Raw genomic sequence first — 288,358 nt, 5'->3', positions numbered from 1 at the left:
GTTTGTAGTAATTTCACAGCAAACACCACTCTCATTAAATGTTTTTTTTTTCTATTAAGCTTGCAGCTGGGTTTCATATGCCTGAACAAACACAACCATATCCCAACCATCCATCTACACAAAACGGTGTGGCCTAAATGTTTTTTTTTCTTTTTGCTGAAAGATAAAATGTAACATCTGTTTCAGCAGCTAAAGGAATTCATTGTGTCCACATCCATAGCAGACTCTGACATAGTTTAGTTGCCACAGGTTGCAACCTAATGGCAAGGTGCCATGGCAAATGAATTCAAACTAGTTTATTTTGTCTTTTTTTAGACCATGTGGTAGCAAAGCTGGTTAGTCAATATTTCATTCTCATGTTGCTGCAGTAGTTTAAATCCAGCAGTCTTGTAACTACTGAATATAGCGGGATGGACTTTTCTAATCTCCCCCAGTTCTATGAAAAGAAAAGAAAAGAAGATTACTATTCTCTAACTTTGGAATAATGAGTGATAACACTACAAACAAATATGCTTACAGGGGAAAAGGCTAGCTTAGCTTTCCAACATTTCCATGTTTAAGGGGTACGTGTTTTACTATTTTTTGGCATTTGATGAAAGACAATCAGATAAGACTTTCTGACTTTCAGAATTAACAGCACCCCCCACAGGCAGGGAGGAACAAATACAATATTAAACAATGCAAATTATGACCTGACACATAATACTGATATTGTTCTGTCATCTAATCTTGGTCAAAGGTTTGTCCCGATGCTGTAAGTTTGCGAGTTTGTGATCTGATTTACGATGATGATTAAGAAATATAAATTTTGATAACAGCCTTTCAGTTTGTGGAAGGATACAGTTGTGTCATGTTCAGTCCAGCGCCTGCTCAATCATGATTGGTCAGTAGAACTCAGTAGAAAGTTTCCAGTACCAGAAATCTTCATTGCTTACAGATTCAACACATGAATTTTGTTTCTTTATAGACTTACTTCTAAGCTAACATGGCAGCTGTAGCCCATTAAATTTGATGTGCCACATTTTTATGACCTGCTTCTTTAAAAGTCCACAGTCCAAAATTGTTAAGTTGCTCTTGTTTAAATTGCTGATATTACTTTCACAAAAGTTTAGCTGTGCGCAAGTAGCGCTGAAGTTTGTTGGAGGTAACTGAAAAAAAACCTCATTCCTCCTATGATTATACTTTAGCTGCTTCTTTAAGTTATAAACAATTTTTGGTAGAATACAAATTGCTGATAGCGCACATAGATAACAGTAGCAATTTCTTTTATTTTGAACTGTTATCGCGATATTATCATCGATATACCAAGTGACTGTCACCTTACTGTTATTTTCACCTTACGGTTATTTTCAACATGGAAAGCAATGATTAGCAAAGAGCTATAATGAGAGGCTGCTTCCTGGATGTTTTTGTGCACTCAGAGAATGGGGATTTTTTTTCTTTTTTCCCAGTGAGGTTTATCAAATTTTGAAAATTCAGAGTCAAACACCACTGTGACCAAATCATTTCTCACAGTTCTGCTCTCAGCAAGAAAATACTCACTGTAGCATCCAGGGGAAACAGCACAACACCAGCAGGCTGAGGTGCACAACACAGCAAGTATTGTTGCTGGCTTATTTTAGCTGAAGATTGATCAGTTTCATCAAATTCAAGGTTAAACTTAAGGACAGGAGCAAGGTGGAAATTATTAATTTGCAAATGCAGACTTTTAGATTTGATGTATTTTACTTATATTTTGTTACAACCAATAATCTGTTTTAAAGCTGTACTTTTATTAACAGGTAAAATAAAGAACCATGCAGCAAGAGATCTTGGAAAATATTTGTTGTGATTCAGTATTAGAAGCTTGACATGAACTTCCTGTTTTTATGCGGGAAACTATCAAATTAATGAGAGTCATACTGTATGTATACTATATCATATATATCGTTATGTGAAGGTCAAACATTTCTCTGAGAGAGCAGCCCTGTCTGGAGAGATAAAGTCTAATTATTTTTGATTTATGCTGCCTTGCTAAGCAGGATGCATACAAATTCTTAAGAAACAACACAACGCCCTGTTTAAATTGTTAGGATGCTGAAATGTCTTTACAATGAGTACAGCATTTGAGCAGAAGGAGAAGTGGAAGTGACTAGGGTGCATATGCCCAAAAAGAGAAAAGTGTTGGACTGAATATAATGACTATCACAAATTGTTCCCATGAAACGGGTGTTAGAGCATTCATGGTTGGATTCCTTTCTTTAAAGAAACAAATTGTTCCACTGTTATTCAGATGATGGTTGACGAACACAAGTAGAGAAGTATTTGTTTGTGTCTGAGGGAATTTTAAAGGTACCACTGCCTATTTATAAGACACGACATGACAGCAATTTGCAAGCCTTGTTCTCTTGAATAATGTCTTATTGAAACGGGCCTCATTCACCTCTCAGTGGTATTCATTCATTTGACTTCACTTTTTTGACCCTGTGGTTTAAAACAATGGAATACTGAGGGAATATCACGACAGATCACAATTTACATCCTAAGTTCAGAGAGGCACTTATCGTAAATTCGAATTTCTTCCATCAGTCTCTGTCAGACCGTCTCCCTCTCTCTCTGAAGTTTCTCTGACAACTCACCCCCCCCCCCCCCCCTCCACCCCCCACCCCCCTAATCTCAGCTTGACTCTCTGCTGAAACCACACCAGAAGGAGACCCGAGAACTGCAGTCATGATACATCTGTCTTCATTAAGAAAATATCTTGGAATAATTACATGTTTTGGCCATTAACAAGGGTTACCAGACTGCAGTGCAGATTATACAATTACTTTTGATGTAGAAAACACATTAGCCAACAGTGTGTTGTCAAAAGAATTTGATCTAAATACCTGGGGGATTACAAATCACTGATGCCTCTTTATTTCTCTTTCACATTTCTCTGAGTGAACGTACAGTGGTGTTTAAACTAAATACAGTCGTAAAATGAGCATAAATAAAGCACACAAGATAGCAGATTACTGCTACAGCTGAGTATTTGTGGGAAAGTTTGTAATTATCATTTGTGACTCAGGGCGTGCTTATGATCTGGCACTAAGAGCGCTCAAGCATGCCAAGCTTGACTGTGCAAATTTAACCATAAATCCATTTGTTTATTCTGAAAATCACATTGCAGCAAGTGATTATTCAATCAAGTCAGTGTATAATTTGAAAAATCAGTCCACTCAAAAAAAAAAATCCTGGCCTCTCTACTGAGATCCTGCTTCCTCGTTACCGGACTGCTTGAAATGCAGTTCAGTGTCAAGCAATGGAGCACATAATGCAGGAAAAAGGAAATTATTTGGATTCTAGACATCCCAGAAGCAAAGCTCATGAGGAGTGTGAGACCTCTATTCACACATCAGCAGCCGAGGCTGCTGCAGCTTTAAACAGTGAGGACAATTTATGTGAAGTTTCAAAAACTGGAGTCACTCTGTTAACTCCCATGGCGTGAGATATATTAACTCCCTTCCATGCAGAGATACTAAAAACTGGGAGAAGTCAAACGTAGCACATGCATTGTGGTGTCCTTAAAATGCAGCATATGTTCAAATGACAGTCAACAACGGAAGTTATGTGTGAAAAGGGATAAAATTAGTTCCTGCATTAATCAGAATCAGAATCAGAATCAGAATGGGGTTTATTGCCAAATGTTGAGCAGGTTTACGACATTAGGAAATTGCTGCGGTGCTTCAGTGCAAACATAGTGTCATAAATAGCACTTAAATAGACATGGAAAAAAATAAAAGTAGGGATAAGAATTAAAAGTGCTACGTGGAAAGATATGTGCATGAGCTATACATGAGATATATACATGAGAATAAGAATTAAGAGTGCTACGTTGAAAGATATATACATGAGTGCAGGTGGTGATCAGTGCCAAACATGGAATGATGCAGTGACACAGCGTAGGGTCATGTGTTAGTGGCGGGTACAGTCATATGGTTATTGTTCATGTGTCCAACAGCAGAGGGGAAGAAACTGTTCTTATGGCGAGAGGTTCTGGTGCGAATGGACCGGAGCCTCCTGCCTGAGGGGAGCAGGTCAAACAGACTGTGTCCAGGGTGAGAAGGGTCAGCTGAGATCCGAGCTGCACGCCGCAATGTCCTGGAGGTGTACAGGTCCTGCAAAGATGGGAGTCTGCAGCCAATCACCTTCTCAGCAGAGCGCACAACACGCTGCAGTCTCTGTTTGTCCCTGATAGTGGCTCCAGCGTACCACACGGTGATGGAGGAGGTGAGGATGGACTCGATGATTGCAGTGTAGAACTGCATCATCGTCCGTGTTGGCAGGTTGAATTTCTTCAGCTGCCTCAGGAAGTACATCCTCTGCTGGGCTTTCTTGATGACGGAGGTGATGGTGGGCTCTCACTTCAGGTCCTGGGTGATGGTGGTACCCAGGAAGCGGAATGAGTCCACAGAGGTGATGGGGGTGTCAGTCAGGATGATGGGGGGGAGTGGGGCTGTGTGCTTCCTGAAGTCCACAATAATCTCCACTGTCTTCTGGGCATTCAGCACCAGGTTGTTGTGGCTGCACCAGGACACCAGACGTTCAACCTCCCTCCTGTAGGCAGACTCGTCCCCGTCCGAGATGAGTCCAATAACGGTGGTGTCATCTGCAAACTTGATTAGCTTGACAGACTGGTGGGTGGAGGTGCAGCAGTTGGTGTACAGGGAGAAGAGCAGAAGAGAAAGAACACAGCCCTGAGGGGAGCCGGTGCTGATGGTCCGGGAGTCCGAGACATTCTTTCCCAGCCTCACATGCTGCTTCCTGTCCGTCAGGAAGTCAGTGATCCACCGGCAGATGGGATCAGGCACATTCATCTGGGAAAGCTTGTCTCGGAGATGGTCTGGAAGGATGGTGTTGAAGGCAGAGCTGAAGTCCACAAACAGGATCCTGGCGTAGGTTCCTGGGGAGTCCAGATGCTGCAGGATGAAGTGTAGGGCCATGTTGATGGCGTCGTCTACAGACCTGTTGGCTCTATATGCAAACTGCAGGGGGTCCAGGAGGGGGGCCGTGAGGGTCTTGAGATGGGAGAGAACTAGGCGCTCAAATGACTTCATGACCACAGATGTCAGAGCCACGGGTCTGTAGTCATTTAGTCCAGTGATCCTAGGTTTCTTGGGGACAGGGATTATGGTGGAGGACTTGAAGCAGGCAGGCACATGACATGCCTGCAGTGAGGAGTTGAAAATGCCAGAAAACACTGGGGCCAGCTCGTTTGCACAGTGTCTGAGGGTGGCAGGAGACACACCGTCTGGGCCGGGAGCTTTCCGAGCATTCAGGTTCTTAAACTGCTTCCTCACATCTGCTTCGTGAATATGAAGAGTTGTGGTGGGAGGAGGTGGTGTGAAATCCTCTTTTGTGTGGGGTGAGGAGGGGGGTGTTGTAGGTGAACGGTTTGAAGGTGGTGATGGCTCTATGGAGGGGGGAGAGGTGGGGGAATTAGTGTCCAAAGTGTCTCTATTGTTGGGGCCGTTGGAGGTGTGAAGGCTGCCTGATGGCTCGTCAAAACGGCAGTAGAAGTCGTTAAGTGAGACATTCAAGAAGACAACCATATCCCATAATAGTTATCCACAGCATCGCTCTGTAAGTACATTTTGGATTGTTCTGCCCATGAAAACCCAGTCTTTGTGTGTCTATAGTGGCAATGAACGACATCAAGCTTAATGTAATTGATACAAATTTGTACCACTGCAAAAATCATGAAAAGTACTTAAACAGCTTTTATTTTGGTTTATTTTAGTGTAAATGTGTGATTGCCAGCTATCAGTGCTCGCCTTTTTCACAAACGCATCTCATGTAGTAATCAGTGTCACCACTAAAAACATATTTTCTCATCCAAAAGATGGTGCTTTACAAAAGTCTATGACCGGGTGTGTCTTCCTGGGTTATTTTTCATCCTTTGAAAACTATTTAATACTCGGGTGCATGCCATGGTGCAAGATGAATCTTATCAAATTCTGAAGCATTATGACTAATAGCTGGGTTGATCTAATGAGGAAGAAAAAAAACCCAGAGCAAAACAAAACAGCAAGTTGTATTCATTAGTCCTCGGAGCATACTGTAATTGCGTTATAGATACATTAGGGGCAGCGTTCTTGGTTCTGGTGATGAAGTCCGCAGCTGCAGCAGACATTACTGAGAGGCTGAAGTAGTGTCTCTTAAAGTAGGCTGTTTTCAGCAATGCATCTGTTTCCATGATGTCAGACAGTGTTTAAGTTAGCCCAATACTATGTGAAGTGATCCATATTTCCACCAGTCATTTTGCATTGTACATACCTTACTAAAGTTCACATAGTCACATTTTAAAACATGGTGTGGTTATAGATATACTTCCAACAAGCTGATTTGTGACTGTCCTTCTTTGTGTGGAATTTAAAAAAAAATCTATAAAATGTTGGCAACATCTCAGCCAAGCAGCTTGGGAGTCTATTAAATGCAAAGCTCTATTAAGTAGTGCCATGAACCTTGATATAGACCTCCTTGAAGAACTCGCTGTGCAGTCCACAACAATAATGGAAAGTGTGAATCAGCCCCTTATCAATACAGTACAAACCGCAAACACTGTGGTTACAAAAATTAGAGTCGAAATGAAAAGACGCTTGCTTTGTGCAGCAAAAAGACACATTCACTAACACTCAAATAACCCAAATCCCAAAGGAAAAAAAAAAAAAAAGTAATAACACGGCTCAGTAATGACACCTAAAAATTTGAAGAGAAACATCTTGGATGCTTACACGAGTAAGATGTGTCAAAACTGTCTGGATCAGACAGAATTATTATAATTTCTTGTTTATTTGTTCTTGTTTAAAAAGCAAAATATGTGGTAATAAGGGACAAATGTTGCTCTGAGTTTCAAAAATATATTCAGTTAGTCCTCTCCATGTCATGAAACCTCCTGTAATGCTTTGAAGAGAAATAAATATTGTGTTGCTTGACAGCTTGTTTCCCTTGGTTCAAGGTATAAATGCTTATTTTCGTATTCAATTTTCTGTGCACCAATAGGGAACAGGGACAGCAAATGCCACAGATGTTTTCAATTTATATTTCAGGATCTCGCTTTATTGTGTTCACTGGTCCTTTATATTGTAATTTTTAGATAAATGCACAAGGTAGCGTTTTAGGGGCAGTGCATGCATTGGCAATCTCGGTTTGCTTTATTAAATATCAGGAAAGCTATTGTTACACACTGAAATTATTAATATTATGACTGCGCATTATGTTGAACTCTCGTAAACCGAAATCACATGTTAAAAATTTAACCTGTGGCTCATAGATTTGTTGACAGTGAAATGGAAGTACGGAGTTTTACCCTCAACATTTTAAGAAACATAAATAGGATTTAGTGAACCTCATAAAAGAGAGAACAAAGAGGACAGCATCACCTGCATTTCCCTGTGCTAATACATAACAGTTTAAAGATTTAAGATCCTGACCATGAACACAAGCCTTGCAGTTTGAATTGTACCACTTTTGTTGCATGTCCTTATTTGATCTCCGTGATACTGTTGACTCAAACCACAAAAAGTCACAAGAATATTTAAAAAAACCCAACAAGAAGAAGAAAACAACTGTGCTGTTCAGTGTAATTTTTAGGAGTTCAATAAAATCAATAACCAACTAAAGCAGATTACAAAATAGATCTTGAGACAACTAGTAAAAAATAAATGTACAAATCAGTCTAATATTTTCACTCTGATATCAGAACCTTTATATGAGACTGTTACGAGTTAACAGGTTGGAGGATACGAGGCTAATGGTACTATAGGGTGTATGTGGATCTGTATTGTAAACAGGTCCAAGAACATGCAGGGCTTTAAAAATCTGTAGTAAAACTTGGAATTCAATTTAGTGTTTAAAGGAGAGGCAGTGCAGGAGGTAAGGACTGGGGTATTATGTTTTATGTTTATGCTCTCTTCTTTATGACGAGACAATAACCAACCAACAGCATTTGACATGCAAACAGGAAATGTATGTTTGGTAAAATAAAAATTCTAATGAGATTCAGTAATCGGGGGAATATTAGTATTTACATTTAGTGACATCAAATTGTTAGGGGTAGGGGGTGCTTTAAAAACCTTTTAAAAACTAAATGTATCAGTCTGTGCAGGCTGACTGTGCAGCCATCATGCACTACTGTTGGGATCCATGTAATGATGTCTTTTGAGAAGATCCTGAAGCACATACATTCACAATAACAACAAGATTTTTACAAGTTTAAATACAATATCAACAAAACTTTTTTTGGACAATTTACTAGGATCTCTGAAATAATTTTAAGGTATGTAGGCAGAAGATGGCAGGTAACCATAACATGACTCTAAATAAATGTTAACAACGCTCTCAATCTGATTGCCATGTAGTGTAACCATTAGGAAACTTGCACCAGGAGTAAGTGAGGCATATCTTTACAAATGGAGACAAATTATTAAAAGAGAGGATAAAAAGCTAAACCAACTTTAAACTACTTTCAAGATTGTTTCTGGCAAATGCAATTTCCTTTTTTTTTTTCACTGAACATGGAAAGACTACAAGCAGACAAATAGAAACCACAAAGCTTCCAGTACCAAAAATCCGGTCCCAGTTATCTGTTTATACAGATTACTGCTGAGCCAACACGACAGCTGTAGCCTTCTAAATTTGACACACCAAATTTTTATGAGCTGCTTGTTTAGATTATCAAAGTCCGTGGTTTAAAGTGTTTACAATCTTAAATGATTGATATTACATTAATGAAAGTTCAATTGGAAGGAACGTTGCTCCTGAAACTGTGATATTCAAATGCAGAGCAGGAGCCTCACGCTGTTTGAGTTGTTTAACTTACCTGAGAAACACTCTTTTTTGGCCTTGCAAGTGTACGGTGGTGTACAGTCTTCTACTAAATTCTTCTTCTTCTTCTTCAACACATTAACAGTTCTTGCTAGAATGCAAACTGCAGCTGGCACACAAAACCAACAATAGCCAGGTTTTATTTTGGCCTGTTAGCAACTGTTAATTTTTACAGTCTCCATGGAGGAAGTCGTTAAAGCCTGGTGCTGTTCATGACACTTACAATTACAATAAGAATATATATATATATATATATATATATATATAGAGGCCGTGAGTTGTGGCTTTTGATTGCTTGCCTCTTTTGCCGGCTCTTCACGCTAAATCAAACAGATCATTCAGATTGAAAAAAAAGTTGCCATGGAGTAATACTGTGATCACAGCATTTCCTCTGCAGCATTTTAACATAGGGATCTATGTTGCCCATATGCCCATATGCTAATAATAAATACAAATTGTACATGTACACGTGATGTCCATAATTTCATGTTCTCCTGAGTGATGGCTAAAGATGAAGACAGAAAGAGAGGAAAGAGTAATGAGTCAGGGGAATCAAAGTTGTACCATGCCGTGCTATTGTGCATTGCATTAATAGGTCCCTAATTCCTCTTTCTTTCAGCGTAGGTGGGCACTAAACAGCATTTTCCAAGTAAGCTGTACGTGGTTGTTAGTCTTCAGGGAAGTGGAGGCATTAATAGAACCCCTGACCTGCATGGATTTCTATCTCTTAATGAAATATATTGTGCACACAGTAGGAGATGCACTCAGAGTGAAGTGCACCCTTCAGAGTAAAGTGCACCCTTTGGCCAGGACTAAACTTTTTTTTTCTTTCTCCATTTACAGAATAGTCATTCACCAATGGCAGTTCGACAATAATAAAAAAATATATTATTTATTTTACTGAGATATTTCTGAAGCTTTTTTATAGTGAGTTTTTCCACCTTTGAGTAAGCAGGATTAAAAGCATGCTGTCAGAATATGGAACATGTAGTCATATGCTAACTGTGAGTCCTGCTAAAGGAAGAAAAATTAATTGCTTTATAAAAATAATTAAAACAGCAACAAAGAAAAAGACTTATGCTCCAGGCTTTATTCTAAGAAATCTTTGGGGTAGGTAACAAAATCTATAAATGAAAGGATAAACAGATAACAACAGAGCATTAGTAAGAGCACTTTTATGACTGTTATTAAAATATATGTCAAAATGTAAAAGGACTCCAAAGGTCACCCTACTGCTTAAAATTTGCTGCAACTATTCTGCAATAATATCCAAACTCCACAGTAGTTAAATAATCCACTTTAGGTTCTTTTTAAACAGAAGCAGTTTCTTTAGCAGACATAGTTTTTGCTCTGCTTGTCTTTCTTGCTCTCTCACTTTCTCTCTACAGAGATATACCTCCTATGAAAATAGCTCATGACACCCACTGGTTACTTTTTTATAGATAAAAATGTATTAGAAGAAATAATATAGCAAAGACAGCATACTCTTTTTTTTTTCTTTCATATGTAAAATATATTTGCACTTTGTGAAGTAACCTAAGTTCAATATGACAATGTGCGTACTTCCACTGCTCATTTATTCGCAAGGGGTCACCACAGCAGATGAATCTGCATATTTGACTTGGCACAGACTTTTCATCGGATGCAACCCTCCCTGGGATTTGGGTCTTCTCCAGGGTTTCAACTTGTTAGGCAAATGTGTTAACCACTACACTGTGGATATACTGTATATGGAAATGCCTTAATCATAGCTTACAGCTAATGTATCCACTGAGTAACAGCCTACTGGCTAACATTTGTGTACGTAGACACCACATTGATATTTAAAATAACATTTAATACTTCAGTTTCATTGAAACAAGAGCTTTGCTGACCTGTCAAGGTTTGTCAAAAAGTATTCTTCAGTGGTGTGAACATCAATAAATGTTCAGCTTGAAGGAAGTGGTTGTTTGCATGCCTGTCTGCAGAGGTGTAATGTGAAAATGTGTGTTCAGCTAGATGAAGATGGCACTGTTGGTGTAGATACAGCTACAAATGACTAACAAATCAGATGTAAATCTAAGTATTGTCCTGGAATTAATTTACAACATAAAGGACCTTAATGTGACTGTTGTTCTGACTTGGTGCTATATAAATACAAATGAAATGACTTTACTGTCTACTAAGTGCTGGACTTGATTATCACTATCCAACAACTACAGGGAGTGCAGAATTATTAGGCAAATGAGTATTTTGTCCACATCATCCTCTTCATGCATGTTGTCTTACTCCAAGCTGTATAGGCTCGAAAGCCTACTACCAATTAAGCATATTAGGTGATGTGCATCCCTGTAATGAGAAGGGATGTGGTCTAATGACATCAACACCCTATATCAGGTGTGCATAATTATTAGGCAACGTCCTTTCTTTTGGCAAAATGGGTCAAAAGAAGGACTTGACAGGCTCAGAAAAGTCAAAAATAGTGAGATATCTTGCAGAGGGATGCAGCAGTCTCAAAATTGCAAAGCTTCTGAAGCGTGATCATCGAACAATCAAGTGTTTCATTCAAAATAGTCAACAGGGTCGCAAGAAGCGTGTGGACAAACCAAGGCGCAAAATAACTGCCCATGAACTGAGAAAAGTCAAGCGTGCAGCTGCCAAGATGCCACTTGCCACCAGTTTGGCCATATTTCAGAGCTGCAACATCACTGGAGTGCCCAAAAGCACAAGGTGTGCAATACTCAGAGACATGGCCAAGGTAAGAAAGGCTGAAAGACGACCACCACTGAACAAGACACACAAGCTGAAACGTCAAGACTGGGCCAAGAAATATCTCAAGACTGGTTTTTCTAAGGTTTTATGGACTGATGAAATGAGAGTGAGTCTTGATGGGCCAGACGGATGGGCCCGTGGCTGGATTGGTAAAGGGCAGAGAGCTCCAGTCCGACTCAGACGCCAGCAAGGTGGAGGTGGAGTACTGGTTTGGGCTGGTATCATCAAAGATGAGCTTGTGGGGCCTTTTCGGGTTGAGGATGGAGTCAAGCTCAACTCCCAGTCCTACTGCCAGTTTCTGGAAGACACCTTCTTCAAGCAGTGGTACAGGAAGTAGTCTGCATCCTTCAAGAAAAACATGATTTTCATGCAGGACAATGCTCCATCACACGCGTCCAAGTACTCCACAGCGTGGCTGGCAAGAAAGGGTATAAAAGAAGAAAAACTATGGACATGGCCACCTTGTTCACCTGATCTGAACCCCATTGAGAACCTGTGGTCCATCATCAAATGTGAGATTTACAAGGAGGGAAAACAGTACACCTCTCTGAACAGTGTCTGGGAGGCTGTGGTTGCTGCTGCACGCAATGTTGATGGTGAACAGATCAAAACACTGACAGAATCCATGGATGGCAGGCTTTTGAGTGTCCTTGCAAAGAAAGGTGGCTATATTGGTCGCTGATTTGTTTTTGTTTTGTTTTTGAATGTCAGAAATGTATATTTGTGAATGTGGAGATGTTATATTGGTTTCACTGGGAAAAATAAATAATTGAAATGGGTATATATTTGTTTTTTGTTAAGTTGCCTAATAATTATGCACAGTAATAGTCACCTGCACACACAGATATCCCCCTAAAATAGCTAAAACTAAAAATAAACTAAAAACTACTTCCAAAAACATTCAGCTTTGATATTAATGAGTTTTTTGGGTAGATTGAGAACATGGTTATTGTTCAATAATAAAATTATTCCTCAAAAATACAACTTGCCTAATAATTCTGCACTCCCTGTATAATGTTAACTGATGAAGAAACAGGTAATCTACACCTAAGCTTACAGCAAGCAATTACCCTATTTTAATTAGCAGTAAGAAGACTTTGGACTTGCTGATTTGCCTCAAAAGTGCAGTTGTTATCAGTGCATCTTTATATTTTAGAGACGCTTTTATTTTTAAATCTACATGTAACGACTTCCTAATTCAGCCACACGTAACAGGAAAAATCACCCCTGCCTCCAAACAAAATAAAATAAACATGAATAAGACTTTTTAAAGTCCATTTTTCTTTAGCTGGTCAGACCAAAATTTGTGTGGGTGCAGTAAAGTCTGTGTCCAATGTTGTCACATTGGCAGCAAGGCCTCTCAGACTCCCCGTCAACTGTATTTCATCATGTCACCCCATGTGGGATAAAATGCACGATTACTATCCCCAGTGCTTATTTTTGGCCCTGACACTCCACCTCCATTAGATTACTGCACTGATATTATGTAGGCTGGAGGCCACACCAGTGAAATAGGAAGGTCACCTTGACTGATGTCTGAACAAAATAAATAAATAAATAAGTAAAAATATATGTACACCATGCTGTGTAAGATAATGGACTGCTACTGGGCTAATTTCATCCTTAAAAATCCAGTGCTATGGAACAGCATGCCACTCTATTCTTCCATTTACCGTACTATGAAATCATGATACATGAATATTGCATTTCACTTTTCATTTTACATACTCTAGGTGGTATTAAAATTTGTCAGTGCCACTCTCCGTGCCATGCCAGAAGCGAGGAATGGCTGTCTTATCAAGTAGTTGTTTTTCATCAAGAGATACAAACATTAGACATGCATGTACACCAACAGACAGATCAAGTTAAATAGATGGAAAGATTGACTGATTGATTGATGCTCTTGAAAGGACCTAGCATATCAAATGTCTAAAAATAAAAGAAATCCATAAGCACATTAAATTGCTTACCAGCAGTAATAAAACTGTGTCCTCAAGATCCGTTCCCTAAAAGAATGAAGTGCACATCTGCACAAAAGCTCCACAGACCCACAGTAATTAAATGGTTTTGCAGTTTCACTAGGTATGCCCCTGTGAAATGATGCTTTAAGATGATGCAATAAATGTCTTTTATTTCTTACACATGCCTACAGCCCCCAAGGTAGCTGCAGAAACACAAAAGGACAGCTGCTCTCTCTATATGCTGATCAATCATAATGGAGCCCCTTTTACTACGCAAAATGCCAGCCAGTACAAACAGGGCTCTGGCAGAGTCTGGAAGTTGTTCCAGGATTCGAGGAATTATTAGATAGCTGGATCTAAGACTGAGCTTGGTGGACCCAGACAAATGCTCTGTTTGCTTAAATTGCAGCAGATCGCATTATCACTATATTGTTTTAGAAATCGTGGCAATTTATTGTGTGATGTAATGTTGAAACAGGGATGTAAGCCAGCTGAAAATTACTTTCATACTACTTGCATTCATAAAAGAAGCAAGTAGAGTTTACCATAGGAATATATTTGCCTATAAAACCCATGAATATATGTTCTCAAGCAGGTGTGTAACCAGGGTTTAGCAATGAAGTCCAGTTTTTGTCTTAATGTAACATATTTAAGGTGTAGCAAATTTGTTCCAATAAGCAAAAGAAAAGGCTACTCTTTGCAGAGACTCTATACTCCAGAGTTGCAATACAGTAATGAAACTTATATATATTTCCACAGTGTACCTATTTGTTAGTTGTTTCCAGCAGGATAACACATCATGTTATAAAGCTCAAATCATCTCAAACTGGTTTCCTGACTAGTATAATAAGTTCACTGTACTCTGAATTCCATCCACAGTCACCAAATCTCATTCTATCATAAAATATCTGAGGAATGTATCCAGCACCATGTTGAATCTACGCTACAAAGAACTGAGACTGAAAGCAGAAATTGGTCTAGCAAAGTACCAGCAAGTTGTGACTACTGAAATGTCTGTTGAATGTATATTAGACTAAACCAGTGGAAGCACTTTTTGCTATGACTCAACTTGGCTTTAGGTTAGAAATAGAGCGACTGAAACTTCACCTGCCTATCCACTGAGACAGTCTGGGGTAGTGGTTGTCTCTCTTTTTGCTTAGAAAGATTCCTGAGTGAAATTGCCTGGAACTCTCTAAGTGACAGAAATGATAAGAGCTGGTCAAATTATCTCGATGATAAGAGCAGGTGCTTCAATGCTTGCTTTCTTATCTTCTTTGGCAACTGGGCTGGAAAGAAGACAGCGGTGTAGTAACCCAGGAGCATTCGAGGTGATTATACCTCACCTGAATAATTCTAACAATTAACATTCATATAATCACAGTCATTGTTATTCACATTGGAAGTTTTAGTAGTGAGGAGGATAAACTTGGGCAGTTATTCCCAAGGTGTAAGTCATTTCATTTTACTTTTGTGAGTATCTGTATTCCTTAATTTTTCTTTAATCCCAACTGTGGTATTGGTGGACACGTACATTTATGACAGCTACCATCCAAGGTTTGGTGAATGCTGTTTCAATGCTAGTGCTTAGTGGGATAGTCATTAATTTCAATTGCTTTACTCATGTTGACAAGTTAGATTCAGCAAATAAATATGGACGTATTCATTCTGCATTTAGAAAAAGTTTTCAATTGACCGTTTTCCATCTTATTTAAAGGTTTACATTTCTTACAACTTTTATGATTCACTGCTTTATTTTTTGTTCGATCAGTTTAATTTCTTTCTTTGATCTTTTATCTTTCATTTGTAAAACATACATATTGTTCTGTTTTCATTGGCATAGACCTCTATTTGTAATTGATGACTCAATACATTTATCACCTTCCTTGACAGTCTAATGCAAGGCAATAATAAATCTGCACTTGTAGAGGAAAACATTGCCAATACTGCACAATTCTACCAAAAATACTTCTGGGAAATTCTCACCTTGTAAATGTCAAGACCTGACCTGAAATTAATGTAAACACCTCCAACTCACATAATTCAACATGGCTGGCACACTGCAGACGGATGTCATAGGCCAGGATTGATGTTACAAAACGGTGTCATCAAATTTAATGTAGAAATCAAACCCAACTGTATTTATCTTGTGCTGTTTGTGTACTTCTGCACTTTGAGACCACGTAGCAAAAGGTCAGCAACAGGTTTATAATGTGTATTTACTCCAAAAGTGACATACACTGAATGTTTTCTTATTTTTCCCTACAGAGCTAACAGGAAATCGGTTACAAACATTACCAAATGTTTAGCGTGTACTTCTTAAGCAAGTTGGAGTAATGCTATATTAAAAACAACAGACCGGGAACCTGTATCCATCTTAGAACAAAACTTTTATTGCTGTTTATTTATCAAATTTATTTACTCACCTTTTCATAAGGAAGCAATTTTGAGAATTTTAGGATATTTGTCACCACACCTGTCACATGCACTACTTTGTCAGTTGTTATATGATTGAGGCCGAGTTGAGTTTTTTCCCCTCATTTCTAAAATGTTTAAAATGTAACAGATTTTGCAGAATTGCATCATGCATCCAAAGTGTTTAATTAGGTGTAAATGAAACATTTAATAGATTAGAGCTGAACAGCAATATCTTTTAAAGTGACATTTACATTTAGTTGAGCAATTAAATTCATTATGGGTCTTGTTTAACATGCAAATTTAAATGAGGTGAGTGAATGTACTGTCAAATAATAATTTCTTAATCAACATTTATTTCATTATTTTTTGTAGAGCATACATAATATAGTTTAGTATTTCTCATTTCTGCTGTTGTTGATTAAGTGCAAGCATTTGCTTGCTGTGTATTATAATTTTGTTGAGAAAATCCATAACGTGCCTTCCAAAGCAAAATAGGCATTACATTTTTAGTATGTGTTGCTTTCCATTTTGCAAAGGCATAGGTGACAAAGCCCTATTTTATCCTCTCAAACTGTGGTTCTCCGTCCTTTTCACAGAGTTGTAGCCAGCAGCTCATTGCTGAGTGTCCAGAATAATGTCAGAATGCAGACAGGTTGTTATCATCAGTGCCCTTATCTTCTCCTTGCAGGTGCACCAACACAACGAAAACAGCCTGCACATACCAATCAAGGTTTTATGGCCTAGTGCAGCATCCATGTAGCGGTAATCAGGTGATCAACTTAAGATAGATAAGAAACCGACATTTAAAATATCGCAGAATAAATTAAAATGGTATAATTGTTGCTTTATTAAAAAGCACAGGGGCATGAGTGTGGTGTAAACAATGTGGAATTCGCTGTACCTATATTGTTTTCGTTTATAACCATCTTGGAGTAGATATGTTTGTTTGTAGATATGAAAGTTTAATGAAATTTGATTTTTTTTTAAAAAGATACATACAAACTCATGCTACTAAATATTTAAGCACTATGTTTTCAGCACAAGGTTTGTGTTTGTATTTGGTGTAAGTAGATAGTTGCAATTCATATAAGTAAATAAAAATGCAAATATTTGTTTTTTGCTGATATTTGCCTTCCTTACTATCTCGGTTTAGTCAATTTTTGCCATTAATTTGCAAGTATTTCATCATTAACCTGAAGTCTGCTCACTCACATCCACCTTTTCATTCTTTTATTAAATGTATTTTTTTTTTTTTTTTTTAAATAGAAAGTCATCTAATAGCTGTCAATATTTTTTTACGATCAAGTCTGGACCAAAGTGATGTCAGACAAATCAACAGACAACCTTAAGCCATGTATCTAGACTCCTCCCAGTCTTTCCCCCAAATCAGGACCTCTGTAAATCTGAATAATCCACAAGCCTCACTCTGGACCATTTGCACAGAAACTGTTTTTGGATGCAATAAAATTTTAGGTTGTAGGTTACTTGTTGTTGCTTGGGAACACCTCGGCATGTGTGCACCCCCACCCTCAATGATGAGCTGAAGGAGGTGGTGGGAGTGGAGGAAATCTGGACTTCCCAGCTCAGACTGCTGTCCCCGCAACCCGTCAACAGATAAGCAGCAGAAATCGGATGGAGGGAGTTTATTTCTGTAAGCAAATAACCTTTCATTCATCAGGCATTCAGTCATTAGTCTTTTTTTGTGTAATTTGGATGAACCAACATTTCACTTTTATCATTTGTTGAATTTCCAAACACAGCATCACTCACTAATTAAAAAGCAGAAAAACATTGGCAAGTTTGGAGAAGAGAGTAGAAAGAAATGTAAAGAAGTTCTAGCAAGCCACCACTGGGCTATGGGACTCCACTTACGTTTAAAGCATCCAAATCAAAGCATCATCATTTGTAAAAGAGATCAAGCAATGTTTCTGTATTAAAATTTAATTCAAACTTAATACAGGAAATGATGGGACCCTTTTTTCTTCTAAAGGTTTGTTTAATCTTCACACACATGCCAAATAAAATCTCTTTGATCCTCCTCTCCCCTTTAATCAGGGTACATGCTCTCATGCCACCCTCCCTTTTCTGTCTCTCATTCAGACTTGTTCATCCTCAACCCGTCTGTCTCCTTGTACTGGTTTCATTTCTGTTGACAAAGCATTACAGAGCCCCCATGTCTTGTCTTGCCTAATTGGTCCACATGGACTAATTTAGCATCTAATTACTAAGCTAGTTTTCATGCTTCTGAATTTTCAGGGTCGTGTTTTGCCTTTAGATAACTTTCCTCCCTCTCAAGGCTATGTTGCTGCTCACATTTCATAGAACCATATGAATAACTGTTCATTGTAATAGGATTAAATCATTTTTTAAATCCAGAGCTGGCTATGAGATAGAAGTGACACCAAAATACACCAGAAAACAGTCATATGCTTACAGTAAAGTGGGAAATAAAAAAAAATCTACAACACGTGTGAGCATGTCAAAGTGTTAGATGGTCATGCACTTTAATTGTAACCACTAATGTAACCAGATAGGTACAATTTAGGGTATGACAACTCCGTGATAATACATGAACTGAAAAATCAACCTTTAGCTACTCCCTCCATTTGGAATCAAACCATTTACCTTCTACTTGCCAAACAACTGTGTCAACCATAATCAGAGGCAAAAATAGTAAAAACAAAAACAAAAAACAAACATCTCAGCTAAAGGATCTATGAAATTAAAGCATATGCTAAAACTAAAACCAAGCCTAGCCTACTCAAAAAAAAAAATAATTCAAATTTTATTTGTCACGTACACAGTCATACACAGTACGATATGTAGTGAAATGCTTGGACAACTGCTCGTGACCTAAAGAAAACAAAAAAAGGAAAAGGCTATGAATAAGATAGGAAATAAATATGAAAAATTAAAAAGGGTAAATTTAACTAAGAAGGAATAAAATATAAATTAAGGTTAAAAATGAAATAACTGTACAACACAAATTAGAATGAAGGGTAAATTTAACTGGGAAGAATAAGATAAAATATATAAATTAAAGTTGAAAATAAAATAACTGTACAACAAAATACACAATATAGAACTATATAAGAATGTATGAAGAAATCTAAATATAAATAAATATATACACAATAACAGCAGCTGTACAAGTATTAACCGGAAATGAAGAATATAGTGACCAGTGTTGTGCAAAAAAACAATGTGTGCAAAAACAATGTCCAGAAAGTCCAGTGTGTGTGTGTAAGAACCATATGTGTGGGTCAGTACTGTGTGGTGGTGTGATTGAGAGACCGTATCGCCTGCGGGAAGAAGCTCCTCCTCAGTCTCTCTGTGTTGGTCTTCTGGGAGCGGAATCGCTTTCCTGACCTCAACAGAGAGAACAGTCTGTTGTTGGGATGGCTGAGGTCCTTCACGATCTTCCTGGCCTTGGTCCGGCACCGCCTGCTGTAGATTGAGTGCAGGTCAGGGAGCTCGGAGCGGATGGTGCGCTCAGCTGACCGCACAACCCTCTGTAGAGCTCGTCTGTCCTGCATGGTGCTGTTCCCGAACCAGGTTAAGATGTTTCCCGCCAGGATGCTCTCTGTGGTGCACGAGTAAAAGTTCCTGAGCACCTTGGAGGGCAGTTGGAAGTCTCTCAAGCGTCTGAGGTGGTAGAGACACTGTCGGGCTTTTTTCACCACGGTGTTGATGTGACAGGACCATGACAGGTCCTGCGTGATGTGAACTCCGAGGTATTTGAAGCTGTCCACTCTCTCCACTGGGCACTCGTTGATGACGGGGGTCTGGTAGTTCCTCTCCTGCTTAGTGCTGAAGTCCACTATCAGCTCCTTTGTCTTACTGACGTTTAGAAGGAGGTTGTTCCTCTGGCACCAGTTCTCCAGATTCCTAATCTCCTTCAGGTAGGCCGTCTCGTTGTTATCAGAGATCAGGCCCACCACGACGGTGTCGTCAGCAAACTTGATGATGGTGGTGGAGCTGGTAGTGGCCACACAGTCATATGTGTACAAAGAGTACAGCAGGGGGCTCAGAACACACCCCTGGGGGGCTCCAGTGCTGAGAGTGGTGGAGGCTGAGACATGTCCGCCCATCCTTACTGCCTGTGGTCTGCCAGTTAGGAAGTTGGAGATCCACTGACACATAGATGAGCTGAGTCCCAGATGCTCCAGCTTGGTGGTGAGTGTGGAGGGAATTATGGTGTTAAATGCAGAGCTGTAGTCTATGAAGAGCATTTTAACATAATTCCCCCTTCTAGTGTCCAAGTGAGTGAGTGATGTGTGGAGGAGATGAGAGATGGCATCGTCTGTGGAACGATTTGGACGGTAAGCGAACTGTAGTGGGTCCAGTGTGTCTGGTAGTGAAGAAATGATGAAGTCTCTGACCAGGCGTTCAAAGCACTTCATCACTACTGAGGTGAGGGCTACAGGGCGATAGTCATTGAGAGAAGCAGGGTGGGGTTTCTTCGGGACAGGAACAATGATGGACTCTTTGAAGCATGTGGGGATCACCGACTGAGATAAAGAGATGTTGAATATCTCAGTGAACACAGGAGCTAGCTGGTATGCGCAGTCTCTTAGGATACGACCTGGGATGCCGTCTGGTCCTGCTGCTTTCCTGGTGTTCACTCTCTTGAAGGCTCTCCTTACTTCATGCTCGGAGATGACGAGCACGTTTCCAGTGCTGGCAGTATCTTCCTGTCTGCAGCCGTTAGCGCCGCTAACACTAGCATTGTTGGAGACCTTAGCTGCAGCCTCGAAGCGAGCATAGAAAGTGTTCAGCTCGTCTGCCAGAGTCACGGCCGCGTTCGTCATACCGGTTGTTGGTGCTTTATAGTCCGTTATTGTCCTTAGTCCCCGCCACAGGCTCCTAGAGTCACTCTGTTGGAGTTGTGACTCTAGTTTCCTCCCGTAGCGCTGCTTCGCCTCTTTCACCGCCCTCCGCACGTTATATGACGCGGCTTTGTACGGGTCCATGTCCCCCGTTGTGAGTCCCGTGTTGTAGGCAGCGGTGCGGGATCTCAGAGCGTTGCGGATGGTTTTATCCACCCACGGCTTCTGGTTGGGAAACGTTGTGATAGTCTTTGTCTTTGTCTCTACTTAGTTAGAATTCTAACTACAAGTGCAAACTTAAAGTTTTTATTCAAATATTGCTTGAGTGCTAAAAAAGTTTATGTTAGCTAAGTAACAGTAACAGACAGACAACAGCTTGCAGTCACACCAACTCACATGCCTGTAAATATTTTTGTAACTTTGTTTGATTTGGATTTTTCTTCTGACCATGTATGGATTAAATTGATTTTCTGTTTTCTGTAATCCACAAAGAGTCAAATATACATACACCCACACTAATATTTGTTTAACTGTCTCTTAGCAAGTCACACCTTGACCACATGCTTTTTGTAACCATCAACAAGCTTATGCCATAATTCTGGCTTGATATTTGACCACTCTTCTTGACAGAAGTGGTAGAGTAAATTTAAATTGGTTGGTTTCCTTTCACAGACCTGGTGTTTAAGTTTAGTCCTGAAATTTTCAACAGGGTTGAGGTTGGGTTTGTAAAAGCTTTTGTGAAGCCTGCTTTATCAATTCCTAAACCAGTTTTGATGTACACTACCAGTCAAAAGTTTTGAAACACCTTCTCATTTAATGTTTTTTCTTTATTTTAACGAGTATTTACGTTGTTGTTTATCACTTCTTGGTCAAATAGCCCTTACACAACCTGGAGGTGTGTTTGGGGTCATTGTCCTGTTGAAAAATAAATGATGGTCCAAATAAATGCAAACCGGATGGGATGGCATGTTGCTGCAGGATGCTGTGGTAGCCATCCTGGTTCAGTGTGCCTTCAACTTTGAATAAATCCCCAAGAGTGTCACCAGCAAAGCACCCCCACACAATCACACCTCCTCTATTCTTCACAGTGGGAACCATGTATGTAGACACCATCTGTTCACCTCTTTTGTGTCGCACAAAGATACGATGGGTGGAACCAAAGATCTCACATTTGCACTCATCAAACCAAAGCACAGTTTTTCACTGGTTTAATGTCCATTTCTTGTGTTTCTTTGCCCAAATGAATCTCTTCTGCTTGTTGCTTTGTTGCCCTGTGGTGGTTTCTTAGCAGCTATTTGACCATAAAAGCCTGATTGGTGCAGTCGACTCTGAACAGTTGATGTAGAGATGTGTCTGCTACTTGAACTCTGTGTGGCATTTATCTGGACTCTAATTTGAAGTGCTGTTGACTTGCGATTCTGGTAGCTGGTGACTCGGATGAATTTATCCTCAGCAGCAGAAGTAACTCTTGGTCTTCCTTCCTGGGGCAGTCCTTATGTGAGCCAGTTTCATCATAGCGCTCAATGGTTTTTGTTGTCAGACAGGGCTGTCAGCTGTGTAACAACCTGACTTCTGCACAACATAACTGATGGTCCCAACACCACTAAGAAGGAAATAAATTCCACATCATGAATTCACAAATTGCTGAGTATTTTCAGCGTGGCTTCAAAAATGAGGAGATTCTTGCATTATTAGCTGAATCACATGGCATTACTATCAGCTTTCATACACTTCAAAGGATTTTACACAACAACCAACTTTGCCGCAGAAAGAACAAAACAGAGGTGGGAGAGGTGGCAGCTTTTATACAAGCACAATTGCCAACCTCAGGACAGCGTCATGGGTATCGTTGGATGCACCAGAGGTGTTGGATGAATGGCATTGTTACTGACAGAGAAACCGTTCGTCTTCTGCTCCGTTTATTCGATGGAGAAGGTGTGGATTTGAGGTCATGTAGACGACTGCGGAGGCGAGTGTATCATAGCAGAGGCCCCAACTATGTGTGGCATATCGACGGCTACGATAAGCTGTAGCCATTTGGGACTGGACTTCTCAGATGATGTGTTTCATACAGTGGATCTGTATGTATATGTAAGTGTTTAGAAAGATATTGCCTCAGTTGTAATAAGAAAACACACAAACACAAAGAAGTACCTCAAATTGGATTACAGTGGTATTTCACCAAAGAGTCTTTATTGGAACTCAGTTTAATGTCCATGACCCACATTGATTCCAACACACTGTTCATCTCCGATCTGAAGTCAGGATAGCTGTCATAATTTATCGACAGCTCCAGTACACATCCACATGTGTGTGCCACAGGCCCTCTCTGAAAACCTTTAAGTTCGTTAAACCCAATGATAATGTTCTTTCCAAGATGTAAATCTGAACCTGTGAAAAACCTGAGGAACAAACACAAATGTTCCTTCTCAGCATTCTTCACATATGTAGTTAGATATTTCTGAATCAGCTTCTGGTGAGCTGCCATTGTTTCAGGGAAAGTGAGACACTTGAGAACTTTTCTCACATTTGGTCGGAGGGTTTCATAAACTGAAGATAGATCACAAAGGCTTTCCCATGCAGTGCTGAGTGTTCTTGCCCACTGTTCAATAACATAGGCAGGCTCTTGGACAAGTGTTTCGTGTGCAAGCTCCAGTAGGACTTCAGTGGCATTGTAGGCTGTTGGTATCTTTCTGCAGCTGTGGTTATCAAGTATGTCTACAAGTTGTTCTTGGTCCACGGTGTTTCAGTTTCATGATTGAAGTAGAAACAGGAGCGGGAGTGGAGAAAATGAGAGAAGAAGAGGCAGCTGTGCAGCAAAGGCACAGAATAACTCCAGCTTTGTGTTTTTTTTTCATTGCAGCTGAAGACCCAGCTGTCTAGAAACTCCGTCATGCTAGCCAGTACCCAGTACGAAAAAGTCAGCATAACGAAAATAAACTACACCTAAACTTGGTTTATATCTGACCCAGATAGACTGCAGGTCATAACTTCTTACCTGAAGTTCAGTTCGCCTGGCAATCGGACCGGCCCAGCCTCGGGTCTCTGCTCCTCCTGCCTCCCCTTTCCCTCATCCACCTGCTGGCCTCCACCACTTGCTAATGTTACTGAATCTGTGGAAGCTCCGCGATAGCCACCGCAAGAAGTAGCGAATAACGACCCTATCTAAATCCCAGTAACGATTAACACGTTCCTGATTTTGGATAATAACTAGTTACCGTGCTCGTTACCACAATAATAACGTAGTTACTGTAACACGTTACTTAATAACGCATTAGTCCCTACACTGGACTTATGACACTGGCATCAATCTAAAGATGGAAAAATAATTTAATTTATTAAAACAACCAGCCTTGATAATACAATCCTGTTTTTAACTTAAAAACAATGAGGAAAAGTTGCATTTCAACCAGTATCTTGTTGGAATTAAGTACCTTCTCATTCTCCAAGGTCTGTATAATTTCCTCAGAGATTTCTCTTTGTTTCAAGAATTCCATCAAGTCTCCCATGCTGTAAGAAAGGATGTAAATTAAAATGACCTATTATAAAGCCACCATATTATCATCAAAGTATCTGGGCCTACTTTATGAGCTATGGTGGAGAAGTAGGAATTGCATTTTTAAGTGTCCATTTGCACTGTAACTACAATCTGCATCACAATACAGTCAATCCCACATTTTCTCAGTTGTCTGGTTGCATTTTTATTGGTTTTGTTCCTTATTTATGGAGTTTTCAGTCATATTCCCTGTTTTGGGTGATTTGTGATTTTTATACAGTGCTGTACACTTATTATTTACGCACGCTTTCAGCAAAACATCGTCTTAAATAAGTTTCACCAGACGTAACAGGTGTCATTAGCGTGTAACAGAAACCTTGTAGGTACCTTTGGTTAACCCTCACGTTGCATTCTAGTCAACTTTGTGTGTAACAATCGGTCACACCGTTGTTGTATACCTTTTATCCAATTATCATTTGTGGGAAAGCATTCAAAACTGAAGAACCTGGTGCCAATTTGTTGTTATACAGTAGCTCACGACACGATCCAGTTTTGAGTGCGCACCCCTTTGCGCCATATCCTTCTGGGTAACAAGGAAATGTTTTTTTTTAGTGGCGGAAACGGGCTTCCATAGATTTCAACTGGAACATTGGGAAATGCAAATGCATAAAGAGTCTGAAAGATAATTTCTATACTTTTTTTATCGCTACGTTTTCTGTGAGTTCATCTAAGTAGCTGATATAGATTGAAGTTAATTTCTGAAAATAGTCTAATTATAATTACACTATAGACCATTATGCTGATCACAAGTTGTGTCATCCAAGAATTGTAATTTTCAGCATTTTTTTCTTTCCTTTTATTGATGGCTATATCATTAAGCTGAACAGGATTATGTTTTATGTGGGTAAGCACCGTAGTTACTTCACCATTACCTTAATTACACGTACAGTTGATTGGTCTCAGAGGGCGTAAAGATTAAAAGTGCCAGGGAATCTAAGTGTGGGTGGCAATGATATAGTGGGGGCATCTAATGCTAGAAAAACCCTGCATTTTCTAATTTATCCGCTTTCAAAAAGCAACCGCTTTAACAAAAAAGGCACTGACCGGCATGTCCCGAGGCTGGAGTGTACATTTCTACAGTTAAACCAGCTAGAACAGCTAGACTGGATCTCATTGTTATTTTCATGGCCATACGTTCCTGTTGAATAGAGGCCAAGTGTATTTGAGGGAAATTATACTTTACAGACTTGTTTTGGAAATCAAAAGTTACATTAAAAATGAATAAAAACAAACAAATGAACAATAAAAGAAAATACATATGTCTTCACAGTCCACTTTCACTGAACTCAGATTTCTTTTCCTGAATAAAATAATTGGGAGAAAAATGTATATGATGGTACAAGAAACAACAACAAATATGATAATGGCATGTGGACCACACGTTTTAGTACTTCTTGTGAGAAGAGACATCCCTCACCAAGGCAAATGTTAAAATTAGCATTTTGAAAGTAGGAGGTCTAAATGTTCATGGGGTTTTCATGGATCCACACTCCACCTCTATAGTGAGTTTAAGTTTGCCATTAATCTAAACACACTGGATATACTAAATAAACCACATTAAATTCAAGGACTTCTAACCCTAACCCTCTTCTATGTCACCTTGCCTGTTATACTTTAATATGCCTTGTGTCAAAATTTAGGTCATGTAAATGCTTATGGTGAGAAATGTTCTCTGTTGTAAGCATTTCTGAGTCTCTACAAACATGCCTTCAACATGGAATTTATTATATTATGTCATGCATCTTAATTTAGTGCTAGAATAACTAAAATTGCATATGCATTGCCAGGGTTACCGTGCAGCTACTGTGGTGGGGCAAAATGGTTTTCGTTTAAGCAATTTCTGCCTTTGAACTCACCAGTTACCTTATTAAATCATAAACTCTCATAAAGCTTAAGTTAGTGTGGACCACCAAATGCAGCCTACTAGACAGCATGCAGTGTTTGCTAACATTTAGGCAATAAGATATATGCAGAGCTACGTACCAATAAAGTACGAATGTAGTTTAGATGCCGAATAAAGACACTTTTTCTCTCTCACAGAAAACTCAACAAGTAAATACTGATTTTATCTCATTAAAAAATGTTTAACTAGAAACACGATGAAAAACATTTTACACTCAGTGTGTACAATGAACTGGAGGCTTCAAGTTATCATAAGAAAAGCAACTGCAAAACTCAGTTATTATAAAGTTTTATTGTTATTTGGTGCAGCTGAACCTTGAAAAACATTTAAACATGCTGAGGACTGTGACTTTTGTCCCATATCACTCTCACTGAAACCATTTTAGAAATGTATCTTTAACAGTGTGTGCGAAGAGCAAGCAAAGCTTCTTTCAATACTCCTATGGGCCCCTGGCTGCTAAAACAAGAATAAAATTGAATCACGGATAAATATTCTCCCTTAAGGAGATGAGTTTGAAAACAGCCATTTACCACCAAACTATGTACAAAACATCATTGCAAATGCAAGAAAATAACTAACTGCAGAGAAGAAAACAAGCATATCAGCATTACAATAAGCCTACTTTGTAATGGATATTCTTGTGCTATTCTCTAAAGGTATGCTGATTAACTATTAACTGTCATCAGGAAAACATGAAAATACAATCACCTTACAGACAAAAGCACAGCCAGGTAAGAAGAGTCAGACTTTAATCTGGCATGCTCTCTATGTCTGTTTGGTGAAGGTTGTGGTGTTCCAGGGCCAGCAGGAATTCACACAAGAAAATAACATATCGTATTTCCCCTCCCTTTCACACAGCTCTATCGTTTTGCTTATTATTCGAACAGTGTAATAAGAATTCTAGTTAATTTGCAAAACCTCTCATTCTGTCTGTTTTGCCTAATATTCAGCATGCAGATCTGGAGGTTTAATACGTAACACGTGTGTATACACCACGTTAATTGCCATGTCATTTATCAAAAAAGCAACAGAATTCAAATTGCTGGTTCTTCACTGAAAGAACGCATTCAGTTGCTTTTGTAGCAAAAGGGACTGTGAAAAGACTCAGATAAAGAATCTCAGGTATATTTCTAATGGCTAAGATGTGATGCTATAATTACATTTAATCATAGCATGGGTTAGAATGGCTTTCAGTTTCACTCGTTTGCTAAATGGAATATGGAAAGTCAATCACCACTAAAATGTTAATGCAGCAGGTACACCAACACAATTATCCTCTAAGATAATGACTGCAGACTCTAACTCTGCATGAACAGCAGTGATGGATAAATGTAAAATAGGAAGTTTTACTGCAGATATTGTGTCTACCATGCCTTCAGCCAGTGTCTGTCTCGGTATTAGTTTTACTGCTTCCAACATACAATTAATTAATGAGTATTAAATGCAATCCCACTGGAACGCTCAGCCAGTATGGGAATGAACTCAATTTTCCTTTCCATATATGGGCTGGTAATAGGAGAAAGGGTCTTAGATTATCTCTAACCTAAGTAAAACTGCAGACACACTTGTGCATAGTCAAAGTCAATTAACTTTATGGGTCTTCAGTGTAGAGGTATAACTGTGGTGCAATTAGAGTGGCCATCTCGGGGCATCAGGTACTACTGTTCTGTCTGATGTTGCTGGTGACACAGAAATATATGTGTATCTCCCAGAGATAGATATTTTTAAACAAATCATCCAAACAGTCCAAAAAGAAACTTAGCTTTGTTTGACTGAAATTACAGGCAGACAGGAAAATAGTAACACACTGGTTGGGGCTGGAGGGCAACAGCCAAGAACTGAGGGGACGAAATTGACAATAAACCTGCCTAAACACCTCAGGTGAGATGGCAGCTCTTATAAATATTATAGTATACACATAGGTCTGATTGGGGATTGAAAATGTGTGTGTGTGTGTAAGTCAGGTTAATGGAATTGAAAGGAGCTGCTAGGGGCACCTGGAAGTCGTATAGCAGGAGACAAGACGGAAAATCACAAAATAGTCAGGATCTTAGAAAGTTTTGGTTGTGAGTGTGGAGTGAGTGCATATGAGAGCATGAGGGTGTCATGACCCCAGTTGTGATTTAGTTGTTTGAGGAAGTCTAAACTTAACCTCAGCTCATGCTGGAATGGTCACAGAATCCTAGATATATGACAGCATATTATCTTCATATTTTTCATGTCTATAGCCAGTGCTGTAAGGTGCCAGGTTATGGCATTAATGAGACAGGTATGTCACCCCCAACTCTGCATTAATCAGTTTGCAGGGTTACTGTTGTAAAGGAGCATATTCTAACCCAAATCACAATATTTTACTAACCTTAAAAGATATGGGTAGATTTTAGTTTCAAAATGTAACCAGTCAGTGAAAACAAGGTCACACAAAAACACAGGTCTTACCTTGACTCAGCACACAGGCAGTCTAACTCATGAATGCCCAGGCTTTGCGCTAATAGCGCCTATTATTGTTATTTGTAGCTATCTTAGGTTGTCATGTCTCAGTGCTAAATTATACCAGGGTTTTAAAAATTGTTATGATGCCATTCCTTGTGGTGCTATCCAGTTATGGATATAACTAATTTGTAAAATTAGTTATTTTCAAGAATTTTAATACTGACTAAAGTGTTGTCTAATTTAAGTATTCTAAGCAACAGAAACCCACAGGTACAACATTACAGCACATATAAAGATGGTCATAGACAAGTGATAGTAACCTACACTATGCAATTTTTTTTATTGTGTGCATCTGTGCATATTTACTGTATCCTCTGTTTTTTCACTTCCGTGCAAATATGTTGACATTAGTGGTTTTTTTATGAGACTATATCTTCAGTCCAATAGCACTTGTGTTTTGTCTCGCATTTTATCTTTTCAGTCTTGTCTCTCCCGGCAGCAGTCTCATCATTTAATTGTTGTGCCTGCATGATTCGCCGTGTTGCCTAGCACCGTCACTTTTACAGATAGCCTTTCTTCCTGTGTCCCTTTATCTTTCTCTCTGTCTCTCTCTCTGACACACAAAAACATAAACACACACCCCACATATTTACATTGGTAATTATTCATATCTTGTCTTTATCTGTATTTAGATTTTAGAGTCTGCACAACTTTGAGCCTGTTTGTTAAAAGCTCTTTTAACTTGATGAATAAAATCTAATCAATGCACAATATTGCAGGTACTTGAAGACTCAGTGGAAAACTCATTGTATTTCTATTTAGTATGAGTCTCTAAGTCTAACTTGAAAACATCTGCTTGTTTACTTTTTACTTCCTCATCATCTAAAAGTTAAAATTGGCATAATGAATATAAACAAATCAGTCAATACAAAGCCGAAAATGATGCGATTAACTTTTTAACATTCATAAAAACTTAGCCACAGATGTGGCTAACTGCACACAGATATTATCAGGTGTCCATTGCATGCTTTTGTGGCAATTTATAATATCAAAAATTTGATATTTGATGCTGTTTACATTGATGTAATTTCCAGATATTTGTAAAAAAAAGAAGTGGCTCAGCTTCAATTTTGCACTTTAAGTAAATTGTGAGTTGATGACAGGATTGGATATAGTAACAAATTAAAATCATTATTATAGGATATGGCAAGTTTTTAAATCTGTTTATCTCAAGCAATAAATGTGAATAAATAATAAATATTAAATAAATAGAGATGTAGCTTAATTATTTAAAAAAATACACACAGACAATATTTGCTTTATTTGGTTAACTTAAGCCAGCTAATGTTACAGCTCTGAATAGCTCAACAGACATTGTTTCATAGCAGTGTTTCAAAAAAAATGCTATGTTGTTTAGCTTTTAATGTTGGCGTGGTAAATTAATTGAATCCCGTTGATGATTTTGGTACTTCGAGGTAAGTAAACTGACCGATAGGGATGGGTATTGATAAGATTTTCATGATTCCGATTCCATTTTCGATTCTGTTTAACGATTCGATTCTTTATCAATTCTCTTATCGATTCTTTTTTACAAAAGGAGAACACTAAGGTCGATTAGCCTAGAACTTTGTATCTTTGAACAAGATGGAAATTTAGGAGTAACATGGCCTTACAAACCCAACAGTGAGATCTTAAGAGATCCAGCCTAGGGCTCTTCAATGGGGTGTCACAGGGTCCCCAGGAAAAAAAATTGTAAATGTAAAATAATAAAATAAATATTCTCCCATACCAATAACAAAGTATAACATAAATTATTCTGTAGCAATTACACAAGAATATCCAGTAATGTCCCTGCCTCCAATTAAACACATTCACTTACCAAAGTGAAATCGGGGGCATCTGCTGTGGCAGCCTTTGACCACAAACTTAGTCACTACTCGGTGACATTCGTCTATCCTGGCCTGAAAGGGGACGCTAACGGTAGACTGCAGCGAGAACTGCCAGCATCTGAGCCAGCCAGACTCTGTCTGTGTCTCTCATCATGGTCACCTAAATGCACAGTAATGGCAGGTTTTGTAATAAGGCAGATCGCGCTAACATAATATGCACTGTTAGTTTACCTGCCGCATTAACGGGAGAGGACGTGCAAACGTTACCGCTGCTGCTGGGTTGAGATTCATGAGTCCGGAGCGGAATTAAAAACACGACATTCATTTAAAGTTGTCTTGTGTTTTGTGAGCAAATGCTTTTGCATATTCGTAGTGTTTCCTCCCTTAAATGAAATCTCTACTTTTGAAGTATTGCAAGTTGTCCTGTTGTCACCCGTTCTCGTAAAGTATAACCAAACTTTTGAGCGTTTGAGCCGCTTAGGCGTCGTGTTTCCTGCCAGGTAAATGACGCTCCGCAACGTGGTGACGTCATTCGGGGCGACTGGAATCGATAAGGGAATCGTTTGCAAAAATGGCAAACAATTCCAAGGAATCGAAACAGTGGGAACCGGTTCTCAACAAGAACCGGTTTTCGATACCCATCCCTACCGACCGACCAACTTTCATGTCAAGAATCACAAAAGGCCCTTTTCTTGACTTTAGCATTTTGAGACTTCTTGTAATGTTTTTTACATTTTTAAATGTCCTACATATAACATATTGTATTTGCCACCTGTGAAGCAGATGTTACGTGTTTTTTTCTAGTTCCATTCAGTCTGCAGTGGTACAACATATGGTAGCCTTGGGCTGAGGGAGGGAAAAAATAAACTTCACGCTGAATAAAATTTTAACGTATCAGTTACATATGTTTAATTTTTAAGAAAATACAGTGGGGCAAAAAAGTATTTAGTCAGCCACCGATTGTGCAAGTTCCCCCACCTAAAATGATGACAGAGGTCAGTAATTTGCACCAGAGGTACACTTCAACTGTGAGAGACAGAATGTGAAAAAAAAATCCATGAATCCACATGGTAGGATTTGTAAAGAATTTATTCGTAAATCAGGATGGAAAATAAGTATTTGGTCAATAACAAAAATACAACTCAATACTTTGTAACATAACCTTTGTTGGCAATAACAGAGGTCAAACGTTTACTATAGGTCTTTACCAGGTTTGCACACACAGTAGCTGGTATTTTGGCCCATTCCTCCATGCAGATCTTCTCGAGAGCAGTGATGTTTTGGGGCTGTCGCTGAGCAACACGGACTTTCAACTCCCGCCACAGATTTTCTATGGGGTTGAGGTCTGGAGACTGGCTAGGCCACTCCAGGACTTTCAAATGCTTCTTACGGAGCCACTCCTTTGTTGCCCGGGCGGTGTGTTTTGGATCATTGTCATGTTGGAAGACCCAGCCTCGTTTCATCTTCAAAGTTCTCACTGATGGAAGGAGGTTTTGGCTCAAAATCTCACGATACATGGCCTCATTCATTCTGTCCTTAACACGGATCAGTCGTCCTGTCCCCTTGGCAGAAAAACAGCCCCATAGCATGATGTTTCCACCCCCATGCTTCACAGTAGGTATGGTGTTCTTGGGATGCAACTCAGTATTCTTCTTCCTCCAAACACGACGAGTTGAGTTTATACCAAAAAGTTCTACTTTGGTTTCATCTGACCACATGACATTCTCCCAATCCTCTGCTGTATCATCCATGTGCTCTCTGGCAAACTTCAGACGGGCCTGGACATGCACTGGCTTCAGCAGCGGAACACGTCTGGCACTGCGGGATTTGATTCCCTGCCGTTGTAGTGTGTTACTGATGGTGACCTTTGTTACTTTGGTCCCAGCTCTCTGCAGGTCATTCACCAGGTCCCCCCGTGTGGTTCTGGGATCTTTGCTCACCGTTCTCATGATCATTTTGACCCCACGGGATGAGATCTTGCGTGGAGCCCCAGATCGAGGGAGATTATCAGTGGTCTTGTATGTCTTCCATTTTCTGATGATTGCTCCCACAGTTGATTTTTTCACACCAAGCTGCTTGCCTATTGTAGATTCACTCTTCCCAGTCTGGTGCAGGTCTACAATACTTTTCCTGGTGTCCTTCGAGAGCTCTTTGGTCTTGGCCATGGCGGAGTTTGGAGTCTGACTGTTTGAGGCTGTGGACAGGTGTCTTTTATACAGATGATGGGTTCAAACAGGTGCCATTCATACAGGTAACGAGTGGGGGACAGAAAAGCGTCTTACAGAAGACGTTACAGGTCTGTGAGAGCCAGAGATTTTCCTTGTTTGAGGTGACCAAATACTTATTTTCCACCCTAATTTACGAATAAATTCTTTACAAATCCTACCATGTGGATTCATGGATTTTTTTTTCACATTCTGTCTCTCACAGTTGAAGTGTACCTCTGGTGCAAATTATTGACCTCTGTCATCATTTTAAGTGGGGGAACTTGCACAATCGGTGGCTGACTAAATACTTTTTTGCCCCACTGTATAAACGTAGTGATAATGCAGTGACATGGCACACTGTTAAAAATTTTGATTACAATGAAAGACGAACATTCTTTTTATATTTTTAAATAATTAACAGTGAGAAACAAATAAATCTTATTCCACAATTTAATTAAGTTATAATTAAAGCTAATGAAATACAGAATGGCACCATTTGAGACAATATTCTGTAAAGCAACAAACATTTACATACAAATGCTGTATAGTACAGGGCAGCAATACAATAGATTGATATTTAGATTACAATTTTATAAGATTTTTTCAAATATGCTTGTGCATAATGATATAAGATTATATCAAGCACTAAACAAACATATTCATAGGCTCCCAAGGGCACTATGCAATCTGTTACAGAGCTGTAATGATGAGGTAGGGAAGACAGAAAAACACAAGGTTGCAGTTTACAATTTGAAATACTGATGAATTACAGGTCAACAACCTCTCAGTTCTTGTATGGGTGGACACACAGAGGATAAGACAGGAGAATGGGCTGGGGGCAGTTATGCTGTACAGTGTAATCTGTGCTTACCAGTGCAGCTCTCTGTGGCAGGGAGCAAATAAATCTGCCAAGCAGCAGTAGATTCATAAAATCCCTCAGGTGGCTCTGTTCATTTATCTACATTTTCCAGGGCTTCCAGCTGCCAAAAGCAGGTGGCATACTTTGGCTTGGAAATTGACTGTTTTAAAGATGTAGAGCTGTTTAAATGGGTGGGAGAGCAGACAGGGAGATGCTGCTATGGCTTTAAAGGGAGGCAGTGGGGTATAGGTGACAAGGTCATATGGTGAAGGGTATCAAGGATGTGGGAGTTCCTTGCTGTAACATTAAAAGGACTTACATCAAAATTGTCTCATTTAAAAGATAAATTGAAATTTAAATTCCCTCATTTCTAATTTTCTCCCCTCCAATTCAATTTTGAGATGGGCGGCACACCCATTCAGTTAAAGGCATAGCCTTTGGGGGGTAGGGGGTGGGGATGGGTTGTGGCTGAGAAAGGGAGAGGCAGAATGAGTGTATGCCACAAGATAAGAAATTATAGATGGAAGCAATCAAGAGATCTATTTCCTCTTCTTCCTTTCTTGGCTTGCTGCAAATATGATGTGGCAAAGAAGGAAATTAAGAGTTACTGTGATGCACCTCATTGCAGCTAGCACTTGTTTGGGAGGTCTAAAGCTTCTTGAGATTGGACTTAGGCCTCAAACAGCTGCTGGCCAACACACACTTATGGCTTGATTCACATTAATCCACTGCTAACAAGCATCTACAAGTTAGATATTTTAGATATCAACAAATTACTTTAAAAACAATTGAGAAAAATCGCTTTTCCCCCCCTCCTTTTCTTTTTTTTCTTTTTTTCTTTCTTTTTTTTTTTTTTTTACACATAAACACACATTCTCGTGTGTGTTAAAAATAGTAGCAATCTGCAAAGCTCTTTTTTGGATGTTGGCTGCCTTTTGTTCTGTTCCCAATCAATATGATCCCACAATGCTTCGGTAATGTTGATTAATGGGTTCTGGGGAGGTCAATCCAAGACTCATAGTGTTCATTTGTGTTTTTCCATCCAGGTATGTTTTTACTGTTGGCAGCATATCAGGGATCATTGTCTCCCTGAACAACGAAGCTATTATCAGTCACATTTCAGATGGTACTGCATGGTGAATCAAAGTCTGATGGTACTTTTCTGTGTTCATAATTCTATGAATTTTACCAAGATTCCAACATGAGTTGATGAACTGTAGCCCCAAACCATGACACACCCTCAACTGTGCTTTAGTGGAGCTGCCTTTCATAGAAGAGTAGATGGATCAGCTGATGGGCCAGATGCATCTCAGTTTCAAGTCTTTACTGTTTTCTTTTCCTTTTTCTCAAGGACATGACTTTTTAAATCCTTTGTTCTTCACTTGTCCACTTTCCAGCACACCAGGACACCACTAAACAAGCAAAGGCATACCAAATGTTTAGCTTATTGTTCTTCAGAAAACACCTTGTTGTTGCAAATGTAATATTTTATACCTGTTAAACAGTGTCATCATTGATGTTTTACAAAGATTCAACTAATTTTGTGATTTTGTGCCTGGGTGCTAGTGCCCAAGGATACATTTAAAATAGATTATTTTCTAAGTTTGGTGCCTTTTTTGTGCTTGAATTGTCACGGCGAGTGAGATGAGCCGTGTGGAAAGATTAAAGGAGGATCCAGTCGCAGGCACTCGTGAAGGTGAGGTGGTTTATTGAACACAAAATGCAAATGGAGAAACGGCAAATGGGACTCAAAACTATTTAAACTGAGAACAACTAAACTACTGAACACAAACCAGGACCTGAACATGAAGGAGGACGAGCAGAGGTAAATAACGACGGACAGCAGGGAGAACACACAGATGAAGCATGCTGGATACACAGACGGACCAGCGACTACAATGACAGAAAACACGACTTAAATACACTCAGAGAAACACAGGGAGATTACACACAGGTGGGGGACTCAATTGGGAGTGATTAACGAGACGAGACAAGGGAGGTAGACTGAACATGCTCACATGAGACGCAGACCTTCACAATAAAACAGGAAACAAGAAATCACTACACAGAGACGCAGACTCGACACCGAGAGACAGACAGAAAATGACACATGGAACTTGAACTATACTAAACAGACACAACCAACGAACAAATCCTTAAACATGAATAAACAGACAAATAATAATCAAAGGACAACAAAACGATCATTCAAAAATAAACCAAAACATTAGAACTCAAAATACTGGGTCGCACCGACCCAGTACCGTGACATGAATGAGTCTTGGGTTAGAACAGTAAGTGGTATAAACAACAACAACAAGATCCAGTGAAAAGCTTCAGATACAGTAAAAGGACTGGACTGAAAATAAGTGAAAAAGCAGTCGATGTCCATACTTTTGAGAAAGCCTTGAGAAGTATTGCTCAGGACCACATGAGAAAGAGAAAATGAACAAAGACTGCCTCGTTCGATTTAAAAAAAAATGAGGGGTGGCTCAAGACATTAGCACAGTACGGTCCATTGCTGAGCAGTATTAAGACAAATCGCGTACTAGGAATTTTGCCATAAACTGACATTTTGGAAATGTTTAACTTTTAACCAGATGATGTCATTTGAAAAAAATTAAATAAATACATTATCAAATTAGGTTAATATAGTTTATTTCTTTAAAATTAATATAGTTAATTAAATTAAAAGATGCTGATATATACATATAATCCTGGATCAAAGTGTTGGGTCATCTGGCTGAGAGACTACGTATGTTACCTGATGACATTAAATAACATTACTTTTAGAGGAAAATAATAAAAGGGACTCAGAGCTTTTTAACTAGCCCTTTTACTTCTTTTCAGGATTATGCTAATTCATGTATTTAGTAAATTTCACATAACATTTAATTAAGACTCGCCTCTAGAGTGAGGTCAAGTCTTGCAATGATACAATGAAATCTGCAGTGCATGAACATTCCCATAGCCACGTTTGGTTCTCAGTGCTTTTGCATTTAATTGCAGCTCCATTTGAATTCAACTGAGGTTCTACTTTGCTCTCAGTTGCCTTGAAACAGAATGAAGTACGAGGCGTAATGAAAAGAGCACAAGCAAACATGGATATGAGTTTTCAAACAGCCTTGCTCTCTCTTTCTTTTTCCAAGAGAGCTTAAAGATTGACATGAATAACTTTAATAGTTTTCTCTCCCCGCTCTTAAGGAAATGATGGAATACATACAGCACACAAGGAGAAACACTGATCAAAGCCATTCATGCTTCCCACCATGCAGTATAGCATAAAATCATCAAGAAATTAGACAAATTCATGATCTTCTATTTCAAATATGAATGTGTTCTGAGGTCTATTTACTGAGGTGTGAAAATATGTCTTCTCGTGCTTTTTCTGTTAAGTGAAGTAGAGTATCACCATCTGCCTAAAATGTCCCTGGATATCTCTGGTTCTTGATAAACTCTCTCAACACTGAAGGCATTATGCAGGAAACCAGTGTGATTACACATCATTAGAGGTAGTGCAATGCTGCTGACTATATTTTTTAAGAGCAGGTCAGGGGTAAGTAACAAGGAGAAAAGTGCTGAATAGGCAGATTTATTCCTATGCATGTGGTCAAGTCTTGCAGCATTGCATCATGTCCACTTTGACTCTTTTGCATTTTTTCCCCAGAAAAATGCATTCATAGCAATATCTTCTTCTTTGGAGGGGATCTTTGCAAAAACATTATAGCTACTAAGATATTGTTAAAAACTTTAAACATTCATTGTGTGATGGTTAAAGAATCAGTTTATATTAGTGCACAACATTCCTCACTTAAAAACTGGGTGAGTTTTGGACTCTGTCAGTGTAATTAATAAGGTTTAGATTTGAAAAGATGATTGGCTTATGGCAGACAACAGTGCCAGTACCATATAAGAGGCATACCGACAGCTGTAACAACTCACAGGAGATGAACACAATTTCAAAAGTCTAATGTAAAATGCCATGCGATACCTTAACAGAGTCTTGGTTGGCAGTGGTTCCCAAAATGGTTATGGCATATCCATCCTCAGAAGTTGAAAAAATAATGTTAATAATTACTAGTAATAAAAGAAACCTAAAATTCTAAGATGAATTTTAATATAATAAATAACTTCACAATAGCATTTAAGACTGATGCCCACTTAGCAGGATCTGCTGTCATCTTCCACATTGTCTAAAGAAGGAATCCAGCTGACGTTTTAGAAATGGCTAAGCTCTATTTGTCTCCAGACAGTGGACCTCTGAGGTTATTGTCTTTTTCTGCAGGATCATGTCATAAGGGCAGTAACCTTTAAACAACAAATCTTACGGTTGGATGGGGTTGGGGTTTGGAGAGTTGCAGAGGAGGCAATTTTCTGCAGTTGATTGCTGGGACTGGGCATGGCATCATATGTAGCTTGGATTAGGAAACTCATTCAGGCTTGGAGCACATGTCAATCCAGTTCATCTTGATGATTCCCTCCCATGTTGTCCAGTACCCTTCTGACTAGTAGCACTACTCCTGCTGTCAACCTGTTGGCTCTTATCTACCTTTTCCAGACCTTCAGAAATGTGATGAAACACTGTGGTTGACATATGCTTGTGTGGGGCTCTGCTGTACTGTATACAGCCAGGACATGCGCTAACAAGGGGATTCTCCCTCTATACACTATCACAGTAAGACAAATTCTTTTCAAGATGTTTGCCGGATTGATCGGTTGGAATGATCCTGGCCCAGCAAGAAGTTTTTTTCAGTTTTCCTAAAAATCAAGTTTGTGCCAGTTACTATTTGGAGAATGATGGTTACACCATATATGTAGCTACCTAGAGTTAGCTATGTTTTGAATTTGACTCCTTACAGTACAACCTGCAACTATAAATGAAGTTGTGGAGGTGGCACATCCTATTACTATAATCTTTGTTGGGGGTGATACCACCTGATTAATACTTCCATGAAGAACATTATGGTGGAAACTGGGATGTAGTGTTGTAGAGGATATTAAGTAATTTGGGACAAACGCAGGCATTCTCTAAGCGCAGACAGCAAGTCTGAGTCAGTACATTTAGTCCGTGTGGATGTGCTCTCAGATGATGATGGAGTGTTTTATAAAATCTGGCACTCCAGCAGATGTGTCATATGTTCTATCTTCAGAGTCTCTCAAAAGGCTAGTTCTGCATCAAGCTTGTTGATTTAGAATAAATGGAAGAATGACCTTGATCATTCCAAGTGCTGTCAACAGACTCCACCAGAAAGTTTTTACAGAGTCCAGTATAATAACTTGTACTGTATAGAATTATTTGGCCCTGAAGTCAAACAAAATCTAGCTTTGTATACCATGCCCCTGGTTTCATTCAGTGTTGTTAACAAGGTATCAAACTGTGTCACTAGCAGTAAGGCATCAAAGCCTAGTGCTCTCGGAGGCACATCCCTTTTCAGCTCTCCTCGATGACCTTTTATGCATTCCTCCGGTCTGACTTATCATTTGAAATACCATGGTAAAATGCATCAACTGATCAAGTTTCATGAAATCTACATTGGCTGCTAAATAAAAAAAACTGCCTACATGAACACAAAGTGATTTTCTCAGTTTTAATAATTGCTTGTGGCATTTCAACTTGCAACTGACCATTTAGCCTACTTTGTAGAAAATATTGTTACGTGTCACTATTAAACCCCAAAATTACTACAAGAAATTATTGGGGGGAGGGCCATACTGGTTCATATTGCCCAGCCATTATATCCCATTACCATTTTCACACTACAGGGAGTGCAGAATTATTAGGCAAGTTGTATTTTTGAGGAATAATTTTATTATTGAACAACAACCATGTTCTCAATGAAGCCAAAAAACTCATTAATATCAAAGCTGAATGTTTTTGGAAGTAGTTTTTAGTTTGTTTCAGAGGTGGGACCAAGTCATTGTTTTGCAAGTCTCAAGTAAGTCTCAAGTCTTTATCCTCAAGTCTCAAGTCAAGTCTCAAGTAATGTCAGGCAAGTCAGAGTCGAGTCTCAAGTCACTGGTGTAAAAGTCCGAGTCAAGTCACAAGTCTGAAACTTTGAATTTCAAGTCCTTTCGAGTCTTAAAAAAAAAACAAACGAAAAAAGCATGTTGCAGTTATATGCTAAATGTAAATATTAGACCATGTAATTTTAAAATCTGTGTTTTTCTCAACACATGACAAAATAGTGAACTTAGAAAATATACACAAATTGTGAAATTGCACCTCTTTAAAATGCAGCTCAATTAAACCTAGCTCCAAGAATAATTTTCACCGACAGTTCTGAGATAAGCTGCATGTTATTCTTGGATGCGGTTGTAGGACCAGCTTTAAAATCGCATGACAAAAATATCATACATATTAAAAAAAACTGTATCACCAACGTAGCCTGGACAACATTTGCTAGTTAGATGAAGTCAGCTATCTCATCTTAGCATATTTATATGCATATTTATAATTATACGGTTCTTGGAGTGAGTGCATACACTCATGAAGTTTAGTAACTTCAGGTCACTGCAACAAGTCCAGGTACAGTTTACCGACGGATGGGTACAGGACCTTGAAATGCACCGTGTAGAACGAAAGACCATCGTACGTATCATAAGTTTACCAGTCTCACAAACTGTCGTCATAAATACACATTCCTTAACCGTTTATTAATAGGACCTTTGAGCTCAACGGTAATTAATTAGTAGTGGAAATAATTTCTGGTAGCATCACAGAAATGTAGCAGTGACAACAATATTGTATGCTGTAATCGTACTGGGCAATTAGTGATACAAAAAACCTGTTTTATCCTGTGAATAAAAGTATATGTTTTTGTCAGTGTACCATAATAACAGAAGCGAAACACAATATTGTGTCAGGACAATTCACTATTTATGCACAATAAATAAAGGAGCATAGCGTGACAATTTCTGTTCTTGCTTGTAACCTATATCACCAATTATGTTATGAAAATGACGTATTAACTACTAAAAAACACTGACCTTCGTGTAAATGCTTGGAGCAGACTAACCTGTGAGCTGGAGTGTTCTGGGACGTTATATTTGGTCTTTGAATGGCTGCAATCCAGGCCACCCGTCGCGTCTTTGTTACTTCGGAAACATGAACAATTTCTCTTCAACGACGTAATCCGATAACAACCGATCTCTTTACCCGTCGGCTTCCCGTGGCTGTCATGCGACCGGCTATTGCAGTTAATAATACAACGGCTTCTTGACATTTTTGTGTTTCTTTTTATCGCTGTATAACTGATTTTAATTGAAAGCCTGCGTGCGCTAGTACCGCTTGCCACGAGTTCCCAGAATCCTTTGCGGTTCTACCCGTGAATGACGTCACATTTTCAATCTCTATATAATATGCATGTTAAATTTTATATTTGGGGTAAAATATCAAGTCTTTTCAAGTAAACCGGTTCAAGTCCAATTCAAGTCCCAAGTCATTGGTGTAAAAGTCCAAGTCAAGTCACAAGTCTTAGAACATTTTTTCAAGTCAAGTCTAAAGTCATAAAATTAATGACTCGAGTCTGACTCGAGTCCAAGTCATGTGACTCGAGTCCACACCTCTGGTTTGTTTTTAGTTTTAGCTATTTTAGGGGGATATCTGTGTGTGCAGGTGACGATTACTGTGCATAATTATTAGGCAACTTAACAAAAAACAAATATATACCCATTTCAATTATTTATTTTTACCAGTGAAACCAATATAACATCTCCACATTCACAAATATACATTTCTGACATTCAAAAACAAAACAAAAACAAATCAGCGACCAATATAGCCACCTTTCTTTGCAAGGACACTCAAAAGCCTGCCATCCATGGATTCTGTCAGTGTTTTGATCTGTTCACCATCAACATTGCGTGCAGCAGCAACCACAGCCTCCCAGACACTGTTCAGAGAGGTGTACTGTTTTCCCTCCTTGTAAATCTCACATTTGATGATGGACCACAGGTTCTCAATGGGGTTCAGATCAGGTGAACAAGGAGGCCATGTCATTAGTTTTTCTTCTTTTATACCCTTTCTTGCAGCCACGCTGTGGAGTACTTGGACGCGTGTGATGGAGCATTGTCCTGCATGGAAATCATGTTTTTCTTGAAGGATGCAGACTTCTTCCTGTACCACTGCTTGAAGAAGGTGTCTTCCAGAAACTGGCAGTAGGACTGGGAGTTGAGCTTGACTCCATCCTCAACCCGAAAAGGCCCCACAAGCTCATCTTTGATGATACCAGCCCAAACCAGTACTCCACCTCCACCTTGCTGGCGTCTGAGTCGGACTGGAGCTCTCTGCCCTTTACCAATCCAGCCACGGGCCCATCCATCTGGCCCATCAAGACTCACTCTCATTTCATCAGTCCATAAAACTTTAGAAAAACCAGTCTTGAGATATTTCTTGGCCCAGTCTTGACGTTTCAGCTTGTGTGTCTTGTTCAGTGGTGGTCGTCTTTCAGCCTTTCTTACCTTGGCCATGTCTCTGAGTATTGCACACCTTGTGCTTTTGGGCACTCCAGTGATGTTGCAGCTCTGAAATATGGCCAAACTGGTGGCAAGTGGCATCTTGGCAGCTGCACGCTTGACTTTTCTCAGTTCATGAGCAGTTATTTGGCGCCTTGGTTTTTCCACACGCTTCTTGCGACCCTGTTGACTATTTTGAATGAAACGCTTGATTGTTCGATGATCACGCTTCAGAAGCTTTGCAATTTTGAGACTGCTGCATCCCTCTGCAAGATATCTCACTATTTTTGACTTTTCTGAGCCTGTCAAGTCCTTCTTTTGACCCATTTTGCCAAAGAAAAGGACGTTGCCTAATAATTATGCACACCTGATATAGGGTGTTGATGTCATTAGACCACACCCCTTCTCATTACAGAGTTGCACATCACCTAATATGCTTAATTGGTAGTAGGCTTTCGAGCCTATACAGCTTGGAGTAAGACAACATGCATGAAGAGGATGATGTGGACAAAATACTCATTTGCCTAATAATTCTGCACTCCCTGTAGTTCCAGAGATATGTCTTTTCTTCATATTACACTCGGCCTGTCATACCACCGTTTCTGAAATTAATAAATCATTCAAATATACACAACTGACTTAGCTTTTGTGCATGTGTGTATTTATGAATTTTATTTTGTAATTTTAAGGAGGCAATTTTTTTTTAAATTCACATTTTCATACCTCCTTGTGCTGTCCACGGCTCTGATCAAGAGATTCTTCCAGACTTGCGGGAGGGAAAGTGGGGATGAATGCTCTGGGTATGAAAGTCCCACCAAGACTCTTAGTCGTGAGTTATAATAACAACAAATTATGTAAAAGTTAAGCCAAGTCTATATTAATGAACCTGTGGCTTGATAGCTGAATAGAGGAATTAATTCACTAAAAGCTATTTTTTAAATCTCTGTCTCCAGGTCCTTTGTCCATAAATAAATTAAAAAATGATAAGTTAAACCAATTTGAATAATCTTATTTTAGTTAGATTCATTGAAAATAACCTCTCACGTTTACAAAATGTTTTATATGTTTTCCAGCTTTAATGTTTATTACATCAAATACTTTATAATCTCTACAGTATGGATAACTAGTAGTTAGCATTATTGTCAAAACTGCTACTTAGAGAAGCATAATTTTTAAAGCTCTGTGTCTAATTCTTCTGATTTTTGTAGTACCAGCAATAAGAAACAGCTGCAAACAGTGTGCTAGAATTTCAGTGGAAAACCGATTAAGCTAAATGACTGCCTGGATGTCCAATTATTTTATAGCTCTACAATCTTAGGGAGGAAATTGCAATATCATGCGTAGCTGGTACAATATCTTGAACTGAGTTATTTATGAAAATGTGCTCTGACCTGAAGATTATTGCATGGTTTTCTGTGGGAAAATAAAATCGACAGGCATGGAAGTTATCGGTTGAACACTCAATCTGCATTTTGAAACATGTCTCCCCGGATATAAGTGCATGTAATTACAGAGTATATATTCCATGCTTTCTAAACTGGTTTGTCTAAACTGATATTTTATTTATATAGTGTTTGACAGTATTTTAGAAAAGCATAGAAACAAACAAAGACATGCACGAAATGTTTAAAGGTAGAAATATGCATTACAATTGTGTTAATATAAATACACTCTATGCACATTGTTTGTTTTATACTAACGATTTAACTATGGTTCCTAATTTTCCAATTAATTTTCCCCTGCCCGCACAAATGTTCCAGTCTGTCACAATCAATCATGATCAGTTTTATAGTGTCTCCTATTGACCCCGTCATCTGGTCTACCTGCTGCTGCCCTTTCATATTCTTTTCATCTCATTAATTTAACAAATTTCAATTGTGTATGTTTTTGACAGGTTTCATTTTCTGTCTGAAAATTTTAAATGGTTTTTTATCAGTGTGGGATTATTAACCGCCAACTCATGCATATGCGTAAGCCCGAATAAACAATGCAAGGTTAATAACACTCAGTCAGACATTCCGTCACTCCTTCACTCACAGTTGAGCTTGCAGACATTCACACTTATTAATAAAGACAAGGGTACTTAAAGAAGAATTAAGAGACAAATAGAATAAAAAGAAAAGCTACATGCATTTCTGTTCTATGGCATAGCTGGCAAGGCAAACAAGTCAGGGACTAGAGGTTTTGAACTATGCAAAGGCAGATTAATCACCTCGATAGTAGCAATACAATATGCCAGCAATCAATCAAGCTGTGGAATTACCCACTGTGACAGCAATCTATTCTCCTGTTTAGCCTCTTTTGTACATATTAATTCTTGCGGTCAAGCCACCTCCACTCCAATCTGCTCCACTGTGGGAATCCATTTGAGCATTAAAATGTCCTCTGGCTGATATAATTTCAAGGAAAAACATTTTGAATATCTATTTATAGCTTAACTTTAAGCAGACTGACAGGCTGTCAATGTTATACATAATTAACAACAATAAAGAATGTATATTTCCCCAAGGTTGCTGCTTTCTAACCAAGCCACATGTTTTTCTTGAATGTAAAACAGATAATTGTAACAGTTTTGCTGTTAAATTATGATTATTTATTTTATTTTTTGGGATTTTTCTAATCTGGATACAACTGTGAATTCAACAACCACTATATTGTGGAAATGTTGAATTTTGACTTTGATGATTTTATGCAAAAATGGCTTAGCAAAATCAATTTTTGTTTAACAGTAATGTTATGTGACATCAATAGAACATAAATCTTATCACTTAAAGTGAAGAAGTTAATTGATATTGCAAAGGAGATCTTATATCTAACAACATGTCAGACAATCTCCTTTGCATGTGAGAGGGATGCAGCTGGGCATGCAATGCTGTAATACTTGCCCACTCTGGAACTGAAACTAAAATGGTCCTAAGGAAAGCTATAAAAGCTACAATTTTTTATCTGCAGTCACTATAAAAAGAAATTTCAGTCAGTTCTGAGGCTTTACTATTCAAAATGTAACACGAAAAATACATATTTATTACCAGGATTTAACATGAGGTAAATGCAACATGTGACATATTACACTGCGTCATTATTTATTATTATTTAACAAAAACTAAATCAAAATGCAGTGTATGAAAAACAAAGCATGCCCCATGATACACTAGCTTGTAGAAACACTTTTAATAGTAATAAAATAAAATGAAGTAATTAAAGTAACAGTTAAAAACATTTTCCGTATAAATTTAACAGTCACTCAGATCACTGTGGGGGGAATTTTGGCTCACTCTTCTTTTTAATGTTGCTTCAGTACCTTTTTGCTTACAGTGATTTTTTATTCAAAGCACTTTCAAGGCTTTGCCACAGCTTTTCAGTCAGGTTTAGGTTTGGACTTCGACTGGTCCATTGGAACACCTTGATTCTAATCTTTTCCAGAGATTTTGTGTTACATTTGCTGCTGTGCTTGGGATCATTGTCCTGTGGCATGATCAAAGTATGTGCAAGCTGTCAGACACGTGACCTCATATTTGACTCTAGACTACTTTGGTATGCGGAGGAGTTCATGGTTAACTCAATGGCTGCAGGGTGTGCAGTTCCTAATCATCACCCCACCAACACCATGTGTGACAGCTGGCATGGGGTGGTCGTGTTTATGTTTGTTTTTTGCCAAACATGGTGGGTTGCATTATTGCCAACAATCACGACTTTGGTCTTGTCTTTCTACAGGACATTGTTCCAGGAGTCTTGCAGTTTGTTCAGCTGTAACTTTACAAGTGTGAGACATGCTGACATGTTCTTTCAAGAGAAAAGAGGCTATTTCCTCTTGAACCTTTCCAAACAAGTCATACTTTTCTTTTTCTAATTGTACTTTCACAAAGTTTAACAATTAAAATGCTAACTGAGGCCTATAGAGTCTGAGATGTAGCGTTGAGTTTTGTTTTTTTTTGCAATTTCTCTGAGCACTGCATGGTCTCAGCTTGGGGTGAATTTTCTGGGACTTCTACTCCTAAGAAGCATGGCAATTGTCCAGAATGTTTTCCATTTGTGAATAATCTTTCTCTCTCGAATGATGGACTTCAAATTGTTTGGGAATGGCCTCATAATCCTTCCCAGATTGGTGGGCAGCAACAATTGCTTCTTTAACACTATTGCTGATCTCTTTCCTCCCTCACACTGTCATAATACGCTCCTGAAACCTGAGGTTGTCACTTTTCCAGATGATTAATTAATTGAGTGCATTTGTTTAACGCCAAATGACTGCTACCTACTCTATGGAAACAGTATATACTTAGTTTTCCACACATGTTTCTGCATTTAGACTTAATCGTTGCTAAATAAATAGTGACACGGTATATGTTTTGTAGTTCATCAAATTTACCTAATTTCAAGGACAAGATTATTTTTTATTATATTCCGATAACTGAAACCTTAAACCAGGCATACTTTGTACATGGCAGAAGCACTTTCATGGGTTGCAGTTCCCTTCTCTCTACCCTTTTCTTGCTTTTGTATGACTAATTTTGGTGTTCTTTGTTCACATATTGTGACACAGATTCAGCTCATATTTCAGGTCCTGACTCAGGACTCAAATTTTTCTTCATGAGATAAATATTAGACTTACTTTCCAAATGTACAAAGCAATAGTTTGGTTGCAGAATCTTCTGTGTCACCATTATTGGCAAAAAATATAAGCATTGTGTTTGGTAATGAACGTTTGCTATATACCAGCACTTTAAAACAAACTGACCAGCTATAGCGAGAGTATATGGTGTTTATAGCCTCTGTGCGTAGTCACATTTTTGAGGAGATGCCATCAGTGGGAGCAGAGAGACACTCTGATGCATAAGTATGACTCTGACTTCACAGAAGGGCATTGTCATGGGGATATTTTTTTCTTTCTACGCACACGGATCTTTCGAAGAGCTGACTTGGAAAATGATGGAATTAAAAAGCACCTTGTTCGTTTAGTACTTGTTTGACACAATCGCAGATTTAGTATTAAGAATATACGCTAAAGCAACACGGTTTAAAGTGTTGTAGTTTAAATAATGTATGATACTTTTCTCCTCCATATCTCAGGCAGAGAATATCAAACAGAGAATTTCTGATGGACGCAAATAGCACATTTCTCTTATTCATAAGTAAACAAGTGGAATCCATTGATTTTCAAAGGAAGCTGCTTGATTATGTCTTCATTTTTTAAGCATGGTTGATTTTTAAATGAGGTGAGGGAATTTGAAATACAACGGGGAGTCATAGGCTTGTCAAGGTTGCTTGCATGTACACATATATTTGCAGGCTGTGCTTAACGTGGCAAATGGCTTTTGATGCACATTTTGATTTACATAACTTTGGAGGAGGGATGCGGTAAAGGATTCCCTCAGCACCAAAGGACATGGAAGATATTGCGGTGTATTAATGACTGTCTCTTTTCCCCAGCGAAGAATCAAACAGAAATTTCAAGCAGGACACACAGAGAGTGAGGCTGGGCAGGGAGATCTGATAGATTTCAGCATCACACACAGTCTGCCATAGTCTATTACTGAATATGGATATGTCATAGCATGACCTTCTTTTTCAGTTATGCTCTCCTCTCCTTACCCACATTCCAATATATGTGCACAGACATAAATATATCACAACTTGTTGGATTTGAGAAACATCTTCTGAGAAAGCCATGACATACATCTGGTCTTTTAGGGTTGGTCTTGAATCATTTCTGTCATCATACCATCATATATGCAGCCACTCAGCTCAGAACCATCTGTAGATCAATAAGGAATGTTTGCATATTCACTCTCCCGGGCATAAGCAGCACAAAGCCCAATAATTTACCCAGACCACATTAGCAGTGAGAAAAGGGCTATGTGTTTTCTTGCTTAGCCATCTGAAACACTGAGGGAATTTATTTTTATTGCCCCTATTAATATCAAACATAACTAATAAGGTGTGATTGTCCTGTGTGCTTATTGTAATAATGATGCAGACACACTGTAATAAAGAGCCTGCAAGGAAAGGCTTGGCTTGCTTTTCAGCTACAGTGTCATTCTTGAATCTGTTTAATACCTGTGAGAATTTGTTACTTCCATAAAGCAGTAAATCAACTGTAACAGAGAAGAAAATCTAACAACAAATCAGCTCCCACTGGGAACAAAGTACAACACAGACTTTATAGGGCTCTGTGATAATATGGGACTTATCTTTGTACCTAACCTAAACATGACAAACTACTCCATTATCTGCCATAAGGATCATGCAGTGCAACTGCATGCATGTGCAGCCTGCAGTTAATGCGTGATCACATTATCTCATGCAAGTACATAATAAACATGTTTAAGATGTTCTTCTTCCCTTTGAGTTTCACTGTCTATATATCTGTCTGTATTCCTTCTTATATTTTGAATGGCCCACCATGTGTTATCTGACCTGACTTTGCCACCGAGAGCTGGATTTTACATGGAACCTGCTTAGATTTAGATTAAGATTTTTATAATAATTATTGGTTAGTAAATAAGACCTGACAGAACATGTATTCAGACCTTTCAGCTAATTATCAAGAAGATTAGAGAAAAAAAATTTGTTTGGTGGAAATGCTAACACCCCTAAAGCAAGATATATATATTTTTTAAAGAATTAGAAAACCAACATAGTTGGAGCACAATAGTTTGATAATGTAACATGGTTTTATTCATCCATCCATGCGCTTATCCTTTTTCAGGGTTGCGGGGACCGCTGGAGCCTATCCCAGCTGTCATAGGGCAAGAGGTACACCATGGACAGGTCGCCAGTCTGTCGCAGGGCTAACACACAGAGACAGACAACCATTCCCGCATTCACATCTATGGGCAATTTAGATTGATCAATTAACCTATCCCCAATAACTGCATGTCTTTGGATTGTGGGAGGCAGTCGGAGTACCCGGAGAGACCCCACGCAAACACAGGGGGGGGATGCAAACTCCACACAGACAGATCCCGCCCTGATGGTGGAAATGAACTCAAGACCTTGCTGTGCGGCAACAGTGCTAACCACCGTGCCACCATGCTGCCCATGGTTTTGTTATAAACTTTTATTTTTGGAAGCATAATATGGCTAAAACAATTTCTAATGCCTCCAAATTTCACTTAAGTGCAGTGTTTGTGTTGACATAAATTTACTTTCTTTTGACATAATCCTTAATTCATTTCAATTCAATTCATGATCATTCATATAGTGCTAATTCACAACAATAGTCACCTCAAAGTGGTGTACAGGACTGAAGAAAACCCCAAAAATCAAGCAACCCACTGTGAGCAAGCACTTTGAGACAGTGGGAAGAAAAAACTCCCTTTTAACAGGAAGAAGCCTTTGGCAGAACCAGACTTAGGGAGGAGCAGGCATCTCCTGGGAGGGAGAGCCTTCAGTTTTCAGACCCCTCTTCTGTGGAACCAGCTTCCAGTTTGGATTCGGGAGACAGACACTATCTCCACTTTTAAGATTTGGCTTAAAACTTTCCTTTTTGCTAAAGCATATAGTTAGGGCTGGACTAGGTGACCCTGAATCCTCCCTTAGTTATGCTGCAATAGACATAGGCTGCTGGGGGATTCCCATGATGCATTGAGTTTTTCCTTTCCACTCACCTTTCTCACTCACTCTCTGCATTGAATCATACCTGTTATTAATCTCTGTCTCTCTTCCACAGCATGTCTTTATCCTGTCTTCCTTCTCTCACCCCAACCGGTTGCAGCAGATGGCCGCCCCTCCCTGAGCCTGGTTCCGCCGGAGGTTTCTTCCTGTTAAAAGGGAGTTTTTCCTTCCCACTGTTGCCAAAGTGCCTGCTCATAAGCGCTATATAGATGCAATCCATTGTTATTATTATATGATTGCTGGGTTTTTCTCTGTATCTATTATTGTGCGATCTACTGTACAATATAAAGCGCCTTGAGGCGACTGTTGTTGTGATTTGGCGCTAAATAAATAAAATTGAATTGAATCTGCTATAACTGGTTGGGGATTGAGAAAAGAGAAGACCAAAGTTGAATAACATGCTCCAGTAGTATATTAACACCTGAGGAATCAAAAAAGGTGAGTGGAGAAGTAGTGCTCAGTGCATCACATGAAGTCCTGGAGCAGTCTATAGCAGCATAATTAAGAGATGGCTAAGGGATACCTGGTCCATGTAACTACAAACTTTATCAAAATGGAAAGTTTTGAGACTAATCTTAAAATGAAAGAATGTCAGGAGAGGGCCTGAAAGCTGAATCCTTTGCCTCCAATTGAATGAATATTCATGAATGAATGAATGAATGAATGAATGAATGAATGAATATTCTTTATTGTCATTGTCACAGGTACAATGAAATTGAAAGATGTCAGATTCTACTTTTAGAAACTCAAGAAGTCGCAAGTAAGTCTGTAGTCTAGGAGCAAAGTGTTCTATTAGGATAATACTATATCTTTAAGGCAGGATGGGACATGAAGCCAATAACAAAAAAGTCAATATGGTAGAAACGTGTCTTTCTCATCCCTGTTAGTACTCTTGAAACAGCATTTTGGATTAATTGGAGGCTTTTTAAGGAATTTTTAGAAGAACCTGATAATAATATATATTTTTTATATTTTTCCTGCTTCTAATAAAGAAACTTAGAGGACAAAATGCTCACTTGCGTGCTAATATATCATCACAACGGGGAATCATTATTATTCACTTGACCTGTCAGGGATCATATAGTTATGTTTGATTGGTGTATTGTTGTAGATGGCTTACAGCTCTCTACTACAAAAGTCCTTCCTTCAAAAAAATAAAAACAAACGAACAAGCAAACAAGAAAGAAACAAAATACGATGTCAGCATTGTGGTGGCACATGACAAGACCTTGACGTGCAGAGTTTGCATGTTGCCCTGCGGGTCTGAGGGTCACTCACATAGTTCATTGACATACATATAAGGTTAATTGTTGAATCATTCATGGATGTGAGCTGCAAAGAAAAAACATATTCTGTATGAATGCATGGATAAATGTGGCTTGTTAATAACACTAGAAAAGCACTAGATAAATGCAGTCCAAATATTATGTGTTACTGTGTTACATTTTCAGAAATGTGTGGTAGAATTTGATCTAAAGCACATGAAGTTATAGAAGACGAGTATTTTCTGGTTTCACAGCAGTAATGAAAAATTTCAGATTCCTGCCCTATTAAATAAATAATAATAATAAATAAATAAATGATAAATTATGAATCGTACATTAGTTGGCTACAAAGAGAGAAGTATGGTATTCTACCACATTGTACCACAGAATGTCTTAAACAGAAAGTTGAGCTAGACTGTGGTCATGCAAACTTTCAGACTTTAAGATGGGAGGCCAAAGGTTTGAATCAATGTCTTTGAACAGTCAGTAATGCTTCCTTTTAAACCGAACCACAGACTCTTAACATTAAAAGATAATTATGGTTATTTCAGCCTGGTATATTTCCACTAAGTGCAGATATTGTCTGTAGGGATGAATATGTGTGATGACTCGATGGGACGTTTTTAAAAAATGGCTGACTTCTTGCTTTACTTTTGGTAACAGTTTGTTGAGGAGTTGTAGGGGATCAAATACTTATTTCACTCAATGACATACAGATCAGCGCATAGGTTTTATGTAAATATGACTTTCCATCTGTGTCTTTGGCTTTTGGCTTCTTCTGTTTTCAGACCCCTTCGATAGTTATTCTAGTTTATTTATTATTTTTTCACCTGTAACTACCTACTCAGCAGCTCTATGTATCTATCTTCCACTAGAGTTCTGAAGTCTGTACTTTTGAAGCAAGTCAAGCAACCAACATATTTGCTATTATTGTTATTGTTGTTCTGATCGACTAAATGAAAAACGTGCTTGCACACTGAAGAAAATACCATAATTAAAATTATAATTTCAATGCTACATGGATGTAATGCATGCACAAAGAAAAAAAAATGCCATTAAGGACTGATCGCTCTATGTGACATGAAACCTCTAGTCACCTAAAAACACTCACCCAAAACCATTCCTACTAAATCAGTTGCTGTGAAGGCAACTTATAGGATGTTATAATGCTGACAGAAGACTTTGTATTCAAAATAGTGGCACCTCTTAAACGTATCAAGTCAGCACTGTTAAACCGACTCCTTGGGTCACTGAATCCATCCACAGATTTCCTATAAAACTGAGTACCTGTCGAAAGCCAGGAAACAAGAGGTCCACGAGCTTTATCTGAAGGAACTCTTGTCTACCTATAATAACATGGTGAAAGACGTGAGAGCCTCTTCTCTAAATTACTTACAGCATAAAAAAGGGATCCTAAGGATTCGATAAAGTGAACAGCATAGTTTCTCCTCCAACAGCACGTACATCCACGTGCATCCATCAGATAAGGACCATTATCAGATAAGGGGGCCATTATTCCCAAGTTAGAACATCACAGTCTTTCACTGTAAAAGCTAACCAAGGAACTTTGGTTTAATTTTGATCCGTCTTTGCCTTGTGACGCTCGCATAAAGTATCTGGCACAATTTCCATTTAAAGAATGTTGCTCAACTCAGTACCATCCCTAGTCTTCAAGTTGGAGCCTTAGATCAGAAGCTAGAAGTCCTCTTGTGATCCCATGTACCCATCTAAAAACTAAGGGGAATTGTGCTAAACCTTAGCAACAAGATTTTGGAAGAGCTTACCACTCTCTAGTCATACCCTTGACTCTGTAGCATCATTTTAAATAAACAATTTAAAACTCATCTATTCAGACAGGCATAATATTGTATTCTGTGTTGCTCATGTGTGTTTATTCAACCTAATTACTTACTAAAAAAAACCCGTGGCTCTTTTTGAGTTATTCTATAATTTCTGTATTAACTACCTCTTAACCCACTGTTGAACTAAATTTTGGGAAAACAGGTCTTTATTTAAACTTCCACTGCAGCCATGACCTCAGTCTGCTCCTCTGCTGCAGTCAGGTGGTTTTATTCAGCTTTTTGGCCACCCATTCCTTTTTCGCTGATGAGGCCTTGACACCGGTTACAGCCCTGTAGCTGGGCTCCCTGCACTACACTGTCAATTTCAAGTAGTTCAACCTTTCCTCTTTTTTTTTTGTTTACCTTCTTCTCTCTGCCTTTTTAGCAGAGCTAATTTGGCAGTGCTTTTTCTCGTTTTACTAATCGTGAGATGTCTTCATGAACATTTTAAAGAGATTAACCATTAACAGTGTTTTTCATTGTTTTTGCAGTGATTGTGTGAGACAGACTAAGTGCAGTGCAGTCACACTGGGATGCCTCACATTCATCATCATAGTTATCGTGACCTTAATAATATCTCTTTTATGGCGTAGTGTGTAATGTGTGCTGTGATTAATAGCATGTGATTATCTGTTCAGTTTTCATCACAGCACTGAAAAGATTTGTTGAGATGGTAGTTTAAATATGACTCACTTCAGATATTGAAAATGTTCGATTCAGAATTTATGGAAAAAAAGTAAAATTCTAATAAATTAAGACTTTGCTTTTGTCACCTATGCACAGCATATTCCACATGTTTCCCTACTGACTATTCACTCCTTGTTTCAACTGCAATGCCGCTCAGTCATCAGTAATCATTAATATATGCTGTAGATGGACACAGATGCAATAGGGCTCTCTACAGTTTAGTTGAAAGCAGAGGCTGGAGCAGAGGCTGCAGCTCTTATAAGAGATGATTTTGAAACTAGTTCGTTTCTGAGCAGGACACTGAGAGCAAAGAGCCTCAAGGGTTGCTGCTGTGCCTCTTGATTTTCTCCTCCCCTGTCTTTTCGCCTTTTGTTCATCCTCCTCTAATTTGGCATCACATTAGTTCGAGATATATAACAATATTTATATATCTCAAGCTTTTCTTCCTTTTGAAGACCAGATCTCCCCTTTCAAAAGCACTTTGTCCTCTAGCGCTGTTTGACATTCTGATTGCAAGTCAAATAACCAATGGGGGGTTTTGAAAGGATGTGAATTACTTCAACTGATGATGTGGTGTCTAACAAGATCAACCAATTTCTCTTCTTATCTTGTCAATCAATAGAACTCTGTAGTGCTTTTCAGAGCCTCCCTTCCTCAGGATGCAAGTTCATTGACTTGTTTTTTTCTCTATGTTCTTCTGTCAGCTAAATGGCATTGTGGCATGAGCAGTCGCTCACAAGGAGGCTCAACGAACATCAGGCGCAGAGCACACGCTGAAAAAAATCGTTCTATTAATTAATGGTGTAATTAAGGTTTTGTCATTGACATGGCATGAGCTGACAGGGATGGATGGCGTACTTGGTACTGCACCAAGCAGTCGCACATTCGATAATGAATGGCAGCTATTACGAGCACGTTTGGGTGGTGATGGGGCCACCTGCAAAGGCTTGGCATCCCCACCTATTCTTGCTCTTTTTCCCTCCCAGAGCTCTTTATCTGTTCCCAACACTTTGGTTTTCCAATTCTGACCTTATCCTTCATTTAGCATGCTCCTAATTTAACACAGTCTCTCCCATTGTGCTCACGCAGACTTAGTAGACCCTGCTGTTCTAACTGCTTAAAATTAATACCAGGTAATTTAACCAGAGGAATCCCTTTCTCCTAATATTTTTGTTGGCAATTATTGTCACCTTTTCACATCCGTTATTTAATTCAAGCTGGGAGAAATGTTCACGTTATTTTAATGCATAGTCCAGCTGTGAAGTCACTGTTCCTGATCAAGACAATCTGTCTCACAGCTTAACACTTAAATGAGCCTGCACAAAAGTGAATTTCTTTTTTTTTAGCTGGATAACTTCCAGCATCAGTCCAGCTGCATGACTTTACCTTAGCAGGATACCATAGATGGCAAAATTACCATTAGTTCTAATTTTAGTCCTAATAATTTATACAACAAAGTAGCTGTAGTTTAAGACAGAACAAAAACCAGACTGTACAGTTACCAAGGCTACGACAAGAAACATTTTGCAAGGCATGGGGTTTTGAGCTGTCAGTCTAAAACCCTAAAAGCAAGACAAGCTATTTTCACCCTCTTTGAAAATGTACATGAATAAGTTGCTTCAGTACACTATAGCAACTCAAAAGGATGTTCAGTGCTGAAGTGAATCAAGAATGTGTCTTGGATGAAATCACATCTAAAGTAATAAAAAGTGGTGCTTTTTACATGCAGCTGTTTTTCGTTATGAGGCTGCTGAAAGCTTCAAATCAACATCAATGGTTCAGGCTTTAATTATTAAAATCAAAAGGATGGCATGTAATATAAAAACATCTTCAGGCACTCCACAGTTGAGGGGTAGGAGGAGGATGGTGGTGGTGGTAGTGGAGGTGAATCTGTTTCAGAGATAAGGCGATATTTTCATTTCCTATCAAGGGTAAGATTACATAGGTTTGGAGCTATAGACTACTTTTGAGGACAGTGTAAAAATGGCTCTTCTTGTAATATAGGGGAAGATTTATTAGTTCGCCAGTGACGATCTGAAGAACAGTTTGAATGCTCATTATCCAAATATGTTGGGTAATGAGTATTCAGTGAGCACAGATGTACATATTCACAACCCCACTTGCACCTGTGACACCTTTACCCATCCATTGCATGCTTGTGCAGTGGTGAAAGCAGTGCAAAGACCCCCCACCCCAAACACACACACACACACACACACACACTCCACCCCACCCCAGTGGGGACAAAATGCAAATGCAGTATGGTAAAAACATGGGGCTGCAACTGAAACCTGTGGTGTTAAGAAGCTGTGAGCTGGGGGTGGAAAATGCTGTGCCAAAAAAAGCAACAAGAACAAAAAACAGTAATAAAAAGAAACGTAGGCTTAAAAAAACCTGCGGTACAGAGACTATTTATGATGCTTCAATACCATGCTGCATTATCCTTAGCTTAATATGAATGCTTAACTAATACATTTTAAAATCCTCTCTGAATTCATCTCGGGTACTTCAGAGTTGATTTTTGTCACATCGAAGCAGAAGGAGTATATCCAGACACAATGTCCTACACAAAGGAGATTATACTGTGTACAGTCATTCAATCTTTCATCGATCTTACACACATATAATTCCTCTTCATTATTATCCTTTGAGCCTGGGTCCTCTACCATAGGGCTGGGAGCTTGAGGGTCCTGTTCAGTATCTTTTCTGTTCCCAGGACTGCATACTTCTGGAGAGAGATCTAAGATGATGTTCCTGGAATCTGCTGGAGCTTGTCTATTATGTCTGGTTGGTGCCACCCTAGGGGGTTTATCCCATTTTAACATTGGGACTTCCAGGTCGTACTTGACACAGATGTTCCTGTATACAGGGAGTGCAGAATTATTAGGCAAATGAGTATTTTGTCCACATCATCCCCTCCATGCATGTTGTCTTACTCCAAGCTGTATAGGCTCGAAAGCCTACTACCAATTAAGCATATTAGGTGATGTGTATCTCTGTAATGAGAAGGGGTGTGGTCTAATGACATCAACACCCTATATCAGGTGTGCATAATTATTAGGCAACGTCCTTTCCTTTGGCAAAATGGGTCAAAAGAAGAACTTGACAGGCTCAGAAAAGTCAAAAATAGTGAGATATCTTGCAGAGGGATGCAGCAGTCTCAAAATTGCAAAGCTTCTGAAGCGTGATCATCGACCAATCAAGCGTTTCATTCAAAATAGTCAACAGGGTCGCAAGAAGCGTGTGGAAAAACCAAGGTGCCAAATAACTGCCCATGAACTGAGTTCAATTGAAAGCCTGCATGCGCTAGTACCTCTTGCCACAAGTTCCCAGAATCCTTTGCGGTTTTACCCCTGAATGACGTCACATTTTTGGTGGGCCGGTCTCTAGTCAAAATGCCCGGGCCGATTTTTTTGTCCCAGTCCAGCCCTGGTTGCATCTGTCTCCTATATGCTCTTCCAGTATTGCAGTGTCTCCAGCCTTGTTGGAGTGGTTGTCATATTGTGCCTTTGAGAATACACCTTGAATTGTTCAGTGGGGGACATCTGGTTTATTCTCCTGGCCTCTAGCCCTCTGGTATACCTCTTCAAGTGGTAGCTAAGACTGTTAGTCTTTGCTTGGCAGTTTCTAAGGCCTCGGGGATGAACAGCTTGTTGTATTTGTTAGACACCTCTTTTTTTTATCACATGTGTACAGTATATTCATCATCTCTTTTGGGTAGGACATTTTGTGTGTCAATATTTCAATAATATATTTTTACAAAATAAAGAAATACATAAAAACAAGACCTATCTCCAAAAATTTGTGGAAATATTTCAAGGTGGCTGTTTTCCATTGCAGCTCCTTCTTGTTGTCTTTATTGTCATATTTCTGTGGTAACATTATGTTTAAATGGCCTGAAAACCTATTATGGTATTTTATCATGAAATGCAGGAAGCGTTTGCTATGATACAATAATGTATAGAGTCTGACACTAAATCTTTACGTCAGAGACAAAAAGTGAATTGTCTTATAGACAACAGAATAACAGATATAGGTTAGGCTTTTATTGCCAGGCCTTTGTGAAGGTTTATCAGTGATAGAAATTAATAATTTCGCCTCAGTGCTAGTGAACAGTGGAACAGTTACCAGCCTCGCAGCTGAGATCAAGCTCATGCATTTCATATATCATATATCCTTACATTTATGATCATTCAAGGTTATCCCTGCTTAGGATTAATGACAAGAAAGCTTGCCATGTGACCTTTCCCTGCATCTTCTGCTGTGTCCTCAAGTGTGTATGTTGTACCAACTCCCTGGTATGGTCTACTAAAACAAATCTGTCATTCTGGAAATCAATCATTCTCATATAAATTCCACTATCAGATTGACCTGTCTTAAATGAACTAGAACAGGGAACTGAATTGACTTGAATAGCCTGATCAAAGCATTAGCTTTTTTTTCCTTTTTGAAGATTTAAACAATTTTCATAGTCAGTTGGTTATGATGAGCTAATTTCCATTACACTCCAGATGGTTGTAAACATACACTGAAATAGGGTGTTAGAAATCCTGCGAAAATAATGCCGCATTTTCTTAACTAAAATTGACTTAAATTGTATGCAGCAAGTGCCTTTACCAAGCGAAGTAGAAATACACAAAAAAAAAAAATGAAGGTATGATGGTGTCAGAAATGAGTCAAACACACAGCCAAAGCCGTTCAAATTTCAATTACTCAGAAGGAGGTAAGAGGAGGATAGAAAAGAAGGATGAAGTGGAATGAGAAAAGAGAAGGTGGGGGTGGGGGTGGGGGGTTGTCACTGAAATGCGAGAGAAGCTATATCAGTCTGATCAGTCATCCGTCCTCCTCCAATCTCCTGATAAAGCAGGTACTGCAGGAGGTGAAACGATGTGTATCAAAACCTCATGAAGATCGATGGCATCCTTCTGCCAGCTTTGAGAGAGACAAAAGAGAATGACTGTAAGAAATAAAAAGGAAAAGACGGCTATCTAAAGTGGTCAACACAAACGTGACAAGAGCAGGGAGACAGAGGAAATTGTGGGCTATTAAAAAGTACGAACAGGAGGAAGGCTTGATTTTTCTGCAGCTTGTTAACACAATGTCAGGTGATGCGGTAAATAAGTCCCAGAGAAATGAGAGAGGGCTATAATCAGAAATTTGCAGGATCTTGAGCCAGGTGTGTTTATGTACACAGTTCTTAGGCAAACAGCAGAGCGACAGGTGATATCAGCTCTAAGAGCTTAACAGGCCCGCAGATGTAGAGGTCATGTCTTAGTTTCACAAACAGACACGGACTATAAGAGAGCCTTGATTTCACCCTCGTACTTCACAGAATTTACTCACTTTTCTTTTTACGGTTTAAACTGTGAGTGTACTTTAAGACACTTTAAGAATAACTTGGACTAAAATAAAATATATTTCCTTCAAAGCCAACAGAGGATTAATTAAACAACAAAATGCTATAATAAAAACAATAAAAAAACAGATGTAAATTATGTCCCTGGAAATATATTTAAATAATGCAAATGCACTTATTTTTAGTGAAAAGCCATGCACACTTATCCAACACCACTGTTATCATAGTTAGGAACAAAGACATTCCAGTATAGTATGCTTTAATATGCCTATAATAGATCACAGATGACTTTCATTATACGCCTGCCACGGTTATATGATTCACATCATGAATGGCGACACAGTGACTATTTATTTGCTGTTAAGAGCAAGTATTTTTCATATTCTACAGAGGAAAACATGAACTTATCACATGTGGTGTCAAAACAAATGCTGTTGTGTCTGCACACACAACGACTAATGTGCCATTAAAAGGGCAACCACAAACAAACAGCGAACATGTGAGAAATCCCACAGATGATATTTTTGAACTAGTGATTTTTTAAGATGCAAATTTGTATTAACAGAAAAAAGATCTTTGCTTGTGCAGCCGTGGCATAGGGCTTTTTACACTGAATACATTTTCACATGTGCGAAAAATGAAACTAATGACTGCTAGATTCTATTTAACTGCTTTAGATTCAAGGTCCTGAAATTAAGCATGCCTAGCCACTGTCACACTGTGAATAGAACAGAGCCACCAGCAACACTTTTACTGCCATGTCAAGGCAAGATATGTGCTAAAAGGCCTGTTGTTGTTTCCTATTTGCACAGACAAACTGTCCAAAGCCATCTGCATCAAATAAGTCTCATTACGACCACTCTTCAGCTATGATTAGCTAAACTACTCAGGTGGTACTTTGTGTGAGTTCCCCAAGAGTGAATATCCACAAATGATATGAAGTGGTAGCTAATAAGTCTTAATATTAACAAGCAATACCTCCGTTTACATCCACATTTCAATTAAGTATCAAATAGTGAATGCTTAGCTTGAAGAGACTGAAGATTTCTGAAAGACTTCTGTTGCACTGTTTATTTGCCTTTTTCAAAAAATAAAAAAGTTATCCAATGAGCAACATAACTGACATTATGTAACAAATAAACTGGCCACATTTCATGTTTTGTTACATAATTTTTTAACTTGAACAGAACTTTTACCTTTTCTAGGAAAGTGTCTTTTTGACACTCTTCAGTAGCACTTACATACAGCAGACTTCACAGTTTGAATTTTGTATATATACTGCAGGGATTTAGACAATGCGTTGCTCATGTGCCATTGACAGTATGATGTATGATTTAGGTGCAAGAACCTTCTAGTTTATTGGAGGAAGATAAAGAACAAAATTTTTAAACCAGGCTTTATCCAACATTTAAACTTCTCTTCTGAAAAGTTTGCATTATTAATGCCATATTTGCATATTTAAGAATTTCAGCAAATTTCAGAAAGATTGTAGAAGAAATACACACACACACACACACACACACACACACACACACACACACACACGCACACATTAGGTGTCTTTTAATTTCTATTTACTTGCAGTGAAAATAATCACTGAAAAAAGACAGTGGACGACCTGAGTTGGACTGAGAAGAGGACGAAACAGTGGAACTTTTGTATGATTAACCAGGATCCTCCCCCTCTACACACACACACAGTGATATGAGAATGAGAATAGTCAATTATTAATGCTCATTATATTTACTTTTTCCAGTTCAGTTTATCAACACATGTGCCGTGCAGCTGCTCCCTTGTTGAGGCTGACTGATGATCAGAGGTGGGAGTGGCTGCAGCTGTCGGGGAGGAGCTTCTTAACAGGCTGTGCATCATACCACGAGTTGGATACAAAGGGAAAGGAACCAAGCAGGGAACAAAGAGTCTGTTACAATCTCAAAACTTGCAGTTGCTCTCTTCTTTGAGTAGCATTTTAGAAAGTGTGAATCCCACTTTGCAAACTTGTGAAAGTGTTTGTGAAGAAAAATGCATTTAAAGGACAGAGAAATAGGTGTTAAATATTTTAGTACATTACCGAAGACTTCTTACTGTCAGTCTGGCAGCAGCCTCCCACTGAATAAAACTGGAAATAATTTCTAAAGTGTGCACTAAACTATGTGTTTAAAGTACAAAAGACTTTTGTTGTCTGAGCAATGATTGGATGTCCGCCAGAATAGGTCCAAGCGCTCACGTAGCCAGCCACAAGTGATGTGCTCGCTGTTCTTTTTTCATTTTCCTTAGACACTTCACTATCATCTTGTTTTGCAAAGTTGCAGGCTTTTGTATTGGGTAATTTTGCCTGAGGACACAAAGATAATGGTCAGCCAGTCAGTCACTCCATGAGATGCATATCAGATGTTTGTAAGGGTTATCAATAGCATTATAATAACAATCATGTAACATCAACTCAAGGAAGTCTGTTGAATTACGCCAGGGACTCAAATACTCTCATTTTGTGCACTGAGTACCCTCGCGTATTATTTTTCAGTGTTGCAGGGATAGTGTAGTGAGGAGGGATATTTTAGCCTAAACAATGATCTAAATTTAACCAGGCAGCAAGTAAAAGCCAAAGTAAAAATAAATGAAAACAAAACAAAAGATACCAAACAGTGCATCCGCCTGTGTGTATATGTTGCTGTTCTTTCAAGCTGCTCTCACCGTCCAGTATTTCTTCCATCACTGTGTCAAGGGTTGGAAGCCAAAGGGCACTTTTTGCATGTCTCTGTGATGCCAAAAGCTAAAATACAAATGGCAGTATTTGATGTTCTGGTAGGAGAATATGTCGAACAGATGCAAAAAGATTTGTTTTTAAAGCAAAATCTCATAAAATCTAAATAAAAAACAACATTTACACGTTGTATATAATCTACTGGTATATCTATATCCTACGTTGAAAGCTGATCAATTCTTATTGAGCCCAAGTAAGGTAAGTAATATAGGTTCATATGGGTGTGCAACACGTATTGCAAAATGTATCAGCCTCATAATGTTGTTTGTTTATGCAGCTGCATAGTTCAGTTGGTGTAGTTTCTAAATTCTGTACATATTTATTGATTTATGTATTGACTGTAATAATATTGTACTGTGATGTCATGTCCACAAAACAGATACTTTGCTGCCATTCAGTTTCTATAAAACAGTATTTAAAAAACGATGTCTCCCAGCTATAACATAAAGATTTCAGAATATGACTGATTATACAGATATAGTTCTCAAATATGTAGTAGTGGTTTTACAGATGATACTTCTTCTGGTGAATAGTAAGCCCTGACCTGCCCTTTACTCTGTGATTCTGGTCCAAAAATGAACAGTATATTCTTCGTGTTATTTTGGTGTTACACAGGAAGATTTATTTTTTGTGGAGGCAGGCTGGTATTTTGTGGCGTAAATTTGAATTTGAGTTAAAAAAGTATTTTCCTGGGTGGGAACAGGTTTGCCTGGGCTGGTTTCCAAGGGAAGGCCTATGTTTTGGAAACACTGATCTGGCATACACAAGCCGCTGGTCAGTTTCCAAGGCACCTAGCCTCAAAACTCACTCTTCACACCTTCCCTCCGCTGCTGTAAAAGCCTAGAGTATTTGCCAAACACAACTAGGCACAGTTGTGGTGGTGATGCTGGATGCGTACAACCACTGATTATGGTAGTTCAACAAAAACATCTCCATATTTATCCATTTATCTACCCCTACTAACACAATAAAAGCAACATTTAAAATTGTAATGTTCCTTCTGAATCCATTTTGAGTTTCATTGAGAAATATTTTAATGGCTAAACGGAACCAACGTAATTGTTATTCCTATGTTTGTGATGATTACATTCATTAACTACAACAAAGTGCAAAAAAATGAAATAAAAAAAAGAATCTTTTAACTTGCGTCTTCATCCTATCACCCCAAATAAACTCAAATGTACTCCATAAGGCTGGATATCTGTGCAGCCTTAAACCTGTTGTGTACCAGGGGGATGAAAGGGGGAGATGTTTGTCTGCTCAATATTGCAGCAGATCAGCCAGCCACAACACGGATCTGTGTGCAAACACTTCTGTAATAAGAAATTTGTATCTAAGTATACCTCTGCCGTTTCCAACAACAGTCTAATTTCATGGTGTGTCGTGTTTATTCTCTCAAGATGTTTGACCCTTTATGGAACAACTCAAATTTAATTTGTAGCAGGAAGATCCAGAACACTGCAGAGCCCCACTGTTAAGCCTCCTATACATGGAAAATCACTGCGAGGGCACAGGGGTCTGGTTTGTCGGAAAAGCAGTTTATTTATAAGGGGATTTGTGCTGATCTGCATATAAACACGAAGGAATGATGAGGCTATTATCCTATCACTAACCTTACTACAATAATGTGTTTTTAATTACTGTATTGGGTCCCCTGGTTGTATTTAGTACTTAATGGAAATTCATGAGAGCGACTTGGCATCACAATACTAGAATATGTGATGCATTTGATCCTGTATTTTCTATGCTTGCTTAGAAATTAGAAATTAGGTATTAACATTAACTTAAAGTAATAAAGCTTAAATGTGAAGCACAGTTGTGGGATGCACCAAAAGACTTTGTTCTTTTACATTGTCTTATAAAGGAAATAAGTAATGCACATGAATCTTGGGTCCACAAACAGTGCAAATAGCTTTAGGCTATTTATTGAAATTTTAAAAGTAAAACTAGGACCCAGTTGTATGATCCATCGTGGCAAGTTACCAAAACCAGCACATTTACAACTAAAATTTTTACCATTAAATCTGAAATAAATTCAAATCTAACACTACGGATACTGCAGTCTTTGTGTATGGGCTGAATGGAAGAAGAGGTGGGAGTTAGTTGAGTGGGAGTCAGGGTTATCTCTCTGACCTTTTTATATTGTATTGCAGGTGTCATTTACATGTCCTAGGTGATTTTGTTGTAATTGGATAGTGCACAACACATAAAATCCAGATGGAAAAGCTTCCAGAAAGCATTAAAAACCTGATTACCAATGCAACCTCGGGGTGCTCATTACCATGCAGTCTAATACAGAAAACAGTCTCAAAGATGAGCGTAGAGTTGAGTCAACACTTGACCCAAGCAAACAAAATGAACATCAGCAGCTTCACCATAGTATTTTTATTTTTTTGCATTCACGCATCTTAACTGCTGATGTGAAATTACTACTGCATCAGTTGATAACAAGTATTTTACAGCTTTTCAGATGTGAAGACTTTCTTGCTCTGGGATGATATAATAGAAATACAATTAAATTTTTTTCACTATTCACTTCCATGTCCTATTATTTACTATTACTTATTTATGCTTCTAACTTCAATCCTAATGCTGGGTAGAACTCCTTGGTTTTTCATTTTAATGCACTAGGTACCCTATAGTAAGGTTCTTGAGGTAGTGAATGACTTGAACAACAATGAGACATGCTCTGTTTGACTTTGACTTTGACACTGAGATACAGTGACAAATCAGAAAATGATGCTGCAGTGATACACCTTGTATCCCCCCCAAAAAAGATGGCCCCGATAAAGCATCCATATATTGAATACACCTGTTAGGATTAAAAGTTTATTGTCATGAAAAGTTCTCTGCTGGTGTTATTGCAATTTCTGCCGTGGTTCTTGTAGTGGTTCTTGTTCTTTTTTCAGTTGCTTCCTTTAAGTCAGGGGTGGGGGAACTCCAGGCCTTAAGGGCCGGTATCCTGCAGGTTTTAGATGTGTCCATGATCCAACACAGTTGATTTAAATGGCTAAATTACCTCCTCAACATATCTCGAAGTTCTCCAGAGGCCTGGTAATGAATTAATGATTTGATTTAGGTGTGCTGACCCAGGGTGATATTTAAAACCTGCAGCACATCGGCGCTTGAGGCCTGGAGTTCCCTCGCCCTGCTTTAGGGGATTCCACAGCTGGTCATCTGCTCTCATCATATCCCTAATATTGTTCTTTGTCACACCGACCCTCTGCATGTCCACTACATCTATGAATCTTCTCTGTGGTCGTGCTCCTGCCTGGCAGCTCAATATTAAACATACATTGTCAAATATATTGACTGTCTCTCCTCTGTACATGTCCAAACCATCTCAGCTTGCCCTTCCTAACTTTGTCTCCAAACTGCTCAACCTGAGCTGTCCCTCTGATATACTCATTTCTAATCTTGTCCATCCTAGTCACTGCCAATAAAAATCTTAATATTTTCAGCTCTGTTTTACAGGTCAGCCTTGTGTCTTTTTGACAATGCCACTGTCTCCAAACCATACACCATAGCAGGTCTCAATACCATTTTGTAAATCTTCCCTTTCACTTTTGGTGACAGTCATCTCTACTCACTCCACCCTGCCTGAACTCTCTTCTTCACTTCTCTCGTGCACTGTCTGTTGCTTTGGTTGTTAACCCCAGGTATTTAAACTCATCTGCCTTCATGATTTCTACTCCTTGTATGTTGCCTTTGCCTTTTGACACCTTCTCATTTATACGGACACATATTCTGCCTTGTGTCTACTGACTTTCATTCCTCCTTTCTCCAGCGCATACCTCTACCTCTCCAATCTCTTTCACCTGCTCTCTACTCTCAGTATAGATCACGCGATTGTCTGCAAAAACCATATACGACAGAGAATCCTTCCTGACCTCATCTGTCAATTTATCAATCACCAATGCAAAGAAGTCAGAGCTGATTCCTGATAAACTCTATCCATACCTTGCACCTTTTTGTCACTCCTACTGCACACTTCACCACTGCCTCAATGTGTCCCCATGTCCCTTGCATATCTGCACCACCATCATATAATTCTCTGTCACTCCTGACTTCCTCATGCTGTACCACAGTTCTTTTCTTGGCACCCTATCGCATGCTTTCTCTAGATCCACAAAGACACAGCACAGCGCCTTCTGATTTTCTCTATACGTCTATATCAACACTCCCACAGCAAACATTGCATCTGTAGTGCTCTTTCTCAGCATGAAGCCATGCTGCCGCTCACTTGTCACCCCTCTTCTTAACTGAACTTCAACAGTTCTTTCCTATATTTTTTGAATTGTTATGTATGTCACTGTAGTTACTACATCTCTGCACATCATGTTTGTCCTTGCAAACTTGTACCAGTACGATTCTTCTCTATTCCTCTGGCATTTTCGTACTCTCCAAGATTGTTTAGCATAATCTGGCCAAAAGGTCCACTGCCCTTTCTCCAAGACATCTTCACAACTGCACACCTCCACAGTTATGTCATCTCGGCAACCACCTTTTTCACTCTTCATCCTCATCAGAGCTGCCCTCACATTCTCATTACTAATCCTCAAAACTTTCTGTCCTCCGTCTCTCAGGTTCTCTCTTATTTTCTTCACTCATGAGCTCTTGAAAGTACTCCTTCCATTTTCTCAAGACATCTTGTTACTCCCTAGTACATTTTCATCTATGTCCTAAATCAACCCAACCTGCTGCACATCCTAAACAGCTTGATCTCTTTGTTCAGCCATCTGATACAAATGCTTTTCCCTTTTGTTAGTATCCACAGTGTCCAGCCTCACATGCAACTCACTATTAGAGTTTTCCTTTGCCACTTCTCTCTGGAAGTAGCCTCCCAGTAATCCTGCCCTGCGTACTTGTGGTTGGACTTATAAAAAAGCGTGTGCATGTGTGTGTACACATTTTACCCCAAACCATGATAATAGTAGCTAGATGTAACCAAGTATTTGATTCCTAAAGTTAATCTGCCAACATCTAAAAACAAGTGTCCTACACAAAATCTTCAAGTTTAAAGGCTTTTTGTTTGTACACCCACCACGATACTACCAACATCAAAATTTGTCAGTTTATACGCCTTTTTGTCAAGCTATATGTTTTCCACAGCACTGCTTTGTACGTTGGACAATCTCAAACTGGACAAGTGGTGAAAAACTGGGTGAATGGGTAATGATGTTAACTGCTTCCATGTGTGTTATGAAGACAAGGGGTCCTGACCATGACACTTTATGGGGAGTTAGGGGTGAGAATGTGTTGGTAATTTGACTAATTTTCCTGTCTCCATTTCGCATCTGGAGTGTGACTATAGGTGACAAATGCACTTTTTTCCCATAGTTGTGGCTTGTGTTCCACATGTAACCCAAAGAAGCATGCAGGAGAAACCCACATAGGAAAACTGCAACTAAACAATCAGAATAAACACTAATGAGGGCCGTGGAAGTTATAGTTAACACTAATCTATGCATTGTTTACCTCATTGCCACCACATTCAAAGCCTAACTATTAACTATTAACAACCAACCGAAGTGCATTTTTTCTTTACACTGTTGCATCTGTTTCAGAACTGTCCATCCATTCATTTTCTTTACAGCTTATCGAGTTCAGGGTTACAGGGAGTAAGAGGGTGAACCCTATTCCAGCTGTCTGAGAGGTAGGGTACACCCTGGACAGGTCAGCAGTCCATCATAGGGCTAACACAGAGAGACAAACAACAGTTTATGTTCAGAGTCATACCTATGGCCAATTTAGAATCATCAGTTAACCTACGAAGCGTCCCTTTGTACTGGAGGAGGAAGGTAGAGTAGCCAGAGATAACTCAGGGAGAACATTCAAACTCCACAAAGAAAGGCTTCAGCCAGCTGATGGTATAGAACCCAGAACCTTCTTGGTATTAGGTGACAGTGCTAACCACTGCACCAATGTGGCACCCTGTTTCTGAACTACTACCCTGAAAAAAAAAGGCCTTTCTGAAAAAACACAGTTTTTGAGCCACTGCTTGAACTACTGTGATGTGTGTAGCACAGGGTTTAGGTATTACTATCACAGTGTCAGTGCTATAACTGCAGTAGATAAGCATCAGGAACTTCTTTTCTCAGAAAGGCTACTGGATAGAAGATGCTTGCATTATTTAAAATAATTGATTATTATAGCCTAAGTCACTGTGCAAGACAGCTGTAATGGCCACAGTTACCATTTCTTATCGAGGTGAGTAAATAGTTTTAACAGTCCTGTCAGCATCAGTCTTGTTATTTATTGCAGATCTCTTATCAAGCAGAACATCCATGACATCCAAAATGAAACTTTGAAGGCATGATGTAATTTTCTGTCCTCTCCAAACAAACTAAGACACATCTCTCGTAGGAAAATGCTTTTTGAATGTGAATTCACAGTAAAGAGACAATCTTCTAAAGGAGTTTCCATGTGTAGGCAAATTGCAGGCACAGGGGTTACTTTAACCTTTGAAACTCACATATGACATGAGAGCAGTAAGCCACAAGCTTTAAAGTTCATAAAAAGCATAAGGTCCACATCATTGCACAGAGACGACTCTCTTTCTTTTGAGAACTTGTATTAATCATGTGATTATTTAATTCTTCAAGATGTTACTTTTCCCCTCCAAGTTTTCTCGTTAAAAGTTTCCTTGAATTATTTTCTCTGAGAGACACAAAAGGAGAACAATTAGGAAGGATTTTTTTTTTATCAGATTTCTCTTGTGCTACAGAGTCAACAGTGAGTTGACTGTGGGGTTAAAAAGCTTGTGAGATGCCTAACAATATTCAGTTTTTGTTATGACTTGAACTAGTTATCTTTATTTTTTTGGAAGGGTTGTTGTTTAGACTTACAGGTCCAGAAATATATGTACGGTATATCTCTTAAAGAACTAGAGGCTGGAAAAAAGATTGCTAAGTGACTGCAGTCTGACAGACAAAGCAAACTAAAGGGGGTCATGTAATTCACTGAGTATGCGAGTTTATATTAGGAATGTTTCCAGGGAAGAACACAATTCATTAGTCAACAGTTGTGGTAACATTTTGCTGATGTTTGTGTGTATAAACCATAGGTTGCAATAGAATGTGATCCTCAATTAGTGAAAAAAGGGAACTCATTAGGAAACAATTACAGTCACACATCCGTGCGAATCCCCACTGAGCAGTCTCGCTGCTTGTCCCAGGTTGTGAAATGAAAATCTGAAGATGAAGAAAGTGAAATGCATCACTCTGCACCTGTGATTCCTCTTCCAGATCTCCACCAGCTGCAGCCCATTAACGGCTGGAGGTAAAGGTTAAGTTTAAATATCTATTAAGGATAAAATAGAAAATGGTTTTCAGTGAAAGGTACCTTGTTTAAGTTGTTGCCATCACGACCTGGATACGAGGCAGAAAATAGATCGATGCATGGATGGATGGTTGGAATATTCTGCGCTCTTCTGTGGAACCAGAGAATAGCAGTGTTTAGATCTCGCAGGGTCACTATGCCTGAAAATAGCATTCATGTTGCCTGTAACATCCAAGAATATGGCTTTCTACCTAAGCTGGTGAAGATGTTACACAGGCCAGCGGATCAGTACAATATAGAGTGAAAGAGGTAAATCGCTAGATAAAACATTGATTGGCACAAAGATAGACTCCGAAGACTTCAAGATTTAATATAAATCAGGAGCTACTCATAAAATTTTGCTCCGCCTTGCAAGTTTTCATAGGCGATGTCAGCCACAGTGTATGGGTATTTGTGTTTTTGCTCCACGCCAAGTATGGGTTCTTTCAATTGACAAGAATGAGACCAGACATGAACATATGAAAAGGCAAGAATTATCCTTCAGGTACCCTCAAAGTTGTCAGTCATGTGGGGTTGCTTGCTATATTCATCATGCAAAAAGGATTTATTGGCAGTCCCCAGCGTCAAACATCATGCCACACAGAATGAATAACAACAACACATGACATTATTTTCTTAGCTGAATCTGTGCTTTTGAAAATGTGGACATGAGGGAGAGTGGCATTTTCCATTCTCTGTGTCATCTGCTAAACATTAATTGTATGTTGTCACTGATTATACCGTATCATTTTGACCAGTGATTTGAATGCTAAGAGCTTGTGTTGCCTGTAAAATGATGTGTAGAGTTGGTACCCTGGCATTTGTTCAACAGAAGCAAGCATTAGCATGTGAAGAGGCTAAGAAAAAACAAACAAGCAACAAAGATTCGTAACTTTCCCACCAACAACGTGATTTCTGTGTGTGTAGATTGTTAAATCAACATAGACTTAAGATACAGATACACTAAAACAATATTATGCAACATTGTGTAAAATACAAAGCTATGTATATCGAATAGAATATGACATTTATTCATTTTGAAATAATGAGCATAGTTACCATATGGTTGGAATTTGTCAAGGAGTTTGACATATGGTTAAAAAGTATGCATTCAACAAAGTAGCATTAAATTAAATTGCAGCTGCTGTGAGGTAAATGCGTTAGTCATCTTCTCAGACACATATTTATTGTCAACTTCCACAACAACTTTTAGAATCAAATCAAATCAAATCAAATCACTTTTTATTGTCACATCACACGTGCAGGCACACTGGCACAGCACATGCGAGTGAAATTCTTGTGTGCGAGCCCCACAAGCAACAGAGATGTGCAAACACAACAACACAAACGAGCAAAATACAAGAATGGCCAACCTGAAACTAATAAATATATGTACAATATATAATAGTGTATGCATTTCTGGATGTGTATACTAAATATTTTCCTACGTGTGTGTGTGTGTGTGTGTGTGTGTGTGTGTGTGTGTGTGTGTGTGTGTGTGTGTGTATACACATTTTTACAAATTAAATAGTAAAAAAATAAAATAAAATAAAATAATAATAATAATAATAATAATAATAATAATAATAATAATAAAATATATAAAATATACAGAGTTGAATATGTGCAAAACAAGTGGCATTTATATACAGTGTGGAGTGCATAATGTTGAAGTTCCAGTAGTGAAGCTGAGGTGTCTATGACGTGTTCAGCAGTCTGATGGCCTGGTGGAAGAAGCTGTCTCTCAGTCTGCTGGTACGGGACCGGATGCTGCAGAACCTCCTTCCTGATGGAAGCAGTCTGAACAGTTTATGGCTGGGGTGACTGGAGTCCTTGATGATCCACCCCGCTTTCCTCAGGCAGCGCTTCCTGTAGATGTCTTGGAGGGAGGGAAGCTCACCTCCAATTATCCGTTCAGAGCACCGCACTACTCGCTGGAGAGCTTTGCAGTTGTAGGCGGTGCTGTTGCCATACCAGGTGGTGATGCATCCAGTGAGGATGCTCTCAATGGCACAGTGATAGAAGGTCCTGAGGATGCGGGGGCTCATGCCGAATCTTTTCAGTCTCCTGAGAAAGAAGAGGCGCTGCTGCGCCTTCTTCACTGTTTTGTTTGTGTGTACTGACCACGTAAGATCCTCAGCCAGGTGTACGCCAAGGAACCGGAAGCTGCTCACTCTCTCCACAGCAGCGCCGTTGATGGTGATGGGGGTGTGTACTTCTCTGCACCTCCGGAAGTCCACTATCAACTCCTTTGTCTTTGCGACGTTGAGGGTGAGATGGTTGTCTTGACACACAGAATACACAAAAGCCTGTTTTGATTAGCACTGATGGGATATTTACTAGTTTGAAACTGATAAATGAATGCCGTAAGAAGAGGTCTGGGTCATTGTTGACAAGCGTCATTTGCTTATGTTTGAGACACAGTTTGTCCTTTTTATTCGCTTCTTCTGTTTTCTCCCCAGTGTCCATTGTCGACATTAGAAATATTCTTTTGCATTTACAGAACAACATTCTCATTGCCTCATTCTGAGGCAATGACTCATTCTCTCTTGTAGACCAATGATTAAAACTGATAAGTGGGTGGTTTTTTTTCTCCTTTTTACATAAAAATCTAGGTGCAACAATTACTGGACACCTACAGGGTGATATTAGCATTTTTCATAGGAGACTGTATTTTTACTCATAATGGCTTTATTAACATAAATTCTTTAATGATGACAGGTATTCAGCAGATATAGTGCTATAGCTTGAGATTTAGCAGAGTGTGTGCCTGTATGATGGCTGTCTTCCCTTTAACTTTTCAAGATTATTTTTACAATTCTTTTTTACAGTACAATATAAAGTGAAGAAACAAAGCTATAAACTGCCTGGTTTTCAAATTTTGTTAATTCAACTTTTCAAATTTCAGCACTTCAGTGGATTTGGTCCACAAATACAATGTGAATAATACCTGCAAAATATTCTTAAACCTTCTTCACAGTAAAGCCCAATCACACTAATTTAATCCATTTCGGTGTGGGGGAAATAGACAGTGGGGAACCAGTAACGCTACCACACCTAACTACCTCGTATCTCACATTTTCATGCAGAACGGAATCAGTATATTACTGGAATAACTGTGCAAATGATAAATTAGCCAGATCCCTTTTTGTAAATGTGAAGCCACTTGGCTACTGCATGATAAAAAACTGCCATGTAGAAGTCTGACCTTTAGAATGACACACTAGAGTCTCAGTATGTACAACATGTGGGCATTTTCTTGCCATCCCCCTCTCTCTTCATGAGCTGTCCTCACTGTCAGAGTCATAATTACTACAAGATATAAATTAGTTCAATGTAGGTTACACTCATGTTGATCCAGACATTTTTTAAAGCTGCAGTTCTCCAAGTATGTACTCGAGTACTGTATGGAATCATTAAATATGTCACAGTTGGCTGGAGTCTAGAAATTTCGCAGCCTGATAAAAGATAAGTGACATCAAACCTCTGAGGAAATGGTATTTAATTGCACAGGGGCTATAAAAATAGTAATCGTGTAGAAATAAACTGACACTTCAAAGCCAGCTTGTGGAGTCCTGCATTTATATATGTAAACGAGTTACTCGGGACAAACAAAAAGAAAGTAACTCAGGATCACCTGACACATATAGTTAAAGCTTCTACGAATAAAGATGACCTTTGAGTGCAAGATCGCCCGTGTCAAAAATATCCAAATCAATTTGATGTGATCTGGAAAAAAAAGTACTGGTATTTGAGCGCAGTCAAGTATCTTATAACTTTGTATTGCTTCATTCATACTGCACAAGGTCAAATCAGCCTGTGCACTGAGCAGAGAGGGATCTTGCTCGACTCTCTTTCCCTGGTTTGACCAGGATCTATTTCAGCTACTACAGGCAGCCTTCTGGCTTTCACATCAGTAAGAAAAGAGAATGGGAGGGAATGTTTGACCTTTTTCGGTGCACAGTCTGGAAAGTGATATGTGATTCAAATGTGTCAGGGAGAAGAAAAAAATGGGGAGAGACAGAAAGCAAAGGGAGAGAGCAAATTACAGTCCAAGGGAAGGTTTGAAGACAGAAGAGGCATTTCTTATAAGGCGTATCTTGCAACTTCTGACATCTTGAAACTCTAATCCACCCAGAATATCTTTTTTTTGATCAAACAATGTGTCAATCAATATTCAAGGGATTATCATGAATGGCATTATACCTCCCAAAATGCCAACCATAAGGCAGTAACGGATGTGCTGTGTGCATGAAAATGGTTTTGCAGTAATTAGGAGGGCTCAGTAGCAACTACGGGATATCTTTGGGGTTGCCATATGGTGAATCAAAACAATTACCTTGAGCAAGCATTTATATTTTAACTCATAAACTCACAGGTGTAAAGTTCTGTCTCAACACAAATCAAAGCACCTTGTTACAGCCTTGTTAAGTGATATAAGGCAAATTCCTTGGGGGAATTCAAAGATTTGAATACAGTGAAATCTGTTCCAAAGAAAATCATATGCATTTCCTATTCAGTTCACTCCCATGTATTTGGATTTTTAAGTTGGAGATGCCTGATTAGAAGATCTGATTAGTATTCAGGGTCCACAGCATGTGTGATGCCAATTATCCACCGGGTCATTACCACTCTGGAGAGAAGTCGCACTAGCAAAAGGCATTTAAGGAAAAAGGCCTAAATTTTCATCAGCGGTTGCAGTGGCTCTTTGACAAAGTACAAATGAAACCAGTCTTCTCAGTGGAACAAGAGAAAGAGCGAGCTGAGATAAAATAGAAAATTATTGGTTTCTATTTATACAAAACATAGGTAGACGACCTCATCTTTGTAAATGCAGCCCAACATTTTGACTTGAGTAACACAAAGCAGTTCCGGCACTGAGTAAATACCCTCTAAAGACTTGATTATTGCACAAGTCAGTTTCTGCGCACATTTGTTTAGCTGGCAGGTGGTAGAGCGCCTCAAACAGAAGGATTCAGCTTGTGTGATAATAGCCTCACTAATGTTTTGCCTGAGTCAGCTGATTACGTGAACTGCGATGGAAAGTAGTGAAAATTTTCAGCAGTCATTAGAGTATGGGGAAAGCATGTTTTTCCAAATAATATAGACGCTTACACTGTGTACCCTGTTCACAGTGTGCTGGAAAAGACATCACTGACTGTCAAAGAGCTTTCACACTCTGAGCTGGCCTCTTATTAATACTGCTTCTCACCAACCAGCATAGATTTTCTCACTTGTACTAGTGAGGGCCATAACAGAAAATTACCCAAATTATGTTTACCCCAATAGTGCTTTTAAAGTTTAAATTTCCCAAATTGTTTCTCCTCCGCATTTCTTTAAATAAAAGGAAGAAGTTTCATATTAAATAATTAAGATGTAATTACAGAAAAACTGCTGCTTAACCCTGCTGATTACAGCCCTCAGCCATGTTTGCTGCTCCTTACTTCTATCAACACAGAAGTTGTGTTTATTACCATCCACCTCCAGCTATACTCAGACCTCCTTTAAGTTTAAATAGATAGATAGATATTACTTGTTTGATCTTGTGTTTTGACACACACGAAAAATACACATACTTGTTCCTTGTATTATTCATGAAGCCAATTCAAGAGTAAGAACAAGTCAATAAGGTGAATAATCTGACTGACTTCACCTGGTATATGGGGAATCATAGGGCCTAAGGTTTGGACACTTCCCTTAGGCTCTCTCTTCGACGTGAGTTTGTAGGAGGTAAGACCTACATTACATATTAACAAACTACATTATTCATCACTTGTCAGTGACTTGACTGGCAGAAACATAAGCTTTAGCTGATTTAAAACAGGCTTAATAAGATGATAAGAGACTCTAGAGCTCTGGTAGAATTGGAATTATCAGCCATACAGCTACTAACTTTGTCCTTGTCTAGTGTTTATATCACCATCGTGTGACATTTAACACATCTGTGAGGATAAAAAAGTTTTACTAAGCCATGGAACGAAATGTCCACATTTCTTGTGTGGAGTTCTGATAGGGTTGGTAATCAATACCAATGTTTTAACAGTTGCTTCACAATATGGGTATTTTTCGCTTTCTGGTTTACTTTTTGTCCAATACTCCTAATTACTGCTCATTCACTTGCATCACCCACACAGATACCTTAGAGACTTGACAAAGGTGGAAATTTCTACCAAATCGAAGCATATTTCTCATTTTCCAGATAAAGAAGAAAAAAATCCAGGAAACACATACCACACAGGTTCCCAGAGAGCAACTAAAGGCAGGTGATGAGTTCCTAATGACTGCAGTTGGCCAGCAGAGCAAGAAAGTGTTTCACCACTACAGACAGTTATGTTGTCACTTTTCTTTCTACATCAGGGTGTCAAGCTTTAAGCTGAAGTGACAGATCACTCCTTTAGCTGCTCCCTTCCAGCTAAGGACAGTGACGGCTGCATCCAGAGGCAGAAAGGTCAGGCCACCAGGTTGGTTGTGCTAATGGACTGCTGACCAGGCAATAAGCCAGCCTCTCAAGAGACATTGGCAGCCTAGTTCTCACCTCAACTGTGCCGGTCTAATGTCCTTTGCATCACTTTCATCACCACTTGCCCAAACTGGGGCATATTCTCATTTTGCTTGATTTCCCATTCACGCATTGTTTCTTCTTCCTCTGAGCTGCCGATGATGCACTATGTTGTCTTAGTTGTCACGCTAAGTTGACCCGGGGTTGCGTGGCTGATCATGTTTTAAGACTTGAAGCTCAAATCATAGCTGAGGCGTTTGTGAAAGTCCACCTCAAGATGGCAGTGTTCACCACGACAGGCACTGAGCTCAACAGCTTGCCATTTCTCAGCAACAGCAACAGCACTGAGCCCAGGCTTAAATTGAGGGTTATCTCCTGCATTGAAATTAAGTAATGATTGGATGGAAGCTGGTAATAAATGATGTCTGGATCTGTATGGCTCAGTCTGATTTGCATTTTATGAAATTGCTATTTTCTACTTACCTTATAACATTCGGGGCGACTCGGAACAGTTCAGCCTCTTGTTGCTTTGAAACTTGTCACGTAAGGTCATCTGCGTTTATTCCAAAGTCACGCCACAGACTCCTCGGAGCACCACAGCAAGAGGCAGTAAACTTAAAATAAGAAGTGCAATTCACCCGTTAAACCAAGAACTCCGGCCACACGCGGCTTTGTAGCCTTGATGACTAGGATAACTGTCAAGGTTATTTCTCATAAACAAATGCTGACGACTGGCTGCAGGGTGCTAAGTGCGGTGGACGGAGCGTGAATATGCACCCGGCGCAAACATGCTTAGACAACGGATTCTCTGTTTAGAGTGCAATTATAACTGACTCTCACACAAGGCTTGTATTGTATATGCCAGTGTTTATTCTTGGCAAGTCAATATGCACGGGAAACCGCCATAGCGCATCTTTCTAATGTGCTTCAGTCTAGTGGCTTTTATGTCCACCCCAATTAGGCTATTGTAGCCTACCTGACAACAGCCTAACAGGTTGGCGTATGCTTTTGATGCGTCCCTTTAGAGCCAATGAGTGTTATCTGCTTTTATATAATCACACACACACTATAAAAGCTAGAGGACATCCACTATCTCTTTATTCTTTTCTCCCAGTGTCTTTTTTTACACTATCATCAGCAGCAGCTTCATCATCATCATCGTCGTCATCCTCCTCCTCCAGCCCAGCCACGGGGTTTTTGGTTAAGCGTCTCTTCAGCCTGCAGCATCTTCGCGGAGAATCTCACCGCGGACAGCCCTCCGGTTCGCTTTAAGTGACGTGACATCGGGCCAATCCCGTCCTCGCTCGGGTTGCCAACGCCATTGAAAGCGAGGGGCGGTGTCCAATGACGAGGGTCGGCCGGGTGGGGGTGCGGGGTGGTTAGTCGGTGTGGTGTGCATCGCCAACCCCTCCTATGGGTTTACACAGAGTTAGTGCAAGATATTCTGCTCTGGGAGTGAGAGTGCAAGGATAAACGCCACACACACGCTGCGCATCCGTGTCACACTGAGCAGCCGTAAGGCTGGTGTTTCTAAGTGGGATCGACTCTGAGCTTTTACACCTTTTTTGTTGTTGGCTTTTTTTTTTTGTCTTTTTCATAAATGTCCTCGTGATCTTTTTTTCTTTCTTTTTAACCTTGAGTCTGATTATTGATGGAGCTCCGTGAACTTGAAACATAATGGGACACGCGTGTCTCTTTTTGGGTTCACCTCGTCTGCGCCTTAACCTTCACAGGTAGCCGGGGAGAAAAGGAAAGAAAGAAAGGGGGAAAGACGCCGGTTCTCTCTGGACATGCACAGGAGATGAGCATTGATTTTGGGACCCGTTTAATTGAAGACACCGCAAACCACTGACCACCTTGCTGTGTCTGCTGGAGAGCGACGCTGATCACCGCAATCACCGCAGGTCGCACAATTAGATCCAGTCAATTCCTGAAGTTAAATGGGGGGGAAAGGAACTGCGACATATGCAGCTTCTAATTTACCCCAGTTTCTGCGACCGGCTGCTTTTATTTAAAACCTGTACTCGTGTCTGATTAACCCAGTGCTGCTGGGTGATTGTTGTTATTATTATTTACCTGGAGCCAAAAGCAGATCGACAGAGGAGGATATCTTTACCTGAATGAACTACTGTACTACTGTGGATGAGAAGACTATGAGCTGACACACTCCAGTTTTTCTTCTGTGCTGCAACCGATTTGGGTATGTAATACAAGCATGGGTTTCTTTTGCCCACTAAGAATTCAAAATCTCACTGAGCTTACTTTGTTGGCTTCATTTATGCTTATTCACTTGTTAAGCAGCCCACTCACAGACTAAGCTCTTTAATTTTGACAGTTTAAGTGGAAAAATTAATAAGACTGTGTAATGTGTTGTGAAGTTTTGTTGCCGTGGGGGTGTTCGAGGCACTGAAAATTCATAGTGACCGTAAAACGTAGAGGATGTAGAAAGAGAGTAACAGACATTAATGGCTGCTTAAAAGGTTAATGCAGTTTATTTTGGGATTTTCATTTTACTGTTTGAATGAAGTCATGATTTGTGGCTATGTTCAGATTTAAGGGTAAATCCTAAAGAAGAGGGGAAAAAAATATAGTGCATGAATCAGCTGACTGTGAGGAGAGGGATTGGATGATTGTTAATTAAATTTATTTACTGTGCATAATAAAGTTACTTCACTGAAGGGAATCTCTGTCCTGTATTCATAGGTTTATTCGTGGAAGATTCCTGCCAGGAGTCACTGTCTGTAACAACACTGCATAGAAAGAAACCTTTGAGTTTTGAAGGCTGGAAGCATATTAACACTGTTATGGATCTAAAAGACTATTACCTGTTGGGTGCACTGCTTGCCTGCATATGGCTAGATCCTTCAATAGCCCAAGAGCTAATCTACCCCATCAGGGAGGAGTTGCAAGAAAATGTCCTCATTGGGAACATACCAAAGGACCTAAACATTTCCCATACAAATGCTGCCACCGGAACGAGTGCTAATCTTGTGTACCGGCTCGTCTCCAAAGCAGGAGATAACCCACTGGTCCGTGTTCTGAGCAGCACTGGAGAAATATTCACAACATCAAACCGAATTGACAGAGAGAAGTTATGCCCCGGTCCCTCATTTGAGGACAGCGAGTGCTCCTTTGAAATTGAAGTGGTCATCCTGCCTAATGATTATTTCAGGCTGATTAAGATCAAAATAATCGTTAAAGACACAAACGATAATGCCCCCATGTTCCCGTCCCCTGTGATCAACATCTCTATCCCAGAGAACACGCTCATTAACAGCCGCTTTGCTATTCCTTCTGCCACTGACCCAGACACTGGCCCCAACAGTGTCCACAAATACGAGCTGATCAATGGGCAAAGTGCCTTCGGCTTAGACATAGTAGAAACGCCTGAGGGGGAAAAGTGGCCCCAGCTTATTGTGCAGCAGAATCTGGACAGAGAGCAGAAGGACACGTATGTGATGAAGATTAAAGTAGAGGATGGTGGCAGTCCACAGAAATCCAGCACTGCCATTCTCCAGGTTACTGTGACAGATGTCAATGACAACAAACCGGTGTTTAAAGAGAGTCAGATAGAGGTTCATATACCGGAGAACTCCATTATTGGCACATCTGTAGTGCAGCTCCAAGCTACAGATGCAGACATAGGGGCAAATGCAGAGATACATTATGTATTTGGGACTCAGGTGTCTCCTGCTACAAAAAGACTGTTTGCACTGAATGCAACATCTGGCCTAATTACAGTGCAGAGACCTTTGGACAGGGAAGAAACTGCTATCCATAAGCTCTCTGTTTTAGCTAGTGATGGCAGCTCAAGTCCAGCCAGAGCTACTGTTACCATAAATGTGACTGATGTTAATGACAATCCACCTAATATAGACCTGAGATACATAATCAGTCCCATTAATGGCACTGTTTTCCTCTCAGAGAAGGATCCCATCAATACAAAGATAGCACTCATCACAGTGTCAGACAAAGACACTGACATTAACGGCAAGGTCATTTGTTTCATAGAGAAGGATGTGCCCTTCCATCTAAAAGCTGTGTATGACAACCAGTATCTGTTAGAGACGTCCGCACTGCTTGACTACGAAGGGACAAAGGAATATAACTTTAAAATTGTAGCGTCTGACTCTGGAAAGCCGAGCTTGAATCAGACTGCCTTGGTGAGAGTGAGGCTGGAGGATGAGAATGACAACCCGCCTATTTTTACTCAGCCAGTTATTGAGCTGGCTGTTATGGAAAACAACAAACGTGACTTGTTCCTCACGACTCTTAGCGCCACAGATGAGGACAGTGGGAAAAATGCAGAAATTGTTTACCAGCTGGGACCAAATGCATCATTTTTTGATCTTGACCGTAAAACAGGTGTTCTGACTGCATCCAGGGTTTTTGACCGGGAGGATCAGGATAGGTTCCTCTTCACTGTAACAGCAAGAGATAACGGGACGCCCCCTCTACAAACGCAGGCAGCCGTTATTGTAACCGTGCTGGATGAAAATGATAACAACCCCAAGTTCACACATAACCACTTCCAGTTCTTTGTGTCAGAGAATCTTCCTAAGTACAGTACTGTGGGGGTGATAACTGTGACAGATTCAGACGCCGGAGAAAATGCTGCTGTTTCTCTTTCTATTCTGAATGACAATGAGAACTTTATACTAGATCCTTACTCTGGGGTGATAAAGTCTAATGTATCCTTCGACAGAGAGCAGCAGAGTTCCTACACTTTTGATGTAAGGGCTGTGGACAGTGGCAGGCCTCCTTGCTCCTCAGCTGCCAAGGTGACCATCAATGTCATTGATGTGAACGACAACACACCCATCGTTATCTACCCACCCTCCAACACGTCTTTCAAGCTCGTGCCTCTCTCCTCTATCCCAGGATCTGTGGTAGCAGAGGTGTTTGCTGTAGACGGTGATACAGGGATGAATGCGGAACTCAAATACACAATTGTGAGTGGGAATAACAAAGGTCTGTTTCGAATTGACCCAGTCACAGGGAATATTACTTTGGAGGAAAAGCCAGCACTAACCGACATAGGCTTGCACAGATTAGTGGTCAATATCAGTGACCTGGGTTATCCCAAATCTCTCCATACTCTTGTGCTGGTGTTTTTGTATGTTAATGACACTGTGGGCAACTCAACACTCATCAATGATCTCATTCGACGCACCATGGAGACCCCAATTGACCGAAACATTGGTGAAAGCAGTGAAACCTATCAGAGTGGTGACTATTTAACCATAATGATAGCCTTTGTTACCGGCGCCTTGGTGGTGATTATTGTCATCTTTGTGACTGTGTTGCTGCGCTGCCGCCATGCTTCTAGATTCAAAGCCGCACAGAGAAAAAAGCAGGGGGCAGAGTGGATGTCACCCAACACAGAAAACAAACAGAACAAGAAGAAAAAGCGCAAGAAAAGGAAGTCCCCCAAAAACTCCTTGCTCAACTTTGTCACCATAGAGGGGAACAAACCTGACGATCCTGCCCATGAGCCAATCAACGGAACCATCAGTCTGCCCACCGAGCTGGAAGAGCAAGGGATTGGACGCTTCGATTGGAATGCCACGCCGACCACAACCTTCAAACCTAGCAGCCCAGACCTGGCCCGGCACTACAAGTCCGCCTCACCGCAGTCGGCCTTTCATCTCAAGGCTGACACACCGGTCTCAGTGAAGAAGCATCACGTGATACAAGAGCTCCCATTGGATAACACATTTGTGGGGGGCTGTGACACCCTTTCCAAGAGATCTTCCACGAGCTCCGACCACTTCAGTGCCTCAGAGTGCAGCTCCCAAGGAGGGTTCAAGACGAAGGGGCCCATGCACACCAGACAGCAGGTAAAAGAGCACTTTTACTGGTCTATAAGTACTGCGTATAACTGCCCTGTTCCACAGTGCTAAAGTGCCAGTCTAGATTAGGGACTGACTCTAAGGTACTGTGAAGCAACAGAAAACTGTTCAGGAGACACACTGCTTCAGCAGATTTTCCAACCTAAACATAAAAAGAAAAGAGAGAAAAAGTAACTTGAACAACAGCTGATTAATGGAGTTGATTATGGACTCAGCAATCACACAATGCATAATTTGGGGGTAACACTTGCAAACCCATGTTTTGTATTTAATATATATTTAATTCATATTTACCAAAATGCAAGTGGACGAGTGACTGCTTTGCCTTATTTTGTCTCTTCAGTACCCAGGTTAGATCACTGGCAAACATGTACCAACATAACATTAACTGTAACCCAACGATCTTTGTAAAAGAAACATTTTTTTCTTGCCTATCTACTCAGATTGCTGCTTTTCATCATAGACAAATGCTGCACACATCCTCCAAAAAGTAGTTGACTTTTCACCTCTCTCTTTCTCTCTCTCTCTCTCTCTCTCTCTTCATAAAACTCTTGAGTGTATTCATGTTTTTTTGTTTGTTTGTTTCTTTATTATTATAATTTTTTTTGGTGTGCATTGTAATATCATGAAAGACTTTGTAACCTTTTCAACACCTGCAGCAATAACAACATTCAATAATTAGACTGCTGCAATGGTATTGTGAATGTCACTGTAGGCTTTGCCACATCATCTGAGCTTGAATTAAATGCCTCCTCTCAAAGCACACTAGCGAACTGAGTGAAGCTTGTCTGGAACTTGATACACATCCAATTCAAAAAGGATTAGCCAATAATGAGCCTCAAATTTCAACGTAATCCATGCTGCTTTTTATCAAAGCCCTATTAATTTTTCTGCTAATAAAGCACCACTACACAACACACAGTTTTAATCTAATGGAACACACGTGGACAAATATTGGGAACTGCAGAAAAGAGTGAAGAAAGAGCGCAGAAGGAGAAGGGAAGGCAGAGACAGAGGCTGTTGTCGACGGGTCAGGCTTGACGGTGGTACTGAACCTTTAGGTGGCAGTGTTGCGCTGCATGGCAGAGCTTGGCACTACGCCAACCTGCAGTGGACTTATAAATGCAAGGGAGGAGAAGAAAGGAGTGAAACCTATGTTAGTGTTCTTAGTGAAATACTCTCGCCTAATGATGCAGAGGCTGCACAGGAAAGATTGATAATGGCAGTTAGAGATGTGAGTGATAAGATCTATCCGGACGAGCGAGTGGAATTACAGGGGTGACACTGTGCGACTCCTGTCGATGCATACCTCCGGGTCACTGCATCTGGGGTTGCATTTAATGTGTTTCTGTGTGAGAGGTAGCAGTCAAAAGAGGCATTCAGTGTGCCATCATTTGCCAGGCGCCGTTAGTGTGTGTTTGTGTGTGTGTGTGTGTGTGTGTGTGGGGGGGGGGTTGGTGATGTGTGAGAGAGAGATGAGACGAGGCGATGAAATGGGTGATGCTGGCGGTGGCAGCGGGTGGGGTGAGGTGGGGGCCACTATTCAACCCTAGAGGAGGACACATGAGATATGACACTATACTGTAAGCACAACTTCATTGATTTGCTCAGTCATCCTACAATTCCACACAAGATTTATTGGGATCAATAATTCTGACAAATGATTCAAAGAAGCACACAAACAGAGCCAGTGTATTCTATATTGTGCCACCGATATTATAAATGATGCACTGTTACAGACGCTTTTGGGCACAGACTTATGTCTAAAATGTTCTGTACAGTTTCGTGTTTTTCTCTGAACTTGTGTAAGTTGTGCCCCAGTCTAATTCTACTACTGTTCTGCTATTACTTACTGATATAAATTAGTTGAAATAAGTCCATTGTCTTTTATTTTTATGAAAGGGAATAAGAGAATCATATCTTTAAAAACTCTAAAGATGCATTTGCTTACATATTAAAACAACATTATCATACAGATATGCACAGAAAAGAAGTATGAGTTCCTTTTCTTACCAGTATGCATGGTTACATTGCGACTCCATACAACAAAGCACTTTATCTCCATTAAATAGTGATTATCCGTCTTTCCATTATTGGCTGATATCAATCTTTCAAATTTGTAAAGAAGGCCCTTACAGCATGCGGTTGGTTCTTAGTCATAATTACTCCAAAAAACATCTCACAGACAAAGACTCCAGCTCAGATTGGCAGTTATTGATTGTGGTTAAATGATTAGACTGCCCCGACTGCACTGACATGTCTTTCTGGATAAACCAGGGTATGTTATCAATGCCACTGTTCCATCCATTGTTTTGATTGTTTTGTACAATGCAGCCATTTGTATTGACATGCACATGTCATCTCCATTTCATGATCATTCATGCGGAGATGCCCATCCACTAAATTCTATGCCTTTTGGATTTGTGCTGTAGTTTTAAAAAAAAAGAAGATCAAGAAAATACCAATTACCTTTGACTGAATCTTTAAACAGACAGTATATCCAAAAGGTAATATCACCGGATTATCATATCATTCTCTGCAGAGTAGAAGCGCTTTAGAAGAAGATAAGAGCTACATTATTAAAAGATTTCTTATATATACAGATAACAAAAATGAGCCAATTTCATTTAAAGTTATTACTGGTTAGTTTTTGGTTGGAAAATGTGATTTGATGTAATATATTGAAATTAAAGCTAAAGGTGTTAAACTGCTGCCATAGTTAAAGGATCCAAAAAGGTATACGGTAGGAAGATCAAATTTAGCACTTAGTTTGCTGCCCTATGACTAACAAACCAACACCAATAAACAACTGGTGCCTGAAGTTAACACGAAACAGTAAAATAGGAAGTTCAAGAGGAAGACACAAGCGAAGCTGTGGGTGGATCGCTTTTAAGATTGACCTTCTCTCAAGGAATTGAAAAGCCATTTTCTTCCAGTTTTCAAGAGTCACTTCTATGCAACATCAGCACCAGTCAAAAAAATAAGGAAACTGAAAGGAAATTGACAAACGATTAGACAGAGAATAAGACACTGCGAACAACAGCAAAGCACGAAGACGTCAGTGCTGTCTTCTTTTTAGGTGATATAGAGCGTATAAGTAAAAGAAATAGCTTATCTGCAGTAGCGTTATTACGCACTAATGCCTAGTGCAATCAGTTTTATACAGATCCTTATAGCTTATAGCAATAGGGGAATCTTTGCCTTTCCTTTCATTTTTCTCACTTATTTTTTTACCCTCTAGGGACCTACATTAGTGTAAACAACACAGAGGGAAAAAAGCATGAAAACACTGTCCTAGTTTCACTAGGCAACACAAGCATCTAAGAAACGGAGGATAATAATCATCATCATTCTTATTCTCATCCTGTCAGTAGTCATAGACATAGATGTGGCTCACTACCACAACATGAGCCCAGTGGCTATGCATTAACTATGTACTGTGCATCAGATCCCAAGGCTCGTGTTAAGAATACGTTAACATGGTTTTGCTGAGGGGAGCAGGGTTTGAAAGTAGTCTCAGAGACAGCGAATGCAACATCATTGCTGACTGATTGCAATCTACATTTTCCATATATCTAGTCTTCAGAATTAAACTTGAACAAATCTTGTAGTAAACGCGAATAAAGGGATGTTAATTATTACGTTTGCTACCACATATTGACAAGTTCACACAAGATGTGTTCTCTCTTCCGTCACTTTGCGGAAGCAACATTACGTATGTGAGAATCCACAGTTATGGGCCCTGTATGACATTTTTCAGTTGTGCAACCTTGTGGTCTGAACACCTAATCTGTAACATGTAGGCTGTAGGCTTCTAGGTTGTTGTTGGGTTTTTTTCATGCACATGCAAACACGGAAAGGAAGCGTGCATTGACAATTAACCCATCTCCTATTGCTGTGATGTGCTTTTCTTCACCCCAAATCTGCCTCAGGCTGGGGGACATGTAACAGCTTTCTATCTGAGCAGTCTCAGTTTAGTTTCCGCACATATAGAGCAAATGGCAACATGTGAATATGGGTTAATTATTCCAAATAATACTGGAGGTATTTAAAATTTGATTCAGTATTTCTGTCTACATCTGACTCATGGATCATTTCCTTCTCTGTGTTGAGCACTACAGTGAAAATAGGCGTATGGTACATTATCTCATAAACAACAAGCAGGGTTTTAAATATCACAGTAACTGGAGTATTCAGTTTAAAGCGCAGGATATTAGAAGACTTGTGGAAAAAAAAGGGGGGAATCCTCAGCGAGAAGATTCCTGGAGTTGTCAGTAATGTAATGAATGTAATGAATGGACATTCTATGCAAACAGGAGTTTGTACAGACCATTGTAATTATGGAGCCTTGAGGGAGTCGTCCTTCTTGTGCAGGTTCATTTGCCACATTAATAAGGGGATTAGTAGTATGTACGGGGGCTGATGGCAGCAGGAGAAGTTTGAGAAGATTAATGAACTATGACAATGTTGCACCTGAGGGGAAAAGTCTGTTGCAATATCTTATGGGTTGTGCTGACACAGAGTTTGGCAGTATGAAAGAGGAAGATGGAGAGAGGCCAGTGATTGCTGCCGACTGTGATCATACATCGTTTCTCCCAAGCTATCCTGTCACTTAATCAGGATACCGTGTTTGTGATCTCTTACACTGAGCATGTCCTTCATACATTTAACTAATGGCGTTCCAACAGCCTTAGCATTTTTTGTAATAAGAGGAAGAACGGAAAAAGGACACCAACATGTACAAAAGGTTAAATTGGGTCACTAAGTAAAGATATTAATTAACCAAATCTGTGAGCAAGCTCTGTGAAGTTAGGTCTGTTGCCAACATCTGCTGAATAATTAAGAAAACAGCAGGTAAATCCAAGAAGATAGATCTTTAGCGCTGCATCTTCTTATTGAGTAAAATGTAGCAGATCCTCAAAACAAATGTAGCTGTCTGGAGAAAGTAAGACAGGAAGTGTGCGAGTGAAGTTTCTATCAAAGCTTTAAATTATCAGTGGAGGATTTGCAAAGCCCTTCACCACAGAGAACATTGTATCTGCGTCTTTAAAAAACTTGTCATGTCCTTTATATTCTAGGTGGGTAAGAGGAAATGAAATGGATTGCGAGCTATACTATGGTAGTGGGTGTGAGTACTATCAGAGTAGATTATTGCCCCAAGGGGGATCCAGTTTTGTCTGCACAAAACAACAAAATAAATCAAAGCTCCCTGTTGATACACTGGCTGAACTATGGAGTTCATTTATATGTTTTTATTTTCCCCTGTTTCAGAAAAATGAAGTGCTACTGATTTCTAATATATTTATATATTTATTAATTTATGGGCCTGTTTTTTCTTTTTTCTTTGTAACTGCCAGGGACATAATTGCCAAACACAGATGATGGCAAATTACCAGGAATTACATGTTTGTTGTTGTTGTTGTTCCTTTGTTTGTTTGTTTTTTGTGAACATTTCATGAATTTTTCCCTCATCTACAGAAACCTTCTCATCATTGCGCTGTTTCATTCTGTCCAAAATATACGACACCGTTTTGATAATGACAAATATTGTCTCTTATCAAAAGGTCTCTTGCAAGTGTGTTCATATGTGATTTTATTTGATTTTTTTCACAGCTGCTTTGTTGTTTGTCCGTCACTTTTGGCTGGCAACCCATTCATCTTAAATTTATCATCCATTTCTGCAAATTCTCGAAGCGCATTGATTGATGATCAGTCTTCAGGGGCTTTGCTTTGTGAAATTAATGCACAAAAGTCATAGCGGCTTTTGTAGGACTGTCATTACTTAATTCATCTCCATGTTTTCACTAATCCACAAAACGCATTTCCCATTTTTCTAAGGCAATCAATCAAGTTGACATACTAGCTTCGTGTTTTTTTTCCTTTTCTTTTTTTTCCCAACACTGCATGACGTGAAAAGACAAACTGCAGCTTAAAACACTTAAGGTATCAACACCTCATCTGAAATTCTCTTGAATTTTCCTTAAAAATAAGAGTAGAGGGTGGAAGAAAATGTTTCTTGACTGCTTGCTTGTCTATAAATCTATCTATCTCTATATATATTATATAAAAAAAGATGGAGTTATGATGCTACGTCATTGTTTGAATGCCCCCAATCCCCCCTTCCTCCCCACCAACAACAACCCATCTCTCCTTTCCACTCCTCACTTGGCTCCTCCACCCACTCCTTATCTTCCCCGTCTCCAGCCCTAACCTCTCACCCGTGTTTTACTGGGGTCAGCGCCGTTACATACGATGTTAAATCACCAAAGGTGTGTTCACCTTTGTGTTCTGATCATTTGTGACAGATGAGGGTGCTTTGTGTTCAACACATAGCCCAACTTTCATTCTTTTTTTCCCTGTTACCATCCTCTCTCCGTTTATCATCAGAGAAAAAGGGTGTGCGGGTAAAAGATGGGCAAAGCGGCGCTGTCTATTCTGACATGACAAACCCAGAGGGAGATGTGTCCTTGTCATTGGGGTGTTGCGTCAAATAACACACAGGCCGCTGCTCTGTCACTAGCGTGTGCCAGTGTCTAGACTAATAGTTGTGATAATGGCATTGCCAGCCAAAACCCCCCTCAAGCTAAGAGCCTCACTTGACTTGAAATGTGACTGCCATTGACTGCTTTGCCACTGGGCCTCATAGCTCACAAAGACTCTGTAACCCTCATCGATGTAAATCTTGTATATATGAGATGTTTCATGTAAATTGAACTCCTGGTAATCTTGCCTAATGTGCTGTGTTAAACAATAATGGACTTGTTTTATTTTAGTTTTGTATTATTTATTTCCGCTGCCTTCTCCTTTTCCTTTTTTTTCATTGCTGGCTATACATTAATTACATCTGAAATAAACTCTTCCAAATCTCCAGTACACTGCAAATCCCACTCTGTTTATAAAGCCTTTATTTGAACAGTGGTATTCTACCTTTACAATTTCATAATAAATGTTTCAAAGAGATCATATCTTTCTTGTTTGGAATTTGTCCGTTTGTTCTGCCTCTGTGATGTTGTGATGGGACATTATGTATAAACTGGGATATGTTTCAGTCAAGCTACCATGTGCGCACCGATTCTAATCAGCGTTTGCTCATATACATGTGCTTTGGCTCATTACGTTGCCAACTCGTGTATTTTAAGAAGCAAACAGATTTTCTGCTTTGACTGATCTGGTGTTTTTAAAGAGGCATACAAAGTCACTGACACACAGCCAAAACGATAATTCACTTAGAGTGGAAGGGAAATTTAATTCAAGGTTAATTTACAGAGGTATGTCATTTGGGGGGATTTCACTGTTCCTCAGTCTTAAACAGTCACACGTGCAAATGCTGTCTTTAATTTTCCTTCCAGCTGACCTAAATACATGAATGTTAATGAGATCAAGTTAGCAGCTGCTCTAAACATGTGACGGTGACGGATTTTTACACATACTGTAGTGCTTGTTTGGATAGCACCAGAAAATGGGCTCAGAGTTTTTTCCAAGTCTTGTATGTTTCCTCCTGTCTCTACTGGCCATGAAGAGATCAAATCTTTTTTTAAAATAAATAAATAAAGGACATGAGAGAAAAGCTTTTCCTTTATGAAAAATTGATCCTAAAATTTTCATAAAACTTCCAGCCATGCATCCATCTGACTACCTTCTACAGCTTCAGTTTTATAAGTGTGACGCCCCACAACCAATATGGACCCGAGGAACCGTTACAGTGAGTTTCTTTGCAGTTGCTCACATCCTTCTACAGCAGGACTTTAAAACCAATTTTAAAACATACGGTGTGCATATATTTGTACAAATCTGACATGGCTGTAAGCTAAATGTGGATAATAGTCTAATATGACTTCAAAGAACATGAAGCCTTTCATGAATTGTCTGACTGTAAGGCTGCACAGAGAAAAAATGCGCAAGTGAATTTTCTTTATGGTAGTATTTTAAAATTGAGTTCTAAAACACTCAGATTGTGTTGCCTCTTCACTCTTTCACATCAGATTTTTGTATTATCACATATACATGTGAACGGGAAACATACTAACCATTAGCAGCTGGGAGTTCCTAACCTATACCATCTTCATCATCATCATCATCATCACTGCCAGCTGCATCCTAATAAACCCTAACGCCGTGAAAATGTATATATTGTGAATATGTCTATATATCTATGAAATATTTATGAAAAAAAGATATATTTTTTGCAGCTATTGGCATTTTTGTACTGATGCTTCCATTTTTTTTTTAATCTTCAGCTGTTTTCCAGTTAAAACAGTGTAGATGTGTCACCTCTTAACTGGTTTTTGGAGAAAGGGTGATGGGGTAGGGGGTGGGGGGTGGATTTCAAATTGCTACGACAACACATCCATGGAAAGTAGGGCTAACTCAGCTTAATCTGTCCACTGAGTCTGAAAGCCAAAGGCAGAGCTTAGTCTGCATTTGAGTGAAGATGAGGAGGGGGGGAAGAAAGGATAAATAAATAAATATAGGCTTTAAAGTTTGACCTCATATATATGGTCACTTTCAAAAAAGCTGTCTGCACTTACTGAGTAGAATTTGAAACCTGACTTCTGACCTAAAGGATAATCATAGTGCTGGTCTATGAAAAAAAAAGTTGGGGTGGTGATCAGGTTAGGTAGGCAATCCTAATCTTGCACTTCCAAACATTTTATGAGAAATATATTTTCAGTGTTTCTCAGTCTTGTAAATCATGTCCTAAATTTAGTATCATTTGTGGACAATTGAGGGAACACATTGCATAGAGCTAGAAAAAAACTGCTCTCCCACCACTGAATTTGATGAGACTTTCTTTTGCTCCTACAGGCCAAATTTAATGCCTCACATGATCTCATGTACCACCTCTATGTGCATATACTGGTTAGTGAAAGACTGAATGTTCTCCACAAACCACGTCTTCAATTAATATCCCAGGCGCAAGATGTAATGTAAGCTTTGCCAAAGTGGAGGAAAATAACAGACTGCGCAATACAAAAGTCTTGTCTCACATATTGAAGCTGAACCACTTCAGCAACCAGATGCATTAAGCTGTGCGTGGATGCTTCGCAGGCGTACCACAATCAGGCGTAGACAGTCTGTGCAGCAAATTTATAAAGCTCCAGCATTCAGACTGTTCTGTTACACAGTTCATCATGAAACTGCGCACGACAGAGCTGAACATCCACTTGAACAATTATCCACATGTGGATGATGTCACATGCCTTTTTAACCTTGTTTGGGCAGAAATCAGATTAATTCTGTTCCTGGTCTTCTACCAGCCGTGTCCTCAAAGCAGCACTTGTTTCATTATGCATAGTCACTATGCATTAACATGGATGCTAATAAACATGATCGTCTCATGACCCATAGGTGTTCGAACATATGACTCGCTTCCGGTAGTCGAAGAAGTCTTCACATTTTCAGCAGCAATCCACCTGGTTAGAAGGACAAGTTCTGAATGATAAATGTAAAGTATTATCAAGGTTTACATTAGAATCAAACTCATTATGCAGGGGGAAAAAATCCCCCTAGAGAGTGTTTTCTGATTAAATCTGATCACAACAGTAGAGTGAATGCACTTGTGTGCGTTCCACGCTGCTGTTCACTTGAGAGGCTACCTATTATACAGCCCAATTTGGGGAAGATTATGCGTGCTACAACTATATGTTGTAACGACACACATGAAAAACGCTGAACTCTGATCAGAAATTCAAAAGAACTCTAATGTGCAAAAAGAAAAAAAAAAGATGAAGGCTCCAAAGTCTCTTTCGGGGGTTTCCTTTCTCTTTGCTGCATTGCAGCATCAAGCTCTTCTCCGTCATAAAAGGCTGTCTTCATACACTGTGGATTGCATTTTTATAAATATGAGGATGTGTTTTTGAAGTGGTCTGTGAACACAAGGGACTGAAGTGAAAAAGGTTAATTTCAAAACTGACTTCAGCTTTACCTTTGTTATTAAACTGATAATTGCCCCTACATAATGTTGAAATCAATATTTTTATCAAATTTGGTTCACATTAGCTAGGAGGCTGATTTGCACTCTGGGGGCAACAACCAATTTTTCAGAGCTTCCAGTGTAGCCAGCCAATATCAGGGCTGACACGTTTGCAGGTAATTGTTTAGAAATGCAGATAATTTTAAAAAGGTAATAAAAAGCTAAATCAATGTCAGATGATAGCCGACTGTTTTGAGATTGCTTTCGGAAAATGCAATCTCTCTTTTGCTTCCCAAATGGGCCGCTAACCAGCATGCAAGAAAACCCTGCTCAATCCTGATTGGTCAATAGCACTGAGACTACAAGTGAATGTCAAAAAGCTTCCAGTACCAAAGATTTCTCCCTCTTGCCTACAGATTCTACATATTCACAAGCAGATGTCTTATTATGGAGATTAACAGATTAAGCTTAATAGACTGGAGAAATTTCATAGATGCTGGGCTTTTTTTTTTTTCGTGTTTTGACAAATTTAGGTGACAAAAAGAAACAAAAAGTTTAAGTAAGTAATAAACAAAGCAACAGTTGATATATTTGGGCAAAGTGCAATTTACATTAAAAGGGCCAAATAGCTGCTTTAAGTTTTTAGCAAACATGACTTGACTGAATATTCTCACATATGTTCCACTCATATTTTTCCATGAATTGACTGATGTCTTTTGAAAATTCTTTTTGCTTGGAGCGTCACCAAATTATTCATGCGCCCGATGTCATTCCACTGAATTAAAATCAGCATCAGTCAGACACTCGAAATTATTTTTCTGCCATTATTGTTATTATTATTTCTGCACATGCTGATGCACATGCTGTCATATTCCCCTTTAGTCTAGTTACACAAACATTTCCCCACAGTGGGTTATTGATCTATAACCAGTTTATAGTTTTTTGTAATTTCCCATGTAGGGAAACATTACGAATGTTTACTGCATTTCTTACATTTTAATTCCCGAATGTATTTTAACTCTAGAGAAAGAGAAAACTGTTCATTTTTACTGTTACAACAGTAACACAGAATCCATCAGGACAGCAGTGTGTTGTGCACTGAAGTTGCAGGCGGGGAAAACCCCATCTAGCATAATGTGTCTCTATCTTGGAAGAAGGTCTCGCTTCGCAGTGGCCACATTACTTAGGGCCTGAGCCAAGTGTGATTTTTCTGCTTACTTTTATTTCCAAAGACAGCAAACAACAAGACCAACCAAACAGCTGAGTAAAATAAAAATAAAAGTGGCCCAAGGGTTCCTGAGGTGACCTCTGGACCGGAAGGTTGTAGGGTCAGCTTTGGCCTGGCAAGATATATTAGAAATAATAAAATAAAACAAAAAACAGCCGCTTATATGCCTGTAAGCAAGGCGCTTTTGTTCCAGTGGGGTTACTTAGTAGATAAAAACTGCAACTTTCAAGTGTAGATGTGTAAACCCATGTGAGTGTGAAGCAGGATAATTCTGGAAAGAGATATTTGCTCGGTGAATCTACCCTGTATTTAAAAAGATAAAACTTCGCACCGAGGGAAAGAGTGGTGAATTGATCTTTATGCTTCTCTTCTCTATGACATTTTGACCCTGGATTGAAATTTAACCGCCACTCCTGGGTCTTTTAAGCACATAAACACGATATTTAGCTGTAGTCTTCTTACAACTTGGTTAGTTGATTCCACATGGATTCTTACGGCAAACACCTCAGACTTAAAATGCATGAATATCATTTTATAGGGATTCTGAAGGATTTCCATTTAAGAGCACAGTAATGAACAACATGAAAATAGAAGCGATGCTGCAACCTGCAACATTTTTGCTGCCTTTATGAGCATAAACAGCTTTCTACCAAAAATACTCTTAAGTAGTAAATTAAACTTTTGACCCTTTGGCGCTTTGCAGATTTGTTCCTAGACTTCAAAATAATACCACATCTGTGCAGATTCTGTTGGGAAAACATTTAACGTTGACACAGTGACTCCAGAAGGTATCGCTTGAGAGAGGAGCAGCAGCTACATTGGTATTAGGTTTGGAAGAGGTTTGATCTTGTGATTGAACTGCTGCAGATCATAGAATTAAGCCCACATTATTTCCCATGGTGAAACAGATGAAGGCCATTGATTAAATGGTGTTAAGACTAATTATATATTTCCTTAAATCTGTACTGTATCATTAATAGATTCCCTTCATCACAACAACAAAAAGCAACAACACTTAGCGTGGATGGCTTATTATTTCTTTTCTGGCAGAGAGTACAATGACTGAATTAGCAGACATATAAAGCTCTTCAGGGAGCTAATTAAATAAGAAGTTGTGATGTATGGCTGCTAGAAGGATGTGTGTCAACTCGGCCCTGTCCGACGTATAGACTGAAGATTTGTATTGATCGTATGCTTTGTCTCGTGCCTCAGGCATCAGCACGCCGCAGTGTAAGCCATGCGCCTTGCCTTTGTCTGTTGAGTTGAGCAGATAAAGGTTGTGATAAATCTGCCTGAGAATAAGCTGTCATAGAGGTGGCGCACATGGGAATATTTAACACAAACATAAAAAATGGCTTGTCTGTTGTTTTATCGTTGAGGGTATAAGAAATGGCAAGGTTTTAAAATACTCTCACCTCTGTATTTTTGCACTTTTCTATCTCTGCAGCCCTCATATGCACAGAAGTTTGCAGTCCTGCTCATCTTTGTTAGGCCCATGGAACAGACCTAAAAAAAAAAATGGGGGAAGGAAAGGAAGAGATGCTTTGCACAGAATGGTGAACCAGCACCTTATCTTCTCTCAGTAATATGCAGAGGTGTAAAACATTTGGCTAGCTTATTTAGATGAAATGATTTGCGCAGAGTTAGCGAAGGCTGAATCAAGTAGTGTGTTGGGGATGAGGAGGGAGGAGGTGAAAATTGGTTTCCACTATCTTACGGCACACATAGAGACCCAGCCCGGTTTCCTCTCTCTCCACAGACTCCCTTCTGACGATAACGTGCCCTGATAATGGATATATGCACCCAGATTTATTTTCTATTTCCTGCCACAACTGCTTTTCCAAGAAACTTTTTTTAATGTATGAGTTTTATGGCTGCTTTCAGCTGTGACATTCAGACGGCAGAGTTCCAGTAGCAGAGAATTGAGGGGAACATTTGCCATGCAAAAAATAGAAGAGGGTGCTCTTTTGTGGCCTGAAACTTTTACTGTAACATATATAAAAAGGAAATAATGGAAGTTCAGATGCAAAGGAAGTGAAACTTCCACTCTGCTGATTTGTCTGCCTCAGTGCCTGCTCACAGAGTTTGTATCCCACTTGGCATCATTGCAAGAAACTACGGTAACACAGAGCATTTCATTATAGTCTCTCTGTTGCTGGAATGGTCTCATGGCCATCTGATTTATTAGGCTATCATGGATGAAAATTAGTTGGTCATTTATTGGTCAAAATTTGAAATCCAGTCTCGCAAAGTTTACTGTATGGGAGATGGTCTGAGTGACTTATAGATGACCCGAGAGAACATCACAGGCCCTAGTTTGACTATATTTGCCCCTTCCCCCTTAAATCTTTCAGAAGCGTTGGCTTTGTTTGTCATGTGACATATGACCCCACGACATACTTGCTAGGGCGTTTCAGTGTCCCAGAAACCAGCCCAGTCTCTGTGCTGGGAACAATAAGGTTCCTTCATCACCACAGACTCGGGACTTTGGTTGCCCCAGGCCATACATCACATGAAATCCCACATGAATCGAATACATGTGTGTCTGAGTGGAAGTGTGTATTTTGTTGTGGTGATGATGGGACTGTATTCCCTCAACACTTATTCAACACTGCTCTAAGCTGTTCACCCATTGAGATTAGTGACTCCCTTGTTCTGGTCCATATCTTCCCTGTAGGAAGTGTGTGCATGTGTGTGTCCACTTATTAATAGCCCAGCCTCTTGGATGATATTCATAACCAGAGCAGGACAGAGGGGGGTTTTATGCAGCACACTTGGCAGATTGGACTGATTCATATCTTAAAAGAGGACGTGCTTTGATCTTGTGTTTATTTTGTGATTAGGAACACACAGTTTGCCGTCAAAGATGTGCGTTATTGATTTGTAAAGGTTGAGCTAAGATGTTTTTAATAATTTTAGATTTTAAGCAACTTTACCTTTATAGAACAAAAATTCTCTTCCTAATATTGCATTCATATAACTATCCACATCTCAAGTGGAGATACACACGTCCTTAAATAAAGAACTGTGAATTCAGCATTTTGCCAAAACTGCTCCCTTTTTATTGGATACACTGTGGACACGCAATTTAGAGTGTTGATGGCTCAGTGAGAGACTAAATGACTTGTTTGGTGCAATGAAGGGTCAGTTTGTCACTTAACATTTTTTGCATGAGTGTGCACACGTACACACACACACACACACACACACACACACACACACACACACACACACACACTCATATTCCATTATTAATGTATCTTACAGGTTTAACTTGGCTACCTCATCCTATCAGTCAGCTCCTGTAATACTGGCAAAATTGACCAGTGCTCTCCAAAGCATGAATCCCTTGGATGCTGGTTGTTCCATGATGTTTTTATAAGTAAGAGTATGAACATTATTAGATCAGTAAACAACTACTTGCTGTGTAAAAACAGGAAGTAATGGTCTTAGTCACACTCCCTCTGTGTGTTTTGCGGTCCAAGCAGTGTTTTGGTAGCCGGTCCACCTGCAGGTGCAGGACAGCTCCCTTTGAAAGTGCATCAATAAAGAAATGATGGGTTATCTGTGTTTAGATGTAAAATCTCTTAAGCTTTAGATATATTGTCATAAGAAATTAGATAGACATTCATGTGCCCCTCAGGATAAATTGTAATCACTTCAGTGATTCCCTTTTCACATTAAAAATTCAATTTTTGTCCAATAGCCTACTTTGGTTTATGACTAAATACTTGTAAAACTGCAGTCAGCTTCAGTTTTGATATCTGTTTTGTTTTACCTAATGCTAATACACTTGTACACTGAGGTAAATGTTATAACTACTAAACTTCAGCATGTTTGGAATGCTTTTATTTCTGATATGTACATGTCTGTCTAAGTAAAGGCAGCTCATTTTTCTTCCTTTTTTGTAAATGTAAGTTCTTCATTGAAGAGTGAAGATTTCAGTGATTTCAAATAATTGTTATTCCATTTAAGAATACCCAGTTTGTAAGAGATCACCACAAAGGATTTTCGGGTTACTTAAAGTTCCATTATATTTTATCTATAACGCCCCTTTGTGTTGAATAAAGCAAGTAAAACAGGCTAGCTTTATTATACTATCCTCTCAGAATATAAGGCTTTTTGTATCATTATGAATCAATACCTGAAAGCTTTAGCCTGTTATTTTTTAAGGAAATCCGTAAAGCAAGATTTGATCTGACAACTTTTTACTCTGCACCTGACAGTCTGCACTGGGCTTCGCAAGAAGGAATCCTTTCTTTCTTCTTCTTGTGTGTCTGTGTATGTGCTTGAGGAGGGGGTGAGGAGAGGTCACTGCTCTATAATTGAATAATTGACTGGAAAAACTCTTTCTTGCCCGAAAACATACAAAAAACTTGAAAGTCACTGACTTGGAAAAACATTCCAATTGTCAATGAACCCTACAGCTAAAAAGAGATGGCAACAAGCATTTGCTAATTAGATGAAGGCTTCCTCCATCACTGCTCATTGTGAGGATGATAGCAACGCACAGGTTTGTATTTAGTTTTTCAATTCCTTAGGCTTTACAAAATGCCATCTCTAATTTTCGACGAGGATCTGGCCTTGAAGCCCCTGGTAATATCAAGTACAAACAATCAATCCCGGCCAATCTCTTGAGGCCTTAATGGACTTGGAAGGAATATTAAGAGGTTTTGTCTGCAGAGAAGCTTTCTGCCACAGCAGTCGTCCCTCAGCAAATTTGTGTTTGTGTGCCAAGGGAGGCTACACACTGGGACTGCTGTAACAGACTCTCAGTCCTACTTTCTGAGAAGCTGCTGCCAGGCCAACGAGCAAGCGAACACATGCAAATATGGTGCTCCCACGTAGATGCATAAAGACTGCACAGGCTTCATTTTACATCAAATCAATCAGTTTTCACTGAATGAATTTCAACAGGACATTTTAATTCTTTTGTGTTTTGTTGGGTTTATGTGACAAATACGGCTGTGCTGATTATTTTGTGTGTGAGGCTGCACAGGCGGTGGCATTTTGCGATGCCAGACTGAATGTGGGGTAACCATGAGATTGTGGGACGAGTGCCCAATCCTTGGGTGGCAGTCCAGTTGTAAATCCGCCTGTTGTTGGCCACACATTGAAACTAATGAAACTGATGAAACACCATCCTAGACGTGTCATCGCTTCTCAGCATTACGTCACTGTTCAGTGAGAAAAGTCTGCACCGAGGAGTCTAATTAATTTGGATAGGAGGTTCTATTGCAGGCTTTCTATCCTGGTTATTCATTTTTTAGAGAGGCCCTGTTGGTGTGATGTGAGATGAGAGGGTTGACTTAAGATTCTGACTTAATACTAGCCTGACATTTGTGGGTTTTTTTCTTCCTTTTCTCTTCTTCTCTCTCTGTCAGTATTCATTTTCTGTCTCTGCTTGAGTGCAGGGACAAGACCATAGGCTACCTCAGTGACAAGCTGTTCTTTACATAAATGTATTTTTTGTGCCCTGTGATATCAAAGAATAAGCTATTTACCATTATTTTATTTCAGATTTTTCTCTTTGACCTTGCCTGTCTCTTCATCTCTCTTCTTCGATTTCTAATTTTCATGCCTGTATTTTCATCTCCATTTCTTGCCCGCTGCTCCACTCATTCCTTTCTCCATCTGTGTTCCTCAATCTTCTCTCTTTTTACACTTGCATTTCATTCCTTCCTATGCATTTCTCATTTTGTCCTCTAATTTATTTCTCAATTTTCATCATTCACCATCTGCCTGTCAATTTACTTTCACCCCAGCCATCTCTCCATCCCTGTTTGTTGGAAGTGAACATTTCACTCGTCCAATTTGCCACTATTTCACATTTTATTCTCTTGTTTTCAATATGCACTTACCCAATGTGTATAGCACAACATAGTATATATCTATTTGACTTTACCCACCTGAACCTTCCTGTCTAAGTGGCTGCTTAGCCGACTGCCAATTTAGAGTTTAACCTCAGGAGAGGAAGGCTATTGCCAGAGAGGCAGATGGTCAGAGGCGGAGGCAAAAGATGCTGGGAAATTCATCCCTTAACCTCTAATGCTCACTCTGTCATTCTCTCCCTTTATTTCTGTGGTTTTATGAGTGAATGAGGAAAGGCAGAGAGTGAGCGAGAGAGAGAGAATAGCAAATATATGTGGGAGTGCTTGCTGGGTGGCAGCAGCAACAGCCTGTGCACTTAGAACCAACTTCACAACCTACCTGCATATTTTAAAGCCCTCATGCAATATTGCGTCTTATTCTTCTGCTGATGTATGTTGCTGCTCTCACCAATTTTCTGCCTCATTGTCATTCATATGCAATCTGTTTGTTTGGCTAACCTTCTCGTATTCAGGCCATTTCAGCTGAGCTACTTCATGTCCATGTGTCACTGAGTGTATTTTGTGCTATCTTTTGTATTATCTGCATCACCTTGGTGATTCACACCTTTATCAGAAATGCTGCAGGACTTCTTTACAAGCTCAAGGCTTTCACAAGACCACGCATTAAGACTGGAACAATAAAACCTTCCAAGAGGTCTCACAATTGCACAATCGCTTTCTTTCCTTTGTCTCACTCGAAGGATGTCTTTAGAAAAGTGTTCAATTCTGCACTGATAACCATGGAGAGATTTAGTGCAGCAACCCTTACCTGTGCCTGCGTACTGATTAAAGAAATGATTTATACCTGCTATTTTGATTGCATATGACCCAGCAGGAAACCTTTTTATTGTACACGGAGCACATGCAGCCATACTCTGTAATCTGGCCCTTCTTGTCAACGTCATACTGGTTCTAATTAGCTCTGCAATGTGAATTTATCTTTACAGACACACTGCATGACTTTTATGCTTCAGCTACAGAAATTGTTTCAATATATTCAATACCGTACGTGTTTCAGTGTTATAAAACTCCAATGAAATATGCAAGACAATGACGCTAAATTTGGATGAAACTTGTGTTTAGCATTTCACCAAGAAAAAAAAAAACATTAAAAAAACATTAATGTCGCTTTAGCTGGGCGGTGCACTTTATAGCCTTTTAAATTTTCTCCTGTAAAAAAAGACTTGCTACACAGCATGAAGTCATCTTTCAAGAAAACTTTTTTCTCATTTATATTATAGTCTTTGTGTACAATGACTAATTTGTAGATATTATTTTTCAGTTTCATAAAACTTCTCCATTTTAAGGTCCAGTGGTAATTTGTCATGCTGATTTTCACATAAAGATGAGACACATCGTTAGCCTTCTGGAAAGCATACAGCACAATATCTGGATCTTAAAATTACACATATTTATTCTGCCTTATTATAAATGCTGTGGTAGTTCTGCTGTTCTTCGCTGCTCCTGTCAGAGCTGGTATGGTTTCTAATGGTAACCGGGCTGGATAAGAGGATGAAAGGCTCATTACAACCCCACTGAGTGGAAATTAGCCCCTCTCTCTCAGTAGTGCAGTAGCCTCCTCTTCACTGGACAGTCCGACATATCTGTTGTCATGATAATAGGCCTATTCACCGTGAGTGGGGAGGCTGTTTTCAGCTCTATAGGTCATTTCCAGGCTGTGAATGTTCAGTGTTTGTGTACAGTGCCCATGTGAGTGTGTATTCATGATGTTCAACAGCCAACCAGTCAAGCTCACTCTAAATCACTCTCATTACTATGACTAATTATTGTGTAAACACTAAATACTTTTCATTCCAAAAATCCTACTTAATAAAAGACTATTGCTCAGTACTGAGTGTTTCATTATTTTCATAATAAGGATGCCAGAATCCTGTAAATTAATGCTATGCAAATCTGGAAACATAAACCCCTGCAAAATAATACCTAATAATTTATGGTTGTGGAGTGAAAATATGTTGATGTACTGTGAGCTAATGTAGTTATACATATGATTTAGAGTCATTCGTTGTCCATGAAAGAAGCAAAAAGTTTACTTTCAAACTGACTGGAGGCGAGATATGTTCAGGCAGAGAGTCACAAGACTGCTTTCAAGGGAGTTTAGTTTTCCCTAACCAAGGTCAGACATTATTTTCAACAGCAGACTTTTGAATGCTCACATCTTTGGTAAATACTGACAAAATATTTTAAAAATGCAGTTATAGTTATATAAGGACTTTACTTATTGTTTACTGCTTGTTCCTAGTTGTCCTTCTAGAGAGCTTTAAGAACGCTAAGCTTTTTATCATTTCATATTTATTCTAACTATGCAGTTTAAAACCTGCAGTGACTTTTAGCAGACAATAGCACCTTTCTCACTGGCTAGATAGCTCCGCCGAAGCCTGCAGTGAATGTAGCCAGTATTAGCCTCTTGTAACTGGAGTGCATTATGAAGTTGGTTCCCAAGACAACCCAGTATCATGACAAAACGTGGAACAGACACACCAGTCCACCGTGTCCATTTCACGCTTTGACACTCCAAAGTGTGAAACGTACACGCATGCAGAAGTTCAATTACCAGCAGGGAGAGATATTTATTGCCAAGAAGTCGGTAGTGAGCAAAAAAAACCAAACAAAACATATTAAGTACATTCCAGGGTCCTTAATCACCAGAAACGACTGAGCTAGGTGTCTGTGTAAATGTGTCTGTTTTCATGTTAGCTTAAAGTAAAATATCTCTCTCTGCTCTTCTTGCAGCTTACTACAACTTAAGTGAGAAATGAACACAGTGAAGAACCTTTGAATTTCTGAATCATTATTTTATTTGAAAAAGCAACAATTGACTTGAGAACTTCACCATTAAGAGCACAAACCATTTTAAGAAATCTCCACACATATTTGTTGCATATTCATCTCATTGGAATATCTATCTTTGATTTTAGTTATATATTTCAGGAAAATACGCTGGATTAGATGAGCTTTTAAACAAAATCAACATGAGCTAAATAAATCACAAAAAAATTCATAGTGTTTTTTAACACCTCATAAGTAACTTGACTCCTACACCTCCTCTGAGTTCCTGATTTTAAGCTTCAAAAATCGAGCCCCTGATGGAGAATTTTGGTTGATCACAAGTCTTTACAGATCACATCAGGTGAATAGTATAAAGTAGTATAAAGAGACAAAAAAATCTATGTAGGAGTTGTGCAATAGGACAGGCAGAAGACTCTCACCTGGGAGAGTAGGGATTTAATCCTTCAATGCCTCAAAAATAGAAAAAAAGAGAAAACTCAGCAAGCTCTGCCAAAACACACGGCCCTTTACAGCAAGGTTGCTGTTTTGCCGTTTTTGAGCTCATCTGTATCTGTAAATAACTGGCTTGCAGTAGTTTGTTTTGATGGTACCTTATTTTAGTTAGCTTGTAATTGGATTCTTCTTTCTCTGTAACACAAATCCAGAGAAACTCAATTGGTTTAATCAGGAGGATGGTCAACAAAGCAACGTAGACAGAGGGGATAAGGGATCATTCTATTTTATAGGTGACTCATTGGGTTGCCGCACACTTTCAAATTTGCAAAAAAACACCTCTGCACATGCATTTCATATTTGACTTTGTTATTGTTATAAAAATGCAAAAACAAGTAGATAAGCAGAGCATGAAATAGAAATTCAGCGATAAAAAAAGGCTTTCTCAAGAAACACCACATCATTTCGATCAGTCACTATTCTGCTGCACTATATCACAAAGCACTCCGAGCACTATGTAGACTTTTCTTTAAATCACTGTTCAACTTGTTTTTGTGTTTCTCGAGCAGATGCGGCAGAAACTCTGCTCTGCCTGTGCTTTTCTTTTTAAGCCTGTTAAAACTTACAGCTTGTTTGCTCAAAAGATATTCATATTATAGTCAGTCCAAATGAATTGACTTCAGAAAATCCCACCGCAATTATACTTAATTCATAATTAATGCGGAGCAGACTGGGGACCTAATTTACACTTGCACATTGTCAGTTTCCCTGCATGTGCTTGTCATTCTGCATAAGAGTAAACATGGCTTGCTTTGGAAAGAGGGTGGCATCTCCCCACCATTACCTAGGCACTGGGGAGCTGTGCACCATGGCACACAATTATGCCATTAGATGCTAAAAACAAAGGAAATGATCTCACTGCCCAATTGCTCCAAACAAGATCAGGTGTGCACAGCCGTGTTAACAACAGGATGTATGCTCCTATTGTAAAGTAGGCAGCACTGCTGATTATTGACACCATCACTTTAGGTGATGGAAGAACAACACAAAAGCTTTGTTTCATCTGCAAGATAGAACCTTACAGACTGTGATAATCCGTACACATGTATTATATATCTATACATGTATAATGCATGTATACATGTAAGCGAATGGGCTTTTTTTTTAGCATGCATTTGTATGTGCATGAGTTAGAGGAGATTTGGTTGGCGTTTCGACTGTCTTAAGGAGTGTCACACTGAGATACTGTGGCTCTTGTTCTTTGTTGTTTGTGCTGTTGCGTTGTATTGTGCTGAGCTGTGCGTTGCTGTATAGAGTGGTCTTTCTGATAGGGTTTGACGTGCTGCAGCCGATGTGCACAGGCAGAGGCTGCTTTGGAAAACCACAGAGCATTAGTCCAATCACAGTACTGACAGTCAGGCTGACATTTTGAATTTGTTATTCTCCTTCTTTCTAGGCTTGAACACTCACTCATATCCTTTCTACGAGCCACCTCTTTTGGATCAGACTGATCTGCTTGCACCCTGTCACAGGCTTCCGCTTCGTCTTGTTTATGTGCAGTATGTTGCTTGGAAACTTCATGTTGTCAGAAAAGGGTTGGAAGGGAGGATCTAGCACTGAATCTAAACCTATACCAGTTTTATTTATTTATTAATTTTCTCTGGTCCTTAATTTCTGGAATGCAAAGAAAGTCCTAACCCAATCTGTTTCAAGCTACATTGCAATTTATGTGTAAGTGCATTCCTGAGCAGTGTTTTCACTGTTTGTTCTCACACAAATAGAATCAAGCATAGAGTAAAATGTACTAGCTGTGCTAAAAGTTTCACGATAAGGAGTCAAACATCTAAAAATCCAAGGTAAAAACACAAGGCATTTACTGTAGCTTGGTATACCACTGACATTTTTATATTTATATTGACAATGTTAGCTCCAGTAAGAACATCTACATAGTAAACACTAAACCTGAGCAATCCAGTATTCAGCACAGTTAAATGGTTTCATTTGACATTTTAAGCAGGAAGAATTTGAAAAATGCCATTACTTATGATAGACATTCACATCTGCTGACAGTAAAGGTTGTTCAAAGGTTTTCTTGTCTCTTAATCAGGTGTGCCAAGACCATAACAACAGTTGGCTTCACAGTGGTGAACAATGAATAATCCATATGCCATATCATCAAAATATTCAGAGAGCACATCAGTTTAATAAAATAACACACACAATATTCCAGTTGTTTTTACAGAGTCCACTCAGCATGCATTTGCTTTCCACAAAACAAAAAAATACATTTTGGAAAGCTAGTAGCTTCAATTATAGAAATACTGTATCAATTATTAAAATGTTAAAGGACCACTCGGTAAGTTATCCAAAAACCTCAACACCACACCACACCCACACCACCTCTTTAACATTGTTACCCTTTTCTGAGTGGCACGCCTGCACAGTAAACACTGCCAAAAGGAAGTCAAAAAAGGAACATTGCAGTGGCGGACACACCGGTGCCCTACGTCTTGGGAGGTAGCAAAATAAAATCAACAGATCCATTTTAGGAGATGGTAGTTTAGTGTAGGACTTTCACCAAGCTGACTGAATTTTGTGTCCTGTGATGGACCACTGTTTTCAGACATAGTGCATAGATATAGCATAGTACACAGACTCAGAAACAAATCAGCTTGATTAGGCTAGGGAAAAGGTTAGCGTAAGACAAATTACATTACTGATCGATTGTTTAGGGTGATCACCTGTGACTGACTGCTGCCCCATGACAGCGGGGACTGGCTCTAGTGACCCTGAATTGGATAAGTGGAGATGAATGGATGGATGGAGAAAAAACATATGTAAAATCTTCAGTCTTTTCAGAGTGACGTTACCTTGTTGCGGGAAAACAATGGAGTCAAGAGGCATGGCCATTTGAAGTATATAAGAACAAGTTATGGTAATGAATCAGATACAACCACAGATCACAGTTTCAATGTCAACTTTTAAAAAATGTAAGTATTACAAAAACATCAGATCTACTGAAGGTGGCAGCTCAATGCTGGTCTTTTCCTATTAATATCCTAAGTTCATGCAAATACACACACACACACACACACACACACACACACACACACACACACACACACACACACACACACACAGATAGGGATACGAACACCTGCCTCACACATTTCTCACACTGAAATGGTTTCTCATGTGAAAAGGTTTAAATTGCAACAGTCTCTTTGGTTCTAATCAGAGGATAGAGGGATAGTCTTTTAAATTTCATTACTACTGGAGGTCTTATTTTAGCTCCGATTGCCTGTGATCCTTCTGGTTTGTAAGTTTGACGAGTCCTATTATTCACAGGGCTGCTCATCCTCTGAGCTTGTACTTCTCAAAGCAACCTTTCTCTCTTCTCATCAAACACATTTTATTACCAGCACATTAAGGTAGCTAGTTGTTGTGATTTTACAAGCAAGCCCGTCTGCTGTGATCTTATGGAGGATGATCTCTTCCCAAAAGGAAAAGTAAGAAAAAAAGTTAGAACAGAAGGAATAATTGGATAATGGTTGAAAAAAAAAAAAAGAGTGGAGATTAGTGAAGATTAGTGAAGATTAGCAAAGTTAGCCTCAGATGACAACTTGAAAAACTTTAACTCAATATTTAAAGAAAACATTTTTATGGTTAATTTTACAGCTTGTTTTCGTGTTTTGAAGTTTTGTTTGCTCTTTTTTGTTGTATTTCACTTTTCATAAGTAACTAATTTGGGATTTGGGGAAAAATACATTATGTTTTTGTCTCTAGTTTGCTGAGCGTTTGCAAACAGGCAGACACTGGCCTACAAACAATGCAATGCATGATCCCTAGAAAACCACCACTGATCTTTGGTACTTAGTTCTTCTGGTCATGAGTATTAGTTCTTCAAGGTCTCTGAAGGCCTTCAAGTTTTTCTGTTGGTTGCCTTTTCACTGTTTTTTAGTCCAGTCCTTGAACCTGACCATTTTCAGAGTGCTGCTTCTTTTTGTTTGTTAATCCGTTTAACACTGACCTATGAATCATTTTAGCATAAAAAAGCCACCTGATTCAAGGGATGAACAAAAAAGAAACAACTTAGCAGAGAGCCAAATTTAAACTGTGTGCTTTGGCACTTTGTCAGTAGCAGCCCATTGCAAAAACATTTTATTTGTTCCTTTTCTGTTTGTTTGGGGGGTTTTCAAATCTACAAAAAATATCAAGCATAGCAGAGTTTAACAGGCATAAAAATGGTAGTTTTGCATCAACAAGGTGATTAATAAAGAGCTATAAGATGAAAATTACGCATCTCTTAATATCTCGGTGTTCAGTGAGTCCTTAAAAAAGAAAAACATGAGGAAACTAAACAACTGGAGGACAAAAGAAGAAGTGGGAGGACTTAGAAAATATCGACAAAAGATGAACATTATCGGAAATTCATGTCCTTAATATACAGGAAGATATACAGTAAACAGCTCTCACAGAACCTGAGAAATGCATATGGTCCTTCACTTGTATTTGAATATGGTCAATCTACTGTTGGCCAAAGGCTCATAAGAAATCATCTCAGTGGAAGGGTGCCTGTCATGAAGCCATTCTTAAGTAAGTGAAACAGGGAGAAAAGGCTGAGGTGCCAAATTACACGAGGACTGGGCTTACAATCAATGGCAACAGATCTGAAGGAGTGATGAATCCAAATGTTAAAGTAGTTTCAGTATGGACAGCAGTGGTCAGGAGAGAGATACAACAGCCCATGTCTACAAACGTGGTGAGGGCTCTGTCATGATTCTAGGCTACATTTCAGCCATTGGCGTTGAAGGTCAAAAATCAATTGAATGATGAACATAGAAAATTATGCCAGATTTTCATTCACCATGCAGTACCATCTGGAAAGCATCTGATTGGCAACTGCTTCAATATTCACACTGGCCATTTATCCCAGACACTGCAAATGCATTCAAAGCCTACCTGGAGAGAAAAGCAAACAATCAAACACATGTCATCGATTGGCCTCCCCAGACATCAACATTGCTGAAGCCGTGAGGGATCATCTTGACACAGAAGAGAACAAAAGGCAGCCGATATCCAAAGAAAAGCTTTGAATGTTCTGCATGAAGCCTGGAGCATTATTCCTGAGAAACATTTAAAGAAAATTAAAGTATTTATTAATTTTTATTGTACTTTATGTTAATAATATACATATGCATATATTTTTCTCATTATTATATTCTACATTTCTCAACACAATGAAATTTACACCAAAGCATCTCTGTGGAAATGTGCAGTTCATATGCATTCATACATCGCCATCGAAATGAAAACCCAGGTGGCTTTAAAATTTATTAGATTTCCTCACTAAGCATTTAATTACCTTTCTCTGTGTGCGTGTGTGAGTGTGTGTCTGTGTGTCTCCATGTTTGCACTTTTGTTAATGCTTTTCAGCTCCATACATGCACGGCCAAGTACAGACACGAGTGAGTCATGAGTCGCAACACACACACAAAAGGAATACACGTTAGTGGAGGAGATCTGTGAGGAGGAGGGAGTGCGTGGATAAGAGGTGACCAGGGTGTCATCGATTGCTGCAGGGATGGAGAGATGTGTCCCTCGCTGTGAGGCGAGTCAAGACGAGGCAAAGCCGCGTGCTGCAGGCCATTTTTGTGCCTGATGACTCGCAGCTGATGTCTTATCTTGGCCATTCAACATGGGGGATTGAATGTGTGCACAGGGAAAAGAGAGGTGGGAAGAGGCAGGGGTGACAGAGTAAAAAAAAAAAAAATTATTTAACTTGAGATACAGCAGATGTTCTAGATTTGTTGCAGGGCTTAAAGATTTTGCCTTGCAATCTTTAAATATTACAGTGTAATTGGAGAAAGAGAGAGCAGCATAAATTGCTGGAGAAAACTTTAATGCTTGAGATTTGTCAGCATTTGTGTTTCGATCACATGAGAAATGTTATGTTAGAAGATTGTGAGAGCTTAGTTTGTTTTTTCTCTACAAATGGATATGCATTCTAGTTAATATAATGTGTAGCAGCTGTTCGGGCCAATATTTATATTTGTTTTTCCTAGCAAGTTGTTTGTTGCTGTGAATTTACCATCTTTCAAGCTTGAATTAGTAAATGTCTGAAAATATATATTTCTTTGAAGATTCAGCCAGCTAAATAAAATATCTTGACTACACCAAGTTGCTTTGATTTACCCTTTCTGAAATTATATAACCTGGGCTACTGAGAATCTTCACGCTAGTTATTTTTAAGAAAGTTTATTTATTAATTTAGTCCTTGGCACACAGTGCCTTCTCTCTCTCTATCACACTCTTTCTCTCTCTGCTAAAGCAACTGATTTACTATATACTAGTCATGATGAAATCTGAACTATTTAAGGGATAATGTAGTACACTTCTCATCAATATAATGGGTTTAGACTTTTATACTTTGATGCTTCTTTTGGACTCTGTATAATATAGCTTGCCTTAGCCAACATCTTATCTTGCTGTAAGCAAATCAAAGGGAGCAATCCAAATTCCTGTTTCAACACGGATGTTATTATGAAGTCTCACCATGTACCGAAACCTATTTTAGGAGTTTAAAACAAACTTTTGAATGCAAATAAATTTCTAGTTAAACCACCAACCTCTTATGCCTCTTTCTAGGAGTTTTTCTGCTACTGAGGTTTTCAGCGTTTTATAAAATGTAATCAGCCTAGTTGTTAGTTTAGTGAACAACCGAAGCAGTCCTATGTAGTTAAAGCCTCAGCCATTTATTTATGTGGTAAATTCAAGTTTTTTCATGGTTGTCATATGAGCAGATGGCTTTCATTTCGATGCAAAGACTCTTTGTTATTAATGCCAAAACAGTGTACATCAAAATTAAAACATGGTATCTATATTAAAGTGATTTCTGAGATACAGCTGTTTAGCTGCCTGTTAATGTAAAAATCCAATCAGCCAATCACATGGCAGCAGGTCAGTGCATTTAGGCATGCAGACATGCACAAGAAGACCTGCTGTGGTTTAAACTGAGGATGAGACTGTGTAAGAAATGGGATCTAAGTGGCTTTAAATGCTTATTGGTGGCAGACTTATCTGAGTATTTCCGAAACTGCTGATCTACTGGGATTTTCCCATATAACAATTTCTACGCTTTACAAAGAATTATTCCAAAAACATAAACTATCAAGTGAGAGGCAGTTCTCTAGGGGAAAATGTCATGTTGATGCAAGAGGCCAGAGGAGAATGGCAGACTTTAAACTGAGTAGGAAACTTTGTGCTATAAGGTAAACAAACTAGTTAATGGACAGAAAACCCCAACAAACTGGATAGGCCCCTATAAACAAGCACTTGGCGACAGTGGGAGGAAAAAAAACCCTGATATAAAACCTCTGGTCAAACCAGGGTCAGGGAGGGACACCCATCTGCAACAGTCTACCTGACTGGGGGTTAGGGGAGAGTTTAATAATAACTAATGATTAAATGCAAAATGATTTATAAACACACTGGGTTTGCGCGGGTAATTTTCAGGGTTGAGTGCAATGACCTAATTTTTAACTGATCACTAGTTGTCTATCACTAGTGTCGTTTCTGTACTGTGTTAAGTTCTGAATCCTCACTGAAGTTTGTCGAATAAACCATTTCTATGCAGATAATGAGTTAGCAACAGCAACTAAAATAAGCAGTCGTCACAACCAAGGTATGCAAAAAAGCATCTCTGAATGCAAAACACATTAAACCCTGAAATAGATGAGCTACATAACCAGAAGACCACTTCACAGCAGAGGCTGTTCTGGTCATCTTAGAGCAAGAAACTGAGGCTAGAGTTCCCACAGGCTGTCCAAAATTGGACAGAGGATTGGAAAAATATTGCCTGGTGTTTTAGTAGGGGCAGATTTTGGCATAAGTAACATGAAAGCATGGATCTATGTTGGTAGTGTAATGGGGTTATGTTTTTTTAAACACACATTGAGTTCCTTAATACCATCTGAGCATCATTTAAAGACCACAGACTACTCTTGGTGACCATATTGACCCTTCATGCTGACCCTTCTGATGGCTGTTTCCAGCAGGATAACACATCATGTCACAAAGCTCAAATCATCTGACACTTGTTTTTTGAACATGACCAATCTGGGCAAACCAGCTGATCAACCTGGAACAACTGTGTGCTGCTATTATGCCAATAATTGAACCTGTGCCACAAAGAATTGAGGCAGTTCTCTAGGGAAAGGGGATACTTGGAAAAGGTTTACCTAATGAAGTTAGCAGTTAGTGTATTTAGTATAAATATGATATACAGTTCTGTGCAAATGCTTTAAACTGATTATAGTAAAATGCCATGAAACAGGTAAACACAAACAACTTAAATAAGACGATCTTTAATCATCCTGTGCTTTAATTCACTGTAATTCTCCTTAGTAAGCTCTTCAATGTATTTGGCAGGTAGGTTGTTTCACGCATCTTCAAGAACTTGTCACAGCACTTTTGTCTCTTTATGTAATCCCAGATTGACTCAGTGGTATTGAGATTAGTGCTCTGTGGTGGCAATAACATCTGTTGTAGTGCTCCTTGTTCTGCTTGGCACTGAAGAAAGTTCTTAATCACTCCAGCTGTATATTTACAGTCCTTATCACACTGCACACTGAATCTGAGACAAATCAAACGCCTGCCTAATGGCAGGCTATTACACAGTTAACAAAAATCTCAACATCTGATCTGCCTAAAACATTTGCACAGAAATATACTTGGGTACAGTAAAGGTAATTTATTGCTTATCACCTTTTAGAAAGTAGTTGAGAGGAGTACACTTCCAAAAACAGTCAAAAGTAACAGTCACTGGCAGCAACTGCCTTAGCAATTATTAGCAAGTGACAGTAAAAAGTTGCCTCAGGAGCTCCATAATGAGTGAACAGTCATTTCCATTCTGACCTTTTCCTGCTAAACTGTCATGGTGGTTATTTTCATGCACGCTGTCAGAGTAACACACTTGCATTATCTTTAATGTCATTGGCTTTAATGTCAAACTCTCATTCTGATAGAGCACTGCAGACTTTTCCAAAGATAAGATTTATGACGTCAGACTATAATATGCTGATTATTTCTCATTTGAATATTTACATGGATTATGGATTGCTTGTGTTGTTTCAGAAAAAAATGTGTAAGAAATATCACCTCTCTAATACAAAATACATGTTAGAGGTATATTTATGGCCATTAAAAAGGAAGATTTTATAGCTGATGTGCTGTTAATAAGAAAGTCTTGGAGTCTTACAAAAGTAGTGTACTGGGAAACTGGCCATTTCTATGATTTAAGAAGCAGCCTTTATTTCAGTAAAGTGTCAACCTTTAAGATCGATATGAGCCACTCACTAGCTCCACTTAAAGTGCATTGTGTTAATATAAGTTGAAAGACTTGAAAGAAATGCTGCAGTCTTCAGACTTTTTCTTTTAAAAAAAATGGCTTTGCGGATGACAGATGATGACAAGCTGATCCTATCAAATTTAGAAATGGTCCTTTACGCAAACTTTGTTTGATTTTTGTTTAAACCAAAGAAGAAGACCACCTTTGGTCGCATAAAACAAATGCATACTAATTATCAAATCTGTAAACAAGCAAGTTGCCAAACATTGTGACATAGTAGTTGCTTCTTTCATTAGAGATCCATATGATGGTTGGGGACCTCAGGAGGTGGCTTGGCTCATATTATCATCAGATCTCAGCCAGGGAGTCAGCCAAGTGGAAATGCAATCTGCACCGTGTGTTTGCATTAGTGAAAAAGTATCCACTGACAGGACACAGACATTATTACCATGTCTTCTTGCCATGCCTCTCACTAAAGAGTCTCAGAGGACAAGTCTTGCTGCAAAAACGGAAATAAGTCTTGGCTCTGTAGCATCCACAGCCCTCACGACACTACACCTGCCCATGTACAGCATGTGACAACACACAGACTTGGCACAGCTTTACCTCTCCTGCACCGTCCTTATTTTGCAAAGCCCTCATAAAAAAAACAAGATCCAATTACTAAGCCGACAGATGCAGTCATCAACTTCTATGTGTAAATGCAAGGGCACAATCGGTTTGTTCATTGTCTGTATAGCATTTCCAGATGCACATTACACTTTTATAGTAGGTGTAAATAGTCTTACTCCATTCGGCCCTTCAGTCAGCTACACTGCCAGTCAATGCTAGTGCAGGCTGAGTGGAAGGATGAGCACTGGCGCAAACAATCTGCCAGGGACACATGGATAATTTTTGTTTTGTCATCATGTAATGGTAGGCTAACCAGCAAGCTAATCTCTCCAAAATTCAGTAGTATAGTTCAGTAATAAAACTCAGTATAGTCCATTTAACAAACTCTTTCAACCTTGACTGGAAAGGGTTACAGAATAAAAATCAATCAAAAAATTTTTTTTGGCATATTTGTCACACTTTTCAGATTATCGAATACATTTGAATATTAGATAAGATAACCCAATCAAAAACAAAATACAATTTTTAAGTGATGATTTCATTTTTTAAGAAAAAGAGGTTATCCAAACCTACCTGTCCCTGTTTGAAAAAGTAACTGCCCCCTAAAACCTAATAACTGGTTGTCCCACTTTTCTCAGTCTTTCACATATCTCTGGAGCACTGAACTCTTCTTTCCAGAATTGCTTTAATTCAGCCACACTGGAGGGGTTTCGAGTATGAAAGCCCATTTAATATCATGCAGAAAACATCTCAATCTGATTTAACTATGCCACTCCAAAACCCTCATTTTTTTTCGTTCTTTGAGCCATTCACAGGTGGACTTTGTGGTGTGTTTTGGATTATTATCCTGCTGCATAACAAAAATGCACTCGAGTTTCAGAGCAAAAGGGATGGACACACATTTTCCTTTCCAGGATTTTCTGGTAGAGCAAAATTCACAGTTCCATCAATTACAGCAAGTTGTCCAGCTCCCAAAGCAGCAAAACAGCCCGAGACCATCATGACCATCATCATCACTGTTGGTATGATGTTCTCATTATGGTACCCTTGTTTACACTTTGCATGGCAGATGTAATGCAACTCAAACCTTCCACAAAATTGTATATTTTTCTTGTCACTCCACAGAATGTTTTCCCAAAAGTCTCAGGGATCATCAAGATTTTTTTTTTTTTAAATGTGAGACTTTGTGTTCTTTTTGGTCAGCAGTAATTGTACATTGGAACTCTCTCATGGATGCCACTTCTGTCCAGTCTCTTTCTTATTGCTGAAATATGAACTCTGACCTCAACTAAAGACAAGTGAGGCCTGCAGTTAGATGTTGTTTTGGGTTATTTTGGGACCTCCTGGATAAGTCTTTGATGCACTCTTGGAATAATGTTGGTTGACCAGTCACTATGGGAAAGGTTCAGCACTGTTCCAAGTCTTCTCTATTTGTGAATCTCACCGTGGTTCATTGGAGTCCCAAGGCCTTAGAAATGGTTTTGTAACCATTTCCAAACTGATAGCTGTTAATTACTCTGTTTCTCAGCTGTTTCTTTCGATTACTGCAAAATGCAATATGCAGAATTTCTCCTGTTTTTCCATTTTGAATCATTTTCTTCAGTGACAGACAATAATAAGTAGACTATATTAGGACATCCTCTGATCTGATTTGAAGGTATAAGACTGTGCGTCTAGTGTGTAACACTAGAAAAAAGTAGCCTTTGAGAGCTGGACAATCTAAAGTAACTAGAATCAGTAGAATAAGACAGCAGGCTGTCATTGTCAGTAGCCAAAAATCATATTAGAATGATGGTGAAGACTTTTGATCACAGGGAGGGATAAAGCACTATATAATTGGAAAGATAACCTATAGTAACATTTGCCTTTGCACTATATGCCCCATGGGCAAATTAAAAAGATATTTTACATCTTAAAAAAGGCCTTTATCTGCTATACCCAAGAGGGTATAATTCTTTTACAACAACAAAGGTAAGTTGAGTTTCAATCAGTGTTAAGAAGGTTGATTTTGAACAATAAATGAGTTCAGATCCACTTTCCATTTCTATACTCCAGCTACATGTGTGCAAATACACTGTTACTAAAGAGAGCAATGATAGGATGAATGAAATGAGTGCACATAATAGAAAATAATACATTTATTGGTGGAAAAAAGGTTTGACAGTTTCCTCTTTATCCTATATATTTGAGTTGCTGCTGAACCAATTTATTAAACAGAAAACCTAATAACTGTGTTTAAAACAAAAAAAAATTCATTTAAAGACCAAATTAAGCACACAGAAGCATTATTGTGCACTACAAAGTGTTGACAGAAGCAGAATTTCCACATATATATATATTTTATGTGGTAATGAAAATGTAGCACCGCAGAATGACAAACAATATCAAATAAAACAAATATTCAAGTGTGTGTTAATAACACAGAAAGCACAAACTCGTACTATTAGTAATTTGAGATGTAGGTTGCAGTGCTGACAAAGAAATTATATCCATGGTTCTTTTTGGCAGGAGCACCAGCACAACAGCTCTCTGGCTTGCATATTGTGGTATTTCCATTTGATTGACAGGTGTGTCATAGCCAGAGACGCATTGGGCAGACCCCCAACTGCCGTTGCCTTCCCTGTCACTGTGGTTGGTTTGAGGCTGTCTACATGGATTGTCTGGCCAACATGGAGAACATGGTGAATTAGAGAAGTTGACATGGTAAATCAGTGGAGTTGGCTCGGCGGTGCACTGCTATGAGCCAGGCTTTGTATCACTGCAGAGGCTGGGCTTCAGGCTATGAGTAGTGCTTATCAACCAGCAGATGCCAGTGAAGGTTTTTGTATCTGCGCATATTTATGTTTTCGGCATTTTAAGAGTTTCCCAATTAGTGTTCTGAAACATCAAAAGCAAATGCTGGGCAAATATCATCAGCCAAAACAAAGCAAAATTTCTAAATTTAATTAGAAATATGTGGGATTTTGGTGTAATGACAAAAAAGGGTTGCATGTATTTTATCACCTCTTGCTAACTTCCAGTTACAATATTGCCAATATTGAAAATATTGAAAAATAATAGTCAACAGAAGCCTCTGTCAGTGTCCAATTATTTTAACAGATAATTACTGCAGATGCATATTTCTGTAAGTAGTGCTTTGTGTCACAGACACACTGATTTTAACGTCTTTATCAGTGAAAAAATAAAACCAAAGTTGAATCCCCAGTAAAGGCATCATGTAAACTCTTGGCTATTTTGTTGGTATTGTCCATTTATAAAGAAGAGTCACTGTAAATCAATAAAACACTGTCCAAAGTGACGACCTTTATCCTGTGATGAAACATTTTCAGTGGCCCCAACCAAAGGTCCGGAGGAGTCACTGAATGGTTTGATGAGAATAAAAATGTGCATCATAGGCTGTGGCCTTATGAGTCAATAGAGCTAAACCTAGATTTAAAACCAACGTGTTAGACTACACTCTCCACTCTCATCATCAAAACAGCAAATTGAGGAGATATTGGTAAGAGAGGAGATCCAGGGACTTGTAAAATCAATACTAAGGCACAGTGCTTTAGTGGCATGTGGTGATTTTTGTGTGTATTTTAACCCTTTAGTAACTAAATGAATTTAAATGACAACTCTGAAATTTACTGGAGCAGAAGCATAAAGTAGCATAAAATGGCAACAGTTAAGCAAAATACATGTGCAAATTCTGTATGCCTGCAGTTAAACTGAATATTTAGGTTCCATTTAGTGATGTACTCTAGATCCAGTTTTCCTAAGGGGAACGCTGGCATAGATCGCATTATAATGTGAACATTGTTCAAAGGATTTTAAGAAAACTGATCAATAATTCAGCCATTTAATTTGCAAACATTCTAATTACTGCAAAATTTCAGTTGATTAAAATGACACATATATGAGTCAATTAATGATCAAAATTTAGGCCTCTGTTTTCTTTTTCTTGTGTGTGTGTCTTTTTCTGTTAACTATAGCACAATATAAACCGTCATAGGAAACAGACATGAGTGAGGCTAATTGCAAATTGCTTTAGTTAAGTGTAGTTCATCACCCCCCAGACACGTTTTGGCTATCATGGATACTCGACATAGAAACTAAAAGCATTATGGGACGGAGGATAGAGAGAGATACTGCAGAGCGAGGAGAAAGAGTGTGTGTATGAGTGAGGGGGAGAGCTTATCCACACACAGAGATAGAAACATACATTCTTAGAAAGAGATAGTGAGTTTCAGTGACGCAGCAGACAAAGAATTATCAAGGGAGAAAGAAAACTGCAGCGTTTTGATTAAGCCCATCACACTGTGCTAAGACCATTTAGACTACAGACATCCATGCTTGGCCGTCTCTCAGCGGTCAGAGTCTTCACTCCTTCCCTGACCTCCTCATAGCCAGGAGCTCTAATCACTGTAAAACTGATTCATTAAAATCTGCTGTTAGTGAGAGGACACACACGCGGGTGAGCAAATGGACCACAGCCAATTATGTGATTCCCTGCCAGTTAGAAAGAGATTTAGGCATTAACTATCTCTGAGGAGGGAGACAGTGATCACTACAGCAGATCTACACATTATTATAGGTTGTGGAAGTGTGTGCACATCCATACAGAGTACATTGCTGGTTGCCTTGAAAAGACTCGGGTCACCAAGGGATCTGAAACTGTGTCCGAATCCGTGATGCAAACCTTCGTGGACTGTGCAGAAGAGAAATTGTAAAAGTTATGGGGAATGCAGCAGCTCGGTGCACGAATGTAAACACAGACACAGGAGGAGGATTAGGTGACAGAGATATTCAGGAGGATTATGTGAACCATGGCAATGAAAGAGGGATAGCTTCACCACTGTAGCTAACTGCAAGGACACTACTGGTATGTTACCTTAGCTTTGTTGTGAAATACAGTTTAAAGCAATGTCTGTTTAAACACTTTAAAAAAAAACAAACATTGATGTTGTTGTGTACCGCATGTGTGTGTGTAAACATAGGCTGAGAAAAAGCTTTAGCATATGCAGTAATAGCATGCAAATTAGCTTCAGGCTCACATTACTTATGGTAATTAGCCATGTGAATCTGTGGTGGTTAATGCAGGGTAAAACATGCTAATCTGGTAAAGGTTGTAAGGTTTAAATGTAATTCAGGTCATTTTTTAATACTTCTACCATCCCAAATGACCCCCCCCCTTCCAAAAAAGGAGGAGTTTACAGATGGTCTTGCAGATCAAGATATAACAGAAAGTTACAGGTTTGACAGATCGTTACGCTCCTGCTCTCCAACACTCAAGAGAACGTCAATGCTTCCTTAAAATGATTAAGAATTTATTTATTTATTTACTGATCACGTTTTGACCACCCTAAAAGATACCTTTCAAGTAAATGAAACGTGAATACAAAAGTTAATAGAGTGCTAATACAGCAGAGGAGCTTCTAAACTGTATATAAGAAGGAAAGAGTTGTGATATAAACAGTAATCACACCTGACAACGTTATCTCAAAAATTTTGAATTCAGTTTGAGGCTGCAAGTGGTTTCTGTTTGTGCTGCTGCTGAAGAAATATCCCCATGGAAAATGCTTTCCATTTGCTCTGTTTGATTCTTCAGAATGATAAGACAGGGAAAGGACTTAATCAGAGGCCTGTGGGCAGATTCAACCTCCCAAGAAAGTAAGAAGCCAATATAGTCTGACTAGGTGTGATTTCCATGTTACGTTTTACTATTTGAGGAATGAAGGAGAATCTTAGAACTGTCTAATACCACAAGAAACATGGGCTGTAGCTCAAGTCACAAGGGCCCTCCGCTGATTTTATGCAAGACAATATTCTACTTGACATAAAGACTACTGATGTCCTCCTTAATCTGCTCTGTGACTCTCAAAGAAAAAAAATACAGTATTGTGCCAGTAATACACTGTGCCAGTACTAGCCACATCTTCTTTATATTTTGTTAGGAAACTGGAATATCGGTGCAATGATTTAACGAAACACTCAAACATAAACAGGAATAACAAGCTTTCTTGTAATTTCTTTAAGTTGTCTTCAGATATAGTTTACTGTACATAATGTTCCTGATCTGAGCCAATCATTTCACGTTTAACTTTCAGATATTATTCATCTTTTGTAGCTCTCATGTAGTTTTTTTTTTTAGGTCCGGCATCTCTTCTTTTATCGTTCATTTGTGCAGTTTCCTCAACATTTTTAAGGACACTCTGCACACCATGCAGAGATATGCCAGTTTGTTAGCTAATGATTCTTTGTCAATTTACTTGTTGGTGCAAATATAATTTTTAATGTCTGTCAAACTGTGTTATCTTTGGCATTTTTGACATGTTCATTCAAAGGAATGGAAGACATTATATGATTTTAGAACAGAAAAAGATACAATTTGAAATTAGTTCTTGTCTGTCATGTGCAGACACAACACTGATTCATAACTTGAGTAGAGTGTGTTTTTTACGCTTGATTGATTTGATTTGATTTGATTTGATTTGATTTGATTGAGGTCAGTTTTATGTGGCTTAACAACAAGAAAATTTTCTCTGAAAATAGTCAGGTTCAAGGACTGGACTGAAAGTAAGCAGAAAGGGATCAAATTTCTTAAGGACCTAGCGAGACCCCAGAGAACTATACCTTATTAAATTAAATTACCGGTGGAAGTCTGGCATTATAGTATAGCATAATAGAATAGAATAGAATAATAACTAAACACAAAGTATTGTTCAAGTTTAAGATGTTAAGTGTGGGAAATGCAGGTGTGTACTAGAAAAGGCGGTTCTAACAAAGATGTTATTTGCTTTCTTCTTGAACTGTTAACTCTTCTTGATTAATATTTTAAGATTGAGATATTTTGGCCAACAGAAAGCCGTGCTCTTACCCTTCACAATAGGGTGGTGTATTCTATTTTTGCACGTCACTGTAGTACAAAGTAAGAATGTACTACAAGAAGTAAATTTGTTTTTCTCCTTGCGTGAACATAACAATGGACATTTTTGAATGTTAAGTGGAAATTCATTTTTAATCAGGTATTTCCTTACTGGTCTAGAGTGGGATGCAATAGGGGATAAAAGTGCTTCATGCAGAAAGCAAAACAAGTACAGCACTTTGTTGGTAAGTAACAGGACAAACATTTTTTTCAAGACTCGTATGCATTTCCTTTTGTGCCTGTTAAGCCTTGGGTTTAGCTGTCATACTGTCATTTAAAGTTCAGGAATAATATGATGAAAGTAGGTTAGGTCTCTGAATTCCATTATTTTAAAACAATCTTAAAATAATCACAGAGACACACACATATATGGTGCTGTAGTACAATTAAAATATTGGCAGCCTTTACAGCTTTGTATGCTGCATTTACAACCTTGTGCTCTAGGCTTGGATTTCATGGATAATATGCTGGATCTCACAAAGAAAAGTGCTTTATGGCACTGAACAGAGGGAGAGCAGCTTTTACAATTTATTGTAATAGCAGATGGTGGAACAAGTGAAAGGTTGATGGTAAAATCACATCCAACATTCCATCTAACAGCCCCTTTAAAGTCTAACCGAACTTAATTTCTTCCCAAAGGACTGGAAATCTTGGATCTGTGATTTCTTTCACTTTTATTTCTCTTGTTACCTTTAGGGCATAAGAAATTTTTCTGAAGTGCGAGGCAGAATCAATACTGCAATATCAAGTGAACCTCTGTTAAACATCCAGCTGTATTTTCCCAGACCAGCAATTTGGGGTGTTCATTGTGAGGAGGTGAAAGGAGATCACGTTTCTGAAAGATGCTGTAGACATCAGTTAAATCTGAATTGTGGTTCAACATTAGCGGTTCAAAAATAAATTCAAAGCACAAAAATATCCTTTCACAGTCCTGACTTCATCACAGGTTAAAATGACATTACAGTTCCTGAATCTATTATTCTATCAGGGACTGTGCTCAATCTAAAGCATTGCCGACCTACTAAATGTTCAATTTGTCTCTGTGCAGTTCCAGATTTTCAAAGTCCAGGAGGTTTACATTTGCTGTAAAAATAGTGACACTGACAGGAAGCATTGAATTAGCTGACTTGGGTTTGTCTGCAAGCTACATCAGCCTGGAGATAATCTATCTGGACCATTAGCTTCGCTGACACACTTGACTTCATCTAATTCCCTGACACTAGGGATTGACCAGAGCAGATAACATCTGATGTCTTTGTGTTATTAATTGTGGATTACCTTATGTGGCCCTACTGTTGACTCATTTGAATTCTCTCTAATATTATTTCTTATCGCTTTGTGATTTATCACTGGCTGGGTTTGGCCTGCAGCTTTACGTTGATTCTTTCAGGTTCACTGTTGATTTACATATTCATGAGGAGAAGGTTCATTGCAACCCACAGATGAAGCTGCCAGATGCTCCTTTGATACAAGAAAGTGTTTTAATTATAGCAAATTACATATTTTTGACATTGGTGGATGGTTAACAAGATACTTATCCATAAGATATAAAAAGTAACAAGCTTTTAATTTCAACCTTCAGTAGCTTCAAAGGTTACAAATAGACTTTGCATTATATGCTAGTTCCACCTTATATCATCTTCTGCATATTTATTGTTTATTTTTGGCTATAGCATATCAGTTCTAGTTATATTATTAGAAATACTGTATTCCACATTAATAAGAGAAATGATGGGGCCAGAATTGAATGCATAATACTATGCTGTAAACAGGGCTGTTTTAAATATGTACACATGTTGTAAGGCTGTGGACCTTACAATAAGACGAGTAAAGTTATACAGTATGATTTAAAATTACTTTGCCTATAAAGTTTTACATCAATAGAAAAGATCATTGCAAAAAAACCCCCCCAAAACAACAACAATACAGGGAGTGCAGAATTATTAGGCAAATGAGTATTTTGTCCACATCATCCTCTTCATGCATGTTGTCTTACTCCAAGCTGTATAGGCTTGAAAGCCTACTACCAATTAAGCATATTAGGTGATGTGCATCTCTGTAATGAGAAGGGGTGTGGTCTAATGACATCAACACCCTATATCAGGTGTGCATAATTATTAGGCAACGTCCTTTTCTTTGGCAAAATGGGTCAAAAGAAGGATTTGACAGGCTCAGAAAAGTCAAAAATAGTGAGATATCTTGCAGAGGGATGCAGCAGTCTCAAAATTGCAAAGCTTCTGAAGTGTGATCATCGAACAATCAAGCGTTTCATTCAAAATAGTCAACAGCGCGTGGAAAAACCAAGGCGCCGAATAACTGCCCATGAACTGAGAAAAGTCAAGCGTGAAGCTGCCAAGATGCCACCAGTTTGGCCATATTTCAGAGCTGCAACATCACTGGAGTGCCCAAAAGCACAAGGTGTGCAATACTCAGAGACATGGCCAAGGTAAGAAAGGCTGAAAGACGACCACCACTGAACAAGACACACAAGCTTGAAACGTCAAGACTGGGCCAAGAAATATCTCAAGACTGGTTTTTCTAAGGTTTTATGGACTGATGAAATGAGAGTGAGTCTTGATGGGCCAGATGGATGGGCCCGTGGCTGGATTGGTAAAGGGCAGAGAGCTCCAGTCCGACTCAGACGCCAGCAAGGTGGAGGTGGAGTACTGGTTTGGGCTGGTATCATCAAAGATGAGCTTGTGGGGCCTTTTCGGGTTGAGGATGGAGTCAAGCTCAACTCCCAGTCCTACTGCCAGTTTCTGGAAGACACCTTCTTCAAGCAGTGGTACAGGAAGAAGTCTGCATCCTTCAAGAAAAACATGATTTTCATGCAGGACAATGCTCCATCACACGCGTCCAAGTACTCCACAGCGTGGCTGGCAAGAAAGGGTATAAAAGAAGAAAAACTAATGACATGGCCTCCTTGTTCACCTGATCTGAACCCCATTGAGAACCTGTGGTCCATCATCAAATGTGAGATTTACAAGGAGGGAAAACAGTACACCTCTCTGAACAGTGTCTGGGAGGCTGTGGTTGCTGCTGCACGCAATGTTGATGGTGAACAGATCAAAACACTGACAGAATCCATGGATGGCAGGCTTTTGAGTGTCCTTGCAAAGAAAGGTGGCTATATTGGTCACTGATTTGTTTTTGTTTTGTTTTTGAATGTCAGAAATTTATATTTGTGAATGTGGAGATGTTATATTGGTTTCACTGGTAAAAATAAATAATTGAAATGGGTATATATTTGTTTTTTGTTAAGTTGCCTAATAATTATGCACAGTAATAGTCACCTGCACACACAGATATCCCCCTAAAATAGCTAAAACTAAAAACAAACTAAAAACTACTTCCAAAAACATTCAGCTTTGATATTAATGAGTTTTTTGGGTTCATTGAGAACATGGTTGTTGTTCAATAATAAAATTATTCCTCAAAAATACAACTTGCCTATTAATTCTGCACTCCCCGTAATAGAAATGTTCTGTAACCAAAGCTGGGAGTGGTGGTTTCGCCTAAGTTTGGGACAGCTGCTGATGAAAAAGATGAAAAGTTGTTCTTATTGTTGTATTTTCTACTGTGTTGGAGGTCACACACATAATAGTTACCTATAGGGTAACTGCATCAACAAGTCTGCAAGGTCACAACAAATTGGAGGGCATGTGAGTGCGTGGCGTTGCTTTCATTGTCTGATGATGATATTTATTCCATGCCGACTAAGACCTTCAAATACTTCTAGATAATAGCAAAGTACAACAATATATCACAATATAACGATGTCTTGATGTCACAATATAAGACATAGTGCATATACAAACTTAAAATGACAGGAATGACAGGTTTGTTACACTTTGTCTTGTCACTTGTTAATTTTTCTTTTCACTGGTAAATGTGGAAAGTGAGAAGACCTGTTAGGTTATTGGTAGGAAAGAATCTATTTTTTGAATAAACTTGAACTCACGAATTTACTTTCAAATACTGTAAGACCTATATATCAGGAGCAATTTACAATTAAACACTGATATTCCTGCCTCCAGAAAAGAATCAAGGATCCCATAAATGAGCCAAAAAATGACATTACATGTGAATATTCCTTCTACTTCAGCTGTAGCAATGATAAAATGAAGGTTTATGTTCTAACCCTCTCCAGCACACAGTGCAAGTTTGACAACTGCTAAAAACGTGCTGACAAATACGGGTATATTCTGACACTGTCAGCTGAAACACTCTCTAACATAAACATAAAAATTCTCAAACAGCATTCAGTAAGCTGACAAACACAAATCCATGAATCTTTTCAAGTGGCTGATGAAATTTTAATTGACGATCAGTGTCTGATGGTTAGGTTTTTGTCTGAGCCATGTGGGTATCCGCCTTCCTTTTTGGCATCAAGCTGTGACTACTAGTGTCTGATAAGAAAAACCACAGACTAAAACAACTGCTTCCAATAGCAAACTTTGCGCTGATATCATTACAATTTAATGATATGATTCAATTAATTTTTGAGAAGGCCACTGACAAAGAACTCATGTGCCACATTTTGACTCAGTTAAATGGGAGCAAAGATGACCATAAGAGTTCACCTTTTTTTCATGGGGAAATAAACTATGATAGTGGCAAAACAAAAAAGAAATGCAAAATAATAAATAAACTGTTGGATGGATGGATGAAATCTATTCATCCATCCATTTTATAGCATAAATCAGTCACTGTGGTGTTGGCCACAACTGTCTATTCCAACTAAAAGACTGTAGAAAGCATTTGGAGCAGTTACTCTGGTTACAGACATTGTATAGTCGTCTCACTTTTTAACTACTCTACTGCCCTCCTTTTTCTGTAGCTCACCCAAGATAAAAGACAGAAAGGAGATATATACTCATTACTGTTACTCACCCCAACGCCAAGCATCAGGACACCTCAGTGACTTCACTTTTGATTCAGATTTTTAACTTTAGAGGTTCATGTGCAGGGTGCGACAAAACTGTTTTTTATCCATTATCCTTTTTATAAAAACTACTGAGCAACTCAGAGAGACAACAGAGAGATGCACACAGGGCATCCTACGATTACAGCACTCTGACTTCTGGGATACTGAAGAATGCTATCAATCTGTTATAATTACTTCTGCTATACAACTGCTTACTAAAAACCAAAAGGAGAGTATACAACATGCCAATTTTTAAGACTTTTACCAGTTGCCTGTTATCTTTCTCATTGATTTGAAATAGCTCTTTAATATTTATAATGGTGGTAGTGTGCACCATAGACTATAGATGATAAATGCTTTTAATTTATAGACCACAAAGCCTTCTCGGTTGCTTTTGTTCCTTTTGCTGTTCCTAAAAGCACAGCAGAAACATTGGATGGTGCTCTATACAGCCATTATACTCCAAACCACTGGAGCAGCCTTCCTGACTATTTGAGAGAAACTGAAAAAGGCAGTAATTCCATATTGACAGTTTAATCTGGATTCAATGAAATGTTTTATTGCTTTTAAAATATTTGAAATCACTTCTGCCAAGGAGCTTGTTTTTGTTGATGTTTGTTTGTCTGTTAGTCATTCTGTTAGCATGGATAGAAACTGAAGAGGCAGTTTTTATGAAGCTTGAAAAGAGATGGGCTAGAGCAGCGGTCCCCAACTCCCGGGCCTCGGACCGGTACCAGTCCGTGAGTCGCTTGGTACCGGGTCGCGAGAGTTGAGGCTCAGGTGTGAAATGTATGGTTTTCAGGGTTTTTATTGGTTTTCAGCGTTATTTTGTTATCGTTTTTATCGTTAACTCTGTTTTCCTGGGTCTTTTCACGTGTGTTATGAATAAATCTTCTTTTTTTTCAGTACCGGTAGTTTTATTTTGTTGTATTTATCCGCGACACATTAAAGGCCGGTCCGTGAAAATATTGTCGGGCATAAACCGGTCCATGGCGCAAAAAAGGTTGGGGATCGCTGGGCTAGAGGAAGAACTCACTATGTTTGGTACGGATCTGGTGATATTTAGAAGTGTATTGTTATTTTTTCTTACTCTTTTCTACTTTGCTTCATGTTCTTCATAGCACCACTAGGTCTTGGCGAGTGGTTTGTGAGTATTTGCAAGGAAGTTAGCATCTTCCTTGTAAACTATAGGTAACTGTGGCAACCTGCTGTGACCAAAGCAATTGCAACAAAGTTTTCAGAGCAGCGTAGCTTAAGGGACCAATTTCACTCAGTGACTGACAGTAGCCAACTGCAGCTACTCACCAGTCAGTTGGGGAATACTGAGTTTTCAATACCAGCTGGCAGTTGCCAGGGTGTCCCTGACAGGTCTCTAGACCTGTGTGAGAGGGGCCTAAAACAAAAGAATGGTTTATGTCATGAATGGTAACACCAAAGGTTTTACAGTGTTTTGAGGCAGAGCGTTCTCACTCCCGAGGCGTAACATGTCGACGTTTTGTCACGTCCCGCGGCGTTCCTGAGGAACGCGAAAGGAGACCTTCGGCGTTCTTATGGTACGCGGCGGGTTATGGCTGGGAGTGTACCTGGTGTTATTATTTTTTAATAAATGAGTAGGATGTTTAATCAGAGCCACTGACTTTTGTGGAAGCCTGCACTCAATGACTGCTCTTCAGGCTTCAAATCAAACCAATTTGAACAATTACAGTTGCAATTCTTTTATGAAGTATTCTAACATTTGTAATTTGAGTATAGTAAAAGTATTTGCAACTTTTTTTTTTTTAAAGTTTTAGCCCTTAATAGCAGTAGTACAGTAATATTGCAGTTAAGACATTTGAAGAAAGTGCTGCTTCCTTTTGATAACTGGCAATGCCATCCTTGGAGCTATGCACATTTGCTAGTGTTGCTGTTCAAGAGTTGACACATAAAAAGAGAAGTTGGCATTCAACTTAAACGTATACCGTGTCCTACCTGTAGGCTGTACAACATTCAATCTTGTAAACTGGTATTTTTCAAGAATGTAAGAATCCCCATCAGGAAGAGAGCAATTTAATACACTCAGTGCATGGAGCTTAGAGAATAATGTCCCTCATTCTATAGCTTGAACTGTATGTGGGCAATACCCTTTTTCTTTGTAAGCCATACACATAAATTGGATATAGCAGGATTTAGACTACTTCAAATTCTTACAACTATTCCACCCTTCATTGTCCAGGGTTCGATTTAATAGGGTGGAGTAGAGCAGATCTGAAAGTTGCTGTATTCGACTTACGTGGATGAAAACATTGCTTGGCCTCAAGGGTGAATGCTCAGTTGACTTAAACACTGCACTTTTACTGCAACAGCGTCTTCAATTCACTGAATTCTTTTGAAGTAGAGCTGCAGTTCCAGATTGAACAAAGAACTTTTGACTAGATGGAGAACCAAAGACAGAGGCATACAGGAGACAGGCAGAAAATGTCTCTGTTGTGTAAGAATGGCTGTGGGGTTGTACACAAACTGTCTCTCACTGTTCTGACAGTGCAGCAGAAGTTTATATTTTTGTCAGTTTCTGCCTCGGTGGATTCCAGAGGAAATTATTCTTGTTTATGGGTAACTTAATTTTTAATTATAATGTTTGGTTATAAAGAGGTTACCATAATTAAGGTTACCATGATTAAAAACGAAACAAATAAGAAGCGATTGTTAAAAAAAGGAGTGACCAGTTGAAAAACCAACCTGATCTCAGAGAAATGAGCTGCACTGAAACAACTTTCCTCTCTTTCTGTATATGCCCCCTTAGGGAGGAAAGATGAAGTCCAACACTTGAGAGATAAAATATGTTCTTACAGCATATATGAAGAGAGGCGAAAAAGAAAACTTTGTTTGTTGCTTGAATGTCAAACATTAGTGTGTTAGATAGTCAAAGAAACTGCTTTTTAAACAGCTGAAATGTTTGTTCAGCCAGGTTACAATTATCAGTATTGCAACTTGTTTCATCAGAAAAGCTGACCTCTCTGGCATCTCGATCTTATTTCAGCATCTTAGAACAGAGGTAATTCCAACTGTGCAGTAATGGGAGAGAATTGTTTTGTTAATGCATTCACTGTGTTCTCTGAACGACCTGCAGCAATCTGCCTTCTAGTTCCTGCACTCCAAATTCATAAAATCTGCTTATTAGAATTCTGCCACAAGTCCAGCTGAATTCCTTGAAGCCATTAGTGGTTGCTGAAAATGGTTTGGGCTGGCCTCAGCATCAATTGTAATGACAAGGACAGGGTGCCAAGGAGAATCAATGCTTCTCTGTGGCTCAAGAATTAAACTGTAACAGCAAGACTGCTCCCGCTGAATGCCGGACTCCCGTCTTTTTCAACCACTTAATTGATCAAGGTTTTATTTATCTTGTCACAAGATGTTAACCTAATTTGTTTTCCCATTTGCTCACAAAGCACCTTCATTGAACAGCCATGTTAACAATCCAGATGTATTTCTTTCTCAGCTTTGAACACAGTTACGAGATTGTGCTTTTACATATAGATGTTACACTTTTAAACTTTTATAAGTAATTATCATATCAAACATCATTTTAGTGTTATTATTTCCCACTATACATACGCATAGGGAGATTTTCTTTGTAGACTATTATTCTGTTTGTGTGTGAATAGCTAAAATGATTCCCTCTCCCTTTCTTCTTTATGAACAAAGCAGTGGTGCATCATGCACTCGTTTTCTTTTTTACTCTCCAACTATGCAAAAATGTAATTGGGTGATATCTTTTACTGCAATGCCTCCTGCATGCATTTCCATTACATTTCTGTCATAAAATACCCTCCTCACTGTTGTCAACTTAAATGGAATGTCAATACTTTGTGTGTGCAATAGGGAGCGTGGAAATGAGCTTAACACTGGGACCCATAAACATAAAGTTTAATGCCACCACCCATGAAAGGGCCAATCACAACATAGCTTTGCAAATCAAAGAATAATAATCACATAATTTCTTGCCTAGCCTTCTCAATAGCTTAATATAAATAACTTAGTAGCACCCTATGGTGTGCTTTCATTTCCTATCATCACCAATTTCCTTCTATCTTGGCCCCAAACGCTTTGCCTCTTTACCCTCCAAAGCCTGTTGTATATTCGTTTTCCAAGCTCTTTTTTCATTTATTATATGGACAAAAAAGACCAAAGTATAGAATAAAATCAGATTATCTTGTACAAAGAAGAGACTAAATTGTTGAATAACAGAGAGCACTTCTCAGCTGATGTCAGTCCAATGTCCAGAGGGGAATTCCCCACACAGGGACACTTTATAGGCTCATTTGCATTACTAGAGCTCCAACTGTAAGTCAGCAGGCTGCTAAGAAGGAGACTTCCATGCCAGCACAGGGTGATTATAGCTATAATATATTAACCAATAGCGAACAATTTTAAAGACAAGTCAGATGATAATGTGATTGATAAGCCTTTCCCGTAAGTCAACCGACTGTAGACCAATCTACACATTTTTTCTTCCACTGCCAGCTTTGTAGGTGTCCCCCTATCCATCTCATGAAAGAGATTTTTTAATTAAAATTTCACATCAAATCTTCCTAAAAACAAATTGTTTTGATATTTTGATATGATTAGTTAATAAATAAACAAGTAAATTGCTAATTTAATAAAAAATGATTGAAGAAATGCTTGAATAAGTCATACATATGCAAACTGTAATGCATTATGTGTCATACCATCTTCATAAGTCTTGCAAGATAAACACACAAGATAAACATCATGTAGTTCTCTTAGTGGTAGACACACACATGCACAGAACTTGTTGAGAAATTAATGTTTTCTCGTAATGTCAAGGAAGAGTGCATACAGTGGAATCTCCAAGGTAATTAAACAGAATTAAAGGTCTGCTGTGACTGGAAAAGCTTGGCAGGAATAGACTAATGGTAAAGTTAATTAAGGTGTGTTTTATCCCCCTAATGAAACTCATCTTCTCAGCTCACGGTATAGAGGAAAGTTCAAAAGAATAGCTTTACAAGTCCAGAGAGACTTTTAGCAGTATGTTGTTATTTTTACCTGTACATGTCGGTCATTAAAGAGCATTTTCACTGGGTTTACCAATGTAAAAACACTACCTTGTAATTGATTAACCCCCACCAGTTCGTCTGTGTGTTTTCAATTAGCTGTTCCAGAAAAAACACTAGACCTTTTTATCTTACATCTTGAAATTTTTAACTTAAGAGCTTCTATAAAATCTTGGTTTTATTTTGCAGATACCTTAAAAATATATAGATCTAGGTTTTGCTCCAAAAGAGCAAAACCTAGATCTCAAAGTGTATGTGCACTGCTTCCAAACTAATATGTTACCAGTATCAGAGTGCCAAAAACCAAAGTTCCTTGAGACTAACGCCATAAGCATGTCAATCCCCATAGATTCCCTTGATAAGAGACGAGACATGTTTAGATACTGGTACATGAAAAATTATTTCAGTATTCATATCAAGATTCAGTCTTCATAACAACTGTATGAGAGGTGAATATTTTAAATAGTAACCCATTTAAGTTTTATTAAGGCTACTAAGGGATGCTAACAACTTGATATTTAAGGCCACAAGTACTTGGACCCGCAGGCTATCTGCTGTGCATCACGTGAAAAGAGTCTCTGAACTGGACCCCTAAACCATGTTTGTGATATTGGTTGGTTTTCAAGATTCTTTTTATTGCAGCATCAAACAAACAGTGTGGCCAACTCAGTGGTGTTGTTCTGAAATTCCATGTCATTAATCAGCAGGTACCTTTGTTTGTATGACACACCCATAAACGAACATGCTGGTGCTTGTAATTCACCTTTTTTATTAAAATACGTTCCCTCCCAGTTCCCAAAGACAGGAAAAAAAGATGTGGAAGACCAAATTTTTGAGTCTTGATGTAGTGTGAAAGTACTCCTTCTATCCATCAAGGATCAGAAGTGATACTTTGTTGTAGCACCACCACTAAACTGTAGCATTAGCAGTATAAAGAATAAAATATAAATGCAAGAGTAGAGTCGTTACTAATAGATCTGATCTTTTACTATTTTCTGTTCAGGTATTGGGAAGTCTATTGAAACCTAATGTTACTGCCAGCACTTAATCAATCTAAATAACCTGCTTTATTCATGCACCTTATTTTTGTTGTCAGTGTTGACAGAATCACATACTGCAACCAAGAGTTTACCACAATCACTCTGACTATATCGAGTGAAAAATGATCAATTACAGTGTTGCCAACTCTCACTTCCCCTCTCTCTGTCACTTATCACGCTGGTGATAAATGGCTAGGTACTAATAAATAATCTCACATTCTGGGCGGTTTATGGAGAAGGACAGCCATTAATTAGAGTGACAGACAAGCGGAATATATTACGAAGATGCATAATGAAATCGGGGTTCTAAGTATTGCTTTACCCTATTCACCCATTTCCATTTCTTTCTCAAATAATTGGAAGAATTTGCTGGGGAACATTTGTGAGGAAAAGTTTGTTTTTATTGGTCTAGTAAAAGCAACACCAACACAAGTCTGCACAGTTCCAGTTTATTTAAACTTTTAAGAGATTTATACTGTTAAAAGTTTTAAAGGAACTAAAATTACCGTTAGCCACTCACAAATACTAGTTAACTGCTTACTCAAGGATACAGTGTTTCTGGTAAAATACTTCACTAAGGAGTAAATCTGTTGTGTAAATTGATAGCACATTTTGAAAATTTCATAAAGATGACACATCTAAGCAATGTGGACTAGGTTGCTGTCCCAGCTGGTAAACTATAAATGGAGTTGGTATATAGACTACGGCCCCAAAGTAACAATAAAATGACAGATTAGAAATCTGTATAACTATTTTAAATATATATTTAAAACATATTAAATATAATTTAATGAATATTTGTAATTATTTAACTTCTTGTGAAACTCCCCAAATTTTTTGGACTTAAAGAGGCCATTTGTTTCACAAATGGTTCACCAAGATGGTCTGCCATCTTTACTTACTATTAAAATAATTGTTGATGAATTTTTTTGTTATTACGGGCTATAGAGCAAGATATAGGTACGGTTTTTTGGTTGATACTCCCTAATTTCTCCCTAATATTAAAGGTGATTTGATGTGTTTTTGTAGTATGGTGATTATATATAGGGGTTCACTAAAACAATTTGAGGTTGCACACATTCTTCCTGTACAGAAAATTAGATATTGCTAACATAGTCAAAGAGCATGTTTCTCTTTTTTATGCTATAATAGTTTTAAATTGGGGGGGGGGGGGGGGGGGGCAAACAAGCAATTAGTTCTTACAAGTATTTAAAGACATAAAATTTGGGGGCAGCTGGGGGGAGGGCAAGGCTCTACAGCACAGGGGCAGTTACCACCCTTGACCCCCTATACATATTACTATATAAGAGTATTTATCTATGAAAAGAAAAAAATGTAAAAATAAAAGTGAAGTAAAATTAAGATAAAATTAACACAATAAGCAGTCATGATAAAAGCATGTAATATATGGATATAACCCTTAAAAGAAGATAACGTGGTTTCTACCCAACTATGTATACAGTCCATTACATTCTGTAAGTAGCTGTATGACTATAAAAAAAACCCTCGTTCGTTAATATTCAGAATATGTTTCCAGTTTATGTGTGTGCGGCTGCAGTTTACTTGTTTATGACATTTGATTATGATTATTTGTGTGAGTCAAGGCAGTTTTATGCCAAGAACAGCATGCAGCCTGATGGGCTCACTGGCATGTTTCCATTCAGCACAGATGAGCATAGCTCCTAAAAAGTCTCCACCTGTGTTGCATAGCTAAATAAAGCTGTGAGAAGTTAATACATTGGTAGACAAGCTATAAACAGATACCTCTGAATAAGTGCATGTGAGTTAACAGAGACAGACAACTGTCTTAAGTCAGCAAGCTCAGCTAACAATGTGGCCTTTGCTGATAAGAAGCACAAGTTGGATGCTGTGGTTCTGCTACCCAGATAACCCATTTCCTCCTTTCTCTCTGCTTCTGCTCTGTGTTGTTGGTCATCTGGAAGTCAGTTAAAGACAGTGATTTATGCCTGGAACTTCATGCGGCATAGCCTCATTACACACAGCCATTTTGAGAATCAGCAGATAATTACAGTATACATCATAGAGCTCATGGGGCCCAGCAGATTCAGACCATTCCACTAGCCTGTCACTTAGGGGAGAAGGCCCAAGGAAAAACAGGATTCTAACCTCATTTGCTCTTCATTTTATAGAAACTTCTGTTTAAATATGTTATGTATATAAAATTTACTTTTTTTTTTCTTTAATTGCTCTACTATAGATACTCAGTAACATTTCTGTACCTCCATGATGGTGACTGTTTTTTTGTGTTGTCCATTTGACTGTCCCATTCTTCACTCAAAATCAACTGATTCACTTTTAGATGCTGAAGCTTACTCTCACACTTCCAAATTCTAGTTTTTGCAACTCTGTGTTTTACTAATGCTATAGCTATGACAGCATTCAACACAAATATCAAAGGTAAACTTCACCGTGAAAGTATAATGTTTTGAAACTAGACTTTTCTGACAGTTCTTCAGAATCATAACCCAGGTTGCTCCAGAAGATAATTTAGTCAAGTGATCTGAACTGAAGTGAACTTAAATGAACTGAATTAATGACATTCAGATTTGGTGCTCACCTCGAAATTGATGGCAGGTTGAAGCGCACATATTCTAGAATTTGTAACTTCATTGCAAAAGCATACAGATCATATCTGCTGTTGTTACTACAGCTGTGCTTTTAATCAGGAATAGATTTTTTTGGCCAAACACTTAGAAACAACAGTTAAGAACAACATCCTGATTTCCATGTTTATTACATGTATGACTCTTGACAGACATGCATGTAACCTGAACACGACTGGCTGGTGGAGACAGAAAACAGTGAGGCTTAGTTTGTTCAGTCAAATAAAGGTGGTAAAGAGTTAATTTGAACAGTAAATTCAGTTTAAACAGTGATTAGTAAAAACATATTGTGTTTTTTACTCTGTTTAGTTACCTTATATTGGGTTTCGTGGACTCAACTACTTGTATAAATAACAACCAATCTAAAATGACACAGTGAGCCGTTCTAACCTTTTTTTTTCAATCTTCCATGAAGGGAACATTAACTCGTGCCCGAACTGAACTGAACCCTGAATATCTGGACCTTCGTCCTCGAGCTGAGCTGAACCCTGAATATTGGACCCCTTGCACCCCTTTAGTGAGTACTGATGGTCCCACTTCTACTAATCGCTCACTGTAGATTCACTTCATATAGTTTGTTATTTTTTAACAACTCTAATCATTTTGTGTTCCATTTTCACATCAGGTATCCATGAAGTAGCATATGAAAGCCTGTTATGGTGATGATTTTCTCATTCATGTTTCCATCCTTGTTCAGCCATGTTTCTCTGTGAGACACTGCAGTGAAATAGATTGCAGTTTCTTCATATTTCCTCCTTCTTCTCTATATAATGTTTAAATATGTTTTGCCTCCGAGTAACAGTGACATATTGTACTTACAACATCATTAAATATGGGGCCTAATGTGATGCTAATATTCATGCCATTTTTACTTGAGTAATAAGTATTTGTCTCATTACCTCCATGCTTGGAAAACACAGTGCTTGATAGTCATCTGGGGGTTGGAGGAGGTTGGCTTGTGTTGCTTTGCTTGCACAGTTGTGAATCTTAATGATGTCAGTTTTCTTACTGTTATCAACCACACTATATCAACATGGAACAGGGGGTTTTGTAAACTTGGACTCCAACCATATTCTGCCTCCATTGCAATCTGCAGTGCTAAGTTTATTTATTTTTGTCCTGTTTTAACGCAGGAATAATTTGCTGCCTGTAAATTACTTACTCATCAGTGTATATTACACACAGCAGTAGTTAGAGGTTAATTTTCTGACCATTTATACAGCATATACCACCTTTGTGTAAAACTACTGTGAATGATTTGATGTTTTTCTTGAAGTTACTTAACGGGAGCCATCGATTAATTGTCTCATGTGCTGTAAGGGCAATGTGGACTAATATGTTTTGCCTTTTAAATTCGAAAGTAGATATATTACATTTAATTTCTTTAATTATTTATTTAACAGCAATATTGTTCACAATAGTTGTACTCCTTTTCTCAGCATTAAATATTTATTGCAAGTTGCTCACCCTTGGGGCTCACCATCAGCAAATGGGAAAAGATAACAAGGTGTTGGTATAAACACAATGAGGTCTCTCTTACCTAAACTCCCCTGGGTGGGAATCAAGTCCTGTGGTACACCATCGTGTTGCACTGATTGTACTTCTAGTAGCCAGAGTCAGCACAGACAACAGTTGGAATATTTTATTATCATGGAGCTTGAACCCTCGGGTCATTGTAAAAGCCAGTTTTAAAAATCATTCCTACATGGACAGTTGATGTAGTGTGAGAGAAAGAGCACACTGTACACACCATAGGAGCTGAAATTAAATTAAACAAATGTCTTTGAGCATAAGAATTCCTTTCACTTCTCATCCCTTCATTTATAACTGCGCTATGTTTAACTTACAGCATTACTGGCCTCAGAGAGAAAGTAGGTGATCAAAATTCCTGAATAAAGTTCCATTCATCATCATAATGTGTATTAATGAACTACGAATGCTGCATATATGTAAATATCTCAGTCAGTATTTTGGAGCAAGCAAAACTCAAAAATTTGAACCAATACATTAAACCTACTAGATAAATAGAAAATCTTTTTTTCAGTTTGAAAAAAGATTCTAATGATTACGGATCCAGCAGTAACACGGCTTCCTTTCAAACAAAAGGATTCGTCATTGTGGATCTCTTGTTAGACAATAATTCATGTTGCATTCCAATAACAAGTGGTACTTTTCTTTTTCGTTAGAGACAGGTTTCTTTTATCATCCTGAGACATATTCCCCAAACATATAAATGGCTGAGGGACCAATAATATGATAAATGGGGCAGTCCATGTTCTGTGTCTCGCTAAAGTTTATAAACTCAATATTTGGACTTTAGCCTGATTTAATGAACAGTATTTCTCAGACATCTCTCCCAAGCTGTATTCAGTCGGAGATCTATCTTTCTTTGTTGTAGCACTATGCTGTTTGCTTATTGGGCCTCACCGGACTAAAAAAAAATCTCAAAGACTACTTGCATGCGCATATACACAAATGCATGTGCAAACACACACTATCACCACTGAGGAGGCCCCTTTCTTCCAGCCCAAGAGGGAATGATGACTCTCATTATCGCCTCAAAGCAAGAAGGCCACAGTGCCCCTACTCAGCAGCCCTATTAAGTTACCAGACAGCTTTATTGTATTGGTGTTCGATAATTTCCTTTCCTCTGTCATTCGGAGTGCATAGGGGAGTTGTTGCATGGGGAGAAAGGGGTTGGGAATGTGGCAAGAACTAACGTGAAATGGCACAGCTGGCTGAAAATATTCCCTTCTCTGGTTGGTAAGTGCTTGGGCTGATTGTTTATTGTTTAAAAGTCCTTGGCCACACATGTGCATTCATTAATGGTTTAATTGTATTCAGAAATCATGTCTATAGAAATGGAGTATTGCAGTTATCATGTAAACTAGTCACAACACACATACATCCTCCAGAGTCATTTTAACAGCTGAATGAATCCATTAGCTAATTGGAAAAGTATCCTCGTAGACTGCTTTTGTCACAATGATTTATTGGGAATTTTGTCACTCCGTGGTCCTTGAAATCATAAAGATCAATGCATTTACTGCCATGTGATTATATCCATTGTAAAGTATTGGGGTAGGGGGAATCTAAAACAACCAGGATGCAGGCCACATGTCCCTGTAAGGATAAAACTATTAGATAAAGGATAAAATTACCAGAATACATTTAAAAATCAGTTATTTTTCCATTGTAAATTGCAAGACAGATGCCCTATGTAGTAAGTAACTGATGTTTCATGGGACTTTGTTTTTTGTTTATGACATCAGATTACTCTTATCTTGTTTCTGATAAGATTGTCTTTAATTACTGTAGTGGCATACTGGAAATTAAGTTTAACATCTTTAATTAAGTCTCTGAAAGTACAGGACTGAACAGTAGGTGTAAGAATTTGATGAAACTAGTCTGAGGTAACTTGAGACAAACCACCTACATATTACAGCTGAGAGAGGAAGCCTGTGCCATGGAGCTCCCGGCACACAGTTTTTGTACTGATGTTAATTCCAAAGGAGGTTTGGGTCTCCGCAGTTGCTGAATCATCAAAGTGTCAGCAAAAGTGTACCTTTGTAACCCCTCTTTATAACTGCTGTAGTCCCTGAACAGTTCAACTTTGCAAAAACACCACATAGAGTTGAGCATGGTGGTGTGATTTGTTTACAAATCTTTGTAAAGATGCTGCAAAGCTAGATGCTTTATTTTATACATCTGTCTGGAAGAGACTGTGTGGCCACTTATAGTACACCTGGATTAGAGGATGAAACATAATCTAACAATGGAGAGAATGTATCGTTAAAACTATGGTGCAGGATGTTCGGAATGCAAGTCCAGCTGCTAAGCTTAGATTAGTGATGTATTACGTACAATTTGATTTAATCAATCTGAAAGTGTCTTGACTGAAAATATTGATAAGACTAGAAAGGAAAGTAGACCTTCAGACTAATTTTTGTACTCATAAATTTAGGCAGCTTACTCTTACTCCATATAGCAGATAAAACAGCATGTGTGTGTTTTAACATGCTTGAAGTAATCATTGATTTTTGGAAAATTGTGACAAATCAGCGACTTTCAGGATTCATACAAGATTCCAGTTATGCATGCTTCCTCTTCTAAAGCGACATTAGGCATACTGTCAGGGACAATCTCTGTAGGTGTTTCTTTGGAAGCTGAAATGAACCAATGTCAGATAGAGTTATAACGTATACCTGTGTATAGGGCAACAGTTTTATTCTGTGAAATGTGCTTTATTGTCTGAAATGTACTTATTGATCAAGCTGGAAAATCACATTAGGAAAATGCTATAGATTCATACATCTATTAATGATTACAGTATTTAGACCATGATGAACTGCTTTAAGCAGAGATGAGGAAGAGTGTTTGGCCAGCTATACAATTGCAAAGAGCATTGTAAAACACAACTACACAGCAGTAAATAATGAATTAATCTTTCTGATGATGATTAACTCCTTTAGTCAGTTTTTAGATTGTGAGATCTCATGTTTTTTGTTGTTTTGTCTTTGGCAAGTATTCTGTCCAAAGTCAAACAATATCACTGAAAAATTAGTCAGTTTTGAATTAAAATGTGTGGCCTAATACACGGGTTTGGCACCTGTTTAATAACATAAGAACTCTTTATCTTATTAAACAGCTTCTCATGACATGTAACTATTTGCTCCTAGTTTTTGTAGTGTGGTACCCTTTTTATGGGCACTTTATGGACAGATTTTTAAAATACATTTGGGCTTTTCAAATTTTTATTTGGGTCCTATTTACATGTATTTTCTTTTTTCTAGGTAGTTTTCATCTTTCACAGTAACTCCTGCTACTTAGAGATATTAATGAATTAATCAAGGTTTTTTTAAAGTCTAATATAAAAAGAACTCCAAAAGAAACTTACTTAACTACTCAATAGTCCTCTTTAAGCTCTTACTATAATCTATGCTTTGCATCCCAATAACAAAATACCACAAAAAAAACTGTTCTATATTTTTACAAACCATGTTGACAGAAAAATAAATAAATAAATATAAACTTTAATGTGAGATTCAACAGTAATCCTGAGAGAGGTGCAGTTGTCACTGTGAGTGTTTGCCTGAGACTATGTCTCAATCAGGTATAGCAGAGAAATGCTCCACAGACTGTAAAGTGGAAAGATGTGATGAAGACCAGATAGTGGAGGATATGCCTGGGGTAATTTTACTTTATATGAAACCAGCTCTGTGCTATCCTAAAATTTCAAATGATATTGCCTATATACAGTACATTATTATGCTTTAGTCAGCCTTTCCACTTCTTGAGCACTGATGTAAATTCATGATGGAAAAAACTCCCAAGGTAGATAAAATCATTGAAATTATGCTGCAAATTTCTGCCTTAGGAAGAATGAATTTGTTTACATTTAGGAATTACCAAAAAATACAAGTTGTTTAGATGTATTCCACTCTTTATGAGACAAAAAACATATATGGTTTATCCCTTTTTTTGTCCGATCCGATATCATTTTTATCTTTTCTAATATTAATGTTGAAGTTGTGCAACACATACTGAGCAATCAATGAAATTTTAACTACTTGTTTAAAATCACAAGGCAGTAGGAAAGTCTGGCATAATGGAAATAGCCTTGATTAAACTGCAGTGGCTTAGTATGACACGCTACTTACTCTTCTTACCATTTGACTTTATGTGAAGGTCAGTTTGGCCATTAGCTAGATCAGCCTAACACTGTCTGCCCCACCTCTCCACTCCAATTCTTCTCATCTACTCTCTCCTCTCTTCTCCTCCCCTCTCCACAGTCTGAAGAGAGATGTGATGGGGCTAAATTTATCTTCACAGAAACCAAAGCTAAGATGTTAAAAGAGAACTCCTGCCAGCTTGGTAACTGACTGCTGATCGTGATCAGCTTCACCTTTGCGAGGCGCCTGTCAAAATAACATGCACCCTTTTCTCTTTTACCCTTCTCTCCATCCTTCTTTCTTTTTTATCCTCTTTCTCAACTCAATCCTCCAATCCCCTGTTTTATTAACAACAGAGCTGGTGGCTAGTGATAACTGGTCACTCCTCAAGGCGCTGAAAGGCAAGGACACTCTATTATCCTAGCTAGATGGATGGGTTGAAATATTGCCTGCAAGTGGTAGAGCCTGCCAAATCATCCAGTCTTAAAACCCCTTTGTCTCTGACAAGGAGGAACATTAGCGAGAGAGCCAGGTTCATGGATAAAGATACACTTCTCTGTATTCGACATGGAGAGAATAAAACCGATGAGTGTGTTGAAAGGTCAAGAAATTCAAAATATGCATAATGGCTCTGTTTTCTCCCTGTTTCTGCAAAACGTCAAGTGCAGGTTTTCATAGTTTGTCTTGAGGTAAAGAATAGTCGCTTAGATTCCTTAGTTTTTGTACTTATTTCAATATGAATCATGAACCAATTACCAACCACTTAACAAAAAACAGGACCAATAATGGGGACTCGAGAAGATGCAAAAATGTCTAGGTCAAATTTTGTGTTGCAGGTGGACAGAGGTAGCAGTGGCCCCAGATGCCATAGATATTTATGTATGCCATGCATATACAGTATGTACTGTACTGTACTGTACTGTACACATGGCATATAGACATACCAGTGGACGCCATGCTACATAACTATAGCCTCAGACATAACACAGACACATAAACATAGAAGATGCAGAATAACCACATTCATACTTTTTGCCATTAAAAGCCACACAATTTTCTTGCTTTGTTTCAGACTGCAGTTAGTTGGTAAAAATGTTTTAACTTGATATTTGGGGTGAGCATCACAAAATTATTGTTCGTGAAAGTCAGTAATTGTGAATGTTGTACACTTACAAAAACAGCAGCACAGCAGCAGCACCTTATACAAAGTAGTGCCACAGTCTTGTATTTGTGTGCTTCTTAGGGTTACATACGGTTTTCTGTTATTTTTTCATGTAGTATTTTTGTATGCAATATAATTTTGCCCCTATTTTTATTACAGTAAGTAATTGAATCAAGAACATTGTGCTACACGTCAGTCAGCAGTCAAACAATCATGCACAAGAACAATATATGAAAATATTATTTATAATGAAAATATAGTAAGAAAATTTGATCTGAACATTCACTGGTACTGAAAATCCACTTTAAAAAGACCATCTAACATCTTTCAAAGAAATGTAGAGCTGTGAAGTTTATCACTGCTCCGAGGTCTTCTTTTTGCATGGCACGCTCATCGTCCATGCTTTTTAATTGAATTAAGGAGCACTCAGGGAGGTTTCTCTGTTATTGTTGTCTTGTAGGTGTACAAGGTTATTAAAGAGGGAAGCATGTTAAGTCATTTGTTATCCCTGGCATACTAACAAACATGTTGGCTTTGGGCAAGGTCTACAGGTTGCATGAGCAGTTCAGATTGATACTCCTGCCACAGCCACACCTAGATACCATGTTATCCCAAGAGGATGCTTAGGATGAGACGAATATGGGGGGGTATTGAAGGAAAAGCACTAGAGAAGGAAGTGGGTACTATACAGTATTTTTTTTTCTCAATTCAGATATAAGAAATCTCAAAATGTCAATAGTAAAAGTGATCCAGCTTTGTTGCTACCCACTATTACATATATGCTTAGTAAAATAACGACTAAAGCGACTAACAACATATAGAATATATAGAACAAAGTCATTTACCCCATTGTCCCAATTATTCTAGATTCAGATCTACGCTTACTTCTTCTTCTTTTTTTTTAACTCAAGCATTAGTTCTTGACACATATAACCCCATGGGTTTTTCATCAGCAAAGGCTTGATTTTACTAATTGGTACCAAAGCTGTTAATTGGAGCTGTGGAAACAAGAAATGTAAAATCAGAGGACACTCTCATGGGAAATATGTGTGTTCAACCTCATTTTCCACCTTTACTCATTGTTTTTTTTAATTATCTAACTGCAGAGAGGACATCATGTTGTTGTCATAACAAAATACACAGTTAAAAAAATACGCTGTTCAAAACAAACATACTGCATGCAGCACTGCATTTGTTTACAGTAAATATAAAGACAATATATAAAGAGGCCATGACAGCATATTCTTATAATTATGCTACAGGAAGATTTATGACGATGCAGACTGTAATTTCATTCAGTAGAATGCACTATTTTCTCACTCATCGGGCCTATATCAGTGCCCTTCTCTCTTCTTCATACACGGTTCATTCACTTATATATATTTAACCTACTAAGCTATTAAGTGTTGGGGGGGGGGTTGTCAAGCTTTTGCATTTATTGCTTGCTGATTAAAGTCATGTTAACAGTTCTGGTCTGTCTGTGAATGCAGTTATGCTTTTTTGTTTTGTTTTGTTTTTGTTTTTTTTGCAATAACAAAAAAAACTATGTTACTGTGGATTGGATATTACACTGATACTATCTTGGAGGTTGGTATTAAAAGTGATCTTATCTTGACTGCATTGAACTGCTTTATTCCTAGTTCATAGTAATTAATTGCTGTCATGTGTTCAGTTATACAGTTGTTCTTACTGTGGTGTTTGTGAACTGCACTTTTAAGAGAGCTCTTAACAGTTATGCCTTTTACCTTAGATGTTTTCTTAATGAACTGGTTTCTGAGCCAGTAATTATGCTGTTAAGTGCTTCTGCTATTGAAATTTGATTTATTTCTATCTATGAGGGCCATAGATAGATAGATAGATAGATAGATAGATAGATAGATAGATAGATAGTTTCAACAGCTGTGATTGCTTAATCTCCTCCAGCCACATTACATCCTCTCAAGGGCCAGTCATCCCTTGAAATGCTCAAATGATTTTCTGTTGTCAGTCACATTAGCAGCTTCAAACTCCTTGTCACTCAACAACAGCCACGTGCTGTGCACCTTGGGAAATACAATACATGCAATTTATCATGGGAAATCATCATCAAAAAACTTTGAAATTGTAAGAAGATTCCTTCTCTCTACCACAGCAATTCTTATTAATCTTTTGTTTTTAGTTCACTCAAACCCAATCTGTTAGAACGCTGACAACGAAGAAACATTTTTTATTCATTTACTGCTCTGAATTTGTTCAGAGAAACACAGTTAAACTCACCCAACATCACCATAGCAGCTGGTTATTCACTATTCATTGAATACTGTTTGCCAAAAAGAAGAATTTAATTTTCTGATAATTTCTTTTTTGTCTACATCTAAAGGGAGAAGTTAGATGTTCTGCTACCATTAATCCTTCTGACAGCAACACAAAAGATAACTGACTGATTGTTACAGTATGTTAAGGTTCATCCATTTCTACAGCATTATATAGTTAGATGAGATCACTAAAATTCAGCCTCAGAGGCAGAGCATATCGTGGCAGCTTTTGATGTTTTGCCCAGTACTGTGAACACATGCAGTCCAAATCTAGATACTAACAAAAAAAAATCTTAGTATGTACAACATACCCACAGTGCAGTTGACTTGTTGGAATATATCCAGGGTGTGCTGGAGGAGTTTCAGATGTCTGACCTATAAAACTGTTCCATGACCATTTTTGAGGTTATGAGACACTGGAACATAAATTGTTGCACTTTCAAAATAAGTTAGCAGAAAAAGCACATTCACTTCTTGGTGCTTATCTAGTGCTTAGTAGTTTTGTTTGTCTGATATTTTCATCTTAATGCTTTTTCACTGTGTTGGAGCAGATGCAGTACAGTATGATGGAGTTAATGCCTTATTTATCCAGAAAAGTAATTAAGCTATCAAAGTTCTCAGATGCTATAAAAAACCATCTGAATTAAAAATAATGTTATCCCAAAATTCTCTATATATATCATGCTATATATGTATATTTATATGTAGCAACAATCATGCTAAGAAGTAAGTTTTAAAACCCAAGCCACACAAGATGTATACATTACTACAGTAACTGGTGAAAGGTATGCTACGAACAACCTTACTGATAATAGAATTTAGCAGAAATTCTGCAGTAACAATTATTAGCTATAACGGGTATCATCTGATTTGTTAAGAGTTCAATTTATTCAGCTGGATAATGAGTCACAAAAATGATGGTGATTCATCGCCAGTTCACAGAATTGCTATTTAAAGAATTTTTAATTTTAACACAAAAAAGCCAAAAAAAAAAGCCCCCCAAAAAAAGAAAAGCTGATGAACCTCAAGAAATCTCTTACCACTGAGCTTGTCAACAAAGGTTTCTCCATCAAATACTAAGTCATATTTTGCTTGTGGATTAAATACTTGCTTCTAAAATTCAGCAGCAGATAAACAAATAATAATAATAGATAATACTTTAATGATTATTTTTTTCCTATCAACATCAACAAATATACTAATGCATTCAAGTGTTGTCGTGTCTGTACACTGTTAAAAAAAAACATCCTAAAACAACGGTAATATTCCAGCAGCTGGGGTGCCAAAATACGACCGTGAAATAACAGAAAATAACTCCCCATAAAAATACGGTTATTTCCAGTAATGAAAATAGAGTTTGTTGCGCTAATTTGACATGGGATTCTGCCTTTTCCAAGTGCTTTTAGACATTAAATTAGGAATATTTTTACGTGATCAAACAATGAAATTACCTATAAACAAGGTCACTGAATGTGGAAATATGAATCATAATACGTAAATGTACAGAAATATACAGTTAACAGTTGGTTTAAATAACAATTGATTGCATGCCCTGGGACAGACTGACAGAGGCGAGGCTGCCATATCGCACCCTTTGGCTATCACTAGTAGGCGGTAGGTGAAGAGTCTTGACCACGGACACAACGACGGAGAGTGTCCGAGCCGGGGCGCGAACCGGCAATCTTCTAATCACAAGGCGAACTGCCAACTCTTGAGCCACGATGGCCCTAACTAGCAATGATAATAATACTTATGTGATGTAACACAAGCTTATAGGGATCATGTTATATACTTTTCCATAGCATTACATTTGAATTCAACAGTTCAATCTTTCAAATAACGGACAGATATTTGTGAAATCATGATACATTTGTGAATGTATTTTAACAATCTAAATATGCATATGTACAGACAGATACATTTAATAATCATGACAATTATGTTGTATTACATTACAGTGATTTAACGTTAATTTACATTCAAAATGTGAAGTCAAAGTCTATTTACGTAACTTTAATGATATTCTAGAAGAACAGAACATTACTGTAAAATTCACAGTAAAATACCTTCATATTAGGGTTTTTTCCTACGGTCACAGCCATACCCGCGGCCTTGTTGTTAGTTCACATTCATTGGCCGATGCTTAGCGTCATGTTATTTATATTAATTGCAATTCCTACCTCTACATTTCTTTTTCAAAATATATAATTAGCACAGCGTGTCCGTGCAACGTTTTACATTGTGGCATGCAGAGAAATCTTAACAAAGAAGCTCACAGAGAGAGATTGAGCTTGTTATTTAACCCCAAGCTGGTAGGGGGAGCTCTTTATTAAAACACTTGCCGGTGCTACAATGTGCCTCAAGGTTCAACAACAGCACAACAGAAGTCACTCATGGTACAGCACTCTCTCTACAAAACAACAACTGTCAGTGACGCTGCACCACGGCGTAAACACAACATTCAAGATAACAGTTAAAAGTAACGTAACCATAAACAATAAAACAAGAACATCTAAACAGCAGCACATGTCCCAACGCATGATGGGAGACATTTCTGGATGTATTTTTACAATCTAAATATGCATATGTAGAACAAAATATATTTAACAAACAAGTAAATTGTGTTTTATTACATTTACAGTGATGTTATGTTATTTTACATTTGACGTGTCAGATCACAGTCTACTTATGTGAATGTAATGATATTCTAGAAAAACAGTACACAACTGTAAAATACACAGTAAAATAATTTGACATTACTATTTTTTGGAACAGTGTACATGAAAACTGATAAAACAGTTCAACACATATGTGTCCCTTTGAAATCTTCTATAGAAACAATCACTTTTACTTTCAATTTTTATGAGTACACACGATTTCAAATCAAGTGCAAAACTATTTTCAGCATAAAGTCAGTGGGAGATTGGCTTTAATTTCGGCAAGCTAGGTGGGAAACTACCTGCCTTTAAAAATCAAACACAACAGAATGTTTTGATCTTTGTCTTGAACTACAGGGTTACAAAACACAATTTTTAGAATAAAAAAATTGAAAAATGAAAAAAAAAAAATTTCAACATATTTGAAGACTGCTGTCAAATTTTAGCGGTGTTGCCTCACAGCAAGAAGGTCCTGGGTTCAATTCTGACTGGGGCTTTTCTCTATGGAGTTTGCATTTTCTCCCTGTGTCTGGGTGGGTTACCCATGCAGTCAGGGTGGTTAAGTTAACTGGTGGCTCCAAAAGGTACATACCAGTAGTTGTGAATGTGAGCGTGAAGCCCTGTGACAGACTGGCGATATGTTAAGCATGTACTGTGCCTCTCACCCTATCCTAATAAGGATTGGCAGAAGAAAACAAATGGATGGATATATTTCCAAGCATTTAAAAAAAAAAAAAAAAAAGTGGTTCATTGACCCACGTTCAGGCTTTTATTTTTTGCACACTGAACTCTGTGGAAATGTTTAAACAAGCTTATCTCTAGAACTATTAAAGATAATGCATGAAATTTTTTACTGATCTTTTTACCATTAAAATTAATCAGCATTTGTACTTTTGGAATGGAGATTAAACCATGTTTGACTAGTTAAAATATGAAAAAAGGGGCAGCACTCCTGCAAAGTTTCATATTTGACCACACACAAATTAAAAGCTTCAAACTGCACAAGGCAGATAGTCACAATTTTTGAATAGTATGTAGTTGAATCTCACAATACTACAAAATCAAGCATGCTTTAAATTCTCACATAAAAGAAGAAAATGGCATTTTCATTCAATTTTCATGCAGCATACAGCAAGCTGTACCAAAAAGTACAAAAATCTTAAATTGTCTAATCAAAATGAAGTGCAATTATTCAGTTTCCCGAAGTTTCACTAATTACAACTCAGAAAAGTTAAATAAGTGCATATTTTTCATTTTCGAGACCCGTGTCACTCCATTTTAGAGAGCTGCTGAATTACTTTTTCCTGAGCAGAGCATCTTGTTGTCAGGTTAGAAGGGACAGCAAAAAATGTGGAGTACTTGTGGAATTAAGAAAAAAGTAGGTTTTTTACTAACACTGTAGAAAACATACTTACCACATTATTGCTCTAACTGCATATTACAAAGATGATACTTCTCCAACTTTAGAATAAATACAGATTAAACACTCAACACAAAACTGATGCAACAGCAAAAACTTGACTAAAATATTCGTTCAATCAATTCATTTAGATCATGATTAAAATTACAATCATTTCCCTGAACAAAATACAACTAAAACTGATTCTTCACGCTTGCATTGACAAGGTCATGGCATGCACAGATATAAAGTCGCTTGTTTTGCTGTTGATTTGCAACTCAGAAGTTATAAAAAAGGCACAGTTTCTAACTTAGGCAAGGGTATGTTTGTTGCTATAAAAAGATGTTTATGCTTCTCTCCTTTTAAAGAAAAGCATTCAGTCACGTCAGGGACACATCTACAAATTCACAATAAACCTCTCACAAACACACCCACAAATGTCAGTGATGCTCATTGAGCCGAGGCTAATTAGACCTGCCAAACAAAATCAGCTGACAATCTGAACAGATTTCATTGATGAATATTAGATGTATTCATCTAATAGTACAAAGGATTAAGTTAAGGTGAGGTGGGGGGGGGGGTAATAAATTAATGGTTGCATATATATATTTATAAATATTGAAATAAAATAAATTAAATCTCTTGTGGTCAGCCTCTATAGACCTAGTGGTCTTTGAAGGCATCATTAGCTGGTTTTATCAGAACATTGACCCTAAAACTAGTACCTGAGGGGCCTGACTGTAGTGGTGCAGACATGAGCATATGAGTCTTGGATGGATGAAATAAGACTTTGAAGTGGATTTTCTATTTGAAGGATTATACATCAGGGATTTTGATTCATACCCATTCTGTGTCCATGAGGCTGTGTGCTTGTGTGGGTGGAAAGAGTTAGCATTCACAATATGATTAATCTATTTATTTCTTCCTCAACTAAAACAATACAATTTAGATAATACGCAGAGAACTTGGCAGATGGTTCATTTGAATGGGTTAATGAAAAAAAAGAAAACAAATGAACAACTACAAAAACAAAAATCATCAATGGAAATATTGTTCTAGTGAGAGAATTTCAGAGATTGAATCCTTTCAGGTTTCTTGTCCATAATAGTCGCAATCTTTTAAGCAGATAAGACTTCATGTCTTGTGATAGCAAAGTTGACTGAAATGCTGAGAAAGGTACATTTGTGATATGGTTTTAAAAGCACTAAAACCACTGTTTCACTTCCGTTGATTTTCTTTTGTTTTGATTATGCCTTAAATTGGAAGCATAAATAGCTTACAATAAAGATGATTATTTTAGTTTAGATGAAAATCTCATAACATAGTCATTTCTATTTCATATGGATTTTCCTAATCCTAGTGTAAGTTGCCATGACCTAGTTTAATATTGAAATTTACTGAATACCTTTTACTTGTTAATCCTTGAATATAATATAAGCACCCTTTCAGCCTCAGTGACCTATTTTAAGCAAAATTTGTTTTGTTTTGAAAAAAAAAACCTCTCTAAGCCATGCCATCAAGAATATGAAGAGAATCCACCACAATTTTAAAGTTTCATTACAAAACATAAATTGCAACGTGAAGAAGCACTTACACCCCCAATGTCAGGAAGAATTACAGTGTATATGGATCAGATATATTGAAAGCCTACGTGAAGAGTATCCCCCGTGCTTGAGGGAGATAGGTTTTCTATGCTGTAGCGGCAACACCTTAATTTCTCTGAATAATTTCCATAACAATGGGGTCTTTGTATAGTAGCACATTGTTTTCCTTTGCTCAAATAGTGGAGGGGTTATTGTTTCCAATATGTTAATGCTGTTATTTCCTAAAGGAATACTGTCTTTGAAGTAATCTCTTTGAGTGTGTTTGGTTCAAGTACCATTCTCCCGGGAGGAGGTTGAACTTTTAAAATGTAATTTTCCTCTTACCACCCTTGAACAGTCTTAGTATGGCAGTTCTAACCTTGAGCCGTCAAAACAGATAAAGCCTTGCAGATTGTATTCTGATTAGATTATCTACTTAATCTAAACACATGCATGTGGAACTCCGAGCAGCAGGAAATGCTTCTAGCAAGTTAAAGTAAATGCAATAATAACTGGATGCTAGTAGCTGTTGCCTTATTTTTGATGATACAAGCAAATATTAATTGACCACAGTTCTGCCCGCTAGCAATATATTTTTAGGCACTTTTTGGTCCAGTAAGTATTTGGTTGGGGATTTGAAGTAAGTCTTCAAATCCCTGGCCAGTCGAAACCCCCATGTTCAGTAGTGTCCAAGTAACTCCAGCATTATCAGTCTACAAGTAAGCATCAAATGTTATGTTAATTCACATAATGAGTGAGTGTCTCTGTGTCTTTGTAACAGCAAAACTTGATTAGATTTTACCTGGTTATGGGATTCTTCTGAAGGTTTGTATTTGGGATTTGTCAGAATGAAATGGCCGGTGTAGTTTAAATTACTGTGTTTAACACAACTTTTTTATAAAAAAAATTGAACAATTAAAAAAATAGGTTCAACTGGACGCAACATTTTCAGTGGGAGAAACGTTTCGTCACTCATCCAAGTGACTTCTTCAGTCTCCACTGACTGCAGGTTTCCCTAATCTTATAAACACTGAAAACGCTACATCTAGATGAACAGAATCGACTTTTGGAGATTTACTTACCTGGATGATTGAGAATGCATCAAGACATGATCAAGATTTCTTTTCCTTAAAGTAAAGTCATTGATTTCTCAAATAAAATAAGAACCAGCTTTGGGTTTCAGAGATTACTTCTTCACTTTTGTTGTCTTGTTGAAAAAGTCTTCTGTGAGCTCCAGGAGACAATTCATGCTTTTTATCTTTGATTAAGGTTTTTTGCTGTATAATTTCGGTACTTGCTGCTGATCTGCACCACTCAGCCATAAAAAGTTCACTAAAATCAGTGGTTTAATCTTAGACATAGCAGCTATTAGGACTAAAATTGTTGCCTGTAATGGTCATTTCTACCTGTGCTGCTTGATTTTAAGTAATGAAAATCATTTGATTTGATTTGTTTAGATATCTTAAAAGTACCCAGTGAAACTGAAGCATGTTCCTCCTTGTTATTTTAGTTTTTCAGTTTTTAAAAACAAATACAAATGTTTGAAGCATGAATGTAGTGTAAGGAAATGTTTGTATGCATTAAAAGAGCACTAAATAAGCACTGAATCACTGTGCAGTAAAGGTATCAGATTGTCTTTCTCTTTTAGTTGCTGTAATACGATGATCTTTGATTCCAGTCCATGAGCCTGAGAAGAAAACTCAAATTGCACACTCTAGTCACCATAAGAGACATATCTGAGGTAAATACTTTTTTTTTGCTACATTTAACATTAATAACAACACATTATAGTGTGTGAGTTAACTTTAGGTTATAATTTTAGAATTTATTCTGCTATTTATAGGCACACATTTTAAAATGATTACCCAAGACAGTGTGTAGCTTGTGCAACTGGACTTTTATTGCATTTATGTAAAGTTAAAGAGTATAGTCACAGTCAGTTTTACCCTCTTGATTGAATATGTATTAAAGCAACTAAAAATAGTACTCAGTATGGCCCCTGGGTGCTTATAATGTACTGACAACATTGCTGCATACTCTTTATTGTGATGATCGAAGAGGATCTCTTCCCAGATCTGGACCAGGACTCCAGGAGTAACCTGGTGGGTTCGGATGGACCAAAACATAATGTCCCAGTGCTGTTATATTGGACGTAAGTCAGGCAATTGTTGTGGGCAGTTGATGATATGAATTCCTTCATCCTCCAGGAACTGTTTATATTCTAAAGTTGTTCCCATCCATAACCAGACCAGCTTTACAATTTGGAGGGGATGAATCCTCTCTGGTGGTCGCATTTATTCAATCTTTTACCAGATTCACAGCTATAAACTTGAACATTTAGCCTACTTACAGAATAATCTGATCTTTACATGTTAGTGCAAAGGGATTATTAGTGACCTGTAGTAGAGCAATTAAATATGAAATGCTGCATAAATACATTTTGTTTCTGAAAAAAAGGATGATGCAAATGTTGCTGTGTTTAAGTAAGCTTAGGAGAATTTTTTTCCCCTTTTCTTAAATAATACAGTTGCAAAATCACCATTATTGTTGAAACTGTAAACAAAACAAAGCAGTTTTGATGTTGAATATTCACTTTGATGGGCTTAGATAAAAAAAAAAAACACATTTCCTGTTAAAAGAGAATACTGAAATGAATTAACTCAGTACCACTTAATTTAGGGCAGCATGGTGCGATGGTTAGCAAGAAGGTTCTGGGTTCAAATCCCTTATCTGACTAAAGCCTCTGTGGAGTTTGCTCTTGTTCTGCCCATGCATGGGTTCTCTCTGGGTACTCAGCTTCCTCCCACAGTCCAAAGACGTGCAGTCAAGGGTTAGATTAACTGGTGAACCAAAATTGCCTATAGGTGTGACTGTGAGTGGTCGTCTGCCACTCTGTGTTGGCAGCTGGGATAGGCTCCAGCACCCCTTTGTAAGCAGAAGACCTCTTAACAGTTTGAGAACAAGAGGGAACGCATATGAGACAAGAAAATAATTACAGCTATATGAGAGCTTATAATATATGACGTGTATGTATATTGTAACAGATTAAAACGGATGGAGAGTTTTATTAGAATATCACGAGTGGTTACATACTATAAAGACTCGATGGCTATTTGAACTAAACAATGTGGTTACAACAGGGGAAATAATTATTAGATCTCCTGGTGAATTTGTAAATTTGCTCAATTAAGAAATTAACAGTCTTTAATTTTTATTGTAGTTTACTTTTAATGAGATCAGGAGGATCTTTAACTGATTGATTGATTGGAATCAGAATTGAGGGCTGGGTTGTTGGGATCAAATGCTTATTTGATCAATTTATGCAAATCATGCAATCATGCACTTTTTAGTCAAATATGACAATGTTCTAGCTATAACTTTACCTTGATAAATATAATAGATCACTCAACTGTCGATATGCTTCAGTTTATGCATATAAAAAAAAAGGAAAAGAAAAAAGAAAATCACATAATCTCTACTCTGGACACCTGATTGTTTTATAAATGATTTTCTTGATCACCTGATCTGAAACATATCTGGATATGGCCTCAAGCTACAAGAATTTACAGGCTTTTTTGCCTCCAAGTTACCCAGTGTATGGCATTGGACCCTCAGGCAGGGTTCTTGCTACTCCAAAGATAGGGTTGAAGACCTTAAGGTAATCAAGCCTCGGGGCTATATTCCAACTCTTGTATAGAGTTGGAATCAGAATATTCATCTGGCAAAACTACCATTCTGGTGACTAATTGGGTTTTTTAACCACTTAATTAATCTATTATAAGTGGTAAAAGAGAACCACCTGAAACAGAGCTACAAGAAACATTCTGTTAAACCATTTAACTGTTGTATTACTAAAAAACACCAACCACATATTTCAGGGCAATAGTAGTGCGTCTTTGTTCATTTTTGTCTCACTAAACAGTTGAAATTTGGCTGTGTGCATGGTTTTCTATCAATGAAGCAAGATGAAAAATTAAGATCCTCTCAAGGTCAGTGAAAAAATTAAAAATCAAGATTTAAAGCAGTTAATATGTGTATCTTCATTACTGCATGTGCACTGTTTAAACAGCGGTTTATTTCTTTTAATAGTTTATTATTAATAGTAATATCCATTTCAGTCACTTTCCTGGAAAACTTACTTTATCCACCCTAATACTCAGCTGTCAGTCTAGCGTGCCAGTTTTTTGGCATATTGTAGCTATACTGAATATTACTGCTTTGAAAAAAGGTACTAATACTTACAGAATTACTTAAATATCTTAAGAATACCTTCTTTAAAAATGAAGATTTCTGTCAGTTGGGCCTTTATTTCAGTGTTACCCAGAAATCGAAACCATCCCAGCTCATATTGACTCATTCATCTTTGAACCTTGAGGAAAGTAGATTCAGGTATTGGAGAAGAAAGTAAAAGATAAAAACACATTAGAGTTCGTAACTTAGGCTTTTGAGAGCTGAAAGATTGCATTTCATGCTTTGTAACTTTCATTACATACCACCCAGGGGGTGAGAAATCAATTTGTGAATCTAAACCATTTTTGGGGCCACTCAAATGTAAATATGTGAATTAAAATGATCTAAATTACTCTATGATTCATATGGACACTAAATCAATATGCTATTACTAGCATTAATTAAGTCATTAACGAATAAATATATGTTTGAACTTTTAATGTTTATAAAGAAGTTCCTTACAAGTTCCTTATAAGTTCCTTATAAAGAAGTTCCTTAAATTTAATCAGAATCAGAATCGTGTTTATTGGCCAAGTATATGTGCAGACACATACAAGGAATTTGGTTCCGGTAGATGGTGGCTCTCAAGCACAGCAATGTAAATCACACACACGTGTCTATATATACGTTACACATACATACACATACATACACAACGCTGTGTAAACCAACTATAAATAACTAATCTAAACTTGTATACATAAAATACAGAAATGAAATGAGGTGGAATGAATACTACAGAATGTACATAAGGTGCAGCTGCAGTCTGGCAGTGGGAGCAGTGTGACAGGTCAACTGTTTAGAAGGGAGATGTCGAGGGGAAAGAAACTGTTCCTATGTCGGGTGGTCCTGGTCTGCAGGCTTCTGTACCGTCTGCCAGAGGGCAGCAGATCAAAAAGTCTGTGACCAGGGTGTGAGGGGTCTGCGATGATTTTCCCTGCCCATTTCCCGGTTCTTGAGAGGTACAGATCCTGGATGGAGGGCAGGGGGGCGCCGATGATCCTTTCTGCTGCCCGTACAGTCCGCTGCAGTCTGCTCCTGTCCTGTTTAGTGGCTGCACCATACCAGACTGTGATGGAGGAGCACAGGACAGACTCAATGACCGCAGTATAGAACTGGATCAGCAGCTCCTGTGGGAGACTGTACTTCCCCAGTTGTCTCAGGAAGTACATCCTCTGCTGAGTCTTTTTGAGGATGGAGTTGATGTTGGTCTCCCACTTCAGGTCCTGGGAGATGGTTGTACCCAGGAACTTGAAGGTCTTCACAGTTGTCACAGGGCTGTCTGATATGGTGAGGGGGAGCAGAATTGAGGGATGTCTCCTGAAGTCCACTGTCATCTCTACAGTTTTAAGAGTGTTCAGCTCCAGATTGTGCTGACTGCACCAGAGTACCAGCCGCTCAACTTCCTGCCGGTATGCAGACTCATCACCATCCTGAATCAGGCCAATGACAGTGGTGTCATCTGCAAACTTTAGGAGTTTAACAGCCGAGTTCTTGGAGGTGCAGTCGTTAGTGTAGAAGGAGAACAGTAGTGGTGAGAGGACACATCCTTGAGGGGCACCAATACTGAGGGACCGAGTTTCAGAGGTGATCTTGCCCAGCCTCACTTGTTGCTTTCTATCTGTCAGGAAGCTGGTGATCCATTGACAGGTAGCTGGTGACACGCTGAGCTGGGAGAGTTTGGAGGAGAGAAGTTCAGGCACAATGGTGTTAAAAGCCGAACTAAAGTCCACAAACAGGACCCTGGCATAAGTTCCCGGGTGGTCGAGGTGTTGCAGGATGTAATGCAGCCCCATGTTTACTGCATCATCCACCGACCTGTTTGTCCGGTAGACAAACTGCAGAGGGTCCAGCTGGTGGCCTGTAATGTCTTTCAGATGGGCTAACACCAGTCGTTCGAAGGATTTCATGACCACAGACGTCAAGGCGACAGGTCTGTAGTCATTCAGTCCTGTGATGGTGGGTTTCTTGGGAACAGGGATGATGGTGGAGCGTTTGAAGCAAGAGGGAACGTCACACAGCTCCAGGGATCTGTTGAAGATGTGAGTAAAGATGGGAGCCAGCTGTTCAGCACAGGTTTTGAGGCAGGAGGGTGTCTAGTTCTAATTGTCTAGTTTCTAGCATCCATTGTTTTAACTCTCTAGCTATGCAAGAAATACTTTAACTACATATGAAAGAGGACATGGGAATTATCATCTGGGTCTATATTTAAAAAGTACTGAAAACTAGACTATACCACGTCTGGAGAACTTGCGGTGGGAGTGTTGCTACCAGCAGACTCGGCCTGTAGCTTGTGCAGCTAAAATGTTGGTGGTAAAGACTAACAAAATTGAAGAGAGATGGCCTATAGCATAGCTACTTTAATCAGCCACATGTGTACTGTACCTGAGATGGTCTGCATTTGTGTAGCACTTTACTTAGTCCCTAAGGACCCCAAAGCGCTTTACACTACAGGCAGACATTCACACATTCACACACTGGTGATGGCAAGCTACACTGTAGCCACAGCTGCCCTGGGGCGCACTGACAGAGGCGAGGCTGCCGGACACTGGTGCCACCGGGCCCACTAACCACCACCAGTAGGCAAACATGGAGTTAGTATCTTGCCCAAGGATATTTGGCAACTGCAGCAACTCTATACGTTACCTACTTTCTCCATCCATCCATCTATCCATTCGCTTCCGGTTATCCGTGTAAGGGTAACAGAGGAGGTTGGGGGCAGCTAGCTAACACAGAGAGACGGACAACCATTCGCACTCACATTCACAGCTATGGGCAATTTAGATTCACCAATAAAGTATCCCCATTGACTGCATGTCTTTGGACTGTGGGAGTTCCTGGAGAGAATCTGCACAGACACAGTTAGAATCCGCAAACTCCACATATAAAGGCCGAATAGTGGACCTTCTTGATAATTCTTTTTTCCAATAAATAGGATAATACTCTTTCTTATCTCTTTCTTTCTTTTTTCCCTACTGCAAGTTTGTTATTTAGCTTGGTAAATAGTTGAGTTACTGCAGAGTATGACTGGGATTGGTTGGTAAGCACTGGATTGGAATTGTTTTGTAAAAAAAAAAAAAAGAAGGAAAAGAAACATAAACTGGCTGGGAAAAATAGTAACTAAAACCAACAAATCTATATCAGTGCAGGAAAAAGAAAGTGAACTTAATAAGCATTAAAAAAATCATCAAAGGAGAAGCAACAACACACTGTTGTATTTTAGCCTGAAAGCACTCAAAGGTCAATGTAGCTATTTATATTTTCTTATTACGAAACACAGAGGTTACCAGAAATACAATCTCCTATTATAAAAAAGTGCTTATTCAACCTACACTTGAACCTCTTGGACATTCTTTTTTATAAAATGCAATTTTGCACTAAAGCGCCAAACAAGAGACTTGATCCCATTTTTCAACTGCGACAGCTTGTGAATATGACGTATTTAAATATTCCAACATATCAACCAGTGATTAGATAAATTGTTATTTGAAGCAGATATTACATACCTCACCACAAGCTTATAAACAGTAGCAAACACATGGGGACATTTGGTATGCATGGACTGTGGCATCCTTCTGACTCTCTTAGCATTTAAATATATTGTTTGCTTTGGGTTTAATAGTTAAATTTTTACGAAAATATTATTATCCCTTGTTTCTGAAATCGAACCTCAGCATTTGGCCATAGCGTAGCTGATGTTTGTATTTCTAATCTATGATAAATATTTATCAGGTTTTCAGTGTAAGTCTATATTGTGTTTTTTTCATTATGTCACAAATTCATATCACTTCATATTTTTTGCCAGAAGAATCTTACAAAAAAAGTCTATCTACTGTCAGAGGCTATAAGAAGATTTCTGTGATGTAAATTCTGAATCCTGACTGGAACACATCAAATAAATAATTTGATAAGTTATCTGTTTCACAACTATACTTTCAGAAAAACTTTTAAATAAAAGAAGTGATAGCTTTTTAAGTATTATTTTAATTACTCACACCATAAGATGACTGTAATATCTGATCATATTTAAGATAGAAGCATTAATGAATGGTAGGACTTCCTTGAGAAGCTGTAGGAATGGTGTCTAATAGAGATGTTGATGGTTCAGAGGAAATAATTATTGAAGTTAACTCAGAGTCTAAATAAATACCAGTCATATTGAAAATTGCTGTACACAATGATACATCTGTGGGATGGTTATATATTTCTTCTCTAATGGTTCAACATTTATTTGTGAAGTTATTACTAGTTAAATTTGAAATAATGGTTGGCCCAAGAGATGTCTGATTCTTTGTCAGCCTGGCTGTAGTTCTTAAAAAAAGGGTGAAGTTGTTCTTATTTTTTTCAATCAGTAATGGATAGTACGATGTTCTTATTTTATAGAGGGCTTTTTAGAAGCTTTTTAGAATATCAAACTCTTTTTCCAAACTAAATGAAGATTTTCTAAATGAGTGAGATGCCATTTCTCCAGGTTAACAGTTTCATCTGCACTTGTGAGTTATGCCAGGCAGTCAAGCACTTCTGATCTGAGGCCCCTTTTTTCAGAGGAGACAGAGTATTCAGGGTTGAACAAGGTGAGTAAAACTATTAATATGAAGGTCCTGGACTTGATTACACTATCTGGCCGAAGCCTTTCTGTGTAGCGTTTGCATAGTCTCTGTGTCTGTATGGGTTTTCTCCAGGTACCTGGTTGTTTATTGGTGACCTTTAATTGCTTATAGGTATGAATGTGAGTGCGGACGGTTGTCTGTCTCCCTGCATTGGCCTTCAGACAGATTGGCAACCTGTCTAGGGTGTATCCTGCCTCTCTCCCTATGCAGTCCCTGGCAGTCGCTCAATTAACCAAATTTGTTCTTCATGCGAAGCTTTTTGTCACGTGGTCACATTAGGGAACATGCCTAATCCTTTATAGTGCCACAGTTGTGTCAATTTGCACGTACAGCAGATAACAAGCCATCCAATCCATACATGCAAAGCAATAAAACCACTATTCTTGAAATCCTGATGGTTCTGTGGGTACCTTCTATGAACTCTGAGGTTTAGTTCTTTCCATAGTTTTTGAGTTGGATTCAGCTCACGTGATCGGCTGGGTCATTTTAGCATTTTTATTTTCTTTCCTTGACTTTCTGTTTGGGATCATTGTCTCGCTGCAACGTTCACCCTCATTCTTCTTCATCAACATGTGGTAGATAACCAATACATTCTTCATAAAAATCGGTAGTTGATTTTTGTATTTATCCCTGCTGCAGTTATTTCACAATATTTTACAGGCTTGCTAAGTAAACTTTAAACGCACCTCAACCTGCTTTTTCTTCAGCAATGGATTTTGGCATGGGGAGCGTGCATACAGCTCAGGGCGGTTGAGTGCATTTCTTATTGTATTCTTTGTAACAGTTGTACTCGTGATTCCAGGTCTTTCTGTAGAACTCCACAAGTGGTCCTTGGCTCTTGGACAGCATTTCATTTTAGAAGAGTTGTCCAATCTTTTAGAGGAATGTAACAGCATTTGTGGATTGGATGGGTTGATGCCGACATCTGCGAATTTCATTTCAGTAGCACTTTTAGAAATATATTTACTTTGAAAAATTGGTGACATGTTCAATACTTCAAACATGCTCTTGCACAGTCCTCCAGGTCCTTGCTGTACTCTTCACTCTTTTCCGCAGCTGACCAACAAAAGTACAGGAGTACCCTGGTTGTGCCCCATATTTATTTATAACACTGCCCCCATCTGACAACAGATGCTCTCTGCAGGTAGACAGGCAGCTTCCTGTGAACCAACAGGCTGCCAACGTGCTATCACTGGCAAATTTTTTAGCATTCTTTTTTCAGAAACAGAGTTCCCACTTCATTGTTTGTGATTGTTTCCTGCTTATTAATAGATCGCAGCTGTATTTTTAACTACTAACCTAGTAACCTCTAATGGTTAGCTACATAGCTAAAGCTAATGTCGCTAATTAGTCCCAAGAATGCCCCTTTAAACTCCAATTAGATTTTTCAGCAATAGAGTAAATTCTTACAAAAATAGTAAGTTAGATAACAGGCAAAAAGGTTACTTACTAATACAGCATTACAAAAAGACTGTAGCACAAATAAGACCTTCTGAATGTCTCTTTTAAAACAACCTAAATCTAGAAATTCTTAATGCAACGGTTTATTCAAGGTCTTCCTTTGTCCCATCTTCTGTCACGCTCTCTTGGCTCACTGTACTTCTTCTAATTAAGTAGCTCTTTTATTTGGGATGGCTGTGTTTCCCAAGGTGGTATCCATTCTATCTACCATGTCAACTAACTAATTATATCTCTACCTGTAGGAGATAACTGCTTCCAGGTTTGTGTGTACACTTACTGACAATTTGCCATAAAAAAATCTGTTACTGCTTTTCTTTTACATCTAGTTTAAAGGAAGTGACATCACTCCTGAGTTGACTGTCTTGCAGCAGTAGCAGAAAAGCAAGGGGAAAATGGTTTTCCTTTACTCCCAAGCAAGTAATAAACAGTGTACCTTTACAATACATATACATATATATTTTATTTGTATACACTTCGGTAAAGATCACATTGTTTACATTTAGATTTTTTAATTCTTTCAAGTAATTTTTATATCACAAATGTTTCAGATTCTTTTTATGTATCCAAACAGTTTTAATAATCTATGATTTGCATGTATAATTCATTTTGGTAGTCTCATCTGAACATCACAATCCAAACTTTTGCACCAACTATGTCTTAAAACATTTCATCTCGTTTTTCTTTCAATATCCAATTCATGGGCTGGCTTCTTTTCTTATAATCTGTTTTTTGTTGTCCTCCCTCTTATGTTCCTATCTATTCCCAACCTCAATTTCCTTCCATCTTCAGTCTTTGTTCTTTTCCCTATTCTCTCTCCTTTTTGCTGTCTGCTTAACTCATTGACATTGATGGCCGCAACTCTAATAAGTATTGAAGAATGGTCACAGTTTTATCTTTTGTTCCTGACTCATATCTACTTCTGAAAGCTGGTTAGGCCTACCACATGAGAGATAAATGGAGGATCAAATGCAATAAAGTATTTTGTATTTCCCAACATCCTCACAGGGGAGGACAACGGATACAAGTCACTTAGACTTGACCTTGCATTGCATTAGGAAGTGGGGAAACTATAAGAGTTTCAAAGTTTCTCTTTTGCAGTGGAATGATGATATGCGTATATAGTATAAAAGGAGAATTCCAAGGAAAAGGAGGCATTGTTATCTCAAAGAAAATTCTATATATTATCTGCTTGTTAGTTCTGGCATCATTAGGGCATTCAGATCCAACTGGCCTTGGGTTTCCAAAATCAAATAAAAAGTGAGAGACTGAGAGTTAAAAACAGTCCATAATCATTCATCTTTACTGATCACTTTGGCTCATCGCAATAATTTTGCAATGAAGTTCAACCTTAAGGCATCCATGAAGAACGCTATTTACAAGGTTTAGAAGTTGGAAGTTAGCAGTAAGTTAGCTAACTGCTTTTTATCTAACAAAGACAGAAGTCCATATTTTCACAGTAAGTATTTCTGAAAAACTACAATCTACATCTCTTTAGATGTAAACAAAGACAGAAAACTAAACATCAGTTAAGCTGGACCAGCTGACATATAATTATATACTAGCTGGTGGCTAGCTATAGCACTATGGTTAGGCTAATATAACCACTTTAGAAAGGGATGATGTAGGACGAGGCTAAAACTGTTCTCAATAAAAGTTAATTTTGAGGCTCCCCAGTGGGCAGATCCAAACTTCAGCCAAGCAAATGTGTGAGATAATCCCCAACATGAACCTAGTCATTATTATGTTGTGCATTTTGGATTATTCGCTTTGAAACGAAAATCCTGTTCCTAAAATTGATGTCTACAATAAGATTTGAGTCAACCAAAGTTCAAATATTTGGTTTGCAGACATGTTACTATGACTGTAGTGTGCACATTTTTGAAAACTTTAGCCTAAAGATGTGCTACACAAAAATAATGATTTAAAAAGCTGGATTGTTCAAGAATGACTGCTAATTATTTTGGGAGCTTGTTTCTATTAAATTAACAAAAAAGACAAAACTGTAACATGATAAAAAGATTTTGACCTCAGTATAATTCCATCAGTCTAATATCTATGAATTAAAATTAATTTCTCTCCTTTTATTTTTCTGCAGAATAATTATACTGACTTTTTAAACTTTATGTGCAATTTTGTTTGAAAAAGTTGAAAAAAATTACAACTTGCCATTGTCCGCTAATAGCAATTACTTTTTGCCAATATAATAGATATTTGATTAACCATATAAGTAATTATATTTTACAATTCTTCAACCAAGAAGGAGTACAGAAAGGTGAAGACATGCATGCAGAATGCAGAAAATAAGCAACAATGGTATTGTAAAATTTGATCCAGTTTATCTTTTCAAATAGTTAAATGGTGGAGGAAGTTGTTTTTGTGTGTGTTTGTGTGTGTTGCGGGTGGGCTACCATATTTGTTTGCCTATCTATAAAATTCACTGCACCTTACTGATATATAATATAACAAGCAGATATTGATGTTTGAACAATGAGCATTTTAGCCTTTGTACTGTACATTTTTACCTCCTTCTGACGTGTGCTTTCATGTCTCACATGCAAACTGGTGTGATGTTCAGTTTTCGTAAAAGCTCTCAAAATATTTTTTTAAGTATCAGCCGGGGCAACACTGCTTGTAGCTATAAAAGCATCAGTTTGTGTGTTTTTCAGCAACATTTATAGAAAATCAGTGTCTTTTCAGTTTGCGCTGATCCTCAGGTCGACCATGAAAATAGCTCTGAGTGGGAGAAGCCAAGCGTATGGCAAGTTTCAATTGTATCATAGTGAGGTTTTAACTGTGTTGAAGTTCCATTAATGGTGTTTGTATAGTAAATACTACATTAATAGGATTCATATAAATGATTGTTTTCATTGTGTGAGCCTATATGCATTCCATGCACATCTAAGAAAGTTGCTCTTTTATTACTTCTTTAGAACGACATCTGTCCATTCATTCCATGCTTGTAGTGGACTAAGTTATTTGCAGCGATAGGTTTTATTTACTTATGTTGAAACAAAACACGTCCAAATACACTTATGCTATTTTGTTATTTGTTTGGCCTTCACAGTTACTGATGGTAAATCACATTTTAATGTCAGTATAAGCCTCATTATCTGTCACATATATTAAGGTTCTTTATAACCAGGGACACATAGTAAAGGTCTGCTTGGTTTTCACAGCAATGTTAATTCTTTTAGAAAAAAACATATGCAGGTGGACTAGATTTTGAAGTGTATGCTACTGAAAGAAAATAGATTGTTAAGCATTTATCTGTGTGCAGCCAGCATCCTTTCTAGGAGCTTAGTCAGAAGGGCTGCTAGTTCTTGTTCTATAATTCTTACATTTTTATAAATAATGGAGGAGACTTTCAGAGCGAAGGTGCATCCTGCACTCCTGAAGCCCATGGTTCCCAATTAGAAGCATGGATTGTTGCCAGAGCACATGTTTCTCCACTGTATTTGTTGGCACTTTTGAGATATACCCTCCTGAAGAATTAATGAAACCAGCAAACAAAGCAGCGCTTGCCACAGATATTTCATGCTGCCTTCACAAATTTGCCACTGTGCAGCAAGAGATTGTCACATAGCAGGCCTTAGTACCGCTGTTTTTCTAAATGGCTGAGGGAGCACAAATACATTGTCTTTCTAATTGTTTTGTTATGTGATAGTGCTAAGTAGACTGTTTCATGCTCTATGCTATCAACAAACATTATAATTCCAAGTCACAGGGCAAAGGTCACAGTCTATGTCACCACAGCCGAATCAGTAGGAGTGAAATCAGCAAATTTCAGCATCTTTTTTTCCAAAGGGCTAAAACACTTTTTCTTTTTCTTGAGTCAAGCAATAAGTCAAGACAGAATATAAAGGGGTTTAATGCGTTTTAGTCCTGGTAGGGGATTATATTGAATGCAGAGAAGTCTCTACCATCCTTTTATTTTCTGAGCATCACAGTGTGAGAAGTCTTGGCCCAACAAAATTTAGCTGGCACCCCTCAGAAACATGGCGTATATTTAAGCAGCATGAGAGTTCATTGAGGTCTTGTTCATTTTATATTTATAGAGAAAACATGGCTTGTTCCTTAAAGAAATAAAGCGTGTCTTGCTAGTAAGTGTGCCTGCTGTCTTGTTTTCCGAGAATATAGACTCCCATGGAGCACAGCAGCTACCTCTAAGACACACTGTGACAAAACTTTGAAGAAGAAATTAGGTTTTGGGCAAGTGGTCGTGTTACCAGCTGTCAGAAAGTATCTTCTGCTTTTGGTTGACATCCTTATTTCCTTATTGAAGGTTTTATTGTACACAGCTTTTTTTATTTTCTTCTTGCATATTACATGATGCATCCTGTTGGTCTGATCAGCCAAACAACATCACCATTAAAAGCATTTGTATGTCTGCATGTCTAAAGGAGATTAATAATTAAACTCCTCATCATTCATTAACAACTGAAAAAAGAAAACAAAACAACTTGCAAAACAACGTTAGGAGCTACAAATAGGTAAGCAATCAACGCTTTTAAGGTATTATTATTTATTTGTCTGCAGCTGTAATGACAAGTGCCAGCTGATGGAATTTGCAACTTTTTCGACCACATCACTGGATTGGATCAGACGGTTGGCTGGTGTTAGACTGCTGAAGGAAGTTGGGGAAGATCACGGTCACGGTTAAAAGATTTCAGGGCTTTAAGATATTTCAGTACTGATTGGCAGGTCAGGAAACCAGCACACAGAGTTTGACGAAAATGCTTCTCTATGTCCAATTACTAAATAAGTTACACCGCATGCTGCACCGACACTGAAGGATGTCAGTTATCATCGAGAGAAAGTTTGATCAATTTATATATTTATGAGGCGAATAATATTCCTGCCCAGGCCAGGATGGTCAGACTTCTGATCATCAAACGTTCAATTTTTTGTTGTTGTTTTTTTTTTTGCCTTAGAACAATACAAACTATGGTTTCTTTTGCAACAGCATTTGGCTATGTAGTATATTTTGTAAGTGTGAATACTTGTGGCTTAATTATGTTTAATATGTTTTTACTCATGTGGGTGTATTCCAGTGTTCTTGGACCTTCAGTAGAGGTTAACTACCACAGGTTCCAATTTTACCCCAGCCCAGCCCACTGTCTCTGTTTCCCATCCTCTCTTTTTTGTCTGTTTCTCTGTCTGTCTGTTCAAAGGTCTGTGCTCACCCTGCAAGCGTAGCAAAAAAAAAAAAGAAAAAAAAAAACTGCAGTCGCCTTTGTAGGTCGGGCGAATTACACGACGTGTCATGTTGGTCGTGTAGCAGGTAGCAGGGCCCATGGGAGATTTAGTGGCTTTAATTACATTTCTCTTGCTAGCCGTTGAGGAGAAAGGAATTAAATGGGACTGTTTTCTTAATCAGCTCTCTCTCGCTCAGTGGGTAACCACCCTAGCTTTCCAAATGAAAAAGTGCATTGAAGCGTAAACTCTTTGCTGCATCCAGTCATGCTCATGTGGTAAACAATAGTGTGTGTGTGTGTGTGTGTGTGTACTTGCCTGCGATGTGTTTTGAGTTTTGAGGATGGACATTTATTGCCATTTCCATGTTCTGTTCAGCGTGGGTTTTACTTTATCTGTAGTGTTGGATGGAAATATGTTTCTATTGATTGCTGTCCCTGGGAAGTGAGGAGATGCTGGCGGAAGAGCTGAAATAGTCTCAGCAAGGGCAACATGAACCTTTTGTGTGAGAAGATAGATCTCATAGTGAAGGGCCAGGCAGGTCTAAGGAAGACTTTAGGAAAAAGAGTGCACGATTCATTGGATGTACAAAGCTTATTGCAGAAATACAATAGATAATTGTAACAATGAGAAAGTCAGGCCCAGCTGGCTTTCTCCATTTTTCCCTCAGCTCTTTACTCTGTTTTTCTCTATTTCTCACATACAACCGCTGCTCACTAGAGCCCCCTCTGAGTCACATGCTTTCCCTTCTTGGCCTTTTCTATTTTTTCATTTAATTCCAAAATTTTCAATTTTTACTTGTCATTGAAACTTTTCCTTGGCTTTAGCATCAATTTTTCCTCTGGATGCACTCTGACGGTCGAGCTGCAGCTGTGAATTTACTGCCCCATCAGGTACTTCTAATGTATAAAGTAGAGCATATAATGGTTATTGAACAGGAGAGAGTTATGGTGCGTGGTATTTATATCCTTGGCCCCTGAGTCCGATAACATGATATTGAGATTGAGCTACCCGCCAAGAGCAGGGTTGATTCGAGGAATACAGGACACACACACACACACACACACACACACAGTAAAGAGTAGAAAAGGAGAATGGGAATCCTATAAATGAAATAGAGCTTCCATGGTTTAAGATAAGAAAGTCTATAGGTAAGGTAAGGCATTAATCCTGATGTATTTTGACATAGTAATATCAGGGGTCAACAAAGAGGTGAAGGATAAAGTTGTGACCTTTAATCTGAGAGTCATGCTGAGGTTATTTTTGACGAGGCTTAACCTCGTTCCCAAGAGGAAAAGCCAAGGAAGCCAGTGAAAGCAAACCCTCTTGCAGGACAGTGAGAGCAGGACATCTGTATGTTCCTTGTGTAGGAGTGTTTCCAATAGCAGCAGAGGCGTGTTTGTAAACACAAGAGAGAAACTTGAGAGGCTGACGATCCCATGTTCAGTGCTGACAATAAGACAAGGGTGCCATGGTACGGATCGATAGCACAAAGTGTTGGGTGGAAGGCACTGGGGGGAGGCATACATAAAGAGCAGCAGAGGAAAGGAAGTTAACAGTAGCTATATGATAAGTGCTGGCAGAGAAGTGATTAAGACACAATGCATGAAATGATGCGGACTCTTTTTTTGCTTTTGTGCTACAGGACCGACAAACAACAGAGACAGTGCTTGACCTTGCTTGAAAAACTAATGACACATGTCACTGAGGATGTAGCACTATCTTAGTTTCATAGAATACCAGTGGGTTATTGTTTGTTATATGTATTTTTGCAGAAAGGACAAACAAATACTTTGACTGATGAGGAAAAAACTGCAAAAAACAGTGAAATATTTTGTCATTAAGAGAAACACAGACCTTTAATCTTAGGGTAGTATTTATGAGCTTTGTGTGTTTTTTTCCTGGGGTGTCGGACAGCAACAAAGCCTTTCCACTTTTGTCATTCTCAGACAAGTGTTTCAGTGGTGCTCCAACTCTGGTTGGGAATCTTGACCTCAGCCTCCACGGGCTTCTGACATCAGGATTTGGGTCACCAACTTTTGTGTTTCCCCTCCAGTGTTGTGCTTTTCTTCTGATGAATCTATTCTGGCTTCTGATGACATGGCAAGACCAGTTCCAACATCTCTGCCTCAGACCGTTATGCTGTAGTCAGCATGTTAGCAGGTTGACAAAGTCCTTATCCAGAGGATGCCTGGAGAATTCCTTTTGGTGGTAAAGGTCATCCTTTATCCTTGAGCACGTTGGTGCTGTTATTGTACTCTGTTGACCATCAGACACTGTTCGTACGACGAAAGCTAAATAAATCAACCCTTGAGTCATTAGCGTTCTCTTCATGTTGCTGGCAGCACCTCCATCTCATCTAGCCACACTGCCCAGATATTCTTTTGGATATTTCTGGGATGTACACAAACATGTAATTTTAGATTGCCAAACTCACAGAGTGGCGTGTCAGTAGTGTTTATCAGTGGGCAGAGGAATACTTGCTCCACCGTATCTTCAAAAAATACATCCTGGCTGTCACTCTTCCGAAAGACAAATACATCTACAGAGGATGCCATGGTTTATTGATTATGCTTACATAAATAATACAGCCATTATGCTAGCTGGTACCCAAACATTGATATACAGAGATGATGCTTGTGAGTCAGAAGTGGAACAAAAAACTGGGAAATAGAGACCCTGTAGGCATTATTTTGAAACAAGGTCTGTCTGTGCTTTCTGCTATCCTTGTGGATTATTTTTTTATGCATGTGGTGTGTGGGTGTTTGGATGGTAGTCGTTTCATCAGCAGGAATGGAATCAAGGTCATCCAGGCAGCACCCAATTTCAATTATCCCTTGGTCACTTGAAACATCTAAAGAATTAAAACTCGTCCATTCTCAAAGAGATTGCCCAGTATTTTCGGTTGTTTCAGCTTACCCAGAAATAGGCAACGTAGCTCCGTGTGCTTGCCTTTTTAACAATTTGCTTTCATTTTTATCATCTATTGAACCATTCATATGACCTCCAACCCCATCAGGCCTTTTTTTCATAAACTCATGTCCTTTTCAAACCCATTTGTCATGCAGGGATAGTTGACCCAATCAGTCAGGCCAGAATATTTTCAAATATGCTTCTGGTTTCTAACACCAGCGAACCACTTATGGTAATATTTTGAACTACCGTTTCCCATGTGGTGTTTCTGTTGGACTATTTTGCATTTTAGGAAAAATACTGATATTGTCCACAGTGTTGACGTGCATCTGGAATGACTATAACTGCACACTTGTGTGTTTGCTCAGCAAACGCGAAATTCATTATGCAATATAAAAAGGTGTGCTTGTGTTAAAATACAGCTTACATGGTCCAAGTGCTCTTCTGTTTTGCTGACATTTTTATCACTTTCAACTTTTGTATGATACTCAGATAACAAATGTGTTGTATCAGGCCCAAACCTTCTCATATTTATCACAGACATAAGCAAGTATAGACTTCTAAGTCCAGTCTGGATAGCATTTCATACTGATGAATGAAATCAGACTTTGCGCAGGTCAAATTACTGTGTGAATTAATTTGAATAGCAAAAAACACTTAAATTGAAATTGTATTACGAGTAGGATTAGTTGGCAGTGTGCATGATTTGTATTATTTTCCAAACAAACAGCCTGAAGTAAATGAACTTGGCCCTGGTTACTGTCTACTATAAAACCATTCTGCATCTCTACTTAAAACACTTGATAAAAAGTTTAGCTGTTTTGCATAATATGTTAAAGTTCTCAGCTGTCTCATAAATTTGGATTCCACTTGTGCTCTGTTCCACTTGTTCTTCTCTTGTCAAAGCGAATATGTATTTCTGAGTTATGGATTGAAGAGCTAGGTTGACCGCGAAGGCCATTTTGAAGATGTGAAGCAGTGGACAATTATCACCACTTTTGAATCAACAAACAACTTCAGCTGGTAAGCATTCTGACCTATGTGTGTGCCTGGGATGCTGCATGCCAGCATTACAAGATAAGATCCTCCTACAGCTTGAACGCGCAGCTAGACCTGAATGTCATACTTTTGCTTAACAATGAGATATTTTTCCACCGCTATCCTTTTTCTCTAGAGAAGTGAATACGTGACTACCAACCCGAGTTAAGGTGGGAGGCATCAGGTGATTCCGAGTTTAGCCTGGTGTGGCCTCAGATTTGCACTGAGATTTAAGGGTATATTCTGTGTGTTGTCACAACCGCCTGCGAAGCCTCAAGAAGACAAGCGTAACGTGGTTCCCATAAGCCCCCTTAGACAGAAATCAATACCCTGTCTTCCTTCACAATGCTGACCCAAATTAAATCCATAGAGATGTAAAACAGAGGAAAGCAAAAACAATGAAACAAGGAAATTGATTCTGGAATATATAGCATTATAACAGACATTAGTATATACGCCAGATCAGTCATTGGTGGTGACAGAAATAGTAATAAATCTTGACAATGGAGTATTGCATCATATAGATGTTGCTTTTGTGTAACATTTTTAGTTCAGCTTTCTTCCTATCAGCCTACTGTCTTGTTTTATTTTGTATGAGTTGCTGTAGTAGTCAGAGTGCAAAAAGCACTTTTCTGTCTCTTTGTCCGGTCCCTGATCCCGACCAAAGGCCAGGGTGTGTACAATGGGACATGTTAACCTTGTCACTGTCTCTGTTTTCTTCCCACCCAACACATTTGTTATTTCTCTAAGGTGTTAGTAGGCCACAGATACAATATGACAAAGACCAACTGGACCAATAATTGCTTACTCACTATATGTCACTCTCAGAGCAGATCAGGCTTTGTAACAATGTGGGCATTCTTGTTCGTTTTTAGACCCATTTTATTTTCTATCTCAGAGTTTCGGTTCACGGCTTTGAACAACATGCTGGAAATACTTTTAATGAGTGAGGCGACTCAAATAATGCAGCTTTATTCTGGACACTGCTCTTGGAAAGATATGAACAAGGTGTCCTTTGGCATTCATAACAGTGATACGTGGGCTACTGCAGCAGGGAGACAGGCACTCCCAACTCACATGGAGATGATTGTCCAGGACTACTTCAGGTCACATTTAAACGCCATTAAGAGTCATTTATCTGCAAAACAGAAACCCCACAAACAGCATACTAACCATAGTTTCCAGCTTGGACACACTTCCCGTATCCTCATCTTTTTGAACAGTGTTGCTAGCTCTTTGCATCCAGTATTACCACAGCAGGTGGCAAGCCACTGACTGAAAAGGACACCTTCATCATCTTTATGACTCTAGTGGCTTCTGACAAAACAACCGTGCTGGATGCACTGAAATGATAATGTGCTGGATGAGCATGTCCAATCGGTTTTTTTGGGGGGGATTTTTACAGTGTCTTTCAGGGAGCCGCTAGCTTCACAAATCAATAATTTGAACCTCACTCTGCCAATAAGAACTCAAAATAAGTTTGCTAATGGTTTAAGGTCAGGGGAAAAACTTGTAGACAAAGGAGTTTGTTTACACATTTTGTGTATTTGCTAAATTGTTCCCCTCTTGAGGCAAAAGCTACTTGTGTCTATTTTTATTCTACCACTTATCATCCTTTGTTAATAGCTGTTGCTGCTGTAAATAATGATTTTGCCTCGAGGTACCGTTTATTCAAGTCCTTATACCTAAGTTGAAAAATAGGTCATTTGTTATTGCAGTTTGAAATGGCCCTAACGAACATTGGAGAAACAAATCACAGAAATGTTTTCTGATTTAAAATGAGACAATCTGCTGAACAATCTAGATGCAAATGCAAGTTTTAGGTTTCTAAAAAATATTATAATTTTGATTGAGACCTAGTATATTATAGGGCAAGTGTTTTTACGTGTACTCCTTGGTCTTGAGGAAACATCAGATACACGATACATGCTTATTTAACTGGTAAACAAGATACCAAATAGGGACTTTCCAAGTCATAGGACACAAACTTGTGTTTAATGCTCATTTTAGACTTGTGCCTAAAGCCATATCTGTTTCAAGGCTGTTTAAGCTTGAGACTTTTGTGTAGTTAATGCCTTTGAAGTCAGAAAGAAAAAGCAATGAAGTCACCAACAAACAAGAAAAGAGGGCATTCAAGGAAATAAATCGGTAACTTAGGCAGGGATAGCTCAACCCATTCCTGGCATGTCATAAAAATCAGAAATCTTCATGAGACACTTGAAATCATCCTTGAATAGCTGACAGAATGGGGACCTAGTATAAATAATTAGAACAGTTTTCAGCATGTTTGTTATTAGAAGTGGAAAAAGCCTGGCATACAAGGCTGCAGATTAGTAGACGTAAAGATGATTCCACTTGATATAATGGACTGAACTGGAGCAGACATGACAGTGCTTTAGACAGAAAATTGTGAAATACTGAAGAAATTCAGTCTCACCACAGCTGTGTGTCACTCTGGATCTTTGAGTGGCAGTGGCACATTATCGTGGTGTCAGAACAGAAATCCTTCCTCCCTCCTTTTACTCCCTCTAAAACTAGCACAGGTCCCTCGAGGGCATAAGGGAGATAGCTTCAAATTGATAATCACCAGTATTCATTATCATGGTTCCTGGATTTACTCTTGAGTTCATTTCCTAATTACTTGATTATGTATCGAAAATTATTCATTAATGTTTTCCACTTGCAACAGTTTGCGCAAGTCATTAATTACTTTGAGTGTCTCTCGATAAGTAATGATTGGTTCCCTCTCTGATATACCCCCCTGCTGCTCAGCTCTTGTCACATACAGGCACATTGTTGTACATCAAGTGTAGAGGCATTTTCTATTATACTGAAGCATGACAGAATGAAAAGCCACAACATCACTCTCGTACTTTGAAATGTGACATTTCACAGCAGGTCGTTTTCGATACAGTTTTTTTTTTTTACTTTAAAAATAATGTTAGGCTCCCTTTTAGTTACATAAAATATAACCTTTGATTATATATTATATATCATCTTACAGGCAAATGCTTCTCATTGCTAAAAACAGTGGCAGATAACTCTGTAAGAGAAAACAAGAACAGGGGGGAAAGAAATCTGTATTTGCAACAATAATATAAAAAGAAAAATCTTGTTCTGTCTTTGTCCATCCTTCTACTTTCCAGCTTCATGAAGCTTCACGGTGGCTTGTTGTACCATCTTGCTCATTGCTTGATCAAAACCAATAATCAAAATCATCCGTCTTTGCTCTCAGAGGAATAGCATGACCAGTAGCTGTGGTTGGTAAGTTAACTACTCTTCAGACCCGGCATGAAGATTGCAACCAGCAATCGATTATGACATAGTATGACATTTCAACACGGCTGACATTCAAATTTCAAATGGAAAAAAGGAAAGAAAGTAAAGAACAAACATTACATATGGTTTTAAAAGAATTGCTAATTCTTTAGATAATCTCTATCTTCAGACTTTGGGTTTTACTGGTTTATATTAATGACATAATTAGTATTTTGATAGCATATAATTTTCTTTGAAAGCTGGATGGTAGCCAGATTTCATGACTGCATAATTTCCTACAAAATTAAATTAATTAATAAAATAACACACCAGAAATCATTTCTTAAACTTATTACTGTATTCTGTGAGTTTAGAAGTGCACTTTTGTTCTTTCTACTGAAGTATTCGGAAACTATCCATAATGCATTAGTCCTTAGTCATTTTCAACTCTATGCAGCCACTCTCTTATCTTTTTTTCTTCAGAGTAAAATCAGCAAAAGTTGCAATACCATTAGAATGCTCTTAGATTGATATTGAATTGCCGTACTTCCTCTTTAAGTGCATTTCAAAGCATGGCATGCCTCCTTTGGGAGAACACAGATGGACTGTTTACCATCCCTGTGTCATCTCATATTTTCCTCATTTCACATGTTTAGTTTTAAATCCTCTCCGAAGGACATCTCTTCCCCTTTTTTCTTTTTTCATTATTTAAAAATGATTCACCTCAGACATACGGCATGTGACATTTTCGGGCACTGCTGACTAAGAGACACATTCAGGCTTAGCAAGAAATGTTGACAGTTCTTTAAAAGCTTTTATTCAACTGAAAAATTTGACATTGGGTGTGGGCAACGTGTAGTATTTTTAGCTCTTATGATCAAATAAGCCCTCAAAACTGTTTAATGCTGCTGATAATATAAGAGGATATTATCATGTGGCTTAATTTGCTTATTTGGTCTTAGTTTCGAAATGCAATATTATGAACGGCATCATATTACAGTGAATAGCAATGTGGTCACAGTGTCAGATTCTGAGAACCGGTGCGCATGTTTGTGGGTGACATACTCTTCATTACACTGTATAATATAAATCTCTGTCACTTGCATTTGAGGGTCTGAAAAGCTGGTTGCAACAAAAATAAGTCATTACATTTGGCCCATGTTAGGGTTATAAGAAGCGTCGCGATTGTGACATGATTAAAATATGTGTAGATTATGTATAAACTCAGGATGATGAATAGAATTTAATCACGAAGATAATAATAAAGAGCTCTGTACAGCAATATTTGTATTTCCATCCATCAATGCCCATGGACATACTATTCTTGTGTGTGTGTCTGTGTGTGTCTGTGTGTGGCTTTGTGCGTCTCAGGCCCTGAGGAGTTTTTGTATACTTACAGTTCGTGGGTGCAGTTTTGCATTGCTGCCACTCTTTACAGTTTGAGAGACTGAGACACAGAAGGAAAGAGAGAACCATTTGGAGGATGGATACAAGAAGGGTCTTCTTGGGTTCATCTTGTTCAAATTTAAAAAGGCCTGTGGAAAGTATAAGGGAGGTTCAGTATATATAATCCAACATGCTATGAGTCATCTTCCACATATTTTCTGCTAAACATGCATGCATCAGTCTTTTTCTGCTGCTCTTGTAAGTTGATGTGCCCATCCCTTCAGAAGTCAGGCGAGATCACTGTAAAAGTCCTTTTCACTCATTTGTAATTCAGAGCACTTTAGAAGCCCAGAACTGTGTAGCCAGTGCCTGAACTTATCAGAAATTACTCGGTAAGACAGTAACAGGGGGGAATTCTGCCTCCTGAAAGTAAGAGTACTTTACAAATATTATTTCTGCCCCATTTGGCCAAGCTTCTCAGCGTCCATGCACAGATATGCTGACTTAACTTGTCTCTCTGATGGTGGAGTAGTTACTGATTTGGACAGCGGTGCACCATTAAATGACAGTATCAAATAATAACTTTTGTCTGAGGCTAATCTGCTGTGCCACCAGGTGGCACAGTCATGTCTCCTTAGAGTAAGTCTATCTTCTTACCCAATGTGTAAGGTAATTTCTGCACTGGTTAGTGAGGCTTTAAATTACTTGGGGCATCATAGGTATGTTATTTAATTAAATTCCTTGTTATCAGGGTAATATAGATGATAGTCGAATGTCATATAGGTTGTTTAAGGACTGCAAGGGAAATTATACACTTGATAATACCTGGATTCGTATCTTTGTCACAAGACTACTGGCCGTAAAGAAGACATATGTTTTTCAACTGAGAGTAGGAAAGTGCAATACTGCGAATAATAAAAACGAGTGCAAGTGGAGTTATTTTTCTCTGCATCACAATATGTATTTTAAAGGAGCAAATTCAGGTCAGCAGTCTGCCCTGTCACCTTGTATTCAGTCAGTTGAAACATGGATGTTTACGTGGCTACATCATAGTGTAGCACACTGCAATGAAACTAGTGAACTAGAAGCTCCAGAAAACCTGAAGTGGAGAGAAGCTTTTTTTTTTCATAAGAGAAATTTATGGCAATAGGTATATCTTTCTATTCACAAACAAATTAGCTTTTTTTTTTTTTACACTTTTATTTAAAAGAAGAGTAGTCAGTTAGTTATCCAAGCTTCCCATTACATGCATTATACTATAAAGGAGCAAGAAGGTGACGTATTGAGGTATGACTTTGTGAAAAGCTTGTAACCTGCTCCTTTGGCAGGTTTAAGCACAAGGTGCTCAATGTTCATGTGTGCCAGGTAGCACATGTAGTTACATGTACCGCAAGTGAGATTCTCCCATTGTTTAATGGCAGTAATTGACATGCAAGACTGTGCTTCAGTGAGAGAAATGTTGTTTTCTACAAGGCTACAAGGTGCACCTGAGTCACTCGTCTAGCAGTTCCTTTATCAGAGCAGAGCAGCAGGATGAAGGAGCACATCTTGGACTGATAGTGGTGCTGCCGCTGCTGACTAATCCTGCTCACTGCTGGTGAAATAAAGAAATACATAACCAAGGACTTGAAAAAGGAGTGGAGTGAAAAATTCTGTTGTATAAAGAGCAGTTCAGAAGCTTTCAGTCATACAGAGGAGATCACCACTCCTGATCTAGAAGTGGCTGAAGACAGTGCCTGGGATTGGAAAAACAGAATGAACGAGAGATAGCGAGCGGCGTATGTGATCGCATAGTACATTTAAAAACACCCCATTGATTTTCACAAATCAAATTTTCAGGATGGCACTGTAAGTATATTTAATATGAGAAGACTTTATGTGTATTAAAAGAAGTACATTCAATTGTAATGGCTTCTACATAACCTTCTGGTGTACCTTTTATGGTGTCTGAGTTCAAAATCTGTTATTGCATTTTACACTCGACACACACATTAGTGTGGGAGATGGAAGGAGGTGGAATGCAGCAGTTCGATCATTTTCTTTCTCTCGTTTGTTTGCGTAAATCACATTTCTAAGCCTTTTAAAGGGAATTCACAGCCACACATTTTTGCAGTTGAAGACGGCCAATATTCCAGGGTGGCTTTTATGTCATGTCTTTGCAATATGCAAAAAGGAAAATCACTACAAATCTGCGCAAATATGTCTTAAGCAGGATGCAGCAAAAAGGAGAGAAAAGAATGATTGCTTTGCTGAGATGAAATTTAATGTGATTTTACAACAAATACAGACGGTATGAGAAATGAAGTTCGCTGTCAGTGTTTAACAGTGAATAACAGCACATCTTCATGACTGCAAAACCCTCAGAGTCCCTGTAAGTGATGGGAAGTGGGCTATGACTCCAATCATGTCAGACAGAAAGAAAACCTGGATTCAAAGTCATTAAAATGGTTCATTGCTCTATTTTCTAATTTACTAAGATTAATAATAGGCAATGAACAACATATACTCTAAGGATTTCTTTAATTTGCAGAAATTTACACCAATACATTCCACAAGGACACTTTCTGGTTAGTGAATAAAGCTAAGAAGAAAGACCGGGGGAAAAAAAAGAAGCTGAAATTACAAACTGATTATGACATGATTTAATAGCACATTCCATAAAACTTATAGCAGCGACTAAAAGCTTTGTACGTCAATTTATACACCCATACTTTACCAATAAAAGCATTTCAGAGCAAAGCACTGTTATTGAGATGCTGAAAGCACAGATTTGTGCAACGCAGTCGAAATGCACTGACTGGAGCTTTGGGAAGTATTGTACTGCTTTGTAGTGTCTTTTTTGCCACAATGAGTATTTTCAATACTAAATAGATAATGCAGAAGTCTAGAGGCACGGAAGTACCCTTCCCCTCAGCCTGTGCAGAGTGTGCTGAATATGGGTGATGTTCTGCCCAGAGGCAAACTGTGGCAATAAAAAGACTTTCAGGCGGACAGGTTGTCAGCACACGCTTAGTTACTGATGGTGCAATTGCTGCTCATTCTGGAAATCTTGAAGGCTCGGATGGATGCATGATGAATGCACCTAACATGTCCACAAAAGATGGATTTATGAAAAGTGCAGTGATATTTCTTACAGAACCTGGCATAAGCAAAAGCATGACAGCGTTTTCAATGAACAAACTAACCAGCCAGCTGTAAAAAGTAACTGGAAAGTGAAAACAGCACAGCCTTCCTACGTCTAATCTTCTTACCTTGACCAGAACAGGCTCTTACTTCTCTATTTAAGACGCCTTAATTCAGTTAAAATTGTTGCCCGGGTTCAAGCCAATAGAACAGGTAGATGGCAACAAAATCAGATGAATGCCTTAATATTTTCACTTGTTACTTTTTCATGCTCTGTTCTATAGGAATTTTTCTTTTGGTCTTCTTCTAAGGTACTATCTGCGAGTGAATAGCTAAGATCGAGGTCAACCTACTCAAAAGAAGAGCGCCTTGAATGGCATGTTGAATTAACACCGGGCTCAGCATTCTTTCCATGCAGATTGAAGAAGAAGTCCTGCATCTTCCTCTGGACTTCAGAAAAGCTCAGTGAAAGACATGGTACATGCACCCATTTCCCCTCGCTATCCACTTCCTTTGAAAGGATGACAGCTACATCAGAGTGAGTCAAAATTTTGAAGCCAATACTTGGCAGCGCAGCAATATTTTTTTTTTTCTTTCACTGAGCAGAGGAAATCAGGGATCCTACAGACATCACAGAATTCACTTTATTTCCCTTGCTGCCTGTGCTCCCTCTGTTGTTATCCTCTGAAGGCTCAGTATGACCCCCAAACACAGCAGACTCACTTTGTTGTTATTTTCAATATAAAATATCCATTCAGGGATTACTTGATGCTTCTCAGTGTTTATTCTCTTCTCCGCCTACACAGTTCCCACTAAATGCAAGACAAATTGAGCATTTTCCAAACAGGCACTTCAGTAGAAGTATTTGTCAGAATCGTGCCCCATGTTAAAGCATTTGACAGTTAATAGAGCGTGTGCACACGGCCATGGCGATGAGTTTTGAGCATATTTTAGGGAGAGCGGTAGCAGTCGTCCTTATGGCTATTAACCACTCAATTAAGACTAAATAGAGAGAAAATCATGAATGCAAAAAGTGACGAAAAAGAGAGGAGAAAGAAGAGTGAAGATCTTGGCCACCCAGGAAACTCAGAAGACACTACTACATGCATCTATGTTGTGTTCTGCATCATTGATCTCCTCCTGCAGCCTTGCCCACTAAGCTCTGGACATACTTGCTATCATCCCACATTTCTCATTGGCTTGCCCGATGGGTTTTTGTCTCATTCGGTTTCCTGTAAGCCAGTGCAGTAAAGCCCCACCCCGAGCTACCCCTTCTACAAACACACACAGACAGACTATAATTTGCATAATCTCCACATCAAATTTCTGTTTTTACACTGTCGCTGTTACTTCTGTTATATTAAAAAAGTACAGTCATCCATTACAATTACTCTCTTTGCAAAAGAAAAGAGGAGAAAAAAAAACCCATAATCTTGTCATCTGCTGTGTGTTTTGTGGCACCTGTGTGAACTAGCAGTGCTGTTTGCAATCAGAATGAATGCTTTACAGGACACTCACAAGGGTAAGGCCAAGGTTCTCAAAGGTGAGCACTGCCTCGGTGTTAGGCATTTATCACCACCACTGTGGGGATGGAGGAATCATGCTCTGAATGTAGAGTGATATTATGGGATGCTGGTCTTTTGATGTTGCCAGTGATAAACATTATGCTTGAGGCCAAGTGTGTCTTCCGTCATTATTTAGAGGACGTTGAATTGGAATTCCTTGCCTGTAGGCTGACCTGGATTACTTAGTAAATGGTATGTTTACAAACAAGCAACCATGTCGTCGTGGGAGAGATAAGGGGTATTATGAATAGTGTTTCCTTTATTTGGTAGTACTGACTACAGAATCCGTGCTGCTAAAATACGGTAATGTGCAAAAGTCTTAAGCTGCGCCCCATTTTTTTTTTATATTTCATTCCTTTTCAGTCTAATCCTTGACCATTTTCTGACAAATGTTTGTTGAACCACTTAACACTGACCTCAAACATTCAAGAATAAAAAAGGCAACTAACTCAAGGGATGAATTAGTGTCTACACATAACTGACAACTCGACGACAAACCAATTTTAAATCTTGTTTTTAAGTATTTTGTTACAGCGGTGTGTCAGAAAAATAGTTTTTTGCATTAAGATGGTGATTCTTAGAGAGCGATTGGCAAAAACTTATTTGGAACGGTGTGTCATATGCCTCTAAAAACTATCTACGACGGAACGATTTTAAGGAAAACAATCTATACATCTGGCCCTTCAGTTGATCCATCTAATGTTCTCTGAAGCTTCATCAGAAATAATCTTGGTTGAAGTGGCTGCCAAAAAGCCTTTCTTAAAGCAGGAAAATGGTGAGTGGGAAGGAGTCTGAGGTGTGCCAGATTAACTGGACTGAAAATAAGTGGTGATACATCTGATGGAGCGATGAATCCAAATTTTAAATATTTGGTTCAAATTGTTGTCAGTAGGTATAGACAGAGGTACAGCAATGAGAGTGTAAAACATCGAGACTCTGTCAAGGTTTCGGGCTGCATTTCAGCAGTGTTGGGAAGGTTACTTTTAAAATGTATTCCGTTACAGAATACAGAATACATGCCCCAAAATGTATTCTGTAACGTATTCCGTTACGTTACTCAATGAGAGTACCGTATTCTGAATACTTTGGATTACTTAATATATTATCGTGCTTTTTACAACAACGTGAATGTACTATTGCTGTGTGATTTATTACTATTACTGAAGGTCCGCGACTCCGAGCTGTAGTAAAGGGACCTCTGACTAATACGGCGGGGTCCCTGTCGGCTCATAGCCGAAAAATAGCTTTACTTTGTTGTGTGGGTCAATTTTTCTTGTGAGAGACAGAGAGAGGCGTTGAAAGACTGCTCCAACGGAACTTATTGTTTTCGGAGGAAAACACGAACACGGTGTACAGTCGAGTCTTAATAGCTTACTTACAACTGGGCTCGTCAGGCACTCTTCTTGGCTGCAGTGGTTATTATTATATTTACATGCTTCCAGCTCCCGTTTTTCCTCGACGACAACTCGTACCTTTCCACTCTCCTTTTTCTCCTTCCTCGCGCTCACAGACACATAACGTGTATGGCAGTCCATTCTCCCTGCAACACGGACTACACTGCCCATGAGGCTACATTCTTTAGAGCTATGCTTGTAGCATTCTGCCTGTAAGCTTATCACAACAACAACACCGAAAAGGCGCTCTCTCACCCAGGAAACACGCAGTCGCAGAGAGAGAGAGAGAGCGTCGCCCTGTAACCATGGCAACTGTAACGCTGCCGCCTGGAACGACAGAACGTAGCTGTCAAACAAAACCCAAACAGTCCTGACCCGCGACAAAATGAAACAGGAAAGTACCGCAGTGTAATCCATTTATTTCAACAAAGTAACTGTATTCTGAATACCACCTTTTTAAACGGTAACTGTAACGGAATACAGTTACTCATATTTTGTATTTTAAATACGTAACGGCGGTACATGTATTCCGTTACTCCCCAACACTGCATTTCAGCCAGTGGTTTGGGAGATCTTGTTAAAATGTATGAAATTACGAACACAGAAAAATATCATCAGATTTTGATCCACCGTGCATCTGGAAAGCATCCGATTGGCAGCAGTTTCATATTTGAGCATGGTAATGATCCCAAACAACAATGCAGTAAAAACATGCCCGGATAGAAAAACACACAGTGGATCACTATCAGTCATGGATTGGCCTCCCCAGAGCTGGAACATTTAAGCAGTGTGGGATCATCTTGACAGAGAACAGAAAAACAGCAGCTGATATCTAAAGAAGAGCTTTGAATGTCCTTCAAGAAGCCTAGAAAACTATTCCTGAAGACTATTTAAAGAAATCACAAGTAAGCTTGTCTAAGTGAGCTCAGGCGGTGAAGAATAAAGGTGGTAATACTAAATATCGACTTTCAAGCTTATTAGACCTGCACAATCTCTATTTTCGTCTTATGTACTGTATTTCCATGTGTGTCTGCACTTGTTTTAATAAACTGCTGCTCATATTTCCAATTTTTCTCAGAAAAGGTAAAGAAATGAGGGGTGGTTCAAAACTTTTGCAGATTAAATGAATACAGTTTCATATAATAAAAAAGGTCATATAAGTTCACCAAAGTTTTGTTTTTTTCAGTATTTTTATTCATGCAAAACACTTTGCAATCACCGTATGTGTTAATGTTTACTCTTGAGGGTTTTTTTTTTTTTTTTAGCTGTTTTAATTCTTCATACATTTTAAAATTGCACTGATTTTCTGAGCTTTAGAAAAGGCAAAAACACCTGTGATCTAGCCGGCAAGAGTAACCTGATAATTGCGGATCTTTATTTTTATTTCTCTTTTCACAGTTTCTGATAACGTAGCAGTTGGAATAGCAGTTTTTATTCATTTCGTTTTAATGGCGACAAAAATAGATGCATTAAAACGTGGAATTATTACAGAAATATTAGGCCAAAACAAAGACATACAAACTGTTCACATGTGCGCCATTGTAGATAACGAGTTTAAAAGAGCATCTGTTGCTATGCTCTGAAGATGGAGAGGGTGCTGGAGTAAATGTGTGCAGTTATGGCGAATGTGTCCAGAGAATAGAATCTGCATTCTGTTATCTGGTAATGACCACAAATCTGCGAGCAAACAAAAATCATTTCAAATCCTAAAATAAAGTAGTTACCGGCTGTCGCAGGATCAATTAGTGATTCCTTTTTCCGTTAAAACAGTGGTGAATACTGTCGGCTGGGGTTGATTGCAGACCTTTCAGTCTAGTTCTTCCACTTCTTGTCACTTATCAAAAGGACACATCTGACTGGCTTGTAAACACCCAGTTTCAAAGTTCCATTCCTGTTTTGAGCGGTACGGCAAAACAGAAACAATATATCCCTCAAATTATGACAAAGTCTGATTCAAAAAAAAAAAGAAAAAATAAAAGGGGGGCAGTCTCATGATCATCTGTTACAAAATGACATGCTTTCATCCCTGCTACATCCTCCCTTGGTATGTCACTGTATCTATCCCAGCTTTCTTTTGCCCTCCTTTTTGCTTTTGGCAGGAAAAGACAGGAGACATGAAACATTTCCCCATTTTTTTCCTTTTTTTTTTAAGCTTGACAAGTCTTGTGAAGACATGTCGGAGAGAGGAGGTGTGCCATTTTTCTTCAACCGCACAACCAACAAAATATAACAGCTTCTCTGCTCTGGAGAGATCACCTTTCCCTCAAAGGCCCAAAAAGCAGAAGCAGCAACAATCTTTGAGATTTCAGAAATAAAAGTTCTGAAGGGACATCAAGAGCACACAGTGTACTATACTGCATACTCAAGATGCTAGCTTACAGTCAGCATCATATTTGTCTTATCTAATGTAGCCTACTGTACTAATTTCAGATATTTGATATAGCTCTTTTATAGTTCTTATACTTTATGAGTCCGAGATACGTTTTTATTACATGTTTGCCTTTTTTTCCCCACAGAGATTTTGATCATATCAAGCTGCTTCTACTCTCTTAAAACCTTCTGCTCACACTTCCTGGTAATAGGCTTGTCTCAGACACAAAAGGCTGAACTTGACATCTACCTTGTGATGTCAGTGGTTGTTGGCAGGTTGATGGACAGCCAAGAATGGCGGAGTTGCCCCCTTTCTAGCTAATTAGTTCATAGAAGGAAATGAATGCAGTTTCAGCAAGGCTAGCGCTTATCAAAAAAATTCCATTCCCCCTGCAGACATGATGATAGACAGGCCTTTTTACACCAGCGTGGCCTTCTAGGCAGCACTATTAAAAGGAATTGGAGCCGTTTGAATAGGCACAGTAACTACAGATGTATTGAGAGGTTAGGCTTCTCGCACTAAAAGATTGTAATGAAATGCTAGATATTTTAAAAAAATCTATATTATTACAAATATTTGAGCTTGGAAAAGCTGAATGCGAGTTTTCAAAATGTCCAGAGAAAAGATCAAAAGGGCAAAAAAAAAGAAATTTGGTTTTATGGGACACAACATTTATCAGCTCAGCTTCCCACAGAAGTGGCAGCCAGATGACCCTGAAAAACCTGCCAGCAAAGCACCGGGCGAACTAAAGAGTCTGTTTTGTAATGGATGGAAGATTTTTTTTCTTTATATATTCAGTACACATAAACACATCAGAGCACACCTTGCTTGGGGGAGGCGACAGGGGCTGCAGAGAGAGTGTGTAGTGGCATAGAATTACCATGAATAATTAAAAGACTGGTGTGAGCATTCTGGTAGCTCTTTGATTGACTCTGAAAGCCCCAGGAAGAAATTGGCAGATGAGAGCAAACTGCAAAATGGCCAGCTCTTTGCTCTCAGCTCCCTGCCTAAGATTTGCTTGGCTAAAACCTTGAATCAGCAGTGTGCTAGGAGGCCCTTTTTGTGTCTGCCTGCCCCCAGAGTGAAATCCAAATTCTGCTCATCAAAAAGGAAATAAATAAAAAAATAAGATTAAAAAATAAATAAAAGAAGACGGCAAAAGCAAAAGAACATAAGTTGGCATGTGGACACTATGAGGTTACATGCTTGGCTTCCTTGGTTTTTGCTTGTTCATCTTTTCATCAGTGCAGCTGAATGACTGGCAAACTGTTCAAGGTAGGTGGTCATTTCTTACATCCATAGTGCCATGTTTCCAACAATTACAAAAGAACAAAAAAATGGCTGACAGAAGTCACTACCGGTCAGGCTGGCCCGTGGGGTGTCATTGGCAAATTTGCTGAGTGCTCACGAAGGAGAGGTCATCAGGGACTGGAGCTTGGCAGCAGCCCCTCACCTTCCCAGAGTGTCCGGATGTGTACGGCATCCCATTACTCATCCATATCATTTTGCCAAGCCAGCACCAATGTCCTATGTGACATGAAGGCCATTCAGCTAAATGAAACCTACAGGTGACTCCCTGCTTGTGATTTTGTTGTGCTCCCTTTTCGATGTCAAAAAATCTGTTGCTCCGCTGTGCAAGTATTTCAGCCTGCTCGTGGTCGTGTGGATTTCTTCAAATACCCTTTGCTGTAGCCTTCAGAGTGAGAGAAGGACTGAACATTTCACTTGTACAATATGTTGATAATTCAGTATCACCATGTTGCCATTGTTAGTGCTGGGAATAAGGGCTGTATCTCTGTATGAGATTCAGTATGCATGACAGGAAGGAGAGACTATAAATAGGAAAGCTGTACAAAAGGCCATATTGTTGATTGTTACCTCTCTGCCGCTCTGAGGCCACGGTGTCAAAATCTGTTAACCACTTTCAGGATTAATACAAAACACATATCAATGTTACCATTATTATACCATCAAAAAGACCTTCATTCAAAATAATTATCAACCGTTGATCACATTGTAATTGGAAATGCTGAGTGTTCTGCTTTGCGTCTTATTTCGGTTTAGTTTTGGGATGAACAGTTTGCTTCAACATAATTAATAATTTTAGTATTTATAATAGATTCTGCTCTCATTCTTTTATCTTTCACACAGTGGATTTTCCTTACGAGGCGCAAGCTTTTAAAAAGTACACACAATGAGCTCAATTAAGTTGCTGCCAAATATAACCACAGATCTGCAGAAGGACGCCATTAAATATGAAAGCTTTATTCACTAACAATTGCCACTAATGAAATGTCAGCTAGCTACCTAAATACCTGACTGGCTGGCCTGTCAGCCATGCACAAAGCATCATTTTATGATGTAAACAGCTACGGTTAAAGTAAGCTTCTTTCAAGAGCATTAGTTCAAAAGGTAAATCTTGATTCAAGCTTTCTCATTGTGATGTGTCACAGTTCATTTCTATCAAGGCTATGCTTTAATTGGTGTCAGTTCTGTTTATTATTATATGTGTGGTCTTAAGGTCAAGCATTTGCAATGTTTCCATGGTGTCTTCTAATGCTGGTTATGTGAAATCAGCAGGTTTTGTTCATTCTTTTGTTCAAGAAGCCCTTTAGCATATGCACATTAAATGCAGGTGAGTTGCTGCATCTCTTCCGCATCGGGGTATAAACACTTAGCTCTCGTCAAGCATTGCTATAAAAATACGGATGTTAGAATAAAGCTAAAGAGATGCACAGGTAGTCGTTTAAAAGATGAAAGGTCATTTAAAATACCTACCTGTCTTCTTATTTTAAAGTAACAGGCGCCGCTTAGGAGTTAGTCCTTGACAAATACACACACAGACACACAAAACCCCTTATTCGTAGCTTGTAAACCATTTCCTAAACTTTAGCATGGAATAGAAATGCTAAATCACAGTCATTAAAGGTAAAGTCATTCAGTTTTGGATAACAGAAAAAGCAATTTAAATCACATTTGCTGATTTGTTCATATGACAAAACACTCCCCTTCTTTTCCCGTCCATCCATCCTCAATACGACCCCATAACTTTTGCTTGTGTTATATGCCACGTCTCAGCAGCAGTGTGTCTGTTCTTGTGCCGAACGTAAACATAGGTCATTAGCTCTTGCAGTCGCAAAGGTCAACTACTCATCCATTATCGGAACACGGTGACAAGGAAAATAACACATGATGAATATAGCGGAATAAGTAAATAACACGGGTAACCAATTTAATTCGCAGAAAGATGAATTACGGCGGATGAACCATTGTTCAACCAAGGCAATTTGATCAGAATTTCATATATCTGCTACTTTCCAGTCAGGTGTGAAAGGCTTGACAGAATGATAGAACAATAAAGAGAGGTAGGCTGATACAATGGAAAAGGTGTGAAAAATTGTTATATGTCGCTGTCAGTCATACGTAATTTTTCAACCTGTAGTATCTGATTGCGAGCGTCGGCAGCACGGATGGCCCACAATTTTCTACTCCGTTCCATATTACCCATGACCACAAGAAAAAAGCCTCTGGCAAAATATACCTTGAAAGTAGCTTGAGAGTGAATGGAAAGTGTGTGTTTGTGTGTGTGCATGTGTGTGTGTGTGAGAGAGAGAGTAAGAGGTGATGGGAAAAAGAAAGAAGAAACACAGAGCGAGAGCACTGTAGGTAGGCAGTGAAAGTAATGGTGCTGTTTATGGATTGGGGCTATTTTGTACATCAAAGTACACAGAAAAGGAGAGAGAGAGCGAGCAAGAGACAGAGGGAGAGAGAGGAAGGGGAAGGTCTGCTGCAGGCCATTTGATTGTCATTGTTTCTCCTAGGTCATGTGGGAGTGCATACGCCTTGTTTCTATTCTTTTTGTTTTCCCTCTTCTGTTCTTTCTTTCTCCCCAGTAATATCAAGGAGCACTGTTAAAAATGCCATTGACATAAGGATATAACAAGCACAGCGTGCTCGTCTTTGTTGTTTCCATGGATCAAAAACTCTGTGCTCTGTGTCCTGCCTCTCTCTGTGTCTCTCTAATATGCTGTATGCGACCTACCCTTCTAAGCCTTTCATAATCATTTTAAAGTAGTCAGTCTTAATCGCTTCATCCCTTTCCTTAATCTCATCATACCTATTCTTTAATCTCCTCAGAGAAATACTCTGTCTGCATACACGGTTATTCTTAACATAATCATTATGGATATATAGTCCAAATGAGCATGTTTCCGTTTTTTTTTCTTTTGGGGCTAAGATTTGATTTCATTACCGCTCGCTAATCTAGGTAACCACTGAACATCTGTGCGAGTATCCACACCCCATAAACACGGGAAACACATGCGACGTGCAGCCGACTGTCCGTTTCACTTTAAAGGTTAATGTATAGGGCAGAAATGAAGGTATCTGAGGCAAGCGACTGGTGCAGGAAGTTATTGGAAATCAACAGGAGAACGCCGGCCGTGCTTTGACATACGTTTACGCCAATGTTAATCACAAAGTCGCAAAATGGATGCTCTTCCTTTTTCTTGACACTCTGCAGAGTGTCCTTCAGGTCTCCTTCCAGCGTCATGTGTGAGCCTGTCCAAAGAGATTTGACAAGGGCCCTGCAAGGAGAAGGAAATAAAATCCAGAGAGATGAGGCAAACATATTAATCTTGTTAAGTTAAACGCCGACCCCCACCTCCTCTCTCAGTGCTCCTCTGCTCGACTCCGCTCCCCATTCCCCACCCAGATAATGTGCAGTGCTCACAGTGAAAAATCAGCTAATTTCAGAGCACAACTCAGTCTGGCTTACAGAGGCTCTTAGGGTGGTGCTGAGCTCTGTACAACTCCTCCATTAGTCGCCCCCCACCACCGTCTCCGCCTTTGTCTCTGTCACTGTTTCTGTGTCTGACTGTGTCTTTCTCCAACACACACACACACACACACACACACACACACACACACACACACACACACACACACACACACACATTCTATCTTTCGTCCCTGTCTCTGTCTCTCTTTTCTCTCTCTCTATCTCTGTCTGCACAGACATTTACAGGAAAACACACACACATTTATCTCAGCCCCTCATCCTCGGTCCATCTGTGACCTTGAGATGTATGATGGATGCTGGGCTTTGATGTAAGTGAGTTTTAAGTTTTAGATTGACAGGGATGGAACGTATTGATTACGTTACAGAGAGAGTTTGGGAGTGGGGTGAGAGACAAACATACAATCCCACAAATTACAAGGAAAAAAAGAGGAAAAAAAGAGCGGCTTGTAGTGAGAGTGTAGAGTTGATGGACAATGTTTCCCCCTTGTGGTGCTGGAAAGCAGGTAGGATGTCTTTGTAGTGTGTCTTTAAAAGCCAAGCAAAGCATCTGGGGAAACGGGGGCTGGAGTTTGCTGAGTGCAGTGACTGTGTGCCCCCTGGGGAATGAAAAGGACATGGAAATTAAGCCCAGTGTTCAATTTTGATCTCTGTTTGTTTGCCTTCTCAACTAACCCACTCTGTCTCTTTCTCTCACACACCCTGAAAAATACAAATATCTTTAATTAGTATGAAAGGAAACAGCAAACAGATGTGACTCACATCCGATCAGGGACTTTCTGTTGAAGTGAGACCCACTGTAGACTTTATGTTTGAGACTTTCACCCCTGATTGAACCATTTCAAAGGTTGAAGAAAGCCGGTACCCATTTTAGCCTTTTTTATTCCTTTAAAGAAGCCTAACTTGAATATATTTTAAGAATATGTAAACAAGATGTTAAAACGTTACTAGGATAAAACTTAAAAGTACATGACCTCTCAATCCTGCATCACAAACAAGAAAGAACTTAACTCAGACACTCAGAAATTCAATTTTGTTTTCTTTCAGTCGAGCAAATTGGGAAATCTTATCAGTCATCACTGGCAGATGTTGTACACCAAAAGAGAAAATTGCTTTATGAATTTCACTTTAGTCACTATCTCTTCCGTCCCATGCTTTCTAGTGATACAGTATGTGGTCTCTACTGAGTAATGAGATTAGTCTTAAGTGACCATTGAAAATCCCACATCTCTGTCATATCCGGCCAGATTTCCTTTTTACAGCCCCTAGATCTTCTTGCTCCTGCAGAACTATAGAGGTCAGGCCACTTATGCTGACGACCGGTTTTTAGAGGGCACCAGTGAAAGAGAAGACAGACATACAAAGAGATTAAGAGAGAGTGAAAGAAGCTACTGCGGGAGACGGTACGGCACTAAGTTTTGAAGCGTTTCATCTCTGAACTTTGCAGACATTAAATGTATGCACTTAGTCGAGTAGGTTTGGTCTAAATGTAAAATTAGAAAGTGGAGTATGCTAAATTTCAAAGTTACAGTCACTCGTTGTGGCCTCGTGGATTAATTTGGGAATTTAACAAAACTGACCGACAGAATGAAGGGAGACACGTCAAAGCTGGACCTTGTGTCACTTCGGCTGTTAGCAGTTCCTGGTATAAAGTGTGTGAGCATGCTTGTATGTTCACCAAATGTCCAAGCATATGGCCATCCCATTGCTGCAAAGATGCCATTAATCCCGTACTGCCCCAAGAGCTTATACTATATGGCTGTCATTCTAAGATGTCTCGATACCACTGCGCGTCTCCACGGTTATGGGGCTGGTTTTAAGCTGTTGATGACACTTTACAATGAAAGATGGAGATTATTCCTCAAATGCGCAAGCGAGATGGGGCAGATTATCTCTGTGCAGCTATCTCTACACTGCTGAAAGTTAGTACCAATGCTCTCAGTTTTCCCTGGCAGCCTAATGTTCAGCTGCATGGAGCTTGGAGCTTTAGTTTATTCATGATATCAGAACGTGCCACTTTTCTGCGAGCCTTCTGAAAGGACTTACATAACAAAACAACTGCAGTGCTAATGCTGCGAATATGACCGCGAACTGTATTTAGTCTGACAACAACGATACAGAGAGACGATATCCCTATGAATATATTCTCTTTATTGACCTCATGTGAGGATTAACTCTATTTTAGGTCAGAGAAAATCTGCTTGTTATGGATTGCATAAAAGTGTCATTTTCCAACAGGAAAATCTTTGCAAAGATTACGTGGAGATTGACCACTAACACCACTGGGAGAAAAAGTGTTTGTGTGATGCTGGGTTATAATTTAAATAGAGTGAGGGAATAGAGAGTACACTTTTTGGTGCATGGTAGATATTGAAAGGGTGTGTCTAACACACATCTACACTCTCAGAGTAATTTTTTAACACACATTTTCCTTCATTTGTGCTTCACTTTACTAATATTTCTAACGTACGGTAGCTGTTGCAGAAATGATAGCATAAAGGAATAAAATACAAAAAATTATGTATTATGTAATTTTACGTTTTGTAGAGACAAACAGGGGAATCTTATAGTGCTGGTTGGCTCTCTAATTGCTGCACCAGTGTTCAGTTGTGAGTGTATAACTGATTAGGGCTCACACATTTAGACTGAAACATCTACTCTATGCTAAACTACATGTTGAATCAATTTCAGGTCAAATAGCATTGAAATGTGCATTTGAAAATGGATGAGCTTGAAGAGATGAACACTGGAAGGCCTCTGAGGGTCCAGCAGAAATCACAGGGGGCATGACATTCTTTAGCTAAGAGAGAGGCAAGAACCCTTTCAAGAACAAGTACAGGAGAATAATTGGAGTACAAGTGCTAGACTCGCATTACCGGATCATGAGGGTAAGTGCTTGAGAGTTTGTGTGTGGTTGTGTATGTGTTGGCAAGGAGAGAAGGAGAGAACAGAGACAGATCAAGAGACAGACAGATGAAGATGGAGCCTGAAACACAGAGACGGATAGCCCTAAAGGTTGGATACCCTGGGAAGCCAGAGCAACGGCGATAACATGAGCTAAAACCAATGCTTCACAGCTGTTGAGAAAGAGAGAGATGGGACGAAACCTCTCGAGACGAGTTGGGGGTTAAGTGTTAGCTAAATGCCCAGTTTGTGAGTGTCATTGAAATCATTTACCCCATCATACCTCTCAGAAATGAATGGGAATGTTTTTGTTCCATCACTCCTCATGGTCGTGAAGTTAGCCTGTATCCATGTATCTCTCGGGGGGGGGGGGTGTTAAATTTGCTGTAAATATTGAATCAACTGGTCATGTGACCCAGCAGTAATACATTCAGCTGTCATGTAGTAAAATTTGTTTGTGAATATCCGAGTGGGGAACGTGACATTTACTCTGGGGATATTGAGAGTTTGGCTGCTGATCAAAAAGGGAGCATTTAAATAGAAAATGTAGACACTGTGAAGACAGGGAAAGGACTGTGCAGGTATACTTTCACCGAAAAAGTATAACATCTGAAAAATACATTGAAATTGGAATCAACACCCGAGTTACAAGACATGAGAGGAATCCTTTAGGTAAACATCAAAGCTTGTGCGATATTTCTGCTTGTGAAAAATACTAAGGAAAGGCATGATTTGAATGGCTTTATTGCATTAACTTTACTCATTGATAGGGATGTCACATTATGCTTTTCTGAGCCAGTCCCAAGTCCTTTTATAATTTTGTGTCTCTGCAGCGATGTAGTTTCTTATTGGCTTGGAAAGAAAACATTATCGTTTGTTTGAGCAGTTTAAAACTTCTTCTTTTGTATGAACTAACAAGAATTTTCCTGGGCTAAAGTCTTCTACACTCACCTCTGTGTGGTATAATGAACCTGCCACTCTTTGTTAAATTGATTAATAAATCACTTTACTGAACATAACAACATTTTTGCGCAATGTTGAGTTTTGATGCAAAGGAAACAAAAAATTGTGAGCCGTATAGTGGAGTTAAGCCTAAACATACTGTCATCTCTAGTTTTCTGAACAAGCAGGACCTGTCAAGCTCACATCAAAAACACCACTAATTTGTTCTAAAAGGCCACGAGGCTTGTTGAAAGGGTGAGTGAGAGAGGCAGATGGAGAGGGAGAGACCAAGAGAGATGTAGTTGCCGTGGATTTGCCAGATGAAAGTACAGAAACACATTCTTGACCAAGAAACGGACTCTGCTTCTTTTGTCACTCTGAAGACGTAAAAAGAGACCCTCACTTCTTTATATAATGTGAACAGTACACGCCTCAATATCTCAGCCGCCGACTGAAAATGTAAAGTGTTACTAATGTTTTAAAGTGTTACTGGGCATTAGAAAAAAAAATAGCACAATTTGCTTCAAAATATCACTAAATACATGTCAAATGTAGAAGAAGTTTGTAAAGCTTTTCTCTCCCATTGCCTTCTGTTGTTTGGAGCCAAATTACATTGAATATATTGAACTGATTTATGAACTGCTCAATTCAAATGTTTCATTGGTGGTGATAGAAAATCTTCAATTATTTATTCAGTATCCATCATTTATGAACGTCCATTATTTGTCTAGACATTTTGTATGATACTTATAGCGTTCAATGGATTCTTCCCCTGTCGTGCCAGTGAAGCAGATTCAAACTGAACTGAATTGAGATAGACAGGAATGAAAAGAGACAGAGATACAGGGAGATATTGATAGACCGATAGAGTAAGTGTGTTGCATCTTTCGCTCTCCCTCACGCTCCCTCTTCATGCTGTACTTCATCAGCTGACAGCTGCTGTGAAGGGTTATCATGATAGCCAACCAGTCAGCGCTGTAGAAAACAAAGGAATACACTCATACTTACAGGCTCCTTTAGTACATATTTTGCTATATATTGGAATTTCATTTGTTTCTTTTTTTTCCACACTTGACTTCTCTCCCTCTCCCCTTTCTAATCTGTCCTGGTACTTTTTTTTCCCCCTCTTTTGTCTTTTCCCTTTATCTCCTTGAATTTTTGCCTTTGTTTGCTTAATTCTCTAAGTGATTTTGCCATTGGATATTCGGAAACAGATCACAGTCCACAGCTGTACTATTTGAATAAAGCACAACGTTATTTCCCAAGACAAATGATTAAAAATTAAACTTTTTTTTGATCTACTTGAGACAAATAGCATTTTAGGAACTTTGCGATTTCACTCCATCTGCGGCTTGATAAAAGAGAGCGTGTGCTTGAGATGATTAAAGACCCAGACCTCTCTCTATGTGTATTAATTAGCTATATCAGTTGTGCCTGTAATTGTGTTCACCTTGGGTTTCAGCATACTTTTGTCATGTTAAGGTGCAATGTAAATCCATTTGTATCTTCAGTGGTAATACAGTTTGAAAAAGCCATGCCTGGAAGACAGCTTTTCTAAAAATCCCTTTGATGTGTATGCAATAGATTTTCTGATTAACAAGACTTTTTGGAGGCTGGAGCACTGAGATGATTGATACTTAGAAACCAACCCTCAAGATGAAAGCTGCTGATGAGTTAAGGATAAAAATCCTCTGAGCTGTCCTCTACACTGCATAGAATGGCTTTTTTTCTCAGTCCGAGAAAGGCTTGGTTGGAGGTTAGTCTAAACCCCCCCCCCCCCTTTTTTTAAGATTGTCTTTACATGAACTAAATTTATTTTGCTTTCAAAGAGCTACCCTTTCTTGCAATTTTAAAAATTAGTCTTGAGCAATATTCTCTGGGTTTTCTGGAGGTCTTTTTTCTTTTGTAGTCCAATTCTTGACTGAACTGGCCTGATTCCATTGGTTAAGACACTCAACACTGACTTATGAATCATTCAGGCATGAAAAAAAAGCACCTAACTTAAGGAATGTACCAGTGGTGCCTAAAGGTGATAGGTAACTTTTCAAAGAACCCATTTCAAATGATATCTCTGGCCACTAGCAGCCTACTGCAAAAACATAATTTGTTCCCATTTCTTTATCTGAATCTATTAAAATGGAAAAAATAACAAGAAGACAGGCATAAAATAATATTTTTGCGCCAACCAGGTGATTCCCAGCTATTAAACCCCAAAAAATCCCTATATTGGCATGGTGTGCAGTGTGTCCTTAAAAATATGTGAGGACCAAAGAAAAAGTGGCAGACCTAAAAACTGTCTAGATGATCAGTAACCCAGGACATGATCTACTGTTCACTAAAAAACATCAGCAAAGATGGTCTCGGTTAATGGCTGACTGTCAAGAAACCATTCTTAAGGAAGCAAAATGGGGAGTAAAAGTTAAGGTATACCAAATTACACAAGAACTGGAGTGAACATCAGTGGAAACAGGTCTTATGGAGTCAAGAATCCAAATATGAACATACATCAACATTATTAAAGCTGTCTGGGATCATCCTGATGATAATGAATGATAACAGAAGCCAGCCAACATCCAAAGTAGAGCCTTAAAATGTCCTTCAAGAAGCCTGGAGAACTATTCTTGAAGACTACAGTACTTACAAAATTTCATGAACGTTTGCCTAAGAGAGTTCTAACAGCTTCTAACAGCATAAATATTAACTTTTAAACTCATTATAACTGTGCAAACTCTTTCCCCCCCATTTGTACTGTATTTTCACTTATGTTTGTATTTCAAAAAATGACTGTACCTATTTCCTTTTCTTCCAGCAAAATATAAAGAAAAGAAGGGTGTCTCAAGACTTTTGCACAGCATTGTAAATACCACCGACATCTCTACAGAGAAGTTTTTATTGTCCATAGATTTTTGCATTTATATTACATATAACATGCAGTGTTTACCCACTGGGACATATTGTAAGAATACAGATACGGACAACAGTGAAAAGCCGAATGACATTCATATATAAGCATTGCCGAGATGTCATCACATCCCACATTTCATTGTTATAAAAATACAAGGTTCCTTTTTCACATATACAAAAAAATAAGCAAGGCACATTTCATACAGTACAAAGTGCATCGCCTTTTTGTGAGTACAATCATATTAGAAAGGAAGTGGCCTGTTTCTCTGCTGTCATTTCACATTAACAAACCATAATGTAAATGGGAATCTGTTGAGTAGATCATTTTAGTAGTTAGAATTGGTATTGAGAACATGGACAGCAATATTGTGTTTTTCTGCACATTCGATATTCGAATGACCAAATGTCCAAAATATAATGTCTAACTGAAAAAAAGAATGAATTGTCTTGACGTGACCGAAGTTTTTACTTCCATCAAGATGTAGCTGTCGTTTGGTTTCAGACCCTGATTGAAAGAAAATCCTCAAACGAAAAATTCCTTATGGGATTTTATTTTAATTTGGCCATATTAAAATGACTTCCAGGTCAGGCATCTGACTACCATTTGATGAAAATTCGTATTAAAATATTCATCTACTTAAGAGAAATAAAGAGATTGTATCATATCTTTGCCAAAGTGTAATTATATGCTGGTTTGTCCTCTTGAACCATTGTCAACCTGTCTTTTATCTGAGTATCTCAGGAGAAAGGTTTCATGGTAAGAGACAGAGATAGGCACGAGTTTCATGGACGTGTGTTTTGATATTAAGCCTGTCAGAGGACAAGGCTACTTGTCAGATCAGGTCACTTTAATTGATTTATCTGCTTGGCACAGCTGTGTGCGCAGTACAATCTATCTTGTTTTAGAATGCAATTTAACTGGCTGCATCACAACAGCACCCTGACAGAAAGTCAATACTACACAGAGTGTGTGTGTGTGTGTGTATGTATATATATATATATATATATATATATAAACACATACCAGTGGGGATGGTGTAACGGCTTCTTTGGGAGGCCTCTTTTCTTTTATTCTCTGACCTGCTCGTCCTGAACCTGTGTGCCCATTGCTTCTGAAGGTCAGCTCATCTGAAGTGAACTACTCCCCTTCTGCTACCAAGAAGCTTTGCCAGCTTCACTTTGTATTTCCCTCTACTTCAGTTATTTCTTTCTACCACCAAACCTTTCAGGGTGAGAAGTATTATACACATCACTACTCTTCAAAAAGAGACAGGAGAAGGAAACTGGCTTGTTGCTACAGAGAGACAGCGCTTCACACTATTTTATTCTGTCTCAGGAGAAAGTCTTCTCGATTCATCTGAACATTTTTGGTTCCTTTCTTATAGTAACTTGCACATGATTTCCACAGTGTCTGCTGGAAAACCTTTGCTAAAAGTCAAGATCTGCTGCTCAATGTTAGTGTTATATAAGCCATATCCATTTTTTTATGCTAAATTGCTAATAGTTTAACATCGTGGTCAGATAGTGCAGTGACGGTAATGAAATTCTGCTGTGCATTTACCTTAAAAGGTAGACTAAATGTAAAAAAACAAATAAAAAAAAATTAAGCCTTTTTTCAATTCAGTTCAATTCAAATCACAACAACAATCACCTCAAGGCATTTTATACTGTAAGGTAAACACCCTACAATATTAAAAAGAAATCCTAAAAATCACATGACCCCTTTGAGCAAACACTTGTCAACAGTGACAAGAAAAAGGCTCCCTTTTCACAGTAAGAAACTTCCAGATTACAAATTAAATTATATATAAGAGAGTTGCTAACTATTTATTATACTTTTAATCAAACTGGATGGATATGGTAATTTTCTCTAAAACCTTGATACTACTTTAATATATTTTAACCTACATGATAAAGAGAGTAATAAGATTATGAATTACTGTAAGTGCATAGCTGTGATGTGCTGGATGTACTACATGTATTTTTTTCCAAGTAAACTCCCAATTATTTTTAAAGCAATCCTACTCTCAAATGGCCTTAAAATAAAGTGATATGCAGTAACAGAATTTAATTCATTGGTATATATGTTAAATATTTCCGTGTGTATTTTACTCAATACAACACATAATTCAGTTTAACTGCAGCGCTATTGTAAAACTTTAATGGGTTGATTTACTAATTTGTTTCAAGAAAGACAATAATGAAACATTATTAGTGAACAGGGAAATTACCCTTATCCTCTACAAAATCACAGAGTATATTTATCTCAGGCTGATAATGGGATCGATAAGATAATGAAAACTCTCATTTCACCATGTGGAACAAATGGATATAGAGAATCACAAGAAAAGAGTATTTTTTTGGTGCATCAGTGCAATTTCTTAGCATATATACGTGCAATTTCCTTGAAGCTAAGTATACCTATAAGTGTCCAACATGCTTTTTTCCTTTGTTGCAGTTACAAGGTGCTTTCTCCTTTGTTTCCCGCACACAATGGCCAGACTTCTGGGTTTTCCCCTCTGGGTTTTTTTGATTCACTTGAAGAAAGTCAGAGCAGACACCTCAACTGATGGCAGGGCATAGCATGTCTGTACAAAGTAAACACACTTTTTTCTGCAAAAATCATCTTTGCTTTAGCTGATCAAACAGCTCAGAAGATATAACACTGCCTATGAATAGAATGAGTTCAATAAATTGACCAGTCATCAAAGTTTCGTGACTGTAGCTTGCATTGTTACAGAACTATTGTAATGGCAAAATCTGTTCGCAAACAGACAAAGTGCTGCGCTGAAAACCGCCTTTGTGGTAGTTCACACAGTAGGTGTGTCCGGTACAACATTTGATGATGACACACAGGAAAGCAAACAAACAGGCAGGCAAACAGACAGTCAGACACACAAGGTGAAGACAATACCAGCCACAAATGCTTAAAACATAGACCTAGAAAAGATTCTGAAATAGTCATTTGCTTCCAGTGTCCAGTTAGTATGTATAGTTATATTGTTAAAACTATTAATTATATATACATTTACATGAAAATTAAATAAAAGTTTCACAAACACTTACAAAAAATGATTGTGACTGTGATTAATGAAACATGCTGTTGTCTTTTAAATGATAGTTTTCAAAACAGCCGTTGGTAGCCATCTTCAGAGGGACTTGGGTGCATAAAGATGGTGATAAATTGATTGACTCAGTTTGCTATCAGTCTGCAATCCAAGTCTGACTGCAATTGGTAGGAGACAGGTTACCTCTCACTAGGCAGCCTGTGCAATTGCCTTGCGATCAAAAGTGGTCGCCCAGAAGTTGAGGGTGGGCAACCGGTTGGTTCACTGCAACTTCTTGCAGCTGGTCACCAAGTGCGAAACAATTCAATACAATCAACAGGCAAGCACCTGAAACTGCTTGCCTGTTGATTGTATTGAATCAACGCAACAGGATAATGATCCCTTTCATAAAAGCAAATCTACAACAGAATGGCTGGAAAAGAAAAAAATGGCCCAGTCAAGCCCAGACTTCAACCTGATGGAAATCATGTGCCAGGATTGTGGCTGTGCATAAACAAATGCATGCAAATTGCAATGAACTCAAGCAACTTTGTACAGAAGAGTGTGCCACAATCATGTAGGAGACTTCAAGCTACTAAATCATGAGGTATATTTAGTTTTTCCAAAGTCTGCATAGAGCCCTGTAAAAAACTACTTGTTTTTTGTATATAAATATACACACACAGTATATGGTAAACAGGTATAACATGAAAAAACAGCAAGAAATCTGTCTTAATATAGCAATAAATTGGACTGGCTCACAAAGCAAGATGGAAAAAAAAAGGCATAGGTTTGAAATTCCCCAGCTTGTTTGTCTGGCTGAGCGGCCTTAATTTAGTTGTATCGCATTTATGCCTCGTGGTTGATACTGAGCAAGATGAATCATTGTAAAATATGAGCAAGATCAGCCGCTTGTTTCCTGGAGGTAAAAGCTTGTAAGACCGCTGGTAAATACACCCAGAAGAGAGCATATCCTCTGAGATAAAGGGGAGTAAAAACAAGAGAAAATGATAGAGGGATGTTGCAAATTCCTCTTGGCTTTTTTTTTTTTTTTGGATTCCTGATAGAATATTCTGTGAATGTGTCAGGACTCTTTTTTTTTTTTTAAATGTTATATTATAAACTACGTTGTTGGCTATCTTTAAGACCTCCCATTTTGCCAACCCTTAATCTCCTGCCAGTCACTGAGATCATCTAAAAGTGCTGAGAGGCTGACCCCTCATCCACAGTTTCTGAAATCAGGGCAAGATCTTTGCAGTTGTAGCACATTTCTGAGGCCAGCTAATACCCTCAGAACAATCTGCAGGTCTCTGATAATGGCTTGTAAAATCTTTCATCTTGACATAAGCTGGCATATGCTGAGTGGCTCTGCATGTTTATCTTAAAGCAACAAAAGCAGGGCCAAAACATGTAAGGTAATCACATCAAAGACCTCTGCTCAACTCCAGTGTTAGATCCTGTTTTCTTTCTAATCAGCCGTTGACCGTGTAGGCATTATGTGCATCGGAAATTAGTTTACGAAATGTTGCTAGAGTATGTTGGGAGAAGCAAATTGGGTCTTTGCTCCTGAGAAATGTTGCGGAAGAAAATAAGCTTTGTAAAGCAAGACCTAAATTAGTCCTACCTTTGATGACTTATTCTTGAATAACCAGCTTAATACTGGCATGAATAATGACACAAAACCGATCTGTAAAATATCTCTCCACCAGAGTCTTCCACTTATTTCAGACGCCACACCCAAATGGAGCCAGGCAGCATGTTTATGTGGACTTTACTTTCTGTATTATGTCTTTGCTTTTATCTTTTGACACCCTAAAAAGGAGCTTTTCTTGAAAATGTGCTCTCTTGCTTTCTCATCTACAGGGCAGAAGAATAATCAAGCCCCCAACCCTCCTTTAATGAAAACAGAATGTACTGAGGTTCGGTACGGATGTTGCCAGGCAAAAACTGCAAATTATACTATTCCAGGAAAAAACTCAAACGACCGGCGTCTTAAAAACAAGCCTTTCTTTCTGGCAAATGATGGTAAGCGTCATATGAACAGAACAAGGGACAAAAGGCAGAAACTGTGACAGGGCATGAACCTCCCCTGTTGAGTAATGAAATTAAATGACAGCTCTTGAGCGAGGAAGGGATGCTGAGAGAGAGAGAGAGCAAGGGAGAGAGGAGTGGGGGGATTTTGTCCAGCCAGGAAATTGAAGCCATCACAAGCAAATTGAGTTCAGGTCCTTTTGGTGGGCAAGAGCAGACCAATCAATTTGGCCTACTACTCAGTGCCTGTCAGCCTCACAGAAGGACACCTTGGCATCCAATAATAGGAGCACAGTAAACAACTGAAGCCTTGGCTCAGTTAGTCTCAGCTAACCGCTACCTATCCCTAGTAATTTTTCATCAAGACAAACATATATGAAGATAGTGTGCATCATTCTCCATTTTTTTTAAAGTGTCTTTGTATTCATGTGCAAGCTAGTTAATGGGTGCCAAATTAAAGGCTGGATCATTTCCACTAATTGTGGTGTCTGTTCATGAAGAGAACAACACTTTTCACGAGATGAAATAAAAATTATCTTTTTATATCTCTCTCTTCCTTCAGGACACAAATAAGGTAAACGAAAACCAGACGTAACCTCTGTCAGTAAAGAAATCCTATCAAGTCTGTCTAAGTTGGAACCACATTTTAATGAGCCTGGTTTGGCCTTTCCCTTTTGCTAATCTTTGGACAGTGACACAACATTCTTGCTAATTATCTCGATTACACAGCAGGAACGCACTACATCACAGTTCTGAGGCAACAGTCGACGAGGGGTGGAATCATACAACCCCAAAGGCCTAATTATCTCTGTTGGTTTCCAATTAATCCATTAAGTTGTTTTGGCTCAGCTGCAAGACCTGAGGCACCATTTTATGTACCAATACAGTGCACCATCAAACAACTGCGGTACGTGAGCTTTTGTTTTGCAGCAATTCGCTCTTAATTCTTATGCTCTGCCCTCACTTTTACCTTTAATTTGTCCTAACAGATACATCTAGGAAGACATGATGAGATAAATCAATACGCTTTCAACAGAATATTCTCATTTACGGTAATCCAGTATAGCCCACGTTCAATTTAAAGAAATGCATCTTATTGTAGAAGCTAGTGTAGCACTATTGCTTCTCAGGCGTCCTGCCTCTACTGGCTTACAATGATGAAGTTGCCTGGCTTACCATATGTAAAACTGCACTGATCGTATTGATGAGTTGCACAGCAGTCAATAATCGTTTATGTGATAAGCTGCCGGACTCATGGGGGAGGCTGAGAAAAGGCTTCAGGGCCAAGACGGGTTATGAGATTCATGGTGATACAGGCTGTAGACATTAAGTTTGTTTACATGCTGCCAGTGAGCCATTGGAGCCAGTGCTTGTGAATGATTGTTTGAATATTGCAGCTGTCTCTTTAAACTAATATTGGGATTTTCACTCTACATCATTTTTTTCTCTTGGTCCTGTCTGTCATCTCCATTTTCCTCACACCAATATTGTCTTTCTCCCCTTGCACTTCTGTCATAAACTGGTAACAAGAGATGATGAGAGGGAAAAGCCAATATACTTTGCTTTTTTTCTCTCTTTCTTTTTTTTCTCTGATGGCAGTGCTGTGTCTCAGTTGGATTATTATTTGCCAAGTTGTAAGAGAATCCCAAGTGAGCACATGCAAATTTATAAACACTTATGTACTAGTTTTTCTTAGTCTATGCCATTTAGTTTTCTTTTATATGGATAGGGAACGGAGGTACCCATCTTTACGAAAACAGCTGAGCTTGTGCTACAGCTTATGTAACTTCCAGACATCTTTGTTTTTCTCTCTCTAGGGATTTTATTACTAGATGTGTAATAAGTTATTGCTCGAGGATATTCTTCAACAGCAAATAATATTTTGAGTGCGTATCCATGCCTTGCAAAACACATATTTGTGCCAAACTGAAATCATTACTGAAGGAATGACACCTCTGTATAATAGGGGTATGTGACAAGCCTGCAGTCTTCACCGGGAATGCTGCATATCTCTAGTCTGATTCTCAGCCTTAGGTGGCAGGATTCAAATGGGCTGTTTTACTTTGTAATAACATAAAATCACATGAATAATTGAGATCTGGTCAATCTGTCACCTTTTTTCTTTGTCATAGTCTATAATTGATATTGTGATTCCTTATTTTAATAGTTTCTTTAAATAATGGTTGGATAAATGTTTGAAGCAGCCTTTTCTTAGATTAGCTTTACTTTTCTTTTAAATCTGCCAACAAACAAATAAAAAAATCCAAAAAGTACTATAGGACACATGTAATTTCAGTGTTCAGCGATCGTTAACATGACTAAATGTCTCCTTGTGCTTGTTTATTGCTTAAAATTCTTCTCAGAAACAAGAATGCTACCCTATTGCTGGAAAAAGCTCTAGTCAGTGGGCATAGTGGCTAGAGAAGATCAGCTGTTAAGTACAACTATCTACTGCCACAACCTCAGCACCCGTATAAAAGACACTGCCATCACAGGCAAGCCATTTTCCCTCTATGGGAAATCAGGGCATCCTGCCTTAGGCTGTTGGTGTAAGTACTTAGAGTACAGAAGCTGCCACTGAGCAGGTCAGGAAAACACGCAGAGAGAAAAAGAACGATGACTAAAGAAGAAAGGAGGAAGAAAGTAAACTTGGTGCTGATAGAATGCAATACATATTTATCCATTTCACACAGTCATCTCACATCTGGTAACAGTAGAGCCACCGGGTACCCAGTACAAGAAGAAGCTAACTCTGGCATCCATTTAGTGATGTTATTGGGATTCTAAAGTTACAGACCTGTCTTGGTTAGGCTTGTTTAGTTTCAAGAAGAGTTGTTCAGAGTCACCCATATTTTACTGGTGGTGTAAGTCAACAGCGCCCCTGCTGCACATTAACTCTGTATCTTGCCAGATTTGGTGAGGAGACGCAGCTGAACTGACAGCAGAGACCATGGTGCTTTCTGTACAGTTGATATTGTTCAGAACTTAGCAGCATAGCAGATATTTTCTGTTTACAGCCAACTGTCAAACCAAGAAACAACAACTTACTCTACTGATCAAACCAGAAATTTCACACCAGGGGGCATTTCCAGCCATAAAGATAAAGCGCAAAGGATTGTATATCAGTGTTAAAGCACAGTATCAGTCATGCTGGGGGCCAACGAACGTGCGTGGAAAACTCTAGTTATTTACATTTGACCAATGAGGAGCGCATTAACAATAATCTCCTTTACGCTCACAGCCATTTTTTTTAAAAACATGATCAGAATGAGTTGCCATGGCAACAGTCCTGTGCCCCGTTGAACTGCTTAGGTTCATCAAGACTGCTTATACCACCAAAAGTGGGGGAAACTGACAGAGAATTGGTGGCTTGATTCATTTTTGCATGATTTATATTGGACCACAGTTTCTAGGAACAGGCTGTGCATGTGGAACAATCTTAAATTACTGGTCATAGTTGGAGCTGCTGGTCATTGATCCTGATGAGCCGATTTCCATCTGTTCGTTTTCTTAACTGCGTACCCAACTTTGGGTTGCCATGTGCAATTATATAGTATAGCAATGTTTCATCTTATTGTGATAATGTCAGTCAAACGTAGAACAACTATATCATGTTGATTATGAGCTCTGCCCATTTATCTGGACCCCTAAATAGAAGTCAGAATTTTTAAAATATACTGTTATATGGTGTAATATGCTGTAATATTTGGATTTTTTTTATTTGAGCGTTGTTCATCTGTATTCATGTTTCTTTTTTTTCTTTTTTTTATATATATATGTCTTTTGTTAACAGGGGAGACCTGAGAAGAAAATAGCCCAAAGAATCTGAACATAAAATAGTAATATATGACATATATATAGAAAATTTGCAAAAAACAGTGAGAGGCGTAAGTGAGGGGTATACTCAGGCTAACGCTGCTGCTTGCTGAGCTGTAAAATGATAATTATTCTCTATCAGTGTTAGATCATACCTCAGGAAAGGAAAACAAATTATCTCCTTCAAGATCAGCATTAATTTTTATCTACCCATCCCATATACAAATGTATGTATGTATAAAGCAGCAGCTGAATGGTTTTCCTTCTGAGGAAGAAATGCAAAACATAGCAGAGAAACTGAGAACTGCTCCTTTTTTGTCACACTCTCCCCCAAAATGCAAACAGGCAGGCGATCACATACAAACAAAAACAAATTATGCACTGCGACACACACTATCCACCACTATGCATTATGCTGGCACCTTGCTTTCACTAGGAACGGTTGGATGGAAATTACTGGCTGCTTGGCAACAAAACAAATGGAAAAAGGGTCTGGGTGATTTTTTTTTCAGATGATTAGCTGCATCACAATTATTGTTAGTAACATCATTGGCCATAAAATTAATTATTATGGCTAGAGCTTAATGTATGTCTGTACTGTGAATTCCTGTCAGATAAAAGAACAGAAAGTTACTGTAGTTCTAATTTTCTGTAACTTGTACTCACCTGAATCCATTGAAAGCATGTAGGTACAGAAATCCACCATCTGCTTAGAGGTAAAACTAAGCTCCAAAGTACACTGAATATCATAATTCGCTATTCACATCTATATTTTATAGCCAGAGCACACACTTTGGAAACATTTTGAAGAGTTTTCAGTAAACATGTTAGACGTGTAACATCTTAGTGTATACAAGCACCAATATGTCTAGTGTGTAAGCCCATGTAGCACCATAACGGCTGACACGTACCGCAAGTACAGGGTGTCGATAAGGATATTTGGTGGCGCTGTCAACACCTTGCCATGGTGCTTCAGTATCAAACATCCCTTCCGTTATCACTTTCTTTCCATTACCAAGTGGCATGAACATCTGCTGCTTTTGGGAGAGGTTACAAGTTGCCTTCTCAAGTGTTTTAACACGAACAGAGATTACAAAATGTCCTTCTCTCTCTGGAAAAAGGTTTTCTTGGTGTGGCATAAAATTCAACAAAGGTTTTGCAACTCAGACCATAACTTCAAACCCCAAGTCTGATTACAAAACTGTGCAATAGCCTTTTACTGCTGTGCTTTGTTTAAACAGCAGCTATCCTTTCAGATTCCGTTTAAGCTGCATTATCAGACAAGCTTCTCGTTATATTATAAAACTTTGTGGCGCGTCACCAGTTTGGTTAGAGTTACCTTTTCGCTGACCTGATAAGATGGAGGAATCTTTCCAACCAAACTCTACTTGACTGTTTATCTAATCATGTATTCTATTCATTAAAACTGAGATTAAGAAATGAAGATTGAATTTGTTTCAGTGCAATTTATCGTATTGGAAGCAGAAATGACATTCTCAGAACATAATGTTGTTAAACTTTATGGCTATTATTTTCAATTAATATGCTGGAATTGATGAACTGACTGTGCAAAAATTATATTAAATGTTTTATGTTATATATGTATATAGGTTATTAATTATATAACCTAAAGAAACCAAGGAACCATTGTGAAATTTAAATTACCAGTTGCCAGTCAACCAGACTGCACTGCATTGATTTACATTTGATCTCTAAAAGCTGGATAATCATGGCTGTGTAAATAGCCATTATTTCCACAGGATAAACACAGATCCAACTAAACAAACGTGTGCTTCCACCTATTTGATGTAATGGACTCACAAATAGGATTTCATGACAAGTAATAGGGTTGTAGGTTATTATGAATTATAGTGTACATTGTGATAATTCTATATTTCCCTACAAAATAAATCGGTGGTTTTAATGGACAGTTAACATGTTTTACTTGATTTGGATTTGGTTTTTTTTAGTATCCGTCATTCATTTTATCAGCGCAGTACCACCGAACACCGACTTCACTGTCTACAGCTGAGTGTAGCAGCGAGATCACATGGACTGTAACTCATAAACACATCAAGATTCCCCATTCAGTGCTCAGGGCCTAGCCTGCTCTGCTCTGTAGTTAACTGTCTCTGACTGTCAAATCCTTCATCCTGATGCAGGAGACACACATAGAGAAGAATTGCTGTGTCTCTCATTTTATGGATTTGGATGTCGGCAGAGGGTAGAGCCGATGAGTGAGTCAGTAGTGTAGAGCCGATGAGTGAGTCAGTAGTGGTTAACTTTGTAGCTAATGCTCTGTGGCAGTTGCACAGGTTTCTTCAGCTCAGCTTGAGGCACATAGGGAAGCTGGTTGAGTTACAACTGTCTCACAGTTCTCACTCAGCCAAGTCAGGTTCTTTAACAGCATACCAAGGTTAGGATGAAAAGGGAGAGGTAGATGTATGGGGAGAGGGGAGTGAAACCTCCTACAGAAAAGAAAGAGCTGCAGTTCGGAGAGGAAAATAAAAGTAGATGAGTCTAAGATGTCCAAATCTAGCCCCAGGTAGAGTTAGATGACATTAATTATAAATGAAATTTCACCCTTCTGAAGAAGCCTTTTCAGGTCAGATCTTTTTAGTTTAGAGATTTTCCTGCTCTTTTCAGAGACAAAAAAAATGTTCAGTCGCATTGTTTTACTTTATAGCATGCATCAATCTATCCCTCTATCCTAATGGCAACATCAGTCATTTCATGTGTTTATGTCACTGACTACTCATACGCATTTACTCATTTCAGTCTTTTTTATTTAAGTATTAATGAATTCTTATTAGTTATTGTGTAGAGATTGGTCATCATGTAACCAAGTATTCTGTTTTTCTATTGGCTGATATACATTGTGAGTGTATTTAACATTTGAAAAAGTGGCGCTTCCCTCTATCTGTATCTAAGTGTAGTGGTTTCCAAATTTGCCTAATTATTTGAAAGATCCTTAGTTTGATTGTGGGAGGCGACACAAATCCCTTGGGGGGGTTTGTGTCAGGAAGCGCCATGTGGTGTAAAAATCAGCCAAATCAAACATTCAGTTTCCACTATTTCACAAGGGGGCGCCACTTGTTTGTTTGTTTTTTAAGTCAGCTAGTGACCAATATGCAGGAAGGTTAGTGCAAAGTCCTGTGTTCGAATCCATCCTGGGCCTTTCAAATTTATTAAGAAACTTTAATATACTTATCAGTTCATCGGACTTGCAACTATATTTTTTCATAGTTGTATATACAGTTTTTTTGAGATTCTTGACTTTATTATGTTTTTATGTTAGATTGCTACATGTCATAAATATGGTAGCTTGCTCAAAAATATAGAGTAAAGCACTAGTATCTTTCTTTTTTTCATTTCAAACAAGCACACACAATGGAGGAGCAGTATTCATGATAACTTATGAAAGTGGGATGAGATTTAGTTTATTAGGGAAGTGTTGGCAGATGAAAATCAAGCAAATTGGACTTTGGAGGCACAAGCAAGAAGGAGCTTGTCACAGCTTTTGTCATCTGTGAAAGATGACAGGTGAGAGTGTGAGTCTGGTGACAAGCATGCTGTATGACTAGACTAGATTTATGCTTTTTGGTGGGGAAAAAAGTCCCTTATGTCAGTTAGACAGTAAACGGATAAACAAACATGCAATCTATGTACAGGATCCATAAATCTTTATAAGATCAGTTAGGCTAGAAAGAGTCAAAATGATGGACTGCGCTAATAATCACATGCTAAGCTTGTGTTCTGTAAATGAAAAAGAGAGAGCACAGTGCTGATAGACAATACAAACACGCACTCACATGCACTCACATACATGCCCGCTTTCCCAAGCTTGCAATTTGGGAAATGGGTCAGATGTGACTTAGATTTATGTATCTTTGTGTTTTTTCTTTGTGCGCTCGTGTGCTTGTGGTAAGCTAAAAAGTGAGGGAGTGACTGCGCAGGCTTTATTGTGGATGTGGCAGAATGCAGATGTTTCTCAGAACTGCCTAGCTATGATTTAATGATGAAAAGCAGAAGGCAGCAGACTTAGACTCTGGAGAGGCAGCGGGAGCAGACTACGTCAATATTAGAGTCAGAATCAAAGACGGGGAAGATTGTGATTTATTTGTCACTTTTTATTTGAGTGTTACTTACAGAAACACGTTTGGGAACTCTTTTTATCTCTGTGTCTTTCATCTTTTTTAAGCAGTTCGAAAAGCTTGTTTTTGACTGTGTTTATGTCATCAAAATAAAGCAATGCCTGACTGCGACTGTGATGCATTTTATGGATGAGCCCAAAGGAAATCCGAACGTTACCTTGACAGGAGGCGGTGTCTATCAGCTGCTAATATGTCACTTGATTTGATGTTTTGCGAAATGCTACAGCTTGTCAGGATTGTGGATGAACACTGTGGGGAATAGAGTATGATGCACGAATGTACTTTTTTCAAAACACAATAAAATATCAAACAAGGACATGCATTTTTTTCTATTTGAGGGTTAGAAAAACTCAGGTGTGTCATTTTGTCATGTCAGGAAGAGTTAAAGTCAGCAATAGCAGCACAAAGGTGTGAGATAGAGGGGATACAATAGAAAAAAAGGGGGGGGGGGGAATCAATCAACACTCGCTGTGGAACACAGAAGGGCAAACACTTCAGTGGGTTTTTGTTGATATTAAAGAAATAAAGTTTTTCCCAAGGTGACCAGCAGATGGCAGAGCACCTTTGGGCTCTAAGGCCTGAACAAGAGCGAGAGAGCAGGGCAGGCAGAGAAAGAGATCTTTTCGTGAGTTTTGCTTTCCTGGTTGACTGATCTCCCTCAGTGGTCTGATTGTGAGAACGGACTCGTGGGAAGTGTTCTCTCACCACAGGTGTCAGACTGCTGTTAGATAAGATTATTTGCGGTAGTGAGGAGGTTGCATTATTTGTGTGTGCATGTGTGTACGCACGCTTGTTTGTCTGCGTGCGCATGCACCACTTCTCGGTGTGTGCTTCTTCTCATTAAATGTCTGCCTGATAGAAATGTAGTGCTACATTGTGTTCGGTTGGAACACAGTACAACACAGAAGTTGTTTTCGACTTGCACACTGAGCTCCATATGGTCAAACTCAGGAGGAGAAAGACGGGGAAGCGAAGAGAAAGCTTGCGCTCCGTGTCATAAGCCCTATCCCTGTTTGTTTCTGTTTTACAAAACCAAAAGTTATAATGCTTTTGTGTTCTGTGGGATTCAGGTTTTAGTGTGGAGTCATTCTGATAGTGATTTTAACAAAAAAGGCAAAGCGTGCCTTGAGAAATCATTGAATCTGCTACGGTACTTTTACAATATGCTGTGTGTGTGACTCCCGACTGTGCCAAAAAGGAAAAATAATAAAAACAGAATAAACTAAGTGCTTAGCTTGCATTTAGTCTTTAAGAGGCAACAGCAATTGAGATCAATGAAACTGCTGTCGAGCTTTCCAATAACTAATAGTGTTAATAACGATTTTAATACTCACGTGGGTTGGCCCACTTCAAAGAAAACACAAAGGCAGACAGATTGGTTTTAGAATGCAAAACTTCACATTTATGCTTTTTAAGAAACACGTATAAAGTTGGAGCTGGTGTCAAATGAGACATTTATGGTCCCCTGGCAGTTTTTATTTTCCCTTTACTTAATATTGTGCTTTCTGTGAAGACCCTTGGGCAAATCCTATTCCTGTTTATTTGCTGGCTTGCTGGAATTGAAACCTTCCAGCAGCAAAGTGCTGCTAGTTGCTTTGTGTTTGTTAAAGTGACTGTGTTTGGTCAGGCAAATTATAAAAACAAGCGGATAACAAGGGTTAGCAGGCGTGATAAGCCATAATATCTTGTAAACTGGCAGCGGGGATAGTTTAAGCTGGTCTTATGCTAATATTACTACAAGTGACAGTCAGCAACAGAGAAATACAAACATCTTCAAACATGCTTAAACCTACAAATAAACATATGCAAAAACACAAGCAGAAACATCCACAGAATCACTGTGTGCATTTTAAAGCCTTACAGCTACTGTGGTAGTGCAGTTACATCCTCAAATGTTACACATTTATACATTCCTTTGCTTGTAACGATATTTTTTTAATTGACTTTTTTAAAGAAGTCTAATTCATTTTACGGTGTATGTAGAATTATTTCTTTACACTGAACTTCTCCACTTTGTCCAAACAGAGCCTAGAATCTTTTCAAGGTCCCACCAGTGTCTGACAGCACACACTACCATTATCCCAATTAATTATAAACCATTTCTTCTCTGCTAGAAGTCAGAATCAAAGGAAATAACATCTCTAGAGTACTGTTCTATTAAATAATTTCTTGCACTTGTCATATATACAAGTAGACGACTTTGTAATATTACATTTGTCATGTCATATAAAATGTAGATTGCTGTTCGCTATTCTGGGCTTTGGATAATAGCAGACATTGTTTCCAGTATGGATTTGACTTTTTATTCACCCAATCAATTAATAATTAAACTACATTCATGCCACATAAATCACTTTATAAAACTGTAATGCATTTATACAATCTGCATGTGACTGTGTTGTGAAATATACAGTGTTTCCATAAGTCTGACAAGAACTGGTAGAAAAAAAAACTGCCAGTGTTCGTTTTCCTGGCTGGACACTCTCAGGGCTGCCAACAAATAGATGGCTACCTTGCCTAAGGCCAACTTCTTTGGCATTAGCAGCAATAAAAACATATGCAGACACTGTTAATTAAGTGCAGACACACTACACCTGCCACCTTCCATTGCTTTTCTCTTTCGCTGGCTTCATTTTCTTTATAAAGTGTTTTTCAGGCTTCATAGACATAGCGTGTCTCCCCAAATGTGAAACTGATAGCGCTATATTACCATATCAGTATACATTAGCTTTCACAGAAACAAACAATGCAATGAATTCCTTTAGAAAGGTCTTCTCCCTGTTATCTTCATTCAAAAGGCCAGATCTGATCAGCGGCCGTTTTTAAATTACTGACAATAACATTTACCCAGTTTTACCTGCAGTTTTACAAGGCATTTACAGCCAGTCATACTTGCAATTGTCATTGGAGAATATGAGTTAATTGTTTAAACCATCCCTCCATCCATCATTATTCAATTTACACACTGTATTTAAATATGAAGCCAGTTTTTGTGCTAGTGTCCTGGGTCTAACTGCAAACACCCCCCCCCCCCCCCCCCCCCCTCCCCCTTTATTCCCTTTCTTTATTCTTCCTTTTTGTTTAATTGAATGTTTGGAGCAGTTCTAAAATATATAATGAGGTCATTTGCATTAGACTGCAGATTGGGTGACCTTTGCTTTTGCCAATAATTACAGTAAACCCCGTCTCTGTCTGTCATCACCAAGGATGTGGCAGGGACCTCTCTGTGCTCACGAAAGGTTAGCTGGAGGCTTGCGTCTGGACTTATGAAAAAGCCTGAGGAAAATGTCATTAGAGCAAGGGAAAAGACACTCAGAATTAACAATTGGAAATTCAATCAGGATGGCTTTAAGGATGGCATGTGTGTGCGTGTATATGTGTTTGTGTGTATGTGCAAGACATAGTCCCAGGAAAACTTGTGTTTTCCTTTCCTTGTGAGACTGCAGAATGTGATAGGAAGGGCACCCTGGGGGTGACTTCTGTTAGCTCCACAGGCCCCTTTGACTTTGCTAGCACCAAACAAATTAACAACACAAACTAAACAATCAGCCTGTAAAAGTCCCCGCAGTAGAATCGACAAACATGATAGAATTTTGCCTCCATTATTTTATTGTCCCTTTGCAGTTATGTAATACTTTAATGAAAACACAGTTTGTTTGTTTTTTCAAAAGTTTTTACACTTTTCACTTTGAGGAATTTTTCTAATAGTGCTCCTTGTTTATTTGCATGCAGTTAATGGTTGTCATTGTGCAGTGAAACGTGACTGTATTTACAGTGTGCAAACTCTTTCCCCATCAATATCTGGGCTTAAGTCAAAATAGACGTTTTATTCGACAATTCTTCTCAGTCGGCCGTGATGATATATATTACATTTTACATTGTTCGGGCAAAATGAATTCACACTGCAGTCCTGATCAGCGCTCAGTGTGCAAAAGCAGCATGCTTGAGCTTGTTCAGCTCAGTGTCAAATAAAACTGTAAATAAAAAAGAAAAAAAAATTAAATTAAGGGGGCAGAGCAGAGCACTAACATCAGAGGCTCTGTTTTGTGCTCTTGGTTCTAGTCACAGCGGCGCGTCACGTTTCACCTGCCGGATGGCTCCCAGGAGAGCTGCAGTGACAGCGGTCTGGGGGACCACGAGCCTGTAGGCAGTGGCTCCCTCCTCACACAACCTCTCCCTCTGGTGCAGGCGCAGGACGACTTCTACGAGCAGGCCTCCCCTGATAAGAGGACTGAAGCTGATGGAAACTCCGATCCCAACTCTGGTAAGTTGAATTATATTCTTTCTAGCATATATGCATAGTTTGGATTTTCTTATCTAACTTTAAATCTACCATTCTTCTTCTTCTTCTTTTTTTCAAACTCTATAGCTTAAATCAACATTGGTGGCATTGTGAAACAGCTGCAACATGTTCACGTTGACTCAATTTGGTGGACATTGTGCGCATAGTGATGGTGTCTTTTCTTTCAAATCCAATATGATTTTATTCATTTTTCTACTTATTGTATGCAGGATGGTGAAATCAGAACATTCATTGTCTACAGGTTGAAGAAAATGAAAACGTTTCATATCTGGCTTTGAGGGATGACTAAAACCTCTTGAAAAGAGATAATAAATTCTCATGAAAAGCAACATCTGTCTCCATAATGGACTCAACACACCAAAAATCATTTAATTTAGAGTTATTTGATTGCTCAAGTAGGTTTCTAGTGGATACATGAGCAGGTCATTCATTTCTCAGTTAATCATCCAGACTTGTTCATTCCTCCCAGGAGCAAACCTGGGCCTCCCATAGGCTCCTCACCTATTTGTGAAACTCATTTGATTTATTTAGAGATGATTTCCCAGTTGGAAGCCTTGTTCTCAGCTGAAGATGTTAACTTCCCACTATTTCTGGTGGGGATGTACATCTCCGACCCAGTTTTCTCATTTTATCATTAAGAGGTGAGGCGTGCGCAAAGATCAAGCGCATCGCCTCAAGGTCGATGCCAGCTTGCCTGCTGAGGGTGGAGCAGCTAGCACCGCATAAATACAAGTGCAGTGAGTAAACTGTGGGTGCATATGATTTAAAACAGATTTAACTTAGCAGATGCACTCACAGTTGGCAAATGTATTCAGTGAGCTTTGTGTAGGCCTACCCACTCACTATCTTCAGAAACAACCCATTCTCATTCCCAGAGACTTTAAATACTGCGATTTTGTCAGAGCTGCTGGCATCTCTGAGATATGCGCAAGTGTCCTTTGGAGTTGCTACACCAGTTATAGCGACATTTGATGCTGGGCACAAATGTTCCTACAATATGCAAAAAAGGTAAAAAAGTCCACAAAGCTTGGTTTGAAAAACTGGTGAATGCATAGCTACCATTCATCTCTTATTGTCTCACACACTGTTTTTTAGGTTTGTTTAGTTTTTTTTTTTGTTAGTTTTTTTTTTTTTTGTTAAATTTGGTTTGAATTCACTGTTTAATTTTTTTTTCTTCTTTGGTTAAGTTTATTGTCTATACTCGTTGAAATTCACCTGTTGGGATGACAGCTAAAATAAATGTAATGTATTGGATTACCAATTAGCAACAAGGAATCATATCAACTTCAAAACAAGTGATTACCAAATAGATTATTGGTGAACAGGGCTTTAGGTTATCCCATACTCAAAGTCAATAACAACTTTAAAAGTATTTAAGCCAATCAAGAGCCTAATCAAGTGGTTTGGTTTTTGGCTTTTGGCAACCAGTCAACCCAAATTCATACAGTAGAAGAATTATAAGAGAAAATTCATTAAAACAGTTTCAGTCAACAGTCAACATCCTTAAATGTTGACTGTATAATTAACAATTAGACAACGTACTCAGTGGTCCAGCAAATTTACACTACCTTTGAACCACATTACATATCTTGTACTGACATCAGGGGACAATGTTCATGAATTCATTGGAATCTCGAAAGAATAGAGATTTACAGTGTTACATTATATGAATGTGGGATTTTCAAATGTCATGAACTGTTGGCTAAGGAAAGCATTTCATCCTATGGCAGGTCAGAAATTTATGCTATTTGTTCAACTGGTATTTACTGCATAACAATTAATGAATAATGAGCTGTACATATCTCACACCTTCCGTCCTACTGTCTATAAATACAAATAAGGCTATGGATATGCTTACACAATTTGGTGCGCAGAGACAGATAAACTCTAACTGCCTTGGCTTTCAGAAGCTCGAAAAATAAAAGAAATAAACAATTAAATAAAGCATAAAATAAAATTGTATTAATTTCATTCTGTTAGCAGTATTTTACAGGTAAGATACAATGTAAAATGCTAATTTTAGAAGCAGCACCTCAAAGAAGGCCTCATCCATTAAACATGACTTACTAGCTTAAATATTTGTAGTTTTTCAGCACACTGCATCATTTTTGTCCTTAATCAGCGGCCTTCTCTTTTGTTAGTGTTGTTTGCCTGTCAGCAAACTATTAACAGTGACAGCAGTGGTCTTTGATCATTGACCTGCTTCTTGGCAGGATAATGATTTTATGTCCTGTGTATGAGCGATATGTTACCTGCTGTGGCACTCTCTAATACGTGAACTCAGTGGACCCAGGTTAACTCGTTTTGAGTAAGTCTCTGTCAGACTTAAAAAGCCTCACACTGTTTTCCTACTAGCTGTACAATACGAGTCATTCTGTTGACAAAGGCAAACAGTATCTAAAAGGTGTTTGACACTTTCGTGTTCTGAGCTCCAAAGTATCTTCTAACGCTATTGAAAAGAGCCCCATTCAGTGCAACATTTTAAATGCCGACCTTGACAGTAGGTGGTCTTTCCACGAGGCTTTATTCAAGATTTGACAATAATATTACTTGTGCCTTGTTTTCTAAAATGTTAAGACCGTTCAAAAGAACTTCAAGAATCAAAATGACAAAATGACATGAATTATTAAATTATTACAAGTCTCCAGTTGTCGTTTTGCAAGCAGAATATTGAAAAATGATTTATTTGAAGTAATACAGGAAAGTATTAATAGTTATATATAGGTTGCGGCTTTCATCTAAATTACAGAAATACAGCGTGCATACTACTGGGTATCTGATAACGTCCCTTTTTCCTTTTTTTAAGAACAACATAAAGACTGTCTTTGTAAGTTGGAAAATTTTCCTTAGTTTCACTATGATGAAAACAAATTAAAAAAACAACAACAACCCCCAAAAAGAAATATTAACAGATGGATGGTAACCAGGGATGTAGCAGTTTCAGTCAGCATTGTAGTTTTTTGATATAAAAAAAGAGAAAAAAACCTCACAGTAATCTATGAGCCAGTGCTACATAAGCAAATGTAGTTAAATCTTAAGACCTTGCAGGGCCCGGTTTCCCAGCAATGATTGATTTTAAAGGTTAGGAGTGCTTTTTGGAGCTTTTTTTATATATAAAAGCTGTTGTATTTTCTCAAAACAACACTTACAAACAAGTCCACATGGAGTTCTGTTAATGCTGTTGAGGAGGAGGATGAATTGATTGAAACTAACCTATAACATTGAATACTCCATAGAGGAGTTCTGGATATTAAAATATTAAATATATAAATATATATTAAATATTATATATTATTAAAATATATAAAATGTAACATACGACACAAATGACACAGTAGAACGAACAGCTTGATTGCGTAGCAGGAAAGAAACACATTTTGCAGTCAGCAGTGACAGCCTTCAGCCTTTGGCATTTTATGTTAGTGGGTGGAAGTAAGTTTCAGAGTGAACTTTGTGAAATCTAATTTGATCGATTTAGCTTGTGCTCGACGTATTCCTATGCACACATTAAGCCATTTTGTTATTAAATTAATGTTACTGTACTCAGATCACTTGATAAATGGACATTGAAAAAAGAAAATAACCACCAATTTAAGCACACAACTGTGAAATAAAAACAGAACAAACAAACAAAACACATAATTAGGATAGAGAGCAGATGAATTATAGAGTATTAAACCTACAGGCAAAATTCTCTCAACTCTGATTTAAAGGAGTACAAACAAAAACATGTAAGCATAAACATCATGTTGCCAAAATCCACTACTCTGCACTCCCCCTCATGATAGTGTTTGCAGTCATCATTTAGAAAGCTCTGAAATCTGTGAGACTGATGTCTGTGTAACGCACATAAAACAGCCCACTCATCTAACAAATTAGTTCTGAATCAGACTTTTTAAGTGCATTAATAGCACCCAGTAAATGTAATACAATATTTTTTGAAATTATTGGATCTATTTACAAACCAGTATCACTTACATCTGCTGCTAAATACTCTGTCAAAAGTCACTACATAATTACACATAGAAATGAACCTGGTTCTTTGGGCATGTTTTATTTAGTAAGGTATTTGTTTAATTAAGTTTGATATTATAAATTTGATTCATTTTCTGATCCAAAACTAGAAAGGAATTGCCCAAAAATAATAATTTAAAGCTTATCAGTAGTTCATGTATCTTATTATGTCACTTGTATTGTAATCAAGATTTTTTTTACTCCTGAACTGGCTCAATACAAGAAACTCAATCCGTTCATTAGTCATTCCAGTTACTGTTGTTTTGAGCTTCGACTCCAGATGTAGAGTAGCAGAAATGGAAGATCCTGGGGAGTTTTTAATGAAGAAGTTTTAATTGTTAGGCTATGTGAACTGTTTTTAATGCGTCTACCATCCATAATTTACAATGCGTTAGAAACAGTAGAATAATTAAACGTTTGAATTACACATAAGCGCAGAGATTCTTTATGGTTATTTTGCTTTAGTCTTAGACTTAGATTTAACCAGTGGATCTGTAATGTGTAATTATGGCTCGCTCGTGCTCATTATCACAGACATTATTGCAGATGGAGCAGATACCTGGAGCCTTGGGATGGATGCAAAGGGCAAAGAAAAAGCTGTCAGTGTAGGCTACTAAACCTTACAGATTATTGAGTTGGTAAGAATTGTTCAGTAATCTCTATTTCGACTGTCTGGCAGTAATGCTGTATCACAGATATTTAAAATAGAATGTGAGCAAAATGCAAGTAAAAAAAACCTGAACATAATTTGAAGAGATTTCAGAGAGGTTTACATACAGCGATCAAAATATTAAAGAACACAAACATGCAAAATTTTGCTCTGAGCTGGAAAATGGTGGGCGAATGTGTTCATTCTTTGCCTCAGAGATTGCAGTGCACCGCTGGATTGGCATGTCCATGGCCTGTACTGAGGCATTCCTCCTACTGTGGCCACTGTAGTGCGTGAAGAGTCAGCAAGATACGAATCTGTTGCAGTTTAGGAAATAACCTCAGCACACCCTCGGGAAATACCAGTTTGTGCAGGGACACTGTGTTTTGCGCCATGGCTGGCAAAGTTCATAGAGTTAATATACAAGTTGCATGTGGACTGAAAACATTTGATTCCTATGAGAAAGAGTTTCTAGGAGTATCTAAAAAGTGTTCTGGAGGCATGCTAGAAATCGCCAGAGATGTGAGAAATAGGTTTAATATTTTACCTTAACGTGCATTTAGGTAATAGAGCCCAGGAGCATTTCTAACGTCCATCTTTCATCATAGTTTATATTTTAAAGAATGAACTTTACTGAGTAAATCTATTGACTTGAAATTAAAGTTTTTATTTTATTTTATTTTATTAGGTTACACTAATAAAAACTAATGCAATAAACGATAAGGTTTATTGTAAAGTCATTCTCAACAGTTCCTTCAAAACAAACAGAAGAAATCAGCTGCAGTACTTGAATGGCTATAAAAAGTTGTTTTCATTAATAGGCTTTTTTGGTCTTTCACACTGGATGTGCATGGATGAGGCTCCCTAGACTGCAAAGAAGTTGAAATAATACATGATTGGAGAGTGCCCAGAATAAACAGAGAAACAAGTGGGGTGAGCTAGATAAACCAGCCATTATTGACTAAAGTGCTACATAAATTATTTAAAAACATTGGAGACAAGAAATATAGAGCAGTAAGACAAAAAAGATCACTTGCACAATCACGCATACAGAAATACACACACACACACACACAAAGTCAAAGGCCAATAGATATAGACTGTGAGATGAAATCTGAATGAAGTTGTTGGAGTGGGTGGAACTGATGTAATGAGAAAGGTTGTTTTTCTGCTCCAGCAACAATCCTTAAGCTTAAAATATAGACAATAAAACAGCCAAGAGTCGCATGCCTGATGACCTTAGCGTTCTACGGAACAAATGGGATCAAAACAAACAGAAATGTAATAAATCAGTCTCACAAACAACAACAGAATCTTTAAGTAGTTTCTGATTTGAGGACAATCTGCCAGCTGGGTAGTCTACCTGATGTTTATCAGAAGACTTTCCTGAGACAATAGTGTATATCCAAGTGAGCATGCATGAATAATTTCTTTTAAGTCAGAAGGCGATGGAGAAACACATGCATATTTAAAATATATACAGATAGAAATATCGGTTACCCTAAGGAATTCCTTTCTGTGCATTTAAAAATCACATATATGCAATATATGATAATACCATTGTGTGCAAATTACATTGTTTATTATTATTATTATTATTATTATTATAAAGGCTGTGGAAGTGGAACTGGATTGTAAAGTGGGAAGGATTCCCACCAAAATAGGTGTCTCCAGGACCACTTTTTCATTGCGACACTCACATACACAAAGACAGGTTCACAGAGTGATAACAATACTAGCCACACTGTGTTGTTGATAATTGTCTTGGTGGCTGCAGGTCTGTGTGGCTGAGCAATGACTTATACTAAACATAGAGTACTTCTAACAAGCAAAAGTGTGCTCATACAGTTTAGAAGAGCACACTCACATAGGCAGCTTTATCTTATCATGTGATATGTATCATGCAGTGTGGGTGTAAATCTTTAAATCTGTAGTTAAATACATTTCAAAGTGAATTTTTTTTTTAAATTTCATTTTGCATTTTATTGGTTCTGATGGATAATCCAAATTGTCACTAGGTGTGAATGTGCGAATGAATGTGAGTGCGAATGGTTGTCTGTCCCTGTGTGTTGGCTCTGTGACAGACTGGCGACCTGTCCAGGGTGTACCCCGCCTCTCGCCCTATGACAGCTGGGATAGGCTCCAGCGCCCCCCGCGACCCTGAAAAGGACAAGCGGAAGCGAATGGATGGATGGATGGATGGTTCTGATGGATAAAGACCAATCAATGTTCTTAAATGCTCATCAATTCAGGCCCGGTGGGAGTCTTTCCTGGTCATAGGGCAACAAAGGACAGGTTGCTAAACTATTGCATGGCTACACATACAGAAAAACATACGATATATGACCAATTTAGAATCACCAGTTAACCTAACCAAGGTAAAATTAATTCAAAGAAATCCAATATTGCAGGAATTCCATATCATAGCTTGATAACCATTGAGCTTATACAGCATCACCTATACTGACACAGTGGCAGACAAAAGTGCTCCATGACATGTAACCGTGCAATTCAATGGGCTACCTATGAATTAATTAATAAATTAATCAATCAAAAACGAAATAAAAATAAAAATAGTGTGGGTTCCTCTGAACATTTTGCTCTTGTCTTGAGCATTTAATTTGACTGGGTGAATAAAGCATTTTTTTCTATCTGTTATATACAGTGTTGGGCGTAATGCGTTACTAAGTAACGCGTTACTGTAATTAAATTACTTTTCCACTGAAAAAGTAGAGTAACTAATTACTGTTCATTTTTAGGTATTTTAATTACAGTTACTTACAATGTACTTGCGTTACATTGTAAAATAATTTAAAAAAAAATTATCTTCTAAACGTAGACGTAAACTCTGCCGCTTTAACATCGTTGCAGTGCAGGTGCGCGTCATTTCGCGCCAGTTTGCTGCATAGTCGTAGGACTCGGCTGAAGCGAGTGGCTGTTTTATGAAATGGACATATTCCCGTCTCTTCACTTTTCTGAAACAAGCAGACAAGAATATTATCGTAATATGTAAGCTATGTCCTGGGGAGAAAAAACTATCGGCCACTGTTAATAGCAGGAGTAATCTACTGAAGCGCCTGACACGTAAGCATAGACAAACACTTCTGAGTAATCCTTGTTCATCATCCATGGATAACACTGCGGCAACTCCTGCTAAGCAGGCAAAACCTGATTTTACTTCAGCAGCACAGAAAATGTCTGAAGGTGAGCTTAAAAAAAATGATTGCAGGCTACATTGTGGAAGAGATGCTACCGCTGCGTACTGTAGAGTCTCCGTCTTTAAAAATGTATTTATTATTTAACCTTCCTGCCTTCTTGGGACCTTTTTGTGCCACTGCTATGTGTTAAATGGCTGCCATTTCCACTGTGTTCAGTGGAATATAACCAAACTTGCCACAGGATAGTTTTTACCTGTCAATGTTAATATTCCAGTGTGAATTCCTTAAATCAGCCTAAAATGGCTGAGCAGCAGAAATCCCCACACCCATCACCCTGGGGACCATTTTCTGCCCATTGACTTCCATTATAAACGCTATTTTTCAACCCCAAATTATCATCATATGATTTTATTTTTTCTTCTTTTCTTGGATGTCAATGAAGACTCAGGGCCTTGAAGTTTTAATTTTTAAATTGCAAAAAAAATCCAAAAAAAATAATGGCAGGTCAAAATGTATGTTGGTGCCAATCTTTGGTCCATCTAAAGGCCTACTTATAATGACAATCACATATTACTTCAACTGGTTTTTTGTGGAAATATTTAGTTTCGTTTTTTGGTTTTTGGGGCTTATAACACAGGGCGCTCATGTAATAACACTGGGATTTGAAGGGTTAAAACAACGAAAATATAATTAAAACTTTACATGAATATTTCAGGGAGAAGTAGTTTTACAAGGTTGGCTAATTTAAAGTGGAATAAAATATGGATATATGGTCTTTTTATGGCGTGGCTGAGAATGGTCCCTAGGGTGATGGGTGTGAGTTTTTTAAAGGATGGCAGGAGGGTTAAAGAGTTTGATTTCTATTGTTTGCCCACTCAAGGTTTATAGGGATTTTAAGAAGTATTTAGTTAAATTACTTATTTAGTAATAAAAGTTACTTTTCTGACACAGTAATTAGATAAGTATTTTAAATACAATTTTGGCTAAGTAATTAGTAATTAGTAATTAATTACTTTTTTAAAGTGACTTACCAAACACTGGTTATATACTTTAAACATAGACTTTACTTGCAGTCTAAACAGCTGTTTAGAACCATGCTGAAATTCATGAGCTGTGATGGAGCAATTATCATCATCAGTGACAATATAAATGAAGGAACACTCTCTTTTTTAATAATAAATAAATACACAATACATAATACATGAAAGATGATTTTTTAAAATGAGAAAATTGCATTATATTGGTAAGAATGCCATACAACTAAGGATCATTGTTTTCTGACATGGATAAACAAGTGAACAAGCTGCAAGTAACATGTTTAACTTTAAATGAGAAACATTCATTTATCAGCTGACAACATGTTTACAAAAACAAGAGTTGTGTGTGACAAGGGTTTAATAAACCCTAATAACTGTGATCATTAGATTGTGGTCAAACAACACTTAGAACAATGCAGAACAGTATTTGTCATAAAGAAGTTTGTCAAGTGAGTTTAGCATTCTGAAAAATCATTGTCACTGATTATTGACATTTCTTGTTTGACACAATGCAGACATTGCTCAAAAATTGTTGACTGTATTGGAGGTGATACACCAATGGATGTATCCATTAAGGAAAAATGAGCATTCCCTGACTGTTCCTGGAGGTTCCTGGCTGTCACTGGTTGAAATCAGTTGGACTGCACCAGAAATGTCCTTATGATTGCTAGCAGCTTTGTCTGAAAATACTCACTAACTACTAGTCCAGCTTTACTAAAATCTGATGAAATGTGAGACATATTGGAAATGGAGAAGTACCCCAACCCCATGCATACTATGGGTGACTGCAGCAGTATGATGGAAACCAAAGTAATCACAAGGAGTTTCTTGCCAACCCCTTTGGGAAATACACTTTTGTTTTTTGTTATTTGCCAGGTTGTCACCGATTGGTCTGTAGGCCTGCATAAATGGGACTTCAGCAATCCCAGCAACTGTCATCAGTCTCCAGAATAGTGGAGAAATACAAATTTTTCCTTCGTTACCAGTGTTTGGCAGATGGCTGTCTCTAGACCTAGACTCTAGACCTTATTTACTTGATCCCACATTGTCCAAACTGGTGGGCAAGTTAATGTTACATGATTATTGGTCATATGTCTGTAAAACTTTAATAATATGTGCTAATGTGCTTAAGATTACAGCAAACAAACCGTGCTTTACATACTACAGCAAGTGATTATTCTATTCACAAAATAACAAATGATGTTTAGGACCCTAGTGGAAACTGCATCCCTACAGCTTTCTTTGTGGTGGTCAGCACACCACAAAGAAAGAACTTACAGCAAGAAGTTCTGAATCCAGTCTGGGCCTCTTTTGGCATTCACATGTTCTCTGGAGGTTAATTGGTGATTCTAATTTGATCATAGATGTGAATGGTTGTCTGTCTCTGTGCTAGTCCTGCAACAGATTGGCAACCTCTCAAGGATGTACCCTGCCTCTAGCTCCATGACATCTGAGATAGGTTTGCAGGAAGATGGAGCCTAATGTACAAGAAAATGGATAGATGGATGGATTGATGGTTCACGTTGAGAAATGCTTATACTTATTTGTTGTGTAGTTGATCATTAGCTGAAGTTTATATTTGAAATGTTTGAAGATTAATGAGCTTAACAGAAACATGAGAACAAAATACTCAAATGCAAGATTGTTATGTCGTCTACAGTGACTGTGAAACTACATTAGCCATTAGTCATTGATAAGCAGGAAATGATGACTAACTCCTTTGTTCAAGTATCCTGCTCCATTGCATTCCACCCTGCTTTCTCTAAAACAGGGGTGTCAAACTCAAATACACAGTGGGCCAAAATTCAAAACTGGAACAAAGTCGCGGGCTAACGTTAATATTTATTGAAATATATTAGATATAAGAATGAATATTTTCTTATGGACTCAAACACGTTTTGCTGGAAAACTGAATATGGAACAAGCAAAGCTTAATACTAAACAATATATATATTAGCTGTATAATACCAGTAGGCCAGCTCTAATAGTAATTTGGTATGGCTTCGCGGGCCAAATGTAATTAGGCTGCGGGCCAAATCTGGCCCACGGGCCAGAGTTTGACACCTATGCTCTAAAACATCAAAGCATCTTTTCAAGCCCCACATCCATCAAGTATCACTACCCCTATTTGATTCTCAATTTGGAAAGAAGAAAATATTTCATTAAATATTTTCAATTTTTCATCAAATATGTTTTGTTACTGTGAAATATCATATTTCCATTTTGTTAATCACCAACACATGTCTGGCCATTGGGATTAGGTAATATAATTTTGTTTAATTTTCTAAGGATATTTTTATCAGGGTGTTGGCTGTTTAGTTCCTCTCAGTATCATGTAAATATGCTTCAGGCAAGAAAGCTGTCACAGTTCCATGTTTTTGTAATTCTTAGTGCCAAATTTCTGGTGCTATATTTCAAAATCCATTCCAACTATGTCTCTACTGCAAAAACAATTGCCATCTTCACTGCATTTTACTTTTGTGAGTGACAACAACAAGACACCAAGCTTCTTGTGAGTGAACACGTTTAAGATCACGTTTAATGCTTCACACAAAAACAGAACTGATTTACTTTGAATTTATTGTATTTTCTTTTTCTACTGCTTTGCTGTAGTTGAGTGTGGCAGTACAAAATAGATTTGGAATACATACAGTAGAAACTACAAATGGGAAGTTTCTGTATACTACTGTGTATAATTATTGAACACATTATGGCAACATTCAGATAGTAAAGTCAGAATTTGGCATGGACAACATAATAGTATTAATCTATCCAGTCTTGTCAATCATTTAGGCTGCTGGTGGTGGTGGTATTCTGGTATGGGGGATATGTTCTTGGCATGTTCATTTGTTCATGAGCTCTGGAACAATGCCCAGTTTGTACTGATCGTTGTTTCAGTGTCACATGTTTTTTCTGATGGCTTCTTCCAGCAGGATGAGTGATTTCCTGAACATGGCAGTCAGTTCACACAACTCAAGTGGCAATCTCAATTCAGTAGACTACTTTTGGGATGGGGTTAAACTGGTCATGCAGCCCACTAACCTGTTGGATCCATATGACGGTGTCACTCTGGACCATAATCTCTGAGGAATACTTTTACCACCTTATTGAATCACCTGATATAAGCAGGGTGTACCTAATAAAGTGCCTGATAAAGTTAATGCAGCTTCACAATCAGAAGTAAAATACTAACATATTCACAAATAAAATGAGACAGAGATACATAATGAGAAGAAAATGTAGCTTGGTAGTGAAACTATACAAGACATGAACTATGTATAATTGTTTCTTAGCGTTACGGGAAGCAGCTGGTAACTGCTGCGAGATGTTTTGAATCATGCTGGTATAAAGAAGACAAATTTCCCCTGAAAGAGAGTAGTAGATTTGGGCTCTTGATGCTACCAGGGCTTCACTGACATTAAATATCACATATTTATCTTTCAAAAATACTGAGATATTACTAAATAATTTTAACACAGCATGTAAACTATGGAATCTGACAAAATACCGATATAGTTAACCATTCAGACATAGATTTTACAGTAAATCTTATAATATGGTATGTTTGGAGAGAGGAAGAGAGTTAGGGCAAAGAGATAAAAATACCAAAGATCATTATGTATTTTAATTATGATGACTTCTTCTCAGTGCTGGGGTAAAATGTGTTTAAGGCTTGTGAATAAAATATCACTTTGTGCTTCAAAGCGGTGAAAAAGTCTGTCATCTTTTCTTTGTTCATTTCAATTCACAGCAACGTGATGTACAGTATCATTACAAGTTTCCATGTCTGGGCAATTAAATTGATTACCATATCACAGTATGGCCTTTTCCTAGACTTCTGAGGTGAAGTAAGAGTGTCCTCTTGCAGGTTTATCCTTGGAAATTGGATACCTTCCATGTTGAGTAATATTCCATTATTTTATATTCTGTGGAAGAAGGGAAGTGAAGGTCATTGCATTGAAATGGTAAGCACATATGACAAGACTGTAACATTAATTTTTAGTGATGTTCCATCATCTGGCTCTCACAGGTAAACAAACAAATTTAAACACAAACAAAAAACATACTTTCATGGTTTGGGGATTTGACTACGAGGGTGATTCGTGTGAGAAGGGTTGAGCAGAAGCTACTGTCCTATAAAGGGATAGAGAATCTCCCACGCTCTTCCAGCAATTTCTTATATTCCATATTTAATTCTATTCATGCATCATTTTCTTATACTCTGTGTCTCTAAGACAATAGCAGTCTCTTACAAAAACTGTTTTCCTCGTCATGAAATTAATAAATGATCACAAGACAAAAAATGAGAGATATACATGAACTGCTTTGGTACCGTAGTACCGTTGCGTGACCCTCTAGAAGTTCTTTTAGTACCCTGAGGCCTCTGCACGTGTTTTGATTGCACCATCAGACATATGTTGCAAGGATATTGCCAGGTCTATAACGGTCTGATTTTTTAGTGTTGCACTTGTATTTATAATTCATGGCATAACACATTGAATTGCTAATTTGTATTGTAATTCAGTGCTTTACTACACAAATTAGAAGAATTTTAAAACACCCTCTCGACTGAATAAGAATAATAGTCTGCTCGGTGTATTAGTCTGATACACTGGACTCTTTGCCAGCAGCTTTGTTGTTTCTGTAGTACAGATGCTCAGCAATTGACTATCCAGGATGAACAAATAGCAGGCTGTCACTCAGTCTGGCAGCCGTCCGACCACCTCAGTCACAGACAGCCAGTGATGCTATTGAGATGGTGGGATGCCAAAAACAGTAGATGGCTGTCACAGATCTTTTGACTACATCTCTATATTATAATGACAGATCTAGAGTATCTATTTACATATAATTTAACTCAGTTCAAAAGATAGTTTTCTAAATAATTCAGCTTGATTCTGTCTAGGCCATATTAAGTTTACTTTAGAGTTTGATTTTACCTTGTTAACTGACTCACGAGACAGCCAGTTGCACCCAGGTCATTTCTGTTTTCTCTTCTCTTGGGGGAAATTCAGAGAGATGATCTATGCATATTCCCCTTAAACCCACTTCTGCCGTATGTAGGGAAGTGTGTGTTTGTGTGTTCCTAAATCCCATTGAGAGAAGAGGAAGTAGCAGGGTAGAGTAGCTAGGGCCCCTGACCAAGCCTGTGGGTGGGTGGCATGGATTCATAAATCAGGGAGCAGTGTTAATCTCTCTCAGGTATTGGAAAGCCAGCCCTCAGTAAATATGTTGCCCCGGGATACAATGGGGTTTAAAGGATTTCTGTCTCCAAAGAGAAATTAGGCAGGAGCTTCAGAAGTGAGCTAAATGGAAATGCTTGCTGGAGCATACAGAGAGAGCAGGGTGCCGCTGTCAGCTAGTAAACATAGTCTCAGAGTAGCCTCAGTCATTATCATGGCAGCCGGTGCCAACAGCTAGGGTGAGCAGACGGGAGGGCTGATGAAGAGCATCTTCTATGCAGATGATTAGTCACAATAGGGAGGAGGACAATCTGAGGTCTATTGGATTATACTGCTGGGAATGACAATTGTCTTTGTTAAAAGTAAAGTGGCTAATTACAACAAATGACAGTTATTTTTTGACAAATTTTGTGTTATCGAATTTTTCCAAAAATATATTTTTTTCGTAATTTGTCTGATCCCTTGCGTAGCAGCATTTTCATATTTCAATTATTTTAACATTTCAGCAGTAGCACCCAAGGGTGAAGTGAAAAACACCTTGTTATGAAGCTCTTCGAAGGTGGAATATATTTGGCATCAGCTAGACAGTTCTGTAATTTGTTGAGATAGGCACAAAAAATTGGCAGATATAAGCAATTAAAGACAAAGTTTGCAACAGTAAAAAGTGTTCCTAGAAAGTGTCTGTGAAGGTTCTCAGTCATCCAGGTCATCGTAGTCAAAGGAGCTTGCAAAGAAAAGCGTCTGGACTTCTTTAAGTTGCTTGAAGACGTTTCACCTCTCATCCGAGAAGCTTCTTCAGTTCTAAGGTCAAATGGTGGAGAGTCCCAGATATAACCTAGTGGGAGTAACCCCCCACGGAGGGACAAAAGGACCCCCTGATGATCCTCTAATCGCCTGAGCCAAGGTGTGAAACTGGGTGTGGGTCCCAATCAGCCAGAGTTTCGGGTGTTTTCATTGTGAAACCTGGCCCCACCTTATCATGCGAATTCCTGAGGTCAGATGGCCCAGGATGTGAGTAGGCGTTAAGGCGTCTGGGAAGGGATCTCAAAACTGGATTATAGATGGCAGAGAGTTGGTGTCGTAAACCCCCGCCTCTGTTCAAAGATGGTCGCTCACAGTGGATATAGATGGCTTCTTGAAAGAGGAGTGAAAGAACCTGTTCCTAGAAAGGACTGCTAGCAAACCACCAAAAGGGTCAAGCTCGTGCATGGGCAGTGAAGGCAGACTGCGTTATTCAATCCCCGAGATGACTTATTGTAGCCCAGAAAGGTGACCTGCTGTCTTGTGTTCATGATCATTTACTTGAAAAGAAACAGACGGATGAACTATAGGAAGGCAAGTCGGTGGAGGTGGTATGATGCTCTGGTTAATGTTCAGGCAGGAAGCCTTGAGTTATACCATTCGTGGATTTTATAATGATAAATCTAACCAGCCTAAACACTCTTGATGACCACATTTAATTCTTGGCATGCTTCAAATTTTGTTCAAAAATGGTCTCAATAATATGTCAAAGAGTTCAATTTGTTGTACCCAGAAGTGTACCATTCCTGAGCACAATTGCCTATGTTCCTTGCAAAGTCTCGATTGTCCCCACTTTCTGATCTCCCACTGGCTGTCCTCACATTATGCTTAAAACTCCCACTCTTGAAAAGCCCTTTTGCAGAATAAGACTTAAAAACTAAGTCAATTAATTAAGGTATTTTCAGTTAAATAGCTGTGGGAAGCACAGCTATTTATATATCTTCTATTTTTACCATTGTGTATATTTCCAGTTTTTATCTGTTGTACAGTGTCCTTGGGTGCTTTGAAAGGCGCTATTTAAATAAAATGTATTATTATTATTATTATTATTACTGGCATTCCATGCTTGGCCAAGACTAGCAAACACACTACATGCATAATGTGCCTGACTGCAATTGAACCAGATGGCACAGTAGCGTGTGTATCCTTAGCCTCCAAATACCCCTGATCTCAATCTAATTGAGCATCTACAATATGGGATCCAATGGAATAGCCAGACTGACTAAAAGGATCTGCTTTTAACTTCTAGATGCCTGACAAAACGGTATGTCTTTAGAGGTCTTGAGGTCAAGGCAGACGATTTTAATATCGTAGCTGATCAGTGTAGAAGTATATTTACTCTTGGCAACTATATTTATGTGTATGTATTAGTCAAGTCATAGTGCTTGGTCAGCCATTTGTTTGTGTAGAAAATAGAAAATATAGAAAAAGTGAATGTTTTCAAGAAGCTTGAGAGTTTTTTGACTTACCCTGATATCATACTCACAGTTTAGCAAAATCAGAATATAACTATTTTATCACATTTCTGTAGCCACTGATCTCTTTTTAGGATTCCTGAGACATGAGCTTATCACAATATATCAAAATGCTTTGGGCAAAAGTTGGCATGCCAGATTGCTACAAGAATACCTAGTGATATAAAAAAAAAGAATTTAGTAATATTCACAATATTCACAGAGAGGCAGAGTTTTAAATGTCTGTGAGGGGCTGGAAAAACACAAACTCGCACACATATTAAAAACGTATACATTTTTAATATGATCATAATTGTTCTTGCATTTGTAAATTCTTAATAATCAGGATTGTTGACGTATCTCTTCGTGAAGTGTTTGAATGCTCAATATTACTTCTTCCTTTTTAGTGCCATTAGAATCAAATGTTGCAGTAAAATAGATTTACCCCTAAAAGGAAATTTTGAACCACAAACTTGTGAAAATATTTCTCTGTAGGAAATGTACTGTAATATGCTGTTACACTGCAGTGATGAAGCAAAATTTTAAAAGGTGTATAATGGCCAAGACAAGTATATAGAAGTTGACAGACATGGCCGTTTGATGAAAATGTTGAAAGGTTTGAATCTGATAAAACATTTTAGAAATTTGACTGTATGCACAGATGTGCATCTGCCTATTTATTGAATATGATGGTCTTATGAACATATAGGAAGCATGGCTTTTACTCAATGTAATTCATTTTTGCTGTGTTGTATTGACCAGGCAGCATTATAATTTTATTAATATTTAAGTAAACCCTGAGCTAGGAGCAAAGTTAATGTTACATGTTAATGTTAGTAGCATGGACACTGGGTGTTCATATAAGAAGACCTTATGTGATGTTCTATATAAGCAGATTGTAAAAATGTGCTAAAAACACGTTTTTCAGACAGTTACAAAAATAAATATCAAACTTGAATTATCAGTTGAGAGTTCCTGGAAAATTAAGAGCACCCAAAAGTTTAAGACGAAAAAATTGATATTGCAGACAGATGTGGACTGTCACAGCTAATGTTTTCACACTTGCAGATGCCGATGTATAATTTGTGCTTGTTTACATACATAATCAGTCGACATATAAGGTTCATTGAAGAACTTAGGTACAGCCTTTCATTCAGTAGCTTGTAGAATTACCTTTAAACCAATAGGGTATTATCAGTCTCTCGCTGATGTCTCTCATCTCTCACATCAGATTTTGGCCCATTCTTTTTTAAAATGCTGCTTCAGTTCATTGAGGTTTGTCGTCATTCCTTTATGCACAGTTCAGCACAGGTCCTCCCACAGCGTTTTATTCAGGTTGAGGTCTGGACTGAGCCATTGAAACTTCTTGATTGTTTTCATTTTTCTGTTGCATGACTAATTTTTGAACAAACTTTACTTGTCAGACAGATAAAGTCACATCTGACTTTAGAATACTTTTGTATACAGAGGAGTCCATGGTCAACTCAATGACTGCACGATACCCAAGTCCCGTGGATTCAAAATAAGAACAAATTACCACCCCTCAACTAGCATATTCGACAGTTGGTATGAGGTGAGCTTATTTGCTGTGGTTGGTTTTTGCCAGACATGACTGTACATTTCCTCTTGTGTGCTCAAAAGACAGTGGCACTCATTTCATGCGTATAGAAACAGCCAACAATTTTGATCTTACAAAATTCCATATGTTAGTAAATAAGAGCAGTCAATCAAGCATCTGCATACTATTGCTGTGCTGCCAGATAGTATACAGATAGTATGCATGCTTACCTGAATGTGAGGTGGAGAAAGCACCAACAATGTAAGAGAGAAGCCGGCACCACTGAGGCAGAAAAGTAGGAGAAAGACTGACTTGAGAGCATAAGATAATTATGTCTGAGGTCCAGAGAGAAAGCCAGAAAAGGGGCAACTTTCCGAAGTATTTCTACAGGAGCGGCAACCATTAAAAAATAACTAAAATGTGATGTTTGGGCTGAAATAATGGGGACGCTGAATAATGTTTCCCCTGAGAAACTTACTGTGGTTCAAGTGACTTAAAGTTAAGTTATGAGAAAAGACTAACAGACTGCTGGAAAAAGAAGAAAGCAGGTGGAGGACAAAAACGGAAGGAGCACAAGATCTGTCGGACCATGATGAGAAAATCACTGCAATGAATAAGTCTGAGATGCAGACTTTTTGCATTTTCTTTGAGTATTGCATGGTTTGACTTTGATGAATTTGCTGGAATGTCCACTCCTGGTAAGCCTTTGGCTTCAGACCATTAAATTGCCCAAAAAATTGCTATAAAAGCAAGTTGCTTCTGCTTTTATAAAGGTATTCGGACATGTTAATGATCAATTAATCAAATGGATTTGATTACCAGCACCTGGCTGCTACTTACTCTCCTAATTCTATGGAAGCAATATGCGTGTGCTTAGTTTTTCACAGGACTGCAGAGTCTGTGCTAATCTGCAGGACTGAGTCTGCAGTCCTGTGAAAACTGCAGACTCATGACCATATGTTGGATTTTTCTATTTGTCTTTCACCCATGTCATTGATGTTTGCTGTCACATTTAATAGTCCAGATCCCACAGTGCTTTGATATATATATAAATATATATCAAAGATATATCTCACCTAATATATATTAGGTGAGATATATATTAGAATATAAATCTTAAATATTGTGGGTTTTTTTGCTAGAGTGTAATGGAGTAATGTAAACCTACAGACCCTAAGAGTTAAAGAGACGGAAGGGGGGACAGACCAAAAGTGTGCAATAGAAAGAGTATTTATAGGAATGCAATTTAAATAGGTTATCATAGCATTAATGTTCCACTTTGACTGGTCTCCTTTAACGCGTCACTATGAGAATTCTCCCAAAGAAAAGCGGTATCTTCAGAAAAAAGCTGCACCTTAACCCTGGTGAACTGATCTGGGGGTAGTGAGTGCTGTGATAGGGACTAATCCCCTGCTGTGCGCTTTGAGCGGGACTCAGGGTAATACACCAGAGGACACCAAGGAGAAGTGAGGAACAAGTGCTAGGAAAGAGACTTCTGACAAACTGAAAAATGTGTTGAAGTGGTGCTGTCACCGTGATGAATCCTTTCAGACATCTTTTCAAAATGGGATGGAATCTTAAACCGTATGCATTGCATGATTCTACAGGAAGACTGTGTTTCTGTGTGTGTGTGTGTGTGTGTGTGCGTGCGTGCGTGCGTGCGTGTGTGGGTGGGTGGGGATACAGTGAATTTCTCAGTGAAGCATATGGCACAAGCATATTTAGCTTTTGGAAAACTCCACTAGGAGTCTTGCTGATGCCTCCTGGTTAATTGCAGAAATTTACCAATTTAGATTTCAGATTGTGACACTGAGAACTCTGGCAGATGTTTGGAACGTTACATTTAAAAAAATAAAAAATTCCCAGGTGCACATTAGACGGTGCAGTATTAACACGTGAAGCAAACACAGGTTCAATTGACAACTATCTTTTATATACCTACTTGTTTAATTAGTATGATAGTAGAACCTTGAAAGTTGTTTTCTTTTTATTCTTATCTAATGACTGAATGGCCCACATGATCCTTCATTTGCATTCAAAATGTTATTTTATGATCCTTTTTTTGTAAAGTAATTTGCGTGTGGTTTCATTAAGATATTAATTTCTTATAATGATAATCTGTTTTTTTGTACTATGAGTACAAAACTTCCACACATCTACTACTTCACCAAATATGAAACACATTATGAAGCATAATTGAACAATACAGTTATAATATATGATCCAATAAGCATTTGATGCTTGTAAATGTCAGTTTAAAATAGGTTAGTGTTACTGGGCTAGAACCACTTTGACATTTTCTATGTAAATACAACATGTAAATACAATAAATTGCCAGGCATCGCTTGTGATGAGTCAGATCTAAAATAAGTCCTAAAGTATTGCAAATGCAAGAAAACATAAGAGGTGCTGAATTATTTGTTTGCTCCCCCATGTGTCAAGCACAATATCTCAGGGACTGTTGATCTGATTTTGACACAACGTGGTAGCATGATGCATCTCACTGCTGCACTCAAGTATTTAAAATGACACTGAATAGCTGAAGGCAGATCAACAATTAAGGGTCAACAAAGGTGACATATTTGTTAGTGACAGGCTGACAGGGGCTTCATGGCAATAGAGGACAACATGTTTACTCTTGGTATTCGGTAGATACTGCTGCATTTTATTCTGTTTTCAGACAGAATAGTGGTTTAGATATATATTTTTTGTTTTACAAGAAACGTTCAAGTACTTCTTACTCCTATATTCGTGTGAATGATGATGTTTGTGTCATACAAACTGGTAAAAGCATGAAACTAATGTACTAGTAAGGAGTATTGCTCTAATTTGGAATGTTTACAAATGCATTCATAGTTTTTAGCACTTTTAGGACAATATTTTCATGATTTTAAAGTAAAGGTAAAGCTTGCCGTATGAGGAATGGGATTAACATTTTTTTTTCTTCAGTTTGTGTTGGGTTCTTTTTCATTGATATTTAACGAAATAATGAATTAATAGTTGAGGAAATAGCTGACGAAGTTGTGTGTGTGTGTGACGGAGAAGGAGACAGAAAGATGAGTACTTAACACAGACTCAGATAGGCACAACTAATAAGAGGTGAGAAAAAAAATAGACAGAGGGATGACAGGTAAAGTCAAGGTGAGCTGACAGAGTGAGAAGTAATCACTGTAGGAGTAGAATGCATACTGATACTGCAAGCGATAAGTGGGAAAAGGTCATAGACAAAATAAAGCAGATTTGAGAAGAGAAATTTTTGCAAACACTCAGAGCTTCTCTGCGTCGACAATAGCACAGCGAAAGAATAAAGGCAGAGTTTCCCACAGGCTGACACTGCGATGGTGGTTGATAGTATAAGTGAATGTATAGTAATTCTGATATATCACAGCCTGGAATGGATCATTGATTCAGTTATTTACCTACACTACTGACAAATCCTGTGGTCAATAGCGAGCTCTGCCACATAATAATGTCACAGCTAAACACGGAGGTTTTCTGTGGTTGGCTTCACTTTGTGTATGTGATGACAATATGATGACTTGTACTGTGCAAAATTTCTGTCCATGGTCCTTGATTGCAGAATATATCATATAAAAATGAAAACGAGGCCACTTTATTATAAAGTACATTTAGAGTTTAAATGTGGGGAAAAAAACAAACAAACAAACCACATTTTACATTTTTTGTAAAACTGTAAAAGAAAACTCAGATCAGCTGTATTTTAAGATGCTTAATGCACATTCATGTTTTTGAAGTGTACAGAGAACTGGTAGTGGTGTTTTGTCATTGGTAAATAAAAACAACCTTTAGGATAAAGATTTTCTCTTTGTGGTTCAACCTTTCATCATAGTGATTTTGCACATTAGAGGTGTCTAAAGGGATCCTATAGTTCCCAAGCTGACCATTTAAATGTAATTCATTGTAATTTAATTCTAGGAGACCGAAAATTGATTGACGGTATTCTGACTCAGCTAATGTCATTGCCTTTATGTGTATACTCCAAGCTGAAGGGGAGGTGCAACACCCTCCCTATACGTTCTCTTCTGTTCACTCCACACATCAACTGCTTCCTTTCATTTATCCCTGCTGCTTCCGTCCATCCTCACTTCCTTACCTACCTCAGCTCATCATTACTTAGACCACATTTCCATCATCAGCATTAATAGTTGATTTTGTATAAGAAGCTAGAGGGTAGCTTTGCATTGTTTTCACTTCCCCTCTCTCAGTTCACACTGTTGCGCTAAAGGCAAAGGGTCAAAACAAAGGTGAGGAATATTCTGAAGTACAAGACCCAACTTGACTGAAGAAAGAAGAAATGGAAAATAAACAAATGCAATGTCATATCTGCATGCATTACCCTTATGAAACAAAACAAGAGGCAAGGCTGCGATACAGGCACACTTATTTGGTGACACACATACAGAACAAGGCAATCAGTTACTGACTAAAAATAAAGTCAGGAGCCAGTAAGTAATTGTAGGTTAGGATCCTCTGAAAAAAAAAGCCACATTTTTGATTTTCTCATCTGTTCCAGTTTGCATCCATGGCTTTACACTTAAGCTGACAGTGAATACATACAGTAGAAATGCATAGGTACAGGAAGAGGTCTGTCAGTTCCAGCACAATGCTTTTTCAATAATGTGCTTTGAATTAATTATTTAAATTAGTTTGTAGGATTTAGAGGTTTTATTAGAAATATATATATATAAGTTAAATAAAAGGTAGTATATGTGTGTTTGTTAGAGCGGAGTATGTTATGATACTGCCCCTCCCACTGGGTCCTGCCTCAACCTCTAACATCATGAGCTAATCACTAGAAATGTCACCCAGAGCTTGGCAAGTCATTTGTTGCTTACTGGTGTGGAATTTGCCACTAGGTGAGAGTGATTCCATTTAATCTATCCTCCATTACAAGCTGCAATTTTGCATGGTAGACAGCATTACTCAGATAAAGTGTTTAGTGGAGTTTACACTATGATTTACAGAGGGCAATCCCTAAGGGACTAAACTCAAACTTTTTAACTTTAAAATGGTCAGCATCTCACTTGGAAATTCTTTTTAAAAAACTAATGAGTTTTGGATACATTTTCACATTTTCAAATGATCTGTAATTTGCATTTTGGTCACCTCTAAGCTGGAAGATTTTGTTTTTAGCTAAGTAGGTTCTGCATTCTGCTATACACACTTCTCTTACGTTTAATGTGCTCCATGTCTAAGTTACAGCAAATATGGACAAACTTTACTGTATACACTACAGTACCTATGTTTTGTTAAAGCAGCTACCCTGTGTTATCCTTTACTTCTACTCAACTTTTACACCTTTAGCTTCTCCTCCCTAGAATCCCTGTCTGTATTATTTTTATGTCATAGATTTATCAGTCAGTCAGTACTACACAGTAGTTTTGCTGGAGTTGAAGTGCTGACCAGGCGATTTAAACCACAAGTGTTCCTTGCCAACTTGTAGCCATAACATTTATTGTATAAGACATTCCCTTAAAAAAAAAGAGGTTTACAGCATGTGTGCCAAACTGTGATGGTTCAGTGTAAGGCAGTATAGACAGTTGGCAGAAAAAACTCACACCCATCTCTCTTCCCTCTACTTGGCACTTCAGCACTCTCCTTATGAGAGATGAGAGAGTTCATTGTTTGTCTACGGCTTTGTAATTCACACATGAAAGAACTCAGCTGAGCATGTATGTCACTACAGCTGTCCAGTGCTGTCTCAATTACTGAAGAAATTCCTATAATGTATGTCTTGATGTCTTAGCCTTTCCACTGACAAAACTACATCATAGACTACACCATGTTGGACTGAAAACTCGGTCCCTTAAATTGAACCTGAAAATCTGACCTACATCAATCATGCAGATCGCTTTTTTTAATTATTAGGGTTTTTTTATTACTGTGGTGTAGGCTGAGTAATTGAGCTTCTGTGTGTGTGTGTTCAGTTCAAGCTTAGCCTGCCAGCTGATGTTATCTTGGCTCTTTTGTGACTACACGCGAGAATTCGCTTGAATAAGTAACATGGCAGGGATTTCACTCAAGGGAGGAATCGCCAGCAGCGTTTGGAGAGTTATTTGCATTGTGTGTTATAAACTTATGAAATGTTTTAATTTAATTGATAAATACTGGCGTGTTGCAGTGAAATTACATTGCTACCTGCATTTTATGCGACCTTAACGATTATGTCTAGAAGCCGTGTTTCTCATCAGTGCTTATCGAGCTGTGGCCTTTATACAGCTCTTCATTTTTTGTTCTTTCCTAATCACACACCTTAAAAACTGTACTATGATAACTACACAGTGTGCAGATGGTCTGCAGATTAATCCCAGGTCTTCACATCACCGGATTCCTGTGTTTAAAATACACCAACTGTATTAAATTCAGTACTACATACTAGATAACACGTAGCACTTATACTAACTCGGAGACCTTTGTAATCAATAACACTGTGGGAGTGACAGCTGTTTAGATGACTAGCATGGGCTGCCGTCGATGTAGAAGGAAATGAGAAATGTCAAGACTCAGCCCACCTCTTTCAGCACGAGCTGTCACACATCCCACTTGCTCACTCCCTCAGTTTTACTACGCAAAAGTCAGACAGTGTAGGAGTTAAGAGATTTAAGGGGCCCTCAAAGCTGCCACACAGGCACACTGTTGATGCTCTGTATCCAAACACTCAGAGTCTTTAAAAGAATGCAGAAGGACTCCATACGATGACTCCATAATTTTCTTTGCATTGATCACGTGCCACGAGATGAGAGGTTTGAGACTTTGACGAGTAACTATCATTAGTGAGTTACACATTATAAAGCATGTCAAAGAATACGTATTGACTCCTCAAAGTCAACCACCCATTTTTAAAATGTTTTAATTGATTTATTTTAAGCATGTTGCCCTTACAGCAGCTTACATCGAGTTCCAACTGTAAATCAGAATATGTTAACTTTAGAAGTTAATGTTTGAAGTTCTAATCCATATTCTCATTAAAAATCTGACCGGAGTTTCCTTTAATATGGCAGCAGCCAATAGGCAGAGAAGTTTTCACACACTACTTGGGTCCCTGGTGTGTTAATTAATATTTATATTTGTCCACTGCCTCAAACTCTGCCTTCAGGCATTTATTAAATTATCATGAGTTTGGGCAGAGGCATTACTGTGTGTGTTAGTGAGAGCACAGCAGTGCGGTGTAAGTACGTGCACCATCTGTGACAGGACCGCTCCCTGATCCACCAATCAAAAGATTCCACACAAATTAAAAACAGGACCATTATTAACACCACGTACAAACAATATCAACAGCAGCAGTAAATTGGGGGTGTGGCATTAAATTCTTGTTTGTTTACCCATTTATTTACATAAGTCAGTGATGCAGAGAGTTGCCTTTGGCAGCTTGAACCTAAACACCCATAGCTTTACAATCTCCACAATTAGAGCCAGTCCTGTGAGGTATCTGACAGCGTGACCAGGAGGTGCACACTACCTAGTGCTGAACACAGTGCTACTAAATGCAAGCAGCCATGATAATTAGTGTTTCTAGCCAGGAGCTCCTCACTGGCGTCTCACCCCCGCACTGACCCAGGGAGATTGGAAAGAGGCCCAGTGGCTCCCAAGAGACTGAGCCTGTCAGGTCCGTCACTTCTCCCACGACATAAGAGTGAGCGGAGGTGTTTTAAATGCCAAACAGGACACACTTGCCAGGCCTATCGGCTCTGCCTGAATACAAGGCCTGTCTGTCTATCTAGTGTCCCTACTCTGTAGACCCTGAAGCAGAGCCAAGTCTCACTGTCTGGGGACAGTTAACCTGCTGTGAGGAAGGGAACAAATCCAAAAAAACAAAAAACAGATGAAATGACAGTGTTGCTGGTTGGTATGCTGCTGAGTCTTCACACGCTCAAATGGAGTGCTGAATCACCCCAAAATATGTTTGTCTGCGGTTATTTTTCTTTCTTTTTTGGACATGTATGTCTGTCTATTTTTAAGTATTATTAAAGGATTTTGAGTGCAAAGCTTTTGTCAGATCGTTTTGCTGGATATTTATCTTTGCTTTGTATGTGAAGTAATCGAAAAAGAAAAAATACCAGTGAACAGGAATGAAGCCTGATCACCATGGTGGTTATACTGAGCCACGTATGGACATATGATCATGTTTCTTTGCACTTTTTTCTCACTCTGGCACAAAGCCTAATAATAATGAAATGCAAATTCCACTGATGAGAGGGTTTGTGCTTCAGGTTAGGTGAAATAACGGCGCAGGCATGCATGCTAAAGAAATATTTTAACCAATATATCAATACTGGTATACTCACCTATTTGTCCAAACAAACATCTTTTCATGTCAATTCATTGTTTTGTTGTTTTCACTTTAAGAGCAGTGAAGAGTTGTTTCCATTTTTAAGGTTTTTTTTTTTTTAAATTAAAAATCAAAATAAAAGACAGAACAAGAAGGGCTTTGAACACGATAGAAATAGAAACAAATATGTGACAGACACTGTATGTGAAATTTATGGGATGAAAACACAATCTCCTTAAGAAGATCTCCTTAAAACCTCAAGTATAATTTATTTTTCCCGCCTGAGATGTCAGATTATTATAGACTTACTGTGGCTATATAATGCTTTTAAGATATCACACATCAAAATGTATTTATTCCCTCGAGCCTACATTACCCAGTGAAGAACAAATGTGTACATTTCCGCTATAAAGATACACACAGTTGTAAATTAGTGTCCACAATGCATTCTGTCCAATGCATCTTCCATTTATTGTAACGCGTAAAGCCCGTCTGTGTTGAAACGTTCTACACAGAACTTACTGCTCCAAGACCAGTTCATGATGTGAAAAATTATATTAATTTACAAATCTAGTAACAATGTAGCAAGGACACCAAAATGACTACATCTTGATTTGTCATAATTCAAACAACAAAATCACTTTGAAACTCTGTTGGATTTACATGTCTGTCTAGATTTGTCTATGAACACAAACAGTGATGGTGCCTGCGACAGTTAATGACAGTCCACCTTTGCGCAGCCTGCTACTTGGGTCATGTAGGCCATGGTGGGCTTCTGCCTCTATGGATTTGCAGCTTAGGGCAGTTTTTCTGCTGCCATGATCAGGGCCTCTGTGCTCTCCTTATGCTAGCCTTTTATAGCTACTGGTAGAATTTCTTGATGTCAACCACTTCTCAATCTGTCAGTGGGGCATCACATGGAGGGGCACCGTCTTCCGTGATTCTTCCTGCTCCTGTTTCTTATCAGACCATCTGTCTTCAGCTGCCTGAGGCACTCTTGTAGCAGACCACCTTGCTGATTACTTCACAGATGCTCCTCGTTTCATCCTGGATCGTGACTCTGACACATTCCTGCCTCATGGTTGAAACCTCTGTGCATTGTGAGTTTTCCTGTCTTGACATCAGCAGCTTCTTTCTCCTCGTCTTGCTAGCTGGGTATCTGATGACCAGAAGGGCATAAAGTCATGTGAAAAGGAAACGCTTCATAGAATTCTATGTCATCCTATGAAAAAAATAATTACACCCATACTGGGAATTAATCAAACTCAGTGGCAGCTAAGAAATTGCATGATTAGCTGATCAAGTATGAGGACATACTCTATAAAGGCAGATGTTTTGACAGCTTTGACAGTCTAGACCATTCAGATGTATGATAACAAAATGCCACAAAATGCCCCCCTCCCAAACAAAAAGAAAAAAAACTTCACTCTGTTCACAAGACCCATTGCCACTGGAGGCTCTCACTGCATGTATCCTTCATCTTATTGTTTCTATGATAACTGTGGCAGTGGCAGATACATGCTCTTTGGATTGGTTTCTATGATGCTGCAGGTCCCCTATTTTTGCATTTAGCTTCTGTCATGTGATCAGCTGTCAAATCAATATTATCTTCTCAGTCCATGCATGTCTTATTTGCTGTAGTCCAGTTTTATCAGTATGTTCTGGTTCCTCAACAACTAATGTGGCTCTTGTTAACATCTGAGCAAATATGGCTTCTCTTGCTCAGATTAAAACCATTTTCCAGAGGCAGTAATGGCAACACCACAACATCCAGCAATATATTGTAACGTTCACAAGAACCAGACGGTTGGGGTCTCAGTTTGTCCGTTTATTCGGCACATAAGCCAGCGGGTTGTTAACTCAGGGGGAAGCGCTCTCGAACTACACCTCTCTTCAGCCTGGCACCCACACAGAACAACCAGGTCCCCCCACCCCTTCCTGTACACCACCCTCACTACTTCCTGCAGCCCAACCAAACATGAATCTTAAAGGAACAACAACAGTGTGCAGAGAAAACCAACATGTCACTGTCCAGTAACACTTAACCATCGTTACACTGCCCCCCCAGCAATAAGTTCCTCGTCCCCCAGGGAACGACACAGTCTCTGAGGCGGGGCGGCAGCCTACGTTCGCTCCTTGACCTCCTGAGCCCCTGAGGAGGACGCGGAGCTTCGGGGCTTTGGGGTGAAGAGTCCGAGGGGGGGGAACGCAGCCCCAGTCGGGGGCCCCTCTGAGCAGGGTCATGGACGCTCTGTACACGTCCCTCTGGAAAGGAGGGGAGGGACTGTCCTCTGTAGGGGGCCATCCGGTCTCTGTGCAGCGCTACTATCCTCCCCCTAGGAGGCAACTGCACCCTGTAAACAACCTCCCCCACTCGCTCTAGGACGCTGCAAGGCCCCACCCAGCTGCTATCCAGTTTAGGACACCGTCCCTTCTTCCTCTTTGGGCTGTAGACCCACACCAGCTCCCCAGCACGGAAGTGCCTCCCTTTAGTGGTGATGTCGTAATTCCTCTTTTGGCGCAGGCCTGCCTTCGCCAGCTGCTCTCGGGCGTAGGAATGTGCAGAATCCAGCCGGTCCTGCAGCTTCCTTGCGTAGTCCCGGCCCGGTGGTGCCTCTGGCGCGTCCGGGGGTTTCCCAAAAGCCAACTCTGCAGGAGTTCTCAGCTCTCTCCCTAACATGAGCAGGGCAGGCGTACATTGGGTGGAGTCCTGCACTGCCGACCTGTAGGCCATGAGGGTAAGGGGAAGATGGTAATCCCAGTCCCGTTGGTGTTCTGAGGTAAGGATGGCTAGCTGCTGGGCCAGCGTCCTGTTAAACCTTTCCACCAGCCCATCGCTTTGGGGGTGAAGTGGGGTGGTGCGGGTTTTCTTAGTCCCAAGGCGTTCACACATGGCAGCAAATACCTTGGACTCAAAGTTACGCCCCTGGTCACTGTGGAGGGTCTCTGCTGTTCCAAAGCGGCTGAACATCCCCTCCACTAATACATCAGCGACCGTCTCAGCCTCCTGATCTGGGATGGCGTATGCTTCCGGCCACTTGGTAAAATAGTCCATGGCCACAAGAACATAGCGGTTTCCTCTGTCTGTGCGAGGAAATGGGCCCATGGGCCCACAGCTACTCGCTCCATTGGGGCTCCTGCTGGTTGCTGCTGAAGCTGAGCCCGGGACTGGTCTTGTGGCCCTTTGTGTGAGGAACATGCATCACAGCTGCGGCAAAAGTCCTCCACATCCCTCCGCTGTTGACCCCAGTAATAGCCCTGGCGGAGGCGGCGAAGAGTCTTGGAGACCCCAAAGTGGCCAAAGCCAGTGCTCCCATGGCAGGCTCCCAGCACAGCTGACCTCAGCGACCTTGGCATCACAACCTGCCACCTCTCCTCCCCCGTGGCAGGATCCTTCCAGGCACGCTCCAGCACCCCCTCCTTCAGCCTGAGAGCTGCAAACTTGGCCCACAGCCCCCTGGTACAGATGGAAAACCCAGTGACCTCATCCCAAAGGGGTTGCTCCCCCTTCTCCAGCCACTGCAGGACCGGCAGCAGGTCTGTGTCTTGTTCCTGCCGTGCCCTCCACTCCGCTGCATCCACCACCAGAAGAACCCTGCAGGCGAGCTGTGCTGCTCCGTCTATTGTCGTGAGTTCCCGCTCTATTTCCTCTCGCTTCTCACAGTAACGGCAGCCAGCTGCAGCACATGGGCGGCGAGAGAGGGCGTCTGCGTTAGAATGGTGCGTCCCTGCTCTGTGCTCCACGGTGAAATTGAAGGCTTGGAGCTCCTCCAGCCAGCGAGCCACCTGTCCCTCTGGCTCCCTGAAAGACATCAGCCACTGAAGGGCAGCATGATCAGTTCTGACAACAAATGCTGTGCCGCACAGGTAGTATTTAAAGTGTCTCACCCCCGCCACCACAGCCAACAGCTCTCGTCGTGTGACACAGTAGCGCCGCTCGCTCCTGTTCAGGACCCGGCTGAAGTACGCCACCACCTTCTCCCCTTCCGGTCCAACCTGCGACAACACCGCTCCCAGCCCCACATTACTTGCGTCAGTGTCCAGGACAAAAGGCAGGGCGGGGTCAGGGGGGGCAAGGACTGGAGACTCTGTCAGCAATCTGCGGAGGGTGTCGAACGCCTGCTGACAGTCCTGGGTCCAGATGAAGTCACGGTCCTTCTGCAGCAGGTGGAAGAGTGGTGCGGCTATGGAGGAAAAGCCCTTCACAAACCTCCTGTAATAAGACGCCAGTCCTAGGAAGCTTTTGAGCTGTTTCTGGTCTGCTGGTGTGGGCCACTCGGTAATGGTGTGAATTTTTTCCTCCAAAGTGCTGATGCCCTCACGACCCAGCTTGTGGCCCAGAAACTCCACCTCCCTCCTCATGAAGTGGCACTTGTCGGGATGCAGCTTCAGGCCTGCAGCCGCCACCCTCTCCAACACTTGTCTCAGGGCATCCAGGGCAGCATCAAAGGAGCTCCCGTGCACTAGAAGATCATCCAGGTAAACCAGACACCGTTGCCGTGGGACGCCAGCCAGCACACTGTCCATGAGCCTCTCGAAGGTCGCAGGAGCGTTGCAAAGGCCAAAACTCAGGACTTTGAACTGCCATAGTCCCCTGTTAGTGCAGAAGGCTGTCTTCGGTCTGGATTCCGGGGACAGTGGCACCTGCCAGTAGCCACTCCGCAGGTCCAGGGTGGAAAACCAGGAGGACCGGGCTACTAAGTCGAGGGACTCATCAATCCTGGGAAGGGGGTAAGAGTCTTTCTTCGTCACTTTGTTGAGTGGTCTGTAGTCCACACAGAAACGCATCCTAGGACTTTTTTTCTTAGGCACCATCACCACCGCGGAGGCCCACGGGCTATCAGATGGTTCTATGATGCCCGCCTTCATCATTTCACACAGCTCCCTGTCTGCAGCCTCCTGATGAGCCAGGGGCAGGCGGCGGGGGCGCACTTTAATAGGCTGGGCATCCCCGGTCTCAATGACGTGCTCTACCAAGTGTGTCAAGCCAACATCACTTTCTTTCAGGGCAAAAATGTCACTAAACTCTTTTAGTACCTGCCATAGACTCTCTTGCTGCTGTGGAGTCAGCCCCTCACAGTTCTTTGACCAGATACTCCTCACTGCTGAGAGCCTCTCCTCCTCCTCCTCCTCCGCTCGCTGTTCTGCTGGCGGGTCTGCAGGGGTCTCTGCGGTGGAGGTGGACGCCGCGGCAGATGCTGTGCAGACCGGGGGAGGAATAAGCGGCACCTTCTTCCCATCAGAGAGTACGAGGAGGCCTTTGCCTAAGTCCAGTACACCACCAATGGCTCGTAAAAAATCCAGCCCAAGGATGCAGGCGTCCTGCACGTCAGCCACCCAGGCAGCATAAGACACACCGAGGTCCCCCACCTTGAACTGGAACACTCCCTTCCCTCTCATTGGGGCCAGATCACCGGTCACAGTCTTAAGTTGCACGTTAGTCGGTTGTACAGCAGCTCCGGTTGGGACAATATCGGGTCGGACCAGCGTTGCATTGGATCCCGTGTCCAGCAGGGCCGTACAGGACACCCCCGCAATCGTCACTGGAACATGGCAAAAGCCGCCAACCTGGGTCCAGCCCACAGTGATGGCCGCACCGGGTGGAGGTGGCGGTGGTGTGGGGATGTCGTTCTCCCAGGCCCGTGTACTCCCGCCTACACGGGCCCGTGGGCGTTTCCCTGAACCGCTGCAAGCTTGGGGCACTGCCTGATGAGGTGTCCGACTTGTCCACATCCCCAGCAGCTCTGAGGTCGGCGGTGTGGGCCAGCCCGAGGGGAAGGCGACTGCAGCGAAGCTGTCTGCACCAAACTGCACAGGCCCGCTGGCGTCTCCATCTGTTCCACAGGTGCTGACACAGCCCTCACCACGTGTGCGTCGTCAGCGCCCCCAGAGGATCCTGCAAGCATCTCCCTCTCCAACGCTAGCTCCAGGGCTGCACTGAGTGTGGCCGGCCGAGCAAGCTGAGTTTGCATGCGGAGCTCTTTAGGGCTCAGGGCCTGCAGGAACTGGTCCCGAGCTAACTCCGCCTGCACTGATGGTGGCATGCTGTCATACGCCCTCCGGCAAAGGCACTCGACTTCATGGGCCAAAATGCGGAGGGGCTCACCTGGCAATCTGCGTCTGTTGTGGAACTCCGACCTCAGCAGCACTGGTTGGTTATACTGCCCGAAGCGCCTCTGAAGTGCTCCGACCAGAGCATTATAATCTCCCCTCTGCTCCTCGGTCAGCAGCAGCAGGCATGCAGCTGCATCCTCACACAGGCACAAAGCCAATTGGAGAGCTTTATGTTCCTCAGACCAGCCAGCTGCAACAGCTAACAGCTCGAACTGTGCGATAAACACTTCCCATGGCATCTTGCCGCTGAACTTAGGCGTTTTTATATTCGCTGCAGCTTGCTGGGCGCCGCCATGTTTGTTTACATCACGTGACGGCGCGCCAAGCGAGGTCGACTCCTTCCCGCCGGAATCGCGGCCGCTGTGCGAACAGTTCCCGAGCCTAGTCAAACCTGGAGAAAATCCAGCCTCGGCAGACAGCCGCAGCGCCGTTTCCCTCACTCCATGGGCGGGCGAGCGCGGACGAACCTCCCTCTCCTCCGTCTCCTTCTTAATCCTGCCCGGCAACATCCTCGTCTCGTAACGGCAAGCTTCGCCGGCAACAGGGTCTCGGGCGTTCTGGGGTTCTTTTTTCTTTCTTCACTTCTGACACCAATGTAACGTTCACAAGAACCAGACGGTTGGGGTCTCAGTTTGTCCGTTTATTCGGCACATAAGCCAGCGGGTTGTTAACTCAGGGGGAAGCGCTCTCGAACTACACCTCTCTTCAGCCTGGCACCCACACAGAACAACCAGGTCCCCCCACCCCTTCCTGTACACCACCCTCACTACTTCCTGCAGCCCAACCAAACATGAATCTTAAAGGAACAACAACAGTGTGCAGAGAAAACCAACATGTCACTGTCCAGTAACACTTAACCATCGTTACAATATGTAAACCCCAAGATACTTACAGATACTTTGGACACAAATATATTGAGATCATAAAAGTCCCAGTTATCATAAAAGTCTCACTTTACAACATAATCTTGCTCAAAAAAATAAGGAAATGTAGAGAGTGTGCAAGAGTAAAGCTCACAAACAACAACCACACACTCACTGTTTGCTCAGTGCAAGTTCCTATGTCACTCACTCACTGGCATACACCCACACACCCCTACAAAGCAAAGGGCTTATTTGGATAGTCCTTAATCACTGCTGAGGGCTACACAAACATCCTGAGCTCAAAGGGCTTCACAGTGCTTCCATTAGAACAACAATTAATGCAAAACAATATTAAAAATTAAATATTAATCACATAATTGAAAATAAAACACAATGTGTATTTGGAGAATTCACTGAAGGCACAGGATATCAAGGCCAACCTGGTCATTATCATCCTTATCAAAAAATGCTCGCACAAGCATGTCAGCATCAGCCATTATTATTATTAATACATGGTAAATAAATGGTAATGCAGCCCCTAAAAATTGCATCACTGGTACATATTGCCCAGTTCTTTTATTTCTTGCACAATGGCGCTAGATCATACACTGCAGGCAAATGAATATGTCTGTTACGGCTAGAACAACAAATTGAGTCGAAACATTTTTAATCAATTGTTGGTAACTGTTTTTCATAGATAAATAAATCTTAATCCATTTCCAATCTCTTGTTTGTTTGCTCTGGGGCTCCTACAGCTGTCAAAAATCCTCATTTGAACTCCCCTAAAAACACTGGAGCATCTACTAACGCACAGGATTGAGAGCGAGTGAACCACAGAGCACACAGCATCCAGCAGTTTCAGTTAATGATACGTCTGCAAGCAATGCAAGAAAGAAAAATATGATAGTTTGTCTCTATTTCATGCCTCTAAAATGCTCCTATTGGTTGACAACTGCATTTGAACTTTGTTTTTATTTTGTTCACGCCTATGGTGAGCAAAGTCTGTCTAAGTTTTGCCACAACAAATCCACACTGACAATGCTAATCTTCCCCTATTTTTCAATATAATGTAGTGGCACTATGTAAAAACAAATAAAATTCATAAATGAAAGGAAAGCAATGATGAAAGCTATACTTTTTGCAGTCATTTACTAATTAGCTGTCACCCTTTTCAATAGCTATTTGTTTGCGTGGGCCACATAAAGGAAGAGATGTGAGCAGGGAAAGAAAATATATGTAAATAAAGTAAGAGTCTGAACGAAGACTTGAAGTATTTTGTGTTTCCATATATTCATTTTAGTTAGAATTATTATAGAATTGTTGATCTGATTAATATTAGGAACGCTTCAGCTATTTTGTAATTCAGCCTCTTGGGACAACAAATTTTCCCAAGAAAATTGGGAATTTTCCACATTATTAGATACATAAACTATTTCATATCACATCACATCAGCCAATATTACAGGGATTCCATTTGAGCCTGCCTATCAGGAATAGTGGGTAACAAATATCCAGGCCAAGATTTCCAGTTTTACCTGTCATTCATTGTTTATAGCTGCTGGTTTCAGATTCCATGTAGTGGAATGTAATCCTTCTCTTTTTTACTCCACGGAGAGTGAACTGTGCAATCAGATCCTACTCCAACTTGATTGTTCAACAGGACTCAGTGTACAAGAAATTTTCCAATACCAAAAATGTTGTGTGTATATATAGATATATGTGTGTGTCTGTGTCTGTGTGGTTTTATAACTAAATGCTTAGGCTAATTTAAAGCAAGCCACATTAACATATGAAAATGAAACACATAACAGGAGTCACAAAGCTAAAAGAGTCACAAGCACTAATGACCATTAGGGGTTGTGATGGCGTCAAAAATGATGTGGTTACTAATTTACATATTTTAATTTTGAAACTAATTTGAAAGTAATGTAGTGTCACACAATATGCAAATATCATATAATGAATGGAAGCACATGAAGCACTATCCCTTTTGATGCCTATTATTTGCTGCAGTGGATGATATGCTCAACGCATGCTAAATGATACAACAGTGGAGTTTAGGCCCTTCAAAATTAGCTCGGTAAATTGGAATAAAAAACTCTCTATCCTTCCCTGGTTCTGCTAGCATCAGATGCTGATCTTTATTATAAAAAGCACACTAAATGTATCAGAATTACTGCTGCTCCGTTTACATATCCATGCACATACATGAATGTTCATCACAAATCAAAGTATCTTCCAAATTTGAATTCAACTGTTGAAGCAATTATTTGCTTAAAATAAATAAATAAAAACATAAACAAATTCTCATTCTTCACTGTAGCAAAATGGCTGCTTGGGAAAAAAATAAATAAAGTTGAAGTATACAAAAAGGCATGATGTAACATAGCAGCAGATGGGTTTACAGAAGAGACAAAGAGTAAACCTACCCTATCAGGGGGGCCATATGTGCTTTGGATAGCATCCCAACTCTTGGTGCGTAAAAGTGGCAGATGTTTGCTTTAAGATTGCACTTGCACACTTTAAAACAACAGCACCAGAAACGACAAAATGGAAGAAGTAATTCTGTTCGCATGGTGCAAAACAGCCAACATATTGTATCATAGAACCTTTTATTCCTGACAAATTTCATTATATAAAACAGGGGAACATATCGCTGCATGATTAGAACAAAGCTGATGTCATCCTCACATTTTATCTACAAGTCAGTTAGAGGATGAGGCTATAAATTATATGAGAAGGTTTTAAGAAACACACAGAGTTAGTACTTGAGATGTATCCTTTATTACCTTTAATTCATTAATGTGACTGCTCTTTTTACTGGACTAAGATCACATTGGTCTAATTGAGGTCGTTTCAACATTAAAGCCCAAGTTATCACATAAAGACGTTTTGCAGATACAGGCTAAGGGGAAAAACACAGGAAAGGCTTGAAATTGAGTAAATGACAAGCACTCACTGATGTTGACAACTGCCAGTTACTGCCTGGGGTGTCACATGATCAGTTATGATGGACTCTGATATGAGTCACTTGGAGTTAAGGCTCTTAAAATGGGACACTGTGACCTTTCTCTTGGGTACAAGAGCGGTCTGGAAGAGAACAGCTGATGCAGCTGTTAGTGCTGCAGCACTTTTGCTATTTACAAAGCATCTTCAATGTTCATAACCTTTTCTGCCAGAAGCTCTGTTATTCACAGTCTTCATGATCTGGGTTGATGGGCTTAGCGTGCTTAAATCTACATCCAAATGACCTCTGCTATCAGCCTTTCCAATTGTTCTCACATTTTTTTTTTTATGTGGAATTAATGTTTTTGTCTTGAATATAAAGGCGTCACATATAAATGCATCATTCTGGATTGATAGATAGTGTCAAATTAATGCAACATATTACTGTCTTAGCACTAACTGTGTTAAAATGTAAAGTACCCCAAGATGACTGTTGTGAATTGGCTGGTAAAAATAAAAAAAAAAACATTACACACCACACACACCCACGACACATGTGTGTGAATCCCTTCCACTTCACTGAGTACGGTGTGTTACTAAACACATGTGACTGGTTCTGTGCACCCAGGCTTGTATTGTGTGAGTGTGTGTTCCTGCATGTGAGAACGAGAGTGAGAAAAGGGAGAGAGCTGCTTTATATCTGATACCTGTGTCACTTCCACTTGCCCTAAAATGGAAATTATATTGATATTTCATACTGTGGATGTAGATATATGTAAGATTACCCTGTGGGGACTTTGACTCTTCTTTGAATTAGGACTTGGAATAATCAAATACTATGAATTTTTATTCTTCTTAATCATGAAAAGGCTATGTGGAAATAGCAGAGCCAGAGTTGATTAAATGCAGCTGAGATTCATTGAATCTGGCTCAGAGCTCGAAGGAGTGTTTTAAATAGGAGTCCATTTAACAAAATGTTATGTTCTTAATGGGAAGGTAATAAGATGGTCTTTATCTTTTATTGAAAAAAGTGGAGTCGTTTTCGAGCATGATGATGTATGCTTTGAAAGAGAAATACTTTGAGCAAAGGCGGTAGAGAGAAGGACCAGAAATATCATGAAAGAGAGTGACTTTTGATCATGTGCTTTGTGCCTGATGTTTGTCAAGTTTAAAGCGGAGGTTATATTGAGCAGGGAGACGTTAAAGGAAGTGAAAAGGACCATAAGTTGCATTATCTAAACAAGTATTCTTTTAGGAAGGTTTAGCTAAAAAAGCTAAATAAAGACATTGATTTAAAGAGTTAATTAGCCCATAAATATTACTGCCGTAACCTGATGCATTTTAGTGCCGCTGCATTACAATAAAATGTGCAAAGAGTTTAGATGCAGTTTCTTCCCCAGGGCTAATATACTAGAATCACTTTAATTGGGAGGTATTAGGTTAATTATCACACTGAGATAATTTGTGATGCTGCCAAAGTAATAGAGAAGTTAATTAAATGCATCTCGCAATTTGGACATGTCAAAGAATCCAGTGCGGTTTTGTTACCTTGTCAGGTTCAGTATCATTTGAATAGAACAAGAATGTACCGTCTTATTATTTATATTTGTGCTTAAAAAATTATATGACATGTCTCAAGTTGAGTATGAATGTTATACTCATTTGCTGAATGAATTTTTTGAGGTCTACACAATTTAATGTTCAAAAAATTGCTCATTTTTAACACTTTAGGGTTTTTTTTTTTCACTTTCTAGACTGCTGTTTTGTTGCATTGTGTTTAAAGTCTGTTGTGATTGGTCAGCTGACTCAGTGGAAACAAGGCACTGGTTGTCTCCCTAAAGTGTGTCACTATTGGCCCAGCTCTTTAGTATCTCCCAGAAACAAGGAAAGACTGTAGAAGCTGCTGCTTCACATAATGTGGAATAGTTTCATGCAGTGGTACTGCCAGCATCACACTTTCATGCAGTGCTTTAATGCAGTGCCATTGCCATTTCCTAAATGGTTTGCACTGTGACCATTTATTCCTTGCAGCTGAGGCGTAGGCGAGAGCTACTGTACCGAGACTGGTCTCCACCAATACTGGTGAACCTGCTTTCATTGCTGCAACTGCTGTGGTAGCTTATGCTTTGTGCAGCATACTGTGCTTCCACCTGGAGTGTAATGTGCTATGTACTGCAATTATTTAAATACTGTGATTTTGTCCTCCTCACATGATTTATAAAGGCGGGTTTTTAAAACAATGTCAGTTTTAAATCCTTCTTCATGTTTTCCTCGCTGAATTTAAAAGTTTGACTTTTTTCTTTGTCACTCACATAAAAATAAATCATCATTCACAAAAAGAGAAAAAAGAAATGTGAAGCAACAAAGCTTGTGTCATTTCATGGATAACTTCTAATGCCAGAAGAACTGGATATGGCAGTATAACACATCAGCCTGCTCTTATTAAAGTCTAATTATACTCCTTTTGCATGTGTATATTCCTACTTAAGTAGAAGATGTCCAGCATTGTGGTGTATTGACAGCCCCACTGGCTGAGATGATGTTATGTGCAGGTTAATCTAGCAGGTCTTGTTGTAGTGGCACAAGATGAAGGGGAGGATTTAGACGTGCCCTCTTGTGTGTGCTAATTAACTGGTACAGATTGTTCCCCTCACCCCACTGCATCTACACACCAAACAGTCTACGCCAGCCCCTCCGCCTCTTGCAACCATACAAAATCTTGTGTTCTTTACAAACTCTTGACATTCATTGTTGGATATTCAGGCAGCTTCACCTTCTAATGAATTTCCCTGGAGCCGAGAGGTCAAGTCCTTAAATAAACACAATTAGATGTGTCAAAGGCCTTGACGCAAGCTAATGTTATACCATTTACTCCTAATTACTCTTTCAACTTGTCTAAACAGAGTGCCTGTGAACACTTTTTATGGTGACAAACCTACTTTTGACCTATCATCCAAAACACCATTCGTCACTGCATTAACTTTTAATACAACTTTGAATACATATCAATGCTTTTTTTCTTTGCATTTATATATTTTTCCATTTATAATTTATGGCCAGAATAACTTTATACTATTGAATTGCACACATTTCAAGCATCATCCAGAGCGTATATATTATAGCCATAATGCCCCAGCAATGCTGTGAATACACATTATTGTGTGTTACTACCAAACATATGTTTTATAGGAGAGTATGAATAATTTTCTTTGTCCTTTATGCTTTAGAGAACACCTGTAGGCAGGCTGAGGAGGAGGATATATACGGTATGTGTAAAGTGTCTTTTGAACAGACAAGTTTTTGCTCTTGATGAGTAACTCTGCTGTCCTGACTTGAGTGGGAAGTTCATTTCACTGGAGAGGCAAGAGAGGGAAGAATCAAGGCCAGGTGATGAAGTAATGACAAGGTTACCTGCACGAATGAAGAACCATTGGTGGAGTAAGAACGCACAGCTTAAGGGCTTTTGTGGGTTGTTCTTTTCATTATTAAATTAATGTGTAGGATTCGGGAGCATGCACAGATATTTTGCAAAAACAGCACGCCTGCATCTGCAATTATCTGCCACTGCGCTGTTGTTAAAGAGTATTCCTTTGGAAAGATTCATCTCTGTCATTCTGTCTTTATCTCCCCCTCCTCTACCATGTCTATCTGTGAAAGATGAAGTCTTTAAGACCCACACTAATCCTGTCATTATGCTGTCGTCTTCACTGGCATATCTTTTCACTTTCTTGGTTATCCTGTGGACTTAAGCAATTATTGCGCTGCAATTGAAACATCAAGTAATTAATTCATTTTGTATGTTGAGCATACTTGGGTTGATGTCACACTTCGAGTGTGAGACGAGTGTGTTTATGGGTCAGCTGTTGAGAAGGGTAAGAATAGCAGTCAGGATTTTATGCATCTCTTGGCACATGGGACACCCACCCAAGGCCATGAAGTATATAACATGCAGAGTAATGTCATTTAGACCTTGGCAAGCTTCTTGTGTCCCACTCAGGGGACTATCTCGCCTCCACAGTGCTATCTCTCTCATCCTCTCTATTCCCTCTATGTTTCCCCTGCCTCTTCTTTTCATCTGCTCCATTGCTGCATGCCACATTGTTGAATTCTCTTTCTTCAGTCTGTTCCTATTCTCCATTTCCTTCTCTCTCTCGCTTCTCATCACTCTTCTTGGCCTCCCTCCTTTCATCTTAATTGTCTAGCCCTCTCTCTGTACATCTTCTGCCTCCTGGTGCATGCTGTCATCTGCGACCAGCGTGGCACAGAGCGCCGCAACGCACTGCGGTGCCATGATCCAGAAACCCCACATTAACACTGGGATTTCACCCAGAGATTATTTAAGTGTGGCATGCCTGCCAGGCAGGGTTCTTCTCTGTAATCTCTACAGCCCCATGAATAGAGTAGGACTGGGAAAGAGGGGATTTGGAGGAGTTTGAGGGCTGATTGGGTTCTAGAATGGGTACGGTATGGGCTTTTAGGCATTCTCAATATTTCAGTTCCATATGGAGTTGGATTTAGGAGGTGGGGTGATAGCTCAATGTGTCACAGAGAAACTGAGGTTAAATCCCTGGCAATATGATCCTCTTCTTCTCAGTTAGCTATGTATCCTTCTGAGGTTTGCAAAGTAATTTAATTTGAGGTAATTGTAGCGAGGATCCATAATTAAAAGGATTAAAATGCATGCCATTTATAGATGGGCTAAAGGAAATGAAATGATGAGGCCGCTGGCACCATTTCTGCTAATGCCCCATACATGTCTTTCCTTTTCATATCCACTCCTTTGTCAGGGAATTCAGATTTGCATTATTTAATGTGTCACAGGATTCAAATGTAGGATAAAAATAACAACTGCAGACGTTCACAGCGATGACACCACATGTCTGGCTGTTATTACTATCTTGTGCACATTTCATTTCACTTATTTTATTTTTTATCATACTAGTCTACTGTTTGAATTATGTCCCAGGAAATGTGTTTCTCTGTGTCTATTTGTGATGACAGAGCGTGTCCTCGACTCAACGTGGTCACCCTCTCACAGCGGCAAAGGTCTTTGACCCCATCAGAGAGTCAGAGCGCCTGCTGATTTTTTGACATTGAGAGGGGAACAGACAAAGCTACTCATCAAATGTCCAATGACTGAGAGAACTGTAGGAGGAATGGTTTTTGATACAATGCCATTTACAATTTACTACCTATTCTTTGCCTCAACAACAGCTTGAAAAGGGTTTGTGTTGCCGCTTATTATTATTTAAATATTAGTTTTCTCAGCATATCCTTTGTGAACATTTCTGTGAGGTAAACATTAAAAGATCTGTTTTTGTTTTTTGCTATTTCAAAAATGGAGAGGCTGGACTCAAATAAATACTGCAAAGCAACCTATGAGGATGTACACTGCATAAGCACAGAAATGTCAACAATAAGGCAACTTACCACCATATTAGTTTAATTGTCAACAACAAAAACAAACAAAATGTTATTGCTAGAGAAGATTATGGAGTGGAATTTCTTTACAGTAGCACATTTTTCATATTTTGTACACTTTATGGTGTGAAACATCTGCATTTGTAATACCTACTTTATATTATCTATTTAACTCTCCATTTGTTTGTTTATTCTTTTCAGCTGTTAAGGTGAGCTGAAAACTTCTGCACTAAAATAGAATTTGAAGGTTTTTTTTAAAACCAACAGATATGTTTGATAATTGTAGGCATAGAGTTGTCTATAAAAACAATATTACATTTGTATTTTCATCTACCTTGTAGTTTTATGTTTCTGTGGCATACGGGACTGAGACATGTGTTCCAAACACACCTGAGTGGTGTATTACTTTGCTTTCATCCTCATGCCTCATGTTATGCAGCTCCATGCTGGAAAGAGCTATTACAATAGGAGTAGCAAGGGAGAGTCATGGTGGTAGGCACAGATGTAAGGATTTAGGAGTACCTCAATGCCTAGCATTTACACAGGCAGCATGACAAAGGTATTCTCTTAACAACAGTCCTTTAGAGAGCCAATGAGGGAACATAATCCTTAAGATTAGTTTGATTGATTTGTTTCTTCCAACAGGATTCAAAATAGCAAGGTTGTTATAATCGTTCTCCTCTATCGAAACAAGTGAGGTGGAAAAGAAGCGTACACTGACAGCATAATGATATCTGCTTGACTGTTGATTTTATGAGTACCTTTTTCAAAACTGAAATGGTAGAATTTTTTTAAAAAGCCTTACATTTCAAAAAGAGCCCTAATTTCCACATTTACAATTATAGTCAAATTTGTCAGTGTCAGAAATGAATGCCGAATGCCTCTTTTCAGTAAAGTTGAACGTCAAAGTGTGTTGGGAAAAAAACAAAAACAAATCTACACTTAACAGGTCAACTGAGTATTATCACCAAAGCACATTTGAAGTAGCAAAAGATGCAAGATGTGTAAAATTAGTGAAGGAAAAGAAAAAACATTTTGATGAGTGGGAGTTATAATGACTATTTCATATTTTACTTATTCCAGATGGTTGCATTTCATCTAAACAGTGACTACAACCCACCATATCTATTTCTTGTGATAAACAGAGAAAATCATACCAGATTGCTTGTGCTGGTTAAAAGCGAAGCATTGTCATTTGTCCAAATATCATTTAAAAGGTTAACTTCATGCAATTGCACATTTTCAATCCCTACTAACCGGCACTTCTGAAATCTACATCTTTGAGCTCTACTGCTTCTTTTTTTCACTTATTAATATTTATGTAACATGAAAAATAATATTTTTCCATCCTTATATGCTCTGTTGCTCTGAAAGCTGAGTGATTTGTTAAGGGAAGAGGGATATGGCTGCAGAGGATGTGGGTAACAGTTTAAATGTCCTTGACAAGTGCACAGTTTGCAAAGGAGCAAATTTAATTTCCATGGTTTGAATTTTCAAAGGTATCACCTGCTGTAATTGCTTGACTGGGGGATCCATAAATCATTGTTCAGTAAGGTCATCTTGTAATTTCTTCCCTAATGCTGGCATTTATTTTCTTAGCATCCTCTCTTTCTTCTGATTTAATCTAGCTAGGTCATTTGAGAGATTAATTGCTGCCATCTTCAAAAACAACAAATTAGTTTCACACATGTTCTGACATTAAGACTGAGTAACCCCACGTAACAACATCTAGCCTGTCACAAAAATTCCCGACCACATTGGTGCTCGGTGTCATGTGAGTTTGCCACTGTTACAAAGTAATCACAATAAAGTGGTTTTTCCTCTTCATCTGAGAAAATGTAGATTTGACTTCTATAGAACTGGTGGGCTAAATTAATAATATACCACCTTCACATAGTTGTATGTTCTCCTTTTGCTTTTGACATGAATGTCATTAAAGGTCAGAAACGATGTAAATTAAATCAATGTTTTTGATTATCCCACTTCATCATTAGTTCTGATTAATTTCTCTCTTCAAAAAGATGAAAATGGGAAGCTGATCTCCTACTATTTCTAGTTCGATAATCACACTTTCATCTTCAGCCGTAAATTAGACTTCCCTTTTATCTTTCAAGTAGTGAGGTAAAATACATCAGCCCATCAACAAGTCACATTTTCAAACTCTTAATAATTGGAAAGACTGAATTTAGCCTGGAACCAAAAGAGATGTAAAGGTTCTTATTCCATTAAGACAGCTTTGTTCATCATGCAGTCTTATTAAAGTTAACATATAGTGTGTTTTTAAAGTGTGAGAATAACTGCAAAAACACTTTCTTCTCAACCATCGTGACATATAGTTGTTACAATCTGACAATGAAGGATTAAGTCCTGGGACTAGGAAGTGTTGTTTTGAAACTTTTGATATAACTAAGTAGGTCGCTGTTACCTCCTGCTTACTTAGATCTTTTACCTTCTTAATTTGTTTGTGCTTTCAGCTACAAAATGTCTGTTACACATAAGAGGTATGGCATTAGTGATATAGAATATATACAGTACTTTTTAAACAAATTTCTTTGGAGAAGTTTAAACAGTCTCTCAAACTAAATATATGCTATATTTTTACCAGTGCATCTTTTTGTCTGTAAGAATATATATAGCAATCATACGTGGGCCATATTGTAGATCCGGTCCCTCTCACAGATGGAGATTGGAAGAGACTTCTGGGTTGCACAGACCTCCTGCAAAGATGTGATGGACACTTAATTACTTGGCTGACAGAAGTTATTCGCCACCTGCACCCAACAGGGGTTTCTGCCAGGCCCTGACCTCCACTTCCTCCCAGTGCACCCACCAGCTCACAGAGCAGATTTCTGCATATGGCTATCAGTCACATTCCATGTTATTATTATCAGGTTTTATTTCATTTTTAGTCTTGCTTTGTCGCTTTGTGCAAACACATGCACTGAAATACAATACTCATTTTTCATTACTGCAATAAATCTGTAGGAAATCATCATTTACTGATGATTGTCATTAAATTTACGTTTATCAAATCAGTGGGGATTTTTGCATTTGTACAATATCTATCCCGAGTGTGAGAGACGTACATTAAAGAAAAGCTTTGACACAGATGACTGAAATACAAACTTTAAAAGTTTTATTTTGCAAACTTGCATCGCTCTGACTGTTTCTTATTTAGACTTTGCATTTTTAGTACATTTCTAATATTATTTTCTACTACTGAGGACACAGCTTCATGTGATCCAGTAGCTTTAAATATATAACTGCCAATTTTTGTTAACACCTTAACACCACTGTAGCCGAGGCAGACGGTTCTCACAGTTGAGGAGGAGGTGCTAACTTTTTTGTCACTGCCAATTTAATGCCTGAACAACTTGCAAATTTTGACACATTTGCTTATTTAACAGGTAGAAATCATTGCGAACTACATGGTATGATGTAGCTACAAGCTTATGTTTAGATGTGAGGGACCAAAAACAAGTAGCAATACACTGTTAATGCCAAGAGTACAAATAGCATGCAGTTACTTTGAAGTAATCTGCATGAAATGAATAATCCATGCAGTATATAGGTGACCTTGGAAATAATAAAAAAAAGAGACAACCCTTCATTTTTTTACAAGCTGAAGTTTTATACAAAATCATAGATTATGGGCCACAAGTTTTCAAGCATACATTATTTCCATTTGATTCAGAACATTTTAATAGACACTATGGCACTGTCCTCTCCCTCAGGTAATTATGAATAAATGTATATGTAGGCAGAACGTTGTCTGAAATTACAGTTATTAACAGAGAGGAGATGTACCTCAATATTGCAATTACAGAGCTCTCCTGGGATTAACAAAATTCTGTTTTATTATCAAATTCCTTCAGGCTCCAGGTACTGATCAACACAGAGAATTACATGTCTTTCTGTCATTACAGTCTATGCCTCCCACCCACCCCCATCCATTTTCATTTTTTGTGCTACCCACTTGCTGTATCTCTGCAAATGAGCATTCACTGGACCTACTGTGCCCTTCAGTAGCTTGTTACATACTTTAATGGAATTGACATGCAAACCTGCGCTTTATATCACGGGATGAAGCTATAAGTTATGAAGAGTTGCCAAAAAATTTACCCAGTTTTAGAGACTTAAGAAAAGAAGTGTGTGTGTGTGTGTGTGTGTGTGTGTGTGTGTGTGTGTGTGTGTGTGTGTGTGTGTGTGTGTGTGTGTGTGTGTGTGTGAATTAATGATTAATTAACGAAACATAATTATGGCTTTACAACACATTGTAAAATATATGATGAAAGGCAATGAATGTTATTGAGGTACAAGTTTTGTGGGGAGCCATGAAAGAAAATTGCAATATAACCTAATGCATGCACTGCAGTAAACCACAGAGTTCAACCCAGTCTCCTACAAATTATATTATATGCATCTGATTTTCAAGGGTTATTTGATTATATTTTTTACAAGCAACATTTCATGCCTTTACAAAAGTACTGTGCCAACTTAAGCAAAGAGCAAAGTAAGACTGAAAATTGTAGAAATGGATGGAAATACAGTGTTTTACTAAAAAAAGAGGCTTATTAGTTATACTGCAATACCATACTATGGCATTATTTGGTCTGTGATATTAGCATGTTGCTTGGTAACATGATGCTGCTACAGATACTCCCCTACACAAGGGTTCACCAAAGGCGATTTGTGTCTTCTCCAGCTGGAATTAAACCAGTAACCTTTTGCCTGACAAGCAAATGTGTTAACCAGGACACCAATGGAAGACAGACATTTTGAGTTTTGAATATATATAGAGCGAGTTTTGACATCTGACATTTTTGAATATAAGTTTATCTAATATTATTAAACAGAATAAAATCTTTGACATATGTTAATCAAATGTATTGCAATTCTAAATACCTTAGCTAGTATAGAAGAATCAGTTTTAAACACAACTCTCAGCAGAGAGAGGAGAGCTGTGAATTAGGTGAATAATCTGTAAATTGTACCTCCCAACTTTGAAGTTTATTCTTATTCTAATGGCTGCTTCAATTCGTAATAATATACTTGCTGAATATTGTTTCAGTAGCATATAATCACTACCATACAATTTGAGATGCTGATTACCAGTAGTTTACACTGTTACACACCACTAAACCAATTTTTTTTGCTCACATGAAATGTAATACATAGCGATTGTGCTGCCAGTGACAATTTGTTTTCTTCTTATCCCTTCAAGATTAAAATCAATACTCACTACATAAAACAAAGATCCACATCACAAACAAAAACATAAAGACACGCTGCATTATGGCACGCCGTGAAGCAACTGAACTGAACCGCTGAGCTACACTGAAGCAGTCATTATTTTCTTTCATTTAGATTTTACTTTCTAATGTCTTCTTTAATACAGGAAAGAGAATTAGGGCTTTGGTGCACTATTACTTTTTTATGGGGTCAACTTGATCATTATCTGTATGTTACATTACTTATATCATTAAAAGCACAGCAAGCCCACACTAATTAAAAGATTATGCTCTTGTTTTCAATTGGAAATCTATTCGTCATATGGCAACATAATAACCATCATCTGGGTGGGTTTTTTGTATGTGTGTTTGAGGACAGGATTGTAATATATTTATGTCCCTCAATAATTGATATTTGGACTGTCAGGGCACCAATTTGTCCAAGAGTTTTCCAGAAAATTGGCTTAATAAAATTTATTCTCCCCTGCCATAAAATTCGTTCACTAGACTGCAAGAGGCAACTGTGAAAACTGTATTTATCATCACATACTTTATTCGTTATTGTAATCAACTATAGTAATATAAAATATGAATAAATGCATTTGTGTCACTGTTGAGATACTCACTGTCTTAGATGAGAAATCATATTAAAAGGTCAGTGACTGAGTTTTATGTAGTAGAAGATTAAAGAAGGAGATGAAATCAGTTACATATGCCAATTGTTGTCATGGCGACTGAACACTTCCACAGGACCGTACCAAACTTTGTATTTACACTGCCTTGCACAATAACTTAATAAAGAAAGTGAATTACTAACAAGGAAGAATTTAAAGAATGAAAAGAAATTTAAAAACAAGTCTTTGTTCAATTAAATCATTATGGTACTGTGTATTTAGCTAATATAATTCTTAAATAAAATAAGAACAACAGTTGTTTAAACTTAAGAATAACAATACGAAAGGATTAGGGATTTTCTTATCTCAGTGCCCTACAAAGAATCATTTCAGTAGCACAGCTGACTTAATTTAACCATTCAGATTTGGGTGTTCAGACTCATAAACTGTAATTAATTAGGCCTACTGCTGAAAAATGACATTATTGTTCCAAAGCTAGAATGCTTCCAGCAAATTTGTCATTAGCAACCCTTTAACTATTCATTGCTCAATAAACATGAATAATGCGCTTTGTCTTTGGTGGGTTTTATTCTGGTATCGATGGGATTTCTTTTGGTACTTTTTTGGGGGTTATATGTGTTACTTATGTTAGAGATAGCAGTGCTGTCAAAAGTAAAAGAATTTTCTGTAAAAAAATTGTATAGTACAGTATAGTTTAGTAAGAAAGATATGCAGCGTTTGTCTTAAAACCCTATGCACTTCATAATATATATATAAAAAAAACACATAATATAACACTTTCTGTAATTGTAAGTGTGCACAAGGTAACACATCAAGTCACACTAGGCATAACCAGAAATTAGTATCATATATTCTTTAAGGATTTTTTTGGCAGTTATGTAGGTTTACAGTATGTCATGTCATCAAAAAAAAAAAACCAGTAAAAATTATAGTAATACTTTAAAGAAAATGAATAAAAACTACAACAATAATATACTCTTAGGTTCTGGTAATAAAATTATACATTAGCAAAGAATTATAAAGTCCATCTCTCTGTTATACTTTCAGTTAGCTTTAGCTAGTTAGCCATTTTTTGCGTCCTCTGTCTTTTTCTGTTAATGTTAATGTATCTACAGCAGTGCTGTAAAGCGCAGCTTTGAAACAATCTGCATTTGAAATTATTCTTCTAAACGTTGTAGTACAAATGATTCTTACAACAAAAAGCGCTTGTTAGCCCTGAGTAACACATATTCTTTGGCTGTCTGTTGAGGAGTGGCCTGGGCCCCACCCACAGTGAAAGTTGACCTCAGAAGCAGTATGACAAGAAATACCAGCAAAAGCCAGGTCACAGTCATTTCCTGTTTGACAATGTAGCATTATATATGGTAAATGGTAAATGGCCTGCATTTGTATAGCGCTTTTCTAGTCCCTAAGGACCCCAAAGCGCTTCACACTACATTCAGTCATTCACCCATTCACACACACATTCACACACTGGCGATGGCAAGCTACATTGTAGCCACAGCTGCCCTGGGGCGCACTGACAGAGGCGAGGCTGTATGAACATGTATGAACATGTATGAACTCTGGAGGCAGCCGACAGGTATCGACAGGCCAAGCGGAATACAGCTCGGGCAGTGGCTGAAGCAAAAACTCGGGTGTGGGAGGAGTTCGGAGAGGCCATGGAAAAAGACTTTCGGACTGCCTCGAAGAGATTCTGGCAAACCGTCAGGCGTCTCAGGAGGGGAAAGCCCCTGGTGTTGATGAGGTCTGCCCCGAGTTCCTGAAGGCTCTGGACGTTGTAAGACTGTCCTGGTTGACACGCCTCTACAATGTTGCGTGGAGATCAGGGGCAGTACCTGTGGACTGGCAGACCGGGGTGGTGATCCCCATCTTTAAGAAGCGGGACCGGAGGGTGTGTTCCAACTACAGGGGGATCACACTCCTCAGCCTCCCTGGGAAAGTCTATGCCAGGGTGCTGGAAAGGAGAGTTCGTCCGCTAGTCGAACCTTGGATACAGGAGGAACAATGCGGTTTTCGTCCTGGTCGCGGAACACTGGACCAGCTCTTTATCCTCTCAAGGATATTGCATGGGAGTTTGCCCAACCAGTCTACATGTGTTTTGTGGACTTGGAGAAGGCCTTCGACTGTGTCCCTCGGAGTGTCCTGTGGGAGGTGTTGCGGGAGTATGGGGTGTCTGGCCCATTGCTGCGGGCCATTCGATCCCTATACAACCATTGCAAGAGCTTGGTTTGCATTACCGGCAACAAGTCGGACTCGTTCCCGGTGGGTGATGGGCTCCGCCAGGGCTGCCCTTTGTCACCGGTTCTGTTCATAATTTTTATGGACTGGATTTCTAGGCGCAGCCAAGTGGCGGAGGGCTTTCGCTTTGGTGCCCTCAGAATCTCATCTCTGCTTTTTGCGGATGATGTGGTTCTGTTGGCTTCATCGGGTGAGGGCCTCCAGCTCGCACTGGAACGGTTCGCATCCGAGTGTGAAGCAGCGGGAAAGAGGATCAGCACCTCCAAATCTGAGGCCATGGTTCTCAGCCGGAAAAGCGTGGAGTGCCCACTCCAGGTCGGGGATGAGTTCCTGCCCCAAGTGGAGGAGTTCAAGTATCTCGGGGTCTTGTTCGCGAGTGATGGGAGAAGGGAGCCGGAGATCGACAGACGGATTGGGGCTGCGGCTGCAGTGATGCAGACACGGTCCATCGTGGTGAAGAGGGAGCTGAGTGTAAAAGCGAAGCTCTCAATTTACTGGTCAATCTACGTCCCTCACCTATGGCCACAAGCTGTGGGTAGTGACCGAAAGAACGAGATTGCGGATACAAGCGACAGAAATGAGCTTCCTCCAGCTGGCCTCTGCCTTAGAGATAGGGTGAGAAGTTCGGCCATCCGGGAGGGGCTCACGTAGAGCCGCTGCTGCTCCACATCAAAAGGAGCCAGCTGAGGTGGTTCGGGCATTTGACAAGGATGCCTCCTGGGCGCCTCCTGGGTGAGGTGTTCCGGGCATATCCCACCGGGAGGAGGCCCCGGGGCAGACCCAGGACACGCTGGAGAGATTATATCTCTCGGCTGGCCTGGGAACGCCTTGGTGTTCCCCCGGATAAGCTGGAGGAGGTGGCTGGGGAGAGGGAGGTCTGGACCTCTCTGCTTAGGCTGCTGCCCCCGCGACCCGGCCTCGGATAAAGCGGATGAAGATGGATGGATGGATGGATGGCTGCTTTTGACCACAAACTGAATCATCCTCTATTAACACTGCCAGTGATCAAAGTGTCTCAATATTCTGTGCCCTATTTGACAGCCAAGGCTCGCGTGTCTGAATATTCCCACATAAACAACCTGGCTGATCCCTTCAACACAGTCAGCGTGTCCCCATTGAATATCATTTCACCTGTTAAGACTATGTCATACTTTTATTTAAGAATTTTGATAAACTGATAAATCCATCCCCATCTTTCACTTTTGCTCATCATGAAATGTTTTTTTCTTTCCTTTTTTAAATCCTATTTTACTGATAAAATGAAGTCACTTAGTATTTGATTACACCCAACTTACTACTGTGTCTTTGATTACAAGTGTACTGTTCAAACCAGTTTTATTTGATTACTTTGTCTGTACTTTTAGAAGTGCTGTCACACATGAGAGTGCTTTCCTTTGATATATACTGCCTTCTTTTTACTTGAAGTAATATATACTATTGAGCTCAGTCTTCTTGGTATTTTTAATATTTCCTTGTTAAGTAGTTTGTTCCCGAAGACTTGGGCTAGATCCCTCTTTCCTTTAAAATCATAGGCCAGTTTCTAAGTGACCTTTTTATCTCAAAATGCTGATGTCTCCTTTTTATGCTGATGACACAAAGATATATTTGCCCATTAAATGATCCTATCCAGATATGCTGAGATTGATTAATAATGGTGTGAAATCCTAAATTGGATGTCAAGCAATTTTCTCCAACTGAACTCAAAACTTAAATTACTGTCATCGAGTCTTAACTCTTGAACATTTATGTCATCTGAGCATGAAAAAGTGAGTGAAGTGAATAAATTAACCTCATAGTTACATTACACAAGTAACTATGTAATGTGTCATGCAAAGAATCTGCATGCAACATTACAACAGAAGTCTAAAAATATTTTGAATTTTCCAGTGTAGAAAAGAGTCGCTTTCTGCAGTGTAATGTAGAGATCCTTCCTAAATTCTTTCTTTAACTTGCACTATAGTTGTATTTGGTCCCAAACCTAGTACTCATCCTTACCCTGGGTCATAGTGCGATGTACAGTCTAACAGTGACAAAAGTGCAGATGCTGAGGTGTTTTGGATCTCACTATAAATAGGATGCAAGGTGTTTTCTACAGTGAAATTTAGTTCAGTCCTCATCATCCCTTTTTACTGTTGCCTCCAGGCCAAACAGCGGTTTTTCACCAGTTTATTAATTCCTTGTCGGTACCTTTTCTTCTTCGTCGTCACAAAGAACAGTGTTGCTTCCCCGAGCTGATACTGTGCATATGGTCTGCTGCATGCACTTAAGAGTCAGAGCTCAACAACAACAGTCTAATCTGCCCTTCTTCTCCCCAACTCTCTATGTTATCAGCACAGCACAGTTTGTTTTTAATATGGAAATCTCACCACGTCTTCAAATGCAGCTTCAGCATATTTTCACTGTGCTTACTCACATTCTCAGTTACTTATTCCTCTAGGAATATATTTATTTCCAAAAAATCAGTAGAGGCAAGTTTGTCAGTTGTCTATATCTGGTGCCGGTGTTGCTCTGGGAGTTGATGTTTGCTGTGGATATGTATAGTATTAAGGCAAATATAGGAAGACATGAAAATGCATTTTGGTTCCATTCATATAAAAATCAAATATTTGATCTTTTGGAAATCTTGAATGGAGACTCTGGTCTCAGAAGGTCATTTGTCTTTCAGCCATTCGATCATCCTTTTTTGCTTATCCAATTTAGGGTTGCGATGTGCCTCGCAGAGCTGTCATAGGGTGAGACACACAGGGCAGACAACCATTTACAATCACAATCACCAATTAACCACGTCTTCAGACTGTGGGAGGAGACACGGGGGAGAACATGCAAACTTCACACAGAAAGATCCCGGCTAGTTGGTGGAGTCGAACTCAGGGCCTTCTTGCTGTAAGGCAACAGCGCTAACCGCACCACCGTGCTGCCCCCAAATGTATTTCAGATTTTGAGGAAATTTATTTTGCTTTCCCACACTGCCAAAGCTCTTCATGTTTCTACAATCCAATTCTCTTCTCACAAGTGCTGCACTGTGAAAAGCAGTTTCAGCTAAGAGTGGTTGTAGGTGGCACGACCCAGAAATTTGTGGTGTACAGTAGATGGACAAAAAAAGCTCAACATCTGTATTGTCCCTGTGCTATTATTCCAGTAACTTTAAACTTGTTTTCCAAGTGTGAGAGCCCAGATGATTTTAATAGTATCTGTTGTATCACTTTTAGAGAGTCATGTAGAAAATGTAAGAGCAAAAAGAGGAATAACAAATATGGTATGTGATTACAGAATTAGTTATTGTAAGGCTTAGCAGTTAAAGCAGAATGCTGGAAAGTCGAAAGAAGCTGAAATAACTTTTTCTAAGATAACTCTTTTTCACTAAGGCTTAGTAGCTTCAGATTTAAACCTTTATATCATGCCAAGGAGTTTAATTGAGTTTTTAACAGAGGTGAATAATGAAAATGCTCACCAAATGCTCTCACGTGTTGATTTGTTGAAGGAAACTTGTAATTTGTAATTTATGTTACTTGGTAATGCGAGCTATCAGACCACATGCTGTTTTAAAGCACTCTAGGCCATTTAAGCAACAAGCCATGCTACTGTAGAATTACCACTTTAGAGTGCTTCCAAATCATCATTAATCTTACTAATCAGGCAAACCGTAGTCCAGGGCACATGTTGGAAGAATGAACAGGAGCAAATAGGAGGTTAAGAGACTTATTCTTTGAAAAGTGAAAAGGAGGGAAAATGCTAATTACATTTCTCGAGGTTCTTTTCCAAGAAACACACAAAGTTCAGTTTCACACATACTTCTTCACACACCATACTGTACAGCTGACATTAAAAAAGTCTGGTCGAGAGAGAGAGAGTAGCTTTAACTGAAAATTTGAATTACAAATTGATCTGAGAATAGCTTTAAGTGAGGTCTAAGATAATAATATTTACCACTGATCATGGAAAATTATGTAAATGATAGTCATTTTTTGACAGGCTTTGTGTTTTTTTTTCTTACAATTGCTCACCTTCACTTCCCTTTTATTTTTCTTCGCTCCCCTTCAATTTTTTTATCTGACCACCCTTCACTTCCATTCTCAAACTTTGTCTTTTTTTTCTATTTTGACTCCATCCTGCGCTTCATCTCCTCTCATGAGAAGCTTCTTGCTGGCCTCAAAGGGAGCACAAGAAAGGATCCATCAGCCAGACTGGTATTCTCAGGAGAATGCATCCAGTGTTTGCTCTGTTCTGCTCCACTCACTATTATATCTATCCAACCCTAGATAGCCTTTACTGTAGATCACAGGGCCTGTTTTCAAATTTGCTGCATAGCAGTATGAAGCTGCGATTCTATGCCTCGTTGGTTACCAACCACTATAAGACTCACACATTTCCCCAGGCTATTTACAATATATATATATATATATATATATATATATATATATATATATATATATACACTTTTACTACAAGACGGACCTTTATGTATTGGTTATGTTTATAACATTGTGTGCCATTACATGCCTTAGTGTGCACAGTGATGGAAAGGTGGCATGCGTATATATCCTTAGTAGTAGAAGATAAAAGGGTCACAAAGAAAAAACTTACACCAGAAGCATACAGAATAAATCTCTCTGACATATCTTGAGGGTTTTTGAGTGGTAGTGGAAAAACAGCACTATGGAACTTTTAGCCTCTGTGCTGGACTAAAACAAGCCTCATTCATCCCTAAATAACAACATCTGGGCATGCTTAACAGCATGGATAAATAAACAAGCCCTGTGGACACTAAATCCCCCACACTCAATCACTCTCATTCCCTCTCCACCCGTTCCCCCTTGCCATTCTCAAGGCTGAGAGTTGTTGGTGTGGGACTGGCACATCAGCACTGATAGTGTGCATCCAATTAATTAGCCAAATGTTATCTCATTAGTAATAGCCAGAAGACTAAAACAAGACTCCCTTATAGTTGCAAACAACCTCTGGTCAAAAATAAGGATGATTCTCTCCTCCTCTGTAACCTCTGTGATCTTTTGATGCTGAGTGGGAGGAGAGAAAGAGAGGCATGTAAATACTTTTTTGGTCAAAGTGTCCATCGTTAAACAGCTATTTCTTGTACCTCACATTTATTCCACAGCTTCCGCAGAATTAAGCACACCAGCCCTTAGCACAGCCTAATGACATCGTATCAGGAGGCAATCTAATGGTTTCTTTGTCTTTAAGGTATCTGTCTTTGTGGACATCTGCAACATTTGCACAGCGCTGTAAGCAAAAGTCAGAACCATCTGACACAGTTCTGAATCCCTTGCATTCCTCAACACCTGTGCCACAATGTTATTTAAAGTACTCAGGGGCTCTGCACCAAACACAAGCCACCGGCTATTTGCTTCTTTGTGCGTTTGTGTGCGTGTGTGTGTGTGCGTGCGTGTGTGTGTGCGTGTGTGTGTGTGTGTGTGTGTGTGTGTGTGTGCAAGCACAGGGAGGAATTTGACTTCCTGAGCACAGTAACCATGAGCAACACACTATGCAGAGATAAAGTAGAAATAAATAATGTGAAAGCAATTTTGTATGAATGAAAGGAACATTAAAAAAGCTTAGGGTATTTTGGTTTTGTTTCCAAATGACACGTTTTGTCTGTATTTAAAAAAAAAAAAAACATGAACAAAAACGCAATAATGTTAGGCAGGAGATTCGGAAAACAATTCTGTTTCTCTATCTGTTTGTTCATAACATCAGTATATTAAAAGAACTTCTCTGTGACTTAGGAAAGCTATGTTTATATCAAAACTTTAGCTAAGGTACAAAAGAGACACTGAGGTGTATTTTCTCTACAATTACTTCGCAAGTCACAAAAGGAATTCATACTCGGTCTGTTGATGTTGTGACGTTATGGTTTGTTGGTGCTTTTCGTCCGTCCAGCGCTCTTCAGGATTCAGTAGGAGTAACAAGATGTTATTTGACATCCTCTGGAGTATTCCCATTCACCAGTGACAGGTTTTTTATTACACGTTTGGCATGTGCAGCCATGTTATTATGCAAGAATGTTTAAATAAATTACAATCCAAATAGGAAACTGGGTTTCATGAATTATATGGTCCATCACCAGTCCACTCCGAATTGTAATACATGACATGAGATGTAACTCTGAGAACAGAGTTGGGAAGTCAGAAGGTAATGAAGCAAAAAGGGAAGCTTTTCTTCGGAACAAGATAACCAGGAAAAGTTAGCAGCTAATAAGTGCTGGTAGTCAGTGTTATCCAGTTCGGTAATTGAGCCCAATCAACAGGTAAGATTAAAATAAAGAGCAATGAAAGGAAAAGAAATTATTTTAAAAAATGCATAATTAACTACGTGTGCATATTGATTATGGATATGGAAACTGTGACTAGTCCAGCAAAAAAAAAGGACATGACAAAAATTATTAAAAAATATAAAGAAAAATAATAATGCTGGCTAAAATGAGGGTTTTGTTCTTAATAAATGGGTTTCACCCACTCTAAGAGGAGGCATTCTCTTGCAGTGTCAAAAAGTCTTCTCCAGGGCAACGTGGACTAATGGGATAAAATTCCTGCTCTTACAGTGTACTTTCAATTAAACAGACTCACATATTTCTGCACACTTAAGAACAGGGCTCCGTTCGCATGCGTGCATCAATGGGGAGCCAGTAAAGAAGGATTGCTGGTGTTTTGGTTTTGTTTGAAATTGGTCTGCTGAGTCTGAGTTTTAAATACTCTCCATTTCTTTCATTTTTGGAAGTGTGGAGTCGGGCTCCTGGAGAGTGATATACCACAGAACTTTTATTAAGCTGGTAATAGCGAAGTGATATCCTGGAGTTGTTGCTGAAGTTTAAATATGTTGCTTTACTAACAGTGCCTCAGATAAATGTTTTAAAAAAAAAAGACTAAAAACCTGAAGGGACAGTGTTCTGATAATCCTGTCATATGTTTTATTGGATTGATTTATTTTGCAATGTATGGTCATGTTACTGTATTTTCCATAGCATCTCTTGGGGTACAGTGGAGTGTGGACATTTCAATCTTTTATCCTTTATATTTAGGTATCCAATTTATTTTGACTTCCCTACTCATTTGCTTTCCCTGTATGGGAATTATAGGCCGGTATTATAAGACTCTTGTATATGAATAGATTTTGTAACCTATCAGCTCTATACCTCAAGTGGTCTTTTCAATCAGGCTTTGTCTCTGCATTTTCTCAAACAGCAGGTATACAGAGATTAACGGTGAAAATGGCTGATTCAAATTATCCTCTGCTGCCCACTGGGGCCACTGATTGTACCAATCTGCATGCAAATGGTCATGTTTATTACACCAGGGGAAAAGCAAAGCACAAAGTGTTCTTGATTAATGACTGGCTCTGCTTTGTTAAAAAAGGAATCAAAATTAAACAGGAAACACAGACATTGCAGTCATTTGATCCTGCTGTAATCAATACACAAAGTCCAAATTCATCATATGTATATAGTCTAATTTACAACCTTGTGTTATTACATTATTATTTCTCAAGTGTCCAGTGATTGCAAAGTTAGAAGAAATGCCATCAGAGACATAATGATTTTAATGTCGTCATTATTATCTTATTAAAAAAAGTAGATGCAAATGGGAGCCTTCTTTCTTGTTCATTTGTTCTCAACTGCACACCATGTACTGTATATGTACACGGCATTTTTCCTTCTTACCATCTCTCTTCCTTAAGAGTTCCCCAGATATCTACTCACTCATCTACAATTTCATTTGAGGAATTCATCTTGCCGTCTCCTGGGTACCATGTATTATTGCTCTCTGTGGTTCTTCATGCAACTATGATAATGTGTATCTTGGTTATACTCCTCATATGCCAATTATGGGTGCCTGTTATTGTGATGGACTCTACATTCACACAGAAGAGTGACTGACTCCTGCTTCTGCTTTCTTCACATCATTTTCCAGTATGTGCTGTAAAAGTCAGAAAGCAGTATTAAAGAAGCGAGGCTTAGTGGAGTATGAGAAAATGTTCCCATTTGGATCAGAAGACATGAATAATTATAGCAATAGGAAAAAATTGCTCTCCTCATGCAAAACAGTTTTATTTTTGCCCAAGATGAGCTTTATAAAAAGGTTTATAGGCCAAGCAGTGACTGTCAGAAACAAACAATATGTGAATCTCCAAATATAAAAAATGTAAATGTCAATTTGTATGCTGTGTTGCATAATCCAAGACAATCATGTTAGATTACAGTTAACTCAACATCAATTTTGAAAATATGAATTCGCAATTTGAACTACAGACTCAATATTTTATATGAAGTGGGTGTTTTATGTATCAAAATCCCTTAAAAGTCAGTGCTAAACATACACACAATTGCATTTTAGCATTAACATTTACTAATTATTGTATTGTTATTATATTGATCCATCTAGAAGTCTTTGACAGAGCTCACAAAAACAGTTTCAATATAAAAGTAGCTGCCCGATGTAGTGAGTTTGGTTCTTAGACATTTCCAGTGTTTTTCAAACTTAATCCCAGAAGTAAAGTACAGCAAGGTTGCTTTCAATGCAAAATGTTTAACTGACCTTGAAATGTTTACAGCTGAATTTTCTGATCACATTGGTACAGGATAAAGGTTATGCAGACCTTAAAGGTCAGCAGACTAAAACAGTTAGGTGATGATGTTATTCTAAGCCAAAAGTGTTTGTTATGGATTCTCAGTAGACCTTGCACACTGTAAACATTGCAGCAAGGCTTTGACCATTCACTGAATATTAAGTTAAACTTTAATTAGCAAAAACGTTTTACCACTCTATACCATTTTCTGGTATATCTTTGTAACATAACTAATCTGAAATTTTATATATGTAAATGAAGAAGGAGAAAAACCAGTTCATGCCCAGGTTTGCAAAAAACAAAAAGCAACCCCTTTTAGCTGATGCACCAGCCGATTAGCAGTTTGTGAAGCAAAGGGACAAATTAGGACAAATAGATATAATTTTCTCTTTTAGGTAAAACAGAAAAAAACCCCATATGAATTAATTACCCACTAATGCTATACTATACAAACACAAACATGACTGCTTTGTTTTTCATTTTAAGAAAATAAAACTGATTCAAAGAAGGAGATTTATTCAAATGGGAGAATTCCATTATGTTTCATGCATTATGCATGTTTTCTATCAAATGAGATTTCAACAAATACCACCTGAAATATTTACTGTTTGATGGTGATGTATGTTCAGCCAAGGAGTAGCCAGATGGTGGCAGAGAGCTGGCAAGGAAAGATGATTTGTTGTGATGCAAATTGTCCTTCAACTTTCTTCCCCCCACCTCCTGGTTTAGGTGAAGTGAGGTAGGCTAATTTCCAGAAAATCATTTATAGTGGAGACAGCAACATGATTTACAATAAGGAATTAGTGAACTTCTATGCCTTTGAATAGCTTATAACATAACCGTTGGCTGACGTGTTTAAAAACCTGTTTAGATTAACAAATAAATAATAAAGACTATTAGAAACAATTTTAAATCTGCCAGACGGTGGCTTTCCTAAGATCTATAGCACTACCATGTCTCCCAGTTCCCCAAAGCAAATCTCCTTCTCTGTTACATTCCTAGCTTGTTTTCTGAATCACTAAAGTATGCGAAGTTCCCCCTCTCATATTCTGGGCTATTCTGGAGTGGAGAACCTTACGTTCAGCGAGAACAGCAAAATATATAACAACTCTCTTTCTGGTTCTTCTGTTTTAGATGGCCCCCTTGGACCACGCGGTCTAGTGGAAGCTACAGAGATGTGTACACAGGAGTGCCTTGTCCTGGGACATTCAGACAACTGCTGGATGCCGCCAACACTGGGAACATACCAACAGCCCAAGTCACCTGTAACCAGCTTCGGGTCTCAGAGGGAGTGGGGTCCCAAGGACAAACTGCTCAATGGACATACTCTGAGCAGAACCTGGAAAAATGAGAGTGGGCAGTCAGAGCATTTTGGTGACAGAAAGCAGTTTGGAAGTGGGGAGGGACACTTCACCAGCAGTGGCATGGCTGATATTCCACTGGTGAGTCTCAAGTCCTGCCAGCCAGCCTCTTGCCCAGACAGCCCAAAGGACCAGCAGCTATAAGAGGGACTTTCCTTCTGTGCTGTTAGATGTCCTTACATCTGGACACAGTGAACAGGCGGAGCAATCATCGGAGCTCCTCCCCATTTTATTTTTTCTCTCTTATTTCTGTTCTTCGCGCTTAAGTTGATGCTTCTGCAGTGTAAGAGCCACATTTACTATGGTGGTCACAAAATAGTGCTTATGCTGTGTTACCATGGCTCTAGAGGAAACTGTGTGTGTGATCCTCTATGGATTTCTTTAACATTCAGCAAGGTTTTTTTGTTGAGTGTGAATTGGACAAGTGCCACGGGGACGTGCATAAATTAAAAGAAATTAGAAGAAAGGAAAAAAAAACTACCATGGCTGACCAATATATACAAATATTTGTGGTGTGGTTGTTATTGAGTTGTTCAGGACTATATTTAATCGACACAATCAAAGAAAATGGAATTACACTTCAGAAAGTGTTGTTCTAACACTGTTTGTGAACACTTGTTTATTCTGTCATTGTCTCTGTGTTTGTAAATAAGACTTATTAACCACTATCATGTATCTGTAATATCCAAAGTGAATAGGACAGTTTTTGGCCGTTATCATTATAATGCCTTGTCATCAGAATTTGGGATTTTAGCTGGACTGAGCTCTATAATAAGGGAAAATGTACAACAACAAGACATTTATGTATTTCTTGGAAAAAATACTGTTGATTTAAGCAAATTTTCCATCTCGTAATATACCCAGTGTTGCCCATATTTCTTAATAATTTTCTTCAAGTAATGCAAAACCACAACCAAATCTTTTTTTCTATAAAAAACAAAAGAAAAACACAAACAAACAAAAAACAAAAAAGCAAAATGTTTTGTATGAAGGATGTCAGTGCTCAATATGTGCATTATAAAAATGAAAAGTTCTGAAAGCTCTCCATAAACCAGTTTTGAAGGTGTTCAGTACAAATTAAATAGCAATATATTTGTAAATGGCTAAATGTTTTATCTAATGTTGATCTTATTACTGTATAGATTTTATTCGAATTGTGATTTGACTGAGAAAAATCCCTCAGTAGTATCTGCAGTTTCCTGGCATATGTATATATCTGTATTATTTCCACACAAACTATTATTTTCCATACATAAGAAAACACAGGTTAAGATCACACTTTAATCACTGTGCCTTCATGATGTTTCTTCAAATACTGAATTGTGCTTATTTCAATGACAACATGTTGGCTACAAAGAATATTCTGTATGATAATCAAATGCCTTACGCATTGAATGTTTGCCAAATTTAGAGACATAATCACACACATGTTAAAGTACAAAATCAAGTAGATGATACTGAAGAAAAACACAAAGGCATGTGCAGATAATGGGTTAACCATGAGAGACCATTTTCTGTCATTCCACTGTCTGAAAAGGTTTGTTTTATTCCACAGCATGGAGGGCAAATTACACAATGGAAAAAGCATGCTAAAAGATATAGCTTTTAAAATTAACTTGATCATTTTTGTGTCATTTTACTTTGTTGGAATAGCGTTGATTTGTGCATTAAGGAGAGATTCAGTTTGTAAAGCACTTTCATATTTATGTCACAATATAATGAAGTTAAGTGGGATGGAGTGATTTGCTTATCGCAGTATGTTTGTCAGTTGTGAGGGTGTTTGACAACACAGATACTGAACAGTTAATCCTTGTTACTACTCTACAGGTATACAGCTACTGCAATAAATGTTTTAAGTACGTGTATGCTTAATTTGTGTGCAGGATAATCGCCTCAGCAGCTATGTGTGTGCTGTAAATGTATTCCCACTTGGGTCATTTTTCCTTAATAATTTAGTGTAAAAAAAAGCAAGCCAGCCCCTTTATTTTGAGAGCACAGTGCATTCATGAGGTACAATTTAGTTTTTCCTAATTTTTTTTTATTTCTTTGAACACAGCGAGATTCTTCCTGTTATCAGGTCCCATTTTCTGCTTAAAATATTTTACCTTAAAAAGGTGTCAAAACAGCCTTGATACGACTGATTCTTGAGTAATAATCCCTCTGCCTGTTGCTTTAGTTTGCATGTTGTGTCCTTACCATACACAATGTCAGGGTCACTGTGCGTCAAATCCTGAGGGAAGCAATCTAGGAAGGTCAAATTTCTGGAAGTGAGTTGCCATGGAAATGAAGACGGCTTAAACATCCAAAGAACATGAAAAAAAAAAAACTCCCAGTAGTTTCTTTCAGTAACTTTTCTTTGGTTTTCAGCTTCACTATGTTTAGTAACAGTAAAGAACAGGTCTCTTTCTGGATTTTTTTTGTATCAAACCTGGTAAATTTTTTGCTGCATATCCTTGATGTGACTCTCCAGCTCCACCATATTCCAAAGGGTGCTCTATTAGATTGAGATCTAGTGACAGTGCACTCACTCACATGTTCAAGCAACCAGTTTGATTTGTGCTTGTTACATGGAGCCTTTTTCTGCTGGAAGCAGCCATCAGATGAGTGTATTGTGGTCCTGAAGGAATGGACATACACCATTACACCGCCAATTTTAATTTCAGCATGTCATCTTGAGCATCAGAATGGGGATGATAGTCAGTCACATGACGGCATGGCAGGTAGCTCATGTAGCTTTGACCAAAGACTACAAATAAACAATGGCTGAAACCACCATACTATCACCAATCAGTTAGTCAAGTCCTGCTGTGAAGACTTAAACTCAGCATTTGTTATTGCCACCTTGGTGTCTTAAAACTTGATGTGATGAGTGACGAATCAACTGAAGGACTCTTTTGTCTTTTTGACTCGCTGTCTTTTTTACGTGTTTTAATGCTTTATATCCTGCTCTAATCTGAACAACCCCCTAAGAATAGTCAATGAGCCTCTCTGGGTTTTTATCATCACTATTCATCAGCATGTTTTAAAGCTCAGTTTGTAAAACCTTGCGATGTAACTACAGCCCATTGCCTCACTGTTTGCCAGACAACAAATATTTGAACAGGTTAGAAAAGAATCACTCTGAGACTTACAAATCTTTGAATGGGTACATGGAGCTGAGGATCAGGAATTTTTCATAGAAAGTCATCCAAACCATGCAGCACTATATTAATGACTTACCTTGTGCTGGAGATTTCAGCATCTTTTTCCTGCCATGCGATTGCATTTGGATCTGCCCATCAGGGCCCTCACATGAACTTTTATTGAGGGGAAAAAAGTTAGCGTTTATCCTCCAGCTTCACTGTGCTAATGTGTTTATATTATCTGTAGCTTTGTAACTAGCCACATAACACACCATGGTCGTGTCCAAATTCATGGGCTGCATCCTCCTGAGGTCGCATTTGTAGGCCTCAGGAGGATGCAGCGACGCGTCACAGAGACGCAACGGAGGCTGTCCAAATTCGTAGACTCCTCCGAATGCGGCCGACAAATGCGTCCTCCTTTTCCCCGAATTTGAAGGCTGGGTCGGGTGTGTCCTTCGTGGCCCACCATATCCCAGAATTTATAGCACGGCCCAGCCAATTCCAGTTTTCAACAATGGCGGCCGCTACTAAGTTTTTAATATTACTCTTATTACTCTTTCTGGGTCAGAAAATAAAGTTTTAACTAATTTTCAGGCGAGAATGTGGGTGTGTAAACTTCAAATATCTGCTCGGCTTATCAAGATATTGCATATTTGCAAAAGTGCTCCGACGTTTTCGGAGACGTCTGCTACCCACCAGTTCGATAAGTAGCCGAGAGCTTGAGAGTCACTGGAGCCACTGAGAACGGCACAACTCCCGACACATCATTTTCAGATCACCGCGGACTTTCGCTACTTTAACCCTTTGCAGATGTGTTTGGGAGCATGCAAGTTGGTGTTACAGAGATGTAAACTTCATTTTTATCCCTTTTTGGATCAATGTTACAACAACATATTTATGGGGCATCCGTAAACGAGGAAACTCAGTCTGCATTTTACTGTAAATATATCTTGATTTTTTGTCACTGGAGTGGGAAAAACAGCGTAAGTGGTGAATGCATGATAACAACAGAATGTGCTTACTACTAGCGCCACTGTAAAATTAGGTGGCATATTTTCACACTGCTTAATTCATATCTAAAAGTTAATAACCTTTCTAAAACACAATCCACACTCATTTTCAAGATATTGAGCCCTTAACAGCTTCTTGCAATGCTCTAAGCGAAAAAATAACATGAAATGATCATACCCTTTTAACACCACATTAAGAAGTGGTGATGTGTAATTGGTTCGAATTAGATCCGAGCAACATGGAAAACAAGAACCTTTTTTTCACCGTCTTGGGTATCAGTGTCAAGTTTCAAGTTCCATAACAGGTAAAATAATGAAGTTGTGGCCATTCGACTTGTTTTTAAGTGACAAGATTGCAGTATACACCTATAAGCTTACAATGATCAATAAATCAGGTTTGTAAAAACTCTGAGAAGATATTTTGTTATAATTTATCAATTATCAATCACCTAATAAAAAAAATCATCAAACAACCACATGAGTCTCATCATGCGTTGAAACATGAACATGTCTGAGTTCATTTACAAATCGCATAGAGAATGAACATTCAATTAACAGTATACGGTAAGTTAAATGTATGTATATTCAATTTTTCTGGTGTCCTAAATGCCTGCATAGGCTGTTCCTTTACACAAAATGTGCTTCAGTGAACGTATCATTACATGGTTTAATCATCAAAGTTTCCTCACAAAAAAACTTGCAGTTTGTTGTGCTCATCAAGTCAAAGCCAGTCAGATATAAATTTTCATACCTCTGGCCAGTAATGAAGGGCCGGGCAACCAGTGAAATTGGTGAAGTAATTATATTTTCTTTATTCTTTTAGGTTTCTCTTTTTCAGTGTAACCTCATTTGATATATTTATCAGTTGTCGCCCAATGGACCTGCTTAAATTCTTACTTGCCATGCTAGCTATCGACTGGTGCAAGAATAGTTTCTGAGAAGCTTCAAAGCTAATTGCCTTGGAAGTGTGAGGCGAACTAAATTAGTGTCACGCCACAACCAAGAAAAAAGGTTCCCAATCGCATTTGCTTTTTATATGGCTTTGAGAATATTTTTCAGACAGGGAAGTCTCTGTGCACAAAGTGGAACTGAGTGAATGTTCAGCAGGGAATCAGTCACAGAGAGAGCATGCACATCAGACAGACGAAGAGAACTCTCCATACGGATACAGTAGGCATAAGCAGCAGCATCTATATATTGTTAGAGGTAGCTTTTAGTATAATAAGAGCAGGAATCAAGCTCAGTTTTCTGAAACACTTAAATAAATTTCTTTTTTATGTAAATAGCATGGGAATATCTATTCTGAATTTTAAACAATCTAAAAGACCCTGTGGCCTTGTGAACCTCGTGAGTTAGCAGAGATTCCTGGATGGCTCATTTAAAAAAAGAGAGCTCTGCTGGAGACCAAGATCTAAAACTGGTTGCTGTGGAAATGTAAAAGTATCACATTTCTCTGTCAATTGTAGTGAAATGAAGGACAGTACTCCAAAGCTTTGGATCCCAAGCAGCCTTGTTTGGCAAGATAGGTCTCCCCTCTACTCATGCTTTAGATCAGGGGTAGGGAACTCGGGGCCTCAAGGGCCATTGTCCTTCAGGTTTTAGATATCACCCTAGGTCAACACATCTGAATTAAATGAAGAGTTCATTGCCAGGCCTCTGGAGAACTTCAAGACATGTTGAGGAGGTAATTTGCCATTTAAATCAGCTGTGTTGGATCAAGAACACATCTGCAGGACAGATTTTTTCCCCACCCCCACTTTAGCTACTTGCACTAAATACTTTATTTTCATAACATTAGGTTGACATGAGAGATTTGAATTTATCAAAGATAATTTCAAAAGTTTAAAACATTTTTTAAGCTTATTGTACAAAACATAACCATTGTTGGTTGTTTGCAAGAAAAGCTTAATTAATTCATAGCTGAACATTTGTTGAATTTGTTTTATTCTGCCCTCACTGCTACACTGAGCACACCAGCACATGTTTGAAGAAAACATCATGCTGTCTCTCTATACTGGTATGGACTGGATAAAGTTTCCAAAGATTTCATCCCGATACCAAATGGCAGGTTTGTGCTATTAGCTATCAGTCATTAGGTAGAGGTGCGTACGTTCAAGGATATGCCTTCCCAGACCACTGAACAGGTCATGCTGAATGATGCTACATATCATATCATCCAGTATATCATTCTCCACAGCTTGTCCAGAACATTTCATGTCTGTCAAAGGTGCTAAAGGTGAACCTGCTCTCATCTGTGAAAGTGCCATTGGTGGACATACTAATTCTGGTGTTGTAAGGCAAATGCCAATAGGACTCCATGGTGGTGGGTATTTAGCATGGGGCCCACTGGAGACCCTCAGCCCATGCTCATGAAGTCTGTTTCTGATTGTTTGGAGACATTCATGCTAGTGTCATTTTGGGCTGTGGCAGTGCAGTCCTGTAATTCTTTGCACAAAAGAGCAGATACTAGTTCTGCTTATGGGTTAACGATCTTTAACACCTCTGTCCAACTCCTAGAGCAACTGCCTGACTCCTGGAAATCTCGATGCTCTTCTGACTGTGCTGGAAGACAGAGCAAACCTTCTGGCAATGGCACATATTGATTCGCCATCCTGAAGGACTTTGACCACTTCTGCAACCTCTGTAGGGTCTACAAATATCATCATGCAACAATTAAGTCACTGATTCTAGCCAAATGCAAAACTAGGGAAATACAGTAAAAAAAGACAAGGAGAGGAAAACTGTCAGCGACCTCCATCTGTAGAACCATTTCTGTTTTGGGGGTTGTCTCGTTGTTGCCCCTGGTTTACCTGTTGTTTATTTCATTAACACCAAAGCAGCTAAACTGAAACAACCCCCAAACTCTGATAAAAAAGTCATCCTTAAATTTTTTTTTGAGCAGCGAGGAAAATAATAATTTGACCCCCTGCTGAATTTGTATTTTTGTTCACTTAGAAAGAAATGAAGAGTCTCACATTTTTATGGCAATTCGATTTTAATGGAGAGAGACAACCAACAACCAAACATCTAGAAAAATACATAACATAAAACTTATAAATTGATTTACAAGTTACTGAGTGAAATAAACAATCGTGGCTCCCACAGACTGACTGTGCGCCTAAGTGACACACAAATTACAATCAATTAATCATTTACAGATACTCTTAATTGTAACTCGTTCAGTTTGTTCTGGCCTTTAACACCGGTTGAAAGTGCACTACATAACTGTAGTGGGTTTTCTTGTATTATATGGAAATTTCTGAATACCTCCCAAAAGCTATCCGGTTGTTGAGTCTGACATCACTAGCCGTGTCTGGACCTAAACTCCGCTGCAGGTTCATATATCAAACGATCACTATGGCATTACTGAGAGTTGAAAAACTGTCTAAAGTCTTTCATCTTTTTTTTTTTTTTTTTTGCCTGTCCCATTTGGTTCTTTAGCCATCAGAATTGTTGTCTGAAGACCAACAAGGATACTCAATGGATTTACTTTGCCAAATGGATCATCATGGCATTGCCGTATTGGTCCATTTGATCGAACTTTGTTTTTATTATTTATTATATTTTATTTTCAGATGTTACAGACGGGACAGACATGAGTGAGGGATAGGAAAGGGAGAAAGAAAGAGGAAGGAAAAGAAAAACAGAAGGGGAGAGGGACAGTGAGAAAGGGGGGGGAGAAAAAATCTCCTGGATCACCTGTTGAGAGAAGAATAGAAAACAAGCAAAAAAAAAAAAAACCCCAAAGCAACATACTAAACACAACACCATCGCATTAATCTAGCTAAGTGTAAACAGCAGTAAATACTAAATATTCAATGTTGTTGTGCAGCACGCAGGACAGACAGCGCACAATGTGCTTTGAAGTAGCAGCCAAGAAAGGTGTAATTTAAGTCTACGAGCAGTGAACACCCGTGTGCATACCTGTGTGGATCAGCGCGCTTGTATTCAAATGGTTTCCACATGTAATGGTCTGCAAGAGGATGTAGCGAGCCATAGCCCCTTCCCCCAGGGCATGAAGCAGGCATGGAGGAGATCCAAGCCCCAGACATCCAGAGGCCTCAGAGTGCGAGAGCCCAAGGAGCACCACCGGAGGGGCATCCGTGCCACCCTCATGGGAAGGGCTGAGGATCCCCAGACGAGGTGTCACCCAGTAGCCACCGAGCAGAAGCTAGAGGGGGCTGCACCGGCGTGCCCGCCGGCTCTGCCAGCAGCCAGCTGTGCCAGAGTGAACCGAGCCGCAGGCCCAGAGGCCGGAGGCCCAAGGGCCCGCACCCCGGAGGAGGCCTGACCGAGCAACAGGCGCCAGGCCCCGCCAGGTAGCCACCGGGAGTGAGCCGGTACATACCTGAGTGCCCAGCCCCGGACACCAAGAACCACCAATGCACCGACCCCTGAGGGCATCAGTCACCGGCAGGGAGTGTGGTGAGGGGAGATAGGCCTTGGAGGGCCTGGGAGTTCCCAGAGAGGTGGAGTCTAAGACCCGACCTGACATATAGACACAGACAAACAGGCACACACAGACACAAACATGCATTCCCACCCTCATGCACACATATACAAACACTCAGCACTCACCCAACGTAAGGATTGACATAAATGGACATGTACACACAATCACACTCCCCAAACATACTCTATACCCCGGGTCCAGGTATCCTCGCCCCCAGATGGGGAAACAGAACCCAGACCCAAGAGATGTTACCCTTCCCCCCGGGGTGGAGGCAAGCAGACCGTCCCAGGCTCCGCAGCAGCAGGGAGGCCAATCGGACAGCTAACATCTCCTCCCAGCCCCCCCCAATGGCTAGCAGAGAACGGGAGTGTGTGAAGACCCCATACCTCCCTCCTCCCGCTCATGTGTAGTGTTGCTGCATATTGTTCTAAAGTGCATTTAAAACAAGGGTGCTGCTGCCAGAGAGCAGCAGGTGTTAGCACGGCCCCTCCCGAGAACCCTCAATGTCTACATGGATTTAAAATTGAGAGGTGGGCACCAGCGCCAGAGGTAGGTTTGAGTACACTGGACGCCGTTAACGTGCCCACCCTCAAGGCCCTATATATATGTGTGTGTTATGAGAGTGTAAGTAATGTGGATGTCTAAGTTGTGAGATAAAATTGAGGCACAGGTGGCCAGAAGGGGACAGAGGGGGGGGGGAGGGGGGGAATGTCTCCCCTGCACCCTTGTGACACACCCGCACCCCAAGGCCCTACCTGTGTGGGTGAGTGTGGTGGAGCGGGAAGAGGGAGGTAGCCGGGGATGGGGAGGAAAAGGAGGGAGGGGAGGAAGTCTTTAATAAATTGATCAGCGTTCTGCTCTACCAGGTGTAACAATTGAGTTTAACATCCAGGCATCCATGAAAATGGAATTTATGACATTTAACGGAGTTAGAAGTTAGCAGGGAGTTAGCTCGCTAGCTTCTATCTAAATACAATATAGCATGTCCTGACTGCGGGGTTTTGGAAACAAATTAAAACGTACAGCTCTGTTATCACTTCCAACATAAATGAAGACAGAAAACTAAACAGCAGTGACGTTTGTAGGGTTACTGAAGTTGGGCTAGCTGGTATATAATGATGTGCTACGTGACCGCTAGCGACACAGCTATGTTAGCATAATATAAACAAGCTAACTTTTTTTCCACTTGATAAAAGTTAACGCGAGTGTTCTCGGTGGTCAGGAACAAATGTGATGTCTTGATAAATCGAGCAGATATGGCAGGATGCTGTAAAAGGACCAAACTTCAGCCAGGAGAACAACTGAAATAATCCATCCACAATATGAGGTTAGTCATTCATATACTGCTGCATGGGCTGGGCTGTAGTTACATCCTAAGGTTTTAAAAACTGAGATTAAATAAATGATTAGCGATAATAAAAGCCGAGGGAGGTCAACAGTGATCACTGACTGTTTTAGGAGCTTTTTGAGATTAAATAGAAGAAAATACATAACATTAAACATGTTAACAACACAAAAGCCATATTAAACGCAGACTACTTTAGGCCCGGAAGTAGGATTCGTCACGTCATCACTTAACAATCGGATAGATTATATGCATTTTGTCTATAACACTCTTCTTAATGGTCAGAATTTAAATAAACAGCAGGGCATATATTAATTTTATCTACCCAGTAAAAGACTTGGCTGGCCAAATGAATCATGAAGGTCAGTGGAGAAGATGATAAGTGAACAGGAACTGTCATGCAATAGCCACTGCAATAACTATGACAGATTAAGAGTCTGTCAGAAGAAATTGTACCTTTACTATTCCCTCTTACTATGACCTTAAACCACAAATCTGAGGCATTTGAGTTATTACATCCCTAGAGGTCACTACTGTAGGTCAAAGCTGAATACTGAGGGTGTCACTAAAAATGCTTCAACACGTACTGTTTCAAATGCAAACAAGAGAGTACCTCTGTAAGGCTGAAACTGTCCTGAAAATCTTCAGTTTCAAAACACTGACACAGCTAAAAAAAAAAAAGCCAAATCGTCAGTGTCATTTTTGTGTATGGTTTTTCAAAATACCAGAGGTCTTGATTTTAATATAAGTCAGTTAAATGAAGGTTCTCTTTTTAAGACAGAGTTTAAACAATTCAGGACAAAAAGTCTATTCTGCAGCATCAGCACTATGTGCTGGTATTTGGGATCCAGGCCCTTCTAAAGAGGTCACTGTGCCACTTCAGCTTCATCTGGCCTGTTGACATAAGTCATTCTGATGCTGATTTGAAATGAAAAGTATAAACATCTACTATGGCGTTATTTTTGTGCCACTATTCTGAGCACACGCAAAAAAAAGTTGAGCGCACGTAAAAAAATTTTGCAGATGCAAGTGTTGTATTTTGAGGAGAAATTTATTTTGAGCGAAGAAAAGCTAAATTTGAGTGAACAAAATTCAGTGCTGCGTGCAAAAAATGTATTTCAGTGTTTGCTATTATCCACACACACACACACACACACACACACACACACACACACACACACACAATAGCAGCCCCTGTCGCTCAGTTTTTGCATTTGCGCTCGCTCGCAATGTGTTGCTTGCGCTCTCAACTCTTTCTGTACACCGTTATATTTGTGCCACAAAACCAGCCAATCACAGACTTGGATGCAAAAAAATCTCATTGGCTGTTTTGGTCTCCAATCAGCTCGAAATGACGAAATGCAATATCCCAGAATCCATTTCGTCCAAAACTCAAACGAGGAGGGGGCGGAGGAACACAGAGTGGCGGAGTTTGAAATATTACTCTTTCTGGGTCACAAAATAAACATTTAAGATATTTTCATGCGAGAATGGTGCAGTGTAAACTTCACATATCTGCTCGATTTATCAAGACATCACATACTTGCATAAGTGCTCTAACGTTTTCGGAGATGCCTGTCTTCCTCTTTGTACACTGTGGCAAGTATTTTTCACACTTTTATCGATGTGGCTAAATTGCTCTATGAGCACACCACACACATGGTCTTAACTGTGGTTCGTGATGTGGTGTAGATTATCTTTGATTATTTTTGTGTAGCCTTTGAGCATGGCCCAGTGAATAGGTGTATTCCTTTTACACGATTGCTACTTGCAGCACATTTTTCAGTGTAAATGAATAAAAGTTTACAAGTTTATTTAGAAAAAAAAAGTGCAACAGAACATTGAGGCAAAAATATTCTAGTTAGTGCAGGTCCAGGTCCACAAACACAAAATTCCAAAGTATGGTCCTTCCACAATGGGTCCTCTCTCAAAACTCTCCCAGAAACCCAGTTTATGTTCTATGTTTTTGAGACATTCATCTCAAAATCGTTACAAATGCAAACAGTATGCTCCACAAGAGCAAACTGAGATTGACATCTTTTTTTAATAACGTTTGAGGTCTCACAAGTATGTGCTTAAATCCACACATAAATGCAAAGCAATTTTACTACACGTGAAACTGTCTTACAAATCTTTACATCAAAACATGAATAAATACTCATCATTTATACACAACTTATTAAGTTCAGCTTCACAAATGGTATAATTGTATCTTTGTGTGCATAAAAATTTCAAATTCCAAGTAACATCTCTCAAAAGTTACACACAAATGACTGCATACATTCGTAAATCTTAGTTTATGCTTGTGGATCATACCTTACACATTTGTAACCCTTTTCAGACATATTTCTCTCCATACAGGTTGTCCTACACAGAAAGAGAAATAAGTGCCAGTCACAGGACCAAAACATAGCATACATACATTGGGGAGGAGCCAACTGCACTAATGGTGTTAGTTAAAGGATCAGACATCTTCTGATGAACTTCTGTCAGTTTAAGTAAGGGAAGCAGGATGAGCTGATGACACACAGGTGTACTCATCAAGTCCAGGTGTAAAAGAACTAAGGTCAGGAAACCCAGGGGGATCCCACCCCTGCAAGCAGAGAACTGGTTAATCACACACATTCTTAAAGACAGAGAGAAAATAAACAGAAAGGTGAATCAGCTGGGGAAGACTGGAGGGCTGGACTAGAGGAGTGGGCATATGAGTTTGCTTTCAAGGTTTGCTTTGTGGACAAGTGATAAACTCACCAATGACACATTCATACCATTCCTGAAAAGATTTCACATACTTTTTGTTTTATAAATTTGTTTTTAAACTTTTGAAATTCTCTTTGATAAATTCAAATCTCTGCAAAACTCACGTCAACCTTTTTGTTTTATGTATAAAAAACCCCATTCAGAAACAGTGGGTTCATGAAAAGTAAGTAAAGTAATAACAAAAACAAATGAAATGTAAAATATATGAAATATTTACAGAAAACATGAAAACTTTATACCTTCTGATATAACATATTTTAATTAATAACCCTTTCACAGTTAGGTTTACTGTACCAGCACAAAGACCGAACAGAAAAAAATCCAAAGATATTATTAGCTATAAACGCTTAATACATGAAACCACATTTATTAAAACACATTCACCCACACTGCTTGTGTCACAAATAAATTATACTACTTCGGTTATAGCAGCCTTATTGCTGCTTCTTTTAATATATATAAAACTATCATGATTCCGCCCCTTCAGGAAAAACTTGTGTCCTTATGTTGACAAAAAGTGTGGGAGTATGAAGATTGCAGACAGTAAGCATGAGCCAATTCATTTAGAATAATTCACTGACACATTGATTTTAGAAGAAACAAAATACGTTGATATGCATGTTTCCTGCCCATATGGAAAAGAAATAGTAAAAACATATATGATTTACTCATGAAAGTGGATGTCAAATCTAAAAATAGACAAATTAAAAACATACCAAAGTAAAGTGCTCTTTTTCCTCTCATGTAAGAAAGGGCTTTTGTGAAGCTCCTTACCCATCCTTTGTATGAATTTCCCCAATGAGCAACAATAAAGGATATTTATATTCTATTCATAACTGCCGTCACGTGGCTCCAGTTAGCTATTGTCGCTGAAAGCGCCGCTTGTCTTTTACTCATAGAGAACTGTAGCTGCCTCCATTTTATGGACATGTCTGCAAGCTGTGAGGCCAGCGTGTGAGACAAGCTGCTCTGAGATCAGTTGCTATCTGCGTGAATTTGGGTGAAACCCAGCTGGCACTAAGTGAGCTTCAGGTATTTAGGATCCCAACAGATGAGTTTTTACTTGCTAAACACCTAGGCCAACATATATGATGTAGAGAAGATGCAGTAGCCACTACACCAGTGCTGGTAATGGTGTCCATGGGTCATCCCGATACCTAATGACAGTCAACGTGCAATTGTCTAGCGTGTAGAGGTCAGTATGTTCCACCATGACCCTAGATCATCAGTAACCCACCACCGAACTGGGCATGCTGAATGATGTTACAAGCAGCATAACAATCTACACACTTTCTCCAGACCATTTTACATCAGTCACATATGCTCAGGGTGAACCCGCTCTCAGCCAGTCAGTCACTCCATGGTGCTGCGTAGTGAGCACAGGGCCCACTAGAGGACGTTCTGCACTCAGCCCACTGTCAAGTCTGTTTCTTATTGTTTGGAGACATTCACACCAGTTGGGTACTAGAGGCCATTTTGTAGGGCTGTGACCAGAACCTATGCAGTTTCTCCTTGCACAAAGAAGCAGATACTGGTCCTTCTGACCTTTTACAGCTTTTTTTACTCAGAGTAACTGCCTGATTCTTGGAATCACTTCCATGCTCTTGAGACTGTGCTGGGAGACATAGCCAATCTTCTTGCAATCCTGGAGGAGTTGGGCAACCTGTGCAACCTCTGCACGGTCTGGATATAGACTCATGTTACCAGTACTGACACTGACCCTGGCCAGATGACCAACAGTCAAAAAAGATGAGAAGGGAAAAAAATACCAGTGGCCTCCCCCTCTAAAAGTATTAAGTCCACACTAACTGTGAAAAATGAGAGAGAATAATCATGTAATTATTCTGCTTTCAAAACTTAGAGTTCTTCCACTAAACTAACTCACTTGAACAATGGTAATACTATGTTTTGACAGGCCCTTTTTGAGCTTCCTGCTTGAAAAAATGACATGCCCAAAATGAACACAGTATTTCTCTGCAATTATAAATTCTGTGTAAACAATCTTGGCATCAAAATAAAGCTAACACTTGTGAAATTTCATCAGAGGTGTAAAAATTGCAGATGTTACTGTGTCATAGTTACTGAGGCTGGAACACAGAAAAAGTAAGTAGATTTTTTCCTTACCTAATTTATTTATTTATTTATTTTTAGCATATGACTAAAATATGACTCAAGAATATGCTTTAGTTTACATTTTAACCCACAAATTCAGTAATCAATATATAAACATCATCTGTGCAAAGATTTATGTTTCTAAAGTGAAACAGTGAAAAATGACAGCATTTTTGATAAATAAATATTCAGGCGTTGTCCAGCCCTGTCCAATTTTGGCACACATTGGAAACTATATGTGAGCTGAATTTTTTTAGGTATTAAACAGCAGAAATTATTTAATTTCATTAACATGCCTAAAAATGCCTATTTTCTGAATATTTGTGAAGAATCAAGCACACATTCACAGGTGACGGGCTCTTTCTGCCCTGCGCATGGAGTTTTTAAATGGCCTCTGGTGCTTAAAAGTCTGAGGGCCTGTAGCTCCGTCTTCTTTTGGCCAATTTGTATGATTGGCGCCTCTTTTTAATCATTTGAGCCAATAGAATCAAGGTAACAATGCTGCATTCACATCACTTCAACCAGTCAGAAGTTGCAAGGCCAGACCCCACGTCGCCCAAAATTTATAACATGTGCGTCTAGTTAGCCTTCCATTATCAGTAGCTATGCAGGCTATTGGCTACCTGCGAAAACTGAGACGGTAAAACTATTTCTGTCTTAGTGCATCTGCGCCTCTACGTGTTTTGGTGCTCTTCTTTTGCAGCTGGTTCAGTAAAGGTCGGAACATGGTGAAACTTGGTGTTTTGGAATCTGTGAGGTCTCTGCGAGTTAACAAGCCATTGTTTACCCAATTATATGAAGTCTGACAGGCTTGGTTGTTTGTGTTTAGCGGACTTTTGCGCATTTACGTTCCATAATTACGTTACCAGATTCTAAGGTTTCTTTGGATACTACACATGTTACATGTTGATATTTGCATAAAAGGCATGGTGGGTTACATAACTCTTGAACCAGTGCCCCCGGTACCAGGGGCATTGGGACTTAACTGCAACCAAATCACCAGAAAAAAATGCCTGTATTTCCTTCATGTCACCTTTCACCTTATTTTTTCTCAAAATATTATGAGTTAAGCAGCTGCGATCTAATGAAAAAAATAATTAGCTTTTTAAAACAAACAGCAGCCCTGGCAAGACCAACAACCATCTGAACAAGTCTAACTTGGTGGCAGTGTGAACTCTTACTATAGTTGTGCTGTGACTGGAAACATCTAAAAACAACTAAAAGTTCACTCAGTATCGGAAGTTATAGCACGCTGTTTACTGTGTACATATTTTACTCGGGGCATAATGACAGGGGGAGCAGTTACTACCTTTGTGTCTGTGTTTCAGCAGCAAAGGATAACATCTTTTTCAAGACGATTTTCCACTGAGTAGTGGACAGTTACATCAGCAGGTGGAGTTTTCTATCACTCCCAGGAGGGTCATTGCTGCTTGGATTAGGGCTTGCAGTGTAGCAGCATCAGCTTTCCTTTTCATGTGCAGCATGACCGGGGCATCTATATGTCTCAGGTAGATTGGTAACATATCCAGCATTCTGATCGCGTCCAGGTTGGAAAGTTGATGATGAATTCAGTAATGGCATCTGACTTTTTCTTCTTGAAATGGACTGCCAGCATGGCCCTACCTCTCTTGATACTATGTTATACTTTTATTTTGGACCAATTATAAATATTAACTGAATAAACAGTGCAGTTCAATAAAACTGGAATTGGATGCCTTTAACTGGGTTCTCCTCAAGAACATTTTTATTTTTAAAAGAGCAGAAGTAGAAAATAATACATGGAACGTCATTAGGAGGAACAAACTGATTGTCAAAGTAAAAAAATAAAATAAAATCGGATGACACATTTAAAAACACAGACTTATGTGCAAGAACCCCAGTTGTTAGGAAGAGGATTAAATTTATTTTTAATCAAACAGCATTTCAAGCATGCATTCTTTAACAAAATCACCTCGGTCCTCTGTTTCTTTTACATGCATTTATTTACAGTCAGTGACTAATGTACGCCTGTCACATTCAAACATCTACCAAGTTAGTTTACAAAACAAGAACAAACAATATGTCTTTGCGACCCAATGACATGACTGTCTTAGATCCTGTGAAATGATGTGCTCTGATGTAGTAAATTAATTTTGTGATGTTTTAGAATCCTATATAAAGTCCATTAATATCTCTAATCACTCACCCTTGGTTTTCCAAGAGTAATTTTTCATTTGTCAGTGAGATTAACAGGAATGAAAGGGAGATAGAGCCCAATAAATACAAAAGACAACTTCACATTTGTTTATGCTGTGAACGTGGGGTTGGGGAGGGGGTGTGCAATGACTAGTCACTGGGCCTAAAACCGACAATTAACACACAGTGACAATTCAAATAAGTCTCACAGGAACTTAACAAATTTGGATATTTTTAGGCACTAAAGACTACTTTGTTAGATTCAGGAAAACTGTGACTTGGGCAACATATTTCTGCAGAAAGTAAAAGAAAACATCACAATTGCAAAAACTCTAATACAGAAACTTAAACACAAAAGCTGAAGATTCATGAAACAACTTGGTAATGAAAAATGTAAACACCCATGTCTCCAATACGTTTGTAGTTATGCAAGTTCAATTTAATTATTTGATTCACAGTAGTTTAGTGCTGCAGCAGTCGTGGTAAACATCATAACTGTGGAGGACACTGAGTGGATGGGCCTAAGGGGAGCTACCCTTCACATCCCTTTGAAACTAAGGAAAGGTCATTCGTGCAGATAGTCTTAGCACTAAAAACACCAAGGGGGTCATTTTGACCCGTTGGCATTTTAAAAATCCCGTAACTGTGATGAATTAAAACCCCATCATTTCATATTTCATTACTTTTCCTAAAATGGGCAAAATGTGTAAAATGTCTTTACACACATTTGGAGTGAAAGCTGTTACATGACCGAAGCTAGCTAACCTTGAGTGATAAATAAATATACAGGTAATTGTACAAGATAAATAATTAATGCCGTGGTGATTTTGCTCTGGCTCAAAATCCCATCTTCAGGGGCATGTTCGACCAAACACTTGAACCAGGTGAACCAGGTAGGTAGCTGACTGTTCCAGTAGCTGGAGAACCATAGCTAGACTAAACAGAAAGTACATACTATGGAGAAGTAATCTAAGCAAATAAAAAATGAAATTCAGGGCATAGAACCCAAACAGGTTTTGGGCTAGAGCTTGTTTTTTCTAAGAAAAAACAAAACAAAACATTAATGATTTTTTCCACTTCTTTTATTTCACCTGATTGTCCATGTCCTTCAAGTGGGATGTAGACAACCAGCATCACAGTTTGAGAATCACTCACAGTTTTGAGAACCATTAATGGGACCAGAGAGTTGAATGAGTATGAATACCACAACTATCTCACTGCAAACTGTAATATAGAACTGCAATCTTATCTACTTAGCATTCACTTAACGACATTAAATTGCAAACATAATACTGTTTGAATAACACAAAATTATTACTTTAGTTTACTTTTAATGTTATTTTGTATAACGAAATAACCAACAACACATGATGTAGAAATCCACTGTCTGATTAAAAAACTGGAGTTAACAAATATCAAAATTTTCACAATGTTATTTAGCGAACAGTTATCTTCTAAAAACAAAAAACATCTCATCTTTCTCTGAGAGTGAACTGCACAAAACGAAATTTGTTTGTTGATATTGGTAAAGCTGTGTGAAACTTTGCATTAGAAATCACCTACCACTTTAAACACAGTTACACAGTTTATGCTCCCCACCATTTTGCTGCTGTATCATCATGCCTAAAGCAGAATTTCCATAACTACAACTTTATTGACATCCGCATGTGTTAATGCATAGCGGAGATGAGAAGCACAATAAAATGTGTAGCTGGTCCAATGAGATCATGGGAAGATTTTACTTTCTAACTTGTTAAGCCAGTAGCTTCATGGCATCAGCTGAAAGTACCACAAGACTGCAGCACACACAAGATGAACTCACTTGACAGTATTTTGTATATAGCTGCCAGATTTAATTACACACTAACAGAAAGTGCCAGAACACTGTTCCAGATTGTTCTGGCACATTTTAACCCCTGCTTTTGTCTGCTAAAATTACAATGGAGCAGTCTGCAGCATTTGTTAAGAGGTAAGTTGTGACCATTTTCTGAACTATCAATTTTCAGTTACTTTTCAGTTTTTGAATTTTTTTCTGGTTTTCTCTGCACACAGTTTATTAATAGTCATGCCTGGCCTATCGCAGTGCCTTGTTAACTTGCATCAGTCAAGTTTCTATGGCTCATTTCCAGTTTGCCCAAAATGCTACTCATAAAACCAATTATATGGTTCCTACTACTTTGACTTTTCACACCATCTAACTATGAGATCATTCTTTGACTTTTAAATTATTTAAACTGTGTCCAAAGTGCACTGGTCATGATCCCTGTTAAACAGTTTTTTTCTGAAATATTATATCTATTAAAAGCTGTTGTAAATATAGGGTCACAAACATGAGAAATTCCTTTACTCTTTGCTCTTCTTCACTGTTGCTGACAAAACATGAAAGAAGAACATATTTCCCCCCCCAAAACTGATTTATGAGATAATTCTAGTTTCCTTATTAGTGGGATTATTTTTCTATATGTCAGCATCATTGTTGACATGAGTTTTTCCTTGAGTTTCTTTCCTTTTTTCTAGGGTGACACAAGTGAGCAACACACAGACCTGTGTTGCAATCAAATGTGTGACCAACTGCAGACACACATTTGTAACTTGGATGTGGAGCAGAAGCACCATCTTAATGTCTGCAAAGATATTTATTAACAAGCCTGTGACTCAGTGGTCATGAGATTTGGGTTCATAGCTACAACTTTTAGACCAAACAGCAGTTCTTCCAAGTAAGAGAACCCACTGTCTTCTTAACATTCATAGTACAATGTGAATTCACTCATCAGATGTCATAAAGTGTGTAAAGGAGTGCCCACTATCAGAACTGTGGCACAATAGTAAATGGGTGCTCCAGCAAGATAGCCCATCATGACCGACTCGTAGCACCTTATATAGTCTGTGAAAATGAAAAAAATATACCTCAAACACTCTAAGAAAAAAATAACTTTTTGTGCTAACTGTCACATCTGTTTTATTTGTAACCTATAGCACATTAAAACAACAAAAGCTGACCCAAAGTGCTTTAGAGACAGACAAATTTACATTAGAAGAAATCTGTTTCAAAATACATGAAAAACTGACAGGTGTGTTTTACTGTATTAAATAATTATTATGGAAAGTAAAAATAAAAGTGATTCGGTGGTTGTTGAAATGTCTTCAGAATTTGCGAATTGATGATTCATCTCACAAATCATGACACGGTGCTCTCCCCTACATAAGCTGCATTTATAGGTTAATTCGTTATCTGAGTAACACGAAAATTTGCATTATTGAACAGCACTAGCAAAAAGATGGTGGTCAATTTTAAATCAGGTACAGTTTTGTCACTAAGCTTTTGGATCTCAACTTACATTATGCTGATTTTCCACATTGCATGTTGAATGTTTTTTATTCCTGTCCTGTCTGGCAGCTTTTACAATCAGAGTTATGATCTGAACGCACTGTTGCGCCATAAACTGTGAGAAAGTGAGTGTCTGTGTATGTGTGTTTGTCATGAAATGTATTTGACAAGGGTGCGCAGTTGCAATAATGACCCCTAGGAGCCAGAGGCAGATGGAGATAGATCCAGGAGATTCAGGCCATC

The 288,358-nt window shown here is 38.9% G+C and overlaps 1 protein-coding gene across 4 annotated transcripts; it reads left to right on the top strand.

The window, feature by feature from the left end:
* Positions 1 to 76,790: 76,790 nt before the first annotated feature.
* pcdh9 (protocadherin 9) lies at positions 76,791 to 269,815 on the top strand. Of its 4 annotated transcripts, none has more exons than XM_082527335.1 (5): positions 76,791 to 77,650; positions 78,154 to 81,290; positions 132,482 to 132,583; positions 208,160 to 208,235; positions 267,584 to 269,815. In XM_082527335.1, exons 2-5 carry the CDS (start codon positions 78,255 to 78,257, stop codon positions 267,952 to 267,954), a joined length of 3,585 nt encoding a protein of 1,194 aa, XP_082383461.1. In that variant the 5' UTR covers positions 76,791 to 77,650; positions 78,154 to 78,254; the 3' UTR covers positions 267,955 to 269,815. The 4 variants fall into 4 exon arrangements, with proteins under 4 accessions (XP_082383461.1, XP_082383459.1, XP_082383460.1 ...); XM_082527333.1 differs by having other exon boundaries at positions 208,034 to 208,235; XM_082527334.1 differs by lacking the exon at positions 132,482 to 132,583 and having other exon boundaries at positions 208,034 to 208,235.
* Positions 269,816 to 288,358: the final 18,543 nt, after the last annotated feature.

This window comes from Aulonocara stuartgranti (assembly GCF_965226115.1).
Source record: "Aulonocara stuartgranti genome assembly, chromosome: 1".
Classification (NCBI taxonomy): domain Eukaryota; kingdom Metazoa; phylum Chordata; class Actinopteri; order Cichliformes; family Cichlidae; genus Aulonocara; species Aulonocara stuartgranti.
The sequence above is the reverse complement of the archived record's forward strand: the minus strand, read 5'-3'. Positions and strand labels throughout refer to the sequence as shown.

Coding starts and splice junctions, on each gene's coding strand:
- pcdh9 (XM_082527333.1), top strand. CDS start 78,255: ATGGATCTAAAAGACTATTACCTGTTGGGTGCACTGCTTGCCTGCATA. Junction 81,291..132,481: donor CCATGCACACCAGACAGCAG/GTAAAAGAGCAC, acceptor TCTTCCATGAAG/GGAACATTAACTCGTGCCCG. Junction 208,236..267,583: donor AAACTCCGATCCCAACTCTG/GTAAGTTGAATT, acceptor CTTCTGTTTTAG/ATGGCCCCCTTGGACCACGC.